The 230,829-nt window shown below is 49.1% G+C and overlaps 2 protein-coding genes and 2 long non-coding RNA genes across 12 annotated transcripts; 1 reads left to right on the top strand and 3 right to left on the bottom strand.

The window, feature by feature from the left end:
• Positions 1-7,083: 7,083 nt before the first annotated feature.
• Positions 7,084-176,898, top strand: GNAO1 (G protein subunit alpha o1). Of its 3 annotated transcripts, XM_042920571.1 has the most exons (9): positions 7,084-7,979; positions 8,212-8,254; positions 92,335-92,476; positions 151,686-151,846; positions 157,180-157,308; positions 158,532-158,661; positions 171,647-171,800; positions 174,973-175,188; positions 176,186-176,898. In XM_042920571.1, the coding sequence occupies exons 1-8, from the start codon at positions 7,862-7,864 to the stop codon at positions 175,158-175,160; spliced, it is 1,065 nt and encodes a 354-aa protein (XP_042776505.1). In that variant the 5' UTR covers positions 7,084-7,861; the 3' UTR covers positions 175,161-175,188; positions 176,186-176,898. The 3 variants fall into 3 exon arrangements, with proteins under 3 accessions (XP_042776505.1, XP_042776504.1, XP_042776503.1); XM_042920570.1 differs by having other exon boundaries at positions 174,973-176,898; XM_042920569.1 differs by lacking the exons at positions 171,647-171,800; positions 174,973-175,188; positions 176,186-176,898 and adding exons at positions 162,632-162,785; positions 164,875-168,543.
• LOC122209038 lies at positions 19,538-45,930 on the bottom strand. The gene is made up of 3 exons (XR_006197418.1): positions 45,839-45,930; positions 45,494-45,546; positions 19,538-19,616 (listed from the first exon to the last, which is right to left on the bottom strand). It is a non-coding gene; the product is annotated as an uncharacterized LOC122209038 (long non-coding RNA).
• LOC122209037 lies at positions 172,158-179,567 on the bottom strand. Of its 4 annotated transcripts, none has more exons than XR_006197414.1 (7): positions 178,983-179,567; positions 178,192-178,479; positions 177,783-177,856; positions 176,894-177,063; positions 175,039-175,181; positions 173,892-173,978; positions 172,158-172,662 (listed from the first exon to the last, which is right to left on the bottom strand). It is a non-coding gene; the product is annotated as an uncharacterized LOC122209037 (long non-coding RNA). The 4 variants fall into 4 exon arrangements; XR_006197415.1 differs by lacking the exon at positions 172,158-172,662 and adding an exon at positions 173,634-173,725; XR_006197417.1 differs by lacking the exon at positions 177,783-177,856.
• A 763-nt stretch (positions 179,568-180,330) lies between these two features.
• AMFR (autocrine motility factor receptor) lies at positions 180,331-224,001 on the bottom strand. Of its 4 annotated transcripts, none has more exons than XM_042918308.1 (14): positions 223,634-224,001; positions 214,691-214,783; positions 210,584-210,748; positions 209,147-209,299; positions 206,374-206,414; positions 206,077-206,209; positions 203,542-203,675; positions 202,568-202,678; positions 194,750-194,940; positions 192,387-192,490; positions 187,322-187,456; positions 185,527-185,610; positions 182,300-182,484; positions 180,331-181,658 (listed from the first exon to the last, which is right to left on the bottom strand). In XM_042918308.1, the coding sequence occupies exons 1-14, from the start codon at positions 223,886-223,888 to the stop codon at positions 181,511-181,513; spliced, it is 1,932 nt and encodes a 643-aa protein (XP_042774242.1). In that variant the 5' UTR covers positions 223,889-224,001; the 3' UTR covers positions 180,331-181,510. The 4 variants fall into 4 exon arrangements, with proteins under 4 accessions (XP_042774242.1, XP_042774244.1, XP_042774243.1 ...); XM_042918310.1 differs by lacking the exon at positions 223,634-224,001 and adding an exon at positions 223,440-223,504; XM_042918309.1 differs by lacking the exon at positions 180,331-181,658 and adding an exon at positions 181,709-182,197.
• Between the last annotated feature and the right edge of the window lie 6,828 nt (positions 224,002-230,829).

The raw sequence follows: 230,829 nt of genomic DNA on the forward strand, positions 1-230,829 counted from the left end.
AAAATGTGAATAATACAATTGGTCTAGATGCTACTTAAAAAGAGCAACTTCGATATAATGTTTGAACCACGGATCCTAGGGAAGTAGCATCATATAACATGAAGACTGTCTTGGAACATAGAAAATTGAGGGTGACCATGTTGATTACAAAATTTACCAGCTGGTCTTGGGTAAATCACTCGAACTTCTCTAAGCTTAACTTCAGTACGCATAAAATGTAAATAGAAATTTTGGCTATTTCAAAGGGTTGTTAAAAGGATCAAATCAAAAAATGTATGAGAGATTGGTATAATTCAAAGATCAGAGACTATGTGCACCATGATGCCAGGGGACCACATGCATTGCGTTCCACAGTTTACTCCCAACACAAAGCACAGAGTCTGTCACATGGTACACACACAGTGCACACATATTATAAAGGCAATGATAGGGGAAGTGTCATTCTTATCACTATTTTCTTGCCAGAGAACTGTTCATGGGGTGGGGGATAAAGCCAAGTGTAGGAGTGGAGCAGGGGTGGGGAAAGTGAAATAGAAGGAAAAATGCTTGGCGTCACTTCTTTCCTAGAACAGAGGAGAGGTGGTGGAATCAAAAGAAAGGATGATCAAATTGACCCATTCTTTCCATGCCCCATTTATCCCACATCTTAATCTCAAATCACACGATTGATTTTTTTTTTTTAAGATTGCTTTTGGGCATCCACCTCATTAATTTTGGTCATTTAAACTACGGCATTCAGTGTTTTTACTGAGATCTTTATATGTCCTCTCTTTGGTGACTGAGAATAACACTGCTTTAAATTTATATTGGATATAAGTAATTCAGCGTTCTCCTCCTCCTTTTTTCTTTCCTCTCCTCTTAGCCCTCTCCAAAAGCTACAGTGGCCATGGGAAGAGGCAGCAGACTGCAGGGACAGCTTGAGAGGAAAATCAATCTAGTTCTTTTCTTTCTACTTCAAGCTCTGAATGAGTCTAGCTAAAAGTCCAATGGGATAGTTGTCTGGCTAAAAATGTGTCTCTTTCTGAATTGCCCATCTTCAATTTTATAGATGTACCTCATCACACACATAGAAATTTCAATAAAATGCTTTTTCTCTGCCACAGAGGTCAAGGTTTTTCAGGCCTTTGGGGAACAGGTAACATGCCCAAATGTCAGCTCAACTGACGACAGTGTTACCCCCCATGGAACACCATGTTCTTGGCATTTGGCAGACTTTGGGAACACCCCAAATCACATGTAGAGGATGCAAACAAGTCACAGAATTAAATCAGTCTAGCCAACCTACTTCTACTCTCACACTACTTCTAATGAACTTGAATTAATGAAAGCCCTCCTCGTCCCCCTACTCATAATTGTTACAGCCAATTCAAACTGATTTTACTGGATTCAGATAAAATTCATCTACTTTTTGCTTTCGCAAATACAACTGACAGGAACAACAACAACAACAAAAATTTCTATTTGTAGAGAGCAATTGATAATTTTTTGGACCTTGAAGCTTACAGAAGACTAATGAGATAATGTCTAAAACGTGTTGGAGCTGCATGCATGAAAGGCTCTATGGAGATAGAAAATACGATAAATAATGCAAGAAACCTTCATGTCAGGAAATCTCCTGTCTTCTGGAGGACTTAGTAAGTATTAAATAAATGCTTTACAAAGACATACCTGCTAATCTTATCTGTCAACTTCAGCCGGGGGAGGTTGAAAAGTACTATTATTCTCGGTTCTGAAGAAAGATTTTCCAAGAAAATTCCAACACAGACCACAATTGGTAGGTAAGGCCTTCATATTAAGCCAAGCTTCCAACTTCAATTTCAGCACTTGGTCAATCTTATCAATGTGAAAGCGCTAGTCCTACCCCCTCAAACTTTCCACTCAATCTCAGCCAAATGCATCCCTGGGGGATTCTTTTTCTACCCTAAGTTGAGAAAAATCACAAAGTGCACCCTCTTTGGGGCTCTTGAACCATCAAAGCACACTCAACAAATAATGTTCTCAAGAGTGACCACATAATGGATTTCAATAACTTAAGAGCTCAATTCAATTACCTACAAGTCTTAATCTGCTCCTTCATGCAAGTCCCTTCCTTTAAAAATACACAAAATCTTTATTTCTTCCCATGGCATCTTTTATTCCTAACATTATAAATAAAGAAACTACTTTTTTCATGAACTCAACAAAATAACAAGACACAAAATTTATCAAAGAATTTTCTGATGGATTCTTCAAAAGCATTTGGTATACATTCTCTTCTTATCAGCTCCTAAATGCCAATAAATCTCCCACTTGCTTATTTAAAGTCAGTATCATTTCAGTTTTCAGAACCTTACTTGAAAACAAGCCACTATCATTTTGAACTTAATCTTAAAAATCTTCCCAAGTCATCAAGTCACAAAATTTCTATTCGAAAAAATCAAAAGGTCTCAGCGCTAGGGAGAACTTTGACAAGTGATCTGATTTAACTCTTGCCTATAGATAGGTGAATTTAATTTACAAGCATTAAAACTGATGACCTGTGGACAGTGGACCATGCTTGACCTTCTGGGACATTCACAAAGTGATAAGACAACTCTCTCGGCCTCAAAGGAATTTACATGCCAGTGATGTTTCTCAAACTTTGTCAGTATCACTTAGGGGAGGAGATAGGATTATAAAGATGAACATTTCCAGGCTCAATCTCAGACTTACTCATTCAGAAATTTTAGGGATGAGACTCACAAATCCACATTCTTAAAAGCATCCCAGGTAATTCTTAGCACCATTGAACATTTGAGAACCACTGTTCCAACAGGTCTGAGAAATGTGCTCAAAATAATATCAGTCATAGAAGTGTTGAATATGGACTAAATGGTGGTGCGGCCTATCTTCTAGGAAAAGAAACAAAAATTTGATCAGTATCTTCCTTCATTAAAACCAGGTATCTACCAGAATATACTCAGTCATCTGTTAGTCTGGCCCAGACATTTTTGTAAGTTATATTGACCACTAAGTTATATTGTAAGCTATCAATTTCATAATAGAAACCCTTAGTAAGGAAACTTAAAATCTCTAGTGATCTACCATTCCCCCTAAAACACCAAATTCACCTGACATTTAGTTCGGTTTCATTTAGTTCATGAACCACACGTTTTTAGCTTAGTTTCTTACCATGACAGTAGTATTCAAAAGGGATAGCAATTCTCACGTTTTCCTTTGACAAAAATATTTTTAAAACAATAAACATTTTAGAAGTTGAGGGGCACCTTGGTGGCTTAGTCGGTTGAGCATCCAACTTCAGCTCAGGTCATGATCTTCCAGTTCGTGATTTCCAGCCCCGCATCAAACTGTCTGTTGTCAGCACAGAGCCCACTTTGGATCCTCTGTCCGCACCCCCCCCACCCCTTCCCCCCCACCTCAAAAATAAATAAAACAGTTTTTAAAAAGTTGAATTCAGAAACATGTGAGATGTCTGAACTTTTAAAAAGTAACCTCCTACCAGAATTAATTGGCACATACAGATTGTATGTATAAGCTCCAACATTTTGTGTACAGAAAAATCATCTGGGGAGTGGCTATCAATATGGAATGCAGAAGAGTCTGACTTGGTAGAAGTAAGGTGGGTAACTGAATTTTTATGTAGCATCCCAGCTAATTCTGATGTGAATGGTTTTGAATAAAACATTCTAGGGATTTTAAGAATCCAAGCTTATACCCATCCAAACCTTCCTTTGAATCAAAATCAATATATTAAACACAAAAGATTGCCAATACATGCATATTTGATTAATTACAAAAGGGAAAAATAGAGAAGTTTGGTTCATCTAATAAGAACGTACATTCTTTAAGTCAAAACTGGAGGATCTTGCATGTATCATAAATTACTGTCCTCCAGAATTAGAAGCCACATGTAGTAAAAAGGCTTAACATAGGCTTTTGCTGTTGTTCCTCTTATAAAACATTCTAATTCATTTTAAAACTCAGGGGTGCTTGGGTGGCTCAGCTGGTTCAGAAGCCAACTTCAGCTCAGGTCATGATCTCATGGTTCAGGAGTTCAAGCCCCTCGTTAGGCTTTGCACTGACAGCGAGAAGCTTGCTTCAGATTCCCTGTCTCCCTGTCTCTCTGCCCCTTTCCCAGAGCGCTCTCTCTCTCTCTCTCTCTCTCTCTCTCAAAAACAAAAAAACAAAACAAACCAAACAAACAAACAACTTAAAATATGTCGAACAGTGTGTGAGAATGGCAAGGCAGACAGTTGACTGAGGATTGGGTAAGTTAACATGATTCTCTGGCCAACAGCAATAATCAGAGAAACATAGTTCTGAGGATCATACAAAATAAGCAAATGAATTTGTCCTTTATCACTCCTGATGTTAGGACTGTAATTTCCCTATTCCCACAGGAATTAACTGTGGACAAATTAAACACTTGTGGTATTATCTAATTACTAATAACTTGCAGAAAACTGAGATGTTCTCATGCTCACTTCTTTTGTTGGGAGGGTGAATATCAGTGGGTTCTGGGGTTGTCAGCATTCTCAGAGTCTAGAAAGTATGCTTTATATGCTTATACAACATGTTATTTCTCAAATAATCCACAAACACATAAAAGGAGCCCTGGTTTATTAGTTAACGATGGTGTAACCTTGAACAAGTTATTCACCCCTTCAGAGGCTCAGTTTTCTCAGCTGTAAAATGGATAGCCAGGCTGATCTGGATTCATACTCTAGGCTCTTTCCACTCTGCCATGACACTCCCAACACCACAGTGTCTAACCGAGGTTTACACGGGAAGATCCTAAGAGGTAATTTTTATTAAAGTGTTCCATGAACTGTAAAGCACTATACAGACACAGTGCATTATTAGTTGCTTTATGAAGCCCAGTTATAAAGATGCAAAGTGACCCAGAGAAAGAAAACAGGGTAGACAAACCTGAAATACAATATCTACAGTACCTAGAACATTACCTGGTGCATGATAGATAAGGTGCTTAATAAGTAAAGAAGTAAAGAAAAACACACACACAAAAACAGGTCTATGCCTTCACCATACTAGGTGTGATACGAAGAAGAAATAAATATAACTAAAATCAAGGATAGTTTGATTCAACCATATAAGCCACAATTCCCCAGTAGCCTAAGATCTCAAAAACTACTTGATATGAAAGAGGATTAAAATATAAGATATGACCCATCATCTTTTAAAAAATGGTTATATTCTTACCTCTTTGGTCTTTCGGATGCAGCCTTGTAGGGATAGCAGAATCTGGGTGAGTTGCTGAAGTTTTTCCCTATATCAGATCTGCATAATCATCTCAGCAACCTGTAGAGGTAATAACAGATTGTATAGAATGTTGGGTACCTTAAGCTCTGTTTTGGATCTGGAAGGCTGACTTTTAATGACACACTAATTTTCAGCAAACTAGGTATATCCCTTAAGCTCCCCTCCTCAACAGACACACCAAAGGAGGCTGGGGTCTGGGTAGGCGAAGAAGTTATTTATTTTATAAAACAATTCTTTATGAGTCCTTTGTCAGTTTCCTAGAATACATAAAATGTGATTCAAATTTAAATATTCAAATTGCATTACATACAGCTTTTGACACAGCTATTTATAGAAAGAGACAAATAACACATTAAATTCAAGGGAAAAAATGTTTTCTTCTGGGTGGGCCTTAACTGCCTTCTCCTCCACCCCCATTGCAAATATATTTTTATGCTGGGTAATATTTCCAAAACAGGGGTGCTTTTTTCTGTTGTTGAAATGAAACAAACAAGTTTGCTTTCAGAGCCATAGAAGTGCCCAACTGTTAGAAAAAACATTTTCTGCTGGCCTCTTGCCTGTCCTATCCCCGTGCAACCTTTCCTATTGGCCCCTTTCTCTAGGAGGGCCCCTGAGGCTGTCTGCTGGAACTGTCTGCTGTAAAACCATTTTGTGCAGTGAGAACTAGTCTCTTCAAAATCTCAGAGACCACCCAGAACACGCCTGATTTTTGGCAAATGTGTATGTGTTTCCTCGGTACTTGATTAGCTGTATGCTGAGTAACTGACCTGGGTTTCTGGGTCTTTATTTGAAAAAGAGATGGGAAAGTGTTTTTAAAAAATTGAAGAAAGGAAGAAAATCTCTTCTCTCACCAAAAAGCGACTTAACATTCATTTATTTGTGTTTGGGGGAAGGAGCAGGACAAGGGAATTAAATGCCAAGATTTCAACCAAGCGAAACCGTTCAAAATGAGCACAAGCGTTTAAATTCTGTGTTGAAAGAGCAATGATGTGCTAGAAGCTCATGAAAACCTGTCCCTCCCAACCAAAGGCTTCCCGGAGTGGGACTTGTCTCCTGCGCTGATACCTATGGCGGGGAATCTCAGAGCAGGGTCCGCGAAGGCACAGGGAGGTAGAGGCTCCTAGAGAACAGGCCCTGGCTTTGTCTCATCCTGCTGTGTTCCTCTCCTCACAGCCTCTACTCTCACATACTAGGTGCTCAATTAATGATGGTGGGTCGCAGTAAAAGAACAATCCGCGACCGCCCCCATGCCCCAGGCGAATTCACCGGAACGCAGGTTTACTCCGACCCACTGTCTCCTCGCGTTTGCTGAGGTCACTTGGTCTCGGCTGCCACAGCCCTGACAGCAGAAGAGTAACCAAGAAGGCGAGCTGCTGGAGCCAAGATGGAGCGGAAGCGGGAGGACGAGCAGGGCGGCGCGGGGCGCGAGCTGGGGGGCCCACCTGACCGCGGCGCGGGCGGCCCAGTCCCGCGTTCCCATTGACCAGGAGGTCGGCGGAGCCCGCGCGTCGGGCGGGGGCGGAGGCGGGGAGGGGCACCCCGGCGCGCGCCCGGCCCCAGGCTCCGCCCCCGCCAGGCCCCGCACGCTCCCACCTCTGGGAGCCGCGGGCCCGGGGGCGCTGGGGTGGGGGGGAGGGAAGGCCGCGCGCGCGCGCGCCGCCGCCGGCTGACGCGGTTCCCGGCGCGCGCGCCTCCCCCGTCCCCCACCCCTCCCTGTCCCGGGGGCCCGGCGCGCGGCCCTGCTGACGTCAGCGGGCGGCTTGCGGTGCGGGGTGCGCAGAGCCGCTGGCGCACTCGCGCGCTGCGCTCGCCCCCTCCCCCGCCCGGGCTGTGGCGCGCGCGCTCGCTGGCTCTCCCTTCATTTTTTTCTCCCCTCCCTCCCAGCCTCTCTCCCTCTCTCTCTCTCTCCCTCGAGCTCCCGGCTGCCTGCGGCTCCCTCGCTCTCCCTCTCTCTCCGGTAGGCTCCACCGAGCGATGCGAGCTCTGGGAGACAGCGACGCCGCCTCCCGCTAGAGACCTGCCCCCCGACCCGGCCCCCTGCCCAACCCTGCCCTGCGCGCAGGGGTCGGCGAAGGCGCCGCGGACGCACCGACGGCTGAGGACCCGCGATGCACATGCACTAGCAGCACCCCCTCTCTCACTCTCTCCACACCCCGCGCCGCCGCCTCCTCCTCCTCTGGCAGCAGCGGCAGAAGGACCCACCCTGCCCCCCACCCCACCCTCCGCCGGCTCCGGCTGCGGCTCTTGCCTCAACTATTATTTTATTTATTTTGGGTCGTGCACAAGCCTCAGTGCCTGCAGCCCGCGCCTCCTCGGACCGCGGGCGCCTCTTCCCTCGGCCCCGGAGCCCCAGACCCCGGCCACCTTCGCCTCGACACCCCTAGAACCCGCCAGCTACCGCAAGTCTCCGCTGCTGGAATCTTAGCGGCTGTCTTTTTGGGGGGTCCTGGTTTCCCGACATTTTTGTTTTCAACCAAGGGAAGGATATCGTGGTTTTTTCCCCTTTGAGCCCAGGCTCTGCTCTCTGGGGGGGTGGGGGGCGCGCCGAGCCGGGGAGCCGTGCCAGCCGAGTCGTGCGGGCTGTGGCAGGGAAGGGGCCACCATGGGATGTACTCTGAGCGCAGAGGAGAGAGCCGCCCTCGAGCGGAGCAAGGCGATTGAGAAAAACCTCAAAGAGGATGGCATCAGCGCCGCCAAAGACGTGAAATTACTCCTGCTGGGTAAGGACCGGGGCTGCCACCCCCATCTCCCGACCCCAGCCACTCCGCACCCACCTCTGCCCTCTCTCCCACCCTACTCGTGTCTGGGGAGACCTGGTCCCGGAGTTGGCACCACTGTGTGCCTAGGATCGTCCATCCTCTCGCATGCCTTACCTCCATGCCTTCCCCCCCCCCCCCCGCCCCTTCCCCTAAGCTGACACTCACCAGTTTTTCCCCCCGTCTGTCCCAACAGGGGCTGGAGAATCAGGAAAAAGCACCATTGTGAAGCAGATGAAGTAAGTCCCTGTGGCCTTGGGATTTGTACTTTTATTAAGAATAATTTTTTGTCATTTGTATTATCTTGCTCATTACACATTGCTCTCCAGGCCTGGTTTCTGATTCGTGTACACACACACACACACCTGGATTTGACTCCCCTCCCCCACGCCCTCCGTTGGTTCTGGGTCCTCCGCCCCAGCTCCCCGGTGGGTGTTTTTTTTGCGGAGGGGGGAGGGAAGTGGAGTGCCTGTAGTTGTATGAATGACAGTGTCCGCCATATTGATCAGAACATCACACTATTGGCATGATTATGATCATTACTCTTTCTTGCCCCTTGTATGTATCACTACCTCCGTTTCTATCTATATGTCTCTGTTTCATTCTGTATTTCTCTCTCCTCCTCCCTCCACCCCCTCCCCCTTCCACATCCACAGTCCCTTCCCCCTGCTCTTCTCCTGGGGCAGTGATTTTGAACTTGGCTAAAACATGGAAAGGACCCAGCCCTAGACTGGGGTGGAGGATCAAGTGTCTGCTGTTCATGGATTTGGTGCTGAATTGGAGGTTGTGGTTTCTGCCCCCGCCCCCCAAAAGGACTAGGGTCAGGGGAAGGGGTTATGTGGTAGGGGAGGGGGGTGGATTTCCAAGCAAATGTGGCTGGCACAGCTGTATCCAAGGCAGAGGTGGAAGGGGAACTCTGGCTGAGGCTGAATGCCTGTCCCTTGTGTCCCCCCTCATCCCTCCCCCCCCCCCCCACCAGCGTTTGGTCTCCTGACCGGCAGTTTCCTTCACTCTGTGGCCTTTATCAATGTATTTATTTACACTCTGCATAGGCCATGTTCCATGTAATCTACCCACAATGCGGATTTCAGGCCCCACTTGCCACCGCCCCCTTCTGCCTTAGATATCAGTTTCCCCTCCTAATTAACTGGGGGTGGATTTGAGTGATGGTTGAAAATTAAAACAAAATGGGATATTTCTTCCCTTCCACACTTTCTCAGTAAGGAGCCTCGCCCCTCCTTCCCACTCTCAGGCTTGCTTCTTGCCCCATCCATTGGGCAATTCCTAGCGAGCCCACAGGCAGCTTTGCTTGGGAGGGGGTGGCCTGCGGGGAAGGGGTGGATGCCCTCAGGGCCTCCCGGCCCCGCTGCTTCCGTTGGCCTGTCAGTTCGGGACGGAGGAGTTCGTTAAGACCATTTAGCGAGGATTCCACGTCGCTTTGCTGTGACACCTTCGTGCACACACAGCTCCTAATTAGGGGTTGCTGTGCAGTAAACAAAAATGATTATTTTTCAACTTGACAGAATAGCTGAAGTAATTGCATCCCGTAGGAAAACAATGGAAAATAAAAACCCCTTTGGTGGAAAGGTGGGTGGGAATCGAAGCATGCTTGCGGTTTCAGAACCAAGATGCAAAAAATCTTGCATGTGTAACAGGCATGACAAGCGGGTTCTAGGCGGCGCCATGATGGTAGGGAGTAGCGACTAGGAGACAATTCCCCCCACCCCACCCCGTCTGTTTGACATATTCTTATTTTCGTTAGAGAGCTCCCTGGGGCTTTCTTTGCAGAGGCCCCTCGGCTCGCCGCACCCCTCTGAGCCACGGGTAATTTGGCCTGGGGCTTCTCTGGAGCTTGTGCAGCCCAAATGGATGGAGAGGCGGGGCCGAGGGAATTGCTCTTTGCAACAAGGTGCATGTTGCATCTGCCTGGAGCCCTTGCAGGTCGGTTAATGCAAGCAGCGCCACCCCTCTCTCCCAAAGGGGGATGTTTCAAAACTTAAGAAGTCTGTAATCTGCAGTGGTGGCCTCGGAGCCGGGTAGAAGCCCCAGCCACAGGGGCTGGGTGAGGTTTCAGGCGTTGCGAGTGGTGGACAGCGCCCAGCTGAGGCCGGAAAAGTCGATGGGGCTCAGCTCGGTGACGCTCGGCTCAGTTCGGGGCGGGCTGGGCGCGGGGCTCGGAGGGACTCGGCAGTGTTCGGAACGGAGTCGGGGCCCCAGCGGAGAGAACCCGAGCCGCTTCGGAGGGGGCCGAAGGCATTCGGAAAGACTCGTGGGAGGAGTGGGGCGGGGGGGGGGGTGAGAACGAAGGAGGGAGGTATGCTAGAGTCTGCAAATTAACTTTGCGTCCACCAAAGCAACTCCTTACCTGCTTTTCCCGAACATGCCCCATAAATTAGGTTGATTTAATAAGAAGTTTAAAAATATATACTGACTCCCCCAAAGGGTACCTCACCTTTTTTATTCAAAGAGAGCTGAGCTCTCTGAGGAAATAGGTGTGCCATTTTAAAATGAAAATTCCTAATTATATACTGGGGCAGGGAATCTTAAATGAAGGCTGTATGTAGACTTTCCCCGGAAAGTCTTATGTGTCTCAGATTTAGTTACACCGAGGAAGATGAAAAAGTCAAGCCTTTGATGTTTGAGATGGTTAAATCAGATATCTGAACATTTCTTCTCTTTTCCCTGTACTCCCCACTTTTCTTACTCCCACAGAACACCTTTTTGTAGAAAAATGTCAGGCAAAACTGAGGTAAAACTATTAATTTTTTTAAACACACCAACTCTTTAGGAAATAGGCTATGTTTGTTCAAAAGGTCAATCAGAAAGATTTCTGGCCCTGTAAATTTTGCCACAAGGGACCCTGGCATCCTGTCCTCCTGAAGCATTCATGAATGGCAGCTTTTCCTGTGAGCCCTCCAGCTTGGCTTGAAATAAATCAGATCAGGGCCTTGTGCCAAGCTGGATGCAGGACTTGTTTTATTAACCACAAAATGTGGGATTGGTGTCACTGTATCCTAGTGACAAATTCTTTTGAGTCCTCCTTTGCAGAGATGATTTTCCTGATCGCCACAACTGAGAATCACTTGAGTCAGGAGACCTGTATCGTGGGTGGGGCTGGGCCCAAAAATGTAGGTGCCATTTCCAGAAAGCAGTTTTCGACTTGTCTGTGCAGTGTGATTAGTGACCGACCTATCAGGCCATACATATGAATGAATTCGGATGTTGCTTTATTTTACCCAGGTAGATGAAATTAAAGAGTTCTCCATGGGTGATGCCCTGTGAGAACTTGATGATTTCCTAAGGGGGCCTTGGGCTTAATAGTTTCTGTTGAACAGAGAGAAAGAATATTGATATTCAGACATCTCCAGACCCTTTTAAACCAGCGTTTTCAGAAGAGCATGCCATTTAGCCTCTTTTCTCATCCATGTTGTGGCGTGCTGATTAGAAGGAATAGGCTTCCATATATGCCATAGTAATTGAAGTTATATGATAAAGGGCTAACTGATGCTACTTAAAACAAAGTATTAACACACACATCAGCCTAGAAATGTTGCAGGAGACCGACCTTTGCAATTCTTTTGCTTGATACATGTTGTAATGGGAAACTTACAGCCATTAAAGAGATGCCACAGATGAGACTGTCATTTTAGAAGCCTGATTCTTAGTACTTTATTAAATTTGTTAAAAGTTTCATTTGAACATAGCTTGCTGGGCTGTTGTTGTTGTGTTTTTTTGCATATGTGATCGTGAGCTAGCGTCTGGGAGTTCTGGGTCAGACAATCCAAAACATTTCAGTTCTAAGAAATAACAATCATTGAAAGAGCACAAATAAAATTTTACACACACCATGAACAGTGACCTTTTTAAATATGTGGTATTTAACTTGTGCTTGTTAGGAGGCGATGACCTCACCTGTGATATGGGCCTCATCATTTTTGCAATCCATGGGACTGTTTTATTCAGACAAATCAAAATTTTATTTTTTATTTGTTTTACTTATTTGTTTATTTTTGAGAGAGCAAGAGCATGAGCAGGGGAGGGGCAGAGAGAGAGGGAGACACAGAATTCGAAGCAGGCTCCAGGCTCTGAACTGAGCTGTCAGCACAGAGCCCTGCATGGGGCTTGAACTCGCAAACCGTGAGATCATGACCGGAGACGAAGTCGGTTGCTTAACTGACTGAGCCACCCAGGCACCCCTGGACTAATCAAAATTTTAAAAGGAGGTGTTCATTTTATTTAATTACCAAAATCCTTACCAAGAAATCTCTTAAAGAATTATATTTTATGAAGTATGAAATCAATAGAATATCCTTTTTAGTGACTTCCCGTTTTGAACAAACAGTGACAAGTGCTTGGGCATTCTACCTGATGAAAATGTAAAATGAGCTGTGGAGGTGCTATAAGAACTGCCCTCATTTGAGGTGTTGAGTTCTCTGTGATGTCACATTCAGGCTCCCTGTGTCTGGAGCATTAGGTGGACTTTTAGGAGATAGGGAGTTGGAAGGTAGCAATGAGGTGTGGCTTACAAGCTGCTGGCTTTAAATATAAATGGACAAAGTAAAATGGAGTACTCTGGATGTGCACTCATTCCCAAGGCGCCTGCTCAGTGCCATTGTAAAACAAATCCCAGGATTTGTCCGGTGAAGACGTCATTTCTTGTACAAATATCCCAGCCCTTATAGTGGGTTATGATTCAGAGGACAGACCCCATCCTGTTGGAGAAGGTAGTCTTTTAAAACGTCACCTCCTCCGTGGGGCGCCTGGGTGGCTCAGTCGGTTGAGCGTCCGACTTCAGCTCGGATCATGATCTCATGGTCCATGAGTTCGAGCCCCGCATCGGGCTCTGTGCTGACAGCTCAGAGCCTGGAGCCTGCTTCAGATTCTGTGTCTCCTTCTCTCTCTGCCCCTCCCCTGCTCACACCCTGTCTCTCTCTCTCAAAAATAAATACACATTAAAAAAAAATAAAAACGTCACCTCCTGACAAAAGCTGGTGGCTTCCTCCCACCAGTGACCCTGCTTTTGTAAGTAGGGTGTCTTCTGTTTGGCTTAGGTTCACAACAAGCCTGTGTTCAGTCAGCACACTGCTGTTCAGCACCTCCCGAGTGGCAGTAATGAGTGGAAGGGAATGGCCACTTGCAGCCATTACTCTGTAAAAGTGCAGCCATCTAAAAGGGCATTTCCTGCATGTCCCCAAAGGGTCCCATGTTGAGGCAGCACTCCGGAGAACCACCCTTCTAGGTTTGTGGACTTGTTATTTCTGCAGTCATCTCTTTGGCTGCTTTGCCCCTCCCCCTTCCTCCCTTCTCCATGTTTATTCAAATGGATGCACCTTGCTCTCTGGAGACAGCATGATCACAAACAGAATGTCGGATCAAGTAGCAGATGAGTTCTCCTTCGCTGATGGATGGTGCTCTCTCCTTGCTTACTGTTCACTGAGCTGTAAATACCAGCAGACCTTCTTGCCAGAAAAGTAGCAAACAGTCCACCTGATCTCCTCAGGAGTCAGCCATGGAACTCTTGAACCTGAGTTACCTGTTGAATTCTGAAGTAGAACCTGTCTGCTTGTTAAAAGGGTTGTTTCTGATTAGATTACATGGATGAGGCTTCATTTGGGATTGCCATGGCTCTAAAGGAATCAGACTTTCTGTTCTCTCTCCGCGTGGGACTAGATTACATTTATAGTGCTCAGAGTCAGAGTACTGGCTTGTTTCTTTACCACTCGGAACTCCCCAGATTATGATTGTTCTCCTTAGTGCACCACATCTGCTAAAGATAGGACGGGGTCACTCATGTTTCTCAGCTGCTCACAGCACTCTATCTCTATGAACACTGGAGATTTAATGTGAGTAGAATAAGGTCCTGTTTTTCTGACATGTGGTGAGTCCATCTGGATGCAGGGACTGGGTTAGCTGTCTCCCAGGGTGTCTTCAGGGTCTCCTGTCTAATGAAGCTAGACAGATCATTATCACAAGAGCACGTCGTGATCTGAAAGACAGTAGACAAGCTGGGAAGGGGATGATTTCAAAATGAAAAAAGACATTTTGGAAAGGGTTACCCCCAAACTTGACACTAGCAAAGAACAGCTTTTGATTTTGACGGAAGGAAGCTGTGTGTGTGTGTGTGTGTGTGTGTGTGCGCGTGTGCGCGTGTGCGCGTGTGTACACACATGCTACGTGAGTTTAAAAACAGTGGATAGTATGAGAAGAGCACTTTACCTTACTTATGGACTGCATCACCATAAACACGTTGACAGTACTCAAATGATCTCCATTCTAAGAATTTGTTTAAATTTGTATCACATTCTTATTTTATCTATCCTGTGCTTCTTGCGCGTACTACACAGTACTGGTTAGAAAAGACACCGTCCGGCAAATCAGTCATTAGCGTAGAGGGGGAAGAGAGGAAGGACCAGTGGCCTGTTACCGGTTCAAAGAAAAGCTAGTTTCTTTTTTCGAGAAGCAGTTTAGCATGCTTCTCTAAAATTGAGAGGTGATTAAGAGCATGGACGCTGGAACCAGACTGCCTAGCATCAAATCTTAGCTCTACCACTGATTAGGTGTTAGTAACTTAAACAAGTTACTTTACTTTTTGTACCTCAGTTTCAGTGTCTTTGCCTATAAAAATGGGGCTGATAATAAAAACGCCACCTAAAGGAGTTGTTGTGGGCAAATGCCCTTATAACAGTGTTCTAGAAATCACTATACAGACGTCAGCTATAGTTTTCATTCCTTTGATTGATTAGTGGGTGTTCCCTTCCCATATGGAGTTGTCTTTTCAAGTATGTGGGCCTTGTCTTCCTTAAAAGCCAGAAGGGGAGTGCAGTGGTTCATGCTTATGGCTTCTCCCCCTTGGTGCTCTGCAGTACGAGTTATATAATAAACTGTGTTGTCATAACTGATGTGACATTTTTGATGGTGCAGCTGCTTCAACCCAAGAAGCTGGAGTGATGTCACAAAGAGTGGGAAAGAGCACTGGACCAGGAGTTAAGGCTAGTGGCTCCTCCCGCCACCTGCCCCTCTGGGGGTACTGTTTCCCCCAGCTCCTTCCCTGTCTTAAGTGGCCCATGAAATCAGAGCTACCTTCATGTCAGGGTCTTGAGGTCTTTGATGCAAGGTTCTAAACATAAAAGCATCATTTATAGTTCCATCCTGCGGTGGGGGGCGGGGGGAGTACGGGGTACCCATGAAAGCTCTTTGAAGGCCAAGATGATTGTAGAAAAGCGACCTTAACCACAAAGCTTTGTCAGCCAAGAAATTCGTAGTTCTGAGAGGCATTTTGAGGAAACCACCTCTAACCAAACTCTTGATGCAGATGTGGTTCTCAAACCAAAGAGGAGGATCCGAAAGTATCCTGCTGGTGAAAAACAGGATGTTTCTGGGAGGAGAGCCCCAGTGACATGTTAGAGGGAGAAGTGGTTTGTCGGTGGCTTCCAGGAGTCTTAGAAATAGAGACAGCCTGGCCCCACCAGGGGTGGCTGCAGGTGAAGGGACTTGCTTGGGTTCAGGTGTCTCAGATCCCAGGGGTCTGCCCACAGACCAGTAAACGGGGAGGATCGGTAGAACTGTGTTTTAGTTTTGACTCATTCTCTGATTCGACTTTGGGCAGGTCGTTTAGCCCCTCGGAGCCTTGGTTTGTTCATCTCGTAATTAGAACGTGGGCTTTCACCACAGGATCTCTCAGGCCTCTTTCAGGTTCTTAGCTCTAAGATCCAGTAAATGCAGAGAGAAACCTAGAAGCCTGAAATGCAGGGGGGAATAGTGGGAGTATTTACCGCCCACAGCTTTTATCTGCTGAGCCATCTTTAGTTCTAATTTTCTTTACAGAGGAGAGGAAAAACATTGTGCTTTTCATAGCACACACAAAAAAAATAATAAAGTAAAATAAAATCCTGCAAGGCTAATAGTGCCCTGAATTTGTCCCCCTACTCGCTTAATTTCTTAACCAAGAAGGAGGAAAAAGAAGAGGGGAATAGTATGTAAGGATAGTATTCCATGGCAAGAATTTACCCTGGATTCTCTGCCCATGTCATAGCCAATTGACAGGCTTTCTGTGGAAAATTGATACTTTACAGGGACAGCTTCCCCATGTCATAAAATCAACTCTGGGTCACCCGCCTCCAGAGGCTCAGAGCACTAATGTTTATTACACATTGTAAATTAATTATGTGTTTAATATATCTGTCTCCTTTGCTAGTCTTGGTGCCCCTTCCTTACCAGGGCTTCCTAAAGCAGAGATGGTGACTTCTTTTTGCTCATAATACAGCACTGAGTGCAATGTCTGGCACACAGGAGGTGCTTCACAAATGCTTGCTAAATGAAGAAAAGAGAAAGGAATGAGGTTCACAGGGGATACAAACTCATTTCTACATAAGCCAGCATAATAACATTGAAAGCCTTTGATGTTCGTAGCGTTGATCATTTTCAATCCAATCCATTATCCTCATTTGTTTTTTCACATCAACCTATGCGGAAATACAGTCATCAACTCCATCTTACAGATGAGGAAGTGAAGCTCAGAGAAGTTGGGTGGCTTGCTCGAGACCACACAGCTTCGTAAGGCCACAATTTGTTTAACTCCAAAGCCTATGTCCTTTCCATTCTAACACTACGTGGTCCTTACTAGACCACCACCAGTGTGGACAAAAGAGAGCTGGCAGACTGGGACCCAGTGCCCATCAGCAAATGGGATGTCACTAACTTTGGTTGAGGTCAGTGGCTGAGAGAATAGCAAGTGTTCGATTGGTGCCGGATTTTTGGAGGTGGAGGTGGTGGCCGTCCTCACATATGACATTAATTCTGACACCAGAGTGTTTCCTAACCCTCATCTGGACAGCCTCTGAAATAGTTTTCTGTTGCTGCCTCAGAAATGTGGGCCATTTGTGGGTGCGGCCACTGAAGACTTTGGCTTTGGTAGAAGCAGGTGATTCAGAGGAGGCTTGAGAAAGACAGGACAGTAGTATATACATCCATTCAACCACCTTCCATCCATCCATCCATCCATCCATCCATCCATCCATCTTTTCATCCACAAGCATTTACTGAGCATTTATCAAATGCTGGACATATGCATGGTGTCATGGAAGTAGAGAGGAAGGCCTCAGTCCTTGCCCTTAAGGAATTCAGCCTAAAGGGAGTTACATGTAAAAGACGCTTATACTTCAGAGCAAGCAGCCCCACAGGAGAGTTCTCCCCACAGCCCTAAGTTCTCCCCACAGGAGAATGGAGGCCCCCAAATCTAGGCAGGAAGTTTGGGTAGAAAATGACACATGGGCTGAGTCCTAAAAACTAGTGGTAGTTAGCCAGGTGGAAAAGGGAATCCCAAGGGGCGCCTGGGTGTCTCAGTTGGTTAAGCGTCTGACTTCAGCTCAGGTCATGATCTCACAGTTCGTGAGTTGGAGCCTCACATCAGGCTCTCTGCTGACAGCTCAGAGCCTGAAGCCTGCTTCGGATTCTGTCTCCGTCTCTCTCTCTCTCCCTCCCTCACTCATGTTCTGTCTCTCCCAAAAATATTAATTAAAAAACAAAACAAAAGAAGGAATGCCAGGCAGAGGGACCAACATGTAAAAAGGTGCTAAGATAGGTCACCACACGAAGCAGGCTGAGGATGTAAAATACTTGATTTGAGGAGTGTCCAGAGATAAAGGATGAAAGAGGAGACAGAGATAGATTGTGAAGGGCCTTGTCTGTTGTGCTAATAACTTTAGATTTTATTCTGAATACAATGAGATGGCACAGAAGGGCTTTTTTTTTAATTGAGGTGTGATTAACAACATTATATTACTTCCAGGTGTACAATGTAATGATTTGATATTTGTGTAAATTGCAGAATGATCACCACAATAAGTCCAGTTAACATCCATCACCAAACATGGTTACAGATGTTTTTCTTGTGATGAGAACTTTCAAGAACCATAGGGTTCTAAGGAAATGGGTGGCAGGATCATTTTTTGCACTTTAGGAAGATCACCTATGTGGACTAGAGAGAATCATGTCCAGAGGTTAAGAGACCATGTGGAAATTTATTTCTGTGACCCAGGTGGGAATAGAATAAGAAGAAACTCAAAGCAGTGGAATGGGAAAAGGGTATTTGGGCAGTGGAATAATTGAACTTATTTGATTAGTTGAAAGGGGATTGGGGAGGAGCTCCATTTTAAAGGATATAGACAAGGGGGCACCCACCTAGCTCAGTTGGTAGAGCATGAGACTCTTGATCTCAGGGTTGTGAGTTTGAGCCCTATGTTGTGTGTAGAGATTGCCTTAAAAAATAAATAAATAAAGGATATAGACAAGACTGGGTCCAGGATTCCTGGTTTGGGCTACTGGTGGGATGACGGTGCCATTCCCTGAGATGGAGGAATGCTGGAGGGAGAAGGAAGGCTTGGGGAGAGAAATGAAGACTTAATTTTGTTCATGTTGGTGATTTTTGTGGATCAGCCAAGTGGAGATCCCTGGCAGGCAGTCAGATATGTGGAGCAGGGTGTAGGACACACCTGGGGAGAAGGATCAGTTTGGAATTCTGTGGTGCTGTGGGCAGTGGGAGCCATGAAAGTCGGTAACCTCACCAGGCTGAGTGAAAAGGCAGAGGATGCACCCCGTGCCACGTGCACACACCCCAGCTCCAGGATGTGACATTTAGGAAGAGGAGCCTGCGAGGGAAACTGAGAAGGGATGAGCTGAGGGATGGAAAAGAAACCGAGGTAGAGCAGCATCATGAAAGCCAAAGAAGGAAGGGGTTAATTGAGTCAGATACTGCAGTAGTCAAATAAGCCGAAGACGGACACATGTCCAGTGGGTCTGGAAAGTTGTTGGTGAACTTGGCAAGAGCAATTCCGGTGGAGTGGCAGGAGAAAAGCCAAATTGCAGTAGGAGTTAAGTAAGTGGTACTGAGGAAGTGGAGGCTGTGAATGGAGACTCCTGGAAAAGAAACCCGGGTTCTAGAAGGAAAGGGACAGAGGGAGGCAGGAATGCAGTGAATAGGGTTGAGCAGAGGCTTTATGGTTCATTTGGCTAGCAAGGTGGGACCTGGATCCACTGAGAAGCAGAAAAGGAAGAGCCCAGATGGAGGGAGATGTTGAAGGTATGGGAAAAAAGAAGTGGTAGAAGGAGCAGAGCCCTAAGAGGATGGGCAGAAACAGGGTGCAGAGTATGGTTGAGCGACCTGATGTTGATGTGAATGTGTGTCACCTGCCCTGAGACTGCCAGAGGGGCCGTAAGGAGAGGGAGATGGGGAGTGCATAGGGAAATTTGGAGGCGGGATGGTGGGCACAAGATGTTGAGGGAGTTCCTGCCTTATCTTTTTTTCTCAAGTAAGGAGCATTAAAAAGTAGCTGTGCTCATTTACTGGCACACACCAAAGACTGGTAACCTTTCTTCCATTCAAACCATTCATTTATTCATTTACCCAGTATTTATCTAGAACCTGGTATGTGTTAGGCACTGTTCTAGGAGCTTGGAGATTCAGTGGTAAGCAAGTCAAGTCCCAGGGGACTCAGGAAATAACTTCATAAACAAATATTCAGGCACCGTAATTGCAGACTGAAAGATTTTCTGGAGCCACACCTTTGGTTAAGACCTTTTGCTGATCACCGAGGGATCCAATTCCTGCCGTTAGAGAGTTGAGTCAGTTGAAGGAGACAAACTGGTGCGGTGAAAGCACAGAAGAGACGATGGCAGAGTTTAATTTGGACAAGGGCTTAGAATTACACATGCCTCAAGACAGCTAGGTGGAGAAATGAGAGTTCAGTGGACACCCATTGTTTTACTCTCTCCAGGCTGCTCCGGTGAGGCTGCCCATCACTGCCCCCTGCCACTTGAAGATAAGAAGTGAGTGTGTGACTCAGGCCTTGCCATTCACAAAATCCCATTCTCCTGGCCACAGTGATTGGAGGATGGGATATGACTCAATCCAAGCCAGACAGAGTCCTTCTTTGGAATTTTATAGTCAGTAGGGGAAACAAGCTCTTCATCAAAGAAGGTCTTCACTGGGTTGGAGTGATGAAAGCCTAGAGCTGCCTGTGGCCACATTTCCACGTCTCCATTACACTGCAAGGAGGAAGTTCGCTTCTCATGGGAAAGACTGAGGCTTTAAGAGACTGGGGCGTGAGGGAGGGAATGAGGAGAAGACAGAAAGAGACAGAGGAAGCCAGAAAGACATCCGATGATAATTATTATAATCTCTGAAGCTGCCTCTATGGACCTGAAAGTTATGTGAACTAATAAATCCTTTCTTTTACATAAACTAATGTGAGCTGGAATTCTCCCCTCTTCACGCAGGAAGAAGAAACAGTGTGAGCTAAAGCGCAGAAGCAGTACTCCACTGTGCAGGGCACCATCAGGGAGCAGTGAGCAGTCTTACGTGACCGAAGCATTGGGGTTTTGTGGGTCTATAAGGAGAAGTGGTTAGAAAAGAAGAGTGGAGCTACGTTGTGAGGGTTCCCAGACCGCCTTGCCAAGGTGTATATACTTTGAATACAGATTAGGGTGCCTTTCCCTCTGTGGTAGGGTAGTAGGGTGCCAAGTCGGCAGAGCTTGAAGAGGAAGAGTAGACAAGAGGCTTAAAAGCAGAGAGATTTTTGTAGTCTGAACTAGGAAATTGGAAGGAAGGGCCACAAGGAACGGGGTGGGGAAGAGATTCTGGAGGCGGAGTAGGTGAGACCTGCTGTCTGCTTGAGTATGGGGAAAGAGTAGATCAGAGGAGTCCTCCAAGTTTTGAATCTGGTGTTGGAGTTTAGTGATGACATCAAGTTAGGAGGCATAAGAACAAGGAGAGGGGTAATAGTAGAAGGAAGAGGGCAAGTCAGACCACAAGCACGAATTTTGGCTCCTTGAAGGATAACTTTTATGTTCCGCTCCCAGTGTTCGGTAGTCTTCTTAGGCAGTCATTCTAGCATTTGGAAGGGAGGTCAGGGCTGGAAGGAGGACTGGGCTCAGCTGCCATGCACAGTAAGGCCATGAGAGTAGATGCAGTTTCCCTGGGGTGGTATGCACATGGAGAGGAGAAGGGTCCCCTTCCCCCGCCCCCCGTTGTGGAGGTGAGCTGGGAAACCTGCCTTCTGTAAGCTCTAGACTCCTAAGAAGCTCCAACTGGGAAAAGGGGCTGGGAGTCAGAGGAGCGGAGGAGAACCCTGCTGGGCGCTCTGCAGGCAGGGACTGTGCCTTGGTTAGTTCTGTGTGGCAGCACGGTTCTGTTCTATGGTGGTTCTGCTCCCTGGCATTGCCAAGCTAGATAAGGACTGAGAAGGAGCTATCGTGTTTGGTGATGGAGGCCTTCAAAAGAGCAGTTTCAGTGGAGGGAAAGGGAGAGAAGCCAAACTCAAGAACATTTTAGGGTGGATAAGTCTGGCCTAGGAGTAAAGAAACCTGAGTGCTACCCCAACTCAGTCCCTATTTAGCTTGGTGGCCCCAGGCAAGTTCCGGAGCTTCCCTAGGCCTTAGTATCCTCACATATAATGTTAGAAAACTAGACCGGATATTCTATAAGCTCTTGCTCAAATCTTGAGGTCATAATTTAAATTTTGCTGTCCAACAAAACAGATGTTCTCGTGGCAGAGGAATTCCCTGCCTTCTCCCTTGGCCACCCCCAACTGAGATAATAAATTATAACAAAATTAAGCTTTTAGAAGTCTAGTGCTAATTGAGAAAGAAAACTGGGACATCCGCTCAGGGAATTGTGGACACCAGTGCATGTGCGTCCACGTGTACTCTCCATTGAGAGTGTGGGGCCCTGTGCGGGAGGAATATGACTCCGAATGGTATCAGGGTTTACAAGACCAGAGTCCTATGTTGCTCTTCCCTAGGGAGGAGTGCTGAAGATGTTCCTGGAATGCAAAGACAAAACAACCTTGGGGGTCCCCTCTTCGTGAGCTCACATGGCTAGGAGAAAGAAGGCTTGTAGCCTGAGCTGGCTCCAAGGGGGGTGTGGGGGAGCTCCAGCCAGGGTAGGCAAAGAAGAGCTGGAGGGACCCATGCCCCAGGAGAGAAACAAGCATGAGGGCAAGTGTAAGGGAGGTGCTGGCTCTATCTCTCAGGCACCTTGTGGCTCTGTCAGTCGGGGGGCTCTGGGTAGATGGTAGAAAAGCATCTGGTTCTGAGTCATTCCTGGTCTTCCACCTTTTTTCCCCGGTGTACAAAAAGGCCTGTCTTTTTTGAACCCTTTCCTAGAAGTGTCAGCTATGTGGACCTCACTATTCCCTAACTTCTTTGGCGCGTGTCCGTTCATTCTGTGAGTACTGGTGTTAGACCAGTCGTGTGTTGGCGCTGAGTTTCCAGAAACAGAGCTCTTAGGAAGACTGACAAGCTGCCTGCCCTCAAGGACCTTACAGTTTTGGAGAAGGGAGATAGTAAACAGGTAAATGAATGAGCAAGGTCATTTCAGACAGTGATATGTTCTAAAGGAGGAAATAAGGCTTAAAAACAAGAGAGTGGTTGGCAGAAATGAAGGATAGGGAAGCAGGTCAAAAAAGATCTGAGGAACAGGGAATAGAAGCAGAAGCCCAGAGGCAGAAATGAGCAGAAAGAAGGCTAGAGAGGCTGGACCTTAGGAAAGGAAAAGTGACACAAAATGGGATTAAAGAAGCTGGTGGGGGGCACCTGGGTGGCTCAGTCAGTTGAGCGTCCTACTTCGGCTCAGGTCATGATCCGTGAGTTCGAGCCCCACATCGGGCTCTGTGCTGACAGCTCAGAGCCTGGAGCCTGCTTCGGATTCTGTGACTCCCTCTCTTTCTGTCCCCCCCCCCCCACAGTCTCTCTCTCTCTCTCTCCCTCTCTCTCTTTCTCTCTCTCTCTCTCTCTCTTAAAATAAACATTAAAAAAAAAAACATTTAAAAAGAAGCTGGCGGGGTGGGGTGCCATTGTTCAAGGCCTGGTGGCCATGCCAAGAGAAGCATTTAGATTTCATGCTGAATGCCATGGGCTGTTGAAATAGGGGACAACTTGACCTGACTTATGTATTAAAAGATCCCTCTGCATTCTGGAAAAAGCAAAACCATAGGGACAGAAATCATATCACTGTTTTGGGGGGATGTCAGGAAAGAGGACTACAAAGGGGCACGAGGGAACTTTCAGAGGCGATAGAAATATCTGTCTCTTAATCATACGGTGGTTGCACAACCATCTATGTTTATCAAAACTCGTCAAACTGCATCCCTAAAAAGGGTGAATTTACTTTAATTAAATTATAATTCAATAATCCTGACTTGTCAAGTGTACATTATTTAGTTTAAAAAATTTTAGTAAGCCTTAACAAAATCCCTTTGGCTGCTTTGTGGAAGATGGAGCACACAGGCCTTGCACAGTCTAAGCAGTACCCCCACTGCTGGTCCCACGATTGAGCCTATATTATGTGCCGTACCTGGTGGCTTTCTCATCAGTTTATTGATGTGTGTTCCCAGTTTTCCTGTTTTACTTAGCTTTCCTTTATAATTGGCTTGAGAACGCAATGTGGGTAGAAACCATCTGCTTCCTTTGTGTGGGCCCATGGTAGATACTGTTACATATTATTTTCCTTACATTTGAATGGCACTCGAGAGTTTACAAGCTGCTTCCACATTCATTATCACCTTTGGGCCTTACAACAGTCCTGTCAGGCTGCATAGACACCCCTGGATCCCCATCTTACAGAAACTGAGATGAAAAGAAGTCAGTGTAGCAGTATCAGAGAAGTGTGAAATTTGGCGGTCTTAGCTTTGCCGTGTGTTGACTACCAGTGTGATTTGGGGAAAATTATTTAGTCTCCCTGAACCCCAGTTTCTTAATTATTAAAAAGAGATAAAGAGGAAACACACTGCAGATATGCTATGAGGATTGAATGAGGTAGAGCTGAAAGCACTGAGCACATAGTTGAAATTAACTCAGTGTGAGCTATTTATATCATTTTTACTATCAGAGAAGACAGATTTATTCAATACGATGTGGTCAGTACATGATGGAACTCAAGCCCAGTTCTTCTGATTTCAGGTGTGTGTCTCCTTCCGCCACATCACTCAGTGCATTCTTACTGGTTGGCAATTGATTGGTCCTGGGCTAATTAATTTTTTTTTTAATTTTTAAAAATGTTTTTATTTATTTTTGAGACAGAGAGAGACAGAGCATGAGCAGGGGAGGGGCAGAGGGAGAGGGAGACACAGAGTCCAAAGCAGGCTCCAGGCTCTGAGCTGTCAGCACAGAGCCCGACGCGGGGCTCAAACTCACAGACTGTGAGATCATGACTTGAGCCGAAGTCGGACACTCACCTGACTGAGCCACCCAGGCACCCCTATCCTGGTCTAATTAATTACTCTTTACCAAGCTAGATCTTTCAATGCAGTCATTGATTAATTCAACAAATACTTCTTGAGCCCCCACCGTGTGCTCAACACTGCATACGATATGGTGGTGAGCCAAGACAGGCTGGTTCTCTGCCTTGAGAACAGAGATGCCCTTACAATTAATAAGCACCATAGCCAGGATGCTGAGGGCATTCCTTCGTCAGTTTGGGGTGTGGGAAGACTTCCTGGAGGAGGTACATAGAAAATGTCTTTTTTTAACAACGAAAAAGTCTTTTTTATTGTGACATAAATATACATGCAAAGTGTGCATTTGTTTTAAAAGGCAAACGTTCATGTAAGCTTCACTAGGTAAAAAACTAGGATGTTCCTAACAGCCAGGAAAGTTCCCTAAATACCCCTTCTTGATCCCTACTACCTTGATTTTCATGGTGTTTCTTTGCCTTCTTGTAGAGTTTACCACCTATGTATGTATCCTGTAATCATAGAGTTCAGTTTTTCCTGGTCTGGATGTAATTAGAATCATACTGTTATATATTATTAAGTCTTATATCTTTTCTTCGATATTGTGTTTGTATTATTCATCCATGTTGTACATAACTGTAGTCCATTTATTTTCATTGCTATATAATATGCTATAGCATTCTCTTCTGAATATTTATAATTTTTCTCTGTAGCATTCACAAATATTTGTGTGTATTGATGAATATGCTATATATTATTGACTTCACTACTATATAATATACATTGTTATTTGCTGGCTATGACAATACTGTAATTTATTTATCCATTCTACTGTTGATGTACCTTTGGGTTATTTTGAGTTTTGGACAATTGTGAAGGATAGTGCTATGAACACCTATGCGGATATATATCCTAAGGCACATGCATTAGGATGTGAAGTGTTCTTTGAAGTGGAATTACTGGGAATCTTCACCATTATTAGATAATGCCACATTATTTTCCAAAGTGGCTATTCCATCTGATACTTGCACTAGCAGACAGAATTCCTGTTGTTCTAAATTCTTGCCAATATTTGGTATGGTCAAACTTTAAAATTTTTGCCAACTGTATTGGTAAGCAGTAGTATTTCATTGTGCTTTTACTTTACATATTCTAGCAGCTTTTCACATATTTTTTGGACATTTGATTTTCTCTTTTGAGAAACACCTGTGCTTTTATTATTTTTTAAATTAGGTTGTAATTTTATTAGTAATTTTTAGGCATTCTTTATATGTTCTGGATACTAGTCCTTTTCCAGTGTTATTCATTACAGATATTACCTCCCATTCTCTGGCTTGGTTTTTCGCTTTGTTAATGGTGAACTGTGATTAAAAGATGTTCTTATTTTTAATGTAGTCAGAGTTTTTGGTATTCCCCTTTTTGATTATTGTTTTTTGTGTCCTATTTGAGAAATCTTTCTTTCTTTATCTCTAAGGGATAAAAGCTACCCTCTTTTATCCTCCTGTTCAAAAAAGCTTTGAAGCTTTTTTCTTCCATATTTAGGTTTTTAATTCACCTGTAATTCTTGTATGTGGTATAAGATAGAGGTCTTGTTTTATTTTTTTCCCTAATAGACACCTGTTTGTGCCAGCATTGCTTATCCAAAAGGCCATTTTTTCAGGCACTGTTCTGTAGAACCACCTCTATTTTAAGTCGTGTGTTTATATATGCAGAGACCTGTTTCTTCTCTCTTTAGACCATTCCACTGGACTCTATTCCTATGTCAGTGCCATGCTGTCTTGATTACTACAACTTTGTAACATGTCTTGATGTTTAGCAAATCCCGTCTCTTCTCATGGTCATCTTCATCAATGTTTGGCTGTTCTCAGCCCTGTGTGTTTGCATGTAAATATTAGACTCGGTTTATGATACTAATCTGTTTGGGTAGAATTGACATCTTTAGATTTGACATCTTTAAACCTTAAGTTTTGCTGATCCATGAACATGTTATATTTCACCATTTATTTAGGTTGTCATAATTTCTCTCAGAAATACTTACATTGCCCATAGAGATCTCATATACTTTTTGTTAGATTTATAGCCAGATACTTGATATTTACAGTGGTCTTATAACTGCCTTTTTTGAATTGCAGTTTGTATTTGTTGCTGGTCTAGAGAAATACAACAGATTGCATATTGATTTTGTATTCATCAACCTTACTTAATTTTTATATAAATTCTAATGGTTAATCCGTAGATTATGAGGCCCAGAGAAAGGAGTAACCTGTCTAGGTTCCAATGGCCTTGCTAGTAACAGAGCAAGAATGAGTGTGGTCCCATTTTTCCCATTTCTGCTTCCCAGTGACTGTTCAGGAAGGGTTGGGGTAGAAGGACACAGCTGGGGAGAAGGAAATCACATTTACCAAACACCTGTTATTTACAGTGCTTACTACATATGTGAGCTTAACTTACTGGAGGCTGATTTTTGGTTATCCCCATTTTATAGATGAAGGAAGTGAGATTCAGAGAGGCTATTCGAAATATTTGTTCAGGGTCACACCTTGGTTTATCACTGAGAGGACATTCCAAAGTTGGAGGTTTCTCTTTCATGCATGTACCAGTTTGCACACCTTCTGTATACGATTTTAGATACCCACAGAAGTCTTTGGGCCTCCTCCCCTCAACCAGGCTGTCTCCCGGGCCTCCGCCCTGTGCAGATCTGCCTCTAACAAAGCTGTGCTATCATCTTCAGACTCACACAGGCCTGCTTCTTGTCAGCTCCTAGGTTGAGTTCCTACCCAAAGTCCTGAGATCACTTTCATCCTGCCCTCTCCAACCCCCCCCAACATGGTTCCCTCCCAACTGAGAAAATTAGTTTACAAGTTGTTGGGTTCTAGGAACCAAATTAGGAGTTGGCCTGGGCATCTTGTTTCGGTCCTGACTTGAAAATATGGTTGCGGTTTTATGACTCTGCTTTGTTATACAGTGGACTAGAGAGAATTTATGGTTGCAGTCCTTCCTGGCTCCCCTTCCCCCAGTCTGACTGATTGGTGGGAGCTGCCTGCACGCAAAGAGGAGGTTTGCTGTTACTGGCTGTGCAAAGGAATTGTGAAATGCTGTTTGTGAACACAGCCCAGCAGTGCTCTATTCAGTGTGACAGCTTCCTACTTGGGAACACACAGCCCTTCACAGGGTGACTGTAAATTATGCAACTCCGGAGCTAAACAATGAGGACTAATGGGGAAAAGGAAGGGACAGACTGGATTTCAGCCTGGATCTGCAGTGGTAGAGTGCAAGCTTAGGCTACTTGGCGATCCATGGGAGGAAGGTCTTTAGCAATTGAGAAAAGCCAGGAAGTCCTGTCACAGTGCTACTTGTGAGAGTGGGTTTTACTTTTTTAAAAATGTAAATGTTCTTTTCAAACTCTGTTTATCAATTCAGGGAGCGTTTTAGAAACTAGGAGAGACATTTACAAAAGAAAGTAGTCATATGTTGTTACCCAAAGTAATTGAATGCTGTACACAGTATTTAACCTTTGTCCTCATGGCCCCAAATCATCATTTTTTCCTTACTGCTTTGTGCTAAAAGTCAGCAGTGCCCCTCAGGGCAATTGATGTACAGACCATTTCCCACCCCCTGGCCCCCCTGCCCTGCCCCCATGGTCTTAGAATGCAATTAACTCCACTTTGATATGCTTTATATAATTTTCCTGTCTCTTCACTTGCTGTCATCTGTCATGCCTTGATGCTTTCTGTGTTCCTACCTCAAGCCTTATTTCCCTTCTCTTGTTCTACTCTGAATCTGTAATGGCCTGGAAAACTACGTGACTGGGTCTGTCACAAGAGTGTGTAGGGCAAGAATAAATAAGGTATAAGTGAGGACCCCTTCTACAAGTAGAGTGTTTGTGCTTTAGTGCCCAGACCTCTCTGCACTCCTGCCTCTTAACGGCATGGCATTAAGTATGTAAAACTGAGTTGGCAACCATGAAATGCTCTACAAATGTACATGATGGTGAAAGGGTTGCTGTTGTTGTGCAGCCTGGTGCTCAGAGTTCTTCATTGTCCTTCATGATTCCTGGCAGGGTTCTGATTCACAGAAATTGTTGGACAAGTAGCTTCCAGATAAGAGTGATGCACTGTCATTTGCTACAAAAGATGTTGGGCTGGCCTTAGCAGCCAGGAGGCTGGTATGAAGAACCTCTGTGGTGAAAGGGTTCTGCTGGGCCCTTTCTGTAAAATGACGCAGGCACACATGGGTGCCACAGGGGTCAGCTGTGTGATCGACAGGGCCATCCCTGGGAACCCTCCGCAGTGGTGGGCATCACGGACATCCGCTCACCTGCATGAGAACTCTAGGTCACTTGGCAAATCCAGGCCAGACCCAGTCGCTACTTTCAGGAGACCAGCACCGAGGGAGAGGGTGGGCCGCTCCTTCCTGCTGGTCTCCTAGCAGAGGAGGTCATCACTGGCCCTGGCTCTGCCGCCTGCTCTGCCACAGCACAGTTCCCAGACCATGAGCCCTGAGGCTTGAACAAGGACAGGAGGCTGTCCTACAGTCGACCTCATTCAGGGCTGTTGACCCAGGTGTGGCCTCGGCCTTAAACACACCAGGCAAGCAAACATGGTGTTGAGGTACAGATTCCCCGGGAACCAGAACCAGGGGGCAGGTCTCCTCACGTACAGCCAGAAAGTTTAGTGGTATACAAGTGAACACGTGTGTTATCCTATTTATTTTAACGTGTTTTAGGATGAAAGGTCCCTAACACATCAATACCGTGGTGTTATAAATAATTGTGGTTTAGGATGCAGTTAAAGTAGCGGGACTTTTTTTTTCAAAGGCATAAAAGCCATGAAGGTGGCCAAAAAAATGTTTGGGTAGTGCTATCCTCAGCCCTTCTGACAGTATGGGAGTGCTGATTCTGAGCAGGCCTCGCCCTCTAAGGGGCAAAAGAGTACCTTGAGAAGGCTCCGCCTCTGTCATCTTGGGTAGGTGGTAGCAGTGTCTCTTTCCCAGCCCCGGGCCCATGAGCTGCCCCACTCAGTCATCTTCTTCCCCCCACGTGCCCGGCAGGCATGTCTGGGCCTGGCCTGGGGCCCCTCACTACCATCTCTTGCTGAGCCTTTCTCTGGGTGTTGCGCATAGCCTCTCCTCGTGTGTCTTCCAGAAATTCTGTTTTTGTCCTTCACCATCCTGCTCAACCACTTCATGGTTTCCTCTCACCCTCTGCATAGGATCTACAACTGTCCTTAGCTTTGAGAACTTACCCCAGTCCAGCTTCCCACACTGATCCTGAGCTGTCTCTCATTCTGTATAGAATGCTTGTCTCTGGGATCCACCCATGCCCATGCCTCCATGTTGCCTCTGTGCTGGATGCCGAGGCAGGCTTCCTGTCCTCTTCGTGTGCAGGCCTGGCCTCTGAGGGCCGGCTCAGTTCTCATCCGCTCTGGGGGGGGGGGGGGGGGGGGGGGGGGAGGGGCGCTCCATTCTCTAAATCACTTTGTATGTGGTGCCTGCACCACAGCATTAGAGTTTTTAAACATGCTTTCATGGTCCCTAACAGACTGCCCTTCTGTTTATCTGGTCACAGACACACGAGCGCACACACTTGCACAGGTACCAGAACAGACTTGCTCACCGCGGGCCTGGCAGAGAGCTCTGCCCGTGAGCCGTTTGGAGAGAAGCAGTTTGAGCTTAGTGGGGAAGTGTTCCAGCTCTTGTGCTAGCTCTGCCTGGTCTGAATCCTCGCCGTGCCACCTGTTAACTTTGTGACCCTGGGCAAGTAGGTTTGAGGATGATGGGAAACAGAGTAGAAAGAATTTAGCTCCGTACTAAACACCAAATACACATACACTTGGTATGTGTAAGACTTGCTTCTTCATCTGGGCTCTAAACCTCCTGTGGAAGGAATCCCGATTCATAATCATTTCCACCCCATAAGCCAGATAGGTCTGAGGTGCATAAAGGAATATTCAGGGTAAATTTACATAGTAAGTCAGGTAGCCCATTTACACTGCTCTGAGTTTTCTTGTAAACTGTTGGGCATAGAAGTTTTTGCAATGCTTACGTGAAACTTCAGTATGCATACGCGGTATGTATTACCTGTATATTTGGGTCCCCAGTGGATTAAGAACTGCTGAGCCTGGGGCACCTGGGTGGCTTGGCCGGTTAAGCATCTGACTCTTGATTTCAGCTCAGGTCATGGTCTCCTGGTTTGTGAAATCAAGCACTGCATCTGACCCTGTGCTGACAGCATGGAGCCTGCTCAGGATTCTCTCTCCCTCTCTCTGCCCATCCCCTGCTTGCACACACTCTCGCTCTCTCAAAATAAATAAGTAAACTTGAAAAACTAAAAAAAAGAATTGCTGAGCCTACCACATCACAGGCTGGATGGAAAAACTATAGTAAGTGCTCCTCACTGGGCACTTACTATATGCAGGAAGAGGAAAGGGCTCTGCTGCCTGTCCAACTGTGGAGGCGACTTCCATCTCTGACTACATTCCCTTCCTGTCTCCCTTCCCCACAGCCTAGGCCTGTGCCTCTGCTCCCTTGCCCTACACACCTTCACTTTGCAACTCATTCCAGCAGGCGTTAGGGCCAGATTTAAGCAGTAGAGGAGTTTGTGGCAGGGCTACGATGCTAAGCCTTCCTACTGCTAAGGGCAAAAACCTAAAAGAAGTAATATCTCGATCTAGGCAGTGCTTATGTAGGCTATACATTTAATCTAATCAAATCTGAGGACCTGTACACCTAAGGTTTTTGTGTCTTACTATATATCTTGTTCTATATATATTACTCCATGTACCATTTCTCAAGCCTTTAAAAGGCGGCGATAGTATTTTTTGTTAAACAAAGGGCCTGGGAAATTACGCAATGCCCCTCTGAATCTACCAGCCTTGGGAAAGTCTGATTCTGTGGGGAGCAGATGGGGGTACTCAAAAGAGGAGGACATGCCCACACCCTAGTTTTTCCCCACTCAACTACTAGCATCAGCCTTCTGTGAACTTCCTTCATCCCCCACATTTGTACCTGCAAGTGGAGGACTGGGAAAGAATGCCCCAGCACCCACTTTGGAGGCCCCGAACTGCCAAGCACCCAAGTTCGTGGTCACAGCCCTCTCTTTGGCACAAACTGCTTGCCACTGTGAAGCACAGGAATTCATGTCCTTTCTCTGCCATTTGCTGGGCTGGGAATTAGCAAGTCCTTACCCTCTCTGAGCTTCTGGGGTTTTTTACCCCCTGTAAATTGGCGATAAGACCTGTGTTAGTCTTAACAGGAGTAGCAAATGAGATCGTGGATGTGAAAGTCTCATAGGACCATAAAACATAAACGTCAATAAAGTACACCCCCAAGGTCAGCTTAATTCCACTAGTGTTTGAGGGCCCAGGTTTTGAAGAGCAGTAATGTCCAGTGGTTCAGTGTGCAGGCTCTAGAGGCAGCCTGCCTTGGGTTCATTGGCCCTGGCCCTGCCACTTACTAGCTGTATGACCTTGATAACCTGCTTACTGTCCTGGTGCCTCAGTTTCCTCAGTTGTAAACTGGGGATAATGACAGCACTTGCCCTACAGGGTCGTACTAAGGATTAGAGGAGTTAATCCAGGTAAAGAACTTTGCTCAGGGCTCAGCTATGTAGCTAATACTACCATGAGCAAGGCTGGCTGCTGGGCCTTGAGAGGACATCTTTATTGAGCAGAGACTGGGGGCAGAAAAAAAAAGTCTCGTTTGAATATAACTGCTTTGTGCACCAGCTATATTTTCCATGACTTGGGTCTTGGGATAGATTATTTGCTGTATTTGGTAAGTTTTTCCATCCTGAAACCTTTAATCTTTTGAGTTTGCTTAATAAATAAAGGCCCCTGTGACATGTCCTTGCCTTCAGAGTTCTGCTGCAGCATCGCTTGTGAGCTCTCTGATTTCCAATTCAGCGAAAAAGTGACAGACTGGGTCTTCTGGCTCAATTCAAGGTGATTGCTGCATAGTCATTTTTAACAGGACACCAGATTTAGCTAAATGCTTGCAGCAAGGTAGTGCGCATATTCAATTCAGAATGCTGGTTATATGGGCTGAGCCTCTACATCTTTCTGTTATGAGCCTGGATTCTAAAAAGTCCCATACCGCTGACATAGTGGCTTCTGTTCTGCCTACGGGGAGTGGGGGGGGGGGGGGGATGCGCAGGGCAGGAGACCCCTATCATTAGAGTCGAGTGTTGACTCTTTCTTTACCCATCTTTTTGTTTTTTAAAAAAATTTTTAATGTTTATTTCTGAGAGACAGAGAGCGTGAGTGGCAGAGGGGCAGAGAGAGAGGGAGACACAGAATCTGAAGCAGGCTCCAGGCTCTGAGCTGTCAGCACAGAGCCCAGTGTGGGGCTCAAACTCACAAACCGCAAGTTCATGACCTGAGCTGAAGCCCAGTGCTTAACCGACCAAGCCACCCGGGTGCCCCTTCATCCGTCTTTTTAAATGAGTATGTATGAAGAAGCCCTTGTCTGGAAACTGTAGGGAACTCAGAGAAGTAGGAGGGCCACATTTGTTGAAAGTCGGCCAGGTTCCAGGTGTTCTACATGCATTAAGATTATTTGGTCATCAGACATTATACCGTGAGTTACTTATTATGACTTTCTTCTTACAGATGAGAAAAACTAAAGCAAGTCTGTTGTCCAAGTTCACCCTCCTGGGGTGTGGCCTGGATGTCATCCCAAGAGTTTTCTGGGACCCTGTATTGCATTATTCCAGGGTTACCATTCACATTGTGTTATGTATGAATGCTACATCCAGGATCTTTTTTCTGATTAGCTTCAAATCAAGTAGGAGAGAGAGAACACATAGGTAAATAAACAGTAACACAGGGTAAAGTCTGGTAAGGGGCAGAGAATGTGCTGTGTATGTTCCTAGGAGGGAAGAGGCACTTACTCAGATGGAGGCAAGGAGGTGCCAAATAGCTCATAATTTGAAGTCAGTTCTGTTGCGTTTCGCATTGTGATCCAAATGTCCGATGCATGTTTCTGATATTCTAGGAAATGTCAAGAACGGCTATTAAGCTGTGACTAGCCATAAGTGGTTAGGACATCCTCTCAAATGTCTGACTGTGGCTTCCCTCTTCTTTTCCTCCTTGCCCTTTTCGGGAGATAGAAAACGTTCCATCGCATTAAGTAGGGCTGTTCCCTCCAGGCTGGATGCTCAACTGGTTCACACAGTCCTGAGTCAGGAGTTGATTCATATCTGGGCCTCAGATGCCTTTCCTGGTAGGTAGGGATGGACCATCACCCAGCCTTTCGGTTCTTGCAGGGGTGTGAGTTGTAGGGAGGTACCAGTGTCAGTGGAGAAAACCAGATGAGAGCATTAATGTTCTGCTGCAGTAAGTTTGGCAAGAAAGATTTCCAGCATAAAATTCTCATGTAAAATGTGAGATGGTGAGACCTGATGGTGAACTTGGGGCCCAGCCACACCGCCCACCATGCTGACTGACTCCACGGGCCACTTGAGAGTGGCATTTGCTCTGCTCCCATGGGAGCTCAGCTGAGACTTGCTGACGCCCTGCTGCCCGATTCCCTAGGACAGGCTCCAGGTTCTGCACACTCTGGTCCTGCCTGCCTCTCCAGCCTCTTCCCTTGCCAGCCACCTTGCCTCCTTGTATGCTGATCTTCCTTCCATTTCTGACACAGACTCTGTGTGGTCTCTCATGCATCTCCAGGCCTTTATCCACATTGTGCCCTATTCCTGGAGCCCTTTTTACCCTACTCTGCCTGCCCAAATCGTACTCAACACCCAGGCGTCAGCACAGATAGGACTTCACAGAAGCCTTCTCTGAACCCATAGGCCACTGGTATTCCCTCGCACATTGAACAGATCTACCCACTGCTCCTTCTATTATCTTTTCATTATGGGTATATGCCTACGCCTTTTTTTTTTAAATATGAAAGACACCACTTTGAGGGAATGTGCTCAGTTGGAGCCATTCCTTGCCTCCACCCCTAAGCTACACCTCTGAGTTGACCCATTCCAGAGAGAGGCCCCTGCATCTGAGGGACACATTTTTTTTTTTTTGGAAATGTATTTATGTTTTTATTCAGGAACAATCAAAATGTTTTTGAAGTACGATTTTGGTCCATATCATATAATATAAGCAGTTTCACCCTGCTCCCCCCACCACCCCTTATCCAAAATCCATGGATGGAATATCTAGGAAATGCACAATTTACATCTTAGAAATAGCAGCATCCCCACAGGGGACCTCGTGAGACCTGGAGACTTAGCCTAAAGAAGGCAGCCTACTCTTCCACCTATAACAGCCATGGTTCAAAGGCAAGTTACATCTTTCTCTTAAGATGTCAAGGACGTTAAATGTCCTAAGGTCAAGGACTCAGTTGCTTGTGGAGATGTTGATGCACTCAGGGAGCATACTGGTACCTGATTACCATTATTTTTCCATTCCAGTGGGTCTTGGGTTGAAACTAGCACTTTGGGTTAAGGTCTGCTGTGATTAACCCTCCCCTCTCTTGCAAGCCCCAGTTTAGGGAGGAAGTCCCTGCATGGTTGAGAAGTCAGCCAGGCTTGGAAAGCTAAGGTGTCCCATAGCATCTTTGCTCTTGCTTATACCCTCTCACAAAAGAAGGCTTCCCGGGAATCCCCTTAGTTGCTCAGGTCATCATGATTGTAATTGCCTTCCAGAAAGCCAGAGGTCTTGAAAGGCTTGTCTTTGGTAGCAAATAATAGGAGCTCTTTCCTTCTCCCACCCTATGTCCCATCCTCCAGATAAAGATACTAATACACAAGGAGGAAATTTAACTTTTTCTAGGCCACACAGCAAACCAGCAGTCAAGACTTGAACCCATATCTCTTGACCCTTGATGCAGGCCTTTGTCCATTGCCATGTTCTGCCTTTTCTGCGGTCTGTCATGACTTCCTCTGTTCTCTGGAAGAGTCCTGAAACTCTCAACCTACAAAATAGCCCCTGAGAGAGAAGCATCTGGAGGCATGTGCTAAAATTCCCAGAGCAGAGGGGAAACCTGTCTCGCAGCTCCCATCAATAGGGTAAGGCCCTGGTGCCTTGGGCTCTCCAAGGTGTGAGAATCTCAATTCCCAGAACTACAGAAGACCCTCGTCCGTCGAAAAGTCCGGCAAAGTAGAGGAAGATTGTCTATCTGGCTGATGCCGAGAAACAGTGGGACTGGAGTTGGAGCCCCAGAAACACGAGAAGGGCAGGAGATGGAGGCGCTCACTGACAGAGCTCTTCCACATCTATTCTTTTTGTAAGCCTTCCCACAGCTCCTTGGACAGCTGTGTGGACCTCTCTTTGCAGGTAAAAAAGCTGAAGCTGGAGGCAGACCTGGGACAAGGGCTCCGACCCGGTAGCCTGGGGGTCTGCCATTGTTCCCACCCACCTGCAGAACTTCATCCCCACCTCCTCTGTACGCACTTCCCTCCTCCCATGAAGACATCACCTTGGAGGGTGCTCCCCAAAATGATTCACTAAGAGCCTACACAGCCAGGCTCTGTGATAAGTTCCAGGCTTTGGGAACAGAGTGGTACTTGAATTTTCTCCTGCAAGTGTTCAGAGCCTCCTGGAGGAGACGAGGGCCTAAAACTGGGGTTGTTAATGTCCTTCGGGTCACAGACCCCTTTGAGAAACTGACAAAGGCATTAAGAGTCTCCTCAGGAAAATGCCCCTGCGTTTTTGAATTTGAAGAAACACTGCATACAGGGTCAATAGTCTCCCAAAGGGAGCCCCGGACCCGCCACACCCTGCCTGGGGTGCTCCTGGATCGCAGATAAAGAAACTCTAGGCCAGATAATGATATCATAGCCTTGTTCCTTGAGAAGAGTTAATTCTCTGAAGACATCTCGTCACAGTGAACAGAGGATGGGAGCCTGCGTGTGCCTTTGGGATCGTCGTTATCATTTGGGCAAAGTTGTACATGTGCCAGCATCCCGTAGTCTCTGATTTGTTGTCCCAGGGTTGGGGAGGAAGCCAAGGCACAGAGAAGGGTGACCAGCACCAGAGCCAGCTATGGTGCTCAGAGAGAATGGAGACATGGGACCCAAGCGCTCTACTTCTGTGGGGGATGGCAGGAGGCCAGATGGGATGTGGGGGAGACTTAGGAAAAGAGCCCAGAGTTAAGCACCAAAGTTTTTGCAATGGGATTTCACAGGCTTTTTAAGAGCTCAACTTTGAGATGAACAGGAGGTTTAGAAAGCCTTTATAAGGTCTTTCTAAGTACTGCTGACAGCTAAGAGTGGCATGCCCCTGAGAGTCTATGATTATCTCACAGGAGAGATCTGTATGGGAGCCTTATTAAGAACAGAGCATGTCAGTGGGAGGGAGGAAGGGAGCAGCAACGTGTTCACAGCTCTGGAGGGCAAGTGAGGCAGCCTCCTTGGTTTGCAACGTGCCTTGCAGTCCGTTTCATTATTTCTGCAAAGACCCACGAGAGTGGCAGAGAACCCCATGCGCCCCGGAAATTCCAGGACACTAGGGTTGTTGTAGCAAGAGGTAGTGGCTGCCCGTCTAAAGGTATCCTTAAGATAAACGTGGGCTCGGGGTCTGCCCCTCTACATCCAGAGTGATGTGACAATCTAGATTAGAAGGTACCCCTCAGAACCTAGAGCCCTACAATTCCCTGGATTGGTGGCCTCCAAAAAAGAACATAAAAGATGTTGCTTCAGTGAGATCTTAATCCCCTCCCATGTGCTCCCGGGTGCAGGGAGTCCCAGTCAGCCCCGCCGAAGACTTGAGGTTCACTCTGGAGCCTGGGAGCCTGAGCTTCCACATCAGGTGGAAGTTCAGAAATGGAATGGGCCAAGGATAAACCCAGGAGACGGATCCTGGGAGAGCATGCGGTCCAACCCCTTCATTTGACACATGGGACAGCAATGTGACATGGCTTTGCTGCTAGACTTGTGAGAACTGCTGATGAGGGCGATAATAATAGCTAGCATATTTTGAGTGCTTGCTGTGTGCCGGGCACGGTGAATTGATAATATCTTATGCATTCTCCGTGAGATGAGCATCATAGCATGGTTGGGTGTCCGTGTTATATACATGAAGGCCCTGCGGAGAATGTGGGCCCTGGAACATCAGCCCTCAGCTTCGGTAACTTCTGGGTGGGTCCTGGGTAGTAACTTAATGTATTAGTTTCCTATTGCTGCTCTTCCATATCACCACACATTTTGTGGCTGAAAACAATACACATTACTATCTTGGCGTTCCATAGGTCAAAAGTCTGGTACAGGTTTCATCAGACTGAAATCAAGGTATTGACAGGCTTCATTCCTTTCTGGAATCTCTAGGGAAGAATTCCTCTCTTGCTTTTTTAGGTTGCTGGCAGAATTCACTTCCTGGGGGTTATAGGAGGCCCTCTTTTCTTCCTGGTTATAAACTGAGGGCTGTTCCCGATTCCTGGAGGCTGCCACCTTCCTTGGCTTGTAGCCCCTTTCCTGCATCCTCAAAGCCTGCAGTGACAAGTGGAATCTTCTCCGTTGCATCTCTCTGGTCTCCCTGCTGTCATTGCGTAGCTCTCTGACCCAATTGGGAAAGGATTCATGTGATTAGATCAGGCCTACCTGGATAATCCAGGATAATCTCCTCATCTCGATGTCCATAACCTTAATGACATCTGCAAAGTCCCATTTGCAGAGTCGGGTTGCAGGGGGGAGGGGGGATTAGGGTGGGGCTGTCTTTAGGACGCCATTCATTATTCTCTTACCACAGTGAGAGGGAAGAGCACTTGACTTCTTGGTTTTGTTAAGCAAGGAAGATGAGGGCATCACCTTTGGACTGCTACTATGAGCATTGAATGTAACCGCCATCAGCAGAGGTCCTGGCACAGTGGTAAATGTTTACTTGGTATTAGCTGCGGGGTTTGCTATCAGACCTGGTCTATGGTTGAGACTAAGAGACATTATGTAACTTGCCCAAGGAATGACATTCAAAACTCCATGAGAGAAAAGAGTGCATTTCATTCATCCCCCATAGCCCTTAACACAGTGCCTGCCTGGAAAAGATGCTGAGTACATGTATGTGGAATAAATGACTAAGAACCAAAAAGAGAAAATGACCTGTATGAGCACTATTAGACTCAGAGTATGTCAGAGATGGAGAGAACCTCAGTCCAAGCCCCTCATTTCACAGCTGGAAATCAGCTCAGTGGAGAGGGAATCTGCCTCAGATGACCGGTAATGGCAGAGCCCCAGAATGTAGCCTGTGCCTCCCTGGCCAGTATGTCTTTCTCTGCGCCAGCCTCTATTTACTTCTGTAGGGGTTTCTAGACCCTGTGGTCCTGGCCAAGCCAGAGGCAGTGCAGTGGGACAGTGGTGTTGACTCTGACCCTGGCCCCTGGCACAGCCTTGGAGAGAGAAACTAGCATAGAGGAGAGAGCCCCTTACCCTCTCTTCTTAGAGGTAGCCTTCGTCAAGGCCTATCTGTAGCTTGTTGCTCAGGCTTCTATAGATTTCTAGAGGCAGCTCCCCAGTAGAACACAACCAGGTGCCTGATACCCACTCATAAGGCTGCATGGCATAGGGCGCTTGGGTATAGTGTACCCAGTTCACTTACAGCCTTATGGGACCATGGGCCATTTGGTTCCTTGGGACTCAGTTGCCCCATTTGTAACCCATCTGGACATCTCCAGGGTCCCAAGTGACAATCCTGGACTTCAGGCCCGTTTCAGAGGGATGGTTCAGGAACATTCACATCAGCCTCAGACAGAGATGTACTGTTGTCCCGAGGGCTCCCTGGCTCTGCTTAGGCTAAACACAGCTTGGCAGCCCATGAGATCTTTCTGGACAGCTGGTAGTGTTCCCTGTCTCCGTGAGAGCCAGCTAAGGCGGGACGGAGTAGCGCCCAGTGTCTGTGGCCCCTGAGGCTGTGCCAGGCTGCCCCTGACACGAGGCCACCACAGGGAAAGCCATTATATTTCTGTAGAGCGGAACGTGGCATATACCCTGTCTCGTGGGAATTACGGCTTCACTGTCGTGTCTGATTGTGTGAGAAGAGTTGAATCAACTCCGAGTTGTTCCTTTCTAGGCAAGAGATGTCAAATGTCACAATGTCAGGGGTACCAGGTAATTTGTTGGAGGAACGGAGGATGTGGCGTACGGTACTGTGAAAGGGGAACTGACGTGTGTTCCTGCCATTTGCCAGCCCAGGCTTGGCACTTTTGCATATTGCCTACTTTCACTCCAATCCCTTGAGGCAGGTACGATTTTTCCCAGTTTTACAGATGAGGAAATGGAGGTTGGTAAGTGGTGACATTCCTGGTCACCCAGAGGGTACTAACGGGAATTACGTGGGCTCTAACTAGTTGGATCTGGGCTTCATTGGCCATCAGGTCAGCATGTAGGTATATGCATTCTGTCCAGATCCGCGGGGGCCAGAGCCACCTCCCCTACCTTCTGATGGAGGATGGAGCTCGTTCTAGCAGAGAGGGAACGGGTAAAACAGTGCTGCGATGACAGCCCCTTTCATCGGTACGACAAAGTACTTACCGAGTGTGTGCTGTGTGTGCTATTCTGGACACTGGTGATGAAACTGTAAGGGCAAGAGTCAGAGTCCTTGCCCTCAGGGAGCCGCCATTCCAGTTTCAGAAAGACACACAACACAGATAATAGATGACAGATACTTAATGCATGGAGAAAACTAGAAAGGAAAACGTGATGGAGGGCAGCTGGGGAGCTGCTTTAGCTAAAGTGGGTCAGGGAGCCAGCCTTCCTTAAGGAAGGAAATCTTAGACCCCAATGATGAGAAGGGGTAGTCATGCAAAGACCTGGGAAAGAACTTTCTAAACAGGAAGAACACAAAGACAGAGACAGCAGTGAGCACATGGTGATCCAGCGACGACCAGATGATAGGAAGGCTACCAGGGTGGCTGAAGCCAAGGGAGTGAGGGGGAGGGGGAAGGGAGGCCGCAGCCCTGGGAGGAGCCTAGGGGCTGTTGGGAAGAAAGTGTGTTGAGAAGCCCCTGGAGGGAGTGAATTAGAGATATGGTCTGATGTATACTCACTCTGATTGCCATGTGGAGGGCAGGCAGTGGAGGAGCAGGGGGGACCAAGGAGACAGGGAGACGGCCTCAAAGTCCTCCAGGTGGGTGAGAGGTGGGGGCGACTGGGACCCGGGTTGTGGCCGTAGATGTGAGAAATCACCAGAATTGGGCAATATTTGCAGTATGATTAGGACAGTGGTGTGCTGGGAAGCGAGCCCAAGTGGAAGGGAAGCCCTCGTTTGTACCGTGCCAGTTTCTGTGGTGTCCCATTCCCACCATGGCTGCTTCCAGGCTACCAGTCTGACAGTGAGTGATGCACAGGCAGCTCTTGCGAGCCAGGGTGAGCCCACTCCGGCACACTGTGGTTCCGCTGTGGACGGTCAGGAGGCAAGAACTGTGTTCCAAGGGCTTCGGGCTGAGCAGCTCCGTGGTAGCGGTGACCTCCACTGAGGTGGTGAGGGGCAAACATGGTTCTGCTGTGGCCATTTTCACTTTCACATGCATATTAGACATCTGTTTTACAAACTCTGGGCATGTGCCTACTTCATCTCATTTAAATGTCAATCCTTCCGGTACCGGTGCGGTTGGTGGTTTCTTCTCCGTTTACAGAGCAATAAGTGCAGATAAAAGGGGCTAAAACCCTGACCGAGGTTGGACAGCCAGTAAATGGCAGAGCTGAGTTTGAACTTAGTTGGGTTTGATGTCACCGTCAAGAACCTAAGTGTCGTAGCCAGAAACTATGCCATCTTCGGCTCTACAGTACATTTCTTAGGATTTTAAAAGTGGGTCTTGAGTAGGTTTGGGAACAGCCTCCAGACCAGAGATTGCAGGATGGTTGCCTAGAGGCCATACCCCACCCTCAGATGTGAATGGAGTATGGGGGTTTTGGGTTTTTTGTTTTGTTTTTTTTTTTTTTTTTGAAGATGGGGAGCTTTTCTTGTTTGTTTCATTTTGGTTTTTGCCTTCTATGGCATTTTTTTAAAAAGAACAAAGAAAGAAATGCCATGGCTTTAGACGAGTGTGTGTGTTCTCTGGCCACCACCTCCATCCCCACCCCACCCCTTCACTGCTTACCTGCTTAACGCATGTGTGGCATAGCAGGATCGACAGGAAGGTCTCACCCTGGAGTGGGCTTGACCAGGTGACCCTGAGCACTGCTCTGGAGCTGGTGGCACTTTCCAGAGCCAGGGAGAGGGTCCGGCCTACCTCCATCTGGACAGGTTCATGTATTCCAAGTGCCGCCAGTGAGCAGAGTTCCCCCAGGCCTAGTCTGGGCCCAGCCAGGCTGCACTAGGATAGGTCGAGCACACCTGGGAGGTAGCAGGTCTCCCTGGACGTCTTGGATGTTGCCCCTCGTTAGTAAAACATGTTTGGGTCTGTATCCTTAATATATGTAATTATATTCTGTATGTTAAAATGCAGAGGGACAAATAGGAAAATTAACTACAAATTACTGTAACTAGAAATGTTAGTGTTTCTCCCACGCCCCTGTGGATCACGGGAGCATACCCCCTCTGGTTCCAACCCACTCTCATCCCGAGCCTGCTGGCCTGGGGCTAGTGCAGTGGGAAGAGCCTGGCTGGTTCCAGGTCCCAGGTCTGCTCATTAGTTTGCTGCGTGCTGTGAGCACGTCTCCTCACCTCACTGCCTCACTTCCTCAGGTCCACATAAACGTCTCTCTCTTAGGTCTTTTCCGACCACCCACCCCACGTAAACCAGCATCCCACCCTACTGTTACTACCTCTTCTCTTTCTCTGCCTTTTTCTTCCTGAAAGTACTTACTATCCTCTGACATGTATATATATATTTTTGTTCATTATCTGTGTTTCCCCATGTATGCTCCATGAGAGCAGGGATCAGCTGTTCTCTGCTGTGTGCCTGGCACATAGAAGGAACTCAACAAATATTTGTCAATTGAATGAATTTCCTTTTCTCTGTATAACTGAAAGCTTCTGAGTGAACCTTTGTGATGAAGGAGAAATGAAAAATGACTTTAATGCTCAAAAGGAGGATTAAGAGAGTAGGGGTAGAATCATTTTAAGGAATGTCTGCTTTGTTGGAAGACACCGCAGTTGTCTTTACTGATTGTTGGGGGATAGAAGCTACAAGTAATGGGATCTCTGCTGACTACCAGGTACTGTTCTAGGAGGTGATAGACAGACAGACAAAAAGAAAGAACTTAATCTTCACAATAACCCAGTGAGGCAAGTTTCATTATCTCAATTTTATGGAATCATAACAAACAAACAAACAAAAGAAACGGCCCAGAAACTTAAGTGAATCTCACTGGAAAGTGCCTAAAACCGTGGCAGGCACCCAGTGAGTATCTGGGGATGGAAGAAAGCCCCACTATTTGTGTTCCTAAAGCTTCTCGGGCTCTTCGACCAGAGAGCCTTCCTGGAAGAGGGGTGTATGCCCAGGGAGGTCAAAGGACATCACCTGAAGCAGCCTACTTCAGGCCCAGAGTTTCTGTGATATCTGGCTTTTTATTCTGAAGCCTCATGTGAAATTCGTATCACAAAACAAACTCGTCTTGTTTGTTTTACTGTAAAAATGATGCTTTTGATTATTTAGCTACTTACATTATAGTTTTGTTTGTTTTGTTTTTTTGGACTTCCATTAGAGCTGCTGCTCGTGGGTGGTAAGCTCCTGGTGTGAGTTTTATATACCAGAAGTCATCCAGCCCAGTGTGCAAAGACCACAGTGGAGCCGGGTGTGGGGCCTGGTCTCTTCCATCCCCTCAGCGGGATCTCGTGCCACTTGTCCCTGTGTAAACATGGCTTGTCCAGAGGAAACGGGATGTTCACTTCCAAGCCCAGGCCATCTGTTGTTTCAGAGCTGGATGGTGGCTGCACCTGGGCGAATGGGGCCTTCAGCAAACAGTGCCTTGCCTGGCCCCCTGATAAGGGCTTACCTCTCAAGCAGATTTTATAGCTCTGCCCTTCATCCCCAGTCAGAGAGTGGGTGGGGAGAGAATGCAATAGCCCTGAAGCTGTTGGAATAACCTTTATGGTTTGTTTTTTATAAACCAGAGGTCCAAGGTGGTATGTGAAACAGACCGCAGAGACTTGGCCTGCAAGACGCTGATGTCGGGAGAGCTAAGGGCCTTTGGGAAGGGACCTCTTGTCAGGTTAATGCTTCAGTGATGGAGTTTCCCATCACCTCTCTAAGGAGGGAGTAACAGCATTCCGCTGGGTCTTGGGTGACATTTCTTCAGTCTGTGTGTCTTTGTTGGCCTCCTTCTAGAAGCACAACCCATGCATGTTCAGAGGCATACAGTGGTTTACAACTGGAAGGGCTCTTAGATTCCATCCAGCTCACACATTTCACAGATGGGAAACTGAGGCCCTGCCCCACTGTGATCTGATACATCCTCCACTTCATGGATATATCATGAAGCCAGGGCCCAAAGACACAGCAAGAGGCAAAGAGAATGAGAGTATTCAAGTCCAAAAGAGGACGCGCTGTTACTTGGGCAGTTTGGCTTACTCTGTCTCTGAAGAACTTGGTTGGTCCCTGTTCAGACCCAGCCCAGCCAGGTCCCAAACCTCTGAAGCCCAGGGTGGCTGACTTGGGGAGCCACTGGGAGGTGGGCTCAGAACAGACTCACTCTACCCACCTTCATTCAGGTCTCTAACCAAATGTCACCTCTTCCAGGAGGCCTTCTTTTAAAATGAGAGCCTGTCTTTTAAAATAGCACCCCTCATCACTCACTGTCCCATTCCTTTGCTTAATTCTTCACCTGCCACGACCTCTCATGTGTTTATTTGCTCATTCTCTGTTGTCCCTTTCTAGAACATACGTTCCCTGAAGGACAGGGCCAGGTCTGCTTTGTTCACGGCCATATCCCCAGAACCTAGAAGAGTACCTGGCATGTTCTGTGTGCTTAATGCATATTTGTTGAATGAATAAAAGGAGGAATGGGGGTTTGTGAGGGATCGGAAGAAATGAGTATGGTGCGGAGGTACTGGGAGGAATCGGGCAGTTCTGAGAAAGATCAAGAGATATGGAATGGGCAAGAAGAAGCGTGTGGGCTGGGGGCCTCTGCAGGATGTGGAGCACACGGAGACCGTCAGGTAGCCGTGGGAAGGAGGGGTGGTGATAGGGTAGAATCAGAGAGATCACCGTATTTGGGGGAACAACTGGGAGGGACTGGATCAAGGAAAAGAAGTGAATATCCCCCTCATTTCTGAACCAATTACATAAATCTGAACACAGACTCTGAGTCTTTTGAAACTCACCGAGCTTGATACTAGGCACTGGCATCTGAAGTCAAGGGTTTTTGATTCCCTGGTGGCCCAACCTATATTTCCCAAAGTGCCTCTGGTCCTTTGAGGCTCAGTAGCTTCCCCCTAACAGGGCAGGGCCCTTGGCAAGGTGAGCCTGGTCCCAGGAGGCAGGTGTATCTCAGTTACAGTGTCACCCCGTGCTGCCTGCCACCGGGTGTCAGATCATAGCGAGAAAGAGATTGTGGGAGCCCGAGGGGCCCCTGGGCCATCTGGTCCATTCCCATCTATTGCAGAAAGGTGAGTGGGGCCAGTGCCTGGAGTGGATAAAGGACCTCCCTGAGGGCACACAGCAAGACAACGGCAGAGCTCAGACCAGACCAGAACCTGCTTTTTTTAAAAATTCATACTTCACTATTGTTGTTGCTCTTTTGATGTTTTCTCCCTCCTAGAGCCTCCCCTACAAAAATAATAATAATAACAACAACAACAATCCCCAAAACCTTGGCAAGGGCCTCCTGATGTCTGCTCTAACATGACTGACCCCCTTAAGCCTTATAGCTCTGAGGTAGTTGCTGGAGAAGTTCATACATTTTCAGAAATGTGCCCAGTGAGACAAATGATGTTTCAGGCTAAAGAAAGTGGTTCCAGTGGGCCAGGTGTTTCCCAAGTTCATATTCCTTGGAATTCTGATTGCATGAGCTTTGAACATGTGGTCTATACCCCCTCACAAAATAGTTGTAAGGCAAGTTAAGTCTAGAAAATCCTGCCGATTAAATCCCCATCTTGGAGAAACACAATGGTCTTTAGCATATTAAAGGCTCTGAGAAGTTCTGTAGTTAAAAAAACTCCCAGCAGCTCTTTTTGTACAACTCAGTTTCCCACACTCGTTTGACCTCAGAACTCTTTTTGCCTGAAAACTGTCGGCCTCTCACAGATCTGGTCTCCTCCAACCACAGACCAACTATATCACTCACTCAAGTTAATACCCAACTTTTACTTATATTTTATACGCTCCTGGGTTTTTTTACTTTAATAGTAAATATACTGGGGAAAAAATAGTCATACTGACCTCCTCAAAAGGGGTGTGGCAGGGTGCCCCCAACTAGCCTTTGCTTCTTCTTCCTAGAAGGACAAAAGAATGACAGCTTCACAAGGAAATCTCTTCGTTACACTTATAATTCTGTTTTTATTGTCTTAAGACAGACTGCGGGCTCTTCCCATTTTGTGGGTACAGCCAAACACGTCCTCTACACAAATGGCTCTCAAGACAAGCCGAAAAGAAGTCACCATCAGGAAACCGCATCAAAGATGCTCACATAGCTTGTGAGGCAGGTGTCATTGCACTTAAGTGGGTTTGAATCCTGCAATGACCAGGGAACGTTATTTCATCTGGCTATAGTCTCAGTTCCCTCACCTGTTCAATGGGGTGCCCGCAGTATCTGCCCAAGACTGTTTGGAGGTTTACGTGAGATCCGTGTGTAGCATTGAGGATGGTGTGCAGTGCAGCTCCGATACCTCCTGAGCACTTACTGTTACTGTTAATATCACTAGAATGAGAGCTCTGTGTAGACATCAACTTTGTTTTGTTCACTGCTGTACCCCCAGTGTTTAGAACTGGGGCTGGCACATAGTAGATGCTTAGTAAAGATTCACTGACTGACTGAGAAGTTGAATGGATGGTCTTCTCTGTATGGACAGCAAAGCATGTTTCTGAGAATCAGATTCCAGCTGAGCAGGCACCAGGTTAGAAATGAGCTGCTTTCTGCAGGGCGAGGCTTTCACTTCCTCTGCCCTATCCTCCCTGTGCATCAGTGGGGAGCCAGCACCCAAGAGGATATAAGTCACAATTTGGAACTCAGAAGCAGAGCGTGAGGCAGTTTCCTGGAAGGTGACGGTGTCATCTGAACGTTTCAGGCCTCGAGGTTCCAAGCCTTGTGGATTTCTATTCCTGGTTATTGCATGCAGGTCTGTGTTTGCCCCAGCCGGAGAGTTGCCAGCATGAGAACGACTTACTTGTGCAGTATCACAGGAATGAAGCTGCCTCTGGAGCTGCTTTCCAGAAGGGGAAGTAGTCCTCGCTGTCAAAGCAGGACCAAGAGCCCTTTGGCCACCTTAGCATTCTTGCCCCCCAAAGGCTCCACATTCCTTCCTCTGGGGTTTGCACCACAAAATGGCATGTGAACCCTTAGCCTGCTGGTGTTGATTTTATTTTCTCTTGAGGAAACAAAACCGAGGCACTAGACCAAAATAAGCAGCCCAGATGTTGTGCTGACCCGGCTCTGCTGGGAAGCCGTGATATTGATTTGCCCCTGGCCTCCCTTTGCCTTCAGTAACCTCAACTCTGCCTGGGATACCTAAGCTGAGTGGTTGATTCCTCTCCATTCCGTGGCAGTGTGTTCATCCAGACACCTACACCCACGTTGTTTTATTCCTAAAGGAGCCAGGGTTTACCTAGACTTTGGTATTTTTAAGGACTGTGAGTGGCCCAGCCCTCCTGGTGTCTGGTGACACCCCAAGGAGAGTCTACCTGTCTCGCCCTCTCTGGCTGGAGGACCCAGTGGCAACCAGTCTAGGGAGTGGCAAAGGCCTGAGCAAAACTCGCGTGACCAGCCAGACTCATGGCCTTAGCCCTCTGGCCCAGAATGTCTTAGGCTGGGGATACTTAGGATTGGGGAGGGATGCACATCAAGACTGATCTCTGCAGAGGGGGTGGACAGAAATGCTGGAGGCCTGCAGCTGAACGCTGTCTTTCAGGAAGTACAGCTGGAAAGAGAGGTTAGCTGTGAATCAGCCAGGCCTGAGATTCCTCAGCCTCTCCTATGGGGTTCTAACAGCCAGTTTGGAGAGATCTCACGAAAGACAAAAGCCTGGGTGAGCCTGTGAACTATTTCAGAGCTGACTCAGCTTTTCTCAGTTCTGCAGCTTCCATTTTCCCCAGTCCCTGGGTCATTTGCTTCTCATATCCAGAAAGTCTCCTCTGAGAGCATGGAGTTCTTGAGGGCACATGGTTCAGAAGAAGACCAGCAACCACCCCACCCCCTGCCCGCCATCCCCACAACACTCTTGTTCTAGGACCACAGTGGGTGTGCAGACAGACAGTCCTTTCCAACTCAGAGATTCCCCCAAGAGAGCACATTCTAGCCCTAACAGTTGAAGAGACCAGTCTGCCTGTCTCCCCATGGTCAGTGGTCTGGGTCGGAGACCCGTTTCACTTGGGGTGACAAGTGCATGGCCATCTACAGCTGCACTGCACCTGGCTTGTGAATATTCAGCCATCAGTCTCCCCTGCAAATGTTATCCATGTCTCTCTTACCCCCAGCTCCCCAGGGAGTTTAAATATGGGTCTGGGTGCTTGAGATCCACAGATGACACCCATTCTCTGCCCAGGCAGAGATGCTTAGCCACAGCTCACAACTCTGAGGGTGCAGTTGGAGACCGGGGAAAGGGTATCAGATTTGTGCCCTCTTGAGATGAGTTATTTCTTCTAGTGTGACTCCCTCAAAGAAATTCCAGGACTTCCCTCTGGTGGCATGTGGCATCAGGATGTTAATAAAAGACTTAGTCCATGTAGATTGTCAAGAAACATGAAATAGATTTAGAATCACAAAGAAGTTAGGAGCTTCAAGAGAGTAAGAGAGGATGCAACTACCCTGCCCTTCTAAATCTTTTTTTTTTTTTTCAGAGACAGGGAGTGAGCAGGGGAGAGGGTCAGAGGGAGAGAAAGAATCTTAAGCAGGCACCACACACTGGGCATGAAGCCTGAATGGGGGCTTGATCCCACAACCCTAGGATCATGACCTGAGCTAAAATCCAGAGTTGGACACTCAACCAACTGAACCACCCAGGTACCCCCCCACGCCACCCTTTTACAAAGGAGGAAGCTGATGCCCACAGAGGCCACAAGGACACACAGCAGGTGAATGGCTTCCACTCTGGCAGCCTCTGCCGTCTGTCATTTCCCCTCAGCTCCTAGCGTGTTCCCTTAGAGCACACACCAATCTAAAACCTGTCTCCAAAGGCAGTGCTCACGGTGGAATGCTTGCTAAGAGAGAACCTTCACTTTCATGGGTCTTTGATGGAGATGTGGAGTGTGCCCAGCCTTCCTCAGGCCTCCCTGACTATTCTGCTCTGCAGGCTGCAGCCTCTGTGTCCTTTTATCCTTTGACCACCCAGCTCTATCCTGGGACTAAGAAAAAGAGTAATCCCACCTTGCAGCTAGCCTATTGGACCAAGAGGAATGTGCATTGATTTTGGCAGGAGGTAAGATACTGATCTTCATCGTTGGACCTGTGTGCATCTCATGGCCATGTGTCAAACAGGGAGGGAAATAGAGTGGCACTTTATGTACAGGACTTGGTAAATCTTTGTCATTTGAAATCATCACAAAGAGGGATCAAGACTCCCCTGTTTTCACCTGAGCTGGTGAGTCTGAGTCACAGTGTATTTTGACACAGGGAAGCTAAGCATTGGTCTCAAGGTGTAAAGACTGTGTCAGCCCAGTCTCCATTTGAGTCCAGGCAGTCATTCTTGATGCTGCTTCATAGGTAAAGAGGAAACAGTGTTCTCCCATCATTACTTCTCAGATCTTTCCAGAAGAAGCTGAACTGGTTGACATTTGCTAGCAAATCCACATTGATCTCCTCTGAAGAAAAGAAATGAATGACATAGGCAATTCTGGCCGTAGTTGATATCGAAGACTTTTAGTACTGTTGAAGAGAAGGGAACGTATGTTAAATTGTATCTTTTCTGTTCCCCCCACAATTCTCTCTCTCTCTCTCTCTTTCTCTCTCTCTCTCTCTCTCTCTCTCTCTCTCACACACACACACACACACACACACACACACACACACACACACACACACTGATCAGTTTGAGTCTGTGGGGGTAACTGTCAGAGGTAGACGGAAGGAGAGGAAGGGGAAATAGAAGTGCCCTTCTTAGGGACCTTAGAGATTCCCAGATATGATTTCCAACAGGTATGAACCTCACTGGTCCAGGCCAGCCCAGTCAGTTTAATCGGCCAGGGTCAGAGAGATAAAGTACCAGTGTTTGGTCAAACTGCAAACAAAAGTCAGGGCTCCCAGTCCAGTGCTCCACTTTACTGTACCATGTTACTTCTCTCACCTGAAGTGCTCTTTCCAGGCTGGCCCATGACTCCCCAGAGCAAACTGGTCTCATGACATTATAGTCACACGAGCAGCTTTTTTCTTAAACTCAGCGATCGTCCGTAATCATCACCCACCTTATGGCTTTGAATGGCTTTTGTTTGTTCCACAAATCCAGACTCACCAATAGAGAATGAAGCTTTAGCACCATTAAGTATTTTCAGATTCCGAATACATTCTGGAAAGGGTTGTCAGAAGTGCTTTAGCCAGTGGCGTGTTGGTGGAGCATGTGTGTTTTTACATTTGGATACCTGTGTCTAGTTACACTGCCCACTGCTGGGTGATCCTGGATAAGTTTCCTTCATTTATCTGTGCCTCACTTACCTCATCTATAAGATGGGAATGATAGGACCTAATTTATAAAATCAGAAGGATTAAGTGGAATGCTGGTGGCACATAAAATGCATTCAGAGAGTATTTGCCATCGGCATCTGTGACGTCAACCATCATCATCAGTTTATTCTTCTCTCTCATTTTCGTTTACATTAATCTCTCTTATAGTTGTAGATGTTATCAACCAACACAAATAAATATGAAGAATCAAAGCACTAAAGAGTAATGACATTAGCCTGGTGGGGTTTGTGCAGTCATTCAACAGATAATTTATTTTAAGCACTGACTATGTGCAAGACATAGAGCTGTATTTTGGGGTGAATAAGATAGATGTTCTACCTCCATGAGTCCTATCTCTTGGTAGGGAGACAGGCATTTATTGGGTAATTACCAGTATGCAGAGTGTCACCACGTGGATGCCCTATGTCTGATAGAGGAAGGAGAGAGAAAAAATCATGCATTCTGGTGGCCACCCCACTGTTCCAACCAGAAGAACGCAATGATCTCCCTGGAAATCAGTCTGTGTAAATTTAACTCTAGAGGGAAAAACACAGCCGTTCCATTTCCAAACTGGAATTCTCCCCCCCCCCCCATGTGTTTTTGGGAAGCACAGATGCCTTGGCATTTTCCCTCTAACAATAACAGAGATTGTTCACAATTATGAATGGTTTTGGTTGACTTCAGCTCCAACAAAACCATGAATCATTTCATAACTTCTGAAATTGCAAAGAAATAACAAACACCGTGGCTCCAGGGGGAAGAAATGGACAAGTTATGGGGCACAGAGTCATCTAAATTAAAACATGAATCCTTTTTTGTTTATTTAGTAGCTGCACATTGCAAGGCCAGCTGACAATGGATAAAAAAGCCAAGTTCAGTATCTTGGTACCTGGGGGTACCACTTGTACATTCTCATCTGTGTAATCCATAACTGGCTATGATATAACCTCCTTTCTTCAGTTTTCTCAAAGCTTTGAGCCCAAAGCATTATTTCATACATTTTACCATGTTCTGAGGAACTGAGAGGGAAAGGAGGTACATGGGCTGAGTCTCATGTGATAGAGGGTCTCCATCATGAATGGCGTTACAGATACCCACATGCATATACACCCTTAAGTGGGAGCACTTTTTCCAGTAGTCTTGTTGCATCCTTCTTATACTTGGCCATCAGACCAAGTTTTCAAAGGGTGGGACTGAGAGGGTCAGACTTCCCTGATATGTGACAGCCTATGTATGAGGTGCCAACAGGGCCTAGGACTTGAGATACAGGCTAAGATATAGGTTGGCAGCTCCTTCTCTTCCATCTTAATCTAGAAGGATGCTTTTTTTTTTCTTTAAAAAAAGGTGCATCCTGGACAAAGACACCCAGATGTCCTTGCCCATGCATGCATTCAGAGGCACAGCCAGGCTTTAACATCTCAGAGCTGAGACTAGGTTGGCAGGTAGGGGCAGACATATGATAACAGTGCCATAGTCTCTGAATCTTGCCTTGCAACCTATTGACATTCTTTTTTAATGTTAGTAATGTCAGTGTAGCTATAAGAATTTGTCGAGGGGCACCTGGGTGGCTCTACTTCTGCTCCTGTCTTCTCCACCCTGAGGGGGATAAGACAGATGGCCGTAGGCTCAGACCTGTTGCTCCAGCGTGCCCTTCCATACACACATTTGTTTTTCGTAACACTTTTATTCACAATTAACACTTGCTTATTGTAGATAAGTTAGAATATAAAGACTTAAAAAAGGAAGAATTTCAATATCATCTGGACTCCAACCAGGAAAGCAGTTAGCATTTTGGTGTATATATTTCCAGACTTCTTTTGATGCATGTGTATGTGTTCTTAAACAAAAATTAGTATGAAACCAAACACATAATTTTGTTACCCCTCCTTACACCTTTTTTTAAAGTTTATTTATTTTGAGAGAGAGACAGAAAGAGTGAGCAGGGGAGGGGCAGAGAGAGAGGTGGGGAGAGAGAATTCCAGACAGCCTCCACACTGTCAGCACATAGCCCCCTTCCCCCCCCCCCCCCCCCCCCCCGCAACACGGGACTCGAACTCAAAAACCACAAGTTCATGACCTGAGCCAAAACCAAGAGTCAGACGTTTAACCAACTGAGCCACCCAGGTGCACCCAGTACAATCAGGTGCTTCTGCCCCTCCTTACACTTAATATAGAACATTTTACCATACCAACAAATACAGTTGCCTAGCACTTTGCGTGTGAGGGAGCTTTCCTACTGTTTCTCCCTTCTTGCCATTAGAGAGCAGAGACAATAGAAAATGCACTTAACAGAGCACCTGGGTGGCTCAGTCGGATGAATGTCCAACTTCGGCTCAAGTCCTGATCTTGCATTTCCTGGGTTTGAGCCCCACATCAGGCTCTGCACTGACAGTGCAGTCCACTTGGGATTCTGTCTCCCTCTCTCTTTGCTCCTCCCCTGCTCATGCTCTCGGTCTCAAAAGTAATAAATAAATGAACATTTTTAAGAAAAGTGGAGAGGCACCTGGGTGACTCAGTCAGTTAAGCATCTGACTCTTGGGCTCCGGTCATGATCTCACCATTGGGGAGTTTGAGCCCCATGTCAGGCTCTGCGCTGACAGCATGGAGCCTGTTTGGGATTCTCTCTCTTTCCCTCTCTCTCTGCTCCTCCCCTGCTCGCTTGCTCTCTCTCTCTGTCTCTCTCTCTCTCAAAATAAATAAATAAACTTCAAAAAAAGCAGTCTTAGGAGATAGTTTAAAAAGAAAATGCACTTTACCATTGCATCAAAGACTGACATCTCAGGCACCTTTGAAAGTTTTGCAGTAGCCAGTCACAATCACACCACCTGAGACACTTCCGCCTCTGAGTGGTGATTATGAGTACACTCAGTGCATCAGCCATGAGCCATGGCCAAGGTGAAGGCCAGCTCTGTAAAGTACACCGCCAGCTTTGCCACTATATACCATGGGAAATCGCCTTGGTGCTGCTCAGAAGCACTGAGCAGGTTGCCTCAGCAAAGGAAATGCTTTAATAGAACTCTCTTTAGTAATTAGATGCTTTAATAAAAAGCAGCCAGCTCAGTGTTCCCTTCTCCAGTCAAGGCTTACTCCAGCTGGAAAAAACCCTCCAGGGACAGAGAAGGTCCTAGAGATGCACTGGACAGGCCCTGTCCCCCTACCTGCTGAGCCAACAAGGACTGGTCAGATACTACCAGATGATAATATCTGTCCCCCTTTTGCGCCTATATCTGGAGGTTCTAAGCCATCATATTCTTCTGGTTTTAATGAAGGACTGTTTCAGTGATAAATTCTAGAGATAATTGCTGAATGTTAATTATACTGGGGAAAAAGTTAAGAATTTTCATATTTAGAACAGATTGGCTAATGTGGGAGCTCACTACGTACAATCTAGGTGCCAGACCCTTCTGAATGTCATTGTGAATTATCACCGTAGCCTTCAGCGATGGTTGTCTTTCCCAAGGTGAATAAATAAGATTGCTGTTTATTCATTAAAAGACAGCATACGGCATCTTAGGATAGACAACTTGGCAGAGGCTGTGGTAGTGCCTTTGGAGGAGAAGGGTCTTAGCAACTGTCCTTGGGCCATTCAGAACCGGAGTCCTGTCTCCACAAAGGTAGGTCAAGCTTTTGAATCAGAAAAACAGCCTGTCATTGTCTCCTGGAACTGCAGAATGTGAACAGGTGACTGGTCTGGAAAGTGAAGCAGGAGGCCTTGTAGAACACGCCCTGGGTTCAGGGCAGGGGCTCCAACCAGCCCCTCGTGGCTGAGGAAGAGATGGGAAGTGTGTCTGAAAGTCTCCTCAGCAGCCTCTGGGGAAGTGCCTTCTCACTGGTTTTGGCTCAGTCTGTACAGGGCTCAGGAGAGGTACAGCCGGGCATGGAGACGTTGTCTTGTGGACACCATTCCCTGGACCTTGCTTGTCCATCTAGTGGTGGAAAGTGTTCTGCTATTCCTCATATCCAAATTTAGTTGAGCTAGCCATCATTGGGCACCCTGTCTGTTGCCTTGCCTTCGCGTGTCGGTGGGGGAGGCAGGTATGAACATGGTAGTAATTTCACTCCGCTGGGTGATATCAGTTTTCTCAACTATTTATTTCCCTAAAATGGTTTGTTTTTTTGTCCCATGAATCTAGCCTGGCCCTGTTTAATGCTTTTATTTGATGGTGGGTCCCAAATGTGTATACATTTGAATTTGAACATGTTTGATGGCATTTCTTCTGTTGTCTAGGACTTTTATCTGGATCTCATATAAAAATCTAACTTTTCCCATTTCTGTAGACCTTTGCCAGTTCCTCCATGAAATGCCTACACAACATTCTAAGAGCTTTGTGAGTTGATCTTGGTTTAATTGGTTGGTCTAGATTGTGATTTCCTCTCTCTCTCCAAGCACAAGGCTACTCATGGCTGGGTACCGAGGGTAACGAGGTTGTGAACTGTGAAGCAGACCAAGGTGTTCTCCTCAAGTGATGTCATCCTTCAGATCCCAGATGTGGGAGGGATTTTTGGAAAACTGTAATAGGACAAGTTCTCCACGGGCTCCAGTTTGATTTGTCTCCACACAGGATGGCCATCCTTGTGCAGAGGGAGAAGGCAGGTGATAGCCAAGGCCAAGATGCCTCCAGAGGAACAATGCTCCTTCCAGGAAGGTGGCATTGGCACCATTCAGCTCTCTCTAGGGCTCTGTACTCTTCATACTCTGTGTGCTAGGTGGCCCGGGCTCTCCTCACTGCTTCATGGAGCAGGGGCAGACCTTGAAAACTGAGCATTTCTGCTGCTGCAGCCCACCAGGAGCCATGCAGCGCTTGTCTGCAGACCCTGCAGTGCTCCTATGGAAATTTCCCCAGTAAGTCCAGAATACCTTGGGTGAGTGCTGATGCCCAGAGCCTATGTTGTAATTCCCACTCTCAGGGAATGCCAGTATGATTGAGCAGCAAAGCTTGGGGGTGGGGAGGTGGTGAAGCATCCCTTCTCAAAACACTGTCTCAGTGTGGAACATTGAAGGTACAGGCATGACTGTACATATAGCATACTGTTCACTCACTAAGTGGGAGGAAGTGAGCCCCTCTTCTGTTCTCTTCCAGTCATTCTGATCAAGTCGAGAAGAGAGTTTCAATTGGGCACTAAGATGTTTTTAACATCCTTCTCTAAGGCTTGTTAATCTTCTTTTAACAGACAGCATTTTATTATATGGTTTTGTTTCCTTTGTATTTACTTTCATGGTTATCTCCTATTTAAAGCACGTAATACTGACTTTCCATTTAAGGCAACAATATAGAATTTCTTTTTTAAATAATAAGATATATTTGTTTCTAGTATATAGAATTGTATTAAACTGTTAAGCTAATCGAGTGTGGTGGTACATGGCTATGACCAAAAATCATGAGGGTGGTCCTTGAGTGACCAAAGTCTGAGAAATGCTAAATCAGACCTGTTCCTTACCATGCAGTCCAGCATCCTTTCTTGCCAAGGCAGCTGAGAAGGCATTTTGATTGAGTGTGTGTGGATTGTATCACTCACAGGAGCTCCTGTCTACAGGCCTGTGGGAGCTGAACATGAGCTGAGGTCGTGCTGGTGCTGGCAGAGACCCTGGCCTTGAGCCTTAATGGGAAGCTACACTTGGGAAAATAAAAAGCCCCGGACTTGGGAGTTCCCTGTACCATATCTGGGAACAGCCTGTATACAGGGTGGTCACCATGGAGGATGGGGCTGTGGAGGTCACTCAGCCCACTCTCCTGCCAGCCTCGGAGAGCCTCAGGGACTACAAAAATACTAATAATAAACATGTATTGGGCTTGTACTACATGCTGGCACTTCACATGAGTTATCTTATTTACTTCTCATAATGCTAAAAGGTAATAGTGGTGGTCGTAGTAAGAAGAGGAGGAGGAAGAAAAATATGGGGAAAAAGTTAATATTTATTGAATACTCTCCTCGAAATGATCTGCAGATCCATTGCAATGCCTGTTAGAATCCCAGGTGCCTTCTTTGTAGGAACTGACAAGCTGATTCTAAAATTCATGTGCAATTTCAAAGAACCCAGAATAGCCAAAACCACAAAAAAAGAAAAAGAAAACAGGACTTATACCTTCCCGTTTCATGACTTACTACAAGGCAGCAATAATCAAACAGTGTGGTACTGGCACAAGGGTAGACATATAGATCAATTGGAATAAAACTGAGAGTCCAGAAATAAACTCATTACATATATGGCCAACTAATTTTTTATAAGGGTGCCCAAACCATTCAGTGTGGAAAGAATAGTCTTTTCAACAAGTGATACTGGGACAACTGGATAGCCACATGCTAGAGAATGGTGTTGGACCCTTACCTCACACCATATATGAAAATTTTCTCAAAATGGATCAAAGACCTAAATGTAAGAGCAAAAACTATAAAACATAGGGATACACCTTTATGAGTTTGGTAAAGGATTCTTAGATATGACACCAAAAGCAGAAGCAACAAATTAAAAAACAGATAAATTGGACTTTGTGAAAATTAACAGTCTTTGTGTTTCAAAGGACATCATCAAGAAAGTGCAAAGACAACCCAAAGAATGGGAGAACATATCTGCAATTCATATATCTGCTAAGGGATTTGTATCCAGAATATATGAAGGACTTCTACAATTCAAAAGACAAATATCCTAATTAGAAAATGGGCAAAGGATCTAAATAGACACTTCCCCAAAGATGACATCCAAATGGCCAATAAGCATATGAAAAGATGCTCAACATCATTAGCCATCAGGAGAATGCAAATAATAAAAACCCCAAGATACCACTTAGCACCCAGTAGGATGGCTAGAATGAAAAAGTTAAGTAACTAACATTGGTCAAGGATGGAGATATCAGAACTCTCGTATACTCCTGGGGGAAATGGAAAATGATGCAGCTGCTATGGAGAGCAATCTGGCAGTTCCTCAAACACTTGAACATAAAAGCTACCTTATGACTCTGTGGTCTGACATTATGATGTCATGACTGGAAAACAACCCGAATAGACAAGTGGATAAACAAAATGTGGTACCTCCATACCATGGAATATTATTCAACCATAAAAAGGAACAAAATACCAATACAGGCTATAACACAGATGAACCTTAAAAGCATTGTACTGAGTGAAAAAGGCCAGTCGTAAAAGATCACATACTATATGTTTTCATTCATAGGAAAGTCAAGAATAGAGAAATGGTTAGGGACAGAAAATAGATCACTGGTTACTTAGGTAAAAGAAGGGACATGGGAGGGGAGGTGGGGGAAGGTGATAGTTAAAGACTATAGGATTTCTTTTTGAGGTAATAAAAATGGTCCAAAATTGAGTGTGGTGATGGTTGCACATATCTGTGAATATACAAAAAATCATTGACTTGTACACTTTAAATAAGTGAATGGTATGATGTGTGAATTATATCCCAGTAAAGCTATTAAAAACATTTATTGAGCACTTACTAAGCGCCAGGCACCAGTCTAAGCATTTTACCTATATTAAGTCATTTTATTTTCACAGCCACCCAATGAGGTATGCCTCATTGAATGAATATCCCCCATTTTGCAGCAGAAGAAACTGAGGCAGAGTTGCCCGAGGCACTATTTTTACCCAAGCACATAAGGAAGACAAGGCACAGAGCTTAAGTGCTCTGTCTGTGGTCATGTAACAGTCACACAGTGGAGGGAGAATTGTAGTCTGGTACCAGACCCCTCCCCCACTCTTGGCCACTCACTGTGCTGGTCTAGACGGAAAAGAAAGGGTCTCTGTCCTTAGGGAGTTAGTGTCTACTTGCACACCCAAGAAGCATTGTCTGGATGACACTAATTCATGCAGACTTCAGTTAAGGCATGGCATTACTGGGCCTGTTTCCTCTTTCTTAAACCATGTCTTAGGCTAGATGCAAGAGGGCCCCGTCCTGGGGTTTTTGAAGGTAGTAATGCAGGTCTGTGGACAACCTCTAGCATTAAAAAAAAAAAAAATTTCTAGCAGCTATCCTATCTGTGAAAAGGCCTCACAGGCTAATGAGACTGCTGAGCGTCTTTGCTCTTGGCTGGAATCACATCCAACCAGGGCAGTGCCCTGGTTACCTCAGGCTGCTGAGAAGCTGATTAGCAGTTGCATATCTGACTGTGCTTAGCAAGAGTAAGAAATTGAATCCTTCATTGCTTGAGAAGGGCTGTGTGGTGCAACGAGCCTTCATAGCCTGTTTTCTGAGCCACTTGGTGGGAGAGGCCAGCACTCATCTGGAGGCCTCCACCTCTTTGTCAGACTGTGATTCTCCAAGATCCTTGGACTCCCACTGGACTTGCCCTGCCCTGGACCCCTGGCTTCCTGTGGTCACTCAGATCCCAGCTAAGGAGGCCTCTCCTCACCACTCAGGAGTTCTCTGTGGAAGGCTGGAGCCAAGGTGGTCAGTGGGTGGGGGCTGGCCACCACAGCCAGGCGCACCCATGCTGTCAGGAAAATGGGCTGGGCCCACAGTTCTCCCAGCCACCACCGCTTTTTCTCTTTAAATAAGCAGAAGGCAAGGCCCCAGGCCCACTCACTAGCACCATCTTGCATAATGCCTAGGGAGCTCTGAAAATAAGTCAGATTAGGAATAATTGAGGTATAGGCTGCACCAATGGCCCCTCAGGTCTACTCTAGCACTAGCGTTCTGTGTCACTGATTTTCAAAACCTGTTTTACTAAAATGTTTCCATTGCGTAAAACAGTGCCTTTGGGATCAGCCTATACTAGAGTCTAAAGACAACGGAGCCAAGATGAAGCCACTGAACAACACTGATTTATTTTTATAGATGAGGAAACCCTTTTGGTTTATTTAAAAAGATGCCTCGTCTACCACTATTGGTCTGGGGAGATGTGGCCTTTCTTAGGCTGTTGTTGCTGATCTGATAATCAGGATCATTTATCCGCTCGTAGAAATAGGGGACTGCTTCTTCTGCCCTGTGCAACTACTAAATTCATTTTGTATGGATTTGTCCTGTAATCACAGCCCCGATGCTGCATTTGATTCAGCTTGGCTGGAGGATGCTCAGGTCTTTTGTAGATGAATTCATGGCCCTGACCAGTTAGAGAGTGGCATGCCCTTAGGGGAGCCAGAAAATCTTGCTCACCGACTCATTCATTAACACACAAACACAGCAGAGATGGCCCTAGGTATTTGGGAAGCCTGTAGAAGTTGAGGTGGATGCGTTCCTGACCCAGAAGGAGCTGATAAGTGTCTAAGAAGGTAAATGTTTTATAAATGCACACACTTATCACTCTAATGCAAAGGCAGGAAACACTTGAGCCAGATGGAGGGCTGGGCGCTTGAATGTAAGGAGGAATTATTGGCTGCGAGAGGCCCAAGGAAGGTTTTCTGGAGGAGATAGCATTTGAGCTGATCCCTAGGGAATCAGTAAGATTTGGGAACTGATATGGTGTACTTTCTCTGTCAAAACCTGGCCCACAGAGAACAAGAATCCTAGCAGTTGAGACAGAGTACCAAGCCTGGAGCCTGCAAACTGAGGGGGTAGATGAAGGGGAGAGTTCCTAGAAGATTATCAGGGTAAATCACTCCCCCTCTCTGTGCTGAGTTTTCCATTCTCAAAATGGTGAGGCTAGTGAGACAGTGGTCAGCCACTTTGTGCTCTAACTTCTGAAAATTCAGTCCAAGCTCCTTGTTTTTTAGAAGCCCTAAGGTGAAGTTACCATCCATTAGGTGGTTATGATGGCCACGCGCTGTGCCAAGTGCTTTACGTGCACCAGAAACACCCAATGAGGTCGTCAGTTGCTCACCAGGTCCATCTATTCACTTAGCAAACTGAATAATTCTGTGTGCCAGGTACTGCCCTAGGCACAAAATGATGAACAATACAAGCATGGCCTGTGCCCGAATGAGGCTTATACAGTTTTATAGAGAATAACAATAAACACACAAAGGAATCTCATGACAAATTGCGGAAAATGCAGGCATTTTAGGAGAGAGGCTAATGAGAGTGTTATAACTTAGATCCAGTGTGTTGGGGGAAAGGGCAGCACATTCAAACCCAGAACCCAAGTGGTAATGACTCTGCTTCTTCGCAGCTAAGATCTCTGCAGGGTCCATGAGTGAGTCGGGGACAGAAGTTCGGCCTCTCAAGGCCCCAGGTTCGCCTCCTTTCCTCACAGCCCAGCCACCCCTCAGGCACATCCCTGTCTGCCTGACTGGTGGGAAACATGGCTGACTCCTACCAAGACACCTATTTGAGGTGAAGTCAGAGCAGCCCTAACACCCAAACTCCCCTTTTCATCCAACTCCTCAGGACGCATGACTCTCAAGTCCTAAAACAGTCATTGAGCTTTCCTCCAAGGTCATGTTTGGGAAACCCCTGTTTAAATCTGCCAGCTGTAATCACAAAGGGCATCGGTGAGAAAACCCCTGCTGTAGAGTTGGTGTTCGTGGCGACGTAACCCGGTCACAATCTGGGACAGATGCAGGGATTCTGCATTGCAGATGTCTCTGGGCCCTACCATTGTCCATTAATGGATGGTCAAGTTCAGGGTCTCCCAGCTAAATTCAGCTCTAGGAAACTTCCCAGCAGGGGCCATGGACAGGGAGCCAGTGTGTTCATGCACCAAAGGAGCTTCTCCTCTGCCCAGGATTCCCCTTCAGGAAAGCTCCCCGCACCGCTGTCCCCCACAGCCCCCAGCACTCCTCTGTGGCTTTATTGTCTGTGCTTTGTGATCTCCCTCACGTGTCCTCAGGACCCCAGCAGTCTGTCTGTGGCCAGTCTGCTGTCCCTCCTCTCCTGCCTGCCCCTCCTTTTCTTTCCTACAGCCCTTTCCCCTGGCACAGCGCTCTTGTCTCTCTTCCCTGGGTGTCCGCCTCTACAACAAGATGTCTTAAAGAGCGAAATTTTAATTTATGTTTGTTAATTAAATAAATTGATCAAATAAGCCTTTATATTATGTAATATTTTGTACGTATAAAAAGCCTATATAATATCAATATAAAGTATTAACAGCCAGTTTTGCCAAGTTAAATGTCCTATGTGACCCACCCCTGGAGTGACAGCCTCTTTAACTGGTCACTTTTCTCCTTTGTCCCCAATGTAATTTATTGTCCACATATCTGCTGAAGTAGTCTTTGCCCAGCTCAGCTCCCCTCAATCTCACACACACACACACACACACACACACACACACACAAACTCTGCACTCCACAGAGCACGTGGGCTAGCGCTGGCCATTCTGAGCAGCACAGAACCGCCTGCACCCTGCACTCTGCTGTCTCCCTGCCTTGGAGTGCAGTTTCCTTTACCTGGAATAACCCCACCCACATGTCCCACATCTCTGCCTGTCACACCCACCCCTTCTAGGCCCCAAAGTGTCATGGTTTTTCCCAAAGCCGCACCTGATTTCTCCATGGGCTGTGCTTCCTCCTCCTCTGAGCCCCTTTAGAACATGGGTGCTTTTTCTTTCCTCTTGCAACATCTCACATTTTGCTGCTTTTTGTTTTACTAAGCTTAGTTTTTTCTAGATCTTATCTCACATACAGGATTATAAGCCTCTTGTAGACCGCCCCATGTCTGAATTTGCAGAGCCTAAGCAGAGCACCAAGCACATAACAGACGCTTGGTAAATCATTAGATTACAATGAATTGAACAGTCCTCCTCCAACTCACATCTTCTTCCCTGAAACCCTGTAAAAATAGGCACCTGTTGGTCTCCCTAGGGAGACAGAGTTTCCTTGGGCAGGAATATGGTTGATTCTTGATAAATACTGCCTGGATGCATGAATATTTGCAAGTATTCTGCCCAAGATAGAGGGTTGGACTGAATGGTTTCTAAGGCAAAAAGAAATGTTAACCTGTGCCACTTCTTGATAAATAGCTTCCATATAATGATATTTGGAATTGCAAATTAAATATCATGTAAAGACAAAGCAATTATGATATTGAATGTGAACTTTTACAAATACCAGATAAGGATCACAGCTCTCAGAAAACTACTCATAAAGGTTTGAAGTCTCTCTGTAAGTGTCTTTGGGGATCAGGGGTTGTGAGGGAGAGTTTTTGTCTACATGATCTCACTTATCCGTGCCTTTAACACAACACAAACTGCTTTGCTTTAAAGAATAATACTTTAAAAACATGATAAGAAAAACATGCACAATTCTTTGAAACAATTTTTAACAGTATAATATATTTATGCCTTCATTTTTACGGTCATAACAACAGAGAATTTATCATATAAAAACATCCACCACCCTTAACTGTTATTTCTGTTTTCCTGTGATATTCTCCAGTCCTTGTCCATGTGTAGCAAAGAAGCTTTCACTTCTTTTTTTTTTTTTAATTTTTTTTAATGTTTATTTATTTTTGAGAGAAACAGAGATAGAATGCGAGTGGGTTAGGGGCAGAGAGAGAGAGGGAGACACAGAATCTGAAGCAGGCTCCAGGCTCTGAGCTGTCAGCACAGAGCCCGACGCGGGGCTCGAACTCACGAGCTGTGAGATCATGACCTGAGCTGAAGTCAGACGTTCAACCGACTGAGCCACCCAGGTGCCCCAGAAGCTTTCACTTCTGCCAGAAGTGAAATCAGAGTGCTGATGCGCATGTGAAATCATCATGAATGTGAAATCTAATAGACAGATTTTGTGAGCTCCCACTAAGTATAAAACCCTGTGCCCAGAGCAATGGAAAATACAGAGTTTGTCCCCTGAACGAGTGTTTACTAAGTACCCGCGCGGTGTGCCTTGAGCTTCTCTGGGCTTTGAGAAGAGGCGGTGAATAAGACCAGCCACCAAAGAGAGAGAAAAGTAATATATCTGGGGCAGGTAAGCTATGAAGAAAAATAAAGCCCAGAAGAGGGATAGAGGGAGCTGCTGTTTCCTGAGAGTGGTCAGAGACATCCCTTCCAAGGTAACTCTAAGAGATTTGAAGGAAATGTGGGAGAGTGGGAAGAGTGTTCCCAGCAGAGGGAACAGCAAAGGCCCTGAGGTGGGGGCCTTTGTGGTGTGTTTAAGGTCTGGGGAATGGTGGGATCAGGAAATATCAGGTCAGGAGGCTCAGGTTAGCCATGTTTGAGGCTCAAGCAAGGGCTTGAGCTTTTTTCTAAGCATGACAGGAGTCTTTGGAAAGGATTACTCTCACTGTGGAGAACAGCCTGGGGACAAGGACTGGAAGCAGGGAGATGGCTAGGGGACTGTTGGGAGTTGCTCAAGAGAGACCTGTGGTGGCCTGGACCAGGGTGATAGTGCTTTAGGGAGGTGATAGAGCAGTCAGGTTCTGGATATGCTTTGAAGGTAAGAGGATTTCCTTACCTATTGATTGTGTGAAGAGAGGAGTCCAGGGTGAATCCAATGTTTGGGGCCTGGGTAACTAATAAAACAGAGATGTTGCTCGCTGAGACATAGAGAAACACAGGAGGGACAGATTTGGTTGGCAGAATCAGGAGTTTTTTTGGACCCGTGAAGCTAGATATGCCTCCCCCTAAGGTCATAGCAGACATTGCCACAACACTCTTCCCTGCTCAACTCAGATGTAGGCCCAACATCTCAACACTGTGCTTCAGAAACCCGCTCCTAAGATGAAGACTGTTCCACTTTCCTAGTATTGATGGAAAATCCAGTGAGTGTGCATTGGGGAGGGGGCTATTCCTAATGATTGGTGTGATCTGGGAAAGTTCCAAGGAGGAGAGGATGTTGAAAGTGAGCTTTCCTATCAGGGGACTGTTGGCTGCAAGTAACTGAGAACACAGCCCAAAGTGGCTTAAACCTTATAGGAATTTGTTAGCTCACAGATCAAGAAGCCTGGAAATTAAAGCAGTCCCAAGGTTGCCAAGTGAGGCCATCAGGGACCCAGGTCTTTCCGTCTCTGCATTCTGTCAGTCTCACACAAGCTAGCTCCTCGCTGCAGCAGCTCCAGGCAGCATGGTTTCACATACCTAAATCCAGGCACAATAAAGAGCCTAACCCTTACCCGTTTCAAAATCCCCAGTGGTAGGCTTGACTTTATGCCTCATTGGACAGATTTGGGTCATACTTCTCTTCTTAATCCAGTCACTGACAAGGCAGGTAGTTAAATGAGGAGCTTAGACCAGTCAAGAAGAGTTATAGACACCAAAACACAGATTCTACTTGGCCAGCAAGGAAGAGAGAGAACAAGGTGGATGGCTTGGCCACCAACAGCATCTGCCCAGCCTTGAGTTGTCTGGAGCAATTGGTGCTGAGAAGTAGGAAGGGAAGGTGTTCTAGGTGGGGTGAGAAGTTTGAGCAGAGGTACAGAAGCATGAGATACAAGGTACATCCATCGGACAAACTGGGTTGTTGAGTTGTGTACGAGTGTGGCAGAAAGGCCAGAAAGAAACCATAATCACAAAGCTTGTTGGGGACCTCTCAGATAATCAGGCGTCTTCAGGGTCTTTAGGCCCTTAAAAACCACAGATCTCTCTGCTTTCCTCTATGTTAACTTCACTCTCAGATGGGCTCACCGCTCAGGGCCACAAGGTGGCCGCCTCAGCCTCAGGCCATCCATGGCCTCACTTTAAATCCCCTTACAAAGTGTGAGTTTCCTGACTGGGTATCCCAGGAAAAGGCTTACTGCTTCTCACTGATTCTAATTGGCTGACATCCCCATCCCTGAGTCCCTGAAGCAACCACCGTGGTTTTGAGGAATGCAGTGTGCTCAGACCTCACCTCAAAGACATTGACCCAGAGCCAGGGAGGGGAGGTCCTCCAAACTCCGGATAGAGGAGTTGTGGATGCCAGAACACAGCTGGTGAAAAGGTGACACAATACTTGGAAGTCCCAAGCCACAAATATCCAATCTAAGATTCTACCTCCACATCCAAGGAGTATCTAACAGATTTTATTCCACCATCCCTGACGTGTTTTACACCCTACAACAAGGTAGCACAGACACCTCGTTTAATCCCCACATATCCCTAAGGTGGCTGGATGGGAATTAGCCCACTCTACAGATGAGGGTCAGAGAAATTAAATTATTTATTCAGGACCATCCAGATAGGAAATAGCAGATCTGGCCTCGGAATCCGGGTCTTCTGTCTGTAAGACCAAGATTGTAGCCTACTCTGCCAGGAAAATTGCCCATCACATTTATGACTCACTCTGAGCCTGCATGCATATTTGAAGAGAGAAGTTCTCAAAACTGCACAAATGAAATCAAGTTGAAGAGTCAGCTCAAGGAGTTACCGTCACTTGAAGGCTTGCGATATGTAAATGGTAAAATAAAGAACATCATTAAGCTCAAGGGCATGTTTTAATAACAGTTAATTAACTTTTACAAAACAGTCAGCAAATATTTCCCCCTTCTGCTGAGATGGGTCCTAGGAAGGACTGTAAGATAGAACCCCAGGTGGCCGAGTATGCGCTGGCTTTTCCTAACAGCCTCCTTTATAAAGAAGAGCTTGCCTGTGGGTGACTGTCCTCACACTCCCCGCCCCCCACCCCTTGCCAGTGTGCAAGCCATCATCAGCTGATAGTCCTGCAGATCACGTGGCAGAATTCAGTCTGCTCCCAAGGTTGGTACCCTGAGCTTTTCCCACCAAGTGGCATTGTCTGCCCACCGTCCACCTCATCTGAACTTCAACTCCAGTTGGCCAGCCAGGCTGCCATTTCCTGTGATCAGGAGGTGGCTCCAGGATGGATTCTAAGGCACCCTGTTAGATTTCTGGCTGTTTGTAAGTACTTTTTCTGCGGTCCAGATAGGACCAGAAGGCTTCGGGCAAGAGGGCACTAGCTACCGTCTCCAGTTCTCTGAGGCCCCGTCATGAAGACAGCAAATTAAACCTGTTCCCTACGGATGGAGCAAGGGCAGAAATTACAGGGATTAAAAAGAAGTCATCCTCCACCCTCAAAGTAGGGCCACACCAAAGAGGATAGAGGGAAGTCCCACTGCAAGTGAATTGATCAGGCCAGAAACTTGTGCTTATAATTCATTGAGAATATATATGAAGGTACAAGGTAAATTGTTGGTACTGTACTGTGTCCCCGTTGGTGATTAGTCTCTGGATGACAGAGCAGTAACAGGACTGAGTGGGACAGCCTCTGTGAACCCAGGTCTTCTGACTCCCAGTCCCTCAGCTGGTTCCCCAGATGCCAGGATTCTGCCAAGACCCGCTCAGACGAGGGCTCGGGGAAGCAGTGAGCCCTGTGCTGTACTGACCAGGCTCAGCAGGTCACTAGGGTGCAGGGAGAGCAGGGCCAGCCCAGGAGGGAATTAGGACGAGCTGGAGCACTCTAGCACTTTGGTTTTGGAGTTTTGGAGTTAAACAGAAGCCTGGCTCTGCCACCTACTACCTGTGTAACCTTGAGCAAGTGAGTTCATTTCTCCAAGCCTCCACCTCCTCCTCTGCAACTTGGGGATAAGAGTAGCTTCCTCGGTGAGGGTGAAATGAGATGGTGCATGCACTGAGCACACTCTCCAGCACAGAGCAGTTCCTCAGTATGTTCCCCTCAAGCCATCCACTTCTTCGGTCCCAGCCCAGCATCTGGGCCCCCTCCAGGGGCTCCAGTGTTGCCTCGGTACCCGCCCTCTCTGCGGACCAGACCGCAGCCTCGTGGAGTTGTCAGACAGGGAGCAGCTCATCCAATACCCTCACTGGGAACACTCCAGAGGATTCACGGACGCCCTCCACACGTCCGCCCCTGGCCCCGGGCTGGTCCTGCTATTCCTCACGGGCAGTTGGGTGGGCCCTCTCTTCATAGGGAAGAGACGCCCTGCTGCTGCTCCAGTGTGCTGCCCTCCCACAGCTCATGGGGACTCCCTGGCAGGTGGAGTCCAAGGCTCCCCGAGGAGTTGCCCCGCAGAGTCCGACTCAGAGGCTGCAGTAGGGCTTATGGGTGATGGATGGGCCAAACACGCTTGCCTCTTTCCAGTTCATCTGGGGAGCTGCTCTCTCCTGACCTCTGAGTGTCCGATGAGATAGCAGCAGCAGCCACCTCTGGAGCCAAGTGTTTGCGCAGAAAACAGCGTCACCCTCCTCCGGGCCTCCTCTAGCCTGGCCCAGGTTCTGGCCAGCTCTCCTGAAAAGGCTTTCTCGAGGACCCTGGGTCTGCTGCCAGGACCCGTCGTCCCCACCGCTCCTCCACCTCACCCGCGGCAGCGTGTGACTTGTCTTATCACAGAGATTAGCAGGAAGGAAGCCTGGGATGTGGAGTCAGAAGACCGCAGTTGGAGCCCCAGCACGGCTCCTTGCCAGCTCGTGACCTTGAGCAAGTCACATTACCTTTCGAAACTTGGGCTTTTTCTTCTGGAAGGTGGGGAGAAAGAGGATAGCTGTCCCTTTTCCTTATAGAATATATATGTACGTCAAATAAGATAGCCCATAATGTAGTGCTTGGGTGTTTGAGAAGCTTTTAAAGAAAGCCAGAGGTGAATTTGAGAAATGAAAATATTTTTTATAGTCCAGCGGGACAGATATTGACCACCCTTTCCATCCACGTGGTGTTGGTGAGTGAAAGCAGGCACACTCTCACTGGACCAATCAGCTGGTTTCAACGCTGATCTCTATGTTACCCTGCTGGGTCCCTCTCGGGTCCCCCAGTAAGAGGCAGGTGGGGCTCTGACTTAATAGGCTGTCATCTTGTGGAAACAGAGCTGGGGGCTGTGTAGGTGGCTGAGGGGGAGAGGGGAGCCAGCACTGAGCCTTTACCTCCTCCTTAGGCTGGGAGCGGGAGGGAGATGTCAAGTCTTCCTGGGCTCGAGCTCCCAGTTAAAAAAACAAAAAATGAAAACAAAACTGTTGTTGAAATTCTAACTGAAATATGTATTAAATTCCAATATACGGGGTTGGCGTTTTTGTTTTTTTTTAATATAAAGTCGGTCCCATTCAAGAACATGTGTCTTTTCTTCAAATCTGTTCCGTAGCTTTTAGTGACATATCTTTTTTTTTTCTTTAAGTATAACATACCTAGTAAAAACACACAAATCCTAATGTACAACCTGATGAATTTTCACATAGTGAACACACCCAGATACCCAGCACCCAAGTCAAGACGTAGAACGTGACTGGCACCGCTCTCTTTCTATCATTATTCCCACCTGGGAAACCACCCTCCTGACTTCCAACAGCAAAGATCAGTTTTGCCTATTTTGGTATTTTTATGTAAATGGAATCACACAGTGTATGTTCTTTTGTTTGGTTGTTCACTTAACGTTCAGGTCTATCCATTCTGTCGTGTATGTAGTTGTAGTTCCTGCGCATTGCTGTATAGCATTGCATTGTGTGACTGACCACAGTTCTGTTTATTCCTCCTCCAAATGATGGAGGTGACTTCTGGTTTTGAGGTATTACCAATAGTGCTGCTAGGCACTGTTCATGGCTTTTCGCGAACATATGTACACATTTCTCTCGGATATATACCTAGGAATGGAACTGATGGGCAGTAAATTTTTATAGTTTTCTTCATGTAGGTTCTGAAGGCTTCTTGTATAATTTCTCCCTAGGCATGTATAATTTTCTCACTGTTATGAATGAGCTATTTGCTTTATTTTCTTGCTTTAGGTACTTACTGCTAGGGGGGAAAAACATTAATTTTTGAATATTTATCTTAGATTCGGCCACCCTACCATTTCTCTTATTAATTATAGTAGACTTTTTTTTTAAACAATAGTCTCTTAGTTTTTCTGGATATCCAGATACCATCAAAAAGGCATTTTAGCGGGGCACCTGGGTGGCTCAGTGAGGTAAGCGTCTGACTCTTGATTTCAGCTCGGGTCACGATCTCACGATTGGTGAGATCGAGCCCCACGTTGGGCTCTGCACCGACTGAGCAGAGCCTGGACCCCGTTTGGGATTCTCTGTCTCCCCCTCTCTGCCCCTCACCCATTTACACACGTGTGTGTGCACACGTGCGCACGCTCTCTCTCTCAAAATAAACGGATAAACTTCTTTAAAAAGGTATTTTAGCTCTTGTTTTACATCACTGATACCATTTTCTTGCTCAACTACATTAGATGGTAGTAGCAGATCCCGTTAAGTACCAATGGTGATTACTGCCATCCTTATCTAGCGTTAGATTATAATGGAAATGATTATAGAATGTACTGCTTATAATCATATTTTCTGTTAGGCTTTGGTAAACAGTTTTTATTTTGTATGAGTCATTAGCATCTATTCCTTGTTTTTAATGAAGGGTGATTTAAATGTTACCAAGTACATTTTCAGCGTCTATTGAGGTGCGCAAATGCCTTTTTCCTCTTTGAGGTTGTCCTAGATAATACCGTTGAACCACTCAAATTCCTAGAATAAACCTGTTTCATTGTAACATGTTTTCTCTCATGATACTTGGCTATATTCCATGTGGTAATTTTCTAAAATAATTTTTGCATCACTTTTAATAAACGAGAATGGTCTCTAGTTTTCTTTCTTGTGCTGACTTCTCCATGTTTTAGTCATTAAAGTTATGATGGCTTCATAGCACTAATTGGGGAATTCTCCATCTTTTAGTATGACCTAGGATCTTGAAATAAAGTTGGAATTGTCCGTCACTAACAGTTGGATAAAATTCACTGGATCTATTTGGCATTGAATACTTAGTGCCATTTTCAATAACAGATCTTTACTCACCTTTCCAATTTTTTTCCTATGGTAATTTGTTTTTTTCAAATGTTCTTCTGCTTATTGGGTCAATTTTAGTAATTTATGTTTGGCTAGGGAATTATCAGATTTTCATGTTGGTGGCCATAGCTCTGCGTGCAGTGTTCTTTTATGATTTTGTTTTTCTCTTCTGCAGCTGTAGTTGGGTCTTCTTTCTTATTTCTAATCTATGTATATTTGATCTTCTCTTAGTCAGTCTCATTAGGTTTTATTTTGCTTATTATATTTATATTATCTGCTCTTTTGTTTTTTAATCTTATTAATTTCCACTTTTTACTTTATTAATTTTCAATCAGAGTTTCTTTGTTTTGGTTCATTCTTTTTCTGATCTCTTTTTTTTAAGAGGTTTTTTTTTTAAGTTTATTTATCTTAGAGAGAGAGAGAGAGAGAGTGTGTGTGTGTGTGCATGAGCAGGGGAGGGGTAGAGAGAGAAGGAGAGAGAGAATCCTAAGCAGGCTTCGTGCTGTCAGCATGGAGCCTGATGCGGGGCTCAATCCCACGAACCGTGAGACCATGACCTGAGCCAAAAGCAAGAATCAGACACTTAACCAACTGAGCCACTCTTTTTGTGATCTCTTAAGAAGAAGGCTAAGTCCCTTTATTCTTCATATTTCTTTTTTAATATACCAGCTTTGAATTTCCTCTGAGTATGACTCTGTCTCATGAAATTGTTATGAAAGTTTGTCTTTAACTGCATTCTAGATTGTTTGTCATTTCCCTTTTGATTTCCTCTTTAATCCTAGATTTATCTTAGAGTGGGTTTCTTAATTTCTAAGTCAATATTTTTCTACTCACCTTTTTTTAATTTCTAATTTTGTTGACTGTGATCAGATATTGTGGTCTATAAAACTTTCCTTTGTAAAATTTGTTAAGGTTTTATCTCTGAAACCCAATACGTGATCAAACTTTGTAAACGATTCAGGTCCCTAAAAGTAGTCCATTCTGTATTCAAGGACTGTAAGGTCCTGCATATTTCTAGTAAATCAAATTATATTATTCGTTTTCTTTGTTACCTTAATATTTGCCTAGGGGATGGGTTCATTTCTGAAATAGACATCTTTGAAATTTCATGCTAAAACTTCATTTATTCCATTTCTAATACATGCTTTACATTTAGCTTGTCTCTTGTTTGATGCCTACAGGTTTCAGATGGTTGTAACTGCCTCATAAAACATTCCTGTTATCATTAAAAACATCTTTATTTATCCTATGTGATTTTTTTAACTAAAATTCCACTTTATCTAATTAATTTTGACACTCCTACTTTCGTTCCATTTGCATTTGCCTGGTATCTATTTGTGCATTTATTTTCAACATTTCTACATACCTTTATTTTAATTAGTTTTTTAATGAAATTGTGTACCTGGGTTTTGCTTTTTGTTTTAATTTTTTAACCAATCTGACATCTGCTGTCTCTTAGTGAGAAATTTAGCCCATTAAATGATGTACTTGATTTTATTCCTTCCACCTAATGGTATATTTTTAATTTCCTTCCATCATTATTTCTGTGTCCTTTTTTCTTCTTGTTTGTGGCGGTTTGATGTAGTTGCTTTGCATTTCCTTTTTTTCACACGCTAATTTGGAAGTTCTCTACTTTTCCATCGTATTAAAGGTTACATTCTTTTCCCTGAATTCATAATCAAGTACATATTGTTGCACTATTATTTGAAAACAGGATAACATGAAATGACTATATCTCCCTCCAATATGCCCTATTTCCTCTCCACTTTTCTCTACTTCAGTGGGATGAGACCTTGGAAGACTTTTACTCCCCTCCTCTTCAACTCCTTGATCTTGTTAGGAAAATTTAATATTTTTAGCTTTGGGCCTCTGTTGGAATTTCCCTCATAGTATGGCCCTTCTATTTTCAGAGTCCTTATTTGCCAGTTCCATTTAGGTTTAGGAGAAAGGGGAGGGAGCAAGTGTGTGAGATTCTGTATTCATCATTTTCCCGCACGTTAAGGTCTCTGTGCTGGTGCATTTGTTGTTTTGTTGCTTTAAGTATTTTCCATAGCTGGAATGTGTGGGTGATAAACTCTGTGAATTCTTGCATATCTGGAAATATTTCTTTTTTCCCTGAAAAATGATGAGCAGAATATTTGAGGGACTTTGGCTCTCTTTTCTGAGTAGTCTGTACGTGGTATTACATGCTCTTTTAGCTCCTAGTATTTCAGATGAGAAGTCTGATGTCACTCTGATTTGTTGTTGTTGTTGTTTTATTTTCTTATAGGCAATATGTTCTTTCTGTCTGGAAGCTTTTAAAGTGTTGTGTTCATTCTCAAAGTTGAGGAACTTTACTAGGATAACCTACTGTATGTTTCTTCTTGTCATCCTTCCTGGAACTTTGTGAGCTCTTACAGTCTGCAGACTCAAGTCTTTTTTCAACACAGGGGAATTGTCTTCTATTTGTCATTTAATTACTGGCTCTCCTCCATCAGTTCCTTTTTCTTCTTCTAGAACTCCCAGTATTCTTGGGTTAGATCTTTCTGGGTCTGTCCTCCAGGTCTTTTATCTTTTCCCTTACAAGTTTTGTCTCTTTATTTTTGCTCTATACTTGGATTGTTTTTCCATATGATCTTTCAGGCTGCTAACTCACATCTCAACGAGGATTCATCCACTATGGTTGGGAAGACTTTTTTTTTTTTTAATATGCAGTAAATCTTTTATATCTGCCCTGAATTGCTTTAGGGCACATGTAATTTTCTGTTTGACTTGTCATTTGTCTCTCGGAGCTGCTCTACTTCACCAGGCATGTGTACTATTTGTTCTGACGGGTCTTCTGCTGCTGGGACTTGGAAGCATGTTGTGAGTGTTCTTTGCTCTTTGTTGGTGCCTCGGGTCATGGAGTTCAGAGCAGTAGCCCTGCGCTGTGGGGTGGAGCCGCCCTTGCCCTCTGGGCCGGTGGTGTCAAAGCAGGTGAGCCACCAGTCTGTTTGGGGGTCATCTGAAGGAATCTTTTCTCCCTGGCCTCCCTGTTCTCCTTTGGCCCCAGAAGCAAGGGTTGTGGGGTGCACAGCCCACTCGTAAAGAGGTCCAGGGACACCTGGGCCAGTCAAGCAAAGATGTCTTTCCCTTCCGTCCTCTCTGGACTCCCACACACATACTGGGCCCCAGGGGTCTCTCTCGGCCAGGCTCTTCCCAGCATCTGCATCTGTTGGTCCTTGTTCCCACGTTCTCTGAAGCTGGTCTTCAGGTGAAGGGGAGAAATCCCCACACTGGTTTTTTACTCTTATCTCCCACATGTACCCCCACCTGCCCAAAGGCCTTAGTAGTTCTCAGGTTCGGGATGGGCAGATAGATTGGAGATGCTAATCTCTTTCAGGTTGCTCTGTTCCCAGGATCCCCGTCATCTTCTCTCAGTTTTCAGTGGGTCAGCTGAGACCGGATAACCCCCTACCCTTCCCTTCCTCAGGGCAGGCTGTCGTTATGCCTGGCACCCAGACACTTTATCACCCCACCCCCATCCCCTGAAGCCCTCTCCACTCTTTTGTCTGCTGGAATCAGATTAGACACTGGACTAGATTCTAGAATCATATGCTCCTGAGTCCCTTGTATTGAAGGCTGGGTGCTGCTGATGACCCCTGAGATGATTTGGTCTAGTAACAGGGACACAGTGTTCAATACCAGTGAATCCCATGGTGGGAAAGGTTGTTTTCTCCTCCCGCCCCCCCCCCCCCCAATTCTCTTTCCATTCTTCTGATTATGAGAAATAGAAAGTCTTGAGTTTGGTGTTACTATGTCTTTGGCACCTCTTTAGCACTTATTAATCTCCCTTTTAACAAAAAAGAGAGCAGGTGTCATGCTCAGAGTCTTTGGTAGGCAACAGTATTTGCCTTTAGCTGGGGTGGGGAAGGCTGACAGAGGAGGAGGTTTGGAAGGAAAATCAGTAGTTCAGTGAGGGACCTATTTGGCCTGCGGTGCCTAGTGCATATCTAAGTGGAGATGTTGAGCAGGCAATCCAGGGTCTGAGCCCCGGGGCATTCCACTGTGTAGGGATTGGAGTTCTTCCCCATCGTCAACCAGTGCATAGGTACCTTTCCCACTTGTTGGCTAAGTGCCTTTGCATTGGCTAACTCAAGAGGTTTGCTTCCCATCACTTCTGGACTACTTCTCGGCAGCCGAGACCACGTGATTGTCATTAGTGCTCCATGCGTCTAACCCGGCAGCACTTACTTAAGTGCAAACATGGACTGTGGCCAAACGTCCAGCTGTGCAGGGCCTTCTGGAGCGGCCGTGCATCTTGTCAGATCCATGGGGTGTGTGGGATCCTCAAACAAGGCTGCATAAAAAGATGGAAGCAAAGTGGACTGGTTTCACAAGTTTGAACATGGTTCATACTAAATGTTCCGGATTCATCGGACCTGTCAAATTCCTGGCTACTACCCATATTTACTAGGGTGACCAAAAAAAAAAAAAAAAAAAAAAAAATGGAAGAAGAAATCTACCATTAGTTTAGCACTTTTCCTTCCTGCTGACAGGCTGGAAATGTTTATTCTGCCAGGAACATGTGGTTAATGTCACTTAACCAGCTCTTTGAAGGAGTCACAATGGCAACAGAACCAGCACGCAGAAGACTGAAGTCTGTGGATTAGTGGGGCCTGTTTGGTTGCTGGAGTGCATTCACCCTGCTCACAGCAGGCAACCAGACTCAGGTCACACTCAACAAGGCAGATCAGCATGTCTGGTTTTTTTCAGAAGTCAGAAGTCAGTATCTTTTTGTGAGAATTCTCCTGATTTGTAAACATTTGCTCCAATAAAAAAACAAAACTAAACAACAAAAAAAAACAACCCTCAAAACCACTGCAGGCCAAACAAAACACATCTCTCTCTCTTTCTTTCTCTCTCTCTCTCTCTCTCTCTGGCCCAGATCCAGGCTACAGCTGGCTAACTTGAGGCCTCTGTGCTGGGCCAGCGGGCCAGCCAGTCACTCTGATTCTCATACCCTCCCCCCACCCCATGACTGTAAAATGGGGCCACTGCTAGGGCCCTTGGGATGGAGGTTATGGAGGGAAACCCTGCTTCCATCCCCAGTTCTGTTTACCAACTCTGAGACATTAGCCAGACATTTGGGTAACCTCTTAAGCCTCAGTGTCCTTACCTGTAAAATGGGGATAACTGTTACTTATCCCTGATATTTGTTGTGAGGATTAAATGAGATAACATACATAAATACCGAGTCCAAAGTTGGTGTTTACTAGCTCAGTAGGAGCTGTTATTATTCAAATAATATCTGTGGAAATGCTTGGAGAACTTAAAAAGGAAGCGCTGGGTATCCGTCACTGCTGGGGCAGTGGCACACGAGCCACAGTAGGAAGCTCCTCACTGTATCTCTTCAGCAGCGGGAGGCAGCAGGGCTGGACCGCGAATGGCCTCTCTCCGCTTTCTTGCATTTATTTTGTTCATGATGCAATGGTAGTGATGATACTCCTAAAGTTCTGGGACCTGCTGTCCGGGACAACCCGGTGCCGTGCCCCCACTGCTCCCCTGTGGGCTGCTGTCGGAGGCTGGCCGCCCTCCCACACATGGACCCTGACACACTCAGCCTCTGGGCAGCCCTCCCCATCCAGGATGGAGGGGTGCTAGAGAGACAGAGCATTTCTGCCATCCCCTTTGGGAGAAGTGAGGGATTAGTACATGCTGTGAGAGCAGGGCTGGGAGATGCTTTAGTCTGAGGTTGGACGGGGGAGCCCCTTGCGGCTCTGGCCCCCAGAGCCCTGTTGGTGCTTCGCGTTTTGACGTGACATCGCCGTGCAGGCCACCCTTGTACACAGCTCTTTGTTCTTTGTGGAAAGCACTGCCAGGCACACACTTGGCTTCAGATGGTCCATTATTGGAGGCTCAGAGTACGGTAACAGGCTTGAAACAACAGACCCTGCACCAGGAAGCGGAATATTTGCTTAGGCGTTCTTGCACAGCCGGCCGAAGAGCCCCGGGGATGATTTGTGATTGGTGCGAGTCAGCAACCCCGTGTTGGGGCTGGGGAATGCGGGAGCCTGTGCAGGAGGAACGGCCTGCGTCCAAAGGCATGGGCAGCACCACCCAGGAAGGCCCATCAGGAACTGGAGCCACACACCAAAATCAGAGCGAGTGCACCATAAGCCCCACACCCTGCCGGAATGCCACCTCCACGTGAGGGAGCGAGACCCACACCGAAGAGGCAGAGACCGTGCTTTGCACTTAGTAGGTGTCAGAAGGTGTTTACTGAGTTGAATTCCATTCTTTGACAACTCTGTTTGCCTCCGATGCTGGGAAATTGTGTGTATCGTCTGCCCCTCCCGCCATCCTTCCCAGTCCCTAACCACCCCTGTTCCCAGAGGCATGCACGTTGGAGCTCAAAGCGCAGAGGATGCAAAAGTGTCCTGGGGTGGTTGTCTCGGCAGTTGGCTATGGTGATAATAAGCAAAGATGAACGGGGTGGGGACACGAGGCAGTGTCAGGGGTCTCCCAGGACAGACGTCGTCCATTCGTTTGTTGTTCACACCTCCTGCAACCTTGTGTCTGGCTCTGTGGCTTTCAGCCCAGTGAGAGAGCAGAGGCGCATCACCGGGAACCGGAACATCAGGTAGAGCGCATTGAGTGGAGTGGATGCCGTACCGGGAGTGGTCAGCAGAAGAGCCGGGACAGGGCTCATCTGATGAGGATTCATTGAAGGCGCTGGATGTTTCACAAGGGCTGCGACTTTCCAGTTAAGAAACCTGGTCGCTGGGACCCCTTCTTAATATGGAAGTGCCTTTCCCCCTCCTTTCCAGTTGGCCAGCATTCTTGCCCCTCATCAGCCTGGTCTCTCCCCCTGGATGTGCTTGAGATCATCAATGCTTCTTGGAAATTGTGGTCCACGGGGCTGTCCATAGAGTGGTTAGGAGGTTGGACTCTTGGGAACACGTCCATTTATTGACCCTGAGAAAGCTCACTAACTTCTCTGTTAGCCGGTTTCTTGGAGAAGACTCAGCCTTTCACTAAGGCTGGATGCTGCGACGTGAGGCCCAAGGGTTGTTGGAAGGAGTGAGTGTGTGAATATCCATGAAGCCCTCAGCACATGCTGGCCACCTGCGGGGGTTCAGCAGATGCTAGCCACCATTGTCCTTCCCCAGGACCCAACCTCACTGCCCCAGGCCTGGCTGAGTGGCGTGCCTTAGAGCTCAGACAAGTAGGCAGTATGCATTTCTCTTCTCTTTACCAGAGATCCCACTTAGAGTCTGACCGGGTGAACAGATTCTCTCAGGATGGCAGCTTGAGAGGCCCATCCCCTTTGGAACGCTTGATGTCATTCTGAACCAGTTTCAGGCTTGATTCACATTCAAAGCCCCTCGGCTGCCAGCCACTGGCCCAGAAGCGGGTCTCTGCCTCAGCACAGGCTCAGAGACCGCGAGGGACCAGGATTGGCCTCACGGATGAGCAACAGAGCCATCCGCTGAACCCTGAGTCCATTGCAAGTCAACCTCAGCCGAAGCGAAAATCCACCGAGAGGGCACAGCTGGCCCCCACCAGCATCTGCTGCACCTACGGCCTGAGCCGTGTGCCTTTGGCCAGAAGAGCAGAGCTCACTGCCCCATCCCCGACATCCCTAGAGAGGCGAATGGATGTGGAAGCCCACAAAGCGATTTCCGTGGACTCTCTTTTTTGGGCTGTGACCATACCCTAGTGGTTATTAACGAGGCGCTTCCATCTGCTTGAGAAAGGCTGGGGCGGGAAGCCCCGGAGGCCACGGCGGGGCTATTTAAATCCACCACACAGAGACCGCCATCCTTTCTGGGCCACATCCACCACCAGGGAAGGAAGGCTGGCGGGGCTGGGTTTTGCTCCGTGTTTCTGTGACTGTGTGTCTCTCGGTCTGGCAAGGCAGGAGGCCCTCGCCTGGAATTCTCCCTCACCTTCTTTCAAAGACCCAGCACACATATGACACGCAGGGAACCAGAAGACTGTGGCTTCCACGGTACAGACAGGCTCAGGACCTGAGTGCAGGTATGGTCCTCTTTGTCCGGCAAAAGTTGGCATGATGACTGACCACTGCTGTCTGCTTTGAGGGAGACGCGAGTTACCTTGGAGAGGAATGTGGACTCTGACTTGCTTTTGGCAGACCTGACCACAAGTATTTCCCCCCAGCGGGCATGAGAAATGTGATTTTCCCCAAGGAGCCCTGTTTCGGTGATCTGTACCTTTTGTCTTGAACTCTCCTTGGCAGGGATCTGAGAAGGGTGCTTTTTATTTGTCTCTTTGTTTCAGAACAAACACTCACCTAGAATTGTCTGCCATCTGGGACAGTGCTTGGGAGGCTCTCTGGCAAATCTCAAAGTTATCCCCTGGGTGCGTGCCAAGCACTCTGAACTGGAGAATGAGGATTCTTTTCACGCCCCTTTGTCTCTGCAGGTCGGGGGTGGTGTTTTGGTGTCCTTCCTCCCAATCACATGGTAAGAAGCGGAAGAAAAACAAGTCCTCATTTAAAAAGAACAGGAAGGGGAAAACCAAGAGCCTGTGAAAACCCTTTTCCAGGCTGCCTAGATCTATAATCTAGAAGAGAAGCAAGATGAGTGAAGTTCTGATGCTTTTTTTTTTTTTGGCGGGGGAGGGGGGGCGGGGGATGGCTTATGGGGCAATGGAAAGACTTTGAGAGCTGCTGGTCCCTGAAAAATGCCTTCAGGGTAAAGTGACCTCCAGCCTGACTTGGCCACTGTAAAGTTGGGACAGGTGCTTTCATGCAGTGCTGTAGCCGTCAGAGCCCTGAGAAATCATGCAGTAAAACCAGACAGCCCCCTTTCAGATCAGGAGGTCTCTGTGGCTAGTCCAGTGTCCTATCACCGTCGTGCCAAACAAACTCACAAAGGCTGTGCAATGTCTCTGGGGTCGTCATCGTTTCCATGTGGCTGAAACGCAAAAGGAAACACACTGGATCCTGCAACTGAGTAGCCTGGGCATGGCTGGGCAGGTGTGGAGCAGGAGCTCACCCAGGAACTGAGGCTGGAGATAGGGAGAGTCCCCGTGGTGGGAGGAGAGATGGTTCTCCAAAGGAAGGGAGCATAGAAGTCGGGCAAACAAAAACAGCAGATGTCCGCTACAACCCTCATTTGCCATTTACAAAGCTCAATCTTGCTCATAGGCGGATTCTGCCGTGACTCACCACTGCACCCCACGGTGAGTGGCGAGGGAGGCGCAAGGAACCCAGATAGGAGCCCTCCCACAGATTGTCAGAGTCCCACCTGGTCCCTTGGGTGACAGAGCGTGTCATCCTGGGGTTGGAGGGAAGATGCTTTAGATGGCTTGAGTTGGTGAATGGCTAGTCTGTGAACTGTCTGCCAGAGACAGTGGGTTCTAGTGGTCTTTTGTCTCTTTCCTGTGGTTCATGAGACCACATCCAGGGGCTCATGAGCAGGGATCATACATAATGAACAAACCTACTGTAGACAGGCAGGGGAAAAGGGATTTTTCCCCCAACGACTGAACAAGAGGAGCAAAGCTCTGCAGCGTCACTTGTGCCTCCTCCACAAAACATAATTAAAAAGCTGTGCACGCTGCCCACCAATGTATAAAATCATTCATATACTAAACATAATGTACTAATAAGAATACTCCGTTTCATTATGTCAGCAGCAGAAGAAAGGGCGGTCTAGCGGCTGCCCTAATCAGGGAGATGGGAAACCAGAAATGTTACTTAGATTTGGGCAGTAAAATCGACGCTGAACCAATTTGCCTCACTCACAGGCTTTTACTGTGTTTAATGAAAGCTCACGTCTTTACATAAGGCATTGTAAAAAGGGCTCGGAAGCCATAAAGCTCTCGGTCATGTCTTTGCAACGTAACCACTGAATTTAACAGTTGGATTTCAAAAAATGGCTTTGGAGTTTCCCAGAATTGAGCGTGGAGTGGGCGGCGTAAGGTGGCTGTATGTCCTGACCCTTAGAAAACCTACGGGAACCAAGATGAGGGGTAAAAGGGAGTGAACTCGCATGGGTGAGTGAGGGAGTAATCCTCGTTACCATCACTGGGAAAAGGGCCACAGGTTCTGGCCCCGAAGGGGGAAGACTGGTGAGCACCCAAGGTCGGGAGATGGGTTTTAACAGCCAGGGGTTGAGGTAGTGGTGGTGGGTCAGGGAGCACATTCGTCCTGGCCCACAGTGTAAAAGCCACCCAGCTTCACAGGAAGGAGTCCTGTGTAGAGCTGCCAAGAGGTCCCAGGCGGCCGCCTGTTTCATTCAGCCATTCAGCCAACATTTACTGAACATTCACGAAGTCTAGGCACTTCTTGGGGACACTGTGGTCAGTGAACGAGACAGACAAGGTCACTGCCCTCGTAAAGCTCATTGGTATGTGGGGAGGCTGTACACAAGGAAGTATACACATCAGGCAGTGATGCATGCTACAAGGGAAAATAAGGCAGGAGAAAGACGGGGAATGATAGAGACCACCAGAGTGGTCTGAGGAAGTGACATTTGAGCAGAGCCTGAATTTAGCGAGGTACGCAGGTCTCTGTTTCAGAGCTGCCCAATCTTTTTGTCCCTCAAGAGCCCGTTTAATTTTTTGTACCCGTGTTTTATGAGCTGTGATATTCCAAAAAGACTGCATTTGGCAAAGACATAGATATGACCATGGAACTTGGTTGACCCGAGTGAAGCAGGGTGGCCACAGGGAATTGACACACCCCAAGTCCAAAGCTAGGGCAACACACAAAGGACACGTCTAAGCTCACTGTAGCTGGTCAGTGGTAGAACCAAGGCCAGACCCCCCAGATCTCCTGAGTGACAAAACCAGGTTGTAAGCTGTCACAGTAAATGGCAGCATTTCCTAAAATCCCTGGCATGGGAAGGGCCAGCGGCTAGAGTCTGGGGGTGGATTGGGAGGCCAAGGGTATTGGCAGAGGAGGCAGGCAGAGCTCCCTCAAAGGCTTTCCTCTAACACCAAGGCGGAGCCCCAGGTCGAGGCGATGGTACTGACCTAAGAAAGGTGGGCCACAGCCCCTAGCTCCCTGGGGACTTCTCTTCCCCACTTCACCTGGGGCTGTGATGCTTGTTAGTGACCAAACAGCATAAGAACCTGGGTCTTCTGCCCCCAAGTGCAAGACAACAATGTATGTCTCTAATCCAAGGCCAGGGTCCCAGGATTCAGACCAACCATGCTGCCATGAAGAGAAAAAGGAACAGAGCTCTAGAAGGCAGTGTTCCGAGCATCACACCCCCATGGAATGAGAGCTGGCCTGTGCCCCCCCTCACCCCCTGCACAGAGAGTCTTGGGAAAGGGCAAGGTCCACGTTGTTTTCCAGATAATGGCAGCAGAGGCTCTGTACTGGAATCACAACGAGTCCTGGCCTTGCCCCTGGCTCCGTCTGGTGACAATTGGCAGCTGACATCATTGCTTCTGGCCTGAGTTAGCCCTTATTAAAAATGGCATCTTTATAACAGATTTCTGCAAGTCACTGTCAACAGGACACATCCCTTGTTTTGTACCAGTCGTCCCCCTGGGGGACTGATTTGTTTAATACTATTATTTTAAATACCCTTCTATCCTGTTATTCTTAGAATTCCAAGTTTTAAATACAGTATTAATTAGTAAGGGATCTTATCTATTTTTAAAAAATAATTTTTCTCGTATCATACAACTTCACCCCACAGTTAAATAGCCGGTTTTAAGTTGGATCTCTCTTTTCTTTTCAAATAGCTGAAAGATCCCATCTGTGTTCACACAGTTCACTTGAGCCCAGCGCGTAAGGCCAGGGGTCACCCAGCCTCTGGCTTGTTCCGTCCAGGTTTTGTAGCTTTCTGCCTTTTTTAGGAGAAATTCGCTCATGGTCAGGCAGCCTCCCCAACAGCTGACTTTGAAGCTGGGGGGTGCTCCCGTCCACAAGCAACGCGAGCGTCCCACTGACGGCAGCATGGTTGAATGACTCAGGCCCCACTCCAGTGATGGGACACCAGGCAGCCAGCGACAACTCCTGGATGATACAGAGGCACACGGCGTGATTCCGTTTCAGGAAAGACAATACACATATGGGCTCCCAGATAAAAGGACTGAAATGTACACTAACATGTGGACGGTGCTTCCTCCAGGTGGTGGGATGATGGCGATTTTTTTCTTCTTATTCTTTTTTGCCTAGCTGTGTAAGTTAGAATCCCTAACTGTTCTGACAACAGGCCTTTCAGTCAGAGCTGGAGAAGTCAGGGAAAGAGGAGGGAAAGCTGCTATTTAAAAGCGATCCACACTTAGAGCAGAATCAATGGTGGAAGTCATAATGGTTTGTGGGGGACACGTTTTTTGTTTTAATAGGTTGCTGTTTGTTTTCATGTGTATTATGATAAAACGTAAGTTGTACGTTGGCCCTACATGATCAGCTCCCTGCTGCCCTCTCTGACCTCGTCTTCCACTCTCCCTGGTACCTACTCTATTCTAGCCCCTCTGGCTCTTCACCATTCTGCTAACACACAGGGTGCCCCGGGCCTTTGCACTTGCTGTTCTCTCTACTTGAAATGTTCTTCCTCACATACATACAAGGTCCGGTCCTCATTAATCAGGCCTCAGTTTCACATGCCCCCTCCTTTCCTGGCTCCTAACTCCACACCCCCAACCCCCTCACTCTACCCTTCTTGTGTTCATCACTCTATACTATTTCTTTATTTACTTCTTTATTCTCTGTCTTCCCCGCTAGACTGTGAGTCCTTTGAAGTCAAGGGCTATGTCTGTCCTGCTCACCACTGTCTGCTGGGTGCTGTATGAACGACACCTTACGTGTAGTGGTCAGTTGTGTGGATGAGGAAGAGGAAGCCGTCACCTTCAGGAGAGCTCTGGTTTTGCCAATCAAGGAAGCAGCCTTTATGCTTAGACAAGAGCGAAGCTTCTGATCTGTCATCAGGGCCTCTGGGTCCCAATGACTCTGCTCTCCTGGAACTCTGGGAAATCAGAAATCAGGGTCTCAGCATAATTACTTTGTGAAACACACACATCTTACCTCTGCCCAGCCAGTGGTCTCTGAGCCAGTCGTTCAAAGCATGAGTACCCTCTGGGCCCTCAACGAACTCATTCATTTAGGTCAAGACCCTGCTACACTGGGTAGGAGGGGGACCCGTGTCCCGACAGATAAGACTAGAGGCTTAGCCGTGCTTTAGCACCAATCGGTCTATATCTTTTAAGTAATGTCAGCAACTGGCAACTAACAGGCCTGTGTACCAGGGCCTCCCCACATGTTCTTTAATACTGCTGACAGCCTGTAAGGGACAGCGTCATTATCCCCATTTACAGAATAGAGATCTGGGCCCACAAAGATTGAGAACCTGCCCACAATCCACACTGTTAGCAAATAGGACGGTCAGTGTGTGTCCAGCTCCTAATGGGTGCTCATTCTATATTGTGGAAGGAAGGAAGGAAGGAAGGAAGGAAGGAAGGAAGGAAGGAAGGAAGGAAGGAAAGAAGGAAAGGAAGGAAAGGAGAAGGAAGGAAGGAAGGAAGGAAGGAAGGAAGGAAGGAAGGAAGAAAAGAAAGAAGGGTGTCCTCACAGGGATTGGGGCTGCTGCATGTCCTGGAAGCGCCCGCCTCCCATCCACCCCCTGGCCCCACCCACACAGTACCTTCTGGACCACTGTTGACCGTTCTGCTTAGTCCTCACTCTTGGTGGCATCACAAAATCAGGAGCCAGGGTCTCTCCTGCGGGTCAAACCCCGCCGGGCACGACACTTCGGCTCTTTGTCAGATGAAAGTAAATGTGACAGTTGGTGGGAGCACCAACGGGAAAGAAGAGAAAGGCCTTCAGCAGGGCCCTCCCCTCTGCCTGTTATCCTGGGGTGCCTCCCGTCGGCTGCGCCCGCTTCAAGCTGTCTGCTGTTCCTGCCAGCACCCTTAGCCTGGCCGGTGTTTGTGACATTTACCACATCGGCTTGGCTTACTGTTTCTACTTTTCCAGGAGGTTGGGTGGAACCCTCCCTCGGGAGGAAACATCAGACCTACGCCGGCGCCAGATCCAGAGCAGCCCTCCCGGCTGGGATCTCCGGCTCCCAGTCCCACCCGCCAGCCCAGGAAGTGCCTTCTGTTCCTTTCGTACATTTCCCCAGCACCCCGTGTGCCTGCCAGGGCCTCCGGAAGACACACGGAGACCATGCAGAGAAGTGGCTCTCTGGAGCGCCACCTTGGCATGTGCTGTCCCCCCGTGTGGAGTCCTGTCTCTGTCCCTGTCTGTGCAGCCAGCTCGTGCTCAACTGTCCGTGATACTTCCTGAGCCCGTGCTGGAGATCCTCCTCTTGGATCTCTTCCCAGTGGTATTTTAATTCCTGGTAGTGCTGACTCCAATTATAATTTAATTAAGCATTTGTGAAATTACTTATTCAATATCTACCTTCTGCAATAGAATTCAAGCTCTAGGAGGGCAGGAATTGTGTCTGCCAGTTCACTCTTGTCTCCCCAGCACCTGCTACAGTGCCTGGTATATAGGAGGTACCAGAAAAATACATGAAAAGTGAAAGAGGGAATGAGTGAATGAATGAATGGACAAAGAACACCCTCAAAGAAGCCTCCAAATTATTGGGAACTAGAGATTTTAAGACAGAAGGGGAAACAAATCTTTCTGTTTTGCAAATGATAGATGTTTTTCTCACCTGGTATGACCCATCAGCTCCCCTGCCTCAGGGCAGCACTACGAGAAGTGAGAGGCCTGTGGCACAATGGAAAGGCCTCTGGGAATTTTGTCCGTGCTCTGCCACAAGCTAACCATAAGCCTGTAGGCAAACCTCTTCTCTCTATGTCAGTTTCCCAGCTGGAAAATGACTTTCTATGCTGGTTCCAGGAAGGACCATTTCCCTATCCCAGGCAGAGGGCATCCTGGTAGGAGCACGATCTACCTTGCACGATCTACCTTTGTTATCAGATGGCCCCAGGGTTGATTTCGCAGTTCAGCAGCGCCACTGGGAGCCCCCTAAACCCCTTTGACCTGCCATTTTCAGGGTGGTGGCATTTAACCTCACAGTCACAAGATGGCCACCATGGTGCCAGTATTTACTTTTCTCACAACTGCATATAAAGGCAAGAAGCCAGGGTGTGACCAGTGGAGGCACAGCCAGGGTCAAGGAAGTAGTAGACTAGGGAGGCAGGAAAACTGCTCTCAAAACCCTCTCTCTTTGGACCAAGAAGGAAAACCATTTCTCAGAGGCATTTCTGGCCTACTCCCCTTCATCTTACTTGAACTGGATCATGTGGTCACTCTTAGCTGCAAGGGAGGCAGGGAAAGTAACTCACTGGAGCGACACGGGAATGTTGGGTGGTGGGCAAAACGTCTGACACACAAACCCTTCAGTTGGCCCTTGGCAGATAGTACTTTATATCGCTAGCCTTGCCATTCTTAACGCTTGCCTTATCATCCAGAAGGAGAGCCCCGGGGAGGCAGGGACCAGGCCTCAAGGCTTCAAAGTCTTGAAGTCAGGCTTCAAGACCTTAAGTCAGGCTGAACCCAAGTGAAACATGTCAGGAAATTCCTATTGATTAATGATTCTACCCCTTTTTACTCTGGTCCTCTCTCCCGGCCAAAATGGTCCCCCTGTTAAGCACAAGTGTCTGTCTCCCACTGAAAATGATGTGTTGTTCTTTCAAATACCAATTGCACATTTTTTTAATGAGACAAAACCAACACATACAGAGTGTAAAAAAAAAATACCCCTGAATGCCACCACCCAAAAGTGATTATTGATGATACTTTGTTAAGCATTCTCCCCCTCTCCCTCCTTTCTCCACACCCCTTCCTCCTACCAACACCGTCACATGCAAATGTAATTTTATAAAAATGGCCCCAGAGGACACACACATTGTACTCTAACTGGTGTTTTCACCTTAGGACCCGGTTCAGGTCCCATGCTCTCTGATGGGTTCTGTGGAGCCCCTCATTGCTGGTGTGTGAGCCATTAAATCACTGCATCTCACTGTTCACTGTTGGATTAAATATGTGTGGTCCTTTCCCACCACGGCTCGGCAGAGGCGTGGCCCCAGGGCACATGCCCATTGCGGGTCAGTCTCCCTGGTGAGTGTCACACAAGTGAGGCACCGAGCACTGACCTAACCTGGACAGTCAACATGTGAATCTCCAGCTGTGATCAGAAACACATTTTATGACATCACGGAGCAGCACCCAAGTCAGAAAATCCAGCTTTTTAACCCACTGCTGCTCCTGTGATGTTCGTTAGGTAAATGAGCAGATTCTCTGCTTGAGTGCCAACAACGCCCCCCTCTCCCTGCCCCATCTTCCCTTCTGTGGCCTTGCTTGGCTTCCTCCTGGTGGGCAGTGGTCCTCTTGTGACCTCCTGGCCCCCTTGCCCTGTGGCCCCGGGGTCACGTCCTCTCCTGAAGAGGACAGACATGGTGCAGCCAGCCAACTGTAGCTCCACCCCAACCCTGCCCTGCTCACCAAATATGATAACAATAATAATAACAGTGGGGCTGATTGAGTGCTTATGATGCCCTGGATGCCCGGCACTTGTCTTTACAAACCACGACTGGCGAGGAGAGTTACTGTTACCAGGCCCGTCTCCATGGAAGGTTGAGGAAGCTGAAGCACTGAGCTGTGAAAGAGATTGCCCAGCCCCACAGTTTGAGTCTGGCTCCCAAAGCACCCCCTGAATCTAGATCCCCAAAGGGACTATGGTGGAGGATAGAGAGACAGTTCCAATGCAGGGGAAAGGGTGCTGAGAAAGGGGAGCAGAGGGGCGTTTAATCCAGCCTGCAGATGGTGTGAAAAATCATGTTCCAGCAGCTTAGGGCCCTGAGTTCTTGAACCTCCAGAAACTGGGGGTAACGGTATGTGCGTGGGGGCATTTGCCACAATCTCAGAGGCATCTGTGATTCAGAGAAGGAGAGTGGCTGCTGGGCCAGAGGATCCTCCAAGGTCCTTTCCAGCTCCTGAGCCTGTGCTTCTGTGACCATATAAGGCCACCGTGCCCAGGGAGTCTCACTGCAGCTGAGTGCAGTCCTACACTGAGAGGGGAAGCAGAGAACAAGAGAGCCCTGGTCCAGGCCTCCTGCGAGGTCCCAAGGCAGTAAGGAGGGGGAGCCAAGGTAAGGGAGGCCAAGGGTCACTCCTTGTTTGCCTCTTCCCAGAAAGCTCAGACCTGTTCCAGTGGGCTCGGATGCCACCCTCCCCCGTTTCCCCCCCGTTTGCACTTGAGGTCTCCTCCCTCAGTTGTGTTGCCAGGTTTCCAGAGTCTAACTGGTGGCTTCTGTCCAAAGGGAAACACTCAGGTCTGCAGTCAGCCCTTGCCTGCTCCCCATTTCTTCTTGGTCCACCCCTCAGAGTCTCTGAGTTTGGGATGGGCACCATTGTGGCATCTAACTTGGCTTGGCTTTGCTACCCTGGCTCTGCAAGCATAGGAAATCTGGTGGATTCCCACCCCAGCACACACACACACACACACACACACACACACACACACACACACACCTGCCTCCTTTAGTGGGCTCCTTCGGGGGGGGGGGGGGTCTTAAGCATCTGTCTACTCCAGTCTCACATTGTTAATGTCCCACTTTCTCAGTACTGTCCAGAGCGCAGTCCTGTGCCAAATAATATGGAGAAGAGGAACTGAGACAGACGAGATGTGGTACCTGGCCTCCAGGGACTGACAGGCTGGTGGTAAAGACAGAAAATTAATAAACAAGTTTACTAGGAGATGATCTCTGATTATTGTTATTATCAAGGTGCAAATCATGTTTTAGTCATGACTCTATTAGTTATAAATGACAGAAACCCGAGTCAAATTAGCTTAGGCAAAAATAAGAGGGAATTATTTAGCTGCTATCACTCGAAAGTGTAGAGATAGGGTTAGCTTCAGGCATGGCTTGATCTAGTGGCTCAAATGATTGATGTCTCTGGGACTTGATTCTGCACTTGGATGAAGATCAGTTTATAGGACTATTGCAATGTGATGCCACTGACTATTGCTAAAGTGTCTCATGCAGCCTTTCTCCTGCTTTCCAAACCCTGGTATTATCTCCTCCAGGGCTCAGACCTCAGACTCCCCTGGGCTGCCTCTCCAGCCCCTGGCCAGATTCTTCCTTTCCTTGCCCCACACTCCTTGGGCTGATATTATAAGACATGTTCTGATACTCACTGTGTATGTGAAATCTCCAGACCCTCTGGGAACCTGGATACAGGGATCCAGAGCAGAAGAAGCACTTCTGCCTCTGTGTGTCTGTCTGGTGGTCACAGGTAGGGTCTCGAAGGCCACTTTGACACCTACCAGCTGTGTGACCCCAGGTAAGTGGTTCCATCTCTCTAGTTTCGGTTGTCTCATCTGTAAAGAGGTGATGATAGTTTTTATCTCCTAGGATTATCTTGAAGATTAGATGAGAGGGTACACGTAAAGCCCTTAACAGAGAGCAAACCCTCAGACATCAGCTGCTATTATTATTGTTTCTTTTATACTGCCAATGAAGGAAATTCTATTTGGGGGATTTTGACTGTGGAATGAGGATATATATTACTAATAGCTACCATTTATTATATACTTATATATGACCGGCACTTTCCATTTATTCCTCACCCAACAGCCCCTTGCAGATGAGAAACCTAAGACCTGAGGGGTGAAATCCTTTACCAATGACACCCAGCTCATCAGTGGTAGAGCTGGGGTTTGCCCGCACCTGTGTGACTCCTAAGACTAACCACAGCTCTGCCCTGCCTCCAGAATGTGATGGCGAAATAGAAAATCAAGGGGCCTTAAGTGATACTTGTAAGGACACACGACTCAAATCAATGCTGGGGGGGGGGGGGGGGCGGGGTGCGGGTAGCAAAAATGAACAAGGTGGTATGAAAAGAGTCCTGGAAGGGTGGACACTAAAAACTGCAGCGTCTTTCCCTGAGTGACGGGATTACTGACGATATGGGTTGTTGTGGGGGGTTTTGTTGTTGTTGTTTTATATGGCCCAGATTTTCTAGTGTTAGCATTTACTACTTGGTAGTTAGAGGGCAATATAAAATCCCACCCTGAAACAGGAAGTCCAATTCTAAGCTCATATGAGCCAGTTTGTACAAGGTATGGAACTCATCGTTGTGACCGGAGCAGGTTTTTCCCACATCGCGTCATTTCTGCAAACCTCACATGAAGCTTCTGTACCTCAGGCCACCCCAGGCACCAGGCTGAGACCTTTCTGGCAGTTTTTGACCCAGTCCAGCTGGTGTAGAAGAGCGTCCCGGTCGACCCGCACTCCACTCCTGGGCTGAGAAGACATTAGGCTAAGTACTTAATCTCTCTCAGACTCTCTTCCTCTTCTGTCAAACAGAATAAAAAACGTCCCCTCCCTGCCTTATTAGGTGGCATAAGGACTGATACTCATGGGTGTGGACAATGATAGCCCCATCCCTAGTGTTTCAGGGGAAATCCTGAAGGCAGCCAAGGGTCTAGAGAGTATTTCCGGGAGAGTGGTAAGGCCTCCTGGTCCAAAATGAAGCATGAGAAACTCACTGCACTGACTTCTTCAGAGACAGTGTCACGGGGACCGGCAAATCCCGGCTCCACCTCTCAGGTTCCCCAGCAGGTCCCACCCTCTGTGGGGAGGCTGGTCATGGAGCCTAGGTAACAACTGGCTTTTTTATATAGCTTTTTAGCTGTTCTAAAGTTTACAATATGTGTCTTAACTTACCGTCTTTACTTTGAAGTGCTTCATGTGTAAGAATTTTTCAACAGCGTGTTTCCATTTTATCCCTCCTATCCTTTGTGCCGTCGTTGCATAAGTTTTGCTTTTACATATGTTATAAATAACACAATATAGTTTTTTTAGCCTTTTTCCTCTCTTTGCTTCAGTTTGGATAGTTTCCATGGCTGATTGTTCAAGGCCACTAATCTTCTATGAGTTAGTTGCATACTGTGAAATGTTTATCTCAAATATTATATTTCCATCTCTAGACATTCTGTTCTGTTCTTTTTTATATCTTCCATTTCTCTGCTCGTTATGTTCATGTTTTCCTTTAATTTCTTGAAAATATTTTAAATAGGTATTTCTAAAGTCCTTGTTAATTCCATCACCGCTGTCACTTCTGAGTCTGCTTCCATTGACTGATTTTTCTCCTGGTTGTGCATCCCACCTTGCTTCTTTGCATAGCTGGGAATTTTGTATTGGGTGCTGGACATTAAAAAATATTATATTGTTAAGTGTCTGATTTTGTTGTCCTGATTTAAACAGCGTTGGACTTTATTCTATCAGGAAATTAAGTTACTCGTGGGTCAGCTCAATTTTTTAAAGCTAATTTTTAAGCTTTGTCAGGGTGGGTCTAAAGTAGCTTTTACTCTGGGGCTGGTTTAGACCTACTACTATGGCATGAGCCTTCTAGGGTCTCTGCTGAGTGATCTAGCTGTTCAACAAGGACTCTCCACTCTGCCTGGTCAGAACTCACACATCTCCCAGCCTTGAGTGAGGTTTGGGAAGTGTTCGCCTTATAAGCTCCCTGATGCCTCTTATTTGCTGAGCCCTTGCAATCTCTCCCTATTCAGCCAAAGACTGAGGAGACCCCCATTCATATATCTAGTGCTTGGCTCCCTCTCTGTAGATTTCTCTCCCTGGTACTCAGCCCCTCAAATTCCAGCCACCTCAGGCTTCCTGAACTTCGAGCGTTGTCTCATCAACTCAGTAAGACCGCTGTGCTCTTCTTGGGTTCTCCCTCCCTGTGCTGAGAGCTGGTAAATGCCTCCAGGTGGAAAGCCGAGGCAGTCACAAGGCTACCATATTTGTTTCCCTTGTCTTCTGGATCACAGTCCTGTACTACTTATTCTCTAGTGTCTGAAACTTCTTGTTTCTTATATTTTGTCCAATTTTCTGATTGTTTACAGTGGGAACTAGCAATTTCCTTTAAGATCCCTCTGGGGTGCATCAATGATCCAGGCTACATGTACACTCCCTCCAGAAACTTGTACAGAAATGGATTTAGGGTTCATAAAAGTCCATGAAAAGTCACAAGGGTCATTCTGATCTGCTTCTTAGAGAAACCCAGGATAAAGACTCACAACCCAGTATCAAGTCAAATTTTACAACAGGAATTGTTAGTGTCCGTCAACTGATGGATGGATAAATAAAATGTGGCGTATCCATACAATGGAATATAAATGGGCAATAAAAAGAAATGAAGTCCAGGGATGCCTGGGTGGGTCAGTCAGTTGAACATCTTACTCTTAATCTCACCTCAGTTCTTGATTTCAGGGTTGTGAATTCAAGCCCCACATTGGGCTCCACACTGGACATGAAGCCTACTAGAAAGAAAGAAAGAAAGAAAGAAAGAAAGAAAGAAAGAAAGAAAGAGAAAGAAAGAGGAAGGAAGGAATGAAGGATGGAAGGAAGGAAGAGGGAGGGTGAAAGAGAGAGAGAGGGAGGGAGGAAGGAAGTCAGGAAGGAAGGAAAGAGAAAGAAAGAAAGAAAAGAAAGAAGAAAGAAAGAAAGAAAGAAAGAAAGAAAGAAAGAAAGAAAAGAAATGAAGTACTGAAAAATGCTGTACCATGATGAAATGATGAATCTTGAAAACATTATTGTGCTAAATGAAAGAAGCTTATCACAAAAGACCACGTGTTATATGATTCCATTTATATGATATGTCTAGAATAGACAAATCTATAGAAACAGAATACAGATTAGTGATTGCTTACTGTGAGGTGGGGGGTGAGTGGAGATTACTAATAGGTACAGAGTATCTTTTTGGTGGGGGGACAAAAATTAGACTGTAGTGATCATTGTTGAACTATGCGAATATACCAAAAAACATTGACTTGCATACTTTAAATGGGTGGATTGAACGGTATGCGAGTTATGTCTCAGTAAAACTGTTTTTAAAAAAAGAATTGTTAGTGATTTTCTTCTGTACTGAAGGTAATGAAGGAATGGAAAAGTGCCGTGTTGATGTGGAAGTCTCAGCTCTCATATTGATGTATGTACATACCATAAGTAGTATTTAATTGCGAACTGGAAAATGTGACCAGAGAAGTATTTACACAGTTTTCTTGGGGGAGGTGGTGGCCACTGTTGGGTGTTCGTCTCAAAATCCATTCAGTCTTTCCTCGTTACTTCAGCTATAGGAGAACTCTTGCAACGTTTAGGTTTTATCCCCTCTTTCTAGATTTTTCCCCTACCTGGAACCTGGTCAGCAGTAAGCCCATACCGAGTGACTGCTCTCTGCAGGGAGAAGGGACATCAGGACATGTCTAGCCTTAACCTTGACCTCGGAGGAATCTGAGAACAGGAGAGCAGAGAGTATCGCGTGGCCTCTGAGAACTGATGGCACTTTTGTGTCCTCCGTGTCACTATTCAGAGCCTCCAGAATAAGGGTGACACAGTAGTTCAATCCCAGCCAAGGATGGAAGAGTAGGCACCCTCCTTCTGTTGGTTTTTCTGTTGTCAGAGATGACGACGGTTCATTTAAGTGAGTCCTCTTTCCTTCAAGCACTGTGAGTTTTCTGCAAAAGAAAAATTATCATTCATTTGCAGGCTTCTTGCCGGGGTCTTCATCAATGTACTTCTAAGTGGAAATTTAAGTTAAGACCCTGAGCTTTGCTTAAAAATACCAATAGCTAACACTTACTGAGTTCTTCGTGTGTGCCCCTCCTGTTCTAAGCACTTTCAAGTATTATCAGCACTTTGCCAACTGGTACTTCTTTCACTATAAATAGGGAGTGTAAAGACACTGCATTTCTTTTTGCCACTACTCTGTCTCAGCTTAATTTCAGTAGGTTCTTCCTTCAGATTTTATGGTATGATGCAGCAGCTCAGTAATTCAGCATCCGGGTCGGACCCAGTCCTCAGCCAGCAAAGCCAGGAGGTTGGCCCCGGCGGCTTCACGCACCTGGCATTCTTGATGCCAAGTGAGGACGGTGCACTCATCAGATGTGTGTGTGGTTTTTCTCTAGGATCATCCACGAAGATGGCTTCTCTGGAGAAGACGTGAAACAGTACAAGCCTGTTGTCTACAGCAACACCATCCAGTCCCTGGCAGCCATCGTCCGGGCCATGGATACTTTGGGCATCGAATATGGTGACAAAGAGAGAAAGGTAGGCCACGGGGCCCATGGGCACCTCAGGGAGGGAGGCTGTGCTCTTTTCAACATCGGCTGCCTCCCAGGAACAGGAAGAGACTGCTGTGTGTGATAGAGAAGGCTAGTCGCCAGCCTAAGCCAGTGTATCAGTCGGCCTGGCAAATACAGTCAAACAGGGGCTTAGGTGATGGGCACACCTCCCAAGCAAAGTCGCCAGCAAAGACAGCAGACACAGAATTTGTTTATTTTGCATATGACAAAGGGTTGGTGACTGTCCTAAATCGGAACTCCTACAACACACAACATTGTGCGAGTACTTGCCCTTGGGCAATGAACTTGAACAGAAAAAGCATTTCTCAAACCAAACAAGCACTACCTGAGCACCGTCTCCCCTCCTTAGGAGAACTGTGCTTGCCTTCTTGGGAGTGGGGGGCAGCCATTTGAATTGACTCTCTTTCCTCCTTTACACCTCGTTCTTCCAGGTGAGTCTGAGGACCTAAGAGGCTCTCCTTCCTGTAGGAAGTTGATGTCCTGAAATAGGGGTTGTTGGGTTTTTTTGAACGTTTTATTTAAATTGCAGTTAGTTAACATACACTGTAATACTGGTTTCAGGTGTACAATTTAGTGATTCAACGCTTATAGACAAGGAACTGTTTTTCAGTTGCGTTTCCAGGTGTCTGATAAGTGGTGAATGGAATAAGTGCATAAAAGCCTCTTATTTGCAAACATTTGCATTAACTGTAAGACTGAACCATATACAGCTATCCTTGGCAAAGCTAAATAAAAGAGAGGAAGGGAAAGAAGGAAAACAGCCTTAGAGAATTCTATCCACGAGTGGCTCTTTGTGCCCTGGTGGGCTCATGAATCCCAGCAATCCTTTCCCTGTGTCCTGGAAGGTGGAGAAGGGAAGGTGGGGAGGTCTTTGAGCGCCTGGGCCCCACACTGGAGCCTCTGGATGGAGAGAATTAATCTCTGATTACTGTGTGATTCAGTAGTGTGCTACGTACATATCCTGTCTTTGCTAAAAATCATCTCCCTCACAGAGGAAAACTATCCTCGTCTGGTAAGTAATCTGTGGCCGACAGCTTTACATGTAAAATTCAATAATTTACACACAAAATTCTAATTCCATAGGGCAGACTCATCCCAGCTCAGGCATTGGCTCCTCCTCCACAGGGGTATTTGGTGCCTGAGGGTGTGTTGAAGGCCAGCCCGGGACAGGGACGACTGGTGCTGGCAGGAGGGCCGGGTCCCCGCCCCCTGCTCCTCTGAGGGGCCAAGTCCAGCAGTGGTTCTGCAAAGGAGGCACTTCCCACCAGGGGGACCTGCTTTGGTTTCTGTCATATAACCAGCGCCTGTGGGAAGAGTGGCAATGCTAGGTCTTCAGTCCTGTTTCCGTGACGCACGAACTGATGGCTTTCAGCGAGCCGGGCACGGTGCTGGCTGCTGGGGCTTCAGGAATGAGCACAGAGTGGGTGGTGCCCCAAGAACCCAGGCAGTCAGCGCATACCTACTCAGAGCATCAGAATTAGCCAAGATGGCTATAGGGCTCCATTCGTGTTAATAATAATGGCCACAGTGGTAATTGACGAGCTGTCACTTACTGAGCACCTCCTAGCTGCCAGGTGCTGTGTTAAGCATTTTCTATACATTAACTCATTTTCATTAACTCAGGCATTAAAGCCCAGAGCAGGAAATGCCTGGTGTGATCTTTAGACAAGGACAGGCCACAGGCTTCTTGGCCAAAGAGAGAGCAAGGTGCCCAAATCTCTGTTAACCAAATGACAGCTACAGTACAGAAGGCCCATGTGCCCACAGCACATGCCCTCCACGCTTACATGCACACACATATGCACGGCCCGTGAGATCTCCCAAGGGTATGTGTGTTCACTGCCATGCCTGCCTCCCAACCAGCTTTTCCTCCCCAAAATTCTCCTGCCCTGATTAAAACCCAGACAAGTCATTGTGACTTTGGAATGCTTTTTCTCCTTCAGTTCTGAAAGCTCTACTTATTCCTGTGGAATTTTTTTTTTCTCCGTTTTATTACCCTGAACAGACATTGCTTGGGAATTGGGAGGAATACGATATATCAAGGACTTATGCCAGGGGCCCCTGGGGCCTCTGGGGCTGTGTCTCCTCTGTGACACAAGACAAGACAGTCCTCAAGTAGGAGGGCAGGGAAGGTGCCAGTGCAAAGAGAGACCAGGACCAGAGCGGGGCTGCCCTGGAGAGTCCATTGGACACGGTAGGGTCAGAGCCCAGTCTTGTCATAGGTGGCACCATGGCAGGTGCCTGACCCATCCCTAAGGCAACTCAGGCTCCTCAGGCACAATCCTTCTGGCTGACAAAGGCCTCCAGGCCCATGGGCACCTCCTCCCTTTGTTATGTCACCTGTGGGGAGCAGAAAAGAAAAGTTGACCCAAGACTCAGGCCAAAGTGAGCCAGGCAGCCGGAGAAGGTGTTTTCTGGAAGCACGCCTGCATGGATTGCAGTCTGGGAAGCTGAGTGCAGGGACCCCTATACATTAATCTGGGTGGGGGTATGGGGCAGCTACTTCAGACAGTTTCCCCTGAATCTGGAAGGGACATTTGTGATGAAACTTGACTATGAGAAAGAGACAGCCATGGGAGCAGAAGGGGACAAAGGTTCCAAACAAGCACGAAGGTCCTGACAGAGGAGTGAGCCTGGCATGTTGGAAGAGAGAAAGCCTGAACTGCACCCTGGGAGAGCAGCAGGGCCCTGGGGTATTGGAATCTTCCAGTCAGGTCTACCTACAGCCAGCCAGTTGGTGGTGCCCAGATGCCCTGACCCCAGATGCTGGGTCTCCAATCTCTTTCCTCTCTCAGGACCCCAGGGGCTGCCCACCTGGAGAGTCTGCTGTTTGGATGTTGTGAGAACTGCCCAGTGTGGAGCAGACCCAGATTTGTGTTTCGGCCTCTGAAGACTCCCTCACTCTCTTGGCTTCCCCACCTCTGCCCTCCTCCCCCAACCCATCATGGATTATCTAGAGGAAGACAGCCCCATATCCAGAGCATCCTTGGGCCAGCCAGCTTTGCACTCTCCATACAGAGAAGCATCTAGAAGCTTCCTTGCTGTACCTCATTAGAACAGGTGTCCCTGACTTCTCTTGGCAGCTGGTTCACCACCTACCCTGGCCCCCCAGTGGAGGGAGGAGTGACTGGTTTCTCTTTCAGCTTCTCTGTCATGTCGACACCCCAAGCCATATGATTGTGCATGAGCCCACTTCTGAAAGAGCCTCTACCTGGGACAAGTAACAGGGATCCCCCTACATCAATCTGGGGCTTCTACCTCCCATGCCCCAGCCACAGAAGACCACAGAAGCCCACAGAGGTGCCACAGGGGGTATCTTTGGCCCCTCCCCAAAGATGCCACACACTCCCATGCCTCCAGGCCTTGTCTTAAGCCATACCCTGTGCTCCCAATGCCCTTCTCCCCTTCTCTTCCTCCTAGAATTCCTCCTGTTGACTGAGAACCAGCTTAGTTCCCTTCTCTTCTGTGAAGGCTTTCCCTTCCTTCCCCTTGACAGTGAAACTCAGCTCAAGTCTTTCTCTCCATCGAGCATTCACTCACCCACCAATATGAAAATTGGTTGTGTTACTGTTTCCTTAGAAACATGACCCTTGCTCTCTAGGGCATTCAAAACCCATTTGAGCAGCTAATGAAAGCGGGGAGCCTTCCTGTCTGTCCCATGCACACATCTGGGAAATTTTGCCTATAATTTCAGGGGGCTCTGGAACTCATAAAGCCCACGAGGGGAGCCTAGAATAAGAAATCCCTCATAATTTCGGGTCCTTCTGCACAAGGCTTGTGTCATTCCATCTTTCGGTCCCCTCCTCACCCATAAAAACCTGCACAGTGCTCAGAATATTGTAGGTCTTCAGAACAATCCCTTAAGTAGAATGACATTTCTAACTTTCTCCGTTGTCGGAGAACCTGTGCCTGTAATTCATCACTGAATGAACAAATGTTGGTTGGGTAGGTACTGTGGGTAAAGGCTTTGTGCTAAGTGCTGTGTGAGGATTTGGAGGCATGTGAGACAGAGCCTCTAAGGAACTGATCTCGTTGGAAGACAGGGTTCACAACCTGAACGGCTGGGCCATCACGAGGTGTGGGAGGTCAGGGAAACCCTCTCGGGGAAGAGAGGCTGGCACAGACCTTGAAGCAGGGGTGTGGCTTGATGGGGACTGAGGTGGGTAAGGAAAGGGACTCGAAGCAGCAGGAAGAACAGGAGTAAAGACAGTGGGTTGGTAGCTACCAAAACAGATCTGATGGACAGGGGAGGCCAGTGGCTAGAACAGAGGTTAGGATACTGCAAGGTGTGGGAGAGTTAGAAGATGCAGTTAGTTAGGTCCAGATCCGGAGGCCTTGGAAAGTGCACCGAGGAGTTTGGGTTTTATCCTATTGGCAGCAGGCAGCTTTTGATAGATTTTGAGTTGGGGAGGGATGAAAGTGGGTTTTTAAGGAAACTCTCACAATGGCTCCTGTGCGAGCAGGGGGTAGAGGGAGGGGGAGGCACGCTGAGGTGTGAAGTCTCCATGGGGGTTGGAAAGGAAGGGCAGCCAGAGGGGTGTGTGGTGATGAGGGGAAGAAAGGGGCCTGGGATTGAGAAGGCTACTGGGGCAGAAGGGCACAGACCAGAAAACCGGCTGACCAGAAACAAGGCGAAACCTTGGCAGCAAAGTCTCAGGTGGGGCTGGGCCGGGCCCCGTGTGCTAAGTCTCCTTGGAACTCACGGGCTACCTACTACCTGCTACCCAGCGGGAGTGATCAGCAAGTACATAGATCAGAGAACGGAAGCTTTAGGAACTAAAGATGCTGATAATAGTGGCTTCCAATCTGTAAATTGCAGGGCCCAGTTTACATGATTTACATTAATTATCTAATCCTAACACTAGCTACCTGTGCGGAGGGTGCTATGGTTATCCCTACTTTACAAGTGAAAAAAAATTAGAGAGGCTCAGTGACTTGCCCCAGGTCATGCAGGCAAAATAAGTGCATATTTAATCTAGCTGGTAACCCTATTGAAGCTGTAATCCATGTGGCTCAGGTCCAGAGCAGAGACCCACTTAAACAGGCACAGCACAACCAGGCAAAACAGATCTTTAAAAAAATCTCGTTCTTTATCCTAAGTCTCTCTAAAAGTATGCAAAGGGACCCAAAGGGCAACTCTTGCTGCTTTTCTCAGACGTCCTTTTCTGTCCTCCTCATGCCTGCCCCACCTCCACTCTCTCTTGAGCTGCTGGCCCCCCAAATTCTGCAGATACCCTTCTCTCCCCGCAGCCTACAAGGCTTTCCCTCTCTTGGCCTCTTCTTCTCGCTCCCCCGCCTTTTCTCTGGTTCCTTCTCCTCCTCTCTGCCTCTAAGAGGTCCCCTCTCTTCCTCTCCTCTCCCCCTTTTCTCCATCTGTTTCTCGGCTTCTTCTTCCTCGCCCTCCACTTCTCCTTCTCCCCCTCCCTCCTCCTCCCTCCTCCTCCACTCCTGCTCCCTCTCTCCCCCTTCTCCCCTTTTCTTCCCTCACTCTCGACCTCCCTCCTTCCTCACCCCCAGCTCATTATCATGTAAATTGTCTTAACCTTTGGAGCAGCCTCTCTCCTCCCGGTGCTTCTGCGGTGCTCAGCCCAGGGCCTACATCTGCATCACAAAAGCGGAGAAACTTGTAGGGCTGAACTGGCCTGGACTCCTTGGAAGAAAGGATGGGGGGGGGAAAGACAATTACAGGATTAGAAGGTTCACTTGGACCCATGAGGGGATGGAGAAGCAATCCCGTGTTAACAGATTTTATCACCTGCACATGTAAACGTACATAACATTTATGTGCATATCCGTGTATACTTCCATATGTAACATACCTTGTAAACTAGTGGGGCAGGAGGAAGAAGTAATGCCTTCAGCTTGTAGAAGGCTTTATCCAGTTGAAAATACTCTCGTTTTCATTTGTTCACCCTTTGTCCATGTGCTTATTTCTCTCATTAAATTATAAGCCCCCTGAGGACAGAGTACAGGTCTTGCGTACGGTGCCTGACACAAGAAGTGTCTGATACTATGTTCATATCCCAGCCGTACCACCAGCTCTACGGCCCTGAGTAAAATATTCAGCCTCCTCAACACTCAGTGTTTCTGTCTCTAAAATGGGCATAATCCTAATACCTTCTTCATTCATCTGCTGTAAAATTAAATGAGATAATGCATGCCAAGTGCTAAGGAGAGGGCCTGACGCAGAGTTCTCAGCGCGTAAGTCTTGTTCTTTTGTTTGTTTGTTTAAAATTATCAATAGAATCTTGATAAATGATCCTGATAGCAATCTAGTGAGGAATGGGCACAGTTGTATCTGCATTTTGCATGTTAGAAACAGAGGCACATGTACTTAGTCGAGCTGTGCAGGGTCACTGACCTAAACAGGACTAAAGACTGGTGCTGGCAGGAATTGCCGCCTGGGGCTCTTCTGTTCCACCAAGGGGCTTCATTAGAACTGCCCCCCACCAACCTGAGATAATGGCAGCTCTTTGGGGAGGCAGAATCAAATTTCACACTTGGTTTCCAGAATGTCATCAGATCTCCTCTGGTAAAAGAAATCTTGACATTTAAGTCACACAGTGGAGCTCAGAACCCTATCTTTTTTTTTTTTTAATCAGGAAAATATTGTGGCCTTGTCTCCATGGCATAGCGTGGTTCACCCTTGTAGTTTGCTTGAATTCTGAAACGGACGAAAACAAGGATGCTCTGTGGCCTGTGTTCTGCCTGAGTTCCCTGGGGCCTGGAGGAAGCTCCCTGGTGGTTGTCAGATCTGATGGGGGCTGGGGGAGGCGCAGATGAAGGCCTCCATGTGCCGGTGCCCAAACCTGAGGCCAGGAAGAGGCTTCTGCTGGGAGCAGCCAGAACGCCTGTCACGTGCTGTGCACGAGGCTCTCTGGCCATCCCAGCCCAACTCTGTCCTCCCTGCTCTGACTTTTTGCCTGCCCAGATCAAAAGAGCTGGAAACTCCTCCATTTAAGACCATCTAATTCTACTGCTCCATTTTGCAGATGGGGCAAAATAGGCCCCATCTGGCCCAAACAGGAAAGGGACCTACTCAGGGGATGATGTGGCAGACCCAGGACTAGAACTTCAAGTTTCCGGACTCACGGTTCACTTCTCTTTCCATCTGACCAGTCTGCCTCAAATTACCCAGCCAATGGGAGGCCTCATTTTCTTTCATTCGGTTGGCCAGTTAGTCATTTCACAAACGCTTACCGAGCACTCGCTTCCTGGCTGACCATGGGGCGGCAGGGTTGGATACAAAGATAAAAAGAGGTAGGGCTCTCAAGCTTGGGTGGAGATCCTGTTCCTCAGATGAGAAGGTAGACTTCTTGATTTCTAAGACTTCCTACAGCTCTGACATTCCAGCTCTACGTGACTCAGTGCAGCCAGGTCAGCTCCTTCCCTGTAGTCTAAAACCACCTCAGGCTCCAGGTTTGGGACAGACACCCATTGTTTAAGCCCTGCCATAAGGAGCCCCACATCTGGCTGCTCAGACCTTGGCCCAGGGCGGCAGCACCAGTCTCGTCCATCTGCATGTTCCCCCCATCACTGTGTTCAGTGCACAGCAGGGGCCAGTGGATAGCTGAGCTCATGAGTGATTCCATTCATCCAGCAGGTGTTCCGAGGCCAAGTGCTGGGCTAGGTGCTAGGGATATGCTTGCGAACCGGACAGACACAGCCCCTGCCCTGAACAGACACACCCGTGGAGGAGGGAATGAAAGATACAGAACACACTTATTTTCATGCCTTCTTGATCTCAATGTTGAGGGCAAAGGTGGCTGGAGCAGCCTCCTGCATTGCCCCATTTATTTGTCCATGCAGGAACTCATGTAGCGGTGGGTCAGACCCAGTCCCTGCCCCCAGAGGGCACAGGCAAGGAGGGCAGACACTTCCATAGAGAGCGGTTTTTATTTTCATGAAAGTGCAGCGAGATGAGCCCTGAGGTGGGTAATGACGATGGAGATAATAACAGTGATCTATCAGTGGGTTGTCTGAAGATTAAGTGACTCAGAAAGTGTGTGCTCTTAGAGCAGGGCCTTGCACACAGTAGGTGCTCAGGAGAGGTTAATTAACATCAGGATTGTGTGCCTTAAAGCAAAGTGACAGCTATTATAGTTTTCAAAGGTTGCTTCTGCCTGGCAGGTGAAGGGGAGCAGGGAGCCAGGCCTTCTGGGCAGAGGGTGGTGGGAGCTAAATAAAGGTATGTGAAAGGGGCCTGAGAACTGGCATAGGGGAAGTACTGCTTTTGCTTAGTTTCTGTCCTGTTGTCACTTATCCGTCCTGGGGAAACGGTAGGAAAGTCGGAGCAGGCTTGAAGAAGTCACTTCACGCACGATTGGCGTTTAAGGAAGAGGTGCCGCTGAGGGGAAGACAAGGTTTCTCATCTGAGCTTTGGCGATTCCTAAAGGCGATGGTCGAAAACCTTTTTCTGAGTCTTGATGAAATGCTAAGCCATTCCCTGTTTTAGTAAGTCTAGTGTTGAGAACACACCAGGGTCTTTGCTGGTTGATAGAGGATCACACTGGGTCTCTGGGTCCTCCCTGTGGACCTTCGGGCGCTGTGGTCCAGGCCCAGAGATGAAGGACATTCCTACAGGAGGTCGGGCTCAATCTGCTGCCCCAGGGCATTCTGAAGAAGTTGCCTTCTGGATGGACTACATTGCTGGGAAAACAGTTTACCTGGGGGAAAGCCCACATTCTTCCGCCCTGAGGCCTTTGACCTGGAGACAACAGGCCGGATGTGAACACACTCCCTGAGCTGGTTCTTGAGGAACCGGGAGACTGCCATTACAGTCAGGGACGTGTTGTACGCGTTGGATTTCAGGTGGTCGCGCTCTTAAGTGTAATCGGTAAGTGCTTTCCCATGAGCGAGCCACTCCAAGCTTCACTGTGCACGTTAGCATGTATTTGGCAGCAAGGAAAAGAACAGCCAGCCAACAGCGTCCTAAACCATAGGAACAGCCATCGTTTCCTGGAGAGGGAGGCCCAAGAGTCGGCAGGCCCAGGGCCGTCCAGGAGGCTGCGCAGCCCGGCTTCTTACCCGGCGTTGGCCTAGCAGTCAGGGAGCTGGAGGAAGCAAAACCGTGGCCTTTTTTGCCACTCTAGTGGGACACACAGGCAGGAGAGGAGGGCAGTTTGGGGATAGCACCAGGCACCGCGTGTGGACTGCCGGGAATTAGGCCAGCATGTGCAGGTGGGTGTGCTGAGGTGATGGGGATGGCAGCGGGTGCCCTGGTAGATGGGGACTCCAAGGTGAACTGTCTTTCCGAGCAGTGGCAGAGGTGGCTCGTAGTTTCTTCTCTGGTTTTTGCCTCTGTTTCCCCACTGTCTTAGTCTCCTCAGGCTGGCATAACAAAAATACCGCAGACTTAAACAACAGAAATTTGTGTCTCACCATTCTGGGGGTTGGGAAGGCCAGGATCACAGATCAGACCGTCTCCTGGCTTCTGATTGTGTCCTCACATGGCAGAAGGGATGAGGGAGCTCTGTGGGCTCATTTCTGTGAGGGGGGCTCTGCCCTCATGACCTCATCTCCTCTCAGAGACCTTCCTCCTAATACCATTTCACAGGAATTTGCAGAGGGGCAGGGACACAGACATTCAGTCTATGGCACACATGGTGGTTCAGAAGGTTGATGTACCAAGGGGCACCAGAGACAAGAAAACAGCTGGTGGCGGGTGATTCCTGCCAGGGCAAAGCTGGAGGAAGAAGTCCTGAGGAGGAAGTTCAGTCCAGCTGATCCTGGGTCAGGGCTCCCTGGGCAGAGCACAGCAGTCAGGCCCCCTCAGCCCCACCGTTCCCCAACACCCCAACTTCTCTGTCTCATCGGGTGTTGTCGAGGCCACAGGCAGCCCCAGCCCCCATCTGGCCCCCCCCGACATCCCCTCCAAGGCATGCCAAGCGGAGGGGTATTAAGGCCGGGCCACTGCTGTCTTTGCACGTTCACGTGTCCGTTGCCTGTAGAAAGGGGAGTGGGATTTTTAAAAGAAAAAAAGGAAAAGGAGACATAAATGGGAGAGCCCACAGTAACAAAACGCAGTGAACAGTCAATGAAAGCCACAGGCGACGATGCCTTGCCCTTGCATGTTCTTTGTCTCTATGTCTCTGTGTCTCTCTCGCGCTAGCTTGCGTCCCCCTCCCCCCGTAAGCCCATCATTACGCTGCTCTGCCGGTGGAAGGATGTTACAACTATGCAAGTAAAATTTCCAGAGCGTCCAGACTGACGTGGGTCCCCGCTAATGGCCCTTCCCGCGACTGTCCGGGAGGCCCCTACATTACAACCCTTCCCGTCTCTGCCTGGCCACCCCACAGGGGGACCTGTGAGCCTCCTCTTTGCAGAGGGAGCCTAGTGGATATGTCCTTCAGGCCCAGCACAGTTGTTTTAAGGGGGCAAAGGAGCAACCAAAGAAACCTCCCATCCTTAGAAGATGCAGAGAATGGCTAAGAGAGGCCTGCCTGGCCATTGCCATTTTTTGAGGTCCCTGGCATACTGAAAAATAAAGAATTCCCAAGTCAAGGTCACAAAATTGTGGTATATCTTATTTTTTTTTATTTTTGTTAATGTTTATTTTATTTTTGAGAGAGAGAGAGAGAGGGAGGGACAGAGCGTGATTGGGGAGGGGCAGAGAGAGGAGACACAGAATCTGAAGCAGGCTCCAGGCTCCGAGCTGTCAGCACAGAGCCCAATGCGGGGCCCAAACCCACAAGCTGTGAGATCATGACCTGAGCCGAAGTTGGCGCTTAAAACAACTGAGGCACCCAGGCTCCCCGTGGTATATTTTAAATGTGTATGCTTAACAGTTTATCTTGGACCCACCTCAGATGCAATGCAATATAGTCACACTACCTAAAAAACAGCCACAGGATTTGTAAGAATATGAATTCACAGGGTCGTGCCGGCCACGTGGTCCTATAGTGGATCACAGGGGAAAGCTTTATGATAAGCATTGTCACCTCTCACTGCAGAGGTCTCTCCCTGACTATGTCTATTACCTCACTTGATCCAAGCCCCAAATTTGAGTGCTTTGTGAATGTGCGATCCCTTCCCGGTGACCCAGTACACCGTAGAGGAGACTGTTTGCTAAAATCCAGCTCAGTGGCAGGTGTCAGGGACCGAGAAAGGGCTTCGGTTTGTTGAGGTAGCAGCACCGTGTGGGTGAGACTATGAGTCATAGGCCAGGTGGGGATGGCCAACATGGCATCTCTCTCCCCAGCTCAGGGACCCTGCTCTGGGCCAGGGGAGGGGTGGGGGCGTGGAACAGTGGGGAGGGAGGTACACAGGTTGTACCACACACAAGCGTTTGGGAGTGGTTTCCCTGCAAAAACCAGAACCCGTCTGCCCCTCAGACAGCCACACACACACATTCACAGTCTGCTTTACTCAATTTCCTCCTCCTTTGTATTACTTGTGAGGCAACCTGCAGTGGTCTGGTATCACTGCCAAAGACCCCTCTCTGGGCAAGTTAGGACTCTCTTGGTCACAAGTATAAAACACACCATCAAACTGGCTTACGGGGAAAAACAAAACAAAACTGACTCAGGGGTTAAGAAGTCTAGAAGTACAGCTGCAGGTGAGGCTTGATTCAGCAGCTCTGATGACATCCCTGGCTTCTCACCATCTCTCCACTCTGTCCCTCTGTGTGGTCTTCACCTTAGACTCCACAAAATCGCTCTCTCACTTTGCCAGACCATGTCTACAGCAGTAAAGTTGCTATCTCTTCGCACCACACCTGGCCGCTGAGCGTCCCGGGATGTACCCCTCTGCGAGATGGGGTGCACCTCGCAGGCTCTTCCCTGAACAGCTCCCCAAGTCCTGGGAGTCCCTCTCTCTTGGTGGCCCTGTTGGATCACATGCCCATCCCTGAACCAGTCGCTGTGACCAGAGTTCAGCAGGGGTTAGAGCCGGGCTTTGGAGTCAGAGAGACATGACCTTGAATCCTGGCCCTGCCTTTCACCCCGTTGGACTTTAGGTTGGTCACCTGGCCCAGTGAACCTTAGATTCCTCATCCATAAAGTGAGGATGATAACACTACCTGCCCACAAGATTGTTCTAGTTAAAAGAAATTATGCAGGTTAAGAGATAAGGTTCCTGGCACCTGGTCAGTGCTCAATCAACAGCTATTGTTTTCACCCTCCTCTTACCCCACTTTACTGCCTGTTTGGTGAAGACCCCAATTCTGAAATTGGGGAAAAAATTAGTGCAGAGGCCTCCAAACTACTGCAGGTCGAAGAGGTGGCTTCCCCCTCCCCGAAGGGACCTGTTGGCTCTGGTTTTAACTCCAGGGAGAGAGTCAGGTGCCTCACCCCTGCCCTCTTGCTGGCTTTGCAGGAGTGGAGCTGAGGAGCACAGCTCCTGACCCTGGGCCCGGTGAGGCCCGAGAAAGAAGCCAAACGAGGGAGAGACAAAGAGAGAAGAGGCAGGGCCACAGAGAGAAGGCAGATGGTACCAGGTGACACTCGTCTGGGGAGCACTTGAAGGGGTTCTTCATGAGTGGAAGGGTCACCACGTCAGGTGCCCCTGAGCCAGCGTGAGGGCCTGTGGCCCTGTGAACGACAGTCCCGCAGTAAGCCCCTCCCTGGTCTCTGCAGCGTCAAGTGTCATCTCCCTCTCCGAGGTGCCACGTCCGTCTCTCTCTCATCCACTCATCCATCATTTGACAAACGTGTGTCGTGACCGTGTACACACTAGCAGTGTGCCGAGCCCTGGGCACACGGTGCTGAGCGGAAACGGGTGCTGCCGTCACTGAGCTCAGTCTGGGAAAAGATGGACACCCCTTGAGTAACTCTAGAGAGCTGTGAGCATCCTGGCTGCAGGCCCAGCCTGGCCTGTGCTGAGGACGAGGTGTCTGACAAAGAGCAGCAGAGACCGGCGGGAGGGAGGCAGATGAGAGCAGGAGAGAAGAGGCGGAACCTGGCAGGTAGGTGGAACAGCATGTGCAAAGGAGGTGAGGAGCCCTGACCAAGGGTAAGGGTCTGCAAGAAGGGCGGCGTGACCGGTGCCCAGAGGTCGAGGGGGCAGAGGGGCAATAGATGAAGCTGAAGAAGGAGCCAGGGCCAGCCAGGTGAGAAGAGCTCCTCAGCCACGGAAGGAATTTTGGCTTTGTTCCTAGTTCAGCAAGAAGCCACTGAAGGTTTCCTGTGGCTGCTGGGTGTGGAACGGATAGGCCCCAGCAAGAATGGCAACAGGGAGAAGAACAGAGAGGCTACTGTGGGCATCCAGGGACAGAGACGGATACGGTCTGTTCCAAGAAGGGACAGGGCCTCGCTCTGGGTCTGCCCACCATCCACCTGACGTGAAACCTTGTGCAACTGCCACGTCGCCCCGCAGGACCACAAACTCCTCCTGGTACACTGCCTGGCTCAGAGCCTGCCAAACCCTGTGGATGTCTGTTGGGCAAGTGGATGAAGGTCCCCTCCTCCACCCCTGCGGCTTAACCAATGCAGATGGGACCCCAGGCCCTGAGCACAACAACAGCCCTGGCCCCTTTGCTCTCTGCATCCAGGGAGTCCTCAGGGGAACTTCCTCCAAGCTCTGTGCATCCGGAGAGCTATGGCCTCCCCACCCCAACGCCTGACTTCAGCCCCTTCTGGAGGTTCTGGCCTCAACTCCCTGAACCCCTATCCTTGGCCCAGTCTCTCATCAGTAAAAAAGAGATAATTCCATGATTATGATGATCAATATAACCGTGGACAGGGAGCTCTTGCCCTGCAATGTGCTCCTGCAAACACAGCACGAACATGTTACTTCCAGTGACGCCCACGGGCCCTCCTGGCTCAGACAGCAAGCTCGCGTCACCCAGCACAAGTGCTGGCAGGCCGCTCTCCCTCCTTCCTCTCTCCCGAGTCAGCCCAGGAGCAGCTGACAGCTTCTGGAGGAGACGTGGACCAGGAGCATTTGCACACCCAGACTGCCCTCCCCCAGTATCTCTGCTCCGAGGTCCCCAGGGTGCAGTCCTGAAATAGCTCACTGCCAAATTAGGTCCAGCGTTTCCAGCTCTGTGGGCGCCTCCCCTCCTTTCCCAGCCCTCTGTCTTCCTTCCTTTCTCCTTCCTGCCACACTTCCCTGCATGGAGCCCAGACCAGCTGGTTCCCCTGATGACAACTGGCCAAGGAGAGGAAGGAGCTCTCGGGGCCCCGGGTGCCTGCATAGTTAAGTACCCTGACTCCCGGATCCTCCCCTGCCCAGACCCAGGAGTCCTGCTCTGCAGCAGGAAGGTGGAGGGTGAGGTCCCTGACTCGTGTCCTCTCATGGAGGGGACCTGCACCTCCCGGAAGGGAAGCTCTGTGTGCCGTGGGGCTGAGGACACAGGCTCAGGACTCAGTCGGGTACAAGGTCAAAACCGGATCCTCAATTTTCAGCTTTATGACATCAGACAGGTTCCTCACATACCCTAAACTCAGTATCCTCATCTGTATAAAGGAAATACTACCAGTGTATCTCAGGGGCACCTGGCTGGCTCAGTCGATGGAACATGTGACTCTTGATCTCGGGGTTGTGAGTTTGAGCCCCACAACCTGGGTGTAGAGATTACTTAAAAATAAAATCTTTGAAAAAAAATACCAGTGTATTTCAGTCACGATAGGGGCTTAACCTGCTGTAACCAAGACGCAAATAAGACAAAGGCGTTCCTCTCTGGCCTCAGCCGCCCAGATGTGACATAGGATCAGGCCCTTCTGTCCACAGCTGAGATGCCCTGTCACCTTCAGGGCCACTGCTTCCATGTCAGGCCCGAGGGGCTGCACCAGCTACCCCTGCTACCCAGGAGCATTGGGAGAAAAGGAGAGGGGTTCGATTGTTGAAGGCCTTGAGTGTCAGGCCAAGGAGGACAAGTTCTCCATGGTGTGGGCCAAGATGTGTCAGAGCTGGGGAAGAGCCCCTGCCGAGCAACATCCACCAGCACCAAGTGGTGGGTAGGATGGAGCACGTTCTCGCTGGAACCTGTTGCATCGTGTCGGTTTGCTTCAGATTTACTTTTCATCCAGGCCCAGCCGCTCTCCCCTGAGCCAGAGCATCAGAGCTCAGACCCCCTTGCACCAGCCGCCGTGGGGCAAGCCTTCCTCCAGAGCAGGAGCCCCTGCCTTGCCCAGCGCCTCCGGCCCTTCCTCGGGGAAGCGTCTCCCTGGTGCTTCCTCTCATCCTGCCTCCGCGTCCCTTGTGGTCTGCGGCAGCCCTACGTGAGTGTAGGCACAGCTTTCTCAGTGAGCACTTGCTGGAAGAATCGTTGACACTCTTCTAGCCTGACACTCCTCAGACGTCAGTCCCATGATGTGATCCAGCAAAACACGCTTTTCCTGTCGAGTAAGTTTGAGAACGTGGACCGCATCTCCTCGTGGGGAAGCACAGTGCACACTACAGCATCGAAGGCTCGCCGAGCCCTACGGAAAGGAAGTTTGTGGATGCATGGCTCATCCAGAATTTTCCAGTCCTTTTCTTCTTGTTTGAGTCATCCTATTAAGTTATGTAACCATTCCCTGGAACGTGCGTTCTCGCTCAGGTCCTTCCTTTTACAGAAGGGGAGACAGAGGCACAGTGGGAGGAGAGGCTTGTGCAAGGTCACATCACAGGCCGCGGCAGAGCAGTTTTCCGGACCAAGGGTTTTCTTCCACTTGCACGCTTCTCCCCCGCAAGAACCACGCTCCCACTTTCAGCAACTGTTCCGGATCTTCCTTCCCTGCTCCATCGGCCCCGACCCACGCGCCTTGCCTTGTATCTGGTCTCCACAAACACCAGGAGGGCAGGACCACTGCCCTCTGCTGCTGTTGCTGCCACCAGTGGGGCACTTGACCCCTGTGACTGAGAGTGAGGCACTGAGCACTGGGCCATTGATCTCGTTCTTGCCATCCCTGAATTAGAGTGGGTCCAAGGTCATCGCCTCTAAGACTTCTACCCTCGCTTGCGCTCTGCTTGTGCCCAAAAGCGCAGAGAAGGACAGCCCTGGGCACCTCTGTAAGCTGATAACACCCACCCTGTGCCCACGCTGTTCGAAATGCTGTCTACACGTGAATTCCCTTGGCCCTCCTCTGGCCCCTTTGAGGGCATCCTGTTTCTTGGTGGGACACTGACTGATACATAGATTCCATTACTGTACTCATTCTACAGATGAGGAAACGGAAGGTCAGAGAGAGGAAGTAACAGTTAAGCCCAAGGTCACAGTGCTGTGGGCAAGGGGCAAGTCAGGCCATCTGGGCCAGAGTGTGTGCTTATGAGCAGGCAGGACCACGTCCTCCATCCAGGCCTCCCCCCCCAGGAAGGTCACTGGGAGCCACAGTCAGACACCAGGCACTGAGCTGTGTGCACAGAGATAACCAGTGAATCCTGGAAAACCGGGAAAGGGCCAGCCTCAGCTAGCCACCGACTGTGACGCCGTGCCACAGCCCCTGGCAGATGAGGCCGACGTGCTGACAGAGCAAGTGTTCTGCCCTCGCTGGCTTCTGGGCCTTGCCAGCCACAGGGGTGAGTGGGTGGAAAGACTGCTCCAGTGTCACTCTCTGAGGCCTGCCAGGAAGCAAGCCCAGAGCACATCCTTGCGCTCCAAGTCCTAGAAGTTTTCAAGCTGGGCAGGGGGGAAGAGAATCAGGCCTCGCCTCTGCTGGGAAAGGTGGGGGAGGTGGGAAAGTGCAACCCCACCGCCTTATCTCACCAGCCACCTAGCTCGACAGGGAGAACAGCTGGTGCGGGGCCAGTCCTCCTCACTGGGACTCTGGAGTCCAAAGGGGCAGGAGCCGAGTCTGCCTGGGACCCCCTTCTCAAGCCACGGGCATGCCAGGCCTCAGCTCATGGCACAAGAACACGGACCCTTCACGCAAGAGCCTGGTTCCCCACCCAGCCCTGCTCCCTGCTGGCTGTGTGACCTCAGGCAAGTCCCTTGTCCTGCGGGGTCCTACAGAAGGAGCAGATGGCCTCTAAGATCTCCCCTCCACCTCCTCCCTCATGTTCGTTCTATAAATTCTAAACAGTTCTATAAATTCTCCTGGCAGAGCTTAATTGCTAAGGTTAGGTGATTGCCAGCACAAGGCTCTTCCCTTGAATCCAAAAGAGAAAGAACCCCAGAGTTTCAAAAGCAGGACACGTGTGGAAGTCGGAGACTGACTTCTCTCAAGGTGGGAGTTGCTGTTAGCGGCAGGCAGAGGCAGCCCAGCCCTGGTGGGGGCTCTCCACAAGCACCCGGGGCCCGCGGCTGTAAGGATGCGCATGGTCCCAGCCCCGCGGGAGCCCCAGTGTGGACTGGCACGCGTAGGCCACCAAGCCATGGGGATGAAGCCACTGAGTCGGGCAGAAAAACACTGTCGGGTGTTCCCACTGCTGCCTCCGTGTCAAGGGTAACCATGTTGCGGGGCGGCAGTATGGCCGGCTGAGGCTCTCGGTTTCGGTCTGCTCAATCTGGAAGGCTCCCTGGGTGGTGGGGAGAGGGACGGCGGATTTCAGGAGCTGTTTGCTTGACGAGAAGGAGATGATGGAGCACACGGAGCAGGCTCGGGGCGGGGGGGTGACGCCAAGGACGCCTCTGGGCATTGTCACAAACAGTTTGTACACATGCCGTTGACGGACCCACACCCCCAAACCCAAAGCACCATCTGGGCACCTGGGGCTCAGACCAGTGGGCAGTGCTGCTGCTGTATATCCCTCGACCCATTTAGTGCCCTGCCTGCCGCAGTCAAGCTCCCAAGAATCTCCTCGCCAGCACTCAGCCTCTCCTGCCCGCCATGGTCTGTGGAGCTTTTACAAAGGCATAGCTGATCCTCTGCTTAACAGGTCCCACTGGCACCCTTGGTCCTCAGAATAGAGCCCTGCCAGCCTTGGGTCTGCTTCTTATGCTTTAAATGCTGCAACTTTGCAGTCCCGGGACCTCTGCAAGAGACATTCTCTCCTGCTCCTGTTGCCCCCACCCCTCCCCACCACCTGCACCCCACCTCCCTAAACTTGGGCTCTACTGTCACCTCTGGGAGTCCTTGCTTGACGCCCCCCCCAACACCAAGCCAGGCCTTTTGTCCCAATGCTCTCAGAGCCCTGGGAGCTTACTTCATGGCCTTGTCACATTTGTAAATGTATGTGTAAAATATTGGATCCCCTGCCAGACCACAGGGGAAGGAACAGGACCTATATGATTCCAAATGAAATCAGTACCCAGACCTAACATGGCACCTGCCCCAGAGCAGGTAGGTGCTCAGTTAAACTCTACTCCACAGACAGTCACTCACCCATGGTGTGCTGAGTTGTCTGCTGGGGTCAGAAGGTACATATCTCTGGTCCACCCCACCTTTCAAAACCGAAAGATCCCTCCCACCAAAGTCTCTGTTGAGCCCAGTTAACAGCTACAGGCAAGCTCTCCCCTACTGAGCCTTCCTGGTGCCCCAGCCCCCAGAAGCAACCATCCCAGAGTCCAGAGTCCCTGTAGACACGTTGCACTATAACGTGCAGACTTGGCAGAGTCAGGGTGTCAGACACCCGGCCCATCCCTCCTCCCCAAGCGTTGGCCTAAGAAGAGTCTGGAGATGGTGTGAGATCTGGATTTTAGACCCAGCTTTGCTAATAGCTAGCTGTGGTCCTTGAAAACCCCAGAATATGTGCTCTCACAGGGTCTCTTGGCCAGCTGATTGTGTAGATCCTGAGGTCCTAGGGATCATGGCATCCTTGGATGCTCAGGGAGATGGCTTCCCATGGGTGTGGTGGAGAGAGTCACTGAAAGAACCAACCAGAATTAAACTTTGAGAAGCAGAGTCTACTGACCTGGATTCCCCATAGCACTCACCGGTCCTGAGTTGGGATTTAAAGAATACCCCCACACACACACACCGGGGTATTGGGTGAGAGTATGGGGACTGTGCTGTGTAGAAGCCAGAGGCTCTGGTAGCCCTAGAACTCCCTATTGTCGCTGCCTAGGCCTAGACATCTCTCCATCCTTCCTCCGGTGTTTGCGGAGCACCTGTAAGTGCCAAGCTGGCAGCGGACAAGTCCATGCACGTGGGGAGCCCACGGACCTGTCACCTGCATCATGGCGTGGGCACAGTGCGTAGGCTCACACACCAGCCTGCCTCCTCGCAGAGCCCTGTAACGCTGCTCACCAGCGGGTGGCCTGGGGGGAAACTCCCGATCTGCTCTGTCCTTTTCTTTAGCTGGAACATGGAGGTAAAGGTGGTACCTACCTTGTGCTTGGGACAATGGGAAGGGCTTCAACATCTGCCCAGAACCTTAGTATGTGTAAGCTCCTTATTAGTCTGCTTGGGCTACCATAACAAAACACAGACTGCGTAGGTTAAAAAACAGAAATTTATTTTCTCACAGTCCTGGAGGCAGGGAATCTAAGAGATCTAGGTTCTGGCCCATTCAGTTTCTGGTGAGAGCTCTCTTCCTTACCTGCTGAGGGCCACCTTCTCCTTACATCCTCACGTGGCCTTTCCTAGGTACATGCCTGAAGAGCGGCAGGGAGGAGGGAGAGAAAGCTCTCTGATGTCTCTTCTTATAAGGACACTAATCCTATCAGATCAGGGCCCTACCCTTATGATCTCATTTCACCTTAATTACTTCTTTCTCTGCGCACGGCCACACTGAGAGTTAGGGCTTCAACATACGAATTTGGGGTGGACACATATATTCAGTCTACAGACTCTTATTAAGAAGACTTTGCCCTTATGGCCTGCTACCCTGATTTGGCTCTTGATGATAAACTGACCTGGCATGTCTATAGCCTTTACCAACTGCATAGCTCTGTGATGGTGGTGAGCCCCCCTGTAAGGGCAGGAACCTTGTGTTTCCCAGCTCCAAGCTCTGGACTTGGCACGAAAGTAAATCCCTGTCACTTCTGACATCTTTTCCCTAATGACTAAGGATGTTGAGGATCTTTTCATATCTTTTTGGCTATTTGTATATGCTCTTTGGAGAAATTGTCTATTAAAACCTTCGTCCATTTTTCAGTTCGGTTATTTATCTTACTGTTGACTTGTAAGAGTTCTTTATGTATTCTTGATACCAGTCCCTTCTCAAATAGATGATCTGCAGATATTTTCTCTCATTCCCGTGGATTGTCTTTCCCCTTCCTTGATGGTGTCCTTTGAAGTCCCACCCACTCCCGCCTCTGCCCACTCGCTTGGACGTTCCTCCTCCTTTCTGATCTACTCATCTTTCTCACCTGCTCTCTGGGCATTTGCACTCTTCTGGGGCTATAGGAACTGGCTCTTTTCTGCTTCACAGGGATTCTCTCCCTGTGTTCCCAACGGGCTCTCACCCAGCCAGCATGCTGACCTGCACCCAGACTGTGGATGTCCCTGGGGTTGGGGGTTTCTGAGGCTGTGTGCTAAGCTGTGGCCACAGCCCCACGGCATGAGTGTGGACAAGGGGCGAGAAGACCACCATACGCTGGGTGTCCATTGCATACTCAGTGCTTTGCACGATCGCATCACATCCCCAAAACAGTGCCAAAGTCGCTAATATTTTCTCTACCCTGTGGATAAAATGGAGCCAGGATTTGCCATCCAGTACCATGCAGCATGTACCTGGCCCATGAGCAACAAGTCTAAAATCCTATTTGGTGAATGTCTACTCTGGGAGGGGCCCAGCGTTGTTCAGAAATACTAGAGAAGTGTTGGGTGCCTTAGTCCCCAGGACTGAGTCCCAGAACAGTAGCTACAGAAGTTCCTTGACACTTCAGAAAATGCCAGACTTCACCTGCTATAACAAACCACCCCACAACCTCAGTGGCTGAACACAGTACAAGACTGTTCCTTATTCACATCAGTCTGACGTGAGGTGGAGGGTTTCACTGGTCCATGTGGTCAAGAGCCAGCTCCTCCATTCTGATCAGTGGCTTTGCCCGGCCCTCAGGGTCTTCTGCTGGACTCCTGGTGTTGGGCCGGCAGACAGGGAAAGGAGGACACGTTGAAGGTTATAAGGGAAGGTTTTGAGAGCCAGGCTACACTTCATTGGCCGGAACTTGGTCACTTGGTCACACCAAACTCCAGGGGGCCTGGGAGATGTCAGGCTGTGACCTCAGGAAGAAAAGTCAAAATGCCCTTATCCGTAGAGAGCTGATGTCTGGCCCAGGGCTCAGATGTGAATCGTAGCCACATGGCTTCCAGGTCCTCAAAGCACTGCCTCCAGTGTGGGGAGAGGTACACTTCTGTGGCTCCTCTGGCCCCATTGCCTGCCCCGCCCTGGGACCCGGCTGAGAGGTTAAGGAGCATTCATCGTCTGGGACCTGGTGGAGCACAGCTACGAGCCCCCTTGGTGGCGATTGTGGTCGAGTGTCCTCTTCTCACCCTGTCTCCTTTATCCCAACTCCGTAAACGGGGGCTGTCCCGGTGCTGGTGTGCGTGACAGCTCTGGGGCTGGGGCCCCTGTGCTGTGTGCCAGTGTTCCAGGGACTCGTCCTTTTATATCAGTGTTTCTCTGGTGTGGTACACGTACTTTGGAGGCTATGAGATTAAGCGATACATACAAACTTTTTATTTTTACTTTTGAGGTTATATATTTATGATAATGTGTATCAGGAAAAAAAATCACTAACACATAAAAACCCATAATTTCGCATAAATTATCACTGAAGATGAAGCTAATTTTGGGGGCTCTACTGATACAGAAAAAAAAGTGGCGCATGAATGATTGAGTTCGGGAACATTGCATGGGATAGAAAGGCTCAGATGCCGGACCGTCTCGACGAACTGTGGCTCGGTGCTCTCTAGCTGTGTGGCCTGCGTGTACCCGCTTCCCTCCTCTGTAGCATGGCCCCATAATGTATTTAGAGGTTAGGGTGCCCAGGGTGTCAAGTAATACATATCCCCTGCTCACTAGGTACGAGTTAACTAATGTTGCTGGTACTGGGAAAAATTGGATCATAATGCAGTTTGGATAATCCTGTGCCAATAATCCTGTCATAGGTGTTATTAATGCCATTTTACAGATGAGCAAAGAAGGCTAAGTCACTTACCCATCTAGTAGAAGAGCCAGGCTGTGACCCCGGTGTGCCTGACTCCAAAGCTGAGCTCTCCGAGGGGAGTCCAGTTACAGTCCTGGCTCTGGCACTAACTTAGGAGGCCCCTTTAAGCAGGCACGTCCCCCTCTGAGCCCCAGACTCCCTGTGTGCATGGGGCAGAGGACCCACTTAGTGTTTTGTGCAGGATCCAGCTCACAGAAGAAGTTAGGGACTACTATCCTCATGTCAACCACTGTGGAAGCCTTTGCTTTAAAAAAAAAACAAAAAACAAATTATTAGAATGTGATCTAGAAGCCTGCAGGCTGTGGCCTCCCAGATCCTCTGCCTGCCTCTGAAACCTCACTGCTGTTTTTCTCCATAACACCTGGGCATTTCGTTGTGACCAGGTTTCAGACTCACCCCATAAATAGACCATCGTCTAGTTATCTGTTCATCTGTTGATGGACATTGGAGTTATTTCCTTTCTGGAGCTAATATAAATAATGCTGCCAAAACATTGATGTACATACAGATTTTTGTGTGGACACATTTTTGCTTCTCTTGGGAATATCAAGGAGTGGAATTGTTGGGTCACATGGTCAGGTTATGTGAACCTTATACGCAACTTCCAAAACCACTGTCCAAAGTGGTTGTACTATTTAAAACTCCACTAGCAACGTATGAGAGTTCCTCGTTGTGCCACACTGTCATTGACACTTGGAATTTTCATTGCAGCTGTTCTGGTTTGTACGTGGTGGTATTTCACTGTGATTTTAATTTGCATTTCCTGATGACTAATGATATTTAGCACCTTTTAATGTGCTTTTTGGCCATTCATATATCCTCTTTTGTAGAGTATCAGTTCACATCTTTTATTCTTCCCTTTTAATGGGTTGTCTTCTTATTAATGACTTGTAGGAGTTTTTTAAAAATATATCCTGGGGGTGCCTGGGTGGCTCAGTCCGTTAAGCATCTGACTCTTGATTTCAGCTCAGGTCTTGATCTCAGGGTCATGAGTTCAAGGCTCACTTCGAGCACCTCACTGGGCATGAAGCCTGCTTATATGTGTGTGTGTGTGTGTGTGTGTGTGTGTGTGTGTGTGTGTGTGCGCGCGCGCACACACACGATCCAGGTTCTTTGTCAGATATATATACTGTGAATATTTTCTCCAGACTGTGGCTTGCCTTTGCAATTAACATTGTTAAATGGATGAGTGAATGCTGATTTGTGGACTTTCAAGCTTCCATGTCTAGCCCATGCCTCCCTTTTGAGTGCCGGGAACGCTTTACTGGTTATTTGTTTGGCTCTCAGATATCTTCATCTGCAGGCAAAGAGGTGGTATGGCATTAGGGCTTGCACTTGTGACTCCGGGATCGGGCAGTCTTGGGTCCAAGCCTCAGCCCCATGGCTTACGAGTGGGTGGATCCTTCACCTCTGCTCTCTGAGCCTTGTTCTTCTGGCTTGTAAAATGGCAACAGCAGATCATCATCTCGGCTGGTGCGCAGATTAAATGAGGGGATGACTGTAAAGCACTGGGCGAGGGCACACAGAAGCTGAGCTGTGTGCATTCGCCCCCTTTGCCTTAGCACCCCAGCCCAGCCCTAGCCCGTGCAAAACCAGGCCACGCGAAGGAGCCTTCTTCTGCCTTCTTTTTCTCTTTGACATAAAACGTTATGTTGGCCTCAGGTGTACAACGTAATGATTCAATATATGTGTGTATTGTTAACTTCCTTCTTTATACTGAAAACACCACCTTCCTCCTGGTTACTCAGGGGCCCCCTTCCCCTCACTTCCTGTTCCAGAATGGCTCCTGAACCGTCTTGTTGGTCTCTGTGTGCAGGCCTGTGCCCCAGTCAGGCTTCCTTCTTCCCTCTGGTGCTCTTGGAATAACTCTTTACCAAGATGGTCGCCCTGCCTTCCGCCTCCTCCCATCTTGGACTCTGCGTGCCACAGCCACCATCGCCAAAGGATTCCTTTCTGAACAGAAACCCGGGGCTCCTGGGGTGGCTGTTTGGGGGAGACCACTTTGTAAGGGCAAGGCTCAGCTGCCACTAGCTTCTTCTCTGGTTATAAATAACAGGCTCTATTCTTAGCCCACCAGTCCTTGCTCTCCTCCCCTACCTTCCAGAGCCTCCGTCAGGGACCTTGGCTGTCCTTCTTGGAGACAGGCCATTCTTTGGCCTTTGGCAGGACCCATTCCTTTAATACGTGATCAGAAAATTCAATTATAAAACCAATTACTGATTTCCTGAGCTTTACAAGGGAGACATGAAAGTTTGATTAAGTTTGAATTCCTGTTTGGCCGATTGCCAGCCAAGGCCAAATGGGCTTGTGGGAGATTTTTGTTGTTGTTGATCCTGTTTTGTTTTGTGGCTGCACTCTTGGGGTTGAGAGGGGGAGGTACGTCGGTTTTGTGTTGTGGGTTCCCCCCACCACTTGCTGAATGGCTGTTCCGTGTTGTGATGCATGAGATGTAAATCCCCCAAAGACCCGTTGCCAGGGCGACAGGCTCCGGATCGAGCTCTGCTAAACAAAGTCCTTCAGCTTTGAAGGGGGCGGCATTTGTTTCCCATACGGAGTCCAGCTACAGCGGCCTCAACAAAGCCTCGTTCAAGGGCGCCTGCGTGAACGGGGGTACAGAAGTGGCGCACTGGTCCCTTCAGAGTAGCTTCAGCAGTGTGGCTGGGCTCTCTCTGCCTGCTCCCTGCCCCTACCCAGGGGACACACACATGCCGAGGCCTAGGATCAAAACGTCAAAAGTCCTGTGTCTCTGCCCAGGTGCTCACATCTCTCCAGAACCTCCCCAGAACCAGCAGGTGACCACAGCCTGCTGGGCCCGGGCAGCAAAGACTCTGGTCAGGTAGGGATTGGAAAGCAAACCTTTGTCTCTAGCCAAAGTGCCTTGGTTTTTCAGGACCTTCTGGAAAACCAAACAGAGCATGTGGTGGTCTTGGAGCTGGCTGAGGCTCCGAGTTGAGTTGGTTCTGGGACCCAGGTTCCTTCGCTAGAAATAAAATGAGAAGCTCCCAGTTCTTTGGAAGCTGTAACCATCCCCGAACTCTTCCTACAAGAGGCATATTATCCAAAAAGCGGTGATGGGACCCCGCTCAATAGTGTCTTCCATAGGCCTAAAACTCCCCAGTTAGAGATGGAGCCCTTTGGGGTTTAAAGACTGTTAGGTCTCTAAGAATCCTGGTTGAAGTACCAAAACCCCTGATTAGAGAATCATCTTCCAGGGGTGAGTAGCCATCAGCCAACTGAAAAGACAGCCCTTTGGGAGCAGGATATGGGATTCCCTGTGCCCGGGGTGGGGTCGGATAAATTCTCCCCGCCTCCCAGCACAGTCAAGGCCAGGCCCCAAAGTCACCCCTTACACCAGAAAACATTCACACCTCTAATGTGTGCATGGTGCCCCACACCTCACAAGGCACTCACACCCTGCCCCTCGTTCTCAGGGCAGCCTCATGAGCCAGCCCATCTTGACCCCCGTGCAGATTAGCAAGCGAGGCTCAGAGAAGTCCAGTGCCTCGCCCAGCATCACACGGATGGCGAGGCCAGATCCCGAACTTGGGTCTGGGACTTCTGAGTCTAACCCAACCCTGTTTCTTCTGCACACACAGCCTCCAGCTGCATTGAGGCCACAGGCACGGAGCACCCACTATGTTTGATTGGCTTGTTTGTTTGTTTTTACAAGGTGAGAATTTTTTCGAAGGTTTGGATTTGAGGGGTTTTCTTTTTTTTTTCCTTCTCTCTCTTTTTTTTTTTTTAACGAAACTGTGACAGCTTCCCGGTGGAGTTGTAATTAGGAAATTCTGGGTTAGTCAGCGAGGCAGAATTGACAAATAACCAGGCAGTGCTGGATGGAGGACTTTTTCCCTCCTTAGAAATTCAGGTTCTACCAAATTGGGGAGATAGAGTGGTGAAGATGGGGAAAATGTGTGCAGCTGTGCTGGGCCAGGGAGAGCAGATTCCCTCCTTCATGCACAACTAGACAAGAAAAATGTAGCCATCTTTGTGGGGGTTGCTTTTGTGTAAGCGTGTAGACACGACATAGTGTGGGAAAGGTGGGGAAAAGCAGGTGAAGGGAGAACCCAGGTCGGGGTCAGAAACCCAGGCTTTAGCAGAAAGAGTATTGGGACCCCAGATGGAGGGAAGGGTTCTCGAAGCAAGTGCCTGGATAAGCCCCACCGTCAACTCCTCTTCAGCCCGCACTTCTGAGTGACCGTGATGATGGTGGGCAGTGAACAACCAACCATCCCATAAATGGAGCTTTGCGCCAGCCCCTGCCCTTTCTGGTGTCACCCTGACATGCTTCATTTTAATAGTAGAGTATCTATTTTAATAGGAATCCAAAAAATAGGTAGCCCATTCCGTTCATGATCGCCAAGATATCAGAAGGCCAAAGTAAGGACTTAACTTTTTCCAGAAGTGAGTCAGGTAAAAGAGTCACACTGTGCGCTGAAGGGCAGGGGTTCTAAAAGCAGGACAGAGGGGTCTGGAGTCTGGGGATCCTCGCCTGCCCAGAGGAGCTAGGTGAGTCTGTGATTCTGCTCATTTTACAGATAAGGAGACTGAGGCTCAGAAAGGGCCGAGTGACTTACCCATGGTCACACAGCTGACAGATGACAGAGCCAGGACCTAGCACCAGGCCTGCCTGACTCCCAAGGCCGGGTCAGCAGCCCCAGGGTGGCTCAGAGCACACAGCCCAGGTGAACATTCTCATCTTCACTCCGGGGGGGGGGGAAGCCCCCTTCTGGGGCTGTCTGCCAGAGAAAGGAAGCTTTTCTGGTTCTTTACTGAAAGGTTAATGGAGGTGAATCCCACTCTGGGGAGGTGGGGCCCTGGGCCTGCTTCCTCCAGTCGGCATCTAATTCTTTCAAATAAAAGCCTTTTCAGAAAGGGCCTGGCGTGGCGCTGCATGTGAAGGGCAGAGCAGCCACTGCCAAGCGGTCACTGTGCGGCCTGTCCTGGCCACCCCCCCCCGGCTCCGCCCCCACCAGGGCCCCCCCCCCCACTACCACCTTTTCTCCCTTTCTTTTCTTCCCCGATCCCTCCCAGCTCTTCCTTTTCTTCTTTCATTCCTGTCTCTGAATCACTTTTTCCAATAAGCTGTCTACTCAGTATATCAAATAACTCCCTGAATGATTTCTGAAAGCCTCCTCCCGAGAGCCGAACCTCAGAGTTGGAAACACATTTAGATTTATGTGAGACCAGGGTTTCAGAACATTATTAAATTTGCATGGGGAGCCAGCAGAAGAGCCTCTTGCACAGTGTAGATGGTGAGGAACGAGCATCTTCAGCAGGATAGGAAGAGTCACACAGGCAAGTTTGCCAAGAAATCAGCCCCGTTTTCCCAGGCGTCAGGGAGCAGCCTCTCCCCAGACAATCAGAATGGCTCTTGTGGCTTAGGAACCGTTTGGATCCCTGTGTTTTCAAATTGGTCAGGTTCCTAATCAGGGATTCGGGGGCTGTAACCCCAAAACTAAAAGGAAGATAGGGGGAGGGGTGTGCACACATACGCACACTCACATGTGCATTTGGACGTGTACTTCCGGGTGTGGTTTTGTGTATGTTTGGCCGTGTGCTTTCCCTAAGGAGAGGGCCTCTAGCTTTCATGACATCTCAGAGGGGCTGTCTATAATCCTGAAAAGTTTCCATTAAAGACCTACTATGTGCCAGGCATGTAGGCTGCTAGCTGAAGCCTTTGAGAAGAGTAATTCTCATGGAAATTAGAGCTCAGAGAAGAAAAAATGACTAACAAGAACAGCCAGATGGTGGCCTCACAACGCAAAGGATTTAAGCAAGCAGGTGCAATAAGTGGGTGGCTGCTTGAAGTCAAGGTGGTAACCACCTGGCTTCTCCCACAACTCACCCTTGGCCAGCCGTGTGGCATATAACAGCTGACATCTGCTGACTGCTCACCATGTGTCCGGCACCGTCCTCAAAGGCTTATATTCGTCCCTGTCATCCTCATAACACTCCAGGAAGTTGGAACTATCCAACAGGTTGGATTGCTAAGGCTTGGTGAGGTCACACAGCTAGTGGTAGAACCAGGACCAAAACATAGGGTCACCCACCTCCAGATGTCTCACTGGGTAAAATACTTGCCTCTCCAGACTTCGGGTTTCTCACATGTAAAATAGGATGATTCCCTGTTTGGCTTTATCCCAGAGAAGCAAACAGAATATCTTTTGGGGGCACCTGGCTGTCTCAGTCAATAGAGCATGTGACTCTTGATCTTGGGGTTGTGAGTTCAAGCCCCCCACTGATTCCTTAAATAAATAAACTTAAAAAAAGATATTGCTTTCCTAGGTAACTGAGCAAAACAAAATTTTTTAAGAACATCTTTTTTTTTTTTAACATTTATTTATTATTTTTGAGAGAGCATGAGCAAGGGAGGGGCAGAGAGAGAGGGAGACACAGAATCCGAAGCAGGCTCCAGGCTCTGAGCTGTCAGTACAGAACCCGAGGTAGGGCTTGAACTCTCGGACCGCGAGATCATGACCTGAGCCAAAGTCAGACGCTCAACCGACTGAGCCACCCAGGTGCCCCTTTAAGAATATCTTTTAAAACATAAACTTTTAGGGGCGCCTGGGTGGCTCAGTCGATTGAGCGTCTGACTTCGGCTCAGGTCGTGATCTCGCGGTCCGTGAGTTCAAGCCCTACCTCGGGTTCTGTACTGACAGCTCAGAGCCTGGAGCCTGCTTCGGATTCTGTGTCTCCCTCTCTCTCTGACCCTCCCCCGTTCATGCTCTGTCTCTCTCTGTCTCAAAAATAAATAAACGTTAAAAAAATAAATAAATAAATAAATAAATAAATAAACTCTTACACAAACAGGTCTGAAAATCACGCCCCTGCTTTTGGCCCGGGCGCTCTTGATGGTACTGATGGCCCATCTGTGGCCATAGCCCAGGCATTCCTGAGTTTTCTCGGGCTGCTTCCGGGCTACCAGTTGAACCACCAGTTGTGAGGAGTTTTACTTGAACCTCATTTTACGAAGTAGGGTCTGACCTGGTCGTCTCCCACTAATTTGTCAGGGTTCCCAGCGAACAGGTTTAGCTCCAGAACCCTGGTTCCCCGAGGTGCAAGGCCACCTCAGACTTCTGAGAGCTCCGATCTCCGCCCGTGTGGCCGGTATGAATACAGGCTGGCCGATGCTGACGGTGGTTAGTGTTGACTACGGTGGTCTGGAAAACAGAGTTGAGGCCTACTTGAGCAACACAGTTGGTTGACAGTTTTCCATTTCAAGCCCCCTGGAGTATCACCGGACCGCGTAACACACTTCGCTAAGTCCGTTGGGGTGACTCGGATGTGCCTCTGAGGATCAAGGCTCTTGAGGCGAGGTAGAGCCGACAGGCTTTGGGGATCGGGAAGATCCAGACACAGCCCAGCTCTAGCTTCCAGCTCCGGGACCCCTTAGACTGCATCGTCCGCAACCTTGCTCTTAGTTGTTTATCCAGGGGATGAAGAGGCTCCGGGAGGCAGGGCCATTTTCCTGTTGACTCTCTAAGCACTTATCACAGAGGCAGGTAATTTTTTTCATTATTGTTATGTGTGTGCATGTGCGTACAGAGAGATTGGTGGTTTTTTATTTATTTGGCTGCTATGATTTTTTTGTTTTGTTTCGGTGAGTTATTTTTAGCTAAACCCCTGACTTAGACTTGTTTCACTGTGCGTTTGTTGCAAGTGGAACCCAGCTCAGCCATTGTGCCTGATTGAAGGGTTCAGTCAAGCAGCTCTAGACAGATGCGATTAATAAACCACAGTGGCCATTATGTTGAGTTCTTACTATGTGTCCCGCTGAGCGCTTGACTGCACTCTGTCATCATCCCCATTTTACAGATGAAGGTAGACTCCAAGAGGCTAAGGAAGCCTGGTTCCCAAGTCCAATTACTGCTCATGGTGTTGCTGTCTGGAAGTGTGGGTGTGGGCCGAAAGTCCTGGGACCCTGAGCGCCCCCATGCACGGGTCCCACCAGCTCATCCCGACAGCCGCACCTGCCTTCTGCCTCATGTTGATGTGAACTTTGTCTCCTCGATCTGCAGCTCAGAATCTGCTGCTTCTAGCCCCTCTGCCACCTTTCTGCCTGGAGTATTCAGTTCTCAGGGACACCGGCACCAGCCCAGGCAGGCTGAGGCTCCCTGGGCCCCTGGCTACTTATCAGTGCAAACTGTGGCCTCTGACCAATGGGTGTCCACCACCACCTGCTCCTTCTCTCTCCCTGCCAAGCCCCGCTTCCTGCTTCCCAGCTAGCCTGAACTTGCTCCCACCTCCGTGCTGGGAGTTACCAGCGGGGCCAACATTGACCCTATAGCCTTGAGCCGGCCCCTTCCTGTGCCTCACTTTCCCAACTTGTATGATGAGGGAGCATAAACAGCATCATTTCTAAGCACCCTTCCAGCTCTGACACTCCCCCAAACCTTTCTCATCTGATGGCTGCAGTAGCCTCCTAGGTGTTCTCTCTGTGGCCGCTCTTCCAGCTCTGCCACCAACCTCCTGTGGCTTCCCACCACACCCAAAACAGAAGTCTAACTCCTTTCCGTGGTCAGCAGGTAGCAGTGCCCTGTGTGATGGGGGTTCCCACACTGACTGCTGCTCAGAAGGGGCCTTGAGCACGGCCAGCCCACCAGCCTGCCCACCCTTACCAATACAGTCACTGTGTATATCGATTCCTCCCCTAACCTGTGTCCTCAACTTTATATGTGTGTCTTGCCCTGACATTTCCCTTTTCTTACACGCCCCCAAATTAATAAAAACAGCTGCTTATAATTAATTGAATGAATCATGGAAAAACGCTTTTTTTCTATCTGTAAATAATTCCACCTAAAATTTTTTCTGGGAGGATAAAATGCTGGGGCCAGCATCCAACAAACACCCAGTGCATATTGTCTAGCTTCCCAGCTGCAGCTCACGGACATCCTGGTGCCATCTCTGGAACTCCCCATGGCCTGAAACGGGACCTCCGTGGGCCATCAAGGTGGAATCAGTGGAAAAGCAGCCTTTGACCACTAATCCCGCCACTTCCAGACAGTTTCACATGACTTCAGTCCACCTTTTGTGTGGCCAGCTCTGTGCCCTGTCCCATGGCTGGGGTGGGTTGAAGACACCCCCAAGAGGGATCACGGTCTTGTTTTCAAGACTGACACAAGGACGCCCATTCAGCAACCAACTGCGATCCAGAGCCCGGTGTAGGACCTCAGAAGAGAGCCAGGTACGGAAGCCGGTGCGCAAAGACTTCCCAGAACAGACGCTCCACCATCGTGTCCTGGTGCATGAAATGGGCTACAGACATGCCCAAGGAACCCTCTCGTGTTCACTTCAAGGTTCCGTACTGATGCCATCATTTTGTCCGGGGACCCTGACATGGGCAAGGTCGGGAAGACGCCCGTATAGCGGAGCTGGAGTCGGCATCTGAGGTGGCGAGGCCTTGGGCAGAGATTTCACCTGGGACGGGCGAGCCCCTCCTGATGGTTGAACTTTTTAAGTACGTGCGTGCTTGTCACAGCACTGCAGAGTACGATGCTTTCAGTGACCTTGGGCATGATCACATCCAAAGAGAGGCAGAGATGTGGTGTGAGAGCTACCATTGACCCCCAGCCCTTGACCCTGGCAGTCACTGCTTCTCCTTCACAGCGCTGAACCTCACCTGATTGCTCTCAGGTAACCAGTGCCCCAGAGAGCCACCACGGTGATCAGATTTGGCCCTGACGTTGAAGCCAGCTTCAATGGTCTGGTCTACCTGGGACAGCTCACTTAACTTCACGGAGTACAGCAGGGGAAAGCGACCTGGAAGTCCACAGTGGGGAGAATACCTATACCCCCATGTCTTCCAACCCTTTGGCATGATGCTTTTTGGCTCTTTCCCTGCCAAGTTCATTTGTTCAGCAAATGTTGACTGAGCCCCTGCTGGGTGCCCAGCTCAGTGGTAGATTCTAAATGCAAGAAGGAGCCTGGCATAGGACCTCTCAGGGTCCAGGGAGAGATCTGGAAACACATACCCTAGAAGGTGATGAGACCTACACTCAAGTGCCACCCTCATGGGTGGCACTGAGCCCCTTGTTGCTGCCTCACTTGCTTCTCAGGGGCTTTGCCCGCCCGCTGGACACCTGTGTTCTGTTCACCCCTTGCTCAAGTCCTTGCCCCAAATTCTAGTCTTGTCTCCAGGGATGACCAAGACCTGTGGCCATCCCAGGCAGGAAGATCACTGGTCCCTCCCCAAGCTGGTGCTCTCGAGGTGTTCGTCATTTATTCAGTGGATCCAGGGAGATACTAACTTTCCATTAATGAAAATGTGTTTCTTTAATGTTCAAAATAAAGGATACGTTAGATGCACTGAACATAAGCACATCTTTTTAAAATTAACACTAACTTTTTGGGAGCTGAGGCTTTCATGTCCATCAACTGTAAGAAGAGAAGACGGGTTCCTCACAATTCCTGAGAGGAAGGAGCCCATGTGGATTTAATTATGGAATTAGGCTCAAAAGTCGGTTTACAGTTCCTTTTTCTCTCTCTCTCTTTAATGTTGGCCAACAGTCTCCGCTTTTCTGAAGTCCGTGTTCTTTCTTCAGTTTTCATTTTTAGGACAGGTTTCCCCCACTACCCGAAAGCAGAGCATCCCTATGAGACCTTTTGTAAGCCAAATGGCATAAAGCTAAGAGTTAATTACTGTTAATTTATACGGAAAAATTTTTGAGCATCGCTAGACCCAAAAAGTAACCTTAATTTTAGGCTTTTCCTTGGGACACCTACCTTGGGGCACAATGCTAAGGGATGCACGGAGCAAATGAGATAAAGCACAGATGCTCAGAGACCCGGTTCAAAGCTCTGATGGCTTGCTGCTGAGACGCTCAGTGCAGAGGCTCCCAGGGAAGGAGCTCGGGGGGGCGCTCACTGCTCGGGGTGTGCACTGCCTCTATGACGGCTCACCACGGAAGAAATGTTGAATGCTGGGTTTGCTTTTCGCTTTTTTTTTTTTTTTTTTTTGGTAAAAGTGAAAATCGTCTTTGGATTTTTTTCGGTTCGTGAAAACAGCTACTGACATAGGCCTCTCCTAAGAGAGGTGGCATAGGGGCGCCTGGGTGGCTCCGTCGGTTAAGTGTCTGACACTTGATTTGGGCATAGGTCATGATCTCACAGTTCATGAGTTCGAGCTCCCCATGGGGCTCTGAGCTCACAGAGCTCAGTGCTCCCTGATTGGGATTCTCTCTCTCCCTGTCTCTCTGCCCCTCCCCTAGTCACTCACTCTCTCTTTCAACAAATAAGTAAATAAACTTAAAAAAAAAAAAAGAGAGAGAGAGAGAGGTGGCATAATGCAGACTTTCAAAAAGCGGAGGATGCTCGTATTCCAAGCCAGTTTCTTCAGAGGAATATTAGAGGGTTTGAAATTGAGAATATGTGGTTGTCTCCATATTCAGCTGACGTAGGTGGGCACCCGGGAAGGGCACTGCCTCCCCCGTAACCTCACTTCCCCAGGTTTCCTGCAGAGACCTCGAGAGCAGGTTCCAGGTGGTCTCTTCTCTGCTTCCTTACCCCACCTTCAGCTCACTCTCGGGCTGCCAGGCTTCCCAAGGACAGGGAGATGGCACTGCTCTCCATCTCAGCTTCTGGCCTAGAGTTCGTTCATCCCACAAGCATCACCCTGTGAATGAACTAAACAGTGAACAGAGCAGATGCAGGCCCTGCCCTCATGGAGCTCACAGTCTTGCTAGGAAGAGAAATAGTCACTGAGGAAACACACATATCCAGTTACACATTGCGATAAGTACTATTGAAGGAAAGAATGCTGGCGTGGGAACAAGAAGCCCCTGCTTTAGATGGAGGGACGAGGTAGTCAGGGAGAGCTTTCTCTAGGACTTAGATTTAAACTGAGATTGGAAGACTAAGAAGGAGCCAGTCTTGGAGACTTGAGCTAGCAGGAGGAGCCGTGCAAAGGCCCTGAGCCAGAAATGAGCTTGTTTGTGTGTGGCAAAGCCTAGAAAGGGGGCAGGGTGGCTGGCAGGTGGTAAGTGAAGGCAAGGGTGCCTCAGGATGAGGTTCAAAGGGAGACCGGACCCAGATCCTGCACTGCTTTGCAGGTAGCTTGGAATGATAGAGAGCCCTGCTCCCAGCCCCAAGGAGAGCCCAGTCTCCGGAGCTGTATTCATTTGCTAGGGCCGCCCCAACAGAGTACCGTAGACAAGGCGGCTTACACAGCAGGACTTTATTCTCTCACAGTTTTGGAGGCTGGTAGTCTGAGGCTATGGTGTCATGAGAGTTAGTTCCCTCGGAGGCCTCTCTCATTGGCTTGCGGGTGTCTGTCCTCTCTTGTGTCCTCACACAGTCTCCCCTCTGGAGGTGTCGTAATCTCCTTCTAAGTATACCAGCCAGAACAGATGAGGGCCTAATCTAAAAACCTCATTTTGGGGCACCTGGGTGGCTCAGTCTGTTGAGCTTCTGACTTCAGCTCAGGCTATGATCTCACGGTTCATGAGTTCGAGCCCCACGTCGGGCTTTCTGCTGACAGCTCAGAGCCTGCTTCAGATCCTCAGCTCCCTCCCTCTCTCCCTGCTCATGTGCTCGCACATGCGCGCGCTCTCTCTCTCTCTCTCTCTCTCTCAAAAATAAATAAACATTAAAAAAAATTTTAAGACCTCCTTTTAATTTAATTACCCCTTTAAAGACCTACCCCCCCCCCCCCAGGGGCACCTGGGTGGTTCAATCAATTAAGTATCCAACTTTGGTTCAGGTCATGTTCTCAGGGTTCATTAGTTCGAGCCCCGCGTCGGGCTCTGTGCTGACAGGTCAGAGCCTGGAGCCTGCTTCGGATTCTGTGTCTCCCTCTCTCTCTGCCCCTCCCCTACTCACACTCTGTCTCTCAAAAATAAATAAACATTTTAAAAACGCCTAAAAAAAAAAGACCCTCCCTCCAAACACAGTCACATTCTGAGGTACTGGGTGGGTAGGGCTTCAATATATGAATTTTGGGGGACACAGTTCAGCCCATAACTGGGCCCTCCCTGACATACTCCTTCAGGACAGGTTGGGGCTGTGGATCAGCGTTTGTAAAATTCTCTCCAGAACCCAGAGGAGACCCACCCAGGCTGCCCCTCTTGGTTGGAAGAGATGATCGGTATGTTTAGGGGCAGCACAGACTTAGTACCAAACTGAAATTTTCTTACCCACAATTAGAATCCTCGACAGAGAATTGGAAACCTCCCCGGGTGTCATCAGTGGTATTAATGCAGGGTCCCCAGTGGCCTGTCCTTTAGGGACTGTCCTTCAACCATGCGGAGCTGGGTCGCCAGCAGAACCTAGGCAGGAAAGCGAGTGACAGGCTGAGCTGGGCCACCTGGCTGGCGAGTGGCCTGGTGAACACTGTTCTGGGGACAGTGCCGGCCATGCCACCCAGCCTCCACAGTGTTCCCTCCCAACCCTTAGCATAGCCCCTTGCCCTTTCCTGGGAGAGAGGGCCTGGAAGGTGTTGTGCTGAATGAAATGGAAGAAGAACCCACAACACAACCTTCCCTGAGAACTCTCAGATCAGTGAGTTTTCAGCCGCCAGGGGAGCCCCGCTGCTGGAAGATGGAGGCGTGCGCAGACCCACAGTTAGCCTCAGTGTGCCCTCCCCCCACCACCTTATCCTGAAGATAAAAATAACTACAAGGGGGGAGATGTCCTAGAGAAATTACCTTGAAATTCGGAAACATGAAGCCTGGCTCCATCTAATTAAGATGACATTTTGCGATGGGGGGGGTGCGGTGTAGGGAGAGGCCCGGGTGGCATTTTAAATTGCAAGCTGATTGTGCAGCCTCTCTAATTTTGGTTCTGAGCAAAGTTTCCAATTGGAACAGAGGGCCGACTTCAAAGGAATCGCCTACCGCTGGCCAGGCAAAGGGAGTGAAAAGAGCAGCATGGGGCCTCGGGGCACAATGTGGCTGGGACTGGAGTAAAGGCTTGGGCCCGCAGGGGGCCGTAGCCCTCGGGAGCCTGCTGTGCCTTTTAGGGGATCAGTAGACCCACTCCTGGGAGGAGAGCTAATTGAAGCAGTGGCCTTGCCCTTGAAGAATGAGCTTTTGTCCTGCCTGGGCCATCGTGGGGGCACTTATTGGGCAGAGCTCTGGCCTGAGCTGGCCATAGGCATCGCCCCACCCCAGGCTCCCCCTGTGCTATAGAAACAGGCCTGGTTCTTGTGCAATAGCCTCCCAGCATCCTCTTGGGGAGGGACCACTCCCTCCTGGGGACTCCTCCCTGCCAGCCTCTGAGGCCCAAAAGGTGGAGAAGTCCCGCCCCCTCCCTCCCAGACTCCGGAAGAGGCAATCCCAGTCCCTTTCAACTTGGAAGGCGGCGGATGGGCCTCCAAGTTGGAGGTGCAGTGACCAGCTGGCCCAGAGAGACACCTGAAGTGCAAGACACTGTTCTGCTTTCTGGAAAGAGCAGCCCCAGGTGTGATGAGCCGGCTACCCTCAGAAGCTCCTTCATGTGCTTCCTCTTGTCCACCCCGTGTTAGCTCACAAAGACGGCTTACCCAGGCAGATGTACTGTTACTGTAATTATTACTCATGCTACCAGCACTGATCCCCATGTGTGCACCTGCACCCGCACACCATGCTTTAAGCAGTTCACAGTTCAAAGAACACATTTCCCTGGACCCGGGTTCTCACAAACCATGGGAGGACAGCATGGCATGGAGAACGCCACCATTTATACTTGAGGAAACTAAGCCACAGAGCAATGAGATGATGTGCCCACACCCTTGGAGGCCAAATCCTTGCATTTTGTAAAAATCTGGTGTGACCTTGTGCCACGACCCCCCCACTTGCTTCCCCTGGACTTGCCCCACCCACCTGGCTCCTGACCACCCACAGAGGTCTCTGCCCCATTCCTTCTCTCTGTTCTCCATCTTCTTCTCCACAAAAGTCTTTACCCATTTCCTCCAACGGAAGGGAAGCAGGGCGGCGAGGTGGCTGAGGAGCATGGGCAACAGATAGAATGAGTTCTAGTAGGTGATGGGCGGGGTGGCCTTGGATCCATCACTTGTGAGCCATTGGGGGCTGGGGTGTGATTAAATGTTTGCTTGTCAACAGATTAAAGTGACAGAGCCTGGAGCCAGGAGACCGGGTGTTCTGGATGCCTGCTGTTATCCATGCCGGAGAGTCAGGGCTGACCTTGGAGGGAAAGGGAAAGGGTCAGAGTTCAGACCTTTCTGGGGGTAAATGACAGTTCTTCGGAATCAGTTGGCTGCAGGGACAGAGGAAAGGAAGAGAGAAGAGCTGACCATGGGCTCTCCAGCTTCTGTGACCAGAAGCACAGAATTACCCTTGCGAAGAGGCCACATGTCCCCAGAGAGTGGTACAGGCATTCCTGGCCACCCATTCACGCAGACCAACATCTTTTGTTTGAGTGCTTTTATGTGTTTTAGCATATATTAGAAAAATTAACACCCAGACCCCTGATTTCATGGATATTATTGTTTAAGATAAGCTGATTATTTAAAACGAGCCCATTTGATGTCATTTTTAAAAGGCAAGGAAATAGCAGCGGTCGTTTGTTGCTTTGGTGGAAATCACAAGACTGAGACGGGAAGGAAGGCAGTGTTGCAGACTGTGACATAGGAACGCAGGCGCCGGGGAGAAGGTGGGATTGACCGAGAGCGTGCTGAGCTGAGCGGAGGAGCCAGTGAACAAGAGGTCAGGTGGGGTCACTCGGCAGCCCCCTGCACAGAGGATGATCTGGTGACATCCTGCCAAGGAAGAAGGTGACTTACGAAAGCAAGAAGGGGTTTGAGGACTGAGCCCTTGGGAACTTAAACGTTGGGTGGAGGGATAAGGGCCCACAAGGGAGATGGGGGAGGGCCTGCGGTGGATTAATGTGACCTGGAATTCAGCACACTGCCCAGGAAGCAGCATCCACAGGGCCCAGCACCCAGAGACGGAAGTGAGCAGACGGCAGCTGGTGACAGGGAGGGCACTGAGAGCCCTGACGAGAGGTGGGCAGGGAGGAGGCACAGAGGACAGTGGCTTGCGGTGGGGAGCAGTGTTGGGGACAGACTCAGGATGGGAGGCCAGAGCATGAGTGTAGGTGGAAGCAAGAGGAAGAATGGAAGGGAGGTGTGGGACGGGTCAGGACGAGAGGTCAACAGAGATGGAGTCGGGACCAGACCAATGAGCCCCACCTTTTTTCAGCAGGTCAAGTCTAATGTGGAGCGAAATCCACAGTGATTTTTCTTTTAAGGGTATTGCTGAAGTTCATTTGGTGGCTGGGTGAGGCGTTAGAGGCTTGGGAGGGGACAGTCCTGGATTTGGATTCGGTGGCTCCCAGGAAGGGGTCATTCTCTGCCCCTCCCCCATCAGCACACAAAGAGAAGAGTCATATAGCCCCTGCTTGGGGGACAGCCCACCTCACGGCAGGGCAAGTGCCCACTTAGCCACAAGGCTGCTGGGGACAGGTGGGCAGGACAGATGTCCCTCCCTCCTTCCTTCCGTCTTCCCTGCTGGCCTTGGTGCTGGGCACTTACCTTCGCACTGCCTCTTAAGAGGACATTGGCAGCTAGGAGACAGAAGTCTCCATGACAACAAAGCTCCTTAGCAGGCCAGAGCCCCTGGTTCTTCTGTGTCTGTGTCCAAGCAATTTGGGGTGACCATCACAGCAAAGCTGAGGCCTCAAGGTGCCTGCTGGGGGTGGAGCAGTGGGGGCAAGGGGTCAGTCAGAACAGACTCACTGTTGCCATCCCCCCACCCAAGTCAAGAAGGCACAGGAGCCCCTTCCCTTCCGGTGAGAATGTCACACACCCCTTGGGAACTGCAGCCACCAGTAGACTCATTCCCTCTTGAAACCAAAACCAGGAAACCAGGGAGGGAAGTGAGGACAGAGAAGGAGACAGGAGGTCCGTGGCAGACGAAGCCTGGAGCCCATGGCAAGCCACCCCCCATCCTGTGCTGCCCCCCAGCAAGCAGCATACACTCCCAGTAAATCTGGGTAGTTCTCCAGGTTTCACAGAACACGAAGCCCTGCTGGTGGGAGGAGGCTCAAGGCCATGCAGTGGCGCCCACCGTGGGGCGGTGAAGTGGGTTATTCCCAGCCCCCTGCCTAGGGGCTGGAGCCGGATTCATTGCTCCTGGGCTTGCACCTTCTGCTTGAGACCCTGGGGACACACTGGCCTTGTGCCTGCCTTCTGCTGCTCACTGCGGGGCGGTGCTTCCCAGGTGGAGGACGCAGGCAGATTTTAGCTAGCACGATGGATGCACGTGTTGATTTTTATCTCAGCAGCTATTAACTTACTTTAACGCGTATTAGAAAAAGATTAAAAAACTAAGCTATCAAATATCCTTTTGCAAATGTTGTTAGTGATACTAAATTGCCTTTCTCTTAAAGTAAGTTTTAAGTAGATGCAAGTCTAAAGAAAAATTTTAAGCCAACTAGAGTACAGGTGGTATCCAAACACGGCCAGATTTTGGCATTATTTATTGAGCACCTACTGTGCACCATGCAGGGTTCTGCAGATACAGTGGTGAACAAACATCACGCCAGCGGCAGGTACGTGGCTGAGGCTTGGGAGGCATGGCTGGGGGGCACTTTTTCTTGTGTTCAGGGGAATAGAGGGGGACATGGATTCTTTGATATTCCAGAACACTGGCCTCTGCCCTTGTCCAGCTTATTGAGAGGGCAATCTAGTTCCTGTCCAGAAACCAGGAGAGGAGGAACACTAGCAGGATACATAGATAAGGGCACCACTGGCCACTGCAGCCAACATCGCCGATGTCTCATGATTCACACGCAACAGAAGGTTATTTCTTGCTCTGATAGTGTAGGGCAGGTGCTGCGGGTGGGTGGCTCTCCTCCACACGGTGATTCACGGACCAGCTCCTTCATCTTCCCTCTTGCAGCGCCACCACCCAGGACTTTGTCATCACGTACATTCAGGGGGCACACTTGCATCTGAGGAGCCTTGGCCCACAAGCAGCACACTTCACAGTCACACCCCAACACCTCCAGCTCAGCTACAGGGCAGGTGGTGGCCCGCAGAAGGGTCTCAAACCCAGGGGCCGCGAGAGGGCTGAAACCCAGCCCACCTTCCCCTTGCCAGACCGTGTAGCTTGAAGGAAAGAACTCCTTTTCTCCTAACCCCCGGAAAGGTGCTGTGTGGGCTGGCTTCTATCCTGACTGAGGCTGGAGGAGAGGACATGGGAAAGGAGAGAGAGGAGACAGAGGGACAAAGGAAGGCAAGAGCGGCCTTGGAGGGGAGAGGAACCTGAGCCCTGGGGGCACCAGGTGGCCTCCTTTGTGGCCCCGCAGTTTCAGAGAGTGCGGGCCGCCCGAGCCAGTGCATCATGCCTGTCCCCAGCGGGGTAGAGGGTTCCACTGCCCACCCTCTGCTCAGCGAGCCATGTGCAGCTTTTCTTCAGTGCAGGGCAGGACTGAGCCTCAGGCACGGAGGCCCCTGCCCAGCCTTCCATGCCCAGGTCTGTGCAGCTAGGGCCTTGTCCTCACCCCATGCCCATGGTCACCCAGGGTCAATGTCAGGGAGATGATGAGGATGGCAGGGGCTAAGTGGGGAGGGGAGGCCGGGCACCCTGGTCCCAGGCCTTGGGGAAAGCCGCCGAGATGGTAGCACCCTGGCTGGAGCAGCTCCCACCCACCGGGCCCCGGGCTCTCTGCATCCTCCCCTCCTAACATGAGAGGCCCACAGAGGCTTCAGTCCAAGCCTCCCCCTGCCCTGGGCTCCTCTCTCGGGGCCAGGCACTGGGAGTCAGGGGAGCCGGCATCGCACCTGGTCCCACCATGCCTTCCAGCTCCTGCCGCTCCCAGGGTGGCCCGGCCCAGCTGCTGCACAGCCACGGGTGCCACTCTGCCTCAACGGTGTCTGGTTGACAAGAGCATTTGTCACCCTTGTTTTTTACACCTGTCACCATCCCACCTGCCTCATGTAAACAGTGCCAGCATCAACACACTAACACTGGGTCCCCAGAGTGGGCACCAGTCAGGCCCCCTGAGGGCTCCGTCCCCTTAGCAACAGGGCTAGGAATGCCGTGGTGGCGGTAAGAGCGTGTCCCAGGTGCCAGCTTTCCCAGACCCTGGCCTCAGGGAGAAGTCAGAAGACCAGGGCTCTGGCCCAGCGCTGCCCCAGGCTTGCTGGGTGACCTTGGACGAGGTCCCACCTCCCCCATGCAGGCCTCAGTTTTCCCCTCAGACCAGGAGGTGGGAAGCAGTGCTGTGTGGTAATTATGCAGTGAGCTGTGGAGCCAGACGGCTGGAGTTCAAATCCCAGGTGTGCTACCTGCTAGCTGAGTGACCTTGGGCAGCCCCATGACCCATCTGACCTTTGGTCTCTCTGATTATCAAAGGGTGAAATGGTAATACTTCTGAACATTAAATGAAATAAAGTACATAGGAAGGGCTCACTGAATACTAGCTACCGTTATTATGTCTTAGGGCTCCTCCTTGACAGCCAGACTTCTGAGCACGCGTGTCCACGCAGGTGTCTGTGCTCCCAGCTCCAGGGCCCACAGAAGACACCGTAGTGGCCTCGACTTGCCGACCCTCTGGACCCGGTTGGTTTGGCCTGCCCTGGGTCCTCACCCCAGAACTTCCTCCTCAACCCCAACCCTGGCAGCTTCCGCCACCACCAGGCTTGGGCAGAAACCCGCAATTCTTATCTTTCTAACCGAGAGGGGTCAGCTCTAGCTTCACGCCTCACCTCTCCCCCACCTCTCGGCCCATGAGGTATGTGAATCGGTCACTCTTCAGCTGGCCCTTACGAGTACTGGCTGCAGGGTCTTGAGAGACCATGTGCCCAGGGGCCTTCCCGAGTGGAAGTGCCTGCCACCCTTCTGTGCGATGAGCTGGTGTCAGTGGTGAGGTGAGATGGTGGACAGGGTCACCCCGTTTACTAATGTGGGTTCACCCAGTCGGGAAATGATTCCTTCCTCTCTTTCAGCCTGAGAAGCTCAAGAAGAAAGTCCCAGGCTGGTGCTAATATCTCCTTAACACTCCTGAACTGCCCCCCTTGTTAACAAAGAGGAAAGGGCAGCAGGACCCTGCTAGAATTTAACATTAGTTAAATGTTTCGTTGTACGTATCCTTACGGGTATCTCTATTTAAAATACTTCACGCAGGTTTTCCAAGTACCACGATAAGGGTATGACGTTTATAAAGTATGAAGTTGTATTTACGAAACTTAGTAGGTGATACTCATCAGGTGAAACAGGGCTTTTGCAAAAGTTATAAAGGTGCTAGGGGATAATGTTCGAGGAAGAATGAGCTGGTCTACTCTTTCTCAAACTTTTGGGTTTTGGAACCCCTTTAAACTCTCAAAAATTATTGAGGACCCCAATAAACATTTTGTTTATGTAGATTACAGCTACCGACTTCTTTGCGTTAGAAATTGAAACCACAAAAATGTCAAATATGCATTCATTTAAAAATAATGATAAACCTGCTACACATTAGTATAAATAACATTTTTATGAAAAATTATTTTAGTTTCTAAAATTTTTCCAGTAAGAAGAATGCCACTGTTTTACATTTTTGCAAATCTCTTTAGTGGCTGGCGTAATAGGAGACAGCTTGATTCTTGTATGTACTTCTGCGTTCAATCTGCTGTGATGTGTTGTTCTGATTGAAGGATAGGAATAAAATTTGGCCCCACATAAATGCATAGTTGGAAAAGGAATATTTTACTCGCCTTTTCAGATAATTTTTCTTTGAAACTCACCCAAACTAGACAAGTGGTAGTTTCTTACCACTGCAATCTGAAACAGTATCAGTGACCTTTTCCTGGGATGTTGCATTAAAATCCACTGATCTCCTCAACAAATGGTGCTGGAACAACTGGGACATCACATGCAAAAAAAAAAAAAAAAATGAATCTAGGGGCGCCTGGGTGGTTCAGTTGGCTAACTGTCCAACTTCGGCTCAGGTCATGATCTCGCAATTCATGGGTTCAAGCCCCGCATCGGGCTCTGTGCTGACAGCTCAGAGCCTGGAGCCTGCTTCAGATTCCGGATCTCCCTCTCTCTCTGCCCCTCCCCAATGTGTGCTCTGTCTCTCTCTCAAAAATAAATAAACTTTAAAAAATTAAAAAAAAATGAATCTAGACACAGGCTTTACACTTTTCACAGCCATTAACTCGAAACGGATCATAGACAGACATAAATGTAAAAAGCAAAACTACAAAACTCCTCAAAGGCTACATAGGAGGAAATCAAGATGACCTCGGGCATGACATGACTTTTAGATACAACACCAGAGTCAAGATCCATGAAAGAAGTAGATAAACTGCTCTTCAGAGAAATTTAAAACTGCTCTGTGAAGGCCACTGTCAAGAGAATAAGAAAAGCCATGGGCCAGGACAAAATATTTGCAAAAGGCATGTTTATTAGAAGACAGGTATCCAGAATATACAAAGAACTCTTAAAACTCAACAGTAGAAAAGTAAACACCCCAATTTAAAATGGGCCCAAGACCCTAAGACACATCACGGAAGAAGATATACAGATTGCAAATAAGGGTATGAAAAGATGTTCCACAACACAGGTCATCAGGGAAATGCAAATTAAAATAACAAGCTACCACCCCACACTAGTAGAGTGGCCAAAATCCGGAACACTGGCAACTGCAAACACTGACAAGGATGTGGAGCAATGAGACCCTCCTTCATTGCTGGGGAAAATGCAAAATGGTGCCACACTTTGGAAGACAGTCTGGCAGTTTCGTACAAAATGAAACGTACTCCTACCACAGGATCCAGCAAATCACGGTCTTTCATATTTACTCAAAAGATGTGAAAACTTAGGTCCACACAAAAACCTGCACACAAGTGTTCATAGCAGCTTTATTCATAATTGCCAAAACATGGAAGCAACCAAGATGTCCTTCAGTAGGTGAATGGATAAGTAAACTGGTACATACACACAATGGAACATTATCGCACGCTAAAAAGAACTGAGCTATCAAGCCAGGGAAAGACGTGGAGGAACCTTAAGTGCATATTGCTAAGTGAAAAAAGCCAATCAGAAAAGGCTGCATACCATATAATTCCAACTGTATGATATTCTAGAAAAGGCAAAACTATGGGGACAGTGAAAAGATAAGTGGTTGCCATGGGTGGAGTGAGCAGAAGCGATGAACAGGCAGAGCATGGGAGATTTTTAGGGCAGTGGAAATACTCCGTACGATACCCTAATTACGGACACATGACATTGTAAATTTGTCCAAACCCATAGAGTGTACAACAGTAAGCGTGAACCCTGAGATTAAGCATAGACTCTGGGTGATCATGGTGTGTTAATGTAGGTGCGTCCTTGGTAACAAATGGGCTATCTGATGAGGAATATGGGATAGTGGGGGAGGCTGGACATGCATGGCGGCAGGGAATATATGGGAAATTTCTACCTTTCTCTCAATTTTGTTATCAACCTAAAGCTGCTCTTTAAAAAATAGTCTTTTTTAAACATCCATTGCACTTTGAATGGGTCTCTTGCCCAGGCATGATTTTTAACACCATTTTGGTCATTTGGAAAGTGTTAGTTCAGAGTATGCAGATCTTCCAAATGTTAACACATTTTAGCCTGCAATATTAAAAACTCAACGTTGTGTTAACATCGACATCTACCTCATCAGAAAAGTCTTTAGGTATTGGGAAGCTTTTGAGCTCGTAATGATAAACACAAGTTTTCCAAAATTCTTTCACTTGAAAGCTAGGTATTTTTTTTTTCATTTTGGTGACAGATATGTTAGTTGCTTTCCTTGAAACGATAGGCTCGGCTGAAATGTCTTCCAGAGACCCAATAGGAATTACCATTGTTTGTCTGTCAGGCTTCTTTTAAGTAAAAGTGGTGTCCCATGAAAAAAGGGACTATTTTGGCTGGTGGCTCCATCTTACAAGAGCATTTCCTCCAGAAAACCATCATCCTTTGGTTTGCTGAAATGTCTTATGCATACTTCCCATTTCATCACACAGAATATGAAAAAGATGTGTACTCGGGAGTTTTCTTAATTCATAATTTTTACTACCTCATCAAGGGCATGCTTTTTTTTCAAGTTTTAACTTAAATTCTAGTTAGGTAACATATAGTGTAATATTGTTTTCAGTAGAATTTAGTGATTCATCACTTACATATAATAACACCCCAGGCTCATCATGACAAGTGCCCTCCTTACTGCCCATCACCCCTCTAGCCCATCCCCCACCCACCTCCCTCCATCAACCCTCAGTGTTCCCTATCATAAAGAATCTCTTCTGGTTTATTTTCCTCTCTCTCTTTTTTCTCCCTTCTCATATGTTCATTTTAAGAATTTTGTTTCTTAAATTCCACATGAGTAAACTCATATGGTATTTGTCATTCTCTGCCTGACTTATTTCACTTAGTATAACACACTCTAGCTCCATCCAAAGCATTGCAAATAGCAAGATTTAATTCCTTTTGATGGCTGAGTAGTGTTTCATTGTCTATATATACCACATCTTTCTCCATTCATCAGTCAATGGACATTTGGGCTCTTTCCGTACTTTGACTATTGTTGATAATGCTGCTATAGACATTGAGGTATATGTGCCCCTTCAAATCAGTAGTACAATTGCTGGGTCATAGGGAAGTTCTATTTTTAACTTTTTGAAGAACCTCCATACTGTTTTCCAGAGTGGCTGCACCAGTTTGCACTCCCACCAACAGCGTGAGGGTTCCCCTTTCTCCACATCCTCGCCAACATCCGTTATTTCGTGAGTTGTTAATTTTAGCTATTCTGACCAGTGTGAGGTGATCTCTCACTGTGGCTTTGATTTGTATTTCCCTGATGATGAGTGATGTTGAGCATCTTTTCATGTGTCTGTTGGCCATCTGGATGTCTTCTTTGGAAAACTGTCTATTCATATCTTCTGCCCATTTCTTAATTGGATTATTTGTTTTTTGGAGGTTGAGTTGGATAAGTTCTTTATAGCTTTTGGATACTAACCCTTTATCAGATATGTTGTTTGCAAATATCTCCTCCCATTCTGTCAGTTGCCTTTTAGTTTTGTTGATTGTTTCCTTCACTGTGCAGAAGCTTTTTTATCTTGATGAGGTCGCAATAGTTCATTTTTGCTTTTGTTTCCTTTGCCTCCGGTGACGTGTTCAGTAAGAAGTTGCTACAGCTGAGGCCAAAGAAGTTGTTGCCTGTGTTCTTCTCTAGGACTGTGATGGTTTCCTGTCTCACACAGGTTCTTCATCTTATTTTTGTGAATGGTGAAGGACATGGTCCAGTTTCATTCTTCTGCATGTAGCTGTCCAGTATTCCCAACACCAAGAGCAGACTGTCTTTTTTCCCATTGCATATTCTTTCCTGCTTTGTCAAAGATTAGTTGACCATAGACCTGTGGGAAGGACATTCTTAAATAAAAGTGGCATCTTCTGTGATTCGCCATGTGAATGCATGGTGGCAAAGAATGTAATGGCAGCTAGTGCCATTTGGTGTCCCTGCTTCCTGATAAGGAGCTAGCGGTCTTATCTCTTACTGCTTTTGCTGCATCAGTGCAAGCAGACAACACCGTTAGCAAGGCAAATAGCATCCTAGTATTATCATGAAAATAGTTTTGATCTTGTGGACCCACTGCAAGGGCCTCAGAGACCCCCATGGGTGCAGACCACCCTTGGGGAACCATTCCTGTACCCAACCCCTTCCTTATGCATTTAAGGACCCTCAGACCTTAAGAGGAGACGAGGCTTGCCCAGGGTCCCAGAGCTAGCTGGAGGCAGGGCCAAGTCTTCTGATGCCATGTCCCTGAGATCCTGGAAGCAGGGTGATCCACTCCTGGAAGCAGTATCTGATCACATTAGTGGATGGTGACAGTGAGGGGGCAAGGAGACAGGAAGGGGTGGTAATGCATAAGCCTGACTAGAGGCACCAGTCAGCCAAACCTGCCATCCTCCAGCCTTGCCCGTCTCCCCCCAAAACCGCTGCCATGTGTGTGGTGGCCCGACTTCCATCTTCCCTCTCCCATAATTGTGTTGCTAATATCTCCCGGCCCAGGCGGCTCTAATTAAACTATTCACCATCGTCGCCTCGTCACTTCGTGTTCTGAAAAGATGAGGTTGGCCATTATCACTTTTTCTCTCCCTTTGACTGAGCTCTGTGTGGGTAATTTTATTCTGCCCTTGTTCATTTCTTAGAAATTTAGCCTCTCCATTTTTAGTTCTTTTCTCCTATCTTAGAACATTGTGCTCAGGAGAAAGGCGGCAGAGGGTGAGGGTATCACAGGTTTGGAAATTTCTGTCCCGTTCACCTTAAAATTTATTTTTCTCTGAACAGTGCCTGCTTGGTGGTTCAGCTGTCCCCCTGCACTCCTGCCTAGGAGAGACTCCCAGGAGATACGGACTGGCAGGTCTGGACCCACCAAGGAGAGAAAGGCACTAATAGAAAATGGTGCCATGTAAGGCTGTCCCAAGGTGGGTAGTGACTGGAGCTTTGGACAAGCAGGAATCTCCACTTCATCCTCGGGGACCTGAGGTGGTCAGAGGCCTTGGTGACATAAACATACCATGGCTCCCCAAGGACCCAGGCGAGCCTCTATCCTGCCTCCCCCTGACTCTGCCAGTCGCCTGCATAACATACCCATCTGCACTCTGGCAGGCCTCCTCCACAGGCCCTCACCCCATTCTGCTTTGGCCTCAGCACTGCCCTGCCCAGAAGCTGTGGACCGACTCCTGCCCTTTACCCAGCCTGGCACTGGATGTCCTGCCGGGGTGGCCTTGGGAGATAGACAAAATGAAGCAGCTTCTTCTGAGCCTGGGAGAGTTGGGGTGAGGGGGGGGCTCATTGAAAGCCCAGGGCACAATGCTAATGCTCCCTGAGGAGGGACTCCTTAAGGAGGGCCAGGAGCCAGGGAAGCACAGGGAGAGAGTGAGTGCCCCAGGCCCCACACTCAGGGAACATCGGCATTTGCTCCATGGGACTCCGGCTATCAGAGCTGCCCCCACCGTGGGACCTAGGCACCTCTATGGAGGTACACACATTCACACTCAAACAGCTGCTCAGGACACAAGCCCCACCAAGATGGAGTCTGTGTGGAAGCCCTAAGGTGGCTGTTTCCAGCTTAATATCTAAGCATTATATGGACCTCCAAGCCCCACCATCATCTTCAGGCCCTGCAAATGGCTGAGGGGGCATCTGATGCCCTCTAGGACCCTTTGATTAGGATCTCTGCCCTTCCCCCTTTAATTCCCTGCCCAGAGAAGACCAGTCTCTGGACTGTGCCCTGCTTCTGGGCCTGGCTGACCCTCTGGCTCCCAGACATACCCCTCTCCCATCTCCCCACCCACACCAGTTTCGTCATAAGGCCCAGTCCTTACTCGGTGGCTGCCAGGAGGCACTCAGTTGATGTGTCTGATATCCCCACTGGGTTGCAGGCTTGGTCAGGGCAAGGTCTAGATCCTGCTATCTGATGTGTCCCCAGCACCCAGCCGTGGGCTCAGCATGGGAAGACGCTCGGCCAGCGTGTGGTGAAGAGACGCTCACTGGACTAGCACTGGCTCCTTCTGCTTAACTTGGGCCAGGGCCAGGGGTAGGAAACCATACCAGTTGCAGGGGTTGACAGACGGTTTCTGAGTGGAAACTTCTAGGCGTCAATGTTGGAACCGGTGAAGGGGTCTCAGAGGACTCAGGCCACTGTCACCCTCACGAGCCTGGGTTCTTGAAGATACATAGTAAGCCAGCAGGAAGAGCTGCCTCTAAATAATTGTAGGATTCAAAGGTTTTGAGGCTGGAAAGAGTATGATCCTTCAGAAAACTCAAGCCTTCTCCACCTTCACAGGAGGCAGCCTAGGCCCCAAACAGAGAAGGTTCTCAGCAGAGCTTAGGACAAATCTCTGAAGATTCTAGGCTCCTGACAAAGATGGGGGCCCTGGGCAGAGGGAGGAAGAGCCAAGGGGGCAGTTCTCCCCTGATGTATTTGGGGCACCATCTAACAGGCTGACGAGATTCAGGCAGTTCTTTTTTTTTTTTTTTTAATGTTTATTTATTTTTGAGAGAGAGAGTGTGTGTGCAGGTGGGTACAAGCAAGGGAGGGGCAGGGAGTGAGGGGGACAGAGGATCCAAAGCTGGCCCTGTACTGACAGTGTGGAGTCCAATTCAGGGCTCGAACTCAACAAACTGTTAGATCGTGACCTGAGCCGAAGTTGGATGCTTAACCAACTGAGCCACCCAGGCGCCCTAGCAGTATGTTCTTTTTATGCCAAACGTGGAAGCTCTAAAGACTGAGACTGCACTCATTAGTGGGTGTACAATGGATAAATGAGTGAATGGGTGGATGAACGGGTGGGTGGCTTGATAGATCAAGGAAGAGTGAAGGGAATGGGCACACCAGTGAGTAATTAAGGGACAGACAGGTGCTGTTGAAGGATAGAAGGGGGGCAAAGGGCCAGGTGGGTGGATGTGGACATGAGTGAATGGATGAACAAGGGTAGATGATGTAATGGATGGGTGGGTGTTTGAGTGGGTGGATGTATGATGGTTGATGGGTAGGCATCGCAGATAGGTAGTATAGGGATGGATGGATGGATGCATGCATGCATGGGCAAATTTGAAAGGAGGCAAGATTGGAAACCATCAAATCCTTGGTTCTGCAAACCTTTCTGGGGAACCAGGAAAGTTCCCTTCCCAGGGGAATGACAGCATGCTGTGGGCACAGGCCTTACTAAGACCCTTAAGCCCAAGTGAAGAAAGAGCCCCAAGGATGCCTGGCCCCAACCACTAAATGCCTGTAGTGCCCCAACTGTCACCACTAACAGAAACGCCTCGCATACGTCCAAGAGGCATCGTGGCACCGCTTCCCTCAGGGTCACAGCGAGGGAGCCATCTGCCAGGCCCGGGCCAGGGAAGCGGGCCCCTGCCACAGGGGTGAGGGAGCGGCCCCTCTCGCCACTGCCATCCCCACTGGCCCAGGGCCCCGCTGCAGAGAGGGAGGGAGGGCTCCCCCCTGTGTGTGAGAGAGAGAGCACGACCGCCCAGCTGCCTCAGGTGCACGGGCCTGGGCAGGGTGGGCTGACAGTTGCTGAGTGTCCAGAATGCCCCCCCCACCGCCCACCACCCTCCGCCAGCTGGGATTGCAGTGTGGCCGCCAGGCCTCCAGCAGCTGGGGTCTCTGTGCCTCTTCCCCTTGAGGAACAGGGTGAGCAGCCCCAGGAAGACAGCGACGCCCACTGCTCCTGGCCCTGCCCTGCCTGGTCTTTTGAGCTCCCCTGTCCGCCCTGGTTCCTACTCCCATTGGCCTGTGTGCTCCTGCCCCCTGGCGGGAGTCAGGACAACTGCAGCGCACCGGGCGGGTCGGGATCAGGTGGAGGCTTTTCCCTGCGACTCAAGGAGTACTGCGTGTGTGTGCATGCACACGCATGTGCTCACACCTCGCTTGGCCTAGAAGATTGGAGATGGAGCAAAACTCTGAAAGATCCAAAGCAGCTCCTCAAATGGAAGGGGTTATTATTATAATTACTATGATTATTGTTATCAAGAGGATCATGCTTGCCTGAAAAGTCTTGTACAAAAGCAGGCTTATTTTATGGCAGCTTGTTGTTTGTGTCTGAGGGACTTCATCTTTGCTTACAATAACGAACATTTGCAGGGCTCTTTATGTTGCAAAGCTGTGTCATATCCTTAGCCTGGTTCATCTGCACAGACAGCCCTGGGAGGTGGGAACTAATCAGGGAACAGAGGCTCAGAGAGGTCCCGTTGGGCCGTCCAAGGTCGCAGGGCTAGAAAGCTGCAGAGCCAGGACGTGAACCTGGGTCGCCTCACTGAAAAGTCCTGTTCACTTCCCCACCACATCCTTTGCATCCCATCGCCTGTGAGGGTAGAGGCTTTTTATTGTACCGTAGCTCCAAGCCTTTTTGCGGCTGTTGATTGAACAGCGCGCACTGCCCTGAAGAGAAGGGAAAGGTTTTGAAGAACGAAGGATCAAATTAAAAGTGCAGTTAGCCGCCCCAGTTTCGGCTGATGAATGCACCTGAGCACTTCAAGCGCCTGGCAGTGTCTGGCAGGTGAATGGAAGTGTGTGGTGTGCGTTCAATGGCTCGGCTGGGCTGGCGCCAGCCTCCCGTGGTCAGCACTCACGGCCACCCCCCAGTGTGGCACAGCGCAGACATGCACCAGCCACATCTTGGCGGGGGTTGAGCGCGAGATGCAAGGGCAGGAGAAGTCAGTGCAGGGATCTGGCTTCGGGCCCGGCAGCTGGGAGCCCCAGGGGTGGGGGGGGGGGCGAGTGGCAGGTGGAAAAGGCCCCGATGACCTTGGGAGCCCTCACCCCTCCTTGTAGTACCGGTTCCGGCTCCTGGAACCAGCTGGCTGATTGCAGATGGCTTTCTGGAAGTAGAGCCCCCCACTCCTGGACGCCAGTGTGCAGTCCCACTGATGGCAAGGACAGTGCCCGGATTGTCCCTTTGGGTCTCGGGTGCTGCCTCCCAAGCACATTCGTGGCCAGTCCCCAGCAGCACAGACCTTGTCGTGGGAGGCCTCTGGCCTGTATACCACAGTGAGGGACCCCTGTGTACTCTCAGTTGAGGGGCAGAGCCGCCCCAGCACCACCCTGGCACCCTGCTTGCTCCCCGGCAGTGGCCCGAGGCAGCCCGCCTCTGGGAAGCATCCTGTGCTGAGCTTCCCACCCCACCCGGCGATGGAGAAGTCTCCTGGGCCCTGTCTCCACATGCCCCCCCTCCCTGCCCACCCCTTTCTCCAGATGCTCACGGATGCGGTTTTCCAAGAGGGTTCTCCAGAGTTGTGGGCATCCCAGCGGTACCTCGCCTCCACCTAGAGCAGCTCCAGGCCATTTGTATGTCAGCATTATGAGCAAGACACCATGTTAATGCTGTTTTTAAATCACTGATGTGGTGGGGCGCCTGGGTGGCTCAGTCGCTTGAGCATCTAACTCTTGATCTCGGCTCAGGTCATGATCCCAGGGTCGTGGGATTGAGCCCCGTGTCCGGCTCCGCACTGAGAGTGGGGCCTGCTTGAGATTCTCTCTCTCTCTCTCTCTCTCTCTCTGTCTCTCTCCCTCCCTCTCTCCTTCTCCCTCTGCCCCTCTACCCGTCTACCCCACTCATGCCCTCTCTCTTAAAAACAAACAAAAAAAAGCATTGATGTAAAAAAGAGTCTCGCGGGTATCTTCTGCACAGCCTCTCCAGAGCCTCCTGACCCTGAGGTGCCCAGAATGGTACCTTACCCACATTCACATGCTGAACACACTATCTGGCCATGCCTCAGAATGTTCGACCCCATTACACATGACACACACACACACACACACACACACACACACGTGGGCATCACAAGAGCAGGCAGGCTGGCCTCCTTGTCTCTCTGTGGCCCCCCAGCAGCTTGGGGGGGGGGGTAGGGCAGCGGCACCCCTCAGTTTCATCTCTGTGCTCGTGCCTTCCATTTGGTCACACAGCCCTGTGAAGAAAACAATGGTTCTGTAATGCCCATTTCTCAGGTGAGGGCTTTGAGCCTCAGAAAGATTAAAGCCCAGACGGGCTCCCAAGCCTGTGGCCGAGGCCCCCAGAAGGCAGCCTGGAGCAGGGCCGGGAGCCTGGGGAGGGAGGGGCCAGAGGGGACCCTCAGAGGGGTGGGTGGCATGAGAGCCGGGCACTGAGCCAGGGAGTCCTAGCAGGCGGAGAGTGGTGGGCGGGGGGGGGGGGGGGGGGGTCGTTGTGGACACTCAGCAACTGTCAGCCCACCCCACCCAGGCCCGTGCACCTGAGGCAGCTGGGCGGTCATGGCCTCTCTCTCACACACAGGGGGGAGCCCTCCCTCCCTCTCTGCAGCGGGGCCCTGGGCCAGTGGGGGCAGCGGTGGCGAGAGGGGCCACTCCCTCATCCCTGCGGCAGGGGCCCGCTTCCCTGGCCCGGGCCTGGCAGATGGCTCCCTCGCTGTGACCCTGAGGGAAGCGGTGCCACGATGCCTCTTGGACGTATGTGAGGCGTTTCTGTTAGTGGTGACAGTTGGGGCACTACAGGCATTTAGTGGTCGGGGGCCAGGCGGGCTGGTGTGTGACCGAGCCACACGGTGCAGGATGTCTTGCCTCACACTCGGCTGTGCAGGGCGCTGTCAGACGTGCAGGTCCGTGAACGGCCTAATTAAACTCCCTGCAGAGCCGTTCCCACAATCCCGCCAACCTGCCTCTAGTGTCCAGCATGCGGCCGGTGCCCACCTCACGCCTACAGCCACACACACAGGAAACCGAGGACAGTATGCAGGCACTGCACCCGGAGCGGGGTCCACGCCCTAAGAAGCGGGGGGTCAGAGGAGCTGCGTGGGTCCCAGTAATGGGAGGTAGGCCTGACGGTCTCAGCAGACCAGGAGGTGGAATCGTCAGGGTTATTTGGGGGTACAAATGCATAAGTAAAACAGACAAACAAAATACATCCTCGACAGGATTTGGAAAAAAAAGAAAAAAACATCAAGAGATTGACTCAAGTAACTGGAAAGCCAGAGGTATATGTGACTGCAGGCACAGCTGGATCCAGGTGCCGACAGGTTATCGGGTCTCGGGGTGTCTCCCTCTCTCAGCTCTGCTTTCCTCAGTGATGGCTCCATAGTCAGGTGTCTCTTTCCTAAAAGTTCCTACTAATGTCCTGGGGCTGGTTGGGCCAGTGAGACTGATTGTCGTCTAATTGAACAAATATGGATGCATTGTCTACCCCAAACTATTCACTGAGACCAGCGGGATGACTGGCCGGGCCCCGACCATGTGTCCACTGCTGGAAGCAGGGGACAGAGTCAGCTCCACCCGAATTGCTCAGGCTGAGTCAGGGGACGGTCTCTCCTTCAGGGAGGCTGGGGCTCTAGGACCAGAAAACGAGGGGTGGAAGGCATCTCAGTAGAGAGGGCAGCTGTCCGGCAAAATGGGATCGAGGGAGGGGGCAGGGAGCTGCCACCTCCAGGCTGGCCACCGCCATCTCTCACACTGCCTGGCAAGAGCACAGCACGTGCTTTCCACAGAAGTTAGCCTCAGCATTCTCCACTGAGTGCAACTCTGTAGGTCCCACCTGGTGAGTCTGTCTTGAGGACCCGTGCGTGGTTTGTCATACTTCCTATTGCCTAGACAGCCGGGCATTCTGTGGCAAGAGGTGACAGCACCGTGGGGACTATAGCAGAGGCAGAGGTGCTGGAAAACATTCCCGCTACTGGCCCAGGAGGAGACCTGGATGGGAAGGTCGGGCCCAGTGTGAGCACCATCCCCTGGGCCCCGGAAGACAGGCAGACAAAGGGACAAGGGCCTTCCCTGGCTCCGTTAATTGCTGTTAGGCTTGGCACCCACAGGGCTAGGCCCAGCCTCGCACCCTCCACAGTGCCCCAGAGCAAATTGGCAAGGTCCCTCCTCCCCTTCCAAGCCTGACCCTTCGTACCCTTCCTTCTTACCCATCTCCTTCCTTTTTGTTCAGGGGGCTGGGCTGGGACGAGCGAGTCCTCGGCTCGGGCCTCAGGTAAAGAGGCTGTTGACTAGAAGCCAGTAGAGAAGGTTGACCTTGGCTCCAAGCTGTCCTACTTACTAGCTGCATGGGCTCGGGCCCATTCCCTCACCTCAGAACCTCCGTCTCTCCATCTGTTAAATGGGGTGGCGACCTGCAGTTACTGTGATGATTAAATTAGCTATAAATATTGGTGAAATCAACGAGATGAGAAGAGTTGGGGAACTTAGAGAGGAAGGAGTGAGAAATTGGGGCTGTGCCCGATAAAATGCCAAGGGCCCGTTCGTTCCACAAATGTTGCTGAGCGCCAGCTCTGTGCAAAGTACGGTGTGAGACCTGGGGTACTGTGAAAAATCAGGAAACCCCCTGCCCTGAGGAACAGGCACCTGTGACACCAGCTGTGACATGTGTGGTCGGTGCGCTGTGGGAATACACTCCGCCTGGGGGCATCGAGGAGGGCTTTCCTGAGGAAGTGACCTTTGAGATGGGAGGAGCCCAGGCACAGGTCCGTGAGGTGGGATGACCCCGGTTTACCTGAGCAGCAGAAAGAAGGGCTGTGTGTTTGGAGCCCCATGAGAGAGTCCCATGAAGGGTGGGAGGAGATTGGAACGCAGGGGTGGGTGGGGGCTTGGAAGCCAAGGTAATGAGTTTGGAATTTAGGCCTGATGAGAGCCCAGTGAAAGAGTCTCAACAGGGAGAGTTATTGTACTCATTCGGATTAGGTTTGATTGTGAATATCTGAGCCCTGGAAAATAATGATTTTAGTAATAAATTTATTTTATTTTTTTAATATATTTTTTAATGTTTATTTATCTTTGAGAGAGAGAGAGAGAGCAAACAGCGGAGGGGGAGAGAGAGAGGGAGACATAAAATCTGAAGCAGACTCCAGGCTCTGAGCTGTCAGCACAGAGCCCAACGCGGAGGGTCCAACCCAACGAACTGTGAGATCATGACCTGAGCCGAAGTCGGATGCTTAACTGACCGAGCCACCCAGGCGCCTCAGTAATAAATTAATTTTAAATTAAAAAAGAAAATCCAGAAGGCATGGGGTGCCTACAGAGTTATCAAGGACCTAGGCTGTTTTCATATCGCTGTTCTACTATCCCTAGGGTATAGACTCTGTCTTCACGATCCAAGTTGGCTGCTAGAGCTCCAGCCATCACATCTAAGTTCCAGCTTCAGGAAGGAGGAAGTGAGAGAAAAGGGTACAACTTCCCTTTAAAAAGGACATCCTTGGGGGTGCCCCAGTGGCTCAGTCGGCTGAGCAACCGACTCTTGATTGGGTCCTGGGATCAAGCCTCATGTCAGGCTCTCTGCTGAGCATGGAGCCTACTTGGGATTCTGTCTGTCTCACCCTCTGTCCCTCATCCCTGTTCATTTGCTTTCTCTCTCTAAAATAATAAATACATACGTACATACGTACACACATACAGAAATAGGGCACTCCCCTTTGGTTTATGTCTCATTGGGTAGAACTTGTCACTGGGTCACACCGAGCTGCCAGCGAAGTTAGGAAATGCAGACTTTTACTTGGGTGTCAGTGCGTTCGGTTCTTTTTCTGAGGGGAGACTTTATGTCAGGAGGAAACTAACAGCCTCCTGCTGGCTGCCGTGTGAGGAACAGACCAGAGAGAGGAGAGGGAGGCAGGGAGTGCTTGGGAGGGGACTGAGGGCAGCTGGGAGGAGAAAGACGGTGCTTGCTGGGACCCAGGGAGGTACGGGTGCATGAGGAGACGGGGAGAAGTGGTCTGACTGAAAACAGCTCTGCCGGAAAAGCCGGCGGGACACGGGACGTGGAAGGGCAGCAGCGGAACCAAGCGTGACACCTAGGCTGAGTCTGAGGAGCTGGGCCAGTGGTGGGGCCAGACGCTGAGCCGGGGGGAGAAACAGCAAGGGCAGGTCGAGGGTGCTGCCAGCACAGGACACCCCCCCCCCCCCCCACCGACCACCACCCCTCGGGGAGGAGATGGAACTGGGACGACGGCTCCAGACCCTGGGCTCTCCCCTGGAGAACCCCCAGCATGCCACCTGTTCCAGCCTTCCCCGAGCTGTGCCCTATGCTGCCAGACTCCAGGACACGGGTGGGGCAACCGAGGGTTCAGAGCGGTTTATAGACCACACCTCGCGGGGTGCAGCTCCAAGGCACTCAGATCAGAGGGTGTCTCTCACCCAGCAGAGTCTCGCCTGGCCCCCCACCCCTCCCCCCCAACCCCATCCTGACTCCCCTCTCACAGATCGGGCAGAAACCACGAAGGTGAGGCCCACCGGAGGAAGCTGGGAGCCCTCTGGCCAGGTTCCCCAGCCGCATTCCACAAATAGGACAGACGGCACACGGGGAGCTGAGGGAGACCGAGATTTCCCAAGGTCACCAGGCACTCGGGAGCAGCATCAGCGTGTTGGCCCCTGATTCATAGGCCTCTTTTTAGCCCCAGGTGGAGGCAGCACCCCTGCTCACCCACCCTGCCTGAGTCACTGCCTGCCCGGGGTGCCCATCACCCAGGCGCCAGGGCCAGCTTTCCAGGTCGATGTCCCGGGGGAGGCTCAGATGCTGCAGAGATGCCTCTCCAACACAGTCCTGCCCCTCTTGGCGGGCAGCCCTCCTTGTCCGCCGTGGGTGACTCGGGAATCCTAAGCCTGGGGTCTTTGGGACGGGAACCCTAGGGAGCACTGTGGCCTGGCCTGGCCTGCTAGCCTGCAGGCCAACTGTAGCTTGCTTCCCAGGGTAGACGGCCGCCAGAACTTTCCCATCTACCTTCTGCAGTAGACGGGCCTCTGACACATAAATAGCTACCTCGCTACATAGCTCAGTTCTGGAAAGTCTCCACAGAAGGCTTTGGCCCCGCATACCTTTTGTGCAGAATCTTTTGTCAGCCACGCAGTGCCCAGGTGCTAACCTCATTTCCTTTGTGTCTCTCCCACCCCAAGGGACACCTGCAGATTTCCAGCAGTTTCCCTCACTTCTTGAACCACATGCCACGGATGAAGTAGTCTGTGTTTCCTCTAGCTCAGTCGGAGGACTGGGTGTTGAAAGGACTTGAGAGTAGAGTGACGGGCTAGTGATGATTACCATGCCCATGAATAGAAAACCCGACGCCAGAGAACCCAGGAGGTCAAGGATATGGCAGGCCTGGGGCACCCCACTCCCAACCCCCAGCAAGGGCTCAGCCTTACCATGGGCTCCAGCCCGTGCACGCTGAAACTGGGGGAAAGGCAGCTGGAAGAGGGGTCCCAGGGGCGCTGACGCATACAGCGGGGCCCACTCTGCCCTGCACCCACTCAGCTCCCTGGATCTGCCCCTGTCAGTGCTCTACGTCTTGTCTGGGGCCTGGGATGTATGAGGGGCCAGGCTGCGGAGAGGATGAGGGGGCCTGAACACCATGGCTTCCTGCTTCTTTCTGGTAGCCTCATGCTTAGGGGCTTCTCCGCGAGTGGGACACGGGTCTTGGTGACACCACTGACTCTGGGGGCGCAGCCCCTTAGGCTCGCCCTACCGAAAAATCCCAAGGAAAGAACACAGCCGGCCCAGAGCAGGGCCTGTGCCTGCCAGCCCCCGTTCACCCGTTCACCCGCTCCTGGCCTCAGCTTCCCACACCTGCCTTCCTAGGCCCATGACCTGCCCGGGAAGCTGGCCTGGGCCCCGAGGGACTGTGGGCTTCTGAACACGAGGGGTCCAGCGTGCGGCCACGCCCACTCCTCGCCTGGCCCTGCACTCCCAGCCATACCTCTCTCCCCACCACCGGAATGCCGCCCAGCACTAGGCCGTTACAGCACCTACGAAGAGCCAGGGACCGGGGGCAGGCGGCAGCCACGGGGCAGAGTTGTTCTTCAGAGCCCTCTGGGGTATCGCGGGCCAGAGGGGCCACACGGTGTCTGTCTCCCGCTGTTGGGTCAGGAAAGTGATCCGAGCAAGGCTCTGTTGCAGACCTTTCTGGTTAATGCCTGTCACCCTTGGTGTGCCCCCTGCGCCAGGCACCGACTGCCATCAGAGGTGCCACGGTCAGTCAGCAGCTGCTCTCGGCACATGTGGGTCTCCTCACGGAGGCTGGCCTTGGGGTCGGACACTCCTGATCTTGAGTCCCAGCTCTGGCACTTTCCTCTTGTGAGCATAGGCGAGTGCCTTCCCCTCTCTGGCCCTCAGTTTCCTGACCTATACAATGGGAATAGTAACACCGTGACTAGTTATTGCCACACAATAGTACTAACAAACTTTCCCTAACTCAGTCACTTACAATGGCAATTCTTTCCCTTCATGAGGCGGGGCTTCCGCTGGGGATCAGAGACCCCAGGGCGGCTCAGCTGTGCTCCACGCGTCCCTGATCCTCTTCCTGGAGTGACCAGGAGAGCCTGGGCGGAGGCCCAGCGGGACAGGTGGGACCACGCAAGGCCTCTGAAGGGCTGGACCCTGTCCCACAGCCACTCACAGTCAGGCACAGAGGAAATCCGCTCTACCTCCAGGGGGCAGGGACCGCAGAGACACAGGCAAAGGGCATGCACATGGGCAGGGGTGAAGACCCAGGCCCTTTAACGCGGTCTCCCGCCGCTCCTTCGTGAGGTGCTTGTGAAATTCTGAGCAGAGAGGGAGTGTGCCCTGTAGCGTCCTTTGTAAACTGTTAAGTGCTACATGTGTGCACGAGGTACTGGAGATGGTGAGGTGCTGGGACTTCTCCAAGAGCCTCCGACTCTCCGGAGAGACCTCCGGAGGTCTCCCCCCAGCCCCAGGGGCCTCGGACACAGGACTGTGTCCAGATTGTGCCTGGTGGCTCACGTCTCCTGAGCGGGCTGAGGGCTGAGCCGCTGTCCCGGGGCCCCGGCAGGTGCCCGGCCGGGGCTCTGGCCCCACCGAAGCCTCAGAGCCACCACCATCTCCCCTCACAGGCCGACGCCAAGATGGTGTGTGATGTGGTGAGTCGGATGGAAGACACCGAGCCCTTCTCCGCAGAACTGCTCTCGGCCATGATGCGGCTCTGGGGTGACTCAGGAATCCAGGAATGCTTCAACAGGTCTCGGGAGTATCAGCTCAACGATTCCGCCAAATAGTGAGTGTCTCGGGCCTGGGGAGGCCGCCAGCGGGGCGCCGATGTGAGCGTGGAAGGGGACGGGGACGGCGGCCAGGGGGGGTCCGTGGCTGAGGTCAGAAGTGCCGTGAGACGTTCTGTCTCGGGTGTCAGGAGAGGCGTCAGGAAGGAGTGGGAAAGGGCTTCTCCCACCCCCTGGATGAGGACGAGGCCAGGGAGGTGGAGGACACAAGAGACCGCTAACCGCAGGGGCTCCCAGAGGGCGGGGCTTGGCACTCCAGAAGGAAGGTCTTTAGGAGAACGACCATTTTTCCCCCCTGGAGAAGCCCGGACCCCATAAGTACAAATCGAGAGCCATGGAGGCAGAAAATAATTTACGTGATGGCGTTTTGTTTCATTTGAGGCAAACTTTCCATTCCTCTATCTTTAAAATTAAAAATAAGGAAATAATGGAAGACATCCTTTGATAGTGTGTTAGAGAAGAGAAGAGAGAAGGAAAGGGAAGGAGAGGGAGGAGGCTCAGTGACAGCCAGAGAGCGCTGGAAGGGGAAGACAGGAGAGGCCGAGAAAGTGGCCTGCAGGGTTGGTGGGGTGGGGATGAGGGGTCTCTTCCTGTGAGAGCAGCTTTGTCACTTCAGGCTTCCCTGGGGTTACATGCCCTTGTTCCCTAGATTGGAGGCTCCACACCCCTGGGAATGGTCCACACTGGTTGGGAACATGTCTTCTGTCCTGGAGATGTTGGGACGACACCCCACTTTTGCAGCCTTGTGCCCAGGTTGTCAGTGGGAGCCCCTGGGCTTAAACCCACGATCTTAGGCCGTGTGCGCTCCGACACTGAACTGATTCAGCCATCCTCACCCCTGCTGCTCTTCCAGGACCACTCTGCCCCCAGGAGACCTTTGGCAATGTCTGGGGACAGTCTTGATTGTTCTGACTAGGGTGGTGTTCCTGGCATCTAGTGGGCAGAGGCCAGGGATGCCGCTGAACATCCTATGGTGCACAAGACAGACCTCCATAGCAAGGAATTATCTGGCCCCAAATGTCAATAGTGCTGAGACTGAGAAACCCTGCTACATAGCAGAAGCTGGGGCCCAGAAAATGGCAGCTGCTGATGGACATTGGGCCGTATCTGTTGGCCCAACTAGGGACTTGAGTAAGGCCAAAGCATCTCCCATTTCTGCACACTTAGACTGTCTACTGGGTAAGTGCTAGGCCCCGTGAGCCCCAGGTGGTAGGGACCCAGGCCCCAGGCCCGGATGAACCCCCAGGGACACATCGGTGGGCCAGGGTGCGAGCCCAGGGGTTTGTGTCCACACTCAGGTCACTCCTCCAATAGATCTGGGTCTTCCTCCTAAGACGTTCCAGTGGGGAGAGAGTCCTGCTTCCTTCTCCCCTTCCCTGCCCCTGCTGGGCCCAAGTCCAGGGACTTCCCATCCCCCACTCCCCTTGATGCCCTCAATTGTGCTCTCCACTTAAGTTGTTGTCCATTGAATTGTAACATGAATTCATTGCAAAAAAAAAAAAAAAAATGTTTAACAGTATAGAGAGGTATAAAAGTAATAGTAAATTCTCCCAAGCCTGTCCCCCTCCAACTTTTAACTATTTCCATTTCTTTGTCCCAGTGTTGTCCAGGAAAACCTGACCCTCCAACCTGCCTGTCTTCCATGTCTCTTCCCTGCTTCCAGTGTTTTGCTAGTTAGGGCATTATTTGTGGATCTTCTGGTGGTTACTTTCATTACTTTAAATAAGAAACTTGAGTCAGTATTTGTCAACTCCCCAAGTCAGCTGAGGAAATCAGCCTTCTCTCTGCGTGTTTGTCTCTGGAACAGGGTCCCAGGGCAGGCAAGGGCAGGGACCCACAGCAGTCAGGTTCAGAAGGGCTTAAACACTTCCTGGTCCAGGGTGTGGCTTTGCTGTTGTGGTTTTAGCAGCCAGATCTCCTCTTCTGACTGAATCCTGGGTGCGACATATGAAAACAGTTAACAGTGGGTTTGTTGTGACTGAGGGAGAGGGAGCCCCACTGGGCCATCTCAGGGCACAATTCCAGGGGGATGGTGTGAGTGGCTCCCCAAGGCCCAGAGCCTGTCACTAGGTCCCCAGCCCGGTCACCTCACTTGCAGGTGAGGATACCAGAGCTGGTGCGGCCAGGCTCCTGTGCAGGCTCTCACTGTCTCCCTGCACCCAGGCCTCTGTGAACAGAGCAGACTCTCCCTTTGCGCCTCTGACCGATCCTGAGACAGGCCCCAGAAGCCCAGAAATCTGAGCACCCGTCCAAGCAGGGGCTGTACAAGCCAGTTCCATGGTTTGGTTAGGACTGTTTTTTCTCCTGCCTCTCTCGGGAGCCCACCCCTCAGGCTGTGCTCCCACACCCCTGCTAAGACTGCTCGGGCTCTTGACTGCCTCCTGGAGCCCACTCCTCACGGTGCCCCCAGGGAGGGGGTGGTGCCTCAGGCTTCCTTGCCTGCCACCCTTTCTCTGTCACCTCCCCGCCCTCCGCCTGTGCCCTCACTGGAGTCCTTGAACCTCTTCCAGTCTATGCAGAGTGCCTGGGTGATCTCCAGCCTCGTCGCCCTGAATTCCTCACACACCCGGACAGATCTCATTTATGTCACCAGCCCAGCCCTCCCTCCCGAGTTCAGCCTACTCGGTGTCCATTTGGACACCTCAGCACATCTCAAATTCATACGTGCCCACTGACTCCTGGCTCCCAACCACCCCAGACCTGCTCTGCCTCTGTTCTTCCTCCCACCGAGTGCAGCTTTGTCACACCGCGAGGAGGCGGCTTTTATGGGCTCTGCGTCCCACACCCCACCCTCCCCCAGGCCCCTGCATAGCTGCCACTGTGGTGTGACCTGCCACAGCCTCTCTCCCCTGCACGGCTTCAACAACCTCCCGACAGGTGTCCCTACTCCTCCCTCCCGATCTGCTCTCCTTACGGCACCAGAGCCATTATTCCAACACTCTGCATCAGAACCTTCCAGAGGCTTCCTGTCCTACTCAGAGTGAAAGCCGAGGTGCCTAGAATCACTTCACGGGGCTACCAGCCGTGCCCCACCCTTGCCTCCGTCACCCCACTCCAGTCCCACAGCCCTTCTCCTGCCACACCTCCGACCTCCCCACCCCTGTCCCGTGTCTGCCTCCCAGGCTCCTCCTCCACCGCAGGACGGCCTCTGCACAAGCCGGCTCCCTCAGTCTCCACTCCAGTGTCATCCTGCCTTCTCCAGCCACCCTCTGTCTGATAGCAGCCCTCCACAGACCTCCTCCTTACCAGCATTCTGAGTCTTTCCTCCTGATATGCTCTGTACCTTACTTAGCTGTTAATTATCTCACATGCGCGCGCACACACACGTAGGCTCCAGGAAGGCAGGACTGTGTTGTCTTGCTTGTGGTCTCCTCCCAGCACCCGGGACAATGGGTAGGTGGAGTATGCAGCAGGCCTCTCCCTTGGCCATCTCCCTGGGCGAGGCTCGGCCAGCACAGAGACGGAGGGCCAGATTTTCTGTCTAAAGGAGGTTTCCCGGCTGGGGGGGGGGGGGGGGGGGGGGGGGCAAGACTAGAGGCTCGCAGCCCTGGTGTCCAGCTGGAGACAGAACGAGGGTCATTTCAAAACCAGCGTGGCTCCTGAGCAGAGGCCAGGGGAGTGGGGGGAGGGCCATGCCCAGAGGATTGGGAAGGGCTGGGACGAGCTCCTCCAGGCTGAGCCCAGAGCCCAGACGCCCCCATGGGCCCGGCGAGGATACGATGAGGCAGCCAGAGCCTCCAGGTCTGCTCTGCGGCCGCTGCTCCCCTCCGTCCACAGAGGAGAGGAGGCCTGGAGGCCTGTTTAAGAGCACAGTATCTGGGGTCAGGCACACCCGGGCTCAAAGCCTAGCAGTGTCTCCTTTTTGCAGCGTGACTTCAAGCTTATGCCTCCTCTGCCTAGGAACCCAGCATTCGGTTTTATTTCCTTAGGGAAAATCCTCACAAGGATTTGAGGCAGGCCTGGATTATTGGTTTACCAGTAGAAACCCTCATTGGTGAAGCCGCCCCACCCTGCAACCCCATGAACGTCCTCAAGCCAAGGAGCTGGTCCCCACGTGTCCCAGGGCTGGTGCTAATGAAGCACAGCCCCTTCCACTGGCAACCCGGGACCTCACGTCGTCCTGTGGCTTGGACCCTCGGGGCTCCTCCCCTGTGGGCTGTGTGTGCTTCTCCCCCAGCACAAGGGGTGGATGGCCCAGCCAGCCTTGTGGGTCACTGAATGGCCTTCAGGCCTGGCTCACCTCCCTCATTCCTGGTTTTCCAGCTCCCACCCCAACTTTGGGTTCAGGCCTGACCCATACAGACCCCAAAGCCCTTCTGGGTACTCGGCCTGGGCGGGTAAAATGCAAAGGCCTGGTCTGTCTCCAGAGCGAGTGGTGATAGAAAAGAGAGCCCCGATGCCAAAGACGCGGCCCGCAAGGCCCAGCACCCTGCCCAGCTGTGTGACCTCTGAGCCTCCCTTCCAAGAGCACCAATGGGAAGGTGCGGCAGATGCCCCGGTAGACTCTGAGCAAGGCTGGAAAGGTGGGCGGATGCCCAGAGGGCCTTCCGGAAGCACTCTAGAGTACTGTTAAGAGGTGGACCCGGCACTAGATGTCTGCCTTCGAGCCCGGGCGCACGGCTGGGCAAGGTACTTGGCTTTGTTGACCGTTGGTTTTCTAATCGATAAAGTGGTACATTGAACTCAGGAAAACTAAGGATGAAACCCGATCACAATGTAAAGAGTCGAACGTAACTATTGGCCACTATTATTTTAAGAGGAAGACATGACAAAACAGCACTACAAACGGTCTCATGTAAGAGTTTGAGCTTCTCTAGGGCCGCCTGGGAGGCTCGGTCAGTTAATCGTCCAACTTCGGCTCAGGTCATGATCTCACGGTCCGTGAGTTCTAGCCCCGCGTCGGGCTCTGTGCTGACAGCTCGGAACCTGGAGCCTGTTTCAGATTCTGTGTCTCCCTCTCTCTCTGCCCCTCCCCTGTTCATGCTCTGTCTGTCTCTGTCTCAAAAATAAATAAACGTTAAAAAAAAATTAAAAAAAAAAAGAAAAAGAGTTTGAGCTTCTCTAAATGCATCTGGAACTACACACACAGCCCTTGACTCAGTGAGAGGCTCTTTGAGAATGTGAGGCCAGGACTTAAGTAAGCTTCCCCTCCTCCGTGGGCACCTCCCACTCTCTGCCCCCAACACCAGCCCCTGGATGGCGGGGGGGGGGGGGGGGGGGGGGGGGGGGGGGGGGGGGGGGGCACGCCATCGCTTCCATGGTTGGCCCCCAGGGGGCGCTGGCCAGGGCCGGGCTGGCTTGTTCCAGGGCCCCTGTGTGTTGCCATCCCCAGCTACCTGGACAGCCTGGATCGGATCGGGGCCGCCGACTACCAGCCCACCGAGCAGGATATCCTCCGAACCAGGGTCAAAACCACTGGCATCGTGGAAACCCACTTCACATTCAAGAACCTCCACTTCAGGTGAGGCCCGGGGAGCCTCCCGAACCCTGGCGAGGACACCGGGACAGATGGGAGCCACCAGCCTCTCCGCCTTGTCTTGTCTGGAACACCCAGTTATCGCCCCGCCTCGGGGGGCTTTGCAGTTGGGACAGACAGTAGATATGAGAAGGGACCTGTCTGTGTGTCTGTTTTCTACCAAGTTCGGGGCCTAGGATGAACAGGGAGGCTTCCTGGAAGAGGCAGCGTTCTAGAGTGAGTCTCCAAGGAACAGAGGATTTGAGTAGACAAAGGGCGGTAGTCTTGTGCCTGGGTGACTTCTGAGGAGGGGGTAGCCCCTCAAAGGCCTCCCTGTGAGGAGTGGGAGGGAATGACGGGTAAGTGTAAGAAAATCTATGAGACCCGATGACCCAGATTACCTCAGAGCTAGAAGGCGCTCATAGATCAGCTGACCCACTGTCTCCGAGTACATGTGGGGGACACCGAGGCCTGAGAGCAAGGCTGTCCCCAAGCACAAAACACAACTCAAGTCCAGGAGCCCAGAGCACCTCAGAACAGAGGCCTGAGGCATGAGGCTGGACTTCTTGGGCCCTCCCGGAGAGTCGTGTCCCCACCTGGGGTCACCTCCATGCACTGAGGCCTGGAAGTCCCTGTCTTGCCCCCACCTACGTTCCAGATGTGGTTTCTGGGTGTCGGTGGAGCAGAGCGAGAAGCCAGGAGGGGAGCGGCAGGCAGCCATCTGCCAGGGAGGGGTGGCACAGAGCAGAGATGAGGCCGTGTCCGTGGACACATCCGGGTCAGACCCCGGCCCTACCGTGCCAGCTCTCGCCGGGGCCGCAGGCACTTAACCCCTTGTGGCCTTCCTTTCCCTCCACAAAACAGGTGACAGTCCCCCCCTGCCCGACTCCCCCAGGCTGGTTTGGAGTGTGCCCAGACCACAGACGTGAGCAGACACACTCGGAAGGCCAGGAACAGGATGTGCACGTTGCCCTGAGAGGAGGGCCCCGCAGAGACCTTTACTGGGGGCGGCTGAGGCGTAGCCCTCGGTACGGTTCTCGAGGTGCGAGGGCAGGCGCTTGAGTCCCAGCATGTGAGCACAGCCCAGGCACGGGACCGACGGCCACGGTCTGCCCGTCAGCACCTGAAGTGGGGTTTCTCGGCAGGCTCGGGGCTTGACCAGGCCTCCCCACACCTGCCTGGGCCCCACTGCCCACCACTCCCAGACAGCTTCCCTGTCTCCCCACCAGGCTGTTCGACGTCGGGGGCCAGCGATCTGAACGCAAGAAGTGGATCCACTGCTTCGAGGACGTCACAGCCATTATCTTCTGTGTCGCGCTCAGCGGCTATGACCAGGTGCTCCATGAAGACGAGACCACGGTGAGTGGCCCCGGGCCCGCCCGGCCTGTGGAGGCACCGAGGGGCCCAGTCGCACTCTGCCGCGGGGTGAGCCCCAGGGGCACTGGGGCAGGGCCCGCCGCTCCCTCTCCCGACTGTGCGGCCGGGCAGACGCCCCGTGACGCCAGCGCAGGAGGGGCGGCCGCAGCCCGCCCCAGCTCAGGGGCCGCGTGCAGATTGATGACCAACATCTCTGCAGCCTCTGGGACTCAGGCACTTAGTGCCTCTTCAGTGAACACGGCAGAGTCACAGAGGCCGTCAGGTCAGAACAAAATTAAGCAAATCCTAAAAGAAATCAAGGTTGCAGTCGAGCAAGAGCGTAGGTATGACAGAAATAGCTGCTCTTTGCCCCGACAGCCTGCCCCACGCGCTGGCCAGGCCGCTGCCAAGAGAGGTGCGGGGCTGGCAGGGGGAGGGCAGGGCATGCGGCACGGTGGTCAGCGCCCCTCCGCTGGAGGACGCCAGCCCCGGTCCCCGCCTGTGTCACCCGTGCGTCACCCTCAGTCTGGGGCCTCGGAGGACACCAGGCTGGCTTCAAAAGGAGGCCCTCACCTGGAGACGGAGACGGGTGCTGCCTGATCTGGGCCTGCTCCTGGTTCGCTGCCCAATTCAGGCTGCACCCCCGCCCCCCGCCCCATCTCGGTTACTATTATCTGTCAAAGTGGGTTAACGACAGTACCTACGTTGGGGGCCATTGGCGAGAGAACGAGAGCGCGTGTGAAATACTTGGAACCGTTTCTGGCAGAGCAGCATTGAGCTTGGTGGTTGTATTGTCCCTGGGACTGTCCACCAAGCAGCGGGCCCATCTGCAGAGCCCGCAAGGGAAGCCGGGTGTTGTCGTGATGCACCCGCAGGGCCCCCAGACACCAGCCCGCAGCACCTCGCGGGGGTCACGGGGTCCTGGCTGTGGGGTCGCTCCCTCGGCATGAGCCAGCTCCTGCTGCGGGCGGCGTGCACAGACCCGGAGCCCCGAGCCTCTCAAAGTCGGCGCTGAGAGTTTGAGGCCGTTTGTCATCATGGTAGGGCCTTGAGCGAGTTTGTCTCCTCTCTGGGTCTGTTTCCTCCTCAGTCCTGGCCTGCTGGCCCCACACGGCGCGACGACGCAGATCCGGTGGGCTGTGGGCAGTGGGGAGGGACGGGCACAGCAGTGAGGCTTTCGGCAGACTGGGGCTGGAGCCGTCGGCGGGGTGGGTGGGTGATCTGCGTGCCGGCGTGTCCACCTCGTCCTTCCTTGCTCAGGGCCAGCTGCGCCCCTGAGTTGGGTTTTGGCAAAGCCCCCGAAGCCCTGGCTCGTCCAGGGGCAAGGCTCCTGGGGCCTCGGCTGTGAGCTTTTTCTGGTAACGCTGTCGTTCTCAGGGGCTTCGGCGGGCTGTGGCCCCTCAGATCACTGGAGCTGGGGGTGGGGTGGACGCACACCCTGGGCTTTGCTTGGACCCGGACTCGCTGGCCACCCCACAGCCTGGGGTCGGTTCGTGGCCGGCCCCACAGTGAGTCCCTGCGCAGGGGACGGTCCCTGCACATCTCTTGCTGTTCCGCCGGCCAACTCTGTGCTTTTGGAGCTGCCAGGCCACCCACGTGGTCGGGGCTCCACTCGCCTTGTCCTTCCTCCCTCCAATACCCGGGAGTAAGAAGCAGGGCTGCACAGTGAACCTGACGCTAACCCAGCCACGGGTTTCAAAGAAAGCAGAGAGCTGGGGCGGGGGGGGGGGGGCAGAGGGGCCCCTCTCTCCTGCAGCCTGCCCTCTCAGGGCTGCCCGCAGCTTAAACCCGAGTCCCGGGCTCGACAGCCACAGGGCCGGACTCTCATTCGCCTCTGGAGCGTCAGGCAGAAGCAAAGGGTCCGACAGCTACAGGGCCCCAAGCTCCTTGGCCCCTGGGCTGCCAGTGAACGAGGGGCCGGGCAGCCGTGGGCACTGTGCTCGGTACCCTCCCCGTCTGCCCACCTGGTCCGGCCCTGCTACCGAGTGGAGCGCACCCCCTGGGGAGCTCTCCCCATAGGCGCCTGCGCCTTCCTTCCCTTCTTGCCTTTACTGTCCCTCTCCCACCCTCCCTCCTCTCTCCTCCTGCCCCATTTCCCCTGCCTTTCTTCATAAGCGCCGAGGCCCAGGACCGTGGGGAAACCAAGGCCAGGAACGGGCCTTCGCTGGGGCCCTTTCCTCCCCAAAGCAGGCTGCCCCTACCTCCTGGGCAGAGCAGCAGCCCCTGCAGGAACGGGCTTCTCAACATGACAACAGCTCACCAGGCGGCTCGTTGCCGTAGGGGCAGCAAGAACGATACCTACCTACCGTTGCTCTAGAGCTAAGCAAAAGTCTGTGCGTCCGGGACTCGGCAGCATCGGGCAGCAGAGGAGCCAGACGGGCGTGGCCCGGGGCCTGGCCCCGCCTCTGCCACTGGGCGAGTGCGAGCCGCCTCTCCACTTCCTCCTTCGTAAAGTGGCCGTGGTGGCAGAGCGGCCTGGCGGGCAGCCGTGACACCCGCCGCACACGGAGCCAGAACGACACCCGCACTCAGGACTCTGCGCGCAGTAGATGACCGTTGTCAGGACTCTGGCCAAGCGTGTGGCCGAAGGACAAGCTGGAGGACATGGACGCTCGGCCCCCGGGAGGCTAAAGCTAGGCCCTGCTGGCCAGTCCTTGGTCCTCAGACTTCCTCTGGGGTCAGCCTGCGCGTCCCCGCTCCCCCCCACCCCCCGGCCTGGGGCAGAAGTTGGGACTGTCAGGACAGGTGTCTGGAGGTGGCTCCTAGAGGCTGGCCAGGAGCCGGGGGGCTGGAGGCTGCCCACCTGCCAGCGGGCCTCCCTGTCCACTACACCCCAGCACCCCGAGGGTTACATCCTGGCCTCCTACCTCAGGCCTGTGGCTCCAGCGGCCTTGGGCCTCAGCCTGCCGCCATTTCTTCACTGTCACCACCGTCACCACTGCCTGCAGGGCCTTAACTTGCCAAACCAAGGCCAAAACCATGAGCAGATTCTGAGAGACCCTCCAAGTTGGGCAGGTATGAAGCGCCTCCCTCCAAGCGAAATCATCAGCTAAGAGTTGAAAGCACCAGGTTGTCAGGGCGCCGCTGGGTGACTTTGCTGTGAATGCCCTCCCTGCCCACCCTCGCCTTCCATCTCCAGTCCTCGGGCACTGTGGCGGGCACCGTGGCCTAGGCCAGCCTGCGTAGGGGCCTCTGGTTGGGCTGGCCTTGACCTCCTGGCCCCGGGACTGGTTGAACCAATATTTCCATTTTTCTCTCTTTCTCTCCTGTGTTCTGCTGGGTTTTTATCTTCCTTTCTGTTTTAATCTGTTTTGCTGGGTTTCTTCTTGGGGTTCTTCTGGCCGCTCTACTGAGAAACCAGCCCCAACAACGAGCTCCCCCAGAGCCGCCCCTGGCCCAGCCACGGCCCAGCCAACCAACCCGATCCCCCAACCGCACCAAGGCCACAGCAAGATCACCCCCTAGACGCTGTCCCCCTGGTGGCTGCTTCCAACTCTGGATTAATTCGAGGATCTCTCAGTCCTCGGTTAATGTTTCCCAACGGAATGCGTGCACCCTCCCACCCCCGCGGGTGAAACCGAATGGGATCCCAGTAGAGAAGTCTGCATGGCCCCTGGTTCCGTGTAGACGTGTTGGATGGCAGTGCTGTCCCTGCGTGCATGGTGCATGTCCTGTCCGCAAGCCGGAGACCCTGCGGGGCCTTCTCTGCCCCCTCCAGGGCAGACCTCCTCCGGGGGTGGGGGGGCAGCATTCTCCATCCTGCCCGCCCTGCTCTGCCCCAGCCTGTCTGCGTGTGGAATGAAGTAGGGACCGTGTCCCGTTTGTCCTGTGGGTCCCCCTGTCTCTGTCCCTCGGTGGTACGTTCAGCCACGCTGGTGGGCCTTTCCTTTGCTTGTTCCGCTGTGTCGGTGGCCGCGGTGAGTCAGGGCCCCGGGCACCGCCAGCCCTCACTTGCCTCTCCGCTCTGTTGCAGAACCGCATGCACGAGTCCCTGAAGCTTTTCGACAGCATCTGTAACAACAAATGGTTCACAGACACGTCCATCATCTTGTTTCTTAACAAGAAGGACATATTTGAAGAGAAGATCAAGAAGTCCCCGCTAACCATCTGCTTCCCTGAATACACAGGTAGAGCCCCCCTGCCCTGCAGGGACAGCGGGGACAACACAGCGGGCTTCTGGCCACGCTAATGCCGGAGGGGGCGGCGCCTCCCGCCCCCGCCAAGTCCAGTCCACCTCTCCCGTGCTCTGAGGATGCCCCAGACCCTGGGAGGAAGAACCCAGCCCAAAACAGAAGACGGGCCTCCAGGCCCCCGGAATGTGCCGTAGTGAGGCGGGCCGGGCAGCCCGAGCAGGGCTACAGTCCTGGCTCTGCTGCCTCTTGGAGCCGCAGCTTCGTCACCTATAAACACAGGTTATCAGTGAGGCGACAACAGCAGGATGATGAGGGGGTTGAAAGCCGGGGCTTCCAGTCAGGCAGCCCGAGGCTCACACCGGGCTCCGCCACTCATAGCAGGTTAGGTAACTTCTGGGAGCTCGAACGTCTGTGAGACGGGGATAATCGCTGTGATTATGCAGCCCTCCCTCAGGACTTGCCGTGCGGACAAAGTGAGCTAATGAGCATGGGGAGCTTAGCATGGCAGCTGGCACATAGTAAGTGCTCACTAAACATTCGCTATTACTGTCACAGTCGTGATGATAACTAACGAGCGCCATAAGAGCACCTCCCACAGGGGCAGTTAGAAGACGGGAATGATCCGTTGGCTATGACGGAGGTCTGCAAGCAGCAGAGACCCTGGCCTCCTGGCAGAGGGGCTGAGGACGTCAGAGCCACCTCTGCTAATGTTGCCGTGGTTCACCTAACTGGGATGTACGAGCAGCCAGGGAAAGCAGCCTGACTGGGGCCCCAGCAGAGGCGGCCAGAACGGCCCAAGTGCCCACTGGCTCTTCCAGATGGCCAGAGCCTGAGCAGACGGGTGAGTGGGTGGAGAAGTGGGCATTCCCAGCCTGACCACCCCTGGGCCTGGAAAGCACAGGGTGAGGGCAGAGTCCCAACAAGGCAGGCCTGTCAGGGGAGCCCCCAGGCTAAGCCCCCACCTCCCTGAGAGTAGATGTGGGGGTCATGATGGAGCCAGGCTAGCAGCACCGTCCCCCACTTCCTCGAGGCCAGGCCCCCAGTGGCATGCACCCAAAGATGGACAAGGCCCTCATGCCCACCAGTCAGCCTTCTCTTAGCCCTAAGTTGGTCTGTGGATCCTGCCCTAGGTGACCTGGGCTGTGGCTTGTGGTACAGCGGAAGCAGGCAGGATGGGTCCATCCCCAAGGCTGGTTGGGGGCTGAGGACGTCTGAGTGCCTATGTGTAAGTCCCAAGGACGCTCTCCCTCACCTGTAGCCCAGATCGCAAAAGGAGCTGTGCTCTGGTAGACCCTCAAGGCCAGGCCCGTGTGCTCATGTGCCTGAGGGGCTGGGACCCCCTTCCAGGTCCCAGGCTTCCAGTCCATACAGCAGCCACCCTAGCCTAGCACTGTGGCTCCAAGATCCAGCCCCACTGCCTGGCTGCCCTTAGTCGGCCGTGGGCCCCTACTCTGCCTGGGCCCAGACTCCTGCAGCCTGTGGGGGCCTCAGTGCAAAGCGGGGAGTCCTGTTCCGCTTCTCCCCAGACAGCAGGTGCTTCTCCCGGGCTCACCTGGGAAGAGCAGTGTGGCACTCCCCAGGAAGGTGGCAGAGCCAGGCACTTGTGAATCCCAGGTGGTGACTGTGACAAAGGGGAGGGCTGAGAAGAAGGAGGGAGGAGGCCCAGGTGGCTCACCGACGTCCAGCAGTGGCCAAAGGAGGTGACATGGGGAGGACCTGTCTGCAGGCTGTGCATCAGCCAGGGGCCCACCTTCTCTGAGCAGGACCCACGGTAAGAAAGAACATTTGCATCAGGAGTCAGGGGGGACAGATTTAAAAGGAAAACAGGAGTGTCACGAAACATGACTCACCCTTAATAGGAGCAAGGCACAGTGAGATCTGGTCTTTTTGCTTCATTTCAAACTGGACGTGGACCACTGACTTGCTTGCGTGGCCCCCTGTTGACTTAGCTGAGCCGTCAGGCTGCCCTCCCCCAGTCAGGTTTTCCCCTCAGGGTTGTCAGTGGGAGGTCCTGGCCCTGGGTCTGATGGACACCCTGGTGGCGGCCTCGACTCACCAGCTCCGCACCTGGTCTCTCCTGCAGGCCCCAGTGCCTTCACAGAGGCCGTGGCTTACATCCAGGCCCAGTATGAGAGCAAGAACAAGTCAGCCCACAAGGAGATCTACACCCACGTCACCTGTGCCACTGACACCAACAACATCCAGTTTGTCTTTGACGCCGTGACGGACGTCATCATCGCCAAAAACCTGCGGGGCTGTGGCCTCTACTGAGCCCCAGCCTCACCGACCAGCTGCCCGCCTCCCTGCCTGGACTGCCACCCCACCCCACCCCTAGGACCAGAGCTCCGTCGCCTCTCAGACCGCTCTCTGCACTTGACAAAGAAGCGCCAGCCACTGGCACTGAGGAAGGAGGAGGAAACACCCTCCGTCAGCCGCCCCTCCCCCGGACATCAGAAGGCGTGGTAACACAGGGCCTGGGCCGGGGTGCCGAGTGCCCGCACCACTGGCCTCCGCTTTATCTCTGAGAGTTCTGTCCTGGGGAGAGGGGTGTGGGGGCCAAGGCCACCGTTTGGCCCAGAATGGGCATGCACTGCACTTGGTGACTCATAGTCAAAGTCCCAGGGTCTCCTCCTGTGTGGGGGTGGCTCTGGGCCAGGGTGCTGGCTGGGGTGGGGGCCGCGGGAGCCACTGCTCAGCCTCTCCTGGGGTCTTTTCTGGTCGAGTGCGGCTGCGTCACCAAAAGCCAGGGTGGGACCAGCCCAACCACGTGTGGGTCCCAGGGCTCAGGCCACGGCGAGTGCCTCCCTCCTCCTTGTGCCTGGATCTCGGCCCTCTGGCACGAGCCCCTTCTTCTCTGGACCATCATCCCTCCTTGCACACTTTGGAGGTTCCCATTGCCTTCTGGGGAACCCCCATCCCTGACTCCTCGTAGGTCTGGAAATGCTTCTGAGACTGACTTATTGCAAAGGCACGTGGTTGATGGTCAGAGGGGTCGAGTCCCGCGCCTGGAAGGAAGTCTAGGAGGAGGTGGGAGGCGGCAGGGGAGGGGAGGCTGAGGGGAAGTAGCTCTGGGGTCGACCGGGATGGGGCCTCACCCCCAGTGCTTGCGGGCTCAAGGATGACCCGTTCACTTTCTCCCATCACCTGGGTCTCTGGCAACTGCTCCAGAATGTGAGTAGTCAGTCGTGCTCTCCCTTCTCAGATTCACAGTGAATCCGGCTCAAACCAGCAAGGCCAGGCGGAGGGGGGGGCCCCTCAGGTACTGTGTTCTGAGGTTGAGGAGGCCCCGGGGAGGTGTTGATGTGGCCCCTGCAGCCAATAGCGCAGCTTCCTTCTGTCTCGGTGAAGAAAACAGAGTTTGTCCAGAGCTGTGGGTGTCCTGCCAGCCCTCAGGGGCAGAGGAGGAAAGACAGATGGGGCCACCATCCTGAGGGGCCCAGACTGGCTCAGACACATACCCACCTCCCCCACCCCCCGCCCCACTTCTCTGGAGAGAGAGTCCTAGAACACCCTGGAGGGGCTTTGCTGCAGAGATTCCTGAGCAGAAAGGGGTGGGGTGACTTCTTTTGGTGACCCAGGCCGTGGCTGGCCTCGGGCAATCAACATACCTCTCCCTTACACCCAGGAGCCTCCAGCGGGCTCGCGCCAACACCCTAGGCAAGCCCTGTGTGCTTGTTTGGCAGTCGGTCCTAGGAGTCAGATGTGCCCATGGTAGGGGAGAGGGCTGCCCCTTAAGAGGCCTCTGACCCCTTCCTCGAGCCCTCTGTGCTCTCAGCCTCACTCTGGGCTCTGTTCCTGGACTCCCACTACAGCCCCTGGGCTGCCGCAGAGCCAGGAAGAGCCCTGTGCCAACAGCTCTGGGCTTCTTGGTTCCGGTAGGCACAGAGCTCTGGGTGGTGCGCAGGAAACCCAGGGCATCCTCCCTAGTGCCAAATGCCTGCAGGGATGTGTGCCACCGGGAAGCCACACCCTTCGTCCGGCGCACTTACTGCTGCCCCCGTCCTTGTGGGAAGTCACCGGGCAGCCAGGCTGCAGGGACCAACCCCCCCACCAGCCCAAGCCCACTTCAGCTTTGCTTGCCTTGTTGCGTGCTGGACTTTGCACCAGGTGCTGGGTCGTGGCAGAGGACAGGCCCCTGGAACCAACAGTCTCCGTGTCCTACTGTGAGCAGCCAAGGCCAGTGAGGCCATTTTGTCCAACAGTGAAGACGTAGCAGGTCTTTCCCGGCATCACCCCACCCTGGAAATGATCTGCTGCGCCCCTAACTCTGCCCCGTGACCCCAGACTCAAAAGCAGCCACCAAGAGGAGGCATGCTTGGACAACCCCACCTCTAAGGCCATTGCCCTGGAGGTGGAAGTCACTGGCCCTCTGGGCCCAGGGTTCTCCATAGGCCAGCTGCCCCCACCCTCCCCTGTGGCACCAGGAGGCTGGAGGGGCAGGTTGCCTGGGGCCTTCCTGTCCTTCTGTGCCCCAGGCTGCCCGCAGTGCTCTCGCCGTCCCACCCTAGCCTGCGGTGGAGTCCTCGGCTACTAACGGAAGCCCACACGGAGAGGGCATCTGGGACAAAGTTCCCTCCTTGTCCACTGCGTCTCCCATCCACGTCGTTACTGGTGGCTCCAGTATGGGGAGGGATGACTGAGGGTGACAGATGAGTTCTGGCTCCGTCGTGGGTATGGATGTAAGGGGACGATGTTGTGAGTGAGAGACCAGGCATTGGGGGGCGGGGTGGTGTCTCTCATCCATGGTGGCTTCGTGCGTGTCCCCAAAGGACCATGCCTTAAACTCTATGAATGGCTCTAATTTAGCAGGCTGAGGGGAAACGGGATTTCTAGGAGGGACGCCTTTGCCAAACCCATGAAAAGTGTGCCTGCCATTTAGATGCCTGTGGGCAAGTTCTGTGCCCTGCACCGATTGCCCTCACAAAAGCCCAGTCTGGGCCTTCCCGCTGAGAACTGTGGTTCCCCAGGGCTCTCCAGCCTCCCTGGAGGGAGCCGGGCCTGAGGCCTCTGGCCTGAGGAGGGCGTGGGCTCCACCCTCCCCGACCCCCTCCCCTGACCAGAGGAGAAAGCACGGCTCTGCGTCTCTCGCCATCAGCCGTGACAGTCTGGGTTCCATGGCCATCTTCCACGGAGGCCTTAGATGCCACGTGCCCTGGCCCTTCCTCTCCCGTCCGTCCCCAGCTGAGCCTGAGGGCCCACAGCCGTGTGCGCCGACTACCCAGGCGCGGTGGCTGAGCCCAAGCAGAGCCACCTCTCCCCCAGCCCGGCTCCCCACCCCGCTGTGGGAACCAGGACACCCAGGCCCTCCGTGACTGCGCTGGGCATCGGTGAGTCTCCCCCAGGGCGGGCAGCAGCAGCGGGGGACCTCCCCACGCGGAACCGCAGCAGGGCAGCCCAGGACCCCTCCAGCCAGCCTTCCCTCCCGCCAGCATGAGCCCCGCAAGGCAGGGCCCCCACTGAGAGCGAGGGCGTGTACAGTCATCCCCCAAGGGTTGATTCTGCAAGTTTTTCCTGCCCCCGCCTCCCTTCTTGCCGCCCCCCACCCCCAACCTGGCCTCACTCACTCCTGCTCATCTCCTGCCTCCTCCCCACCCGCCCCTACCCAGGCAGGGGTGAGTCCGGGTGCTGCTGTCCCTCTGCGTACAGCGGTCCCCCCTCCCATCCCTGCCAGCGCTGCCCACCCCGTATTAACTGTAATTTTGTAAGAAGAGTGACTTGTTGGTTTAATAAATCTCTAGTCATTGTAATAATTTATTGGCTACCGTAATGTATTTATTAGTCACCTGCCGTTAATAAAAAGTGCCAGCTTTTTCTAGTGCAAGTGTGGTGTGTTGTGTCAGGGCCCAAGGAGCTTCCCCCAGGTGCACCCACGTGACACATGTCCTCGTGCCCTGCACAGGCCCGATCCCAGGGCCAGGACTGTGGGCCGCACGGCAGAGGGGGCACACTCGACTGGAGGCCAGAAGGTTTCCGGGCATCCGGCCTGACCCCGCCGACCTCTTGGGATTGTCATGAGCCCACCTTCCCGTCCCAGTGTGCTTGGTGCCGGCCACACCGCTGCCCTGGGGGACGCAGCAGCCGGGCGGACAGAGCTTTCCTGTGGCTGCTGGTGGCTGGTGGGGGGAGACGGGAAGGTGACCGCGGACAGGAGTGGGTGGCTGTTGCCTGGCTGTGACCTCTGGCTTCTTTCTCTTACCCCCAGCAGTGCTGTCTCCACTTTGCGTGTACTGCAGCATCTGTTTTCTCCAGGGAAGCTGGGGAGGACAGGCAGGGCTCCTGGCTCGGTGCGGGGTTCCGGTCAGCGTGCAGAGGGATGGCAGTCGGGCGTGTGCGTGGGGAGGGGGGCTCAGTGCCGGCGCCTCCCCTCCCCACTGCTCTCCCTGAGTCTCCTGGATCAGCCCTCTTCCAAGACTCACTGCGAGACCCTCCCCGCAAAACCGGGTCCGACTGTGCGCAGCGCCTCTCCAGACCACAGACCTTTTCAGTGCGTGTGCCCTGTCCCCTCAACTAGACTGTGAGCTCGCAGAGAGCAGGACTTGAGCTGGCTGTTCCTACCGCCCCGTAGCAGCCCAGCAGAGGCAAATCCAGTCGGTGCTGCTGGGCAGAGCAGGCATATACGCACACACTCTGCAGCCCTGGGCAGAGGCTGTGGAAGGGCTGAGCCTCAGGCTCGTGGAGCTGTGGGGCCCAAGCGGCTGGCCTGCACTTCTGCGAACCTAAGCTCGGGGGCCCGTGTGCTAAACGGACGCAGTCCCTCCTGGGTTCAGTTCACCCTGGGAATCCCTTCTGGTCCTGGGAGTCCTCCAACATACGTCCCCATCACATCCTCCGGTGTCTGAAGACCAAAGCAATGCTCGGGACGGTCTGTTGTGCAATGGGCCTGGGGACTGGCCTCTGGCTGCGGGCTTGTGGCTCTCGGTTGAGCAGCTGTGGGACCAGGCAGCTCTGTGTGGTGGGAGGCATTTTCCTATTGAGTCCTTGGGTCGTGGAGCGTCCCTACTCTGCCCTCAGAGGTGACACATCGGGCCTGAGTGTTCCCAGCCCTCAGCAGGGAGCTTCCGTTCACGCGACCTCCGCCCGTCCTCCTCTGAACAGGCCCCGTGGCGCCAGCACCCCCGAGTGCAACGGTGCACGTGACAGGCCAACTTTGGGGGTGCTGAGAATGGAATGTGCTGGTTGGGGGCAGGAGGCTAACGAGGTCATAGCTGTTTACTGGTCCAGCAAAGAGAAGGACAAGGCCGTTCACTGCGGCTCCCAGAGTGGGTAGTACAACCATGCCAGTCGGCTGCAGGCTCCCGAGGGGCAGCGGAGAACTTGTTCCAGCGACTGGCCTTAGCCGTCGGCACAGGGTTTGGGGCTGAGACTCTCACAGGTCATCGGTGTAATAACGCGGTCATGGGAGAGCGGCCGGAGGCGCACAGAGCTGGTCGTGGCCCTCTTCCTGTCTATTCCTCTAAAGGCCGTAGACTGCTCATACTAGCCGGACGAACCATTGCGTTTCGTAAGCTCTGGATCTGGCCCAGAGCCGGGTACATGTCTCTGCTCTTCCGGGCCCCAGCTCTGTCACATCTCAATGTCCCCTCATGCTTGATGAGGCTAAATAACACGAGGCAGGTGATGTGCTGGGCTGGGTTCTGGCAGAGTGGGGCCCGGGGAGCAGTGGTGGCCACTCCGCCGCCTTCCTCACTGCCTTGTGCTCTGGTAGAGGAAGGTGGCCATGGCGAATGAGCCAGAAGCTCACTCAGCTCTTACTGCTTGCGAGGCCCCGGGGATGGGTTCCTCCCCCACGGAATAATGCCCAGTGATGCCCACACCACCTCTCCGCAATGACCTGTTTCAGTCTTACGACAGAGGGACGGTGTAGCCTGGAGTTACCCATGGAGCTGAGTGTGGGATGGATAAGTTTCCAGGGCTGGGACAGGGTCCGAGGGGAAAAGGAGTGACTGTCCCTTTCCTTGGGAAGGTACGTTTCACGGAGGAACCACCTTCCCGCGCAGAAATGGCTTTGCTCACAGAGAGACGTGCTCCCCTGCATTCCCAAGAAACATGACCCAAGTCTGTGTGCCCGGTCCTGAGCAGCACAAGTCAGTGCTTGCCCGGGGCAAAGGGCTATTCCCCCTCAGGTTCTGCTTTATTTGGAGTGCCCACGGTGGTCACTCGCTTGCTAAATGGACTTCTGTGTGCAAGGCAGTCCTTTGTGTCTGCATTGCTTCAAACTGCTTGCAGGGTCAGACATGGCTGAGTTTGCCCCGGCCAGAGGAAGTGCGGTCCCCCAGAAGCCTCCCAGGAAGCAGCCCGGGCAGGAGCATCTCCCCAGAGAGGTGGCCCCCGAGGATGCTGGCAGGAGCCTGGCATGACCTCCCCTCCATCCACAGGAGGGGTGGAGAGTCACCGTCTCCACCCACAGATTGGGCCCCAGAGGAAACACCTGGACGGGAAGTGCCGAAGCCCTGCTCTCGGGCCCCAGTCCAGCACCGCCTCCCCCGACCAACACACTCCCACCCACGCAGGCAGACCCTTCCGTGGCGGGGGACCGTGCGATGGGGACAGTCCATGTCGCCCTGCCCTCGGCCCCACCCGGGGAGCCACGGCTGTTCCCAGCCCGGGCTCTGCCATTAGCCCCGAAATGATGGTGTCGGGTGCCCTGAACGCCGAACTGAGCAGCCCTGTGCTGTGACGGGTCACGGGACTACTGTCGCCTTCGGAGGAGCCGTGGGGGCACAGGAGCCCCACCTGAGCTGCTGGGCAGCCCTGTTCTTCTCTCTCAAACCTAACTCTCTTCTTCTCTTTCCCTGTCTCCATGTCTGTCCCTCCCACTGTCTGTCTGGCTCTCTTTCCCCCCGCTGGGGCTACAGAACCGCATGCACGAGTCTCTCATGCTCTTCGACTCCATCTGTAACAACAAGTTCTTCATCGATACCTCCATCATTCTCTTCCTCAACAAGAAAGATCTCTTTGGTGAGAAGATCAAGAAGTCACCTTTGACCATCTGCTTTCCTGAATACACAGGTGGGTGTCGGGGAGGTCCCGCCTCCACCAGGGACCTGGGCTCTTCCAGAGCCACGAACCAGAGCCCGGCTGCCCCGTGGGCTCGGGGACAGGCTGCCTGGCCAGCCCCCGCCGGCCCTGGCACGCGGGCACCTCTGCCCCAGTCGGGCAGGGGTGCAGAGAAACCCAGCAGGGTGGGGGCCTGTTTGGCTCTTCCCGGGACACAGCCCTGGGCATGGTGGGAAATGGACCCACCTGACCCATTTGTGTTGCCATCAAGTGACTCGAGAGTGACTTGACAGGAATCAGGAGGCAGGACAGGACCACAGGCTTCCCCTTACGTCTTGTGCTCACCCTCTAGGAAAGCTCTCCTGCCTTCCCCAGTCTCACCGGTGGCCTCCCCTTGCCCCTGCGCTGGGAGGCTACTGGGCCACACAGCACCTTGCCATGAATTAGAAAGGGTGAACTCGTGGTCTGGGAGGGGGCCCGGGCTGCTTTTCAGCCCCTACCTGCTTGGGTGCACTGTGCCCAGCCAGGTCCTTCCACCCCTCGCCCACCACACCCGTCCCCCTCTCCGTCCCCTCCCCCATAGCTGCCGTCCCCGTCTTCCTACGCCCCTGGCCCTTTCCCCAAATCAAAGCACTCCGGCTCTCTGCAAGCCGCCTCCATCCCTGCCTGCCTTCTTCCGCCTTCTCTGGGGAACGCACCTTCCCTCTCTTCGGGCTCCCAGGAGGAGGCATCACAGATCCCCACGAAGAAGCTCTTTCTGAAGGGGTGGGGAGGTGTCCGGCTGTCTCTCGCCGAGCTCTGGGCCACTGCTAAAGGCCGGATCGGTGCTGATGGCATACCATCCCTCCGGGGACTGGGAAGCTTCCAGGGGCCCCTGGGGTGGCAACAGAGGAGGATGTGTCACAAGTTGGCTCAGCCAGGAACGCACCAACTGACGACCCTGGAGAGAGATAAGGGCATCGACTCGGCTCCCAGGGCTATCCGGGTCCCCGAACCCAGCCAGATTCCAGAAGAGATGAATGCCGGCCCCTCCATCCATCTCTACTGTGAGGAAGAGTCGGCTCACTCTTGCGTGGGGAGGAGGGCCCATCAGCTTGTTCGGAGCACAGCCCGTCTCCTCACCGATACCCCACACCGCTTGGGAACCTGCAGGGGCCCAGCCCAGGGTGCCTGGGGAAGGAAGGGGTGCGGGCTCCGTCTGACAGACGTCTGCAGCGCAGTCCCCCGTAGGCGGGGTGCAGGCTGAGTCCCCAGCAGCTCCTGGGGCCAGACCGCCCGCAGCTGTGGGCAGGTTGACCACCGGTGCCCCGCCTTTCATCTGGGCACCACAGCGGGTAACAAGAACGCCTAGCGCCGAGGGCGGCCATGCGGATAGATGGAGCGGAGCTGGGCGCCAAGCCCACTTGCCACTGTCAGTAGTGTTACTCAGAGGATGAAAACCAAGAGGGGGGGAAGCGGTCGCGGAGGCTAGAGGGAGTCTGGGGGGCGGGCATGGGATGAACCGGAAGGGCCCGGGCCGAGGGGGGCCCTGCCTGTGGCCAGTCTGGCCAGTCTCTCACAGCCTCAGCTTAAGGTCCATCGGGACCGATTCGGGTCTTTAGAAAGTTGTGGTGACCGGAGAGGGGCTCGGTAGCCACAAGCCCCAGCAGGCCTTCTCGGGCCAGTGCCACCTTCTCGGGGGCAGGCACAACCCTAGGACCCTCCCTCGTCCCCAGGGGCCCGCCCTGTGGGACCCCAACCTGGGACACGGTCTGAAGAGTGGTCGGTCTTGGTGCTGCGGGGCACGGGGCTCTCGGTGCCCCCAGAGAAAGTCAGCCTCTGGAATCCAGAAACATCTGAGTTTTCCAGGGCCTCCAGAGAATCCAGTTTGAGTTCACACACCACCATGATGGATGACAAATGGTCACTGATGCAGCGGTGCCATGAACTGCCAAGGCCTGTGGGACGTAACACAAGCCGGAAGGCGGGGGGCTGGTGGGGGCCGCGTGTCCGAGGCAGGCTCGAAGGGACGGCCGGACTGTGCGAGGTGCCATCTCAGCAGATGCTACGAAGCCACAGCTGGGCATCCCCACCATCTGGACGGGGCCCCTTGGGGGTTCTCACCTCCATCGGTGCTGATGGGGTCCACCCTGGTGCTGTGTTCACTAACTTGATGTCTTTGCTACAGCCGCGCCTTTTGCCTTTGGTGCCCTGCCAATAGTGGGGTTGAAGAGCGGTCTCTGCCCTGACCCCCACGTCCCAGACATCCCCAGCCCCTTACCTCTGACCCCTCCTATTTGCTAATCTGGCCACAGGACCCCCAAGCCCCGGTCCGCCCCTGCGGCGCACACCCCCCAGCTGGAGAATGGGGTAGGGCAGACCAAGGTGGGAGGGGAGGGTCTCATCCCACACCCTCAAAATAAGATCAGATCATTTCCATGCTGGCTAGATCCTGGCTGCACTGATGAAAGTGGGGCATCTTCCTGAAACGGGTTTTAGGCAGTTCCACGTTTTGTGATAATTCAAAGTTGTCTACAGGGTGGAGCCACAAAGGTTTGGGTTGTAGCTGGATGGACAACTGTCCTTACATTACCCACAGAAATCCCTGCCGGGCCCCAGCCAGGATCAAGGGGATGGCCAAGGGACTGTGGAGGGCAGCGAGGCCCAGTTACGCACCGCAAGCCCCCTTAAACTTCCCACCCAGGGGATACCACTGTTCCCACATCCCAGCCCCGCCAGGACGCCTCTCGGGAGAGAAAGCCCTGGAGAAAGGAGGCACGGCCAGGACCCCGGGAGCCCTGGGTCACCACCCTTCAGGGAGCTCTTCTATCAGACTTCACTGTCTTGTTTGTCAGAAGTAGCGGGACTGGTTTAGATCACGGGTGAGTGTTGTGACTGTCAGCCCCAGGGCCCCAGCCTCGGTGTGCTCATCCAGAAAGCAAAAGAGGTGACCTGTGGCCCTCGCCTCCACAGGGCTCCTGGGTAGATCCAGTGTGAAAACAGAGTAAACGGCCTGAATAGGGCAAGAGCTAGGCGAATGCTAAGCTGACGTGGTCTTTAATGTAAAATGCGGCCACGCCTTGGGGTAAGGACCCCGTCTCCTCCTGCTTCCTGGACAACCCGTGACCCACTTCTCTGCCTGTGATCCCAGCCTGCACCACCGCGGCACTCACCGGGGCCCCTGCCCTGTTCTGTCTTGTTGCAGGCCCCAACACCTATGAGGATGCGGCCGCCTACATCCAAGCACAATTTGAAAGCAAAAACCGCTCACCCAACAAAGAAATTTATTGTCACATGACTTGTGCCACAGACACGAATAATATCCAGGTGGTATTCGACGCTGTCACCGACATCATCATTGCCAACAACCTCCGGGGCTGCGGCTTGTACTGACCTCTTGTCCTGTATAGCAACCTATTTGGTAATGATTCCGGCACTCAGAAAAGCTTGCGCGTACACACACACACACACACACACCCCACTAACAAATGCAAGTTGGTAAATAAACTTTAAAAAGGTATAACAAGACCTTATATATATACAGATATATATTAAAAATTCTTTTTAGTTTGTATTAGAGTGAGCTTCGGACAGAACTGACCACCATCCCATAGACCATCAGGGGTTTTCTGGGACAGCACGTGAACAGGCACGTTAAAGCGTGCACACGCTCTCACACACACGTCGTGATGGGGGTCCATCCCTTTCCAGAACGGCCACGTGATTTTACTCTGAGACCCATTTCTGTGAGCAGGGGGAGGGCAGAGAAAGGCCTGCCATTAGTCTGGCTTCTCTGCTTCCACCCGCTGAGGCTGCGTTCTCAGTTCTGTCCTGCTCCTGGGCAAATTCCAAAGTCCTTCAAAAAATGGCCAACGCCCTAGGCATCTCCCTACCCTATACTCCCAACAACAGAAAAACTAAGGATGCTTCTCTTTTGGGTGGCGGTGGTTGTTAATCTCAAGAATTTAGAAGAATCATTGCTCCGACCAACCCACTGTCTCCTGAGTTTTCTTTATTCATGTTAACAAGGCGAGAGAGTCGGAGAATGGGAGACTTGGCCTGCTTTCTAGAAGCAGCTGAGGGGAGGGGACACCGAAACCATGGCTGAAATTTGCCTGCAGAGTTGAAGCCAGCCCCCTTGAGAAGGGCTCTCCTCGTAGGGAGCAGGGGACGGCCCCATATGGAGGCCTGACCTGAGTCAGAGGCCTGTGGGGTAAGGCCTCCCAGGGGGCCTGGGCCTGGGCTGGGCTTCCTTGGGGTTCTTAATCCCTGCTGCAATGTGGCCCTGTCTTGCCCTACCCCAACATTATTAAAAAACATTCTAGGGTTTTTGTTTTTGTTTTTGTTTTGGTTGGTTGGTTGGTTTTTGAAATCAAAGAAAATGGTCAGACTGGACCCCCTTATCTCTCTCTCTACAGACTGCTTCACGGACTCTTTGCTGTTGACGTTGATCTCCTGGTAGCATGACCTTTTGGCCTTTGTAAGACACAGCCTTTCTGTATCAAGCCCCTGTCCAACCTACGACCCCAGAGTGACTGACGGCTGTGTATTTCTGTAGAATGCTGTAGAATCTGGTTTTAGTTGAGTCTTTACATTTAGAATTTGAAAGGAAAAAAGAAAAGAACATTTCTCATGTGCTTTGTAGCTTAAAAAAAAAAAAAGGAAAAAGGAAAACTCACCATTTCATCCATATTTGTCTTTTTTTTTCTTTTCTTTTCTTTTTTTGGAAATAAAGCAGCATACACATCTGCACCCGCACCGCGCCCCCCCCCCCCACCCCTGCCTGCCACCTCTATCCCCAGCATAGAGGGGCCCCCAGTGCACCCGCAGAGCCACCCCTCCTGGGGGCTTGGGTCCCAGGGGAGCGTGTTCAGGTGGCGCTTCCCAGGGTGCCCCCCACCCCCATGCCCTGCCCACCACCTGCTCCCTCCAGGTTTGCATAGGAAAAGCACAGCTCTGACTGGCCAGTAGCTGCCAAAGAGTACCGAACAAACATATATAAATAGAGCTCTTACAGACAACAATTTTCCCACAACCTCCTTTCTACAGATTCCCTTTATGATTTTTTGTTATTGTTTCCATTTTTGTTTTTATTTGTGTCCCAAAGAGCATGATGTATCACATACCGGCTCAGCTCTCATAGTCTGGGAAACGGGGTTGTGGATTTTTTTTTTCCTCTGACACTTTTGCTTCTCAGTCTCTCAGAGGGATGCTCCCTTTGTGTGTGCGCCCCTCTCCGCCTTTTCCTTTGTTCCAGTGACCTGTGTCCGCTCCTTCTCATGTGGGGATGTTTGTGCTGCAGATAAAAAAGAACAAAAACAAACAAAAAAAATTTTTAAATACCATGAGATGGAAAAAAACAAAAAAAAATTTTAAAAACAGGTGGAATGTAGTGTTTACACGAAAGCCAGTTTTCATGATCAGTCCTATGTCATTTCTACTTTGACTAGTATCCAAACCCCAAACCTCTTCACGGTGTCACTTTTAAGACTTACTATTTGCTGAAGAAGACCAGTCACGGCCATTTCAGATAAAGAGGAGGTGAAAAGACAAAACACACAAAAAAATCAAAAATATGGAAAAAAAAAAACTTGAAAAAAAAGGAAAAAAGAAAAAAAAAAAAGCCCACGGGTCTTTCTAAGCCTTTCTATTCCCAATCGGTGAGGTTTCTGTGATATCTTACACACTGCCAGTCTACTTCTCTGACTAATGGAAAATTCATGTGTAGCTCAATAAAGAGAATGTTTGTCTGTATTCTGAGTCTCTCACCCTCGGGCTTCATTCTGACAGGAGGGGAAGGAAGGGTTTGACTGGGCCACAGACACTGGGGAGGCTGGCGGGTAGGGCTGTAGGTACCAGATAAGGACCTTCTCCCCACCCCCATCACCCCTCCCTCCCCCCCCAAAACCCAGACCTTCTCCATATCCACCTCCCCCCTCAGTGCGGCCACCAAGGGGAGCCAGCTGAGCACAGCCACCTGGGAGCAAGGAGGGCCCAGCGATCGGCCATGCCCACCTGTGGATGCCCTCTTCCTCCTGGCCCCGGCTCCTCCTCACCTAGCTGGTTCGGGAGGAGGGTGGAATTGAGGGCTAAAATGGGAAATAAATGGTGGGGGAAATGAATGGCAGGTAATCCCAAACCTCCCGCTAAGACAGGAACTTGTTTCTTCTGAACCAGTGGTTCTGCAACAGGCAGGGAATGGGTGGTCCTAAGAATGAGGCCAAGTTGCCTGGGTCTTCTGCACCCGAGGGGCCACACCCATCCACTCGGACATCTTTAAAAATATCCCTTCCTGTGCCCGGATACGGGGCACCCACCACAGGCGAATCGCACAGGGCACCTGAGGTCCGCACAGCCTGGCACCAGGAGCCTGATTCTCCTCTCCTCCAGGCTGCAGGCCCCACCACCTCTCCCCTCAGCTTACCAGGTTTTTGCTGGAATAACCAGCCAAGTGCTCGAGGCTGGGACCTAGAGGGGACACAGCCCAGCAGAGTCCCTGTGTGGTGTCCACACAAGGATCGCTTGTCAGCCAAGCAGTCGGTGGTGCCACAGCCATCCAGGGAGACGGGAGGGCCGGGAAGAGGTCAGCTCGTCGGACTCCTCTCCACGCACCAACAAATGGCAGTTGCCAGCCAGGGAGGCGCTCTTGCTGGCACCCCAAAGGGTGTTTCAGATTTAGTGGGGGTGGCAGGAGAGGTCTGCTGCAGACAGCCTGGAATCACAAGAGGCTGTGTGCAAGAACTGATCGGGCACCCTAGGCCTTCCTCCGCCGGGGCCGAGCCTCCCTTCCAGTGCTTTATCCACCCGCAACCCTCACCCCTGACCTATCCGCAGGGGGCTGCCCACCACCATCTTCCGTCACGGCAAGGTTGCCATCGTGGCCACAAACCTGACAGGACACCGGTCGAGGGGGCAAACCAGGACAGAGACGGAAGTCAAAGGGCACCAGGACTCTCTCTACCTGAATTTCCCCTAAAAACGAGCCATCTTCTAGTGTTCCTTCCTAACTTTCGAGTGAGTTTTGTAGGTAAAACCAACAGGTATCTTTGCCTTATCTCCCTTAAAACGGAAGTCAGGAAGCATTCGGGGGCAAAGAGTGCAGGGAAAGACCAATTCAATTAGAACAAGGAACATGGAGGCAGAACTCCTGCATCACGGCTTCTAGAAGCTCCAGGAGTGCTTCTAATGTGCAGTCGGGTTGGAACCACTTCTAACCTAACAGGAGCAGGGGCGATGAGATGAGAGACAGAGGCTTCCAGGTGATGAAGGGCCTTCCACGCAGGCGGGCGGTTACTCCTGGACAAGCTCGGCAGCAGGGCCTGGCTCCCCACTTCAGCGCTCGGCTTGCTTTCCACCCCCGAGGGGACATCTGCTGGCTAAAGATAAGAGAGCACACATTGTCTATACCACTCCGGTGGGAGGGAAATTAGGTCCAAGCAGCCACCTGGACACCTCGGATTTATAGCCGCACAAGACATTCACAAGGACCACTGTTCTGTGGTTTGGACGAGCCTCCAACTTCGGGAGCGGGGGGCTACTGAGGAGAAGCTAAGATGTCAACAAAACAAGGCCCGCAGGACAATGGAGGGAGCAACACAGACCACTTGCAAAAGAGCCCAGAGAGGGCAGAAGAGGGCAGAGGGCAAGGGCAACCAGCACTCACCACACCGCCCGGTCAGGCGCCTTGTTCTCAGCCGACAAGCCTGAACCAGCAGCCTGCCCTCAGCTCCCAACGAGGGTGGCTCTGAGCACAGGGCAGGCACCCTGAGCCCGGGGACAGCCAGGACACGGAAGATATAATGGGCTGGGGACGGGACCCCACCCAATGTAACAAGACCCTGGCCTGGCTCCCGCCACCGCCCTTAGCATCTGTCCCAGATGCCCCCAAGAAGCGACAAAAACCGAGAGACCGTATGGGGCCCAGGATCCTTTGCTGTCCAATTGCAAAACCTATGGGTGAATTTAGGACTGCTCTTCTTGGGTCATTTTAAGCTATGGAAGGCAGGTCTCCGCCTTGATCACGGTCATGTTGCTATATTCCAAGGTCCTAGGACCCTCTACTGTGTCTCAACCATTCTCTCCTTCCACACGTCTCCAACTAAGAACACGTGGAATTAGGGTCATCGTTAATGTGTGCCACCTGCAAGGTGTAAGGATGGGAAAAACTCTCCAAAAACGGTACACAGAGAATCAAAGTGGGTCTAACTTTGGCACCTCTGATGAAAACTGCCTTAGCGTCCAGCCACACACAGCACACTAGAAGAGTTTGCTTTTTATTATTATTATTGTTTTACAATAAAAACAAATAGCTATGCTCTCAGCAAAACAAAACCATTTTTTTTAAAAATCACAGAAATTTACTAACAGCATTTCAAGGTAAGGCTTTTGAAAGATTTATTCAAATAAATTATCTCGGCCTAAACATTTACCCATTGTTCTCTTCAATTACGTTTCAACATTCCGAAAACGTTCAGTTATGTAAAATACATTTAACTTTGCCAATCATTTTAGATAATACTGGATTCTTCCCCGAAGGACTACCATAAAACTATGCTTTCAAACATTAAAAAAAAAAAAAAAAAAAAAAAAAAATGTAATCCAACAGAACATAAAACTGAACTATGTAGCCTATGATTGCGTGTTTCAAATCCTGAAAGTTAAATGTGGGAAGAATTTGAACAGGTTCAGGACCTGGGTCCGCTCCGAGGCAGATGGATTCAGCATCTTACCTTTCTATGTTTAATTAAACCAACAGGAGCAAAGTCATGAAAACGAAGGGCTCTGGGGAAGAAAGATAAAAAAGGTCTCTTATTTCTTCAAGAAAGCCCTCTAACAGTGACTTGCTCAGTTTGTAAGGCTCTCCTTTTCTATAAAGGACCAAACCCACAGCCCCTGGCATTGCCTAACTGACTTGACCAAGGAACTAGAACCATAAACCAAAGCTTTGTTGCTCAGTCCTTTCGGGGCTGGCCTTCCCCAGGTCTGGAACACAGAGGGGGGATAGACTCTCAGAGGTACTCGTGAGCCGCAGGAGCACCAGTGGTCACGGAAACAAAGCCAACTTCAGACTGGAGCTCGGCAGTCAGTCCCCGATGTCCTGGGACACAACAGGTCACCTCCTCACACTCCGCAGCCCCAGGCTTTCCCCTCCTCTGCTCTACACAGCAAATCAGGAGTCACTTTTCCGAGATGCCCCCACCAACCCAGGGCTCTGGCCCTGCTCGTCTGGCCTCCGTAGCGTTCTGAATGCCGCCCAAGCGAGAACAGCAGCTTGACGACAGAAACCACCCGGCGGTGGAGTCGGGCTCACGCTGCACATCTCCGCGCGGCTTTTTATGAATCCTGGCCCCCCCTCACCTTCCTGCCAGACTTGGGGCTAAAGACACCAGCGTCTGCTGTGACCTCCACAAGCAGCAGTAACCCAGTAGTCGGAGCAGCCTGCTTCAGGGTTTCCTGGCTGCCCTCTTCCACTCGGCTGCCCCGCCCCCTAAGAAGTCCCGTCGATGCCAGAAGAGATCATGCCTAGAGTTAAAATGTGCAGTGTTTCTAACGGGAAGAGAAATGTCACATAGAAAGTATTACAAAAAAGGATTAAGTTTGTCAGCTGTCCAAACACTATTAAGACCACATGCTTTATACAGAGGCAGCGCAGCCGACCCCTCCTCCGGCGGCGGCAGAAGCAGGGTCGGGCCTCTGTGGCGGCGCGCTGCTCGGAGGCGGCAGCGGTGGACGGCGAGGAAGCGCTAGGACGTCTGCTGCTTCTGGAGCCTCCGTTCGGCGGCCGCGGCCAGCATCCTCCGACGCAGGGTCACGGGGTCAGAGGCTGTGCCTTCTGCCGAGGGGCAGCGCTCCGAGGCCGAGTCGACTTCAGAGCTTCTGTTCAGGAAACGCCTACAAAACCCAAAGGCCTCGCGTGAGGGATGAGGGACGCTCTGGGACACACACACACACGCAGAAACACACAGCTTCCCGGGCACCTTCCTGCGGTCACCTGGCACCAGCCCGTGGAAAAGACACCCATCCCCGGACAGAGGGGCAGAGGCTCCCTGCATCGGGGAGGAGGCCTGTCAAGCGGCTGTCCGGCCCCCCTCTCCACCGGCCACCACAGGGCCACCCCACACCTCCAGTGGCAGGCCCAGTGGCCAGGAGGGCGGCCTGGGAGCGGACACCGGGCCGGGTCGGCCTCTCTGGGCCTGTTCCTTCAGCCCTGCCTCTCACGTGGATGCAATTAGAGTGCTCCCCTCGAGAGTTCGGAGAAGCAGAAGCACCGCTGAGGGCTCAGAACACACGGGCACGCGGGCGCTCCGTGCAGGTGTGGCCAAAGGCATCCACGGGAGCTCACTGGGGGACACCGGTCAGGTCCGGACCCTTTGCTTTTCCAAGAGAGGTTTGGAGTCTGAACGTTTTGAATGGCTTTTCAATGTTGGAATCTGTTTAAAAAGGCAGGACGTGGGCCTGACGCGACGAGGGTCCCCGGGCCACTGGGTTGCGACCGGAGACGCGCGCGAGCGAGAGCCGGAGGGTCGACTTACTTGCGAGCCTGCTGCAGGAGGTCATCCTTCCGCTGGACCAGCATGCGCTGCCTCTCGTCCGCAGACTTGGAGAAGCGGCTCCCCCGGGCCTCAAAGTCCTCGCCCTCGCCGGGCTCCGCCTCCACCTCGCTGAAGTCCAAGGCCTCCTCCAGCCGAGGACTGAGGTCTAGGGGCACACGCTCGGTCTGGGCACAGAGGAAGCAGGGGGCCTCTGTGAGCACGGGCCGCCCTCCCGCTAGGACTCCCCGCCCAACCTGAGTGCCCCGAACAGTGTTCTTCTGCACCCACAGGGAGCCAGGCTGCCGGGTGGGGAACCATCGGCGTATGAATAATGGCCGGCGTGGGCTCTGGGAGGCCTGTGCGCCACTAAGGACAGCACCCGACTCATGCCAGATGTTCAAGATTAGTGCAATTTTTTGTAGATGATCACCGGTATGAAAAACACAGACACCTTGAAACTGTACTCTCAGAAAACAATAAAGTTAACTCCAAGTTGATTTACATTCTGGGAATTTTTTGTTCAACTCTACTAATTGCTCTGAAACTTAAACAAGTCTTATCACATTTACTACACAAATTTTACACCCTCACTTGATTCTGAAAACAGAGGCAGGCAGATAAAAAAGGGTAAATTTTTTTTTTAATGTTTATTTCTTTTTGAGAGAAAGTGAGAGAGAGACAGACAGGCAGAGAGAGACAGAATGAGCCAGGAAGGGGTAGAGAGACAGGGAGACACAGAATCTGAAGCAGGCTCCAGGCTCTGAGCTGTCCGCACAGAGCCCGACGCAGGGCTCGAACTCGTTAACTGTGAGATCATGACCTGAGCCAAAGTCAGATGCCTAACCGACTGAACCACCCAGGTGCCCCTAAAAAGGTTAACTTCTAAGGATCTTTTTAAAAACAGATATAAGATCACAAGACTCTTTGTGTAACAGGATATTAAAATGGGACTCTCTCGGTTTTGGCTAAAGCTCTGAACACTACGGCAATGCCCAGGCGCCCCACACACTTAGGCCAGTGCCTGAACATTGATGTTCCTGCTACCAGACAGACCCAGGTTGGCCAGTGTCAGCCTAGCCACCCACCTCTAGGTGACGAGAGTGTTGAGGTGGAAGAGGCTGAGAGACTGGCACATCTGTAAGATTTCTTGGCGTGTGGCACCTGTTACGCAACCTCACCACCCTTCCCTGCCTTCAGTCAAATGAATGAGGGGACTTCAAGACAGCCATGTGTCCAGACTCCTATTCCCTAGAGTTTGGGGGCCCCCGGGGACTGGTGGTGACTAACACACGCAAGGAGTCGAAGAGAAAGACACCTGCTTGTGGCAGATAAAAAAAGGGGAGCGAGTCCAACTTCCACCGACGGTAAGGCCCCACTGTGTGTCCTTCGGGGCGGCCACAGATGCTGGAGGGAACCAGCCTGAGGTTGTTGAAACAGAACCGGCCCAAAGGACCGCCTGGAGGGTGATATGGTCTCCATGAAGGGAGGGATGGTCAGAAAAGGCCAGCCCAAGTTCTGAGGAAGGACAGCTGAGGCTTCTGCCGCTAGCTGGGACAGGGAGATGGGTCAGGTAACAACTGTGATACACTCACACGTGTAGCACATGCACACACACGCATGGTGGGGTCATGTGACCTGTCCTAACCCGCCCTCCTCCTGAGCCCGACCCTGGAGGAGGTAGAAAGAGCAGCTGGTAAATGGGGGAGATGAAGGAAGGAAACGGATGCGCAACCCCAGTTCTGCTGGCTTCCAAGCAGGCCTGAGCTCAGGCCGGGGACAGGCCGCATTCGGTACCAACCCGCACAGCCAGTGCCACGCTTGTGCTACACGGAGGTTTTACTAACCGGACTGTTATCCAAGAACTTCTTACTTGGGAATGACTGGACACACTATACAGCACGTTCCTTGTGAAGTAAGTACATTCCCTTCACTGTGCTAGGAAAAGTTCAGACATCTTCCCACTAACTATAAAAACAGAGTTAAGGATCAGGACAGAAAGTGAACGTGCTCTACCCCAAGGGGCCCCCAGCCAGCCCAGCACTCAAATCTAAGCTGGGCCTGCTATCCAAAAACCCGGGAATGCAAAACCGAATTCCTTCTCCAGAAGCCAGGTACCACTTTACGAATGCTGCACAATCCAAATATGGATTTGGGTGTGAAAAATTTAACTCAGCAACAGATCTGAGAGAGTCTTAGTTTCTAGGCCTTCCTGTTTGCAGGGAAAAGCACACGAGGTACGGGGTGAAAGCAGCTTCCATGTCACTCACCCATCAAAGCAGCTGCTTCAGGAAGAGCAGCGTCACCCTGAGCAACACCGCTGGACAAGGCAGCACCAGCGTCAGCCCCCAGCCCCGTGTGTGGGAAACCCCACGTCACAAGCACACAAGCACAAAGACGGGGCTGTCTGGGGTATTCTCCGGTCTCAAGAAAGTTTCTGGAAAGTGTGGTAATTGATTAAGCAAATGGGAATTACAGACAAAGGGTGTGAACCAGAACCCCCACGGTGGGGGGCTAAGAGCATGGGGGAGGGGGAGGCCTCTGCCCTGGAGACCAGACAGAGGAGCTGCCTTTGGAAGGGACGGCCACCTCGACTCACCTAAGTGGATATCCAGGCCAATCTGGCTCCCAAGATAACCACACTCCTCCCCACCCACACACCGCTCAGAGGGTCTCATTGGCGTGAAGTGCACAGAAGCACTTAGAAACTCTGAGTTGGCCAAGGGAGGTGTTGGGGAGAAGACTTCAACGATTTCAGCTCGAGACAGCCGAGTCCCAGTCAGCCCCTGTCTGGGTTCAGATGAGTCCGATCACCCAGAGTCCTGCCTGTGCCCAGCTTCCCCATGCCCCTCCTAGGGCTACTGCTCAAGGTCAAGATGGCAGGGCTGGCCCGGGGACAGCATGACTCCGTTCTCCCCCAGGTCCCAAGGATAATGCCCAGTGAGTGGGTGGCGGCAGGCCCTAGGTGGAAATGCAGGCCATGGCGTGGGCACAGCCGGGTTTGCTAACCTGACATACCGGAACAATGTGGCACGAGGCCTTCTCTGACACCACTGAGGCCTCATGCACACCAAAGGCAGGACTGAAGACCACTGCCGGGCACGACAAGACTGCCCCCGGTCCCATACACTCTCTCTCTCTCTCTCTCTCTCTCTCTCTCTCATACATACACACACACACACACACACACACACACAGACACACACACACCCCGCCTTTGCACACCTTACCTGCACAGAAGCTTCTCCCTCCTCCTGGTCTCCGTTTGGCCTTTCTACAGGACTGTTCAGTGCAGGCCTGATGCCATCTGAGCGCTGCAAGAGAAAAAGCACCACAGACCATACAGAGCTGCTCAGGGGCTTATGGAACAGGGCCGGAGAAATCCTGGGGTACAGAGGGAGCTCCGGTCCCCAACGCTGTCTGGGCTTTTGACAGAGTCTGCAGCAGCAAAGAAATGAAGATGCTACTAAGATCGAAGAGAAGACAAGGGCGCCTGAGTGTGAGTCTGAGTCATCAACTGGCACCGCATTCAGTTTCTCCTCAGTGACAGTGACTGGACGGTGACAAATCGACAGCAGGTAACACTGAACGCTTGCAGAAACTCAACGTGACCATCTCGTTTATCTTAACACCCTATGAAATAGGTACTGTCGTTCTTCTCATTTTTAGGCAGTCTGAGATCTTGGCCAAGGCCACAGATGCTCTGGGGCCCTGCCCATCTCCCTGCAGGTCCTGCCACGTCAGCGCGGGCCGGCCAGTTTCTGCAATTCATTGCCTGAGAGCTCACTCTGGCTGCACAAGGTCACTCTGAGCCCCACCCCCTCAAGCAGCCGTCAACCAGCAGCTGACGGGAAGTGGCATACAAATGCCCCTGCTCACTGCCACTTGGGAGGCCCCAGTGGGATCAAGCCCTAGGCATCCATGACAGTAACCTGCCGGGTAACAAACCCTTACTGGCCGCCTTCCCCGCACCGCCATCTCACAGCCCCACCTGCTGCCTGTTTCCTGCAACCTTCCCAGATGAACCACTGGCACTCGAATCCTTGTCCCAGGCTCTGCTGCTGGATAATCCAAAGCCAACAGCCAGGTCAAATAGGGAAGGACAGATAAGGCAAGTCTAATGTCAGCCCATTTGATGCCACGCTCTAGGCTCATTCTCTCTTGAAAGATTCTCAAATTTTAGGATTTTATTAATAGATTTCTACATAGTCTTATACATGAAGTTGAATAATTTCTTGTTAAATGACTCCTGGTCATGTATCTATCCCCTGGTCCTGCCAGGAACCTTGTTTTGAAATGTTAATACTGCGTCAAATCGCTAGTATACATCTGAAACTAATGTAACATTGTAGGTCAACTCTATTCCAATCATAAAAATGAGAGTAAATAAATCAAATGTTAATAGTTCTTGTGCCCATCAACGAGGTTATATAATGGGCCAGGAAATGTGACCTTTTAAAAACAGAAGTATCATAGCTATTACAGCTAATGAAAAAAATCCCACCAATGTGCAAAGCCAACCGGGGACAGAGGGCATTACCTCCTAGAGCTGGGGGTCAGCTTTGGCCTGCAGCCAAATCCACCCTCCACCTATTTTTATGGATAAGTTTTTCCTAGAACACAGTCACGCACATCCATTCACACACTGTCAGTGCTATAGCAGCCACAGCTGAGATGCGACAACAGGAGCCACATGGCTCACAAAGCCTACGCCTATCTGCCCTTTACAGAGAAAGGTTGCCAATCCTCGTCCCAGAGGAACCAAGGTTATGACCTCCTGGACTGGCGAGGGCAGGCTGATGTGGGGTGTGCATCTGTACAAAAAATTACCCCAATACACTTGTCCTTGTCTTAATCTGAGCCTCTTTGATGGGTCTGTCCTCAAACTTTGGAAAGTGAGGACATTCACAGAGACCCTTCATCAAATCATGAGTGATATTCAATTAAGTAGCTAAAGAGTTAAACTACAGGATTAAATCTCTGTGAAGACAGAATCCACTTTTCATGCATAAAACCCCAGTGTACCTGTGTGGGAAAAGGTACTTGAATCCGTCCTTCTAAAATGTTGTCCGTTGTTATTTCTACCGAGCGTGTCAGCTGGAGGTCCTGCAGCACCAGGTGGTATGGCACCTGGGGAAACATTTCTTGAATCTGATGAGCCTGTAGGAATACAAACATGGAAGCCTTGGAAACGTTCACCTTCAACAGTGACTCCTTGGGGTCATGGTGTATGGCAAGCTCTGAGCACTGAACTCGGCATTCCGCCTTGAAAACACAGGCAAGGCGCCCCTCTATTCTGCAGATCCCCATCAAACCTCACTCATTCTAGCATTTTCCTAGGATGCCAAACAGGTAGCTGGGGACAGCCTCGATTTCAAAATAAAAAGAGCATGGAAATCCAGCTGGATCCCGAAACAGGTTCAATTAGAATATCCCAATTTTAAAAAGTGTTCATTTTAAAGCTCGGTATAATTCAGGTAAAAAAAAATGTGTTCTCCTTAAAGAATAATGCCGAAAAGGAACAAATTTCTGATACCACACCCGCATGGATGAAATTCCAATGCATTAGGCTAAGTGAAAGAGCCTGGCTCAAAGGCTATGCGCTGTATAATTCCATTTATATGACATTCTAGAAGAGGCAAAATTAAAGGGACAGAAAACTGGTTAAGTGGTTGCCAGAGACTGAAGGTGGGAAGAGGAAGCAATTTTACAAAAGGGCACAATGGAATCTGGGGCGGGGTAGATGGAACTCTTCTATACCTTGAGTATGGTGGTGGCCACACAACCGTATGAATTTGACAAAATACACAGAATCGGATACTACGAAGGGTGAATCTACCCGATGTAAATTATTACACCACCATCAGAAAAAAAAAGATTATAAAGAATGTAAATTCGTAACACTAGAGCTGTAGGTTTCAAACCGCCCTCTAGAAACGTCTCAGAGTCCACGTGGGCGGGGCTCTGAGCAGCAGTCTGTGTCTAGGGGAAGATGGCACAGGTCTCCCAGCACACCACCACCCATACTTGCATCAAAGGCCCAGATTTTATTTTTCAGGTATGTACATTCATTTTGCAATGCTTATGTTCATGGTTTTATTGTGGAAAAGCCCCAATGATCAAAAAAACAAAAGAGCAGGAAAAATGTGATTGCTTTCGAGGCATAAGGAAGTCTACCACTGGGGGATTAGCTCCTCAGGAGCAGAGCACTGTAACTGCAGAAGGAGAAGGTGTCCAACATCAGGGCCTTGAGAGCAAAGACCAGGGTGAAACACGCACAAAGCTTCACTTAGTGTCTCACTGGGGTGGGAGGGCTAGACAGGCAGAGCCCAGCAGTGGGACCAATAGCCCCGCACTTCTGGGTCCCCTCAGGGTTTCTATGAACGGGAGCTGATCATTCCCCCCGCCCCAGGGTCAAATGAACACTAAGTGAAGAAGAGTCCATAAAAACCTAGACAATCAGGTAACATTCTTCTCCATTCTTCAACAGCTTCCCCCTCATTTCCCTGAGATTCATTTTACCAGACCAAAGCTTTTCTTCCAGAAAATCCAGTGAATTAAATATTGGATCTTTATAAAAAGGTATGTTCTAGTAAACTAATTACGTTAAGAATAGGCTATTCCAATCCATCATGGAGCTAGAGAAAGACCAACCGGGGACTATCAGAGAATGCTAAACACACCAACTCCAAGAATAATTCTTATTCCTAGAGGGTTACGTGCCCGTGATTCTGGCTTTTTTAGGGAGCAGGCGAGGTGATCCACCTGCAGGACTTCAACAGCTGCCAGACCCCAAAGTCCACACACAGAGCCTGACACAAGCCGGTGGGTGGCCGCATTAGGCCGCCACACTGCAGACCATCTGTGTCCGTTAGGTCGTCACTCACACACTCTGCTGACGTGGCCGAGCACTTCCCTGAGGAAGCAAGAGGCAGCAGGAACCCAGGACTTTTCCTGTTATTACTATGGTCAAAAACATATAACCATCCTAACCATTTTTCAGTGTACGGTAGGGCGAACCATATGCACATGACCGTGCGACAGATTCTAGAACTCTGCCATCTTGCAAAACTGAAACCCTGAGGAGCAACTCCCCATCGCCCTCCCCACTGGCCCTTGGCAACCCCCATTCTAATTTCTGTTTCTAAGAGTGAGACTAATTTAGAGACCTCATCTGAGTGGAGTCCTGCAGTGTTTGTCTTTCTGTGATGGTCTTATTTCATTTAGTGTAACGTCCCGGAGGTTCATTCACGTTGGGGCACGTGATGAGATTTCCTGCTTTTCTAAGGCTGGCTAATATTCCACTGTATGCATGTGCCACACTTCTGGAATCCATTCATCCACTCACCTGGCAGACACTCAGGCTGCTTCTGCCTCTTGGTTATCATGAGCCAGGCCTTCCACTTAAACCACGCCTCAACGAAGCGCTGGAGCTGCCTCCGTCCGCCCTCCTAACAGAGGCGAATGCCTCTCTCCTGACCCCGCCCTCCAGCTTCCCGTCTTCCTCTTCCATCTTTACTTCCCTGTGTGCACCGCACTTTCCATCTCTCCCTCTCTAGTGATCGTTCCCATTTGCACCCCAAGCATGCTTCCACATCTATCTTTACAGAAGACCCACAGGTACTCAAAAGAAGTGAGACCAGAGAACAGAACTCGTACAGCCATGCCCGTCGCAGCATGACGCACAAAAGCCCAAAGGCGGAAGCAATCCAAGCGGCCGTCGGCGGAGAGTCACGTAAGCAACGTGTGTGTGGTCTCCACACGACGGAACACCATTTGGCCTAAGAAGAAACTCTGACCCCTGCTACAACACGGATGAACTCGGAGGACGCTGTGGCAAGTGAAATAAGCCAGGCTCAGAGAGACAAACTGTGATTCCGCAGCTGTTCCTGGGCCGGGGACTGGGTGGATGGACCAAAGGATGAGAGAGCATGACTTCCCTGGATCCTCCTCTAGAGCTTCTGGAACTTGTGCAGAAAGGACCTGCTCAAAAACCTTCAAAAAAGAAATCTTAAAAAAGCCAAAAGCTCCCCTGACACTACAATCCTCGCGAGCTACCACTTCTACCGCTCCGCCCACTTTTACCACACGCTGCCAGCCCCGGTCTGTTTCTTCAGTGCCCACTCATTTCCCAATCTACCGGGAAGATCCCATCCCTCAGGCCACGGAAGCCGCCTGTTCCTCTGCAGTTAACCAACCGCCTCCATTCTGCCGAATCCAACACGTCCTCCTCCGACCTCACCTTCTAAGAATCCCCACGTGCTCGCCTTGCACCTTCTCCCGGTCTCCCTCCTCCTAGGTCACCATGTGGCCCCTCCCTCTCTGCCAGCCCTCGCCCGGAGTCCTCTCCTCGTCGTGAGCCGCATCCTCTCCCAGGAAGAGACCCGCTCCCCGCCTCGAGGAGCACCTACAGACCGAGAACTCCCAAGCGTCCAGCTCCAGCCTGACCTCTTCGGCGAGGTCCAGATGCCTACGTGGCATCTCCATGCGGATGGCTCACCTCTGGCCGGAAGGAAGGCCGAAGCCCCGTCCTCAGTCCTGCTTCCGCCCATCTCGGTACGCGGGCCCCCCAAAGCAAAGTGTCGTCCAGTCCTGTCGGCGCATCATCCCAAAGTGTCTTCAAGCCGCCCCTTCTTTTCATTCTTACTGCCAACACCCTGGTCCAAACCACTATCTTTTTCACCTGCATTATTGCACAGCCCCCTAACTGGGCTCGCTGCTTCCATCCCTGCCCCTCTATAACCCAGTCTCTCAGAAGCAAATCATTCTGTTAAATGTCCTGTCAGTCCCCTGTGGGAGGAAAAAGGCCTTGAACAACCTTCTAATACTTTCACAATAAGATCTACACCGAGCTGTGGCCTACTAACCCCTGCCATGACCCGGCTCTGCAAAATCAGCATGCATCACAATCTTGGTCTCTGACTCACTAGGCTCCAACCACAGTGACCGCTCTGCCCCCAGGGCTTTCTCACCTCATGACCTTTGAGGGCTTTCTCACCTCATGACCTTTGAACCCGTAGGTTCCGCTGCCTCTTTTTCTCCCAACTGCCTCTTTCTCATCCTTCTTGTCTCAGATCAAGTATCAGCCCCTCGGAGAGAACTACTCAGACACCTCCGCTAAAATAGCTCTTACCTCCACCTCTGCCGCATTGCCGGCCTTACTGCCCTCAGAGCACTCACTGCCATCAGCAATGATCTTGTTTGTGTTTATAACCAGTCTCCCCGGCTAAAATCTACACTTCCTGGGAGTGGGGCCCACATCTACCCGGTTTGCCTGGCAGGTGCTATGCAACCGTTTACACTGCATCATGCATCGCAGGAGTGGGCTTTCAGTACAGATTTGTCAAGTAAATACATGAAGATAAAGGAATGAATGAACAAATGAACCAGTGCCTCTCTGAAGTACTGACCAGGCTTACCCAGGTCAGCCAGCAGCGCTATCTAAGCAGGACTAAGGCAGTTAGCATTTTAAGAGTCCTGCATTCATCATCACAATGAACACTAAATTGCAGTGATAACGACACATGTTTCTCTAAAACAAAAATACCCGCCATATGACAAAGCTTTAGAGAAACACAAAGAATATTTGAACAGTATCCTTGAGCTAACAGTATGTGTGCCTCCATATCTCAAGGTATATAGATACATGTGCATACCCACAGATGTGTGTGTGTGCGTGTGTGTGCGTGAGCACGTGTATTTACTTATTTGAGGGGAGGGAAGGGGACAGGGTCAGGAAAACACATTTAGCAGGCCTTATACAACTTTTAATAAAAGGCCCATCATTCTCTCCAGCCACTAAGTCTCTAAATATTTTTGGTTAGCATCAAGGAGCATCCCAAGATTGGCCTAGATCACAACAGAGCGAACCTGGCGGTGCTCAGAAACAGACAGATGATCTGCCACATATCTAAAATGGAAGCTGGTTTCCAAAGCAGTTTCAAATATGAAAACACATGAACTGAAGTTGTCCCAGCTACTACGTCACATGCCCCTGAAAATCCTGCTATTTGGCCAGAGTGAAGCACACAGTGCACAGCGGCCAGCCCCTCCCTGATCACCAACCACCCCGAAGCACGGCGGTCCTTACCATCGCATTCAGCTGGGAGTTGCTCGCCTGTGTAATTCCTAGGATGTTGGTGGTGTGCATCACCTCGACGGAGAAACTCGGCAGCCAACTTGCGATCCGGGACCCTAAGACAAAGAGAACCCAGCACAAGTTAGAGATCTCGTACCCTGTGTGGTCCAGTCTGGGGTCAGCCGCTCGGGGACCCCAGCTCGTTCCACTGACGGCTTACTGTGTGCCAGGCCTTTTGTACCAAGGGTTTCACACAGATCAGCTCATTGAATCATCGCTACTTTTATACCCGTTCCACTCTTCTCAGAGAAAACTCAGTTCTCATGGTCTTTTGTCCTGAGGGCACTCAGAAGTCAGGTAACTTGCCCAACATCACACAATTACGGTGGATTTGCAACCAGTCAGGTTCCAGAATCCTTCACCACTAGGCCCTCCTGCTTTCCAGACGCCCTGGATCCACAGGTCAATCTGTTCTCCACCTGGCACAGAAGGAAGGCTTTAAGGCTCTACAGCTGCTACGTGAGAGGGGCTTGTGCTCCTGTCACACCGTACACAAATACCACTCACGTGGAGACATCATTTTCACAATTATTTTCATAAGGTATTTTCTACCGCATCATCTGATTTAAAGACCTTGGTTTTCTGATTCGATTCGAAATTCTTTTCAAAGAGTTCGACAACACAGGCTTGTGTGTGGAGCCAAGAAGTCGGCGGCTTCTGCCATTTCCCCAAGAAAAGGGGGGACCCTAAGCTAAAGCTCCAAGTATTGGTTAATCAAGCTACCTGTTTAGGAGTTATTTTGCTTTCCTTCACAAAGAAGCACCGAGGCATGGAATATAAAAACAAGTTCAATGGCTGTCTCAAGGTCCCGCCCAACAAAATGTGCCTGTTAAAAAACTAGGTTCTTATTTCACGTACTTCCCAGGGAGAAACAAAGTGACTTTTCTATTTTGACTAAGTTTTTAGTACAAATTCATAAGGTAACGGATTATACAGCTGGGCCCCACGTGCAAGATCTGCTGGCGTATTTCCAAAGTCCTACCTGGTAGAGGCCTTAATCGACAGCCAACAAAGCAGCTGCCTCTCAGCCCTCCGGCACCTGTGGCCCAGCCAGCCACGTGGCCTCACCTCCTAGTCTCGGAGACCAGACTCTACTGCCCTTCATCCTCCTATGAGGGGTCTCATCAACACACCATGGCTCCCATAATGCTCCACCCCCTGGCAACTCAAATCAGATCAAAACAGCACTCCTCCTGTGATGACGCACAGGGACACAAGTACCCCAATGTTTACAACAGCACTTTCAACAATAGCCAAATTATGGAAAGAGGTTAAATGTCCATCAACTGATGAACAGATAAAGAAGATGTAGTTTATATATACAATGCGATACTACTTGGCAATGAGAAAGAATGAAATCTGGCCATTTGCAGCCACGTGGATGGAACTGGAGGGTATTATGCTAAGTGAAATAAGTCAGTCAGAGAAAGATACCGTATGTTTTCACTCATATGTGGATCTTGAGAATCTTAACAGAAGACCATGGGGGAGGGGAAGGGGAAAAAATAGTCACAAACAGAGAGGGAGGAAGGCAAGCCATAAGAGACTCTTAAATACAGAGAACAAACTAAGGGTTGATGGGGGGTGGGAGAGAGGGGAAAGTGGGTGATGGGCATGGAGGAGGGCACTTGTTGGGATGAGCACTGGGTGTTGTATGGAAACCAATTTGACAATAAATTATACTTAAAAAAAAAGAACACTCCTCCTAACAAAATCCCAAGGATACCTATTTCATGGTAACAAATATTAATTCATGGAACTCAGTGGTATTAGAAGTGATAAGAATCCACAACAGCTCACTGCAATATGAATTAAAGAAGGATGATCAACCAGCCCCTGGTGTGCAGCCCATGGCTTCAGAATTTTAAGTAGGGTTTTTACTACAACTCCTTGCAAAACTGTAAGGGACAGAATATTCATATTTTATGGACAAGGAAAAGGCTCTAGCTCTGATTCTGCTTCTGGTACTCACTGGAAAGTCTACTCAATGCTCCTGCATAAGTACTACACTGATGTAATAAATTATTAGCAATGGTTAACTATCATTAAGTGTGGTCCTCACAGGCCTGGCTGAGTCAATATTCATTCCTCCTCTTTCTCCCCCTCCTCCCCCTCCTCCCTGCCCCCATATTCACACAGAATCCAGCAAATGCCTGGCACAGAGTAACTCTCCAGTGCTATCCATGCCTACTGAACACTTTCAATTGAGATGGAAATATTTCTATTAAATTGGCCTAGGCAGGGCAATTTATAATTAAACCAGCATCCCCTTAGGGGAGAACCCCGTGGGTACGGGTTTAGAGGTTGAAACTAACCATCAAAGTGGAAGAAGTGATTGTGTTGGTTTAAGCGAGGGCGGCCTTCGGCGGCTGCTACAGGAACCAAATTCTCATCCAAGTTCTCTCCTTGATGGTCCTCCCGGACCCGGTTATTGTCAGCGATATTAAGAGACATTCTGCATGTTGGGCAGGAGGTGTCTTGTTCTAGCCAGGAACGAAGGCAGGAGCTATGGGAAAGTCCAAAATAAGATAGATATCCTTAGTATTTTTTGTAAGAATTCACCAGAAGTACTCCGAATGTACCAAATGTGTTGCAACTTTAGCTTCTATTTACCAATAGTGAGATTTAAATGTTGAGAAACGTCTGTTGACATTACCTCTTTATTCATACACTTCCAGTGTGTTCTGCTGTGAACATTAATCCAACAACATATGTGGTCACCTACCGAGCTCCTGGTCATGACCTGTCTGCAGTAAGACTCTTATCACATGGCCCGTCATCTTCCCTTCCAACTCCATTGTCTACTTCAAAATTCATGAGGCTGAATCACCCAACACTCTAGCCTCTTATGTCTTTGAATCTTCTACTGCAGTAATCTGTTCTCACTCTACTTTAGCCACTCACTAACACAGTCACAATCTTGGCCTTCTCTTCAAACTTTTGACTCCAAAGATCTCATTCTAACTAAAGCTCTTCTCCTTCCAGTTCACTCCCAAGACCATTATTTGCTGAGAGCACCCATCCACAATGCCACCACTTTCTCATCTAGCGTCACAACCCCTCAAGTCCTTACTCCCGTCCTCATCTCACTTACCTACAACCCCTCCCTTACACCTGCCACCTCAGCTTCTCCAGCCCTCTGCTATTCATACCCTGGTCTCCCAACGAGGCTGGAAGCTTCTTCTGCCCCCTCTCTCAGAAGATGACAATGCCCTAATTATTCCAGATGGGATAACTACTTGTGCTGTCATTAACGGGAAGTATATTAACAAAACCAAGAAGGTTGGATGATGTGATCTCTAAGGCTTCTTCCTATTTTATAACAATATATTACCTTTCTTCTAAGATTTCAAGAAGGCTCCCCATCCCATAACACATCTTTCTTCTAAGAGTTCAAGGAGGGACTGAATAAAAAGTGCTCACTTCCTAAGGTGTCATTTTTAGTATCTGTGGACATGGGTACATTTATGAAGGAGAGCCTCACCCTAATGTGATGATCCCCTGAGCCTCTGGCAACCTATCAGTACTTACGTATCAAAATTCTCCCTGAGGCCAAGATGGAGCTATTTCTTACTATCTCTGCTCCAGAAGAGCTTATGACAGTAATGTGACAAAATAATGAGTGTGTACAGCCAACATTATCACACCTGAAATAAACATCACCTATATATAAAGGACTTGTTTGTGATCATTTAAGTCAACCAGATAAATGATTATATATTTTAAAAGTTTGTTTCCTTTTCTCATAAGTAAATAAGTAGATAAGTAATTAACACAAGTCCACTTCCCTAATGAACACCCTTAAATCACACCACCAGTAAAATGAGCCTTGTGTGGGACTACAAAAGTATGTTAAGATCCTGGGCACCCTCCAATAATGCCACATTGTGACACACTTTTCATAAGCAAACCTAATTTCATATTCTGCAAAAACCTCCCACATTAAATATAACAGCCTGAAAACTCCAAGGTGAGGACTAGACACAGTTGCCTTAAAAATAAAAGGCTAGACTTTCACAGCTAAAGAAACCAAACTTCAGAAAAAAACATGTATTTTTTTCTATAACTATAATAACACTCTATTGAAAGAGTATCTCTCCTCCATCTAAGTTTGATACTTCAATGTGACAGAATATTTGTCAGACTCTGAATGAAATCTTGCAAAGACCTATTCTATCAAAACAAATTATCTAGCTATATAATCTGCTAGAACCTAGACATTTAGTTTTATCACAGATTAAAACGAATCTGCCCTTGGTTAGCGTAGTGTTAAGCCCGGACAGCCGGCTTTTCTTTTTGCAGTGCAAGTACCTGCTTTAAGTTTTGACAGCCTAGGCCTTCACTTCAAAGATGACTATCTCGAATACACACAATGCCAGCCACATGACTAAATAAAGAGCCAGCCCCTCCCCTCCCCCCAATTTGTTTTAGGGATCTTGGTTGATTTTGAACACTGATCAAGTGGACAGGTTGCGTCTTCTCTTTCTGTGCTTTAAACTCATATTCTTATTTTTTAAATTCACCAAGAAAGAGTGAGCCCATGAAGCCCTAGGCCTCCACCCTCCACCCTAATAAAAGCAGAACCCCAGCCCCACACTTTCATCCTACCCACAACCTGTGTGGCCCCAGGTGTGCTATGTGCTTTCTAAGACCTGTACCTACAAATCTTTTTTCTCCAAAGTTTCCTGATGGTTATTGCTAAGGGTGTCTTGCTATTATAATAAGAACCACAAGGGCCAGGGCAGCCCCAATACTGATTATCGATAGGCTGAGACCAGCATGAAACAACTTATCATTCCACAATCCCACTCCCATTCTATTAACCAAAGCTACAAAGTAGGGCAAACCAAGAGGTCCTATTAATGTGTTGTTCACTCAACCAAGACAGATGAGTGTCTTAAAAATTAACCCGTGCAGTTAGAAAATACTGAGACAAATGAAATAGAAAACACAACATACCAAAACTTATGGGATGTAGCAAAAGCAATGCCTCGGAGGCAAATTTTATAGCTAAAAATGCACAAAAAGAAAAAAGATTTCAAATCTACAGCCTAACTTTGTGTCTTATGGAACTAGAAAAGGAGCAAAGAAACCCACAGCCAGAAGAAGGAAGGCAATAATAAAGATTAGAGCATAGGTAACTGAAAATAGAGAACAGAAAAACAATGGAATAATCAATGAAACCAAAAGCTGGTTCTTAAAAAAAAAAAAAAAAAAAAAAAGATCAACAAAACTGACAATTCTTAGCAGGACTAAGAAAAGATGCAAATAATTAAAATTAAAAATGAAAGTGTGAAAAAAAAGAAATGAAAGTAGGAACATTATTACCAACCTTATAGAAATGGTAAGAATTTCTTACCAGAAATGGTAAGAATATAGAATGGTAAGAATACTAGAAATAACTATAATCTAACAAATTAGAGAATATAGATAAAATGGGCAAATTCCTACCAACAAAGAAATTACCTAAAACGACTCAAGAAGAAATAGAAAATTGCAACAGACTTAAACAAGTAAAGAGACTTGACTCAGTCAAAAAATCTCCCAGAAAGAAAAAACCCAGGACCAGACGGCTTCACTGGTGAACTCTACCAAATACGTCAAGAATGAACCCCAATCCTATTCAAAATCTTCCAAAATACAAGAGAGAAAAACTTCCTATCACACACTATGAGGCCAGCATTACCCTGATGCCAAAACCAGACAAAGACACCACAAGAGTATCTCTTATGAATACAGACGCAAAAATCCTCAACAAAATACCAGTGAACCAAAACCAACAGTACATTTAAAAAGATTACATACCATGAACAAGAGGGATTTATCCTAGGAATGCAAGTGTGGTTGAACATAAGAAAATGAATCAGCATAACATACACTAGAACAATAGAAAAAAAAAATCATACGATAATCTCAATAGAGGCAGAAAAATCACTTACCAAAACTAACCACTCTTTCAAGATAAAAATACTCAGCAAACTAGGAACAGAAGAGAACACCCTTAACATGATAAAAGACATTCATGAAACCCCATAGGTAATATCACACTCAATACTGAAAGATGAAAAGCTTTTCCTCCAAGCTCAGGAACAAGATAAGGATGCCTGTTTTCACCACTACTATTCAATATTGTACAGCAAGTCCTAGCCAGAGCAATTAGGCAAGAAAAAGAAATAAAGACTTCCAAATAATAAAAAAAAGTAAGTAAAACCAGCTCTATTCACAGATGATATGATCCTATTATAGAAAATCCAAAACAACACACACACACACACACACACACACACTACAAAAGAGCTAATCATCGAATTCAGGAAGTTGCACAGTTATAAGAGCAACATGTAAAAATCAGTTATGCTTCTATACAGCAGAAATAAATAATCCAAACAGGAAATTAAGAAAACAATTCCAGGGGCGCCTGGGTGGCTCAGTCAGCGGAGCGTCTGACTTCAGCTCAGGTCATGATCCCATGGTCTGTGAGTTCGAGCCCCGCATCAGGCTCTGTGCTGACAGCTCAGAGCCTGGAGCCTGTTTCGGATTCTGTGTCTCCCTCTCTCTCTGCCCCTCCCCTGCTCATGCTCTGTCTCTCTCTCTCTCTCTCTGTCAAAAATAAATATTTAAAAAAATTTAAAAAAAAAGAAAACAATTCCATTTCCAGCAGTATCCAAAAGCATAAAATACCTAGGAATAAATTTAACCAAGGAGATGAAAGACTTGACCCTAAAAACTACAAAGGATTGCTGAAAGAAATTAAAGAATACCTAAATAAAAGGAAAGACATTAATGTTCATGGCTTGGAACACCTAATATTCTTATAACAGTAATACTCCCCAAAGTGATCTACAGATTCAAAACAATCCCTATTAAATTCCAATGGCATTTTGTGCAGAAATGGAAACATGGATTCTCAAATTCATACAGAATTGCAAGGGGCCCCAAACAGCCAAAACAATATGAAATAAGAAAAAGTTGGAGGACTCACCATTTCCCAGTTTCAAAACATACTACAAATTCACAGTAATCAAAACAGCATAGTACTAAAATAAAGACAGGCATGCAGGCCATTGGAATTGAGAGTCTAGAAATAAACCCAAACATCTATGGCCAACTGATTTCCACAAGAGTCCCAAGACCATTCAATAAAAACAAGAATCAACAAATGGTATTGAGACTACAGGACAACCACATGCAAAATAATGAAGTCAGATCCCTTCCTCACTTCATGTATAAAAATTAACTCAAAAAAGGGGTGCCTGAGTGGCTTAGTCAGTTAAGCGTCCGACTTTGGCTCAGGTCATGATCTCATGGTTTGTGGTTTCAAGCCCCGTATCAGGCTCTGTGCTGACAGCTCAGAGCCTGGAGCCTGCTTCACATTCTGTGTCTCCCTGTCCCTCTGCCCCTTACCCGCTCACATTCTGTCTCTCTCTCTCTCTCAAAGATGAATAAACATTAAAAAAAAATTTTTTTTTAACTAATTGAAAATGAATCAATGACCTAAATATAAGAGCTAACACCATAAAACTACTAGAAGAAAACACAGGGGTAAATCTTCATGACCTCGGATTTGGCACTGGATTCTTAGACTTGACACTAAAAGTATCAGCAACCAAAGAAAAAATAGGTACACTGGAATTCATGATAATGAAAAATCTGTGTGCATCAAAGGACGTTGTCAAGAACCTGAAAAGAAAAGCTACAGAATGAGAGAAGATATTTGCAAATCATAATATCTGATGAAAGCTTAGTATCCAGAATTTATAAAGAACCCTTACAACTTATCAACAAAAAGACAAACAACCCAATTCAAAAATGGGCCGAGGACTTGAACAGACATTTTCCAAAGAAGATATACAAATAGCCAACAAGCACGCTGTTTAACATCAATGGTCATTAAGGAAGTGCAAATCAAAATCCCAATGAAATACCACTTCCCACTAGGATAGCTATAAAACAGAAAAATAAATAAATGTGAAATACAAAGCGTGAAGAAATTAGAACCCTCACACATTGTCAGCGGGATATAAAATGGTGTGGCTGCTGTAGAGAACAGTTTGGTGGTTCTTCAAGAAGTTAAAAACAGAAATACATATGACCCAGGAATTGCACTCTTAGGTGTATACCCCAAAGGATTAAAAACAGGTACTCAGATACTTGTTTAAAAATTTGATCACAGCATCATCTGCAACAGCCAAGCGGTAGAAATAGCCCAAAAGCCCAACAATAGGTGAATGGGTAAGTTGCTTAATTATTATAAAATTATCACTTTTTTAATTCAGCCATAAAAAAGGGAATGAAGTGCTGATATTTGCTGCAACTTGGGATTTGAAACCATTCTACGCAGTGAAGGAAGCCAGTCACAAAACGTAGGATTCCTTTCCTATGAACTGTCCATACTAGGCAAATCCACAGAAAGCACATGAGTGGCTGCCCGGTGATGGAGAAAGGAGAAATGGCCAGTGATTACTTTAGCGAGTATGGGGTGTTATTCTGTGATGATGAAAAAGTTGTGAGACTAGAAAGAAGTGACAGTTGCACAACATGGTGAAATGCACTAAATGCCACTGAACTGCACACTTTACGATGGTTAACTGTATGCTGTATGAATTTTGCCCTAATCAAAAAAGTAAATCCGAAACTTAACCTAATCTTGTGCTTTACGTTTCTTCTAGACCGACGTACACTCTTGGAGTTCTTCTTCCCAACTGTCTCCCAGCAACTTTGAAGAAACAGGTGTGGATTCTCAGGTCTCCCAATCTCAACTGACAGCAGCACTAGACGTGTAGCCGCACAGCCACAAAACCAGGAGAATCCCTGACCAGTCTTCTATTCCTTTCTCAGGGCCAATCCGATGGATCTGTCCACTGCTCCCCAACCCTTTTCCACCACTGTGGCCCAAGCTACTCTCAAAACACACCCGAACCACTGCGGCCATTACTAACTAGTCCTCCTGATTTTCTTAGGCTGCAAATCTGATCCCCAACCCCTCCTAAAACCCTTCGATGACTTCGCCCCTCCTTCCACTGGCCCTCAAGCCCCTGCAGGGTCTAGCTTCTGCCCGCTTCTTCTGCATCAGCAAATGCCACTCCTTATGATCTAATCCCCGGGCATATAGAATCTCTTCCCATTCCTTCCACACACCTCATTCTGCCCTGTCTAGAGGATCTCTCTCCTTTTGCTGACTCAACTCCTACTCATCACCAAGAGTCACTTCATCCAGGCTTGAGTCAGATTCCTTTGCTACAAGCTCTAAAGAACTATGTTCCTTCCCCTTAGAGCACTTAGCTCGATTTATAATTATACATTCAGAAACGTGCCTGCTTAATTCATGTTCGTCTCCTCCATTAGGCTGTAAGCTGCATGAAAGCAGAGATCATGTCTGTGCTGTTTCACTCCCAGACCCCAACACAGCGCCCAGCACACAAAAAATTCTATCAATAAATGTGTTCAGTTACTGATACTCCAGCTCCAAACCCCTTCCGATATTAAAAAAAGAAAAGAAAAACAATTTGGTAATCTAAAATAAGGAAGGTTAAAGATATAAAGATGAAAACTTTCCCAATATGCAAAAATGATCACTCCCTGGGAGAGGAACAAACCTGTCCCCACATAGAACTGGTGCAATCTTAAGGATTTTCTGAAGATCCTGTGTTGTTATCCCTGAAAATACACTCACAGCTCTTCTGGACTGTTCGGTAGTTCTGGTCCAGTCCCCAACTCAGCCCACTTTGCTGGCGTGTTGTTGTGGTGCTGCTTTTGTGCATGTGAAAAATGTAAAAATACACATTCTCTTACCCCAGGGAGCACAGAAGCTGTTTGAAAGCAAGGACTCCCCCACCCCCATCCCTTTCTTTTAAATCTTAACAGGCGTATCTGTTCTACTTCAGAGCTTAAATTGACAAGGAGCATGAAGACAGTTAGCAGACCCAGAAATTAAGATGGCGGACTTGTGAGTGGGGAACAGTCCTGCCGTGTAGGCAAGAGGCTGAGGGACAGAGGAGAACCTCCCAAAGCTCCCCAGAGCCCGCACCACTCGCTCCACGACCAGTCTGAGGTAACATCCCCACTCTCTGCTGGGACTGGTCGTGAGCCAAGCACAAACACCCACATGCCCCGGATAGGACACCTGTCCCTACTTGTGGAAAAGATGTCCACAGGGCAGTTTCCTCGCGGCCTGCATGGAGTCCCAGCAGATGGCACAGTCGTCATTATTGACAGCCAGCTCCTCTGGAGTTGCAACCGCAAACCTGTAAGAGACGAATGCACCCGGCAGACAGCTCCGTCAATTCCACACACGTTCACAGAGTGCCACTTCACAAACTTCGCCCTTCTGACACCAGTTACCCCTTCTGACATCTTGTTCCGTAAAACATTCCCGACCATCAAAAACATTACACCTGCTTTCTCTTCACAGCCCACTGAAGCAAGAAACTTACACACAGAAACTAACTCTGTCTTAACTACAGCTCCTCTTAATTCCTTCCACATAACACATTAGCTAAAAAGGACTTGAGAGAGCATTCTAGGCAAAGCCCCCAAACAGCCAAACTGTTCCCCTGGACACAAAAAGGATACCCATTAATCTCACATTGTCAGGCTTGGTTTACCCTCAGGTTGGTGAGTGAGTCCCTCCTCTGGTGAGGTTAAGAGCGTGTATGTACATAAACACGCATGAGTAAGGAATAAGTGAGACCCACTTCATAAAATAGAGGGCAGAAGCCCAAGGAAGCTTCTGCTTAATAATAGTGATAAAAATAATGACACAGTAAGAACCACCTAATATTTATTGAGTAGCTACTACATACCCATAACTGTTCTAAGTATGTTACCTGCATTATCCCCTGATCCCTCCCAACAGTTCCAAAAAGAAGGCTCTGCTATCACCCCTAGACAGGAAGCAATTGAGGCACAGAGATTTAAATTAAGTTGCCCCCAAATCACACAGCAACTACGTGGGGATCCACACCCAGCAGTCTTCCAGAGCCTCCACTTATTCTCCTCACCTTTCTGTAAATAGCTTACAAAAGCAGTTCTCATGTAACCTGGGATCTGTTACTATGAAAGATCTAAAATGAGTGCACTTGGGCAACATCAGCTCAGGCTCGCTCACCTGGCTTCCATGTTCCCAACCACACGCAAGTAGTTCTTGTGTCGCCGGATCCGACGCTGCACTTCGTGGAATAGGTAACGCAGCTGCATAAAGATGACCAAGCTGGCCATGGATAACCAGATGTTGCCAAATAACTGAACAAGAAGGAAAGAGAACAGAATACACCATAAAATGAATGTGAACTTGCTAGTGACGAAGGTTAAGGCGTGCAACAGAAGCTCTTACTGTTGGAAAAGCTGAACTAGAACAATCTTTTGGGAAGCAAGCACATATATTTACCTCACGACCATAAACAATGCACATGCTCTTTGGCCTGGCCATTCTATCACCAGCTATCTTTTCTCAGGTACTAATCAGAAATTTAAAAGCTTTATGCACAAAGATGTCCATCCATGCAATTATAAAAAATAAAACCAGGAAATGAGCAAAATGTCCAGTAGGGAAATGGGTTCATATAATGTAATAATATATAGCCACTAATTACATTTATTATAAAGTTATATATTAACATTATACTGTATTTTATGTATAATCTTTTTAAAGAATAATTACATGGAAAAATAAGTGAAAAAGGCAGGATAAAACTACCTTAAAAGAACTCATATGTGGGGTGCCTGAGTGGCTTAGCCAGTTAAGCAACTGACTCTTGATTTCAGCTCAGGTCATGATCTCACAGTTGGTAAGATCGAGCCCCGTGTTGGGCTCCAAGCTGACACCTTGGAGCCTCTTTGGAATTCTCTCTTTCCCATTCCCTCTGCCCCTCCCCTGCTCGCTCGCTCTCCCCCTCTCTCACTCAAAATAAATAACAATAGATAAACTTTAAAAAACACTAACATGTGATAAAAAAGATTATGTAAAGATGTAAAATAGGAAACAACTGAATACAATCTAAACATCCATTACGAAGGTTAGTTAAATCATCATACATCTGTATGATGGGATTTTTATACTGAAGGCATTAAAATGGTTTAGAAGAACTGTGGCTAGGGGCACCTGGGTGGCTCAGCCAATTAAGTGTCCGACTCTTGATTTCGGCTCAGGTCATGATCCCAGGGTTGTGGGGTCAAGCCCCACGTTGGGCTCCATGCTGAACACGGAGCCTGCTTAGGACTCTCTCTTTCTCTCTCTGCGCCCCCCACTTGACCCCTCCACTGCTCACAGCTCTCACGTTCTCTGTCTCAAAATAAAAAAATAAATAAAAATTTTAAAAAAAGAACTGTGGCTAGCACCCGACAATAGAGATAAATACATTAGCTAAAAATAAAGCAAAAGTGAACTGCATGTCTAAAATATGATCTCAATTTATGACTAGATATACCTGAATATAAAAACAAATAAAATGTTAACAGTTATCTTTGGGTATTTGTTTCGGGGCGAGGGGATTTAAACAACTATACGTGGGTTTTTTTAATATCTTTTCAAAGTTACTTTCAAAAATCAGACTTAGAACTGTTCTGTGTCAAGGCACCTAGGTGGCTCAGAAGGTTGAGGGGCTGACTTCGGCTTAGGTCATGATCTCATGGTTCACGGGTTTAAGCCCCACATTGGGCTCTGTGCTGATGGCTCAGAGCCTGGAGCCTGCTATGGATTCTGTCTCTCCCTCCCTCTCTCTGCCCCTCCCCGACCTGTATTGTGTGTCTCTCTCTCAAAAATAAATAAACATTAAAAAAAAAAAAAAATGTCCTGTGTTGGGGTGCCTGGGTGGCTGTCGGTTAAGCATCCGACTCTGATTTCAGCTCAGATCATGATCTTGAGGTTCCTGAGATCCAGCCCCATGTCAGATTCCCTGTGCTGACAGTGTGTGGAGCCTGCTTGGGATTCTCTGTGCCCCTCGCCCACTCATGCAGCACATGCTCTCTCTCTCTCAAAATAAGTATTTAAAAAAAATAAAATAAAATGGTACAAGTACTAAAAAGAAAAGAAAAGAAAAGGAGAGAAAAAGAAAAAGAAATGTCCTGTGTCTAACCCAGTAATTTTTAAATACAACTTTAACAGGCTTATAATAATTCAACTGCCCACCAAATACGTTGATTCTCACCATCACTGAAGTGTTAACCATTGAAACAGAGTTTCAAATTTCTTGCACATAAGTAAAATGTAAACAACGAAGTAGGAGGAATTAAGTACAGGTGCTTTCTTTTTAATTGTAAAGACAGAAAATTTATGAATCCATGAAGTAGCTAACACTGCAAGAGCTCCCATGATACCCTACAAAGTAACTGCTCCATAGAAGTCATAGAAACAGTGTGTAGCACACTTTCTAATTTCATATTAGAAGAATTCTCAGTGACTTAGTCAGTGGAGTTAGCGGAATGTCCTAGAAGGACAGCAAACCCCTCCTCTGGCCGGGCTCCAGCCGAAGAGGCACGCCATTGCTTTCTACCCGGTGGCAGAAACACAGAGGGGCGCAGCTGCATTTATTTTTATAGTCTTTACATCCTTTATCCACAAATGGTGCATTTGCTATGAACTAACCAGGGCTTCTGTTTCTAAAAACCTTTGCTCTCTGTTAGAGCTCCTTCTGAGGAAGCTTACCAACATGTGAATATGATGCATGAGGTCCAGGGACAAGAGAGTGAGTTCCATGACAAAATCTGTGTAATAGACATAGGTTCCTTTTCCTTCCCATGTCCCTTCATGGTTGAGGTCCCAGAGGTGAATTACATATCTGCAATGAACAGAGAAAAATCTTTTCAGTAATTACTGTGACAATTTAATTTGGCTTAAACATGATATAGTACAGTCACATTTGTATAGATTTCATTCAGGTCATATCTTAAAATCAGCAGTATGAATAGACCTCGATCACCTCCTTCCCAAATTTCTACTCACCGTAAAATCACATGAGCGGTCCTCACTGTCACAAGAAGAGACTATAAAGAAAGGTATATTTTTTCTTTTTAGTAAAATTTGTAACTGCTCAGGCCAAACTTACTTTTACAAACAGATAAGAGACAAGCATTTCTCAGTTCAATTAAAAAGCAGCTTTATTCAAGGGACATTTAGGGAACTGGACAAACGTGGTCAGAAGGTACAAACTTCCAGTTACAAGATAAGTAAGGACTGGGGATGTCATGCACAGCTATTTTTTACCTGCTTCAACTACAGTTTTACCAAGTATTTTTTATCTGCTTCAAATTTCCACGGAATACTTTCATGACCTAGAAACCCAACTTTTATTAAGCCTTTTCCTGTTAATAGGTGACAACCAATTACACTTGTCCATCTCCTGGGGAGCCCTTTTGCAATCCTGAGGTTCATGCTAGTGGTCTGACGATCACTTCTATTTTATACAGCAGTAAGTCACCATCATCAGTCACCTCAAAGGGTGTCTGAATACCTGGTGACCCTATACCCGAGCATAGTTTAGGTACCACAGTCTGAGATAAGTACCTGCTCTCGACATAACACTTTGTGTGCTCCCTTTGCCCACACAGAAGAACGAAGGAAATAAAAAATAAATAATAAGCCCTTTGTAGAACTCTGTATCACAGAAATTGATATTTAAAAAAGTCCTCTTAAACTGCCAGAATAGAACTATTACATTGTTTGAGATCTGGAACTTCCAATTTATAAATAGAAAGTATTTTACAAAGAGAAATACTATAAATATAAAAATATGATTAAGTTTAAAACATGAAATCTGTAACATGATAAATTATCTTAAAAAATCAATACTAATCCCATCTGACTTCAGCTCAGGTCATCATCTCACGGTTTATGGGTTCGAGCCCCACGTTGGGCTCTGTACTGACAGCTTGGAGCCTGGAGCCTGCTTCAGATTCTGTGCCTCCCTCTCTCTCTGCCCATCCCCCACTCGCGTTCTGTCTCTCTCTCTCAAAAATAAACATTTAAAAAAATTAAAAATAAATAAAATAAAAATATGTACTATAGTATAATCCAATAGGCCTAACTTAAATGTCTTTATTTTTAAGTATATCTTTTCCAAAGTTTGGCCTAATATTAAAAGTAAAGGGTGTCTCAGTTCATTAAGTGTCTGACTCTTGATTTTGGCTCAGGTCATGATCTCATGGTTTTAAGATCAAGCCCTGCATCAGGCTCTATGCTCATGGAGCCTGCTTAAGATTCTCATTCTATCTCTCTCTCTCTCCACACACACACACACACACACACACACACACACACACTCCCTCTCTTAAAAAAAAAAAAAATGCAAGAAAACCAGAGTATCATGCAAATGGTGATTTATAATAAAATATATTTAAAGCAAATTAGTAACATAAATCAGTGCAAAAAAACTTTTAAACAGATATTTTCAAGAGAAATATACACATGCAGAAACTATTCAACTAGAATTGCAAATGTTTTTACTAAATACTTAAATGCTCCTTTCCTAATTTTACTTATACTACATTATATTCTGAAATCAATGCTATTAAGCAAAAAAAAAAATTTTATTTGTTCATTTATTAACTTATATTTTAAAGTAAACTCTACCCCCAACGTGGGGCTCAAACTCACAACCCTAATCAAGAGTCACACACTCTACCAACTGACCCAGCCAGGTACTCTAATAAACTTTAACCCTATTCTAACAAATTCCCAAACAGTAGTTCAAACTTAGTGTTTTGATATTAGTTAATTAGCTTTAACAATCTATTGTTTCATTCTTTTTCATTAATAGTACCAATTATGGTAAAGATAAAAGTATTTTGCCCTTGGCCTGAGGAAAAAAGCAGATATAGCAAATGAACATAAGGACATCCAAAAAATTTTTCTCATTTTTTTTTTTTTAAAGCTTATTTATTTTGAGAGAGAGAGAGTATGCGTGCACACACCAGCAGGGTAGGGACAGAGAGACAGGGAGGGAGAATCCCAAGCAGGCTCTGCATTGTTAGCATAGAGCCCGGTGAGGGACTCAGACTCACAAACTGTGAGATCATGACCCTAGCCAAAACCAAGAGTCAGACGCTTAACCAACTAAACCACTCAGGAGCCCCCCAAATTTTTATTTCTAATGAAAAAAGCTGGTATATTCAGAAAGCAAATTTAAAATATACATGAGTATCTCAGATTATTCTTCCAAAATAAAAAAAGAACTTATTTATGTTATTCTGTAAAATATTATGTAAATAAATAATTTATGTCCTATATAAAAAAAACCCAATTATAGAGTATTTCCTTTTTAATCACCACCAATCAGTGTTCATTACATCTGAGGGGGAATAATGCCCTTCCTACTAGGGAAGGATGGCACCTTGGATGTCACCACTGCCCGCTCTGGAACCTTAAACAGTTCACTGCACCCTCTATGCCTGTTTCCCCATTCATAAACAGGAATAATAAAATGAGTCAATACACATAAGGTATTAGAGCAATCCCCAGCATACAATAGGCACTATAAAAATGTTGGCAAAAATAATTACTTTATTACATTGTAGCAAGGATTACATAAAGTAACACTTTTCCCTTCAATATCAGTATCCAACACAAAAGCAAGGAATTCAAAATATGCTTGTTAACAACAAAAGACCAAATATCCATCAGTCACTGCACGAGTGAAAATAACCTGACAAGGATCCTCTGGCTTCCTTGAAAGTAGACTGGAATATGATCAGAGCAAAAACCTGCATCCACATCTTACCTCTGCTGCCATGAAAGCCAGCGTGTGCATCCCGTGGGTGTAGCCTGTGACACAGCAGACAACTGCTAATCCACAGCAAGAAAGCAGCATCGCGATCAACAGAGACAGCACTCGCCCATGGCTGCTCATGGGTGTGGTGGGGGAAAAGGAGAGCTGAAATGTACAAAACAGGAGAAGGAAGCTCATTCTTCTTCACTTCAGTGTTAAGCTTCACTGAGAAACTCAAGGTTAATCTTGGTGTCTTTGCTCAGGAATCTGTGCTTAGCTGTGTGGCCATAAGCATCCCACTAACAGACAGTCAAAATTCTCCAACCAACCTAAATATGAGTATGAGCTGATATTTAAGAGATCTGTATCACTTAATTTACAGAAAGTAACAATATACATTATATTTTTATCTCAAATTCTCCAGGATCCTCCTACCAGTGGGATTATAAGCCTCCCCAAGCAATTTTCCAAGGGTATATCATTCTCTTTTTCAACATTCAACAGCACTCCAGATTGCATCATGTTCTGTTGTGTTTCTTTCTGGATCTTGCTGTAGAGCCCTCCTCCTGAAAATTCACTTGGAGAACGTTCCTACAGTGTTTAGGGCTGGGACAGCAGAAATGTAATCCAGGTGCAGAGCACCTAGATCACAATGCTATGTTAATAGTATACAAGGAGAGGCCACAGCCAGGAACAAAAGGCTGGGGCTGGGACTCTGAGCAGGAGGGTGGAGATAACAAACCAGTTAGGGAGGTTGGGCACTCCTGTTCTTGACGCCTTAACGGCTTTCAGACTGAGATGAACTCACACAGAGGTGCAAGGACCACCTGGTCCTCAGGGACCAGGGGCAAATAAGGCCCCCCGGAGTGGGTTTAGCCGAGGGGCAAAACTGTAGGTGAGAATTTCCCCAGGATCCATGACATTAGTTTGGGTGCCCTCAGGAGTGTGGGTTCGCCTGCACAGCTCTGAAGTGGAGAGGCAGATCTTGCACCCAAAGAAGGATTCGCTTCTCCCGGGACCCAGGAAGCCAAGAGAGCTAATTGAGTCCTGGCCCAGGGGTAGAAACAGCATAAACCAGTCAGTAGGAAAGCTCCAAGAATTAGAGGAAAAAAATGGAAGGAGACTAGAACAGAAAATATCTGGAAGACAGCTGCTTGTTTTCAGTTTATATATTAAGCTTTCCTTGAACTGTGATCAAAACAGTTTGTGTAGGTGAACTGACCCCACATGGGCTGTAACATAATATGCTATTGGGTAGGGGAGGAGACATGTTCCTACATTCCTTGGCTGCTGCAGGAAGTCGCTCAAGAAACAGGCAGTGGCTACCTGATCAAGGAACCTTGCCTGGAGACCTCCGTGGGACATGCCCTTTATGGCTCATTCATCTTATACAATCCAAACCTGGCAAACCTGTGACTAAACAAGGAAAGAGCATGGCTAAAAACTCACATATTCAAACCGGTCCTTGCAGAGCTGAACCATCAGATGCAGAAATACAAGTCCAGCAAACCAGAGACACCACATGACCACCTCTTCCACTGTTTGGACATTCAGCACACCAAAAATGAAAATGAACTTGTAGAAAATAAAATTCCAAAACTTGTCCTTGAGGTGCTGAAAAGAAAAACATTTATAAAGGTGAGTACTATTACATCTAACTGATTTACGAGGAGTTAACATAACAAAAACTGGCCTCCCTGGAGAAAATATTCTACATTCAGCTTTCTAATGTTTTCCACAAGAAATTATAAGGTAAAGAAAAAAATAAATCCTCTGAAGAATAACGCTAAGACTTCTAGAAAATAATTTATAGACTCTGGATTGTAACCCTGTCAGTTATAAAATTTTAGCCAGTAAAAGGGAGTGATATTAGTCTAGTACCTTGTATATTAAGAATGATATACTTCCAACACAAAATTTAAAAAAATGGTGAAGGCTACAAGTATCATTTTTAATACTTCTGTTCTCTTGGACTCTTAAACAGTAGAAAAGATTAGGTTTTTTTTTTTAACACCTTTTTGATTAAAAAACAACATATGCTCATTGGCCAGTCTATAATCAATAGGAAAAGCAAAACAAAAATGATGCCTTAGCATTTTTATGCTTTTTTCTTGTCTTCTTCCTAATGTGAAAAAACAATTTTTGTACATTGCTTTATTTCACTTATTGTGAGAACCTTACCAATGTCAGAGAATAATCTGTGAATACACCATTTTAGTGGTTACAGATAGACAATAAAAACAACTTTGTTCAATACTGTTGGATATTGTGCAATATCCAAAAATATTGCAATGAATATCTCTGCAAGAGTTTCTATTTCTTCAGCATTATGAAATCAAGGGTAACAAATGTTTTTATGGTTTCTAGTAAGTACCATCCACCTGGTTTACAAAGAAGTTAATAAATGTACTGCTCCTGGGAGCACTGGGAGAGTACATCACCTACAGGGAGGATATCTAGTTTTTAAAATCTTCACTACCCTGGGACACCTGAGTGGTTCAGTCAGTTAAGTGTCCGTCTTCAGCTCAGGTCATGGGCTCACCGTTCATGAGTTTGAGCCCCACGTTGGGTTCTGTGCTGACAGCTCAGAGCCTGAAGCCTGCTTCAAATTCTTTGTCTCCCTCTCTCTCTGCCCCTCCCCAACTAACGCTTGCTCTCTCTCTCCCTCTCTAAAAAATAAACATTAAAAAAAATAAATTAAAAAAAAATCTTCACTAGCCTGAAGAAAAAGGGCAACGAAGGGAGTTTAGCCACCAGATATTAAAATATACTATCAAGCCATCTGTGGGAGGGGTAGGAACTGAGGAAAGAAGAATGAAATAGGACTTCTAAGTACATTTGTATAAATTGTTCTGAACCATTTGTTTCGCAGATTCAAACAACTGAAACAGAAAACAAGCAAAACTGAATAGAAACAGAAATAATGGAGTCTGAATGTGTAACAAGTGAATGACTACAGAGAGAGAAGAATACTTTTGAGAACTTTTACACACTGTACTCTATACATTTGCACAGAGAACAATTGGAACTAGGAATCTTTGGTGAAGGCTTGTTTTCAGATCTGGCACAGGTAAAGTACAAGGTGAACCCAGGACATCTTATGCTGGGTTTTGAATCTTCACCCCACCATCTATCTGCCGTGCAATTTTGGACAAGTCACTTAACATTCCAGTGCTTTGGTCTCCCCATCAGTAGGATGGGCCTTATTACTCCGGGATCACAGAATTGTGGGAGGAACTAAACATGTGTACTGTGCTTGGACATGTGCCACGGTAGGCTTTTAAAAAAATTCCTTGTTCTAAACCTCCATCCATTTTTACCCCATCTTCAATATTCAGTGTCTTTGCCTCTAACATGACTATTTATTGAGCGGCCTTGAACCACCTACAGAGCAAACCTGTGTCAGTTCTGCAGAGTTCTAACTCAAACTGGTGCCTGATAAACGCCCCTGGATGACATTCGTCAAAAAATAAGTCGTCACAGTGGTGAGAACACCATAATGGCATAATGTGTATAGAGATTTTGAATCACTGTGTTGTACACCTGAAACTAATGTAACATCGTGTGTTACCTATATTCGAAGTTTTAAATAAGTAAATAAATGAAATGAAAGATGTGGTGTCTACCGAAAAACTGAAAGTACAGTAACAAATGTGTTCATTACCTCTAGGAATTGTAAAAGTCTCTGTAATGCTCCAAGGTTATGCTTTCTGTAAATTTTGAACTGATATTTAACATTTTAGAAAAACGAAAACTATAGATCAGGTCCACTGGTGCCAGGTGAGTCCACCAGCATTCAGACGGCTTGCCTGGGCCTGACCAATTTCTGGCCTGCAAGTCAAAAGTTTTTCTTGAAAAAGAAAGAAGCATCAGGGCGCCTGGGTGACTCAGTCAGTTAAGTATCCAACTTTGGCTCAGGTCCCATCGTTCATGAATTCGAGTCCCACATCAGGCTCTCTGCTGTGAGCACAGAGCCTGCTTCAGATCCTCTGCCCACCTCTCTCTCTCTCTGCCCCTCCCTTGTTAGTGCTCACTCTCTCTCTCTCTAAACATTTAAGAAAGAAAGAAAGAAAGAAAGAAAGAAAAGAAAGAAAGAAAGAAAGAAAGAAAGAAAGAAAGAAAGAAAGAAAAAAGAAAAAAGAAAGAAAAGAAAGAGAGGGAGGGAGGGAGGGAAGGAGGGAGGGAAAAAAGAAAGAGGCATCAAAAGGAGCTTTTCGTATCCCACCAAAGAAATGACAATCTATTGATGCCATTTGGGAGACCTCTGGAGTTGATATTTTGGAGAAAGTGCTCAATATTCACTAATGAAAACTCTCTGGGAGAACAAACAGTCCTGCTCGTAACAGCATCCAAGGCCTCAACCACACAGTTACCTCATTTCAGCTCTGAACTAGGACCTCAGCCGACTTGATAATAGAGGACTTGGGTTGAAAGGGTAAAGAGTGAGACCAATATAGGTTCATGCAGCAGCTTCCTGTGTCTTATCACCGGAGAAAGATAAAGTAAAACATAGTTCTGTTTGTATGGTGTTGTGTTAAGGCCAGTTCTAAATTCTTATTTTAAAACACACCATTCTACATTCTACACTAAAATCCTTGGGGGACTGCCAATCTGTCCAGTACGCTTGTGGCACATTCTTTATCCGAAGCACGTCCTGTTCCTATACGTGCATATTCTGGGAGTAATGCTCCAATGCCAGACCACCCCACCTGAAACGAGAACAAGCCACCTAATTGTCTGCTCCTGGAACGATGAATCTTAATTTACTTTTCCAAAGGGAATAACTTAAATCTCTCAGTAAATCCCTTTGGAAAGGAACTTCTATCCTAAAGAGTGGTATTCACTACTATTCAAACTAAAATAAATCTATGCTTCCTTTCACACTACATTCATGAAAGTTATGGGGGGAAAAGCTGTAAAGAACAATACCAGGACAATTTGGCTACAAATTGAATATGGACTGCGGATTACAGAAAGTATTTTATCGGTGCTAAGTTTCCTGATTTTGGTCACTGTGCTATGGTCACATAAGAAAATGTCCTTGCTCTTGTGAAGTACATAGTGAAGCATCTGGGGATACAGGGGGATGATGTCCACAACTTACGTTCAAATGGATCAGAAAAAAAACATTTAATATAAATAAAAGGTGAATGTTAAAGCAAATGGGACAGAACATTGGCAACCGTGAATCTGGATACAGGTGTATAGAAGTGCTTCAGAGTATTCAAGCAACCTTTCTGTAAGCTTAAAATTATACCGAACACTGGGGCACCTGGGTGGCTCAGACGGTTGAGCATCCAACTTTGGCTCAGGTCATGATCTCACAGTTTATGAGTTTGAGCCCCGCATCAGGCTCTGTGCTGACAGTTCAGAACCTGGAGCCTGCTTCGGATTCTGTGTCTCCCTCTCTCTCTGCCCCTCCCCTGCTTGCACTCTGTCTCGCTCTCAAAAATAAATAAACATTTTTAAAAAATTAAAATTATACCAAACACAAAGTTAACAAAAAAAAAAAAAAAAATCTGGTCACTAGAATCCATCCTTGCCATTTGGACTTACCTGTCTCTCACTCACTCGAAGAGGGCCAAACACAATACACTGGATTAGTTTAGCCACCAACATCAAAACACAGCAAGCAGTATTTACTAGAACCTGTACACAAACCAAAGAAAGAAAGTTTATTTCCTCCTGCTAAAAAATAAAAACAGCTCTAAAGATTTTGTATTCGGAATTCAGCAATCATTTCCAATGACTGAGCCTCTCCAGTTCCCTACCAACACAAGTAATATTTGAAGGGGCACACTTGTAGAGGTGGTGGGAGTAGAGAAAAGGAATGGGGAGGAGAGACACAAGCTTAGCAGCCAATTCACAGAGCCCTGTCCCAATATACCATCCAGCAGGCCACCTTCCCCTTCAGTCTTTACTGAACTGTGTGTGGTAAACTTTGTACTGAATGTATAAAACTATATGCACCTTGTAAGCCATACGTATTGCCTAGGTACCTCACTTCCCACATTAAGATTTTGAAGAAAACTTTGCTAGAAATGGAAGTTATCATAAACTAAAATCCAGCACCTACATAGCTTGCTCTGCCCTGCAGAAAGGAATAGCAAGTGAGGAGGAGAGGGTTGATAGTCACATAAGAATCACAAGACCATAAAAAATAGAGAACTCATATATATATGTACATATGTACGTATATATGTATTTTAATGTACTACAATGGGATAATCTGCCAACCAAAAGATAAATGTTCCCCATGCTTGGTGTTGGCCTTCAAGTAAAGGTTCTGGGGGCATCAGAGGGAAATGGAATAGAGAAACCAGGAAGAAGGAAGAAGGAAACTAGCAAGGGGGTCTGAGAACTGGAAGGCAACCAAGAGACACCAATGCAAAACCAAGGCCTTCTTCAACAGGAGGTGAGAAATCTTCTCTTTTCTTAGGTAATTAAGAGAATGGATATCCCTACACCTAAACAAGAAATCTAATGCTCACAAAATGAAAGAGTTGGCTGCCCTTGACCAAGAGGCTAGGGGGGGCACATCTCACCACTGATGCTCAAATGATTTTTAAAACTCTGCATGACCCCAAAAGCCAGAGGGACCTTGATAAAGACAGTAAACATGACTTTTATTGAGAAATGAAATTAATGGAATAGATGGAAATGAATGGAAATTAACCCCAAATCCATGTAAAGACTGCTTCAAGCTTTGATTCATTAAGCTTATAGGAAGGTGGCCATATTCTTCCTGGGTCATTCTTCCCTCTTCTTTTAAAAGAAGCAAATGATACTATGGAACTTAAAAAAAAAAAAAAGATGACAGAAGAAGTAATATAAAAAAACAAGCTCCTTAAGATCTCTTCAGGTTCCCCTTAGTATTTCACACCATCTACCCCTCTGGGAGAACATACGTAATGGCAGTCCTGATTCATTACAAAAACGTTAAATTATGTTTAGTCCTATTCTGCCTGTCTAATGGGGCAAGGAAATGTGTGATATATTTTTAAAGAACTGAAAAAAAAAAATAGTTTGGCTGAAAAAAGAAACTATTCTGGTAATTAAATCCTTCAAATAACCAGGAAAAATAATTAGTTATCCAAAACATCCTATATCCCTAACTTGTGACTCCAGTGGAACAGCCCTATTCCAAACGGTCCAACAAATAGCTTAGGATACTAATTTGCAAGGAGATGAAATAGATATCAAAAAGATCACTATCATTGTACTCTAAACCAGTCAATGGGAAGCTTGGTCATGTTAATTTTAAAAAACTTCATAAGACAAAGCAACCATAACCCTTCAAGCCACATCTCCTAGCTGAGCAGAATTTTTTTTTGTTTTTAAAGTAAACTCTGCCCCCATTGCGGGGCTAGAACTCATGACCCTGGGATCAAGAGTCACATGCTCATTGACTGAGCCAGCCAGGCGCCCCTGAAAAGAATTTTTTAAATCAGCCAAACATCCATCCCCCAACCTAATTATAACACAATTTTTAAAAAGAATTCTTGCTGGTTTTGCAGGTGGGCATAGCAAATAAAGAAATGACTCCACACATTTAGCACCTACTTGTTCAAGGCACGTGGGACGTTAAGAGAAATGAGAGAGCTCTGCACCCTGCATTAAAAGAGTTTTTAGAATCTGCAGGACACAGAACTTGGTAAGCATCTAACACACCAAGCAGGCTGCAGGGAGAGCCTTCGGTGCAGGAGAAGAAAGTAAATTGAGGGCCACGTAATCATTGCTCTATCCAAAAGCACACTCTAGCACATCTTGGGTTGCAAAACAAAAAATAAAGTATTATTTACTATTTCTGTTACATTTCTTCAGGTTCAAAAATACAGTTCAAAAAATTAGCATCATTTTTTTTAAAAAGTGCGTCTGTCATAATCCCATCACTCATAGATAATCATGTCTTACTTAAATTTCAATGGAAGATTTAAAAATTAGCCAGGGTAAAAAGGAAAAAAGGCTTGAGAAAATACACGGATATTAGAAAGGGAATTTATGTAAAAAGAAAGAGCTAATCTTTTGTGACCTTTATATGAAACCCAGGCTACACAGAATTGGAAGCAACTAAAAATTATTTTAAGATGATGAACGAAGTATTTTTAAAAACACCTTAACAATTATTAGTAACTATTTATTCTTTGTCTATTTATAGAAAAATTACTTAATATATAATAAATTCTCAACTTTAAAACTGATTAAGCCTTGGGGCGCCTAGGTGGCTCAGGTCATGATCTCACGGTTCGTGGGTTCGAGCCCTGTGTCGGGCTCTGTGCTGACAGCTCAGAGCCTGGAGCCTGCTTTGGATTCTGTGTCTCCCTCTCTGCCCCTCCCCTGCTTGCACTCTCTCTACCTCTCTCAAAAGTAAATAATAAACATTAAAAAAAAATAACAATAAAAAAATAAAATTGACAAAGCCTTGAAAATGTGCAAATACAGAAAGCAACCTAATTGTAGCATTCTCCACTTAAAAGCAAATCCCACCAACTATACTTCAATTAAAAAAAAATCACCTGCCCACAAAAAAATTTTTTTTACCATGCTTCTGTGTGTGAGCATTTGCTAAACTGCACACTGTATAAAATCATTTGTTCCTGGGCCTCTGAAAGGAGACAAAGATAAAGAAATGGCAATTTCTTTCTATTGGGGATAAGTGGTATTTTCTAACTAAAATAAAGTATGGCATTCTAAAAAATTAAATCAATACATTAAAGCAAATCCCAAATCAGATCCCATTAGGTCACCAGCAATATTCTTACAGAAACACTTTAGCCCAGATGTAAATCCACAGAACCAGGACAAACCTTCTCACCTCCAATAATCAAAACGAGGCTCACCTCTAGCAAGCCCAGTCTGAACCCCTTTATCCACACAGACCACAGTAAAAGTACTAACTTCATTTTATTTGTTCTGTGCAGCTAGTTTTTCCTTGCAGGCAGAATCCAAACTTGACTGTAAGGATAAAGGGTTCACTGGAGCACTGTTGACTGACAGCAGAAAAATGGAACACAATTAAATGTCCATCAGAGAGACAAGTTCAATAAACTGAAAGAGGCATTTGGTGGAATACAATGAAGCCAGGAAAACTGGCTCAGCAGCTTTTTATTTACGGGTACCCTATGGAACCTTCAAGATCACTTGCTTACTGAGAAAAAAGCAAGGTGTAGAAAAACTATTATATGCTTGCCTGTATGCAAAAGAGAAAGCATGTGCATACAGACACGCATACGCACTTGTATAACTGCAGATGTGCACTGTGCCAAGGACTTAATCACCTGGGTGTTTCTCGGTCCTCTACTTAACACTAGCACTAATTACAAGAAAGTGGTAATGGCCACTTCTGGGAAAGTGAAGCAGAAGATTTACTTTTCACTGTACATCACTTGTGTACCTTTTGACTTCTGTACCATGATCATGTATTATTTTTTTAATTGACTTTTCTAAAGTTTAGAGTCTATTAAACTTTCTGACCAGTTCTGAAATTCCACATTTATTTTCTCATCATACGATGGGAGACTGAGCAAATGGGGTGGCCTCAATTATCTTGTTACATGGGTATTTCTACTATATTAAAATGCTTCAGAAATGTTTCTCGTATCTACAGCAATGTAAAAACTTTAAATAATGTTCTTTAAGTCCTCACCAAACTTCTTTATTTTGTATCTAGTCTACACAAAATAAGTTTTGTGTGTTCCTGAACAGTCTACAACAGAAAATGTCAAGGCAGTAGTGACCCGAGGAACACCTATTTAATCAGGCTTAATGTAATTCCTCTTAAGGCCCCATAAGAAAATTCCCCTCCCACAGTGGTTCTGCTATGCTACTTGAGAACAACAGAAACGAAATTACAAGACAGTGTGCCCTGAGAGGAAAAGAGAAGAAAGCAATAGCAAACAGATTAGCCGTGTTTATCACTGTGTAATTCTGGAGGTATTTTTGATCCTATAAAAATGCTGGCCACCAATGGGGTGTTATTTATAAGCTTGTGATAAAATGTAGTTAAACTACCAGGAACGGTCTCCAGGCCAGGATCAATATGGTGTTTCTTAGTCTCCTACTTAACACCAGTACTAACCACCACCCCCACACACCATTTGTCTGTCTCTTCTCTATAAGGACAAGTGGAATATGTTCTCTCTCTGAAGGCTCTCCATGACCAGTATAAAATTCGACAAAATGCAAAGATGCATACTCCCCCTTTATTACACGGATGATCATGCTCTTCTTTTCACAATGTCGGGGCAATAAGTGAGTTTATTTATACTCATCATGCACGTAGCAAGCAATCAAATCATCTCTTTCTCCTCCTCACCCTGAGGATCCTTTCTATATTTCTAAGTTGTTTATCTAGGCTTATATCCTCTTGTCTAGAAGTGTAGTCTTTCTCTCTAGCTGCCCCAACATTTCTAAAGCTAACATTTTTCTCCAAACTTCTTTGGAATATTCAACTCATAAAGACTCAAATCTAATAAATTACTTTCAGTTCTGGAGTTTCATAATTATATGAAGATGAACTCTTTAAAGCAGGAGTCAGCAACCTTTTCTCTAATGGGCTATCAGATAATAAATATTTTAGGCTTGGTAGGCCACATGCTCTCTGTCACATACTCTTCCCCTCTAAAAAAAAAAAAAAAAAAAAAACAAAACAAAAAACTTAAAAAAATATAAAAACCATCAGGGGCACCTAGGTGGCTGTGTCGGTTAAGCAACCGGCTCTTGATTTCAGCTCAGCTCATGATCTCATGGTTCATGAGGTGGAGCCCTGCATTGGGCTCTGCCACTGCCTACACAAGGCCTGCCTGGGATTCTCTGTCTTCCTCTCTCTGTCCCTCCCACGTGCTCCCCCACTCTCTCTCCCTCTCCCTCAAAAACAAATAAAAACTAAAATAAATAAATAAATAAAACAAAAATATAAAAATCATCATTAGCTAATAGACTTGTAGAAAATGGGCCAGGCCAAATAGGCCACTGGAGTTTGCCCATCCCTGATCATAGCGGTCAGGTCACTTTTCTCCATTTTCGTTTTTTTGGTGATTTTTTTTTTCCCCTAGAGACTTCTATTTAAATTATTTGATTTGCATACAACTAACTCAGAACTTTAACACTTATTTTGTATTTCCATTTCTCCATTCTACCATGTCCTGCTCGTATAATTTTAGAAGCAGATCTGTAAAAAAAAAAAAAAAAAAAAAACCAGGAAGGAGATACAATGAAAATAACAAGAATAAAGAAGGGGAAAAGCCAAAAACACCTGTACAATTCAAAACAATAACAGAATGGATCAATAAGGGAAGTGACATCTGAAAAGTGTAAAATAAGCCTAGAAATAAATAATGAAACCTAATCTCAAATGAAACTTTAGAACGAAAGTTCTAGAAAGACATGCGGAAACAAGTGATCCCATCATCCCTCGGATTTGCCAGGGTAAGAACCCTGGAGCCTCCCCTCGAAACAGTTATGCTCACCCCAGAGGGCCGCCTGGAGATACCCCCCTTGGGGGAGGCCATCTCCTGGCCTCTTCCCATTCTACATGACTTGGTCCTCACCACTGCTGCCACAGGTCGCTCCTGAGAAAATCACCTCATCATGCCTGCCCCTCGTCCCCTCCACCCCCACTTAAACCCTATGGCCCACAAAATAATGTCCATACTCCTTAACAGAGCTGTCAAGGTTTACATAATCTGACCTTGACCCCACATCCTATTCTCCCTAATCCATTTCTCAACCATTAGTGTGCCTAAAATCACCTGGAACATTAATCAAAATGAAGACTCCAAGGTTCTGCCCTTCCCCCTGAATCAATCCCTAGAGAGAATCTGAGAAACTGTATCTCACTGTACCAGGTTGCCAGAAACTGTACCAGGTTGCCAGAGACCCACAGGTCCACACTTTGAGAAATACATGTTTAAACTTTAGAGGGGTTGGTCACTTCGCCCACCTCCTGTGACTCCTGGGTGTCCCCTTTACTTTCCCAAACTCACTCTTAATCATAAGACCCAATGGAGTTTTAATATAAGAGCCCAGTTTATGGGCTGCTCTGCATAGGCCGCGCACTACCTTTCATACGCTGTCTGAGCTTCACGGGCTCTTTTCTCTACTTGGAACACATACCGCTACTTGCTCAGATCCTTCTCACCTCCCGAGGCTGGGTTCAAACACCATCTTCCACGCATCCTTCCCCTAGGCATCACTTTCTCCTTCCCCTAGGCATCACGTTCTCCTTCCCCCAGACTCTGCCATTTCTTCTTTATATATCTACTATCACTCATCAAATTTTGCTTTATGTGTATACGGATTGCTTTGAGGGAAGGGGGAAAGGGTTCACAGCTATGCCTTCCAGAGTGCCCAAAAATGGTACCACTGAAAGGTTTTGAGCTGAGTTTGTTAATCAAAAACGCCCTGAGATGCTATCAGACCTATACTGATTTAAATGGTGCTCACAAAGAGAAGTTTTAGAGATTCCAATAAGCCAAACAGCAGCTAACAGGATTTGCAAACTGGCAGAAAGATCAGTTTTTGTTTTGTCTTGCTTGGTTTTTAAAAAAATGAATCTGAATGTCTTTGGGCAGGACTAAGGCCCCACCGAATATTCACTCAACAATGCTGTCAGGCCAAGGAAGCAGGCCTTTGAAGACTGTGAGTCCCGCTCAGCTACTATGCAATGGGTGATGAGGAAAACTTATAGGGGGTCTGAGAAACCAAGGAAGACCAGCATCAAAGTGTGAAAACCATGAGGAAAGATGTTAGAAGAACAGTAGGAAGATCAACTGAAAAAGGGAAAAAAATCATCAGATTAGGAAGGAATGATAAATCTGCTTTAGGTAAGACCTCTAATGAAAAAGATGGGGGAAAATGGCTATGTTCGTAAAAGAAATAATTTCTGTGGGAAAATCAACAGGCTTTATGCAATGTTTAATGAAGAGGTGTTAACCTTGGAATTTGAACACAGGTTTTGTAAAAACAAAATCTCCTGGAGGGCAAAAAATCGTTAAACAATGCTAGTAGCTGCTATATTCTACAGTGGTTCCTTCTTATTTATGTCTTTTATATCGAAGACTGCATTGTAATCTTGACATTTGCCAGAAGTACTCTTGACATCGATTTAAGTTGTTTACCTGCTAACTCAAACGAAAAAATAGATCTGAGATAAGACAAGAGACGGGAGTTGGGTTCTTTCTCGTCTCCCTTCTTCTCTACTGTTTACACAGTACCCACCTCAGGTACACAGCAGTGAAAGAAGAAAACGTCACCCTTCACTGCCTTCTACTAATCTCTTCATCAGAAGGACCAAGAGACGTAATCCACAGCCCCCCGAGTTCATAAATCCCACTGCTTCCTGATGAAGCACAAAGGGATTAATTATAACAAATGAGTTGTAGATCATTCTCTATCCTTGGAATATTAATCTTAGTCATTTACAGCCTACTCTTAACCCCAAATGGGAACTGCAGAAGACAAGCCCCAAGACACCACAGCAAACCCAAGTGACAGACTTAAATCCTGAGCAACTTTTCTGATCACTGTGTGTGTACATACATGGCATTCAAGGCCAAGGTGGAAGCGAAGTTCTTTAGTCAAAATACTGTTGATCTGCCCAGCCTGAAATTATCTGTCCTAACAAGCGAAACCAGCACTTACGGCTCGTAGGTGCTGCTTATCTTGCATTGACAGACAAACTGAAAACCCTGTTGTAACATGGATCACTAAATGGACAGATCCGGAGTGAAAACGATGAGCCTGCTCTTGACTCCGAATGTTTTACTGCCCTCACACATCAAAGGAAACCGTCACGACTCATCAGGTAAAAGCAACAGGAAAGGAAGCACGGTTTGTGTGTGTGTGTGTTTGACCCAAACAGGACAATCACATCCTAAATGGCCAAAACGAGAAAAGTTGTGGGAGCCGGCCTCCCTCCTGAAAGAAAGGTCCCAGCACACCCAAATGCGTACAGCTGTCCCAAAGCCAACATCTGATTCGCCTCGGCCCCCTCCTCTTTACTGGAAACCCGCTAACAACACTCCGTGCCGACCGAGTCAGAAAAGCCTTTCAACTTCCCTCCACAATTCACTGGCCCACTGGGGTAACCGGCTGCTGGAGGGCTTCGAGTTTCCGTCCCGGGGTCCCTCAGTCACTCCCCCCCGTCCCAGCACCTCGCCCCTTCCCCTCCTCCGGCTGGACCGCGCGCCCTCGCGCCCTCCGCACCTCCCCGAGCCCCGTCCTCTAGCCTCTCTCGGGTCGCCCCCGCTCTCGCGCGGGCTGATCTCTCCGCGTCCCCCACCCCCACCCCGGGCCACCTCAGCACCTCAGCCTCCCGGAGGGCAGCAAGCTGGCGGGAGGGCCCCGCCCCCCCAGGCCGCGCACCCCGGGCCCCAGGGTGGCGACCCCGGCCCAGCCACGCCCCCCCCGGCACATAATGGGTGACATGGCGCCCCTCCCCCCGCCCGCTCCCCCTCCCCCCCCCCCCCCCCCCGCGGCGGCCCGGGCAGCTTCGCTCACCCACACGAACAGGCTGTCCGAGAGCAGGTACTGGGCCACGTCGCGGGCCCGGGGGCCGCCGGCGCTGGGCCGGGCGGGCGCGGCCGCCTCCGTCTGCACCGGGGCCGTTGGCGACTCGGGCTCCCCGGGCCCGGCCTCGGGCTGGCTGAGGGCGCGGTAGGCGCTGACGATGGTGCCGAGCAAGGCCAGGCCGCTGAGGCCCGTGTAGGTGCGGAGGCTGGGCCAAGGGAAGCGCTCCAGGAAGAGCAGCGGCATGGCGGCAGCGGCGGCCTCCAGGCCCCAGGCCTCCCCGCGCTGCGGCCGGGCTCCCGCGGCGGCCTCGCGAACGGTGCCCTCGGGCTCTGGCGTCGCCGCAGCCGCCGCCGCCGCCGCCGCCGCCGCCGCCGCGCCGGGCCGGGCCGGGCCGCTCCTGGCCGCTCGCGCCGCTCCGCCCCGCGCCGCTCCCGCTGCTGCCCCTGCCGGCGCGGAAGAGCCTCGGCGGGCTCGGGGCGGGCCGCCGCCCCCAGCGGGGCGCGGGCGGGACGGGCGCGGGGGCGCGGCCTCCGTCCCCCGCCCCCAGCAGTCGCGCCGTCGCCGAGCGGGTGAAGGCCCGGGCCACAGGCTCTGGGGCCCAGCACCCAGCATTCCTATCCGCCGACACCCCAGCCGGGCCGGGCCCGCGGGCATACAGGGCGCCTGGCCGGCGAAGCAGGAGCGTCCCGCGGGCCTGACGGCGCCGGCGGGCGGTCGAGCCCAGGCAGCGTCGCGAGTCCGCAGCGCGCGGGGACCCGGACACTCGCCCCTGGGTTTCCTTAACAGTTACCCCGTCCCGCTTAGGCGGGTTACCCCTGAGTACCCCACTGGGCCTAGCGGCTTCCCTCGTGGTCCAAAGAGGAGATGATGCTTAGGGAATAAGAGAGGCTAGACCCTAAAGGAAAGCATATTAACCAACAGACTGAAATGTATCGCCAGTAAGGTGATCTTAAGGTTTTATTGTTTACTAGTAGCCTCCAGCAGAATCTACAACGGACTTAATTCAGCAGGAAGTAAAAAATGTGTTCCCTCCTACACCAGGAATATAAAATAGGAATATAAAATAATGCAGCTTCTTTGGAAAATCGTTAGTTCCTCAAAAAGTTAAACACGAGTAACCATTTGACCTAGCAATTCCACTAAGTACATACCCAAGAGAAATGAAAAACATTAACTCCACAAAAAATTGTACACAAATGTTGGTAACAGAATCATTCACAACAGCCAAGGGTAGAAAGAACGCTAATGTTCCTCAAGCGATGGGTGCATAAATAAGGTATAATCCATACAATGGACTATTATTCAGCCATGAAAATGAGTGAAGTAATGATACATGCTACAGCACGGAGGAACCTTGAAAACATGCTAGTAAGTAAAAGCAGCCTCACACAAAAGGCCACACATTGTGGGTCCATTTATATGAAATATGCAGAATGCGCAAATACATGTATAGAAACAGAAAACACAGGAATGGTTGCTGGCTGGGAGGGGTGGGATAGGGTGTGGTGGGGAGGGGGAGGCCAGGGATGAGGGAATTGGGGGGTAAAAAAATATGGATTTTTAAAAATTGCAATGGCTCCACCACTCTGAATATACTAAAATTCATTTCACTGTACACTTTAATAAAGCGGTGACCAAAAAAAAAAGTGCTATACCAAAAAAATGTTTAGCTCGAGGGTCTTACTCCTCATCATATCCCCAGGGTCTAGAATTGGGCCTGCTCCAGAGTAGGTGCTCAGTATATATTTGTTAAATCTTACAAACTTCCAAAAGAAAAGGACTAAACCATGTTCAAGGTCTCTTTTTCTTAAGGTCATTAATTAGAATACAAGGTTCTCTCAAGGTTATTACCATCCACTTTGGAATTGTTAGAAACATCCTATTAAAGGGCCTGTGATGGAACACAACAATTTGGCTTTTGGGAGGATGGGGAAATTACTTACACCACACACACTCTTCTATGTGAAGTCTAATATGAATTTTAGGCTTCAGCTCCCTTTGGTTTTCCACCTGTAGCCATTTGATTAAGATGCTCCGCTTTCAACTTTATTGGTAAAATAAAGGAAAGCTTTATTTTGAAAAATGAGGATATTTTCCAGGGAAGTAACCATTCTACTATATTTGAGCTCCCAAGATTTTTAAATCACAATACTGGGCCATCTATATTCAATCCAAGTCAAAATACAGTAACAAGATCCCACACACCAAACTTGTCCAGTCACCATAAGAGGGGTTGCTAATAGATCTGCCTATATATATATACATATATATATATGTGTGTGTGTGTGTGTATATATATATATGTATATATATATATATACATATATACACACACATATATATATATTCCACCAACATTCCACCATCTGAATTCTAAAGTGCTATACTCTTCCTTGAACTATGTTGAGATAACCACTACTTTCGAAGTGTTAAACCTTAGACAACCTGTTTTCTGTAACAACTTTGTAAAACCCTTAATAGCAACTTTTTAAAGTTCTGACTACATAAAAATTATAGTCTAAGTTTGAACTTCCTGAGGACTCAATAGGTGAGATTAACCTAACTATATGAGATAATTTTTTATTTGCATTTTAAAAGATTTTTTATTTATTGGGAGAGCACACACACACACACACACACACAAGCGAGGGAGGGGCAGAGAGAGGGAGAGAATCTCAAGCAGGCTCTGAGCTGTCAGCACAGAGCCCAATGAAGGGCTCAAACTCACGAACTGTTAGATCATGACCTGAGCCAAAATCAAGAATTGGGTGCTTAACCAACTGAGCCACCCAGGTGCCCCAGCATTTTAAAAAATGTTAAAGGTTTGTGCCTGATTATTTCACTAGAATAGTTAGTATTTGTTCTACCAACATTTTTTTGCTCTCCCACTCCAAGAAGGTAGCCAGGCTTTTGCACATTCTTCTCTCAAGGATTTTTTAGCAAGGTCAAAACTCGCCTTCTAAAATCTACCAGCACTTCTGGTTCTTTGCATTGTCTCCTACTCCCTGAGAGGACCAGGGGAGAAGGCAAAACACAGAGCAATAAATACTTAGTGTGCCCAGCAAGACTGAACATAGGTACAGGGACTACCTTTATCAGTTAAGTCCTCAGGCCCGAATGTGGCAGGAAGTCAACCACACCAGACCTTAAAGAGCTGGTCCACCTTAGACAAGAGAAGTATCTGTAGAGTCCATGAGGGAATCTAGAGCTGTCTGCACACCCACCCTTTCAGAGTACCATTTATGCTTTCTGGATTCTTCTGAGACTTTGGGCCCCAAAGTCTCCCAATAATGACTAAAAGACTGAATTTTCTGCCTTCTTCATAAGATGGTAACTGTGATTTAGCTTGAGTTAAAAGAAATTTTTTTAAAAGTATCACTTCAGGCAAACCAGAGTTTGTGTGAATTAAGATTCACACCTAGATACATTATTGGTATTTACTCTTTTTAAATATCTGAAATCCTTTCACATTCGTGACTTCATTTGATTTCACCGTACTGTGAGAAAGGCTGAGTACTTTTGTTGTTGTTGAAGATTCTCAACATCCTAGAAACTGAATTTCATTATCTAATCCAGTAGCTTTAAGTATACTCCCACAGAATTCTGGTGTTTCATTAGCGAGACCAATGTGTCCCTCTACTAAATCTAGCAGAGGGAGAAAAATAACCAACTCAAGTTGTAGGTTAAGAAGTTAATGGACATATTTCAATTTGGGGCTTTTCTTTCATAATTTTTCACAGCTTTTTGGTACCTGCCATAAAATACACAAGCAGTAAAATTTTCAGAAAAGTCTTACAGTAACTTTATCAGGTTTTATTCAACTTTTGTTCAGATATAAAATCTTACGGCTATGGTTTTATTACACACCTGTTCCCATCTTTTGGGCACGCTGTTGCTATTTAAGATGCTGAAATTACATTACACAGTATTACATAAGCAGAAAGCCTGGTGTCTGAAAAAAAGACTTAACGGAACCAACACTCTCTTTATAGGTGAGAAAACTGAGTCGCCAACGATACAACAACACACTTAACAAAATTATGGGACAACTTCTAAATCCCAGGGTTCAGGTTCTAAATCCAGTGTCCCCCTTCACAATGCAGGAAACTAGATCTGCCTAAGACCACGGCTAACACACAATGGAAGAGTGCCAGGAGAGGGCAATATCAATGTCCCAGTTCTTCAGGCCCTTGCTATTCTGCCAAGTTGTCTCTTACCTAATGGCCCCCAGCCAAGGACACTGAAAAAGAAGCATGCAGGATTTCTAATTGCAAACTAAGGTTAGTAGCCACACACAGAGTCATTGTTTTATTTTTTTAATTGAAATGACAATAAAATAAAATTTAAAAAGAACAGTGACCATTTTAATCCAACTTTTACTTTACAAATATAAAAATATAACCAAAACTTCGAACAGTTTCTTTTATACATTTTCTGTAAGTGTAATGCCATAAAAATTCTCAAAGCCAAACCATAAACGATGCTTGTACACTATGATGTAAACACAGTAACCCAAAGTTTTTAAGTGTTTAAGTGCACTGATCTCTCCCTCAACAGAGAACGTAATACATTTTCCCCATTTTTGTCTAGTTCTATGTACAATCGATCACTAAAATACAAATTACACCTAAACTGACTACATCTAGACTCACTTAGGTTTTAGTCCATTTTTTTGTTTTGTTTTCACAAAAACAAGCTTGATAAATACGAGCTAATATTAAAATGTCTTCTATGGCTCAAATTATAGTATTGTTTTTCATCATCTATCTAAACAACAAAGGCAAACTACTTTAAATGAGTCAGTTTAACCCAAATAATAAGTGATGCAAAGCAAGTGGAACAATTATAGGAAATCAAACTTTTGCTAGGGAAGCAGACTTGTAGTACAATGAAAACCCACTTAAAGCTTCTCTGGCGAAGCTGCATACAAAACTGCACACTGTCTCAAATAGTCGTAGTGACCAGGAGGTACTGTCCTGAACACTATGAACCAGTAAAAACATTAAGTTTGAGAAACTCCAACGTGGAAAAAGCTAATCTAGGCATTTCACCTCAAGTGACTGAGCAAGTACTCAAAAATAAAGTCATTAAAAACCGCAAGCATAAGAGTCACATCATTTAAGAAGGGGAATTTTTAAGCTGCTAATGCTTGCTGGTCTGTTGAATTTAGAGGACCTCTACCTACCTCTCTTCTAATTAAGCATGAAGAAAGACTGGCGAATTTGACTATGTTTTATCTAAATACATGCTAATTTAATGGAACCCGTAAAAAAACAAAATAACTGAACCATATAAGCTAAGATGATAAAAAATAAAAAATCTTCCAGATCTCATGTTATAAAGTACAAATTCATAAAGAGAATTATCATAATGCCATTTTAAGTATCATCTACTGATTAAAAAACCACAATAGTCTTCATCACTTAAAAAAATTTCACTTTTCTTCAAAGGGATGTCAATTCTAAATATGACTGAAAACATCTGAGTAAAACTTCTAGTTTTTCCTCCAAGCTATTGAATATTTTCCAGTGCCATTTAGCAGATTTATATACAATATGCACTACTTGGATTACTCTGAAAAAATAACACGGCATATATTGTACTCCTACAATGCAAAAGAGGACTCTCATCTATAAACCAACCTGAAACATAGAAGGCATTCAAAAATACAAAATCGGTTCAAGAGCTCATTTTAAAATTATTCCGTATTTAATATGTAGAGAATCAGAATGCACAATTTTAAGACTGTTAGTTTTTGCAGAGGTGTGTTAAGAACTTACATTAAAAGAGCTTAGCGTTAAGCAATGCCCATGTACCCTCTTCTAATGTGTAGGAATACATCAGATTTGAATTTCCTAGTTCTACTATTTCCATCAGGAAAACCTAAAACACCAGAGTATTGAGATACAACCGTAACTGTCCAGTTCAAAGACAGTTTAAAACATTTGTGTTTGTGTGTTGTCAGTTTTACATCCCAAACCAGATCTTTTTACATTCTAAGGTTAGTAACCCAGACAGCTGAAATCAAAGGTGTCTCTTACCTCGGCCCCAACATATAAATGATGGACTCAAGTACTTACACTGTGAAGTAGTGATCAAGAATTTCTAGGTCAAAGCCTATGTTACAAAGGACATGAGAACCTTCATATTAGATCTCTTCAACTTATACAGCATTTTATAAACCACACGAACCCACCTCCTTCCACCATCCCCAAATGACAAATACTAGCCTAGCACATCTGAAATGTGATTACTGTAGCCTTTCACTTGGATGCCAGAAGCAACCAAGGTGGACTGGATTAAGCTGTCTCCATCTTTGCCTTCCCCAATCTTGACAGGGCTCAGCTAATCAGTGAGCTCACCAGGAAAATTATGGTAAGTTATAAACATATTAATGTAAACCAGAGGAGTGGGACTGTTAGCCCTTGAGGGAGATGACTATCCACAGAATTAGTGGCTTTTTCAAAAAAACAAACAAACAAAAAAATCACTAATCATTTTTGGTCCTAAAGCCTGGTGGTGCTCACCTACTACAAAGCATGAGCATGGTCTCAATCACTACTTGACACATAACCTTGTGATGGTTTGATGGGACCTCAACTAAATAAAATTGAACCTTTACTAACATAATTGCTCTTGGTCTAATTTTTTCAAGTCTATTTTTTTATTTATTTTTGGGACAGAGAGAGACAGAGCATGAACGGGGGAGGGGCAGAGAGAGAGGGAGACACAGAATCGGAAACAGGCTCCAGGCTCCGAGCCATCAGCCCAGAGCCTGACGCGGGGCTCGAACTCACAGACCGCGAGATCGTGACCTGGCCGAAGTCGGACGCTTAACCGACTGCGCCACCCAGGCGCCCCTAATTTTTTCAAGTCTAAATAGGGAAGAGTATGCAATGTACCTTTCAAATCACCCTATGTTCAGGAGAAAAAGCCTGTGATCACTACCATAAAGATATAAGAACTAATCAATAGTTCATTTCTGTTTATCTATTAAAAACTATAGCAATCTGTCTTAAGTAGTTGCATCTTACAAGATTTCCTTTTCACCAGACCTACCATCAACAAGTGTGCTACAAGGCATATACACAAAATACTTTGGCCATTAAGCTATGACACAGCCAACAAACTCCTTTGCCCTAGGAGTCTTTTTTTATTCCCCAAAATTTGATCCTAATTTAGTA

Source organism: Panthera leo, chromosome E2 (genome assembly GCF_018350215.1).
Source record: "Panthera leo isolate Ple1 chromosome E2, P.leo_Ple1_pat1.1, whole genome shotgun sequence".
NCBI classification, from domain to species: Eukaryota; Metazoa; Chordata; class Mammalia; order Carnivora; family Felidae; genus Panthera; species Panthera leo.

Bases quoted from the DNA above. Each gene is read 5' to 3' on its own strand.
- GNAO1 (XM_042920570.1), top strand. From the start codon at position 7,862: ATGGGATGTACTCTGAGCGCAGAGGAGAGAGCCGCCCTCGAGCGGAGC. The intron at 8,255-92,334 runs GTAAGTCCCTGT...GTTTTTCTCTAG, and splicing joins ACCATTGTGAAGCAGATGAA to GATCATCCACGAAGATGGCT. The intron at 158,662-171,646 runs GTGAGTGGCCCC...CTGGGGCTACAG, and splicing joins TCCATGAAGACGAGACCACG to AACCGCATGCACGAGTCTCT.
- AMFR (XM_042918308.1), bottom strand. From the start codon at position 223,888: ATGCCGCTGCTCTTCCTGGAGCGCTTCCCTTGGCCCAGCCTCCGCACC. The intron at 202,679-203,541 runs GTGAGCGAGCCT...CGTCTCTTACAG, and splicing joins GTTGGGAACATGGAAGCCAG to GTTTGCGGTTGCAACTCCAG. The intron at 185,611-187,321 runs GTACACTGGGGT...TTTCTCTTGCAG, and splicing joins AAGTACCTTTTCCCACACAG to CGCTCAGATGGCATCAGGCC.